Here is a 288,358-nt window from a genome sequence, read left to right on the forward strand (position 1 = left end):
AGAAAGGATAACACCAGTGTTCATTCAGCTCACTGGATTATACAGGATAGGTTTTTTCTATCTTTGAAACTTAAGATAGGACAAGCAGTCGGATATTTTTCTGTCATGACGCCCCTTGTGAGGAGTCAGATTAATGCAGAACATGTGTGAAGCATCTGATTTACTCACAGCCCTGTGTTGTGTTGCTCCTCTGCATGACACCTCCTGCAGTGTGGGCTCAGCCTCTACAAAGGTTGAAGCAGTGACACAGTTAAGAAACAACAGTGGTGTTATCCTTTCATTTTAAAGATGAGGCTCATGCTATTCTACAGTCTGTGACTCAATACTTCCGACAGGAAGGAACATGTAGAATATCGCCAGACTTATCTGAATCCACAGTGAAACTTGGCTTCAGTTGTTCAAACCTTTGTCGTCGGAGTGAAAGCCTTATTTCCTTTGTGTCAGTCTAAGCATGCTGTCCATCAATTATCAGCTGTTTGATTTCAAGGAAACTAAATAATTTCCTCGCCATACCTGTCTGCGTTAACCTCGGCATCGAATGTCTCCACTGCATAAAACAACACATGCTACTTACAGTCATCCAAACATGTACCAATCTTTGTGTTTCAATCTCGACCTTGTTTGAATCTGTCCGTCAGCATCTTAGCATCCAGTGACTGAAACAACAGAGTGGTGATGATTGTGGTCCAAGCAGCGGAAGGCGAATAACGCAATGACAACATTTTCTTTTTTTTTGTTTTCACAGTCCTTTGACGAGTAAGAGGGATATAACTTTATTTTTCAATAAACCTTTTTTCTGTGACAAAAGGCTCCGACTCTGGTTTATATTTGTGTTACATCACAGCAATACAGATTCAGTATTTACACGGGCACAGGAGAGTACAGTCGGCACGGGCTGAGGAGCAGCTCCAGCCCCACAGTGTGTGTGTATGTGTGTGTGTGTGTACAAGTCCAACAAATCAAACAATACTGAGCAGGAGTTGCATCTGAGCCTCACACACACTTCAGGCACAAATATAACTCCAGAAAATAACACTTATGTATTCAAATAAAAGTCCTCAAATATGATTAAACACAAACCGGCACAGCAGCACGTGTGTGTGCCGTATGTATTGGTCTCAGCACAGTGTGTACATTCAGTTACTGTCACTTGAGGAAAACATACCAACAGCTCAAACTCCACCTGATCATTACATTCATGTCCCACAGTCACCAACACAGCAGTAACATTAAGGCTTTGGAGTAAATACGGGCTGTTGTTAAGTTAGTCAGACGTTAGTTCATATCGATAACTGCCTCGTTCTAAACGCCTGTGAGCAGTAAACTCCTAATTTTGTGCTTTTACATCAACATCAATGTGTTTGACTGCGATCGCTCCATAAGTCAACATGCTTAGATTAACAGAGAACTACAGCGCTCCCTTTTAAATGCCAAAACAAACAGCAGCTCCAGATAAGAGCGCACGTATATTGACTCCTGACACAGTATCAAGAAGATGACTGTTGACTTGACTGTTGTCCAAAACCATCACTGCAGTGTGTGTGCGCCCGTTTCACTGATGTGGAGCCAATAACATGATCAGATAACAACCATAAGGAAAGAGAAAAACTAACATGGCTCACACAGACGTCCTATGACAGTGTAAACCTCAGAACAGTGTGGTGGATTCACGCTAACGTCTCCTTATCAATAACAAACAGAGCTGTAAGTAGTGAACTAGCAGGACAGCGGAGTCCTTCACAGTATGATATTAAAGTATTTACTAATTCACAGCTGGCGGACAGATGCACAGTGAAATGAAGACACGAATAAGAAAAACTTCCTGCACACTGTCAGTTCAGCCCAGACATGTTTCAGTCAAACAAACTGTTTCATTTACAACCACTGCACATGCACAAAATAAGGGCTGGAAATGTGCGTACGCCACTTTCTACACATAAGTCTGGACATTCTGGAGACGGTAAATGTGCGTCAGATGGTGAGGTGGTGAATTGAAGTCAGGTTTTAGAAATTAGATGTGAGAGGAATCATATCTATAATCATCTCTCACACATTTAAATTCGCCTCAGATCACGTTTCTTATAGATCTACTTCGTAAACATTCAAATGCAGCAGTGTCACCTTCAATCTCAAACCATATCCTGCTCAATATGTCATTCAGCCGGACACAGACGTCCATCAGGACATCGACTGGCCATGATCACCACTCACACGACCAGTTCTTACAATGAATCTCAAACAAACTGGCAACAAAAGCGTTGAAGCGTGTACCACAAAGCAAGTTCAACAGAGTCAGGCTTTGTTTGTGTAAGGTGGCTCGACAAAGACTAAAAACCACAGTCAGAGATAACAGGTGTCATGAGGGTGGCTATCAACTGTCTTAGTTAAAAGCAGGTTTTCTTCCTCAGGCTCTTAGAAGGCGGCATTCAACGCATCATTTGACTCAACTACCACACAAAAAAGACTGACTGTGTGTCACTGACTGCGACCTTTGAATATTAAAGCAAAAAGCAACACTGCGACCGCATGCACTCTCTTTTACGAGGATTATTTGGCCAAATCAAGGTGAGCTTTTTAGCCGAAACTCTGAACAACTGGTCTGGACAAGGTTAAGTCTGCAGCATATGTTGCCATGGTGATCTAGCCAGCTTAAAAGAGAGCCATGTAACATCAAAAACTCTGACTTTAGATTCACCATCCTTTGCTAACCCACTAATCTGGCTTCGTAGTACACCCCTCTGCGTTCAAGCATGCAAACAAAAAAGGAGGAAAAATACTTCATCTCTAAATCAAACCAGACTAAATCTCAACACGTGAGGACGAGCCCTCTTTTCTCACAAGCTGACTCACTCAACTAAAATAAACAACAGTATATGGAAATCTGCAACATCAGCGATCAAAGTAAGGTAAATAAATGTGTAACATAGGTTCTGTGGAGGCGGGTAACACTACACAAATCTTGGTTCTTTTGCCTTTCGTTATAATATAAAGTTGTTTGTTATTGTGACTCTGATGCCTGATGAAGGGCGCTGACAGTGTGCAGGAACTGATATTCATTCAAAACAAACGCTTTCTTTGACCTCATGTGTCTGTACTTAGCTGTATTAGATACACATTCACATATAGTCACATGTATAGCAGGCAGGTACCTCTTCTGGTCAGTAGATGGCGCATGGTGTCAATGTACAAATGATATTCTCAGGTTTGTCACTTGAACTTCACCACAAAAAAGCCAATGAGCTCCTTTCTGTCATTTTCCTTGTGTAACATTTCCAGTCAGGTCATGACTCTCTGTAACTGGGTGCCAGAAACACTGATTCCTATCCTGTGCTGTGAGCTGGCGCTGGCATGATGCTGCTGAAACACTGCCCACTGGAGGCTCCTGCTCCCGCCACAACGGTCTAGATAAATACTGTAAACAGCAAATCACATGGTGCTGAGCCTCTGTGCTTGTGTACCTGCTCTGTAAGCCAAATGGGCCTTGTATTGATATATCGTCTGTGGTCATAAAAAAAGTAAAACACCATAAATCCTGCGCTGCTACATCAGCTACATCAATCAGCTTCACCTGCCACTCTGCGACATTTTATAGCACAGCTGAGCAAAGGCCTCTAGGAACCATGGGAAAATAAACTGCTGTGTTTTGACAGGGCGATGAGGTGTAACCGAGGTACTGTACATCAACTGGCTGTACAAAAATCTGTTGCTTCTGAGGAGTTATAGACTCTCAAGGTCCAAGTGCCTCCTGTGCGAGCTCGTCTCTCTCTTCTACAACTGTGTCAACAACTTTTTCACCTTAGTTAAACTCCCTTTGCCTTCATAACGCTCTTGTTTGAATATGGAGGCATGAAGGAACAGGCTCTTCTAAAAGACAGATAAATATATTATATGTACACCAAACTGTAAAACATTTAAAAGGCGGCAAGAATGTCATCATCGGTCCGGATCCTCAGTTCAAATCTTTGAATGGGAGGACAGTACAGACACCACTGGCACCTCGAGGACTGAATGTGATAGTCTGTGGAGAGACTGTCCCTCTCCTGGCAGTCAGTCAGTCAGTCCCCTTCCATCCCTTCTCTGCTCCCTCTCTCTGTTCCTCTGCGGTCTGTTACTCAAAGCGCTCGTAGTTCCTGGTTTGTCGGATCCGTGGCACCATGTCGAGCAGTAGCCTGCAGCAGAGGAGGAGAAGAAGAAAAACTGAGCTGATGCAAACACTTTGATCCCCCTAATAAAACATCCCATTCCGACTTAGGGAGACGCTGCACAGACATAAGTTAATTTTAGGTTTTCGTTGTAGCTCAGGGCAGAAAATCTCACTGCATCTGCTGTAAAGAAAAATGTTCATGAGAGCGCACGTTTGAATAGTAATGTGCTTGATTTTTAGAGACATCATGGGGTGGGCCCTGTATCGAATATACTAGATTTATTTTGAGCCACCAGCATGAGATTCACTTCAGCATTTTGGTTCTCTCACTCTCACAGGATATGTCAAACAAACTCCCTTCCCGGTGATAGCGTGAGCAGACGTATTTTGCGACCATGGAGCACCAGGGCAATTTGCAAATATTATCAATATACGAATTAGAGAGCTGTTAGATATATATCATGTGTTGCGATACAGCCTAAAAATAATGCGATATTATATATGGGCCTTAACGCACAGCCCAAAATCATTAATTACAAACGAGGCTGAGCAATTGTTCTTTCTGAGTTTATAATTCAAATTCATGGACTAAAATACACAATTCTATCATCACTGTAAATATATTCACAAATACTGTTAAAAAGAAAAAAATATTTTAAGTTTATGTCCAAATACTGACACATGCAGGCTCCATATTTAATCCTCACACACCAAGTGCTACCACTAGCAAACAGTACATCACTTACTTGACTCCATAGGCAAGGATGATCAGGCCTATGAGGACGCCTATTGTCCCATCCAGGTACCACACCTGGGGCTCATGCTTGAACACTTCAGCGCTGATGAGGATGGAGAAGCCCATGATTCCCCCCACCAGTGAGTTGAATCCTGAAAAGAGAAAACAAAAAGTCTTGTTTTTGTTTTTAAAAAAGTCAGCTGATGAGGGGTTTGTAGGCTCAGTGCTGGAATTCAGCCCTTGTGTTGGGGCTTCCCTCAGACACCTGCTAAAAGTCCAGTGGACATGTGATATTGCCTGCTATGTCTCATGACATGACAGATTCTTGACATGCCTCTAATATGTGTCAGATACTCAAAGGTCATCTCGTTAAACCAAAGTGCAAATGGCTCTGTTAAGGTGCGTGACAGAGAGTATGTGTTACTCCAAAGTTTGTGTTTGTGCTCCTACCATCAGTGATGAGGGCCCGGCTTGTGAGCACTTTGCCGAGCATGAACTTGATTATGGCCAGGATGATGCACACCAAGCCGCTGATGATGGACACGCTGAACAGGAAGTCATCCTGAGAGAGACAGACAGAAGTACAGAGAGAAAGCTGGAGTCTACTTGATGATCAGGGCAGTGTGGCGGCACTTCATACTGTTGAAAATCATAAAGCTTCTTAAACAAAATCTTCACCAGTAGAAATCTGATGTGAAATCAAAGAGACACTTCCTTGTGTCCTCTCTTAAACCAAACCTACACCCCCTGTATCAGCTATCTCCCAGCTAATTAAGCTGCACTTTCATTGTGGCATATCCTGCCATCTAAAGATTCCCTATGATTGTTGACAAGACCAAAGTGACCTCTACAGACAGCTGCATCCACAGTCCAACCACAGCTCAATACCCTGAGTAACGTTGATCTATATCCATTTTTAGGGGCAAAATACAGTTATTAACTTCAGATGAAAGCTTCCACTGTGTGTTCTTTTCATATTGCATTGTGCATCGTACAGTGGATGCTCTGAACTCCTTAGATAAAGCGATGCAGTGTTAAGATGCAGCAGACGTTAGAAATAAGAACCAAAGACTTGAAACTTTACTTAGACTCTAGATCAAAAATTTAAGATTTGGACTTGCAAAATAAGACTGTCACCACTACATCTTGACTGAATCACACACCTCCCCTCTAAACCATTCAAATTACAGAATTAATTATAGAATTTCATGAACGTATTGTGAGTCTCACTGGAAAGAGCGTCAGCTGAATGTCTCGCATGTAATGCACAAAGGACGGACGGGTGGAGAAGGAGGAGGGATGGAGGCGAAGAGAAAGGGAGCTGCAGAGCACTCAGCACCTCTGCGGCAGCATTAATATTGCACTATGGCCTTGGAGCCATGAAAAGCTACTTTGGCGAGCTCGCAGACATCAAAGAGGAGATGGAGAGAAAACCTCGGCGTGCTGCATAGACCTGAGTCAGTGCTGTGACTCAGCTGTGAGAATAACATCTTAATAGCTGATTATCCTCAAAATAACAAACAGTGTCTTCAACATCAAGGACAAATTTTCAATTTCAACAAATAGACATATTTTCAAATGGGAGCTATTCACAGTTTGCCATCTCAATACTATGGAATAAGTCTTTCTCCTTTCTGCAGTTGCTTCACAGTAAAAGCCCTCGGTTTATGGGTATTAATCACTTCTGCGATTGGCTATATAAGACTTTCTATTTATATTTTTTATGCAAGGTGTACACAGAAGTAGGTCATAACGTGTCTGTACTTTCTTTCTTTAAACTATCAATATACAGGAAATGACTTAATAACGGCAACATTTCCTGTCAATTTATAATTATCTCTGATAAGTTAGCCGTACTGTATATCGTCTACTTTCTATCACACAGGGCTTCCACTGTGGGGTCTTAAACACCCTGTCGCCATTTATTTTGACAGTACCAGCTGGTGGTTGCTTTGTAAATCAGTAAAGGACATCATGTTCCATCGCATCTGACTACTACATTCATCAAAATTCAATACTCAATCTGACTGGCACACCTTTATGGGAGATCCCCCCCCCCTCATTTTGGACAATGAGAGACAGATGAGCACACGCACACGCACACGAAGGAGAAAGGAAGGTGGCGACAGCTCACGACAGAGAGACCCTGCCCAGACTGTCAACATAGTGCTTGACATTTACATCTGACTATCAGAGATCCTCGTGCAGAATATGAAGATGGTGCTAACTTTTCTGGTGAGTCAGGTAGACGTAGTGTCATTTATAGTGATGACTGGATGTAGAGGAATGGGTTTAGATTGTGTATGAATGATAATGTAAAGAAGGAAAAGTTTAATTATGGTGGTATTATCTGGTCTGACAGTTCAGCTCTGGCACAGTTCCATTAAACACGATGATGATCATGTATTTGAAGGTTTTCCAGTGACTTTTGAGTGGATCTCCTAAGCTCAGGGGTTGTGAAATTCAACTCTCTGAGGTCACTGCAGCCCTTCAAATTAATCTAACATATAAAGAAGCCCTGTTTGGTGTTAAGAGGTTTTCACAAAGCAGTGATGAATGCCTGAATGAGGCTACAACTTCGTTTTGGCTGCTAAGTGACGTTAATTGGGCTCAGAGGATGAGCAGGGCAGGAACAGTCAGGTGTCGAAAACCAAATATCCTCCTCCACATGCTTCCTCCTCCACCCCTCTCTGTCTCTACCCTCCTCTTCCTCTCTCCCTCACTACTGCATACCTAAACAGCTGCTTATTAACATTTCATAGCGAGGAGGAAGAGAGGGAGGCTGTGAAAATAAACCTTATTTCCAGCATCTGCATACTGAGGAGGTCTGTGAGGCAAACACAAGCTATATTTAACTCAAAGTGTGATGCACCAGAAACCAGTGTGGTAGAAGCCTACTGTGTGACAGAAGAGGAGCAGGTCGACTCAGAAAAACACAATCTGTCTGCCTCGCTGCTCCCACAGTCTGCCTTTGTTTATGCTTTGCTGCTCACTGTCAGTCAGGCTCGGCTCTTCCCTTCACTGCAGCCGGAGATGAAGAGATGGACAACACAGTCGGGTGATACATCAATAAAGGATTTGGAAACTAATTGAATTTTGAGCCTGTGTTAGTTGCAAAGCCTTTTGTGAAACCCTTGAAATGGGCTTTTCTTATCGTGGTTTATCTTTATCTGCTCTGCAACTGATGCAAGAATATGAAAAATATGATTTAGCTGGATTCAGCCATGTTGACCAGTGTGTTGAGAAAAAGGGCTGAATGATGTGTTTCCAATCAGTAACTGACATTCCCTGCATAGTGTACCTTAAGTCAGACAGCTTACACACCTTTGTTTTAATTGGAATGTAATCAAAAAGTATATTTTTAAACTGATGTGTGCTTGCATTAAATTCTTCTACGCTATGCAGTTCAGATATTCAGCTTTTAAGACTGTGTGTTCTGCTATTAGCTCCTCTTTGAGTCTTGACACTGACGGTAGAAATTAGATGACTTCGCACGACTTCTAAAAACAGCCCAGGAGTTGCACAGTAGATACTGCTCATTCTATAAACCATGTAATCATGCATTTGAGGCTTAAACAGACAGCAACAATAATTTTCTTATTTTCAAAACAACACCAGTGTGAATTAGATCAGGGAGCTAAAGTGGAAAGAAGCAGTGAGGGACCGGAACAACAAATATCTCTCTGCAGTAATACAGCTCACTAAAGTACAATGTTCCCATATTTACCCATCATCATAATTACATCAGATCCTCCACTGCATTTCTACGGAGATGACTTTTGCCCAGCAGTGGGGTAATAAAACTATTTAAAGAAGTGTGAAAGCTCCTGAGTCTTCACACCGGAGGTTTGTGACATTCTTCATGCAGCAGCAGCAACACTGTTACACCTCTGCCACACACACACACACACGCACGCACGCACACACAGACACACACACACAGTGTTAATGGGGAGAACACAAGCCTAATCTGATGTCGAGTCTGGAAGTCATGTTTTTGTGAAAACAAATTAAAGCTGTGGCACAATCATTTCTCTTATTTTCAGTCCAATTTGTCTTGGAGTGGAAAAATCGACCCACATTTTTTCAAGCTGGATTGTTTGCTTGGAAAATTGAAACAGCTCAAAACATATCACTATAAAAATATTTTCCTTTGTGTGATGATTAAGTAACATTTGACGTGACATGTTTATTTCTTTTATCTGTGCTCGCTAGTTTAAAGTAGCTTCAGTTACTGTAATTCAGATCTGTTTAAACCACACTCACACTGTCCTGATGAAGCAGGTAAGAGGGTTTGAGGGTTAAAAGGAGCTGCATGCCACATTCAGGGTCTGAGCTGGGATTGTCTGCACATGGCTCTCATCATGGAGGTGGCTGTGTCGGCCACTAGCAGCTAATGGTGCTAACAACGGCAACGCTGAGAGAGCTGATGGTGTTAGCCTGGAGGAACTCGACACTGGGCATTAATGAGCGATGACATGGTTCTGCCAGTGGGATACACACTAGGGATGTTCCTAGTGACTAATCTCCCCGTTGACTAAATGAAAATTTTAAGTCGACTAGTCTAAAAAAGGGAAAACACTCAGAAAGCAGTTAGAATTTAGCACAATTTATTGTTTAGTATTTGAAATACTGTCCCAAAAATATTGTGTGCATGAAGAGCCCTTTGAAGCCTTTAATCACAGTCTTCAGCAACCATGTCGGATTTTAAATGCTGCTGAAGTTCAAGACACTTTGCGCCATGTGGTATGAATGTGAACATGACGGCAACTCAGTCAAACGTTAGCCACTAAAATAATATCTACAATAAATAAATTGCCTCTGAAATGTGGGGCACATTGAACCTTGCAGATTATCCGACAGAAATTATAACAATTCACTTTAAAGTTAATAAAACAACATCTAAATTCTAATCAATTTTCACCTGAAATGAGAGGCATTTTGCTCCGTGCAGTATGAATGTAAACCTACACATTATCTGACAACAACTCACTTAAAGTTAACAAATAATATAACATCTCAGAAAAGATTAATTGCTGTTGAATTTATTTTCTAGATCAAAGTTCTGCCAAACCGCGCTGGTTTTGTGCGATGACATCTCTCCAATTTCCCACCATGCCGTTTTAAAACTCCAGTCTACTCGAGCATTACCGTGGGGAGGGGGACTGCTGTCTGACGGCTCTGTAGCACCCACTGGTAGCAGGCGGCTGCATGGCAGTTAAGCGGACTTGTACATGAATAAAACAGTAACTGGTTTAACTGACTAATAATTCTGGTGCCGACTAGCGAGGTGGCGGACGTTTAATCGTTTTTATGTCTAATCATGCGGAATTTAAAAAGTATTCATACTGGTTTATGGAAATAGTGGGTCAAAACAACGTGACACTTGTAGGAGACTGAACAAGAGCAAAAAATGCAACTTCACAATTTCTCATTTTTGTGCAAAATCTGCATGACCTCACACCATCCAAAAAATTTGAACATGAAAGACAGTCAAATATGAATAATGTAACATAACAGTTTGACAACAAGCCCTCATGCACCACTGCAGCCTCAATATATAAAATTAAATTAAAACCAAATCATCTAGATGTGATTGTAATTTCTTGTGCCTGTGAACAAAGAGCCAAAACCTTCCATCTGTTCAGTCACACTGAGCTGCTCTTCTTTACTGCTGTTGGGCCTGAACCACCAGCCCTCCAGTGACCAGCACCACGTGATGGACATCTTATCAGATGTGCTGCCAGTTCAAACAGCAAGACAGGGACAGAACCAGCCACATTACATCAGTAGCTTCATGCATGTTGTTTGCTTTGGATGCTGAGAAGTGCAGTTAGATTTTCAGAGGATATTATTAGCAACAGGCATAAAGTCAGCGGGGCTTTTTTGGATTCCGAGACAAATCCTTGTCACTGGCAGACTGGTGGTATCACAGCGGGGAGGCAAAGTCGTTTTAAAAATAGCCACAAATTCCACCAAAAATCTGATTATACACCAAACTTTTGGCTTCAATTCTGCATCATGGCTCCAGTGAGATTAACCAAATCCCTTCATGACCCTGTCTGACTCACATTGACAGTAATGCAGCTGTCATAATGTACTACAGGAAGTTAATGTGTGGGGGGTTAAATGGATAACATAATCTGTCCCATATGGTGAATGCTTTCATCCAAAGATCTCCTCCATCACCAATTTAAATCGAATTTAAACCCCTGCACCATGGTTACGACTATTTCCTTGCATACTGATATTTACTGCATGATGTCTGCTCTCCTGCTCTGTTCAAATCCAGGTTTAGTGTTAGTAGTTGATAAAGTCTTACCACTTCAGGTAGCAGCTTGGTGGCGAGGTCGTGGATGGCCTTACCCAGAATGCACAAGGAGGACAGGATGAAAATCACACCCAGGATAACACAAGCTCTGTGGAGGATAAGAGAAGTAAACTGTGGTGATGAGCACATTACTGACAACACAAACACAAATTAAAGTGCCAGCTCCAAGTTGGACTGTGTGAGCCAGTCGAAAGTGTTGACTCTCATCAGCCGAGGTGGCTGTCAATAGTTATCTATCAACGTAAATGTATTGACAGCAGTGTTGCTTAAAGCCGGCAGTAACCGCCTGGTCTGTTTAACACTGCTTAGTGTCACCAGGGACAAAGTGAGAACACTTTAAGCCTGATTTACTGTCAAGCACTGGACATTTTTTTCAGTTTCACTCTGACAGCTGTTTATTTTATATGAGTTCATTAAAGAGGAAGATATTTTCAACTTCTAAGAAGACAACAGGAGCACAAGAAGGCAGCCACAAACGCAGGACATGGATGAGGAGATGCACGTTCTGTATTTTGTGTCAACCATTTTGATTATCTAGCAAAAAAGCACCCAGTTGTTCAAAAGATTTAATCTGGATCAGAATGATGTGGATTTAGAAATCCCATGTATTTGCTGTCCAGGATCGGCTAATCCATTTTACTTATGTGTCTGCTTTTCAAAGCAACATTGAATGGGATCATTCTGATCCAGATACAAACATTTCAAGGTTACCAAATCTGGATAACCTGTGCTCTAAATGGAATTACACATCATAATGTATGCAGTCTTCCAACAAACACACTGAAATGACCACTTATCACCACAGGTGCTGACAAAGAAAACAAAACAGAGATCTTCAAGATTATAACTTAAAATAATTTTTGTTTGATTTGGACAGATATTTGGGGATTTTTTTCCTTTACTGTAATGAAAGTTTTAATGGGTAGCCTAATGCCTCCTTTATCTACTTTATCACAGTAACCGTTAAATAAATCAAGTGCAAAATATAAATAGATGTTTAATATATTATTAAGTAAATAAATCTTTATGAGTTGACCATGATTTAATCCAATTTCAGGATCGTCTTTTTCTTCTGAAGTACCCATTTTCAACATTTGATCCAATCCCATAGCCGAAATACTATCAGATAACTTTTGAACAGATGTGTCAGAAGCCGTTTCCACCAAGCACTTTCGGTATAGTACCTTTGGAACCAAATTAACCCTTCAGACATGGTACCTAGACGCTAGTGTTTCCACTGCAAACAGTGCTCTTCAAATGTGGGCGGGGTTGTTGTCACTCACTGCTCTGTCCAGCACTCACTGTATTTCCTCATTACTGGTGACACAGAAGTCTGCACCTTGTTTATCGTCCACAGAATGAGGCTGCAAACCGCCATTTTCAGAACAAAATAAAACAGGCTGCAGTGAGAGTCTCTCTCCATGGGATATTTCTCAGGCAAGCTCAGGGGTTTAGTGTTGATGCTCCACAACGCTTTTTTTTTTTTCTCCAAGTGAGGATTAGAAAATATTCTATCACATAACCCAATCGGCCCAGTGAATTAAATTATTTTTTACTCCAACTCCAGCTGCTGCAAGAGGCAGCAAAACATCCTTTCATTTCATAGTTACAGTCTACTCATAAAACTCTCCACAGTATGAACAGTGGTTACATGAGCCTCAAAACCAGCCACAACTCAGCCCTGAGCAGAGTGACCGTCCTCTACTGACCAATCAACAGACTGCAGTGTTCACAGCTCCACCTTTTAGTACCTGATCTTTGTGCTAGGTATCCCAACAGAGGGGGGACCAAAAATGGAACGATATGGAACATCCACAACTTTTTACAGTGGAAACAGAAAAAAGCGTACTGAACTGGACTGGACCGTATCGTACTGCTCAGTGGAAATGTCCTAACAAACTCCTCCAGGTCCACGACATGAAATGAAAGTGTCGAGCAACACTTTTCTGTAGAAAATACATAACTTCTACAGAGCAACACTCATCAAAAGTGTTAAGCATCCTACCATAAATCAAGCTTTAGGAAAATAGCTAAGACTACATTTAATCCTGAATGACAGTTAATTGTATTACACTTACATATGGAACGAAGATGCTCCATTAAGACTTATTTGGAAGCAGCAGATGTCCTTTAAAAACCTTTAGCCAATTAACAAAGTCTCGAGGGAGACAAAAATCAACTGGAGCATATGCCCTCGTCAGGCATGGCTACCAGTGTGTGTTCAATTCAGATGGCTGCTCTCAAGCCACACTTAGTGTACTGGGTTTTTGACCGGATGAGGTAACCAAGGCAACACCCAACATCCCTCCAGGAAGTCCACAGCAGGGCATGCACAGGCACACACACACACACACACACACACACACACACACACACACACCGTGGGAGCTCTCAATCCCGACTAACAGGCCCCCTGTGGGATGCAGTGGATGTAAAAATGACACCATGTCTCTGAGCTGCTGTTGGCTCCCTGACAAAAACAACAAAACAACAAATGACGGTTTCCAGCGAAACACAGCTTCTGTTCCAAAACATCCGTCACATCACAGGTGGATAACGTTCCTTCTTAATATCAATACAGCCTCTACAACAACAATTCATCCTCACATTTGCTGCAGTGATGCGAATTAAGGTGTTTTTGTTTCAAAAGGCTCCACGTTTCATTGGGGAACAAAACTCCCTAATTCGTCTTGTTTTGACATCTTGAGCTTGTTGTCCTGGCAACCGGTCTGTACCTGTGCATCATTATTCAGCCACATCTCCTCTATCAAAGTTAGACATAAAAAAATTAAGAATATTGATTCTCTAGATGCGCGCCAGCATTTTTTTTAACTGGCTGTCTAACAAAAAACAAAACAGCTGAAAGAAAAAAGTGTGTGTGTGTGTGTGTGTGTGTGTGTGTGTGTGTGTGTGTGTGTTAGTTCATGCATGCATTTATGTGTACATATAGTACACATATAGTATAGCAGTTGCTGGCAGGCAATTCTCACTTTCCTGTGTGATCCAGAACATTTATGCATGAATATGTCTGTGTGTGTGTGTGTGTGTGTGTGTGTGAGAGAGAGAGAGGTACAGGAGGAAGCCTGGGCTCTTGGTGAAGCCAATTACTGGCTGAGCAGCTTCCTGAACTTTATCCGAATTCTCCAATTAGCCGCTAAAATGACATAATGAAGGCTGCTGTCAAAAAATGACTTTGTGTGAAATAAAAAAAATACAGCTGATGCAGCCTTTGATTTAAGACACCTACTTTTATATATTTTAATGACATTTCTGGTTTTGGTTGTTGAATTAGGCACAATAATTTACTTTGTTTAGACCTTTTCATAACTGAAATAGCATGTTTTGTTTGGTTTACAGTGTTTTTATGCTGTAATTGGCTAACGATGAAGACTGAGATTTGATTTTCAGCAGTAATGAATTAATTAAGACTTTCAGTTAAAATAAAATAATGCTTCCTTAAGCGCTGACAGCACTAATTACTAAACAGCTTCATGTTTTAAAATAATGTTAAAGCAATACTATTTGTTTGGATGAAACAGTCTCTCTTACAAATTAAATTTGAATTCATTAACAATACACTCACTCTCAGTTCAGTGTACTTTTATGACCTGTAGCTTATGGTGGTTAACGTTAGCAACTTAGCAGCAGTTTGTGACTTGATCACCCTCCTCTTCTTGCTCTAATGTTACAAAAGCTTTATAGATTCACAATAAAAGGAACAGTTCACCATTTGGGTTACTGTTAATACAGAATTAACTATTTTGTTGCAAGTTTGATGTGAACTTCAACACCACTCTCATATCTGTCTGTGACCATTTAGCTGGTGCCAGAAGATGTTTAGCTTAGCTTGGCATTAAGAGTTGAAACGGGGACCCAGCTAGCAACAACCAACACCACCAAAACTCACTAATTATCCATCAGTCAATAATGTCAACTTATTATATTGCTTTGTGTTTTTCTACTGATGTTTCCTGTTTGCATTATCCCTCTGCTGCTGTAATGTTGCAAATTTCTCTGCTGTGGGATGAATAAAGGATGATCTTATCTTATCTTAATCGAAGGCCTATCCTGTTTGATTAATTGGTACACATACAGAAACGTAAAAGCAACTGTTTTGTTCTAATGTCCTTTGAAATGATCAAAATTACATTTGGAGATTTCTTTGCTTATCTTCAGGCTCACCACTTTATTAATACAGATACTTATCAACCTCAGGACCAATCCCAGCACTGCTACTGTGAGTGGTCAGTACTACTCAAGACTACAAATGGAAACCAGAATGCTCCAGATACTAAAATCATTACCCCAAATCAATTGGGGAATCTATTATGTACTACAGAATAAAAAGGTTTTATTTTAGATTTTAATGACAACTTCCTGAGCTATAATGAGCAACATATAAATAAAGTGGTTGACAGAAAGGATCTTCAAACTGTTCATAAAAAGGATAGCTTGGAAGAATGTCTCTGAGCCTCTCATTCCTTTTTTCTACATTTAGGGAAATGCAACATCAGACACGACACACATCACAGGACACCTTTAAACTTTAAACAAATCTGGCTCCAGCAGATCCCCTCTGTGCACGTAATGAAAAGTGTCAGCTGGAAGTTATATTTATTGGATCTTTATTGGATTTCTTCTAAAATCATTAAGTTCTGCTCATGTTGGGCAAATGAGTTAAGAACAATTCTTAAATGTAATGGGCTCTAGTTTCGCAGACTGAGCGCACCTCGGGTTGCGCTGCTCGAAACTAGCTCTGCGCGGGGTTCGCCACCCTGCGCCACCTGCGCTGCGCTGGGAAACTAGAGCCCAATATCTGTAAAGATTCTGGACAGATTTTATTGGGACTGCCATATAAAGCAGCAGTCTTAGACTCTTAAGAAAATGATAGTATTTGATTGGATCCAAGAAAACCCTCCATTAGTAGCACAATGGGATACAGAAATCTTCAGAGAACTTCCCACAGAAAGGCTCAGTGCCAAAAAAGGGAAATAAGGGCAGCTTCATAAAGGTATGGCAGCACCTGATAAGTCACCTCACGATCTAGGTAACTTAATTCAAAAAGGAAGTGGAACAATGGATGGAAAATCTCCAGAGGCCCTTCAACAATTCACTTTTGGAGTGATTTGCATGTAGACAATAGTGTGTTAGGGAACAGAGTGTATGTGTGTATAAAATCTATGATTAATGTGTGTTTATGACTTTTCCTTTCTACCTGATTTGTTTATTTTTTAATTATTACTATTTTACTAACTTACTTCAGGAATATTTATCTGTTTATAACTTTATCATGCTTATAATGTTCATTTTTAAGACAACACGCTCACAAAAAAAAACATATTTGCGGTATTTGTGTGAATATTTTTAAATTGGGAAAATTCCATTTTTTTAGTTTTAGCACGTCAGACATTGAATCAGCAGTTGAACTAATGTCTTTTTCTGTCTGTGTTACTATCTTATCTTTAGAGGACATGATCTCATCTGTCTTCTCCGCAGCAATTAGCAGTCACTCCTTTGTGTGTACTTGTGTGTGTGTTGGGCCTGACAGATTCACTGTATGAATCGACCAGATGCTCTGACAGTAAGAACAGAGATTCATTCAGTAACAGATGCTTTTGTTTTGGTTGGATATCTTGTTTTTTTAAAGATCAACTGGTTAATGCTGTCTTGGTAAATTCAGCTCATTTGCTGTGTATCTGCTCGGGTAGTGTTTAGACTCGTCTGAATAGAACAGAACACTTTTCTCTTTTCTCTCGCTTTCAGTCACCTGCTTGCTGCCAGCACCCTGACCATTCAACAGTCTCTGAAAGGCCCACCTGACCTTCTCACTCACACACACACACACACACACACACACACACACCATTCTCAGCCAGGTACAGATAAGACGTGAGACACCCGTCTGTGATCGGTCCCAGTGGGCCAAGGCTGACAGAGCTGAAGAGATCCTTTATTTGACACACTCCTCTACAGGACAAAGCAGACCACACACACACACACACACACACACACACACACACACACTCTAGACACTCTGGACACATTGAATGGATCTCATCACTTTTCTGGGTTTGTCTGGTCGTCATCGATAGAATTAAACAATCTGGGCAAGAGGAAACAAGGCTCAAACAACTACAGGGTCTCCAATTAGTCTTGTAATTTGACTTTAAGACAAAAATTAGATAAAAATATACAGAAGCAAGTTCAAGCAAGGTCAGTTTCTACAGGTGGGTAATACTCATTTTAACAATTAAACACAAATGATTTTTTCCATCTAACAATGTATGTGTTCAGAATGTTCATGCTACACTGGTGCAAGCCATCATATCATTACCTATATAGCATATAATTTCAGTGATTTTAAAGCATGAAATTTAAATAATCTAAAAAAAAATTCAGACATTTTAACTACGCGCATATACTCAAAACTTGGTCTTTATAGGTATGCTATGAAGGGTTGTCAGTTTGTTTGTAAACACACTTGCCGGTGAAAGTATTGTGGCATTTCACCTTGCTATATTTGTTGTTTCTGCGCTGTGTCTCTTGGATGCCTGCAGCTTACAGTCTGGCACTTGGTCGCCACCTTTTTATAAAGCCCTGAACTCACTTGAACGCTGAGGGGGTACATGGCCATAAATGTACCGAAAAAAGAAAATAAGAAGAATATGAGAAAATACAGGCAGAGGGCAGAGTCTCTGCAGAAAAACACACTGCCACACACTTTGAGTCATGTGTGTGTAACAAGTGATGATTGAGTGAGATTTCATCTGCATGAGCCTATACATTGCTTTTAGAGAAATTCCTCCAAGTGTATCATTAAACCAGGTCATATATGATCTGGGTAAGCAGTAACTGTACTTACATGTATTCGCGATGTGCTGAGTGGACGGCTGCAGCGTTGCTGTACCGCCAAAGTACAATAATAGAGGACAACACATCCAGCGTGGCGTCAAACTGCAGAGTGAAAGCAAAGAACATTTTACATTCTCTCCACTACAACATACAGCTTTAGCCATCATAGCTTTAGTGAAGGGAGGTTTTACGATCGACTTACAGCAAATCCAAAAGCTGAAGCACTGTGGCGCATGATGGAAACAGCTAGAAAGAAAATAGAGAGAGAGAGGGACAATGAACAACAAATAACACTAATACAATGTGCTTGTTGCATAGTTGATATTCATTCAAAACATATTCTTAGAAGAAAAAAATCATTTAATGGGGAAAATACACACATCTTCCATCCATCAATCGCCACTTCTTCCTTTACAAAGTCATTGATTATTCCACATATTGTGTTTAATAAATCTTTTGTCCAAGTTTCCTCCTGTAATGCTGCTGGCTTTACTATTGAACTCATTCTTTATCTCTTTATGTTACTGTAGCCTGCTGACAGGAGACATGTTATATCCTTACATGCATAAAAACACAAGACGAAAGTATTTTTTTGGAGCGATACTGACAGCAGAAAGCCCTTGTTCACTGCAGTTCAGGACATTATTAAACTGCAGACGGATCATTATCAAATAAGTCCAGAGGTGCATTTTTGCGAGGACTTGTGTTCCTAGTTTTTATTAATTTGTGCAGCAAACCTGCCAGACAGGCCAGATTAGATGCTTTCTGTTGGCTGAAGTGATTTAGTTATCAGCATATTACGTGCCTGTTTTGGCCCAATTATAATGAGCTGAAGCTGTGTTGAAAACAAACCCTGAGACTGAACTGCTGTGTGTGATCATCTGCACACACACACCTGCAAATGGCAGGGAAAGAGGAGAGGAGGAAGGAGAGAGAAAAGGGAGAAAGATGCGGATAGATAGAGGGGAGGAATCCTCTCCTCTCCACCCAGGTTTATTTTTAGCGACACTCACTGGGGGCCAGAAACTCGCCTCAGCGCTGCATACAGAAAGACAGCATTGTGTGGTATGTCTTTTTCTGTGCTTCTCCTTTAGCCACTCATTTTCTTTCTGCTGCAATGATAGCAAAATCATGTTTTCTTCCATCTCCTTCCCTCCTTTCCCCTTTTTCCGTCCCCCTCCAGTCACTGAAGATCCCCCTTTTTCTTCATCATCCTTCATCCTTTTCTTGTTTCATCTACATTCAATTGCTCTCTCTGGGCTGAAGGTGCAATCTTCTTCTTCCCCAGACCAAAATGAAAGCAGAAATGAATGCTGCCTTCACTTGCGTTTGCAAAAACATGAACAACCCCTGAATACAAATGAGTAGGTGGGACTTTTTATGACACCAGAGATCTGCAGAGATACAGCACGGAAGCAGTGACAAGTGATTGTTAAAAATGATCTATACGACAACTTCTGGTCCATTTAGCAAAAAGCCACATACACAGTCTGACACATACGTCACTCTAGCCTTGACACGCGAAGTAGCTCTTTGCTGTTGACTTTGAAAATGAGATAAAACCAGAATAAAACAGTTTTGTGACATAGATTATTTCTAACCAAAAGAATCAGAACACATACTATGTCATATTAATGAGGAAAAAATCTTTGAAACAGAAGTTTTAAGGGCAACAGTTGGTGCCATCTTGTAGTTGAATGCTGCACTTCCTCATCTCTCAAATTATCTAGTTCAACTTTAACTTTACTTCTAAAGGTCAGTGCACAAATTAAACACACCTTAAACTCTTCCAGGTTCCATTTAAACAAGGCTAGACTGGCGGAAACACAATGCAGCCATGCACACACAGGTACAAATGACTTTTCGATACAGTCACAAGCCACACAACACATTTTTAAATGCGTCATAAAACACAAAATAACACTTCAGGCTCTTAACATCAATACCTGCATCAGCTGTAGCCAGTAGGCCCAGTATATAACATCTACTTGCACAAGAAAACCATCACTGTCAATGGAGTGGCACCACTGACAAGAGAACACACTGTGCTGAACTCAAGACTAGGTCAAACTTCTCCAACAGTCAACATGGCACACACATCAATGATTGACACAACACACACTGTCCAAACAATACTACTCATGTCCTTAATTGACAGCTAATAGTCAGTATAACGACATGCGTACTCACCAGCCACAGAAGAACACTCATTTTTAACAGCTTAAATAGCATCTTGATATCACCTCAATGACACAAGTGCAGTTTCAAAATGGCGCCTGGCCAGGCGAAGCTCATCAACGAATATCGTCACTTACTTCATAAAGTCAGGCATTTTTGGCGTAACAGTCGACTTACACCTTCGTTAGTTTTAACGAAGCAATAACTCGGTCTGTAACATCTCACAAAGTCACCGCACAAACATAATACTATTTATTTTACTCTTGGCTAGCGCAGTTTAGCTAACTGTTAGCGAGCTCACCCAACCGTCGCCGGTGCAACCAAACTTGTCTCTCTGACGCACGCGCTCCCAGTAGCCAATCAAACGAGGAGTTCAACTGGCGGCGCTTTTGCTTTTGCACATAATTACTAAAGTTATTTATATTTAATTATAAATTCATCTTCTTGTATTCACGTTCATACAAACATTTGATTTAAAAAAATAATTCGATAAAAATAAAGGAAATGTTTAGGGGCGCTTAGCGGATGCTCAAGCCTTTTCGGGGGAGCTCGAGCGCCCCCTGCTGCTGCTTTTGTGTTATGAAAACATTTCTAAGATGATATATATATGTGTGTATACACACACACACACACACACACACACACACACACACACACATATATATATATGTATATATATATATATACATATATATATATATATATATACATATATATTGGTTAGAGAGGACTGCAAAACCTCGTGGATTCCAGATTTGAATCATCATCACATATAAATCATAGCCTACGGTGTATACTGTATGATGCATATGAAATGAAAACTTCACACGATATTCATGGCATGGTTGATCTCTTATTCAAACACCCAGGCTGGAGATATTCTCATCAAAACATGTCAAACCCTGTGTGCCTCAGCTCTCAGTACAGATGTATGATACAGCAAATAAAACCTGACAGCTGTTCAAATGAAGGTAAATAGAGAGGGAGGGACTGTGTAGACACCCAAGTGACACATATCTGCCAGAGTTGACTTAACAAGGAAAATGTAGCAGGAGCATGAGGCTGTCTTGTTTTGATTACATGTGAAGCACTTTGACACATCAGCTGAGCCTGTACTGTATGTATGAGCACAAAAACATGCAGCAGGGCTTATAAATAAAACTTCACAAAGAGCCTCAGAAAGAGAAAAGAATGAAAGGGGAGCTCACGCACATTCAGTTTGACTGAAATACAAAACCATCTACTATATCATCAAGGGGGCAGATTCGTACCCGCAGGCTAAACTTTTGCTTTCATGCAATTTTATAGAATTTTCATTTGGGATGGAAGCCCCACAGATGTGCCAGTAACATCATGAGTTGCTGGTCCAAATCCAGAAATGTATGCTCCTCCTCCCTCATGCCCTCTTTCCTTCTTTTCCTCCTCCTAGCTCCTTCATTAGGAGCAGAAAGCAGAAATTGTGTTTAAATGAATCTGCTGCGGCTCTGCAGTCGTCAAAGCTGAGCCCAGCGATGGCTAATTGGCTCCCAAGAAAGCTGGGTGGGTGTCAGCAGGGACGGTGCTCCAGCATCACATCAGGCTATCACACACACACACACACACACACACACACACACACACAGGCGCACACGCATATATGAGGTCTCTCGTCTTCCTGTCTCCCCGCTCCTCACTGCTTGTCACATCTGACAAGAGAAGCAGGAGAACAGAAGATAAAACACCATCCGAGCTCTGACGCTTTATTGGCTGTTTCTGGAGCTGCATTATGCATATCAGTGAAATGCTTTGCTGTCAAGGTTGTTTTTACAGTTGGTGGACTGATGGTGTTTGTCTCACTGTGTTGTTGTAGCACACGACTCGTTATTAAAGCAGCAGCGAGTGGCTCGATTACATTCTTGTTCCTTCATTCAGCTCAGCTCTACTCTGCTCGAGTCATTGTAGGAAGGATTGCTTGGAAGGACAACGAGCTGGAGGTGAAATTCAGGGTTGCATAAAGAAAAAACTGACAACAAATCTGCTTCAGTTTGATCCAAACAGGACAGTTCAGACTGAATCTGTCCAGTCAGTCTAAGGACAAAAATGAGACTGTGGTTACACACCTGATGATAAGAGGGTGGTATCGATCTTCTCATCTAACCCTCTGCTACAAATCAAATGAGCGTGTTTGCCAAAAGGTAAAACTTTTTCCTTAACTAAAGAGCAAGTTCAGTTGGGAGTCTCTACCAATATAAACTGCTGCTGAAAGCCAGGTATGCTGGTCCCAGTCAATTGGAGTCATGCATGTTGTTTTCCCCACTGCAATGTCTACACAATAAACCCAAAGCTGCACCTGTCTGCCCCAACTAAAATTCACACACACTTTCGGACATGTCGAAGTCTTTGCCATGTTTGAGTACTGCTAATGTTTTACAGGGTATCATTCTGTCATCGTGTAGAGCTGACAGGGAACAGCAGCAGGTGGTGGTGACTGGACCGGCTCTGCAGCAACCAAACAGTCAACTATAAGGCTCAAATCCCAATCGAGTTTTTCTTGGCTCTTTTAAAGGTTAAAAAAATCTGCTTACCAGTGCCTCTGAAGATCACTAATTAACGTCTTATTTTGTTTGATCAATCCATACAAAAAAGAAGCATTAAACGAGCTATGTGCTGTAACTGTTTCTTTGGCAAACTCATTACACCCCTGCTGGTTGCCAGGAAATAGGCAGAGCATGTAACTCCTGTAAATCATAAGTCGTTAGCTACATATTTACACTGAACAAAAATATAAATGCAACACTTTTGTTTTTGCTCCCATTTTTCATGAGCTGAACTCAAAGATCTAAAACATTTTCTATATACACAAAAGACCATTTCCCCTCAAATATTGTTCACAAATCTGTCTAAATCTGTGTTAGTGAGCACTTCTCCTTTGCCGAGATAATCCATCCCACCTCACAGGTGTGGCATATCAAGATGCTGATTAGACAGCCTGATTATTGCACAGGTGTGCCTTAGGCTGGCCACAGTAAAGGGCCACTCTGAAATGTGCAGTTTTGCTTTATTGGGGGGGGCTGGGGGGGTCAGAAAACCAGTCAGTATCTGGTGTGACCAGCATTTGCCTTACGCAGTGCAACATATCTCCTTCGCATAGAGTTCATCAGGTTGTTGATTGTGGCCTGTGGAATGTTGGTCCACTCCTCTTCAATGGCTGTGCGAAGTTGCTGGATATTGGCAGGAACTGGAACACGCTGTCGTATACGCCGATCCAGAGCATCCCAAACATGCTCAATGGGTGACATGTCCGGTGAGTATGCTGGCCATGCAAGAGCTGGGATGTTTTCAGCTTCCAGGAATTGTGTACAGATCCTTGCAGCATGGGGCCGTGCATTATCATGCTGCAACATGAGGTGATGGTCGTGGATGAATGGCACAACAATGGGCCTCAGGATCTCGTCACGGTATCTCTGTGCATTCAAAATGCCATCAATAAAATGCACCTGTGTTCGTTGTCCATAACATGCGCCTGCCCATACCATAACCCCACCCCCACCATGGGCCACTCGATCCACAAAGTTGACATCAGCAAACCGCTCGCCCACACAACGCCACACACGCTGTCTGCCATCTGCCCTGAACAGTGAAAACTGGGATTCATCCGTGAAGAGAACACCTTTCCAATGTGCCAGACGCCATCGAATGTGAGCATTTGCCCACTCAAGTCGGTTACGATGACGAACTGCAGTCAGGTTGAGACCCCGATGAGGACGACGAGCATGCAGATGAGCTTCCCTGAGACGGTTTCTGACAGTTTGTGCAGAAATTCTTTGGTTATGCAAACCGATTGATGCAGCAGCTGTCCGGGTGGCTGGTCTCAGACGATCCTGGAGGTGAACATGCTGGATGTGGAGGTCCTGGGCTGGTGTGGTTACACGTGGTCTGTGGTTGTGATGCCGGTTGGATGTACTGCCAAATTGTCTGAAACACCTTTGGAGACAGCTTATGGTAGAGAAATGAACATCTGTGCCATTGTGCTGTGTGATAAAACTGAACATTTTAGAGTGGCCTTTTATTGTAGCCAGCCTAAGGCACACCTGTGCAATAATCATGCTGTCTAATCAGCATCTTGATATGCCACACCTGTGAGGTGGGATGGATTATCTCAGCAAAGGAGAAGTGCTCACTAACACAGATTTAGACAGATTTGTGAACAATATTTGAGGGGAAATGGTCTTTTGTGTGTATAGAAAATGTTTTAGATCTTTGAGTTCAGCTCATGAAAAATGGGAGCAAAAACAAAAGTGTTGCATTTATATTTTTGTTTGTGTAGCATGAGAGTGGTATCAGTAATCTCATCTAAGCAAATGAGTGCATTTCTCAAAATGTTAAATTATTCCTTTCATAAGAAAAATGAACAGTGATAATCACAGTTTTATAAAACTTCCTGCTTTGTGGTGAAAATGTGTAATTTTCAGCTTGTTCTATCTAATATCTAAATGATGCTATAGAGGCACTAAACATGGGGCAATACTTACACTTCATATTCTCTAATTCTCAAGACCATTATCTCTTTATAATTTAGGTTATTATTGATTATTAGGTATATAGTCCATTAGTTTTAAGGGAGTTAGTTTTATCTGCATGGCTCATTTTATGATGTCACCATTATGCAGGAAGCTCCTGATAGTAACAGACATGCCAACGTGTTGTCCAAGCACAGAGCTACTTTAACAAGCATAAAGGAGGACAGAGTGTGGTGCTAACAGCTGGTTAATAACAGGACTCTTAACATACGGTCTTTGCTTATTAAAACTGTTCTTATTTACAACAGGGAGGATATGTTTTACTTTCAGTACACATTGGCTTGTTTCCAAAGAGCTAATGACAGTTAAACCTCCTGTGATCATGTAACTGGTGCACTTGTTTGCTCATAAAATTTCATTTTCACTACAGTGTCAAATAGGACGTTTGTTGCAGGTGAGACCTATTTACATATTATCCTATTCTGAAATGATATGATATGGTATGGTATTAATATATAAATCTATTATAAATCAGTAATATAATTTGCAGCTTTTCTGACACAATAAAAGCAGACTACAGGCAACATTTTTTCACCACAACACAAAGCATCTACAACTGAGCTAAGTGGGACTGGACTCTCCAGTTTGCATTGAATGGACCTCTTAGAGAGGAATGTATTTAACATATAGTATAAGTAACTTAACACACACATACACAAAAGAGAAGGAAGTTGTAAGACAGGCCTGTCCAGTCCTGCCTCTCTGCCGGTGTTTCCTTATCAGAACAGGAAGTGGGCAAAATGTTTGAAACAACACGGACTGAGCTCAGGAAGAGGCTCTGATTTTCCAAAACAAAACGTCTCCATCCTTTAACCACTTCACTCCAACAACGTGCTTGGTTGCTTCACTAATTCTGACACAAGTGGTCAACTTATGACAAAAAATCTAATTCTGACTACTAATTTTATCCTCAAACAAGAATCCAATTAACTGCTGAACCACTTTTCATCACACAGGTCTGCTTTACTCTGGAAATAACACAATTATGTCTTTGTAATGATGCTGGCTCAGCGTGACTGGAAGTCAGATCACTATTTACTGGAGTCACTGCTGTTCCATCCACCTCATTCATCTCTTCCGCTGCTCATTTCTGCAGCTCATTTGCAAGCAGTGCCATGTTTCATTTATGAGAAAGAGCGGGCATGATGTGGCATGTGAGCGGCACCACTGCACAACGGCACAGATGTGATCAAAATGCCTGATGAGGTCCAGTTTGCACATGTGGAAAGTCTTTCTCAGCAGGCTCAATGGACATTTCATCTCAAAAGCATTTGAAAACACAGTCACGGAGAAGAAGAGCAGCATGCTATCTTTCTTTAGCATTACAGGAAACCCATATCTCTGCACATCTGCAAACCAATGCTGAGGTGATTGGCTACACTGCAGCAGAGCTTGTCCTCTTTACGTATGCATCTGTCAAGCACTAATCTGCATTTACTGCAGGGAAGGAAGAAGCATCACTTGAATATAGACAAGAGTAACTGTGATATTCTGATAATCAAAAATCATCTCGAGCACCACTTGTCAGATTTTACGTCATGTTTGTAATGATGTGGGACACACATTCATCTCTAGATGTCTTCAAGTCTGTCAGATGTTTCAGGAATCTGCTGGATTCTCTAACACTGGCCTTCAAATTCAATCTAACAAATTGAAAAGCATGATGAAATATAACCTGAATTACACCTACAGAGTGAATCACTTCTATCCTAAATTAGATTCAAAGTGGGAACCTTTGACATCTGAGAGACAGTCAGAATTCTTCCCTTTCTCTTGTCAATGTCAAAACCCAGAATGATTCATCCGAACGCTTAAGACCGAGATACTCAAACTTGTTCTGCCTCCGAAAGGAATGAAACTTCAAAACAACAGCAGAAGTGAAGGTCGAGCTCACTCTTGACAGCACAAACGTTCCATGTTGCTTTCTTAACTGAGGGAAATTGTCATTTAACGTGGAAGCGGTGGGAGGCAAAAGGTTTAGGAGAGAATGAAGCAGGATCTCGGCATGACGTGTGGACCGCCAAAGCAGCGTGTTCACATCAGTTTCTTGTTCTTCATGTTGTCTTTGTTTGAAGTACTGTTGTTTAATCAGGCTGTTGGGCGTCACATTGATCAGCAGGGTGTCACAGTAATTAACAAACCCGTCGTTCAACTGAAGAACCGAACAGCAGGCATCAATATTTCTTTGTATTCTATTTGTGTCTATGATCAGAACTGTAAAAAACATCACTTCCTGTGAGCCAGAGGAGGAGTGTTACTCACTGAAAGCAGCGATGGCCAGGATGATGGTGATCGCTATGGACACCCAAGACACCCACAGAGCTTTCTTGCGGTAACTTTGTGCTTCATGAGGCTTCAGACGCATGCTGCTCTCCAGAAGGCCTGTAGACGACACACAGGGCAAAGTGACCCACAGCATCCAGACAAATATGACTCAGAAAAGGCAGGGTAGGAAAACAGAGGGGGTGGTTTAACTCAGCTTTACTGCTTTAAAGTTCAGTTTCCACATTTGGAAAATCTGCATATGTATTATTGTAACACCAAACTAACAAGCATTAAACTGACTGATAATATGCAATGTGACTTGTATATTGGACAGATTAAAATTCTATGCTACAGGAAAAGTTACGGGGTCACAAAAGTGACTGCAATTTAAATACTAAACAGAACATAAATGTCTGTACCAAATGTCATGGTAATCTGTTCAACAGCTGTCAAGGCATTTCACCGATAATCTCAAACACCATGGTGACACTGGAGGAAGTCACTGTGTAGACCATGAATGTCTACACACTTTCAGGGCAATCCATCCATATGTTGATTGGGTATATAGGTACAAAGTGGTCAACTCAAATATATGATGATGGTGCTTGTTGCTGATTCTCAATATACAACAGTAGACTGAGGAAAACTGCACAGTAACCCAAAAGTAACTGATAGTAATGGCACTGCATTACTGATTTGAATGGATCCTATTTCAGTGAACTTAATCCACAAAATGTAATGAGAAAAAATGTTTTCTGTAAAACACTTCCTGTGAGCCATAATGTAATAAATTACATTATAAGACTGTCACTGACGTGAAAACCATGTGAGAAGCTTAGGGGGCAAATGTGTCTTTTCTCTCTGAGCTGCTAAAAATAGCCAAATAGACAACTAAATGTGACCCCAACTAAACAGTCTTTTTTGTGAGTTGTCATAAGCTTAAAAGGTCCCTAGTTTGATATTTAAAGAGTAACTTCACACTAAATTCACTTTTTGAGTCTGATCCTGTTTAGTATTCTTCCAAACATTTTCCTTTACCAGGGAAACTCAAGTTTTCTATCCTCTAGACCAGTGGTTCTCAACCAGGGGTTCAGGAGCCCCCAAGGATCACTGAGGTGGTTCCAGGGGATTCCCGGAAAATGGGGAACAGTTAATTTTCACTATCTAAAGGTCTTGTATGTAAGATTTTGTGGCATCTAGCAGTGAGGTTACTGAACTAAAACTTGTCACGTGTGCTGAGTGTAATAATGCGAAAGCTCCTTTCTAGAGCCAATATTTGGTTTGTCCATTTATGGCTACTGTAGAACAATATGGCAAACTTCACGAAGGAAGACCTGCTCCGTATGTAGATGTAAACAGCTCATTCTAAGGTGACAGAAACACAATGATTCATAGTTTGAGGTAATTATAAACTAATGAAAACATAGTTATGAATATAACATACCATTTATGTCAATATGCCACTGAATCTTACACACCAGACCTTTAACTCACCAGGGAACAGAGCCCAATGTGAGTAAAAGTCATTAAGAGTGACTATTCTGATCATAGGTTTCACAACTCCCACTGTTACCTCCTCAGAACTACTGATGTTATCATAACTAACCAAAATCTTTTCAGATGGAGGTCCCTGAAGTGAAATTTTATCTAATTTAGGGTTCCTTGACACAAAAAGAGGTTGAGAACCACTGCTTAAGACTCTGAAACCATTTGTGTAAAATCTATGAAGTCCCTTTAGTTAATCTGGATCCTCCACATCTTCCAGGCAGCTATATTCTGCTTTTTTCACTTTGGTATGACAATAAACTTGCAGAGGCTTGAAATATGCCTGAGTTATCCACTCAAATTAATTGTTTGCTTTTGGGTTAGTCAGAGTTACAGGATTGTTATGTAGTAATATTGTAAGGACAGACTGTTCTGAGAAGTCTGAAACATTCCGAACCAATCTCTTCTTAGCACCCTCATAATAATCTTCTCTTTTCACCTCATCAAAACTTATCAAAGAGACCTCTATTTCAAGATATGGCCCAATACTGTGTTAATATTTAATTTCTAATTACTCAGGCTGGCGCAAAAATACAAAAACGATGTTATCTGTGGCATCTTTAAGATATGGAACACCTGCCAGTTTTTAAATGGCTGTCTGTGGGTTTCACTCTTTCCCAAAGGCAATCCATTAATTTATTCACAAAACCTGTAATCACTGCACAGTATTTAAGGTAACATATGTCCAACAGATTACTCTGTATTCAATTTCTACTCAGCTCTGTAAATAATTCATCACATTGACCATTACATTAAAGTGTCAGTCATTGGTTATAGCCTGCCATCTCTTTCCCCCAGAAATAAAGTCTCATTTGTGCGCAATTTGGAGCGTCTAGAAGCAAATTACATAAAGGAGTACAGGTGTGAGCAGATTCAAAGTGTATTACAGTGTAATATACTTTACATAGGGCAGCTCTCCATGGCATTACGCACAGTGTGCGCCCTGGCCACGGGGCACCCTGTGAATCCTAAACTTTTAACATATTTCACTTACCTCCGTCCTCTATGCTGTCTGTTATCTTCATCTCCTGATCCATCTTCAAACCTTCTCCCTGACTTTCTGTGTTGGGCTGCTGCTGCTGCTGCTGCTGCTGGGAGTCCGCCTGCTCGCACTGCCCGTTCACCACCGTGGGGTCCACTACTACAACCGGGTCCGGGACGGCGGTGGAGTCTGGCGGTGTGGGGTCCGTCATCTTCTCGGCAGGTTGCGGTTCCAGTGTTGCACTCCAAAAATGTCACACCTGGGCGAGAAGTGCAGGCGTTCAACGCTGGGAGACACCCAGAGACAGAGAGGGAGGGAGACTCCTTGCAGGGCTGCAGGTCCAGTTGCGCCAAATTGCACAGTGTGAGGTGAAACAATACCGGAAATTAGGAGGAGTGAACTTCAAAACAAACGCCTACCTGAAACAAAATAAAAAGTATTTATCATTACGATATTGTATTGATACCCAAAATACTGTAATAATTTGGGCGATTTAAATTTCAGGACTGTATATTTGGACACTTTACCTGAGAGTGCCACTTTATGCATAAACTAAACTACATTTCCAACGGATTTGGGTACTTTTTTAATCACTTAATTTATTTAATGTACACAGCTAGGCTACTAGTTACATTTTAGATTGAATTCCTCATTCAAAACACATGATAAATGACAATATCACGCATTATTGGAGATAATAATGTGGTTAAAATAGGCTCTAATGCTGTTTAGTAGCCTAAATGCCTGACTGCAGACCTTACACTTCTCGCTTAATTTTATATTGTTTTAATGGTACTTTTACTTGGTTGAGTAAAAACAGCTGAGTTCTTTATCACTAGCTTATTAAAGCTCAAAGTTGCATGTTTTCCTCCACAGAAATAGGCTGGCTATTTATTTTGAAGGCGGTAACCGGTAGTATGACCGTCTAATGACAAACCTGATGCTCCCAGTCTGGACAAGCAAAAGAAAAAATTATTCACAAGCGGCTCCAATTCGCGACGTCGTGAAATATCCGCACCTGGACTCTAATTAACAGTCCCGGTGGAGCTCACGAGACCTGCGCTCGCGCTGGAGTCGAGCAAAGCTGCTGCTGTGCCGCGCGCTCTGCGCCAAGCGCGCGAGGAAAACATCTGTCCCATGTGGATTGAGCGAGCCGGCGGACGTGCAGACAGACTGGACCCGTTGCTCGGCTGTCTCGTGCGCTGTTTGACAGATAATAATGTGGTAATAAGTTAGACGCAACGGATTGTCCTGGTGAGCGGAAAACCAGCACATGGGGGTATTTCTTACTTTACTTTTCTGTCACCACACCCTCAAATAAAGATGGTCATTTTCATAATTTTGTTCGGTGTCAGAGGGCAACTACAATCAGGTCTCATAAGTCTGAGGTGTGACGACTTTATGTTTAGGCTTTGAATAATTAGGCTATTACATTACACCGGGGGAAAGCAACGGGATTCCGGTAACGGGTTGCTAAGATACAGAGCTACTTGATAAGCAGGCAGACTTATTCTGCTTCCTCTGGGGCACGACCGTGAGCTGATGTGGGGCTTTCATGTATCAACAAATGTCGGTCCACTTTGACTATAAAAAACAATTTCCACATGTAAGGGGGGTTGATTAAAACACGAGGCCTATCACATTCAGTTTTTTGACATTTCATAAACAGACTCCACACTTGAATCAGCATTAACCAGGTTGCATGTTGTTATTCTGGAATTCATACAGCCCAGGCCACACCTAATGAGTGAACCCATGCTTCACGTGAATCTTGTTTTCTTGGACCACTTGGGCCAGAGGGAGTTTTCACTCACTGAGCCTGACTTCTGTTTTTGGTCACTGCCTCCATTTAGTGGTGAAAAGCGAGTAATGCAGGCCAGATGAAATTCTGATAACAAATATAATGAAGCCACATTTCAGTGAATATCAACCTCAGCTGTGATCTGATTCTCTTATTATATTGATCAAATATTAAAAAGGACTACACCCATTTTCAAGATTCATGTTATTCCAAAGGTCTAAGACAGTCCAAAAATATTGGTATAAACATGAACAACTCTCTCCCAAATCCAAAAACTAGAGTACTCACTGGCCACTTTATTAGGTACACCTTGCCAGTACCAGGTTGGACCCCTTTTGCCTTCAGAACTGCCTTAATTCTCGTTGTCATAGATTCAACAAAGTGCTGGAAACATTCCTCAGACATTTTGGTCCATATTGACATGATGACATCCCATAGTTGCTGCAGATTTGTCAGCCCGTACATCTATGATGAGAATCTCCCGTTCCACCACATCCCAAAGGTGCTCTATTGGACTGAGATCTGGTGACTGTGGAGGCCATTGGAGTACAGTGAACTCATTGTCATGTTCAAGATAATCTGAGCTTTGTGACATGGTGCGTTATCCTGCTGGAAGCAGCCATCAGAAGATGGGTACACTGTGGTCATAAAGGGATGGACACGCTCAGCAACAATACTCAGGTAGGCTGTGGTGTTTAAACCATGCTCAGTTGGTACTAAGGGGCCCAGAGTGGCCGATGAGTGTATGTGTCCAATTGCAGGGTGTGCCCCACCTCACGCCCAGTGTCAGCTGAGATAGGCTCCAGCCCTCCCGTGACCCCTAACAGGATAAGCAGTTACAGGATGAATGATGATGATGAGTTCTAAATTTAGGTGGTGTTCCCCTTTAATGTCTCGACAGTCTTGAGACCTTGCTCCATTATATAGACGCTTGGTGGCAAATAATAAGGAGATAATTTACAATCAGCATTCACCAGCTCTGAAAGCAATAGGGTTCGAAATTAAACTTTGATTTCTAAGCGTTATAGTAATAATAATGCAAAGTACAATTGTGACCCCTAGTGGCAGGTGGCAGAACTGGTGGCCTGGTGATGATAACCTCCCCTAAATACAGACAAGACCAAGGAGATGGTTATTGATCATAGGAGGAGGTAAGGGGAGCACATGCTATTACACATAGGTGAGACAGAGGTAGAGAGGGTGAAAACCTTTAAATTTCTCAGCACCCACATCAGCAAGGATCTCACTAGTCTAACAGCACACAACAGATCATCAAAAAATCCCAGCAGTGACTGTACTTCTTAAGAAAGCTGAGGAAATTTGGCATGCCAACCAATATCCTCAGCAACTTTTACAGATGTACAGTCGAGAGTGTCCTCACCAGCTCAACCACAGTCTGGTATGGAAACTGTACTGCTCAGGAAAGGAAGGTCCTCCAGCGTGTGATTGAAACGGCATCTCAGCAGCAGCCTTTCCTTCCATTCAGGACATTTACACCAGCAGGGTCATCAGGAGGGCCCACAACATCATAAAGGACAGTACACACCCCAACCACAGTCTTTTCACACTATGCTACAGGAGTGTGAGATCCGGGCTGACCAACAGCTTCTACCTAGCCTACAGGTCATCAGACTGTTGAATAACAGAATTACAAACAGAAGGACCCTAGTGGAACGGCGAGGTTACAGGGAGTAGAAATAAAGAAGGTGGAGGATTTTAAGCACTTAGGGTCAACAGTCCAGAGCAGCGTGGGAAAGAGGTGAAGAAACGTGTGAAGAAGAATTGTATGGTGTAAATGACAGTAAACTCCTTGAATCTTGAATATTTCGCCCCCAATTAACTAATTTTCTTTGATGAATTAAACAGGAAAGCAACAGTTAGTAGCTTCTGACTAAAGAGCTAAATACATCTACATACTACACATGAAATAAAGTATTTTTTAGCAATAATGTATGGCAACAATGAGGTCTATTTGCACCGCCGACCACTTGTGGCGCTGTTCAGAAAATAGGTTACCGGTTTCTGCCAGCTTCGGCTGCTTATTTCGTCCTTCCGGTGCCCCCGTCGCCCCACTCCCTCCCGATGCTAGCACCGTCGGGCTTGGCTGTGGGAGCGTAATGGCGGTGCACCGGGGACCCTCTACGAAATGGCTCTTCACCCGGGAGCAGCTCGAAAACACGCCGTCTCGTCGCAGCGGAATAGAGGCCGACAGGGAGCTCTCTTACCGCCAACAGGCCGCCAACTTAATCCAAGACATAGGCCAGAGACTCAACGTGTATCCTTTCTGAAACGCAAAGGCTAGCTGGCCGACAGACGGGCTAGCTTCAGTTAGCATTAGCTAACACACGGGCCGGGATGGCGAGGCTTGTCACAGCTCATATTAAAACCCTTAAAACACACCTAAAATCTTTCACTATCATACACAGAGTCCTCTCTGACAAAATGGTGTATCTAACTCTGTCTAACATGGTGTTTATGTGACTCTATCTGGGAGCGTTCAGGCCTGCTTGCTAGCTTAGCTATTGTTTGTCTCTGTAGACTGCAGACTCCATTGTTAGCTTTGTGTCTAATCATTTCAGTGACGAATGATTTCTGATACAGTTTGTACGTGTAATATAAGCTTACTTCTACGCCACAAATGGCTTATTATATCTTTAAAAGTTGACGCAAATGAATATATAAGGCGATTACTTTTTACATGCAGGGTACACGTTTTGCTAGCTGACTACTCAACGCTAGCTCGATGCTAATGGGTCAGGATTTCTACACCATGGCTGCTAGTCAATTGATTTGTCATGTATATCACACATGTATTATGCCTTAACTGTATCCCCAGATCGCAACTAATTATCAACACTGCTATAGTATATATGCACAGGTTTTATATGATTCACTCCTTCAGCAAATTCCATAGAAATGTAAGTACCACTGCAGTGCTGGCTGATACTATAATTACTGGCAGTGCCGGCTATGAAATCTGACTGAGGTTTTCTTCTCTCTAGGTCATTTCTCAGACTACGTTGTTCCTGGCAGCTAAAGTTGAGGAGCAGCCCAGAAAGCTGGAGCATGTCATTAAGATAGCCCATGCCTGCATTAACCCACAAGAGCCTGCCCTAGACACTAAAAGCAATGTAAGTACACTACAACTGAGGATTTGGTTTTCATGGAGTTTATTCAGTTGTTGGTGACTAAATAAGGAAATGTTGTGAGGCTTTGGGGAGGAAAGACTTTCTCTGCTTTTCTTTGGCTCTTATGATAGTCATTTTAAATATTATCTTTGGCTGAAGAATTTCTGATTCGTAATGGATCAGATGACTAATCGACAGCTGAAATATTGTTTGAAGTCATCTCTGCTACAATTTGAGGGATATAAAGTTTATGTGATGATGTTGCAGATAAGATTTGGATTAAAAAAGACAGTTGTCAAATGAAAGTCCACTAATACTAATGCTTTAAGTATGTGTTGTATTTACTTACATTATACGTATTGCAATCGTGCTTTGTTTGCCTTATTAACCACGTTGATTTGTAGTTGGGAGAAAGGACAAAGATAATTTGGTTATGTACATTTGAAGTGGTTTTTTGAAGCTTGCGTTTCCCCCCTCGGTGGACAGGACTGTCACACAAATCTGTATTTTCAGTAGTGCCACAAAATTTTGCACCTTAGTGACTCAGTGATTTGAATCCCAAGAGTTTCCTACAGTTAGTAGCATCTGCTTTATATGCCTGCATTGTATGAGATGTGATGTAAAGGCTGTTTCTCTCTTTATAACGTCATCACCTTAAATCAAAGTGCAGAAACAATGCGTTTAAACTCCTTTGCTTTTCAACCTGGGGTATTTCAAAGGGTGCTGTATGACACAAGATGAGCAGCACAAATTAACTCCGGTTCTTCCTGTACAAGAGTATATAGGATTTTTCAACATTTGTTTGAGGTCCTCAAATTGAAAGGCCGCACTACGCCCATACAGTTAAGCTGCTATATCAGAATGCTAAAAGGGTGCAGGAGTACCCTCTTCAAAAATCTTCTCCACCCCCCTTTACAGATTTTCCCGCTGGCAGTGCTTTTACTTTGTAGGATTGCTGATAACTACTTAAATCATCAGTATAAAGGTGTCGGGAAGCAGATTTAAAATTGTTCATTGATCTGTTTTAGGCATTCCAGCAGCAGACACAAGAGCTTGTAGCACTGGAGACGATAGTGCTGCAGACGCTGGGTGAGTGCTATTACTGCATGTACTGTATTTTCTCTTTTTGTGTTTGTGTGCTGAATTGCTTTACTGGCTTCTCCAGTCAGTCACTGTAGCAACATTATTCCCACGGAAGGAATAAGTGCAAACATTAAAATTACAAGTACCACATGGGCATGTTGACACTGGGTATGAAGTTTGCCTTTTCAAATATTTAACAAACACTTGGGGTTGTTCTTGTGGTTCCTTTTTAAAACAAATGTACACCACAGTATCACGCTAGAGCTGTAATTGTGCTGACGTTGTGCACACACCAGTGGCTGATCATCTACATTCAACATCTCTATTGCAGGTTTTGAAATAACAGTTGATCATCCACACACAGATGTTGTGAGGTGTTCCCAGCTAGTGCGAGGTATAACCTTCTTTCTCAGCTTTTGTCACATCATATTTCTTTCAAAGGACTTTTTTAAAATTGAAAATCAGTATCTCACTGTAAAGTTAAGGATTTACACTGGCAGCTTCCAAGCCTTTCATCTCTACAGCTACATGAATTGTACTGTGTAATTTGATTTACGCTGAATTTCTAAAATGAACTTTCTTCTTCTTTTACAGCAAGCAAGGATTTGGCACAGACTTCCTATTTCATGGCTACCAACAGGTTATTATCCTGTTCCCATTATTGCACTGTAATGGCACACTATAGCTTCCTGTCCTGCAGGGCCCCCCTTCCTGTGTCCAACGCCCTGTTTGCGCCTGGATCCTGGGAACCTCCAATGTGGGGAAGTACCAGCCGGGCTGCTGTGTGCGGTGTATTGTACAAGGGCTCTGTGTTGGCACATAGGGGTTGAATGCACAATGTGGAGTGTAGTGGTGCTGTTTACCTCTCAAGGTTGTTTGGTACCGAGTGCATATGTCTAAAAAAAAAAAACAAAAACGCAAGCGGTAGCCTGAATATAGATTGCCACTAAAGATTCTTAAACTTATAGAGTGCTTTGGTAAGTATAGTTTACAGTTCTTTTTTAACTTTTATTTTTTTGCACATTTTTTCACCCTAAAAGAGCTAACAATGAAACGCCAAACTGCGCTGCAAACTGAAAGCTTGTTCTGTGTGGTAATTTAGTTTCTATGACCATCTCAGTTGTGTAATGCATGAATATTGTAGGGTTATGTCTTCCTAAAGATTAGTTTTGACTTTATAAACACTTACCTGCTAATTTTGATAATATTGTGCTGCTGTTGCTTTGTTGTATTTCAGTAACTGACTTCTTAGGTGTTCATTTTACTTGTTTTACAGAGTTTGCTAGTTTGATATGCAAGTCTGAGAGATTGATGTTCCCAGCAAATGATGGTCGAAAGGATCTCTTACTTTGATTTCATACATAATGATTAAGTTCTGCATTCTATGTAACAACTTCATTGGTGATAATGACCATATAAAATAATGATAACTGGGAGAAAAGTTCAGACAAACAGACAAAACAACAGAAAAACAATCCTCACTGCTAAGAGCAAACAGTCTGTTAAAGAGTCCAGCTGGAGGAGGGGTTAGGCAGTTAGAGATAAGGCTCCTCAGGCTACAGTAAACAGTTTGAACATCAGCTCTGCGCATACGTTTGCACATTATTTAAAAGATGTAGCACTGTTACAGGTATTTTTAACATTTGGGGAAATGTAAGACAGCTGAATCAAGCTACCCACTATTTTTAATTGTATGTTCATTTAGTGTTTTTAAGTCATGCACACATTAACAGAAGCTATATCATCATTTTAGCATATTTTCTAATCCAGCTAACTACATTTACCTATACACATAAAGAAGCTTCACTGTTGTCTGCATTCAAATTACAACACTGTCGTCATGTCTGCATTGTGGCTGGGAGTGTTACAAAACAGGACCGTCCCACTGAGGGGGAGTCACTCCAGTTGCTTATATTAAGAATAGGACGCTTGTAGTTTTTCTCAGATATTAGTGTTTTTTCTACTTTAATTTTAGGGTGTGATTCTTCGGATTAAATCTGAAATGCCCAGACTGTCTTTTATCACTGTGGTGCATGTAGTCATGTTTTTGCTTCAGTACATGACAGTCGGTTTGCAGCGTAGTTTGGGATTCGGGGTGCAGAGGAAAATTAACCGTAGAAAACTTAAAGCCTAATCATTTGTCTTGGCTACTACCAACATCAGTGTTTCTCAGTCTTAAAGAGACAGTTCACCTAAAAATCAGAAACACATATTTTTTCTTTTTACCTGTAGTGCAGTTTCTCAAACAAGATTGTTTTGGTGTGAGTTGCCAAGTGTTGGCCATAGAGACGTCTGCCTTGTCTCGTATACATTGGAACAAGATGGCACTCAGCTTGTGGTGCTGAAAGCACAGAAAAAAACGTACCCGAGATAATCCACAGGCTGATATCTCCAACACTCTGCAACTCACACCAAAACAATCTAGTTGATAAGTAGCACTACAGGTAAGAGGGACAGTATGTATTTTTGATTTGGGGCTGAACTGTCCCTTCAAAGTTCTCATGATGATTCAGTGATGGCCGAGTTAAGTCGTCATTACTCATGTTACACTAATACAAGCAGTGAGTAGATTTTATTTGTTTGTACATATTAATTCCCTAAAATTATTGTTCATTAAGAGATTGAGAAACATTATTTTTAGTGTTTTGTAATTACAAAAAAACAAATCAAATGAAAGGACAATTAATAATGTGCGTCAAATACGGGTTCAGTATATTGTATGGAAGTGTTTGTATGACTCATTCATACATTTAGGAACGTAATCCTAACAGTCATAGGTTTTCTTAGCTGTTCCCGTTCTGTAAAGGTAAGGCTGTGTGTATGTGATGTGGAAATAATATTTGATTTTTATTGATTGTCCGTATCGTGTTAAGCTATTAATTTAAATGTAATGTTAATGTTGGCCTGTTAAACTTTCTAGAATGTATATTATATATGGTATGCTAGAATAAAAGGCCCCCGGCTGACGGTTGTATCTTTCTCTTGTGTTTCTTGTCTCCTCCTGCAGTTTGCACCTCACCACCTTCTGCCTGCAGTATAGGCCCACAGTCGTCGCATGTGTCTGCATCCATCTGGCCTGCAAGTGGTCCAACTGGGAGATCCCTGTGTCTACAGATAGCAAACACTGGTGGGAGTACGTGGACCGCACTGTTACGTTACAGCTGCTGGATGGTAAGAGCTTCTATTACTAGTTTATCCTGTTTTTGACTTCAGATATAATTATATTGTTTAAAATGTTTTAAGTCAAAGAGAAGACTAATGCTCTGTTAGGCAGGGGTGTTTTTAATTTTCTCACTCACTCAAGAGTTATTTTTCCCAAACCATTTCTGAACCTAAAGATATCTGCAAATTAAGTATCAGATTTTTCCCATTAGATCAGTATTAGACTACATTTGTCAGTACGTTAGTGCTCAATGTGTAGCTAAGATCAGATTTGATTGAGGGTATTTTTTTTTCAGCTGTTCACATTCATTTTTAAATATGACCTCTATGTGATTCCAGTATGAACTGGAATTTTTGTGAAGTGGAATCATACACTTTTAGTGGCAGTATATCATGAGACATATTAAAAAAACAATGCACATCATGTCAGCCTTAGAGACTTCTGCTTCAGCAGCATCATACACTGCATAGATAAGTAGTAGACTAATTGTTTGACCTTGCTCTGTGAATGATGCTGTATTCAATAAACTTAACTTACTTATTTAGTCACTAAAATGTACACACAAATGCGCGTTCCTTTTGAGGCAAACTTAAACTGCTGCATTGGTGTCCCTGTCCGTTAAGCCCGCAAGTGTTTCCCACACATTGATTTATTTGTGGTGGGCGGCACAATGTCAACATTTACTGCAACGTATGACATATTGATTGATTTTTTTTTTTTTTTTTTTTTGACTATTCAAAATGGGTAAAATCATATTCCATTCTGGAGCTGCACTCAACGCATTGATTCGTTTAGCCCCTGGCTCCACTCTCGCTTGCTCTTTTGTTTAGCACACCATATATGAGACAACAATTCGCCAGGAGGAGAGGGTGCAGAGGCTCTGGAGATGGAGACAATAGGGGCTGTAGCAACTTGAATTAAGCTGGTGCAAGCCCCAGTGCTGGGGTTCACAGCAGGCTGGATCTTTACTGTGTAACAGCAGCAACAGAAGGTTTGCTGATCTGGCAGGAAGTTTAAGCTGAGGTGTCTGAACTCTAATGACTATTTGAGCAGCTGAAGGTCTATGTCCTCAGACCATTGGCTATTTTCTGCTTTGTCGCTTTGTTTTTCTAGAAGGGAATATGACGTCAATACAGCATAGTATTGTGATATTTTTGTTTGGCAATATCGTATCGTCACACAGTGCCAATTATCTTTTTTTTTTTTTTAATTATTAATATTACATAATACGATACAGACCGACAGACGGACGAACAGACCGAAAACTTTACCATATTAGATAAAACAGATGTTGACACAGTTTTCCTTTGGGGATGTATTTTACAGTTGAAAAAAGGTAATAAATTGCAGTATATCGTAATATATTTTATAGTAGTGCTCTGCATATTGCAACATATTTAAAATCGCAGTAATATTCTAGCAAGACTTAAGTATTGTGATAATATCATATCATATCATGGATCCTCAGGTGATTCCCACCCCTAACTTAGACTACCACAATAAAAGCAGCAACTTCTGTCCACCTCAGCATTTTAGTGAAATCAATTCAGACACGGAAGTGAATCAAACTTGGAGGCTGTCCCTGGTCTCTCCTACTGACATACCGTATCATGTGGGACCAGTGAACTGCAGTCTCAGCGATGACCCTGAGCTGTCAGCAGATAGTATCAGGAAGATGTTAAACTGGGCCTACAGCATGGAGAGGTGATCACTGATGTGGTTTTCTTCACTGTTTTCAGAGCTCACACATGAGTTTCTGCAGATCCTGGAGAAGACTCCTAGCAAACTGAAAAGGATACGAAACTGGAGGGTAAGTCATAAATACTTGTCAGGCGACTTTACAAGGGCAGTACATATAGTGTGACTGGTACAGGTTGGAAATGAAGTGTATGTATCTCATGTTTAATTCTGTTTTGTAGGCTATTCAAGCAGCTAAGAAGCCAAAGACGGAGGGCCCCACAGTGGATAGTGCCTTCCAGGGGACGTCCTTAGATGGCCTTCCCGGTGTCACCAACTCCTTCTTCCCCTCCACCTCATCAGACTCTTCAGACATGCCCTCCCTTAATAACATTGCAGCCTCCTACGCCTCCTACCAGCCACTGAGCGATCAGTCAAAGAGCTGCGGCTACGACCAGTTCTCCGAGCCCCACCTTTCAGACTTCACGCTGGTGAAACACGAACACAAAGCTGCAGGTGGATCTAGCAGTAAACACCAGCAGCTCAGTACAAACGCCACCACTTTTTCACGGCCGCAGAAAGTCTTGACTCTGGAAAAGTACAGAGAGAAACATGCAGCGGAGATGGCCTTGCAGAACGGTATTAAGGATGAGCCAGGCACAGACATGTACGCACCGCCCCCGGCTCTCTCCTCACACCACCACAAGAAACGCTCTCAGCCACAGCAGGCCGGCCAGTCAGGCGACAGCAGGCGAGATAAGACCAGCTCTAAAAAGGCTCGGTTGCCTCCCTCTTTCAGTGAGAACGGCTCTGCCACAAGCGAGGAGCTCAAGATGAGAATCAAAGTTTCATCAGAGCGTCACGGAGGCTCAGAGCAGGGCGGGACTCTGCCTAGTAAAGACAAGCACAAAGAGCACAGCAGCCACCGTCACTCAAAACACGGCCACTCACACCCTTACTCCCTCAGTGGAAACAGCAGAGGGACAATAGAGAACTCTTCCTTATCTATACGAGCTTCTGACGTGGGCTCCTCCAGCTCGTCTCGTAAGAGGCCCCACTCTGACGCTGGTAACCATAACCACCACCACCACTCGTCCAAGAGCAGCAGGAGCTCCAAAGGAGGGCTCAGCTCGTCCCACTACACGTCAGACAGCGGCCAGAGGATGATGGAGCACCACGGCCACGACGGAACCAACGGCATGCTGACCTCTAACGGCCAACACACTGATTACAAAGACACTTTTGACATGCTGGACTCTTTACTAAGTGCCCAAGGAATGAACTTGTAACCCTCGGAGAGTCGGCAGTGTTGTCTAGAATAAGGTATTACCATGTTTAATAGAATTTTAAAAAAGAATTTATTTGTCTTAAGTTATCTGAATTCTGCATCGCCCTCAGTCGTGTCCACACACTGATTACTGATGATTCTCGTTAAGCTGTCAAAAATGTAAAATTATATGCATAGAGCTGTGTACTACTAGCTTGCAACAAAAAAAGAAGTTTTGAGAATGCGGCTGGAATAATGAAATTTTAAACATTCTTAACGCGAGCTGACTATGATTTTAATGTGCATGTTTTCAGTCACAAAAGGGAAGACAAAGCTAGTGTTCGCAGCCATCGTGACAGTTTACAGACAGTTTTGTTTTTAGGTTGGTTTTTTTTTGTATGTTGAGACATTTTGTTCCACTGAAAATCTCAGGTCTTGAACTTTTTTGATATAAGAACGAATCTTCCTCTGTTTGGGTTTATTACCTGTATCTGTGGAGATGTATCACTTCGTCCATTTGCTGACGACGACGGCAGAGCTTCGGTATCTGTCTTGGGAAACACGGTCTGCTTACTTTTCAAAGAGTGCATCAATAGTTCCAAAAAAAACAAAACAAATGTGAGGCAGAATTCGCTGTCTATTGGGACTTCTAAGGCCGCACCTGAACTTAATGTGCAGACTCAATATAGAGCTACAAATGAAGTTTACGTTACATCTGCTGTGAAAGTGCATTTAAGATATATCGGCTAAAATTGCAAAAAGGCCTTGTGATTGTACCTTGTCAATCGCTATACAGTATAAATGTTATTAACTATCAGAAAATACAGATCTCTAAAATAAGATTGTGTATATAGGACTGTAGTTCAGATTTCAATCTGTTGGTTTATTGCATCAGTCCAAACCTTCCTCCATTCAGTGTATCATGAGATCTAAAGCAGACTCTGTATTGATGAACATATCCTCGATTTGTGTATTGGGAGCCCAAATAAAGGTGTAAAAGTGATTTTTACACATCACAGTGATTTTCTGTTTTTAAGTGTCTGACGAGAAAGCACAAACATGGATTTAACTTTAGAGTTTTTGATCATGTTCAGTGTTGGAGGGCAAACTTTTCAGAACGTAACAAAAAAGCAAACCTTTTATGGAAGGAGTAACTCACCAAGATCGAAGAGTTTGCTCATATTTTCTTTCACTTTTGAAAAGGTGTTTTTCATCAAAGGTTTAAGAGCTGCAACAAACCACTAATTTTATCATTAAAGGATTTGCCAATTATTTCTGTCAGTTAATCGTTGAGTCTATAAAATGTTTGCAAACACCGAGAAATCACAAGATCAAAAACCCCATGGTGACATCTGTAAATGTCAGTTTACTGTCACACGAGACTGAGAAAACCGGCAAATATTTATATTTGTAAAGCTTAAAACAGTGAAAACCTTGTACATTTTTGTTTAGAAATGATTAGATATCATTTGATTAATTATTAAAACTAATTTATTGCCCATTGTCTCATCCACTGGCTCTCAAACAGTGGTATGTGTACCACTGGTGGTTAGCGAGCGCCCTCTAGTGATATGCTGAGGAATAAAAAATAAATTCAAATCTATATCATGCTGTCAAAATACTACAAAATTTCAAATAAGAATACTATGAGACCCCCATAATGCAATTTTTTTTGCACAATATCTTTATTAGGTTTTTTTTCCAAAGTAGTGCAAGACATACAAGAAAAATAAGGACAAAGGTAAAAAAAAAAAAAAAGGCAAATAGAGTGAGTATAAAACAAGAGCATCACTAGTACTCTAAGTTAAAACACATTCTCAAGGAAGAGGTGAGTGGCCTATTATAGATCTTATCAATGATCAGGGTCCCCATTAAACTTAGTAAGATGGTCTAAAAATGGCTGCCAAGTCTGTCAGCCATGTCTTGGAAACGGGTACAATTTCTGACTTCCAGTGCATCAAAATCAGTCTCTTTGCTATTATCATTCCATACATAATAGTGTTCTGGACAGGGAGGGTATGAGTCAATAAAGACAGAGAATAGCCAAACAGTGCCACCTCTGGCTCGGGCTTGAACACACAATTATATATTTCAGAAAACCATTTGAACACTTTACTCCAGAAATCATGCAACTTTGGACACGTCCAGAAAAGATGGGCTAGGGAGCCATCAGCAGACTTACAGCGATCACAGAAAGGAGAGACTGTAGGATAGATTCTATGTAACTTTTTGTAAGTTTCTGAGTAGTGAAGTCTCTGCGTGACCTTAAATTGAATTAACTGATGTCTGACATTAATTGAACAGTACTGAATCCTACTGAGGCTCTCCTCCCAAACATTATCATCAATCTGTAACCCCAACTCATCTTCCCAAGCTGTCTTTAAAGAGTGAGTGGAAAAATTCACTTTACCAGAAAATAACTCAACAAAATCAGAAATCAAATGTTTTGCATCAGGAGTTATAAAACACTATAACTGTGGCTCAAAATGGGATCTAGGGTTTGGGGGGTTAGGAAGAGAAGTGTGGATCAGGAAGAGAAAATTTTAGCAGCTCTGTTGCAGCTGAATTGGATGACAATCAACCCGAGCGCAAATGCTAGTGGCTACTGAAGCAGCGTCAGTGGCGTCTCTACAGCACCTGATGGGCGCCTGACCCTTGCGTGTTAGAGGGCTGTGGAGAGGAGTTTAAAGTGGAAGTATGACCATTTTCAAAATTCATACATGATACTTCTATGGTCTAAGACAGTCCAAAAACATCAGTAAACATGACCAAATCTGTCCAAAAACTAGAATTGCTAAAACTCAAATTTACGATGTCATAGGGTTAAAGGTCTGGAGTTGCTCCACAGACAATGAATTGGGAACGATGTTACAGATGACACTGAGAGCAGCCAGGGGAATGTTCTGAGTATATGGGTACATTTTCTGTTTCAGAACTGAGAACAGTACAACACAATAGAGCTAAAAAAAGGTAGGTAGGTAGTGTTCCTCTTAAAGTGCCAGTTCTACTGCTGGCCTGTTGCTGTCGTTGACAAGTCAACAATAAATAATCTTCTTCGGAATAAATTTGACTCCTGTGTGAACGAACAATGGTGAATGAACAAGGTAAGCGACACAACTGCATTTTAACATTGGTCATAGTGGTGAAGAGGACCACTGATGAATCTAATAGTTTCATCTCTAGAAACGTCATTGACCTAAAAGAAAAACTTGTTTTCTACTTGCTATTTTTTCTACTAGCACTTTCTGTCTTCCTCTGTTAGATTAACAATGGAGACCAGTAATAAAAAAATGAAACTGAGATGACTCAAAAACATTAAAGCAAACTCCATATGCTGAGGTAGACAATGAGTAATGGTTTGGAGCTCTGGCAAAAGCTAGTGGACCTCGAATTCAGTCTACTATTTGAAAAGTTGTGAATTTGATGATCAAGACCCGTAGAAAGAATCAAATTAGCGTAATAATTTTTATGAATTAATTGTTATTTCATTTATTTTAAAGCTTTTCAAATGTGCGTATTTTCTGTTGTTTTTTTCAGCTTTGGAACAGAAATTGAAAAGTCGTGATTCAGAGTCACTCATTGGCTCTGCCTGGAGCTTTCAACCACTTCTCATTTGCTCAGTTACTGTATCTGTTTTTCATTATAGTCTTTGTTCTCAGTTATCTCACAAAGGAAGACCTTGCGATGCAGTTGAAAGGTCTAGGGGGAAAAAAGTAGTAAGTGGTTCTTGAGTTCAGATTCTTTTTAAATTAAACTACTTTTTCAATCTTTCTCAATCATTCTTGAACGACTTGGTTGGCAGAAGAATGCAACTCTTCATCAGATTAATGAAACAGCAGCTTTTAAAGCAGTGCTTATACAATTAATCTTCCATAAACATGCCATGTATTATTGAAAAAGGTGAATTTTCATGACAAATCACAAAAAAATTGTCCACCCCTGGACAGTTTGTTGCCTCCGAGAGCATTGATTTTCTCTTTTCGGTCGGAATATGCAAGGACCTCTTCCCTGTCAAATCCGAACAGTCGACATGAAGTACTTGGGATCGCCTTGACTCAAGTTTCACTCTTTAAAAATGCAGTCCTCAGTGCAAAAAAAAATCTTAAGCCCCTAATTTTGGCCTGGAAAGCACATATAGCATGCAAAAATGAAAAGAAGTGCCAAATCATGCAGATGGTTTAATCCCAGCCTCATAACATTGGATTTATTCCCCATTGAATTTAAGCCCTCGCTGCATTCGAAGATAAAACGGTCATTTGTCAAACGCCGCCAAAGGAAATTCTCATCAAAACAGAACACACAATGGTCATTTCCTGCTGCCTTTCTGCTTACATGTAGTCGATTGATTAATTGATTATGTTACAGGCTACTTACTGAGAAATACTGATGACATTAAATGATCAGCTTTAGTAGAGGCTATGATTAAAACAGCCATATTGGAGCTCTAATAGAGTGCTGAAGTGATCAGCAGTTGGGTTGCTGTGCTACTAAATTAGTAATGTTAATGGGAGTAATGAGGCATGATTGGAAATACAAGTTGAGCTACTGCATGAGCAGCATATTTAAATTAGTTTGGGCTTTTTAAGCATGCTTTTGTGTCTTGATAATTGCAGAAACTATGTAATCTTTTTCTTTTGGTCGCTAAATTACCTTGAGGGCATTTTTTTTCTTTTGTTGTTGCCAAAGGAACAAGAAGGAGAGAGGGTTTGTCGTTGAAACCTCACATTTGGTCTCTCCAACAAACCCTCAAGGGGGTTTCAAGGTTCAGCTTTGGACTTTACACTCTCACACAATGCAGCGTTGATGGTTCATTCGTGGGTGGAACATAAATCCAGTTCCTGATAATTAACTAGCACCCTCAGAGCAGACGCAGCGTTTTCACCAAGTATTACCTTCTAATTTTAGCGTGGAAAGACAATGGGGAAATTCAGCGGGAGGACGTCAGTGAAAATTCAACCATCTGGACATTCTTGCATACTGGTGGGAGGGTGATGATTTATTTTCAGCAACCTCTCGAGCTGAATAAGAGACGCCTACTGCTTGAAAATCCGCAGAGAGGAAGAGATATGAGAGAGGCTTTTGTGAGCAACAAATCCCAGAATTAAGAGCCATCTGAAAGGAAAACACCGTCCAAGCTCTAATTACAACTCAAAAGACAGGAACATATATAGCCGTGCACATGTAAAGGTCCCAGACACAAATGCTATTACTATCATTATGACTGTTTCAGCAGCTAAGGCAGATAATTAAATGTAAATGTATGATTATGTCAGACTTTAAAAGATGATTTGAAGATGTTTTCTTATGCTCCTTTTTGATGTTATCCAGGATGCAAAAAGATGTCAAGTTTATTTTGTTTAGGACAAGAATAATAGCCATTTGTCACAGAATTGCTCAGGTTTACAGCAAAAACCTTTCTTTATATCATGAAGTGTCTCTGATCCATAGCTGCTCTACTGCCTCATGTCCACAAGATGGCAGTATTACCTTTGGCCTTTTAATACCAGCAGGGCAGATCAGCAGCAACACAAACATCCAGCATCATTTTCTCTGCTTTTAGAGGGATTTAAAAAAAAAAAAAAAAAAAAAAAAAAAAAGCAAACAAGACGCAGTGTTGAATAACCTTGAAAAAGGACGCAGCGTTTCATGCCATGAATCCAAGGTGCCTCTCAGCGCACTTTGTGATCCTCAGTCACAATCATCACACACGTGTCAGCTCGCGCCGCCACAAACTTTGGACTTGATCCATCTAATTAACAGATTCAGAAAACTGTCGGACGGCGGAGGCTCAGAGACATTCCAGGAAATGTCACGGCACTTGGTAATTTCAGCGGTGGACTTGATCAAAAGGCCTTTGCAGAGCAGCATATGGTGCACTTATACCCATATGAGTCTTAATGCAAATGATGCCCAGAAAATTGTGCAGGAAAGTGGCATAATTATAAGCCATTGAAAGTCCATTGTCATTCCTGTCTGAGAGGTCTCTCTTGAAAAATCAGGAGCTGATGGAAACCCCTCTAAGTACCTGAGATAGAGCCGGAGGGGGAAAATGACTGGGCCTGGGCTGCCATTATGCCATGGTAGCGCAATTATATCCAATGATTGGCAGCAGCATAAATTAGCCTCTGTCTTCATGGTGTGGTTTACTTTTTGTTTCCAACCACTGCTAAGGTATCCGTTTTTCACATGGTGGAGAAAAAAAAGCTGTAGCGCTCTCTTTCGCCAGCTGTTCTCAGTAAAAAACAAGACATTATTTCACAGTTTTTCTCTGTAATTATTCCCTTTACTACCCCAGTTTATTTCTCTGCCCGATGCAAATGCATCCTCTCGCGGCCTGAACACCAGAGATTCATGTTTGTGGTGGGAACCGCAGAGCACCAGCTGTCCTTTAAAAAAGAGACAGCTAAAAAAAAAACCCACACACACAGTTGATGTGAAATGTCTTCCTCCCTACTCGTCCCCAATCATCAATAATTCACCGGCTTCGACATTTGAACTAATTATGGTGCACCAATGGCCTATTTGAGCAGGGTCCTGTCAGATGAAAGCTGCTAGGTCCTTCCTGTCAGCGGTGCAGGCAGCAGAATGAAGCGACAGCAGTGGAGGCTGAAGCCATTAAAATGAATGGAAAGCACCTCTAACAATCATACACCTCTGACACACACATACACACACACTTTAAGATTGTCCTTTGCCGCCTCACACACACACTCACAGATGTACCACACTGACACACACAAATAAAGAAAAAAAAAACATGAATTGCTGCCTCACACACACCCACACTCATACAGACATGCATAAACATGATGTGCTACAGTAGCTCACACACACATAAACACACACAGTGACGTGCCCGCCACCTGTGTGGGTTGTTTGGCCTCCTCATCCAGACCTCTCTGGTTTTAATTAGCCTGCTGCTGAAGTGTTTTCCTTTTTATATTCTCTGAAGGGCGATGATAACGGCTACAGCCGAGATGGAGGCTCTCTGCTGGTTTGTTTCATTAGGGAGAGCATAATGACCCTGCAATCACAACACCAAGAAAATACCTACCCTGATAATTATTTTCCTCCTAATGCTTTATACTCTGCTATGGCTTTTGTCATCAGTGTCTCAACAACTGAAAGGATTTATAACAACAATAATGAGGAGAATCATCCTCACGTTAAAACTGAGTTTTCAATTTTGGTCGAAAATGGCCCAAATGTATCAAACTGATAAAAACGATACACAGATGGATGAATGCTAAAATGAGTTTTATCGGTAATTTATATTTATATTCCTGTCACTTAAAGGAATAGTTTGAAATAATCGAGTTAGATGGGAAGATCGATACCAATCTCATACTGTACACTTAATATGAAGCTACAGCCAAGAGATAGTTAGCTTAGCTTCGCACAAAGAGTTGGAGCAAAAAACAGCTAGCCTGGCTTTGCCCAAAGTTTAAAAAATCTGCCTACCAGCATTTCGAAAACTCATAAATTAAAATGTTGCATAGGCTACATTGACAATAAACCAATGTAAAACAAAAACTGCTCGCTGCCTCGCCCTTTTTCCAGTCTTAATGCTAAGCTAAGCTAATCGGCTGCTGGCTCTAGCTTGATAATTAGCGTATAGACACTGAAGTGACTTACAGGAAGCTGGTTTCAGCAAAAATGCTCCCATATATCCACTGTACACTACCTGCTCAGTAACAAAGGGCAGAAAAAACTAATTAGCAGTGAACTAGCTGGCTGGTAAAGAAACTGAAGCATTTAGCAGATTCAGATATTACCCTCCATAGTTCGTGGAGACCAAAACAGAGCTAGAAGTAGAGTGAATATTGGACAGTTTCGTCAGATGGCCACAAACATGACTATAAATTATGCTAATATAGCTTAAACCTGCATTCATTTGATGTTGTAATAATCGGAAAAATGAGTTCCCCTAACGCCATAACGCCAACGCCATGATATAAGCTGTGTCTCAATTCAGGGGCTGCAGCCTTTGAAGGACGCGGCCTTTGTGGTTGACGTCAGCCATGTCCTTTGAAGACCGCATCAGCCATACCGAATGGTCTCCGAAATGGGACGGTCTGGTCTGCGGAGGATTTCCTGGTTGTATCACCAGTTGTTGCACTTGAGGAAAGGAGTAAACTAATAAGTTAGTTAGCACTAAATCATGGACCCAGTGATTTTTATTATATATATATATATATGTATATTTTTTAATACTTGAGGAGATGATTCACCGCTGGAGACACCGTCGTTTGATATATTTCAGGCTGATGGACCGTTTTCAGGTAAACTTATTAAATTAAGATTGCTTAAGCTGTGTGCTTTTAGCTAACAGTAATGTTAGCACCAGTAACTGTTAGCTGGTTAACAACTGTCAGTTAACTTAACTTAATATATAATCGTCACCTGCGTGCAATGCATTTGAAGGAGCCTTTTAAATGGGACAGCCTTGGTTGCGCCAATGTGACGCAATCGGTCCTTAAATGCAGCCTTCGAAGGCTGCAGCCCCTGAATTGAGATACAGCTATTATATTACACAGGAACATGGCAGACAAGAGTAAAATGTTTGGTTAAGAAACTTCATATTAATTCACAAATTTCAAATTAATTTTTGCTGAAACAGAATTTGTAATATTGTATTAGGATGTAACCGGTAGTTTTTGTCGTAGCGTAACTCAGATTAGTTAGAAAAATTATTTACTAGCATTAACCTTGATAACAAGTCAGGTAAATCAATATTTTAATGGTTTTAGGGAATGTACTAGTGCAGCAACAAGTCTGGAATAAATTTATTTTGTATTGTAAAGCTGTAAACTGTTTCACCATACTTGGGTAGCAACATGAATCTACACTGGGATGTCTGAGCAATAAAATACAACGCAGTATTGCAGCATTGGAAAAATGACCTCCCAACTCCAGAAATGGGACCATCCAAGGAGCATATGAATGCAGCATAAGTCTAAAGAGTTCGCTTCCTCAACCCTATTAAAGAGCTGGATTTCCATAGTAACAATGACTGACAAAAAAAAAAGAGGCAAACCTGGCATCTGCTAACAAAATTATGAAGCCAGCAAAGAGACAAGAGAGGTCTTAGAGACCAAAGGGTAGTACTTTACCCAGAATACATAACAAAAAAGAAGTGGACTTTTTAAAACTAAATGAGCTTTGATGTCGATTTGAAGTCTCTTGTTGTGCAACCAGCAGCACTAAGGTCAGATATTTCAGATGATCAGTGAAATGTTGGCTTCCATGGTTCTTGTGGCGTACAAGAAGTCACAGCAGACTAAATAAATGGATGTAAAAAATGAATAAACTTCTTGACCTAATTTTCTTGACCTTGATTTGGCAAGTTTGCTTACAATTATGCTTTTATGGAGGGACTGCCAGTTAAATTAACTTGCTACAACCAAGCTGTTGGAAGCTCTAGGACGTCCTGTGCTTACACGACAGAAGCAGCTATTTGGATCATCAGGTTTCCGTGGGAGATACAGCGGGGTGTCATCGACGTAGCAGCAAAACAAAACGCTATGGATTATGCGGCAGAGTGGGAGTATGAGGAGGAGGATGAGTTGGTTATATAGAAAGCTGAATTGGAAAGGTAGGAGTCGAGGCTTTCCAAAGCTGGATTTGGGTCAACAGAGCATAGAAATCTGGTTTTCTGTGTTCGCAGTGGCAGGGTGAAGCAGTGGGGTTGCTGCCAAGGGTTTATTGATATCTTAAGGTGAAGCAGCACAGATGAAAATAGTGACTGTGGTTTCAGTTTTGAGATACGATAATGGTATCTTGCCTCTATACCTACTGCAGTTTCATGAGATATATTACACAACACTTTAATTCACTAAAAATGACATATTTTTTTAATGTGCTGTGCCAGACAAGCACAGCAGGACTGGAATGCAGTCACAATAATAAAGCGGTTTATATTTGTGTTCATATTTTACATTTTCATTGTTCACCATATGGAGCCTTAATGCGATGTCAAGCGTTACAGCCCCGGCATTGAGATAATGACGCCAGAAAAAATTGTTTTGCCGCCGAAACATCTGTAATCGGCTATCGACATGTCCTCAATAGCAGAGGTATGTGTGTGTGTGAGGCAGCAATTCATGCTTGTGTGTGTGTGCATTTGTGGGTGTAACAAAGCTAATCTCCTGTGTGTGTGAGAGAGAAACATCCCAAAGATGCACCTGCTGTGGGTAATTCCTCCAGCGTGTGTTCATGTCCTCTTATTATCTTCATTTTCTTTCTCTGAATCAGCTTCTCATTAATTTGACAAAGAATCAATCACTCATTCGAGCACAGGCTACAGCACATCTGACACTATGAATAGCTTATGACGCATATTTGCCTGCTTATACAGTACACTCATAGAAAGCCACTATAAACCTATGCTATATCTTTACTTCTCTGAATGCGCTGGACTGTTGTATTTACGGGTTGTATAATCTTCATTTCTTTATGTCTGCCTCTTTTCCTCTGTAGCTACAGCAAGCAAAGTTCCCCACAGACATAATTAAAATTTTATCTGAACTTAACTAATCTATTTAGAAGACACAACCATGTAGAGAAATGTATTATAGTCAAATATGAATGGATACACAGATCATATAATAGACTGAGTTTCTTGTGTCGACGGAGTACAATGGGCAGCTCTCATGAACAAGACTAATTAAACAAAAAAAAAAAAAGATGTGAATTAATCTCTCCAACAAAAATATACTGAAATTGACACATGCTTTAATCTTTTCATGTTTTTGAGAAAGACCAAACTAAAGAGGTCATCAAAGTGCTAATAAATTAGGCAATTCTGCATGACAACTATGGGATGGTTAAGGTGAGGCAAATATTATGGTTGCGGCTAATAAACTAAGTTTAAAGGAACAGTTCAACATTTTGAAAAGTATGCTTGTTGGCCTTTCTGATGAGAGTTAGATGAGAAGACAGAAACCACTCTCTTAGCTTAGCTTAGCTTAACATAGCATAGCATAGCATAAAGACTGGAAGCAGGGGGAAACAGCTAGCCTGCCTGCTATCCAAAGGTTAAAAAAAAAGTCTATTTGACAGCAGTTCCAGAGCTCACGAATTAACACATTATTTCCTGTTTGATTAATTTGTACAAAAGCCTAAGTATAAAAAATGCAAAACATGGATATACAGGGAGTTATGTGCCAAACTGTAGCCATTCTTGGATTGGATTTACTTCTCTAGGGGTGGTGGGATTATTTTAACACACTGGCATTGGCACTGGATGCATCAATCATGAGGTGCGACTCATTCGTCAGATGACTGAATGGATCGTAACATCCACCAGACCAGCTGGGGTTACAAATTTCTGTCCAAACCTGACCCAAGACTAGTGACCCAACGTGACCCAAACCTGCCAAGAAATCTGTCCCAAGCCCAACAGAGTTGACGTAAGCTGAAGCAGAGTTTGTGTGCTGCCTTCATGCGGTGTCACGCAAACAACAAACCAAACTGAACTCATGTCAAGTAGGCCAAACCCGATCCAAACCAGAACATTATTTGTAAATATTTGTCCGAACCTGGCCCGTCTCATCAGGTCGTGTCGGATCTTTTCAATTGCTGTCAGGCTCGAGACACTGTTTGTTATCTGTGTTCCCTGTTTCCTAATACACCTGATATGAATCTAGGACATCATGTGTTCAAAACTACCGAAAAAAAAGTTGAATTATATAAACACTGGCAAGGACTTGACTCCGTTTTTACACTCTCAGGATTAACGCTGATGCTCCTGCCGTGTGTTAAATCGTCCAAGTCGCTTCTCCAGGTGTATCTGAACACCTCGCTCCTTTCATCACGCCTGGCAAACCTGCCCGCTATCACATAATTAAATAAGATTTATATCATCACATAGAATAATTCTGTGTGGGCTGATGGTGAATGTTGCTATAGCCAACTTTCCCCCCTTTTTTGCACCAGCCCACTCGCACAGTAATTGAGATACTGGCATAACTGAATATACAAGGGAAAAAAAAAAAAAAAAAAAAAGTGGTGTGGGTGTGAAGATGTCCACGGTTGAGTGGCCAAATGCAACCCACTCAAAGAGGCAATTGTGAAAGTACTTATCAATAAATTTCAATGGGCATTTGTGACACAAGTATAATTGGCTTTGCATGTAGTCAGATTTACATATATGATGAAAGATTGATGACAGATTTCACTCGGCTACACATTTTTCATTCACTAGTATTTTTAGCACTTGTAGCAACATCTAGTGAAATCAAACTAATCTGAGGGTGGCCTTCGTAGTTTTTTGAGTATTCTTTGCCACAATACATTCATAATATCAAAAAGAAAGGCAGCATATTCTTGTGGCCCCTGTAATTACACCAACAGCTCTTCAGTGTATTAATAGGCTCGTTGCTAATGATACTGTACGAGGGAGGGGACGCCTCACAATAACTTACATCACAGCTTTGGCTGAATTGAAATGCCAACATGCAGAATGTGAATAATTGTGTTTGCTGCTAAGAAAAGGTGTCTCCTTCCTTCCTGATTTGATTGGGTTAATTTTCTAACTATAAGACACTCAGGGACCTCCGCCAACGCTGAGCAACTCTCCAAAGAAATAGCTCCTAACACTTCAGACTCAAGTTAAACTTGGCCTCTGCAAACTTATCCAAAACTTTTGGTTTCAAGTCTTTTTTTTTTGCTAGTTTTATAACAACGGCTACAAGGTGATAATCATCTAGTGGCAGAAATCCCAGATCTGGATCACCACCAAAGGCGAATCAATTGTTGCTGAGTCCAAAGCCAATCTGTCCAACAATATCCACTGAAGGACGTTCAAACGGTTTGAAACATAACCTTGAAAAGGTGGATATAAGAGCTAATGTTGCTCCAGTGAAACATCCTGCTAAAGGTGCAAACCTGTAGCTCCTTTTCAGATGCATGACGATTTGCAACATGTGCACAGGCTGTTTTTCAGCTGCAAGCGAACACGGCTGAGGTTCCCTTCTGGCATCCATAAAGCATTACACACACTTTAATGTGAAATGCAAAGAGGCCAGGAACAAAAAAGTAAGTTATCGGGAGATTTTTAGGAGTTGGACATGCCAGGAATTCACCAAATGTTTGAGTAGGAACTAAAAACAGACTGCTTTAGTAGATGTAATCCAAACATGTCTTGCCAGCTGGAAACAAGGGACCACATAGAGAACAGGCTGCAATGAAGTGCCTCGTTTTATTTCTTGCAGTCTGTCCAGAAAACACTGTCACATGATCTTATTGACTGTGTGGATAAATATGAAGTCAATCTAAAGGACGCTAGTCACAATGTTTTCAGCACTGGACCTGCGATGAGGACATTTCTGGCAGATTCCTTCGCTGACTCCGTAGCCCCTGCATTGATGTGTGACAAGATACCCGCCACTGTTCAGTCGCTCACGCCGTGTGTTCAAGGCATTATGGGATGTTGTACTGGCAGAGCAGAGGGCTGATGGAAGACAGTCGCAATCGCCCTCTTCTCATTAGACGCAGGGCTGTCTGTGCTCATTAGGCCAGCGGCAGCACAGTGGGGATCTATTCTCCTGAGGTGACCAAAGGTGCTTACACAGACCTTGTCACAAGACTGACATGACCTTTTTCTGGCTCATGCACGGCAAGAAAAGCAAAAATCCTAATTTCGCAGGATGAGGCAAGAGAAGTCCTATTTTGCCCCCCAAATCTGAAAATCTGCCCAGTTTTGCATCAGCATGCAAACTTTGTAAGCTGTTGGTTCACTTTTTACAAAAGTCAACAAAGACTTCTTCCTGTGAATTTATCAGCAATTCAAACGATTGCGATTCAGGTTTTAATCTAAGCACAAAAGCCAGACCTTGCCATTAAGACCTATGAAATAAAGGCATGCTGAGCAGCGACAGAGCGGCTGAATAGATGTCTGGAAGCAATCTATGAAAGATGGCTGATCAATGGCCGCAAAATAAAATGGGAGATGAAAAGATGTCTTTTAAGGCTCATGAAAAGGGAACTTGTTGGAGGGCGTTTTGTTCGGCTTTCCATTTTTAACCTCAATCATCTGAGCACAGCATACATGAAAGGGGAAAGCGGTAATACTATAGCCTACTGTGGCTTTCTTCCTCTGATGTAAAGTGCTGCCAAGACTTTATTGTGGCTGTATACATTTCAATGTATGAACTGTATGTTATGTTAATGCTGCATATACATTTCTGTCTCGGCTATAAGTGCTTTTATGCATTCAGAAGACTTTTTTCATTGAATACTTGACATTTTTTGCTTATACACAGATAAATATGCTGACACAGCCTGCTTGAAAGAGTAAATCTTAATGATAATAAAATGTAGACATTACATCAGTCCTCAACGGTATTAGGTGCAGATGCCCAGTGACTGATCCTCCTGTATGCAACACAGGTGCCTTACACTGTGTTCACACAGGGATAACATACCCAGCTACAATATTGCCAGCCCCATTTTAACACCACATTTCGCAGCCCTGTGTGCAACGCAATGCACAGAAAGCTAGCATAGTGCGAGCTAACTGAGCTAAATTAAACAGTATCACAGCTAGACACAAAACATATATGATTGGTTGACGCTTCACCGCCTCATTCGAGCGCTGAAAAAAGTTGAGGGCAGCTCAACTTCGACTGCACGTCACGGCTGTCCACAGCGACAGAAACGTGACAGGCGTCCATTTGTAGCTTCATGTCACCAGCCTCCATTCAAAATGACTGTTGCTGTGTCACTTGTAGTGTGAACACAGCATGAGAGTAAGACAAAATGAGGGGGCAAAAGCCCCTCGGGGTGCAGTACAAAAATAAAGAAAAAAGAGGAACACCAGATTTGTCTGTTTGTTTTTTATTACTATTGCTTGTTAGTTGTTTAATTGTGTTAATTTTCATTAGCTCTTGTTTTGAATACCTCTAGTACTACTACTACTAATAATAATTCTTTTTGTTGGGGGCAGAGGGGGCCACAGACAAAGCCTGTCCAGTGCACTGAATGAGCTACGTCCGGCCCTGCAGATAGCTTGTAAAAATGCTGTGGTCAGATTCAGTCCTCACGGGAGCCTCTCCTAACAAAGCCTGATGGTAATGGGCCACATGACGCGCCAATTTAGCCCCACACGAGCTCCGACATACAAATGAGAGCGAGCTACAGCGAAGACATACATTAATCCTAGCCAGATTGGGGACTGTATGAATTTTGCTAAGAACCTTATCTGTTATTTTCCCCTGATCTCCTGCTGGGTGAATTGATTGCGTTTTTGGTCTTAATCCGCAGCATGCCATGCATCTTGGGAGACAACCAGGGAGCCATCTTGAATAAATAGAATTTGGACTTGACAAAAGCCACCTCCAGCTGAGCAATGAGAAAGCATCCTTTCACCACTGCACATCCCCTACCACGCTGAATGACATTAGGAAATAGCCAGCCACTGTTTGCATGGAACTGTTCTATCGATTTTTCTGTTGCTCGCTCCAGCTGCAGTTTCTCTCGGAATATCATTTGCCTGTATGACACTCATCAGGATGGATAAGCCCATTTTGGAAACATCTCTGTGCAACCAGAGAGGGTGTTTTAATGAGATTAATTAGATCGCTCATGAGTGATGGTCCTCCACCAATTACCTGGGCCATAATACCGTTTTCCTCCACCCAGGGCGTCGCGCTCTGCCGAGCGGTGCCAGCTTTCTGCAAGCAGTTTCTGCAGCAGGAAATGATTAATCATCTCATCACCATCCCAAGAGATAATATGACAATAAAGACAAAAGCCTCTCATCGGCTGTGGCTGGTTAAAGCCAAGAATTGCTTCCTAAACGCCGACTCCAGAGTTCAATTAGACGATACGGGTGCAGCCTTTTAGAATACAAGCTCTCTTGATGTTGTAACACAACACCGCAGAGGTCTGACTGGAGGTCCATTCCTTTTCTATAATGAGGTTCTGCAGTTCACATTCCACCAAATGACAGAATATCAGAGGTGCTTTGGCAAGACAGAGACGCTGCAGCTCCTGTTTTTCACTCCTGAAGGAGAGCAGCGGGGTACGACCTCCCTCGTGTCTATTTCCTTTTCCTTGCTGAAGGGCAGGGAGGGTCACAGACACAGAGGGATCACAGTGGAGAATATGGCAGCCAGGAATCAAACCACAGCAGGATTCAGCCATGGATTGGAGAGCCGGCGGCTGCACGCAGAGCGCTGTGCAGGTTTTTATTGGCCCTTCTCCATCACACCTGTCACACAAGATTGGGTTTGTAGAAGCGCTTCCTTCAGCTGAAAAGGCCAAAGTAGATTATGGGGGCAGGCGAGGCTGAAATGGAATAACCAATGGAATGGCGCCAAATATAACGCCTTGCTGTCTGAATGCAAATCATGATTGAATTATGAATGATTTGTATGGTTTACTGTCAAGTTTTGCCTGGTTGGAGCAGCTTTTTAAACGTTTTCATGTCCCAGACTCCTAAAAAGACACATTTTGTCACCACATCCTGTGGGGAGGTGATAATGAAAATGAAACCTACAATTACAATAATCATTATTACACATAATGTAATGTCTGTAATTAGAGAAATTCCTTTGGAATTGAGTTACAGCGATATTAATCTATTTCTCAATTTGCTGTGGACCCCCAGGAGCCTGTGCAGGGTCCCTGGGGGTCCACTGACCTATATTGAGAAGCACTGTTGCAGCTCTGGTGTTCGCATTCATTCTAGCAGAATGTATCCCTCTGCGAATCGTCCTTTATTCTTTTTCATGTTTGTGTTAAGACCAAAACCAACAGTGATTTAGTTCAATTTATCTCTGTTCTTTCCCAAACCTATCGCAAATGTATAGTTAAACTTTCAAACAAGGTTAGATTCGTTCAGTGAATAAAAACAGCAGAGCACGGTAGTTTTTAGTTTGCATTACTCAGACAGGAGGAAATAGTGTGTTTGTGTGGGACTACTTTCAGCTGTGGATGAATAAACATTTGGTGCACTAGTGACGACTCACAGCAGCAAGGCTGTGTATGTGGGACTGCATTTTTGAGTATTTACATATAAAAATCACTCTCTTTTCTCTTTCTGGGTGTAGAAATTAATTTATCCTATCAAATGTGATTTAGGGGTGATTAGCTATCCCTACTTATTCTTTAAAATCATCTTCCTGACTATTAGCTTGTAGGTCATAGTCATGAATGTAAAAAGAGAACCGGATACAGTATTGGAGGCGGGGCCCCATTCATTCCTATGAAAGTTACTTAGTGGCACATGGAGCCAAAAAACTTAACTGTCACCTATAAAATTACCCAGTTGAGACGCATTAGAGACTTTCACTGGCCGAACCAGCCATCTAGACTCTCAAAATGTGACTGAATGTCATTTCATTGGGGGCTGTGATGCTCAAAAAAATGATCCACTGGTTTACAGACGTCTCTTTTGCTATGTATGTCTATGTGAAAAGTAATTTGGATCACACAGCATCATGTAACTGTTGTAATTTAACTGTTTGGCCACTATGAAAATTGGCTTCAATGCTTGGTGCACTTTCTGCAGGCCTGGTCGTTGTGGCTAGCAGCATGATATCATGGGTCAGAGGTTTGTTTTAGATCTCAGATGACAAAAACTGTATATTCGACAGATTTTCATTTACGGTCTAATTTAGAGGTGTTAAACAAAAGGCCCGGGGGCCAGAAGTGGCCCACCAAAGGGTCCAATCGGCCGTCTAGATGACTTTGCAAACCTAATACTGATGTACCTGTGAAGGCTAAAAGGTACCAGGGTTCAGGAGCAAGTTAAACAGTGAATAGACAGAGTTAGGGTTAGCGTTAGAATACAGTTCTCTGAAATAACAATCAATACTTATTGTGGCCAAATTTAAAGATATTGAACATTGTGCAAATGCAGCAGCTTCAGTACAAAACAATCTGTATCAGACTTCTGCCTTAATACAGTATGGGTGGAACCCTGTTGCTAACATACTGACAAAACTTCACATTGTAAATGGTTTGTAAGGCAGGGGATGACTTAACCTGCTTCATTTATAGGTTATTATGCTATATGGTTTCACTGAGATCAAACTGGAATGTATGTGGCCCATGAACTAAAATGAGTTTGACACCCCTGGTCTAATTTTTTGATTTCTCTCTCAGGTTCATATACTCTAAGAGACTCTCATGTGACAGCCAAAGGTTACCTCTACTTTTCGGTGGCTAGCTTGTCTATGTGCATTGTAGAGGGAGGTAAGCACTGAAGAACCAAGTAACACATCTGTCCCTCAAAAGTGCACAAAAATCTGTAAAGCAAAAGTAAAAATGCATCAACTTGCAACATTTTTTTAATTCTTTCACCTCTTTGTAATTTTGACAAATTGTGATTCAAACAATGAAAACATTTTCAAGAGTAAAAAGGACAATTGAGAGAAGGAAATTTTGGACTTGTACCCAGCCGACCTGCCTCCACTCTAATCTCTTGTAACAGCACATTCCCCACATATTGTCTTGCACTTGGTTACATTACGGAGACTAAAGCCCAAACTGCTTTTTTACTGCGTTTTTAATTAGTTAATTTTGGACAACAATGGAGCTCTGCAGCTCAGAGGAATAGGATATATCAGGATTTAGATACACACACAGTGCTTGTTAGCACAATTAATTCATTGTTGGTTTTGGTCTTTTCATGGGATTTATTGACAATAAGAAAAATAAAGAATATCACTGGAGTTATTCTTTAAATTACATTTCTTTTGGATCCATTTCTCATTCATTTAGATACAGCAGGTTTGCAGTGGTGTCTTCTTTAGAATTCCATTTGCTTGATGTTCTTCAGATGGCGCCATTTATCTTTTCTCTTCCTATTGTCTTTTCTTTGTCAGTACACTGTGATTTTCTAACTATATGTCATTATTTCCGCCAGATATTTGCCCAGCTAATTTTGGCCATGTGACGTTCAGAGCATGCCGTGTTGCTATGTAACCTGTTGAAACATCTCTGCGCCGAGGCAAAGGCGTTGATTGCACTTGAAGGAAAAAGTGAGTTGGGTTTTTGGTCTGATGCCAGCTTTAAAGCAAGAGGGGAAGGAGGGGGTGTGTGTCAGACAGAGAGCAAACATGCAAACCTCGCCGGCCGTCCGTCAGTGTTTGAGTCCATCTTTATTACTGTCATCACCTGCGGAGGTAATGTTTTTCCTCTGGGCTGATAGGTGGTCCAACGCAAACAGTGTCACACGGCTGCAGCGCTGCTCTTTACCGAGCAGACCCTCTGGGAAGAACATGAGACATCTTCATCTGGGCGCTGCCTCATTATGGCTCCGTCTGACAAACACACCACTTCCTCTCTCTTTCAATAAACACTTGCACATGCTGTATTTGTGTAGCACACACTCTTTATTTGTGTAACGCACAGGAAAACACTCGACTACACTTCTGCATTACTTTCCCTCCTCGCTCACTTTCTCTTTCCCGCACACACACGTGCACATGCACCTTTTGGGTGTAATAAAACAGCAGATCAGAGTCATTGGCTGCTGACAGGGACTGACACTGAAACCTGCTGTTGTTGGAAGGCTGCCTGGGAGATGTTCATTACTCACAAAGCTTGTCGGTTTGGACAGGAGAGGAACAACGGTCTTATTAAGTGGAGACCTGGAGCAGCCGTAGGGGAAATACACACACACCCACGCGCGCACCCACATGGGCTCTGAGAAAGTTCGAAGCCGAGCGCTCTGATAGGCTGAGAGAAGTTGGGGCTGCCAGAAAAATTTAAAACTTTCTCGCAACGGCGGAATTTGCTGAGTATGGAGTTTGACACGGCTGACAGACAGACAAATCGTGACATGACGACATCCGCGACGTCAACCCTTCGAGCCTCAGCACCGAGAGGGGAAGTCAAATTCTGCTGCGGAGGAATGTGACGGCCTCATTTTCACAGGAGCCTGCTGATATTGATTGGAGTTTCTGATGTCTGTCTGGCTCATTGTATAACTCTCACAAGAAGAGATTCAATATTCCCGACATTGCTGAACCTGAAGCCTTGTTTCCATAGTAACTCTGCTCTCCGTCTCTCTAAACATAGCCCTTCTGACTGACTTTAGCTCTGTTCAGATCATCAAGCACAGCTGAAGAGGAGGAAGATGCGTGGACATGGACAATAATGTTCCTGACTTGAGGCGATGAAACGATTTGCTAGCTTGTCAGAACAACCAACATCTTGGTGTATTTGCAGTTCGAACCGTGGATAAAGCAGCAGAGGAACACAAGAAGAGCAAATGAAACAAGATGGAAATAGGCTTGTATTTCACTGGTGAGCGTTCATCTATCTTCCAAAAAGCAAAATTTACAAGGCGCCACTTGTTGAGGGCTCCAATGAGGACACTTGGTTGTGTTTTCTGCTGTGAAGTTCTAATCACAAAGCCCCCAATTCATCCCTCACCTGCTACTTTTCACTAAGTTTGCAAAACCTTAAAATAGCAGCATCTCTCTCTAAACAACCTGCTCCATTTCAGCCTCGAGCAAAAGGGGGCCGTCATAAATCAAAACCACTGCACTTGTGACGGTTCGGGGACGAGAAGGGAGTTGGCTGAATTAGCATTTGATGCAGTCGTGACTGTTTTTTAGGTAAATCTCCACAGGTGCAGCAGAGTCCGACAGGACGCCGCTGATATCATTGGAAAGCGAGTGTAGGGAAAAGTAGGGATTCAAAGTTAATCAGACCTTTTATCCTAATCTGTCAGTGAACAGCATTTCTGATGCTTAAATGTGAGTGCTGTTATTGAAGAATCATGATGCATCTTCAACCATGGTGTCAACAATATGATTCGAGAAATTTAACACCTATGCTACCCTTACTAAACCTTCCGTTTCATTTCCTGACGAAGAACCTGCTGATGTCTGACGCAACCTTGGAGGCTGCAACGCTCTTCCTCATCTGGCTCCGTTCTTTGGCTTGCTGAGCCGTTCTCTGTGGAGAAAAATGGAACATGATGTAAGAGGTTAAAATCTGCAGTCGGCGCTGAGGAGAAGAGTGAGATCAATATATTGAGCATCTCTAGATTAAAGTGTCCGAGTGGTGGCATAAACAGCGAGAGGATCCCCTTATCAGAACGAGCAGCTCTCCACATCAGTTTATACACGTCAACGTATGAAGCGCTTCTTTCCAGACTGACACCCACTCTGACAAAAATGCATTCGGGCGTGAAAGTAAAGCACATTTTAAGGTACAATGGAAAGCTCTGTTTTATTTTGCTCCCAGATCTGTTCTGTTTTTCAGAAGTGGATTGTCTGTGATTATGAAATATTGACTGAAGAAGCTCAAGAAGGAAAATGTTCCCAGGGCAACAAATGCTATATATCAATATGTCACACAGGCACATCATGTGATGTTATTACAGGCAATATATAGCTGTGTGAGGGATGGTATGACTTTTGATCAATGTGTTTGACCATGTATCACATTACTGCCATCGCACATGATCCTCAACATGACTGATGAGGCTTTCTTTTTCTGTGTGGATAAAGGAGAGGTCCATCCACTGTGCACCTTAAACGTTAGACAAATTGCTTTTGCCCCTTAAGCCCTTTGGCTCTAAAAGCTGTTGCTGCGGTTGTTACGGGTGCAGTGATGCGGAGTGTGCACGTACGGCTTTGTGGCAGACGGTGCAGAGCGTCTGCAGGTTGTCCAGGGAGCACTGTCCTCCTCCGCTGTAGACCGGCCGGATGTGGTCGACCTGCCAGAAATCCCCTTCGACCGGAGCGCGGATCATCTCATTCAGCTAGAAGCACACACAGAATGAAATCGTGAGTGTCTCAGTGCACTGACTACCCTTGGATGTTTTCTCATAGTGCTCCAAATTGCCAAAAACAAGCTGTGATTGCATTGCCCTCCCAAACCATCCATCTATGCTAAAGTTCATTTTTTGAACTGATGTGATGTCTTTAGTAAAGCTCAGTCTCTCTCAGAGTGCTAAAGTGACCTAAATAGTTATTTCGCAGCACACACACTCATCCACACACAACACCATTTGTATTAAACAAATCTGCACCGCAGGGGCACTTCAGCGATGTGCTTCACAATAAAAGAAGATAAAAACAAATAAGTCTTACGGAGTAAACATGACAGCGAGGCACATAAATGGCAGAAATCTACAACAGGAAATAATGAAAGAAAAATGCAGAATAAGGCCTCTGATAAAGGTTTGAAATGTGAGGCTGAATGCACCACATCAATGACAGTGAACTTTCTATTATCCATCATCATCAGACGCCTGAGGTACAGCCACATAAACCACAAAAGTGATTTTTGTCCTACATAATGGGCGGCAGTAGTGATGTAAATTTGCCTGACAAAGAGAGAAATGAGGCTAAATAGACCAGAGGGAATAATATGTGACAGAAGGAAACATACTCCTCAATGCCATACTATTGTTTTGTCAGCTGTTAATGGCTTTGTAATGACCAGTAAAAGTTTGTGAATACTGAGAAAAGGTTAGCAGGCTCACACACTAAACTAAGATGATGAACATGGTAAGAATTTTCTGTTCAAGCAGTAACTGATATTACAAAAGAAATAAAAATACAGCCTTATGTCACCTGAACCCCAAGGCCTTACGCTCAGTACTAATCACCAAGTGTTAGCATCTTAACATGCTACATGCTAAACAAATATAGTGAACATGGTAAACATACCTGCTAATTTTTAGCACATTCATGTTTTTATTGTGAGAATTAATAGTATTATTTTCTTGTTCACTTACTTTTTTTTTGTCTGATTTCAGTGCTGTATGGTTTACATGTTCTAAATAAATAAATAAATAAATAAAATAAGAATCTGACATTACCAGTTAGTTAGAAACACCACTGCGCTTAGATTTAGCCTAAAAGAGCGGCTTGCATGGCTGTAGACTCTTAGGTTTTTTTTTTTCCGTAACCTGTTATGAGGTCAGTTAAAGGGAATCTCGGCATTTTTGAAACTGGACCAGAATTGAGAGAGGGTGCTGCAGCCGGCAAGGGCAAATAAAAATATGAAAAATAAACCCATTATTCACCTTCTTAGAAGTGAAACTGGCTCTGTAGATGGTAAAATTGCTGTTTATTTCAATGGAGTCTGGTTCTGAGGGCTGTTTCTGGTTACACAAAAAGGATCTTACTCTTTAACAGAGAGGTCTATCTCTGTGGGGATCCTTTCCATAATGTTGCCAGACACTTAATAATAATTGTGATTAATTGATTGGTCCTTTACTCTGCAAAATATATATACAATGCAAGAAAATTGTGAAAAAGTAGCCCAAAGCAACAGATACAAATTACCTAATTTGTTTAACCAGCACTAAAAAAAAACCCCAAATATATTAAATTTACAATAATATAAAGCAGAGAAAAGCAGCAGATCTTCATATTTGAGATGGTGGAACCAGAGTTTTGTTTTATATTACCTGCTAAACTACTTTCTGTTGATTGATTGTTGACCTAAAGAGAAAATTGAGGACATATGGAATCTCAATAAAGCTGTAATTTCTAATTCACTTATTAAATCTATACTAATCGTACACAGGTAGACGCAGCAGCATGTAAGGAGCTAACGAGTTACTGGCTGGAAGAACTGAATTGCATCCTTACAGGACCACAGTGCTGAACTCCAGTGTAGCAAAGAAGAAACACTGGGAACACAATTACCTGAACACTTAACCAGTGTGTTGCTTGCTGGTGTGTTTTATTTTATTATGAAAACAGAGAAAGAAAGAAAAGAATACAGAGTGAGCAAGTGGAGGAGCGAAAGATGATTGAGAGAATTAGAAGCAGAGAAAGAGAAAGGCCTGATGGGAAGAGTTCTGGGCGAAAAATCCATTTTCCTGCTTTGACTGCTACTCTGCCGACATTAAGGCAGTGAGCTGGAATTGATCCCAACAGGTTTAAAGAACAGGCCTGCTCACAGGGGCAGAGTTCACGTCTCTTACACACACACACACACACACACACACACACACACATTCACACTCTCCAGTCAATTGAACCTGCTTTTGTGCCAAAATTGTGCACCTTGCTACACCAGACCTCACTACTACATACACACACCAAAATTCTGCTCACAGGCACCTAAAGGCCATAAGAACTACAAAAAATCCACACACACAGCAAAATGCCAATACACACATGGCAGAATTCTGTTATACGCATACTCGCACACACCCAAGAGGACCCCAAGGTACACATAAAGACCCCTATACACATATACACACAAACACACCAGAACCCCCCAGTATGAACCAAAGAATGAGCCTATAATCTCGAGGCTCCTCCACCGCTGCGGCGTCTTATCATGTGGCTGAGTTTGTTTCCTCTAAAGCGCGGAGCATCGATCGCCGCTGATGCTGCTGCCGGCGGCACTTGGAAGGGGGGGAGTGTGTGTGTATAAGTGTGTGTGCGTGTTTGTGTGTGAGAGAGAGAGGGGGGGGCTTTGCAGGATAACAGCCAACCAAATCAAACAGGCTTACTGGTCGAGGCCTGGCACTGGGAAAAAAAAATCAATGGGCCCAGCAATCCATTTACTGGGAGCTGGCCCCTTGGAGTGCAGATCAACCTGTCTGTGTGTGTGTGTGTGTGTGTGTGTGTGTGTGTGTTTATGTGTGTGTATGTGTGCATGGGCGTGCACGTGTAAATGTGCGTAGGTGGGAGGGAGAGTACAGGGCGCTTTTATTTTTGCACTTACACTGACAAGAAATGGCTTTTCATGTCAGTTATGTAGCTCACATCAGGAGAGTGATGTTAAGATGATGTGTGCATTGTAGTGTCTTAATACTGTAGGTCTAATAAGGCTGTTTGCTTATACAACTGTATTTTACCTGAACCCCAAAATCCAATTCCAGCTTAATCTCTGAAGGCATTCCCATCTTTGTGTTTTGTGCTAATTATCAAATACTACTGTGCAACCCAAGCGGCAAACTCTGGGATTGAAAAATGAAGCCAATGTGCGAGTCCATAACTGCAGTTCATCGAATGGCCACTTGAGGCTGGCTCCAAAACTAGCTCATCAGCAAAAAGTAGTATTAGCATTATCACAGTTAACTATAGCACTGTGCTAACCAAGCTACCAGCTAGCATTACGGTTTTCTCCACCCTCTCGTCCAAATAAACAAAAAAAAAAAAACATTGCCAAAATGCCAAACTCAAGGCTTCAAAATGGGACTCCACAAACCAATGAGTGCCGTCACGCTGGCTGCACCCATTATTTCATACAGTCTATGATGCTAACATGCTAAATTAAGATGGTGAACATTGTCAACGTAACATCTGAAATGTTCATCCTGCCAATGGTGATGATTTTACCTCGCATTGTTTGACAGCTTATTAGCAACCACTGAACAATCTACAACCTGTAAGAAAACAATTGTTAAAACTCGGCCTTTCTGTGCTCTGGTGTCTGACCTGTTTGAGTGACAGCTGTGCCAGCCAAGTGTTCTCCAACATATCCTTGCGCTGGGAGGGCGGGGCATCACGGACCTTCAGGAACAGGTCGTGGGCATAGAGGCCGCAGTGCTGGCAGATGCCCTGCTCTGCCTCCAGCACCCGTGTGCGCATGTACGTCTGGCTGGAGCGCAACTGGAACTCCTCCTGGCACCTAAGGGTGAGGAAGCGAATAAATCTGCCTTAACATTTATGACAATAACAGCTGGAATTCTTCAATTTCATACACAGGTGAGAGTTGTTATTGTCGCTTTTCTACTGAGATTCAGCTGAAAGGCGCACAGTAGCACAGCATTGTGTTGAAGTTTGATCAAACCCAGGTACAGAGGAGAGAAGGATATCACCTTGACTTAATGACCTGAATTTGGCTCTTGAAAAGCACTTATGGAAATTACATTTCTACTTTAAATGGGAAGTGAGACTGAAGGGATGCAGAGACACTTTGTTAGAATTTAGTTGGCGGCCTTTCACAGAGTGACCATATGAATGAGCAGGAGCGGGAGCAGCATCTCGCTCAGGGACAGCAACACATTGCAGACACTCAACAAGCAGCATTTTTCCACTTTCTATTTAAGTATTATTTATATTGATGCAGTGAATTGATCATGAAAAAATGTAACAGGAAAAGGATCATTATAAACATAGGAATTGCAGTCTGCAATCTTTTTAGTCATCAGAAAGTAATTTTTCCACAAGGCAAAGCTGGCAAAGCAACAAGGTGAAGTCAACATTATAGTTTTTGAGTTTGTTCTGCACAAAAACTCTCAAAGCTCTGAGTATAATTGAATTTTTAGGTGCCAGATGGGTGGGCTTTGGCACAGAGGACAATCGGTACTGGAAAGTTTAAGCACTCACAGACACAAACTATTTGAAAGTTAATTTAATATGCTCTATCTCTGACAGACATTGTACCAAAGACGGCCTGGATTGTCCCGTTGCAGTAAGCCCCACCCATCTGGTGCTCCAAGCAGGCAATGCTCAGATTTACATGCATCTGCTATTTGAAACAAGTCCTTGGAAGTTTTTGTGCAATTCTTTACAAAGACCTGGAAATGTCCAATTTATCCCTTTGATTTTCCCCATTGCATGAGGGCTGTAGCCATGTGTGTATTCAGTGTCACTATACTTGTGGCTGCAGAATCGAGTGTCCCAGGCCCCACCGGAGGTAGAGCAGGCCTGCTGGCAGGACAGACACAGAGGGACACCCTCACTGTCCACTGCCTGTAGGTAGCCAGACTCTGATGATGGCTTCTCCTCCACTGTCTTACAGGACTCCTTGCCTGTGCTGGAGACACAGATTCAGAAAGAAATCTATTACATTTACTCAGGAGTAAAGACTTAATTCATTGGCTGCTTTAAAAAGAACTCAGAGCAGAGTGGTGAATGCGGCATGATTGTTGTAGTACAGAGAGAATTAGTGGCGTGGAAATCAAATTAACATGGAGGAAGAGTTGTGTTTGCACTGACAGCACATAAAATCTCCCCAAAAATTCCCGAGCAGTATAATAAGTTATTAAAATAAGTTCCTTTGTACTTCAAGTTCAGTTTGATGCTATTACTTTGATACTGTTACTTCAGTAAGATTTTGAATGCAGGACTTTTAGTTGAGTATTTCGACACCTTTATATTACTACTTTCACTTAAAGGGACAGTGTATAAGATTTAGGTGGACTTAGTGGCATCTAGTGGTGAGGACTACCATTGCAATCAGCTGAAACTTCTACCAGTCAGAATTCCCTCAGTGTTTATTGTTCAGGAGGTTTTTACCAGGAGCTGTATAATCCACAGAGGTCTCCTCCTTTTCAAAACACAGGGATCCGGTGATTAAAATTGGTAAAAGGCACAGAATAAAGCAGTTTCACATCAACAAATTAGTGTTCTCCAATTGCAGTTTGGCATGTCGGAGATGGGCTGTTAGCCAGGACAAGCTAATGTGTGCTCACCTTTTTTCTGTGATAACAAGACATTCAGGAGGTTTTTAATGGGAACTAATTCCCTACAGAGGTCTCTTTCTCTCCAAAACAGACAGACCTGGTGATTTAAATCGGTAAAAACACTTAATAAAGCAGTTGCACATTTAAAAAAAAAAAAAAGAAAAGAAAACAATTGTTCTTTTCAGGTTATTATACACTTAAGAAAACATACTTATTATATTACATTTCTCATCCCCATACATCCTACATACTGGACCTTTAAGTTAAATATCTGTGCACTTCTTTAATCATTATAAGGATTGCAATGCTTAGATAACCGACATAACTGATTATGATGGAATGTGATCTTAGCAGACCTAAAGCTGCAATTATACTTTAAAGTATTGACAAGAAATGATAAATTGCAGTATTCAGAACAGTTTTCAATGTCAGAACATAGGGCACCTCAAATGTCTCTAAGTAAATGGATTCCATCTATTTACGCAATCTATTCTTTATATGTTTTTGATTCAGGCAGCATGGCTGCTGCAGATTTTTAGCCCTTTGTGCACCAAACATCAAAGAGGAGTTACCTTGACCCATGAGATCGACATCAGTCTGTAAGCCAACAGCCAGATTCAATGTAGAGAACAGCAAACAATCCGATATCTCTTCATCCAATTTAAAAAATGTCTGCTTGCTTTGTGTGCTGCAGATGCAGAGTTGATGGACATATAGTGTGTGTTTCTGTGTGTGTGGGAAATGTTTACATACCGTGTGTATATACTGTACATGATGGTGATGCATCTGCAGAACATTTCAAGTATGTGTGTGTGTGTATGCCTGTCCTTTTGGCAGAGGACAGTGAGTTTGGGCATTTGCCATGTTGTCCCAGCAGGGTGCTAGAGCCACGTTGGAGGGGACAGATGGACTAAATTCTCTTTCCCCATGGTTTACAATTCAGACAGACAGAGAGAGGAACAAAGAGCCAGAGAGACACAGCACTACAGAGTGAGATTTAATCATTGAAATGGAGAAGAAAAAACCCTCTAAAAAAGGAACCTTGCTGCTTCAAAGTTGAGAAGATACCAAAAATTGGAAGTACCATGAGACAAATGCTGTGCCAGCAACATCTTGTGGATAAAAGAGAGACAGAAATAGACTTTTTACTGGTGTGCCCAAACTGAGAATGGTAAAACATTGTACTTTGGGAAAAAAAAATGTAACCCAGAAATACACAGTTTGCTGCTAACTGTAAATGTTGAATGAAAAACATGTTAAAGAATGTATTTTCGTAGCAAAAATGTTATTAAAATCAATTACATGCACTTTACATCTAGCATAAAAGTAATTTAAATTCATATATGCACAAAGCAAGTGGGCATGTTGGCAGCTCTACATCGCAGCATGAGGTAACTCGTGCTTCAAACCCCAGAAATCACGCAACATGCCTTCAGCAAACGGCACACAGCCTGCTAATGTTTACCACCGAGCTGATCTCTGATGCTTTATACCAAAGGAAACCAAAGGCACGAGAGACAAACGACATCTGACGCTGGTGAGTCCAGCTGTCAATCAGTGGAGTGCTTGCTCACTGTTGAACAGGAGGACAATTCTGTTTTATATATTTAAATTGTCTCTTCCTGTGGACAGCAAGGCGACCGCACCAGATAGTTTCATTTGAGAAAATTTGGAAAATCCAGTGCATCTCAGTTTTAAACGATCATAACATGAAAGCCAACACTTGCCACTCATGCCACATTAGGTTGACGTGATATAGCTGACATTTAACACCTCAGTAACACCACCACTAACGCTTCAGATGACACACATTTGTTCTGGACGAGACGAAATGAAATTGCAGAAACAGATTAGCATAAAAGCTACTTCAGCATTAATTATGTAGAAACCTGATGTAACACTGAACTAGAAAAACTGAACAAAGAAATACAATTTTGGATAAAAATCAAGTGTGGTTTATGAAATACAAAATGCTTAAACAGTTTATCAGTGATAAGGAGAGAGATAGAATCTTACTACATTATCAAATTACAGATGTAGACGTAGACGCGGACACTTATAGTCTCCTCCCTGTCAGCTCTGCTAAATGTACGCTAAATTGAGGCTCTTATGTCTATTTTGCAAGTCTTGGTGGTGCTTTTTGTGGTTGGCGTTGGAAGGTGGTGGCATGTGGATGTGAGTCACTCATCGAAATGAGGAAATCATCTCACCAGTCTGTAAACTCTCCTCTTGCCAACTCCTAGCTAGCTAGATGCTAGCTAGTCAGGTCAAGGTTTTCAAATGCCAACGTCAAGTAAAGATGGAGAGGAAATGGGCACCAGCTGTGCTAGCATCCTGCTAGCCAAAGTACAGACGTTGAAAAATACAAGGAGGCATGCGCTTTACAATGAATAAGGACTGGTGTGTCGGTGGGAGTGTGAGGTGCTGTCCTGTTCCTGCTGTGGATCACTGCTCTGATGTTCAGAGCTGGCTGCTGCCTGTGTTTGGGAGAAGCGACCATACAGCCATCTTGTTGGGGATGGGATGTGTGGACAGTTACATCATTCCTCAACCAGAAACCATGGATTACCAGAATTATCCGGAAACATGGACAATTTTTAAGCAGCAGCCAATGATGTAAAGAGGTGCAAAAAGGACTAAATTACAGTGCACAAGTTAAAGGAGCTTTTCTCCTGACTATATCAGCTATTAGCATGTCAGCTAGACAGCAATGTTAGCTTTTGCTAAACATTTTTTAGAAAAAAAATAGCCCTTTAGTCTGGCCTAAATAACTGGCCAGTGCAGGTGTATAGCCACAGTCTACATCCAGTGAGTCAGACTAGGTGTACACAAATACAAACCTCAGATGACACCCTTTAAGACACTTCATGTTATATCACACACATTTTCTATATAACACCAGTTGCTGTCTATATGTGAGAAAGAGTGTGTGTTCGCTACAAGTTTCCATAGTGATTTTCCCTCCTTGGGTGTGCTGGTTGCATCTCACCCAGTAGATTGTATTTTGGTCTATATTTACTGTACTAACATGCTCAGCAGGCCTTTGTGCCTCTCCCACAAGACACACACAGATCTCCATGGAGACAGCTGGGGGAAGGAAAATGAAAATACACCAAATCCCAAAGACGAAGCCACGTGACGACACAAACCACCTTCATGTACCAATCATGAAACTTCGTCTTTTAAAACCGCAAACAAGACCGCACATGATCGGTTACACCTAAATACTGTTAGGGGTGATCTGGCTATTGTAATAAACCAGACAAATAAAGAAATCTAAGATTGCAGGCTGTAAAAATTAAAGCTTTGAAGATGTAATTTTAAGACTTTTGAAGACCTGAGGACAGCTTGACCTCTCCTGCCGTGAACATCCACCCACACATCTGCCCCTTTGACCTACCTCTCTGAAGCAAGTGGCGTTAGTGAAGCGGCAGACCTTCTCTTTGTGAAGAAGTTTTCCTTGGTGACCAGTCGGACGCTGCCTCCCTCCTGCTGGGCCTTGCTCAGGGAGGCCTGGGCCACCTCGTCTTTGCTGAGGTACCTGTGAAAATGGGATAAACGGGGCTGTGAAGGGACGGAGGATTTGCAGACGTTATATAACCAAAGAGCTTGAAGAGGGCTGATTCACATGTAGAGCATGGGGGAGTAAGTGCAAGAAGCTTCACAAGCTCTCTCTGGACAGCATTAGTACCAGGTAAAATAGGAGCTTGATGTTGCTCAAGCATTTCTGTAATCTTAGTCATCTAGTTGGGACTGCGGTAATCCTAGGACTCGCCCACGTAAATGTAACACACACCAACACCCACACAACTGGCAAAACTCCACCAACAGCCTCAGTGCAATGCCAGATGCGCGTTTATATTTTTCTTGGCACCAAACTGTTCTTGAGCGCGCAAATTCTTAATTTCATTGCTTTTTTTTCCAATTCTATTTGTGTGCTTATATTCTGTTTGTCCTCTTCCCCTGCTGAATCCTATCACTATTGCAGCTGCAGCAATTTAATTTCCCCACAGGGACCGTCAATCATCTAATCTAATCCATCTACCTCGCCATCGGTTTTTATGGCCCTTGTAATACAGATGCTAGGTGTGCAAGTCGAAAATTGCATGAAACACTAGATGTCAATCCAGACAGGATTAAAATGACCCCGGGATGTCAGAGTTGACACAAAATACAGGAGAGGAGGAGCCGGGAGAGAAAGAAATCTCTGACTTGTTTGTTCTCAGCAGAAGAAAATTGCTGTGATCTTGAGGGAAAAGTGACCAATCACCAAACGTCGTCAGGTAACATTAAGGCTTTCTACAGAGGGATGGTACGACACTCTAATGGTTGCCATAGAGCAATTATCCCTCTCTCTCCTCCTCTACAGGGAGGTCAGAGATCACACTTAGCTACTAAACGCCAGACCTGGAGCTGGTGGAGACTCTGTTTTACTCAAAGACACTTTGGCAGAGTGGATGTTTGCTGACTTTGGCAAGTTAACCAGCCACTATTCTAACCATTCTATCATACGGTTTATGACAGCATTTTGTGGCTATGTGATGAATTGTGCTGGTGGCCTGACATTTTGTCAAGTACTTTCTGTTTTAGAGGTGCAACACGTGTCTTGTTGTCATTGGATAACAAAGATTCAGCCTTCTTGTAGGGTATGTAGAGTCTGTGTTTTTACCCATCGGGCCTTTTGACAATATGTATTGCTTAAATAAAGAAGTCAGCCAGTGTTTCCAAGTTGTTATTTTCACATTAAGTCAAGGTTGTATCCTCACAAAAGAGGTTTCTGTTGTTTCGACTATAAAGAAATGGATTACGCTCAGTGATGCAAACCAACAATCTGCTTCTTGGACGAAGAGCCGTGCATGTAGGTACAAGAGCAGAAAAGGAGCAGTGAGAGGTTTTAAGTAAGTGAAAAGAAAAATGTTCGACACTCTGCGTGTGGTGCTCAAAGCACCAAAAATACCTTTGGAAAAACTCAACAGCAATGTCTCTTTCCAGAGATCATGACCCACATAATCAACATAATGCACAGACCTTGTTGTGAGCAGTTTCATGTAGGAACTAGTTTTTTTCTACTGAACTACAGCTGCCAACCAAATCACTGCATAGAAGGAAGAGTGCATCTACTCATGGACTTGTGACAGTGTTGGTTGAGCTGTAATCTTGCTCACTGGTGCTAGGTGAGCTAACATTAGGTGCACGCTTCTGTCTGAGCAGTGATCTGTGGATTATCTTGCGTAATCAGGTTATGATTTCTGCAAAGAGACATTGCTGTTGAGTTTTTTAAATGTATTTTTTTTAGCGCTTTGAGCACCACACACCGAGTGCCATCTAGTTCCATTATATTGGAGAGAAGGAGGACATCTCTAAGGCTGATATTTCCAACACTCAGCAACTCACACCAAAACAATCTAGTCTGATAAGAGCACTACAGGCAAGAAGAAAAAACAAGGGTGAGGTAGGTAGAGACGGATGGAGAGGCAGGAGGCAGCCGTTGAGTGGTATGGCTGTTTAACAGTCAATAAACTCAGGCTATGAAGCCGTTCACTAATTGTTATGTAGGTCGATAACTAATGCTGTATTTTACAAACATTTGTTTTGACAGCTTTGTCAATTCATGAACTTGGTTTGATTAAACTTTATTGCTTGCAGAGAATCAGCAGCACTGCCACCTTTGAAATAATATCAATAATTGGACAGCTATAGACCTATAAGACATGTAGAAAAAATACATTTAGCACTTTTTAAAGGAAAGTGAAAGCTGCCGTCTTCAATGTTAAAACCATTTGACATTCTGAAAGGTTGTTGATGCCACTTGTATCAAAATGCAGAAACAAAATTAGATGTTTCTGCCCCTAAAAAACATATAGTTGCTCACAGGGGCATTCACCACCATCAAAAGCGTATTATTTCCATATAAAAAGAAATTTAAATATGAATGGATTATTTAATTCTACCTGAATGGTTACGTGATGTGTTTCTATCCTGACTGCAGTGTTCCCCTGATTACTAATGAAATACAAGCCTCCATGAAACACCCTGCTATTTAAACAGGAAGGTGTTGCCACTGTTAAACTATGCTTTTAGTATTTCTACTCAGCCCTGCAGGCTATGCAGTGACATTTTTATGCATTTCCACCACCTCCATCTGGACAGAATACTTTCTTCGGGAGGAAGATGGAAAGAAGGTAGGAAAAGGGGGGAAAAAAAATAAAGAAAAGATGGATGACAGGAGGCAGAAAGTGGAGGAGGGAGACACATCAAAGAGGAGAAGTTTCTCTGGAAGCTGAGGGGAGATGAGGAAGAAGGTAAGTCTCCATCAAACACATGAGCTTCCTTTGCTTCAAACAGTCCCTGCACAGAGGCTGGATGAAACGAGATACCTTACACTAAACTGGAGTCCAACTGCGCTTCTGGGAGAGTGTGGATGTGTGTGTGTGTGTTTGCATGTTTTTATGCAGCTAGGTGCCTGGACAGTAATTCTACACTAAAGATGACTGGTGCTCCTTTCTTGTTCTTTTTATTTTTTTGCATTACAAATGTTTGACCACTAGCAGCGCTATGGAGCAATGTTTGCACAATACAAATAGAAATACACATTCCTTCAGGTTTCACGCTGTTTCACTCAGTCGACAATTGGTGGAATTGAGATATTTTCAAAAATCTGCATTGCAAATATGTTATTGATGCATTTTTTTAGAACACAATGCATTTTGGTGTGAAACACTGAGTGTAGATTATTCCACGGAGCACCTTGAACAGAAAAGTCTGACACTCTGGGAAATACACTTATTCTTTTTTTTTGGCCAGAGTTAGACGTGAAGATTGATACCAATTCCATGTCTGTATGCTAATTTGTGGCTTTACAGGGGGTCATATGCTCTATGACTATTTCTTGGCTGGGAGCAGTAACTTCCTAAAGTCTCCTCTGGTTGCTTGGTAACTGGTTGGCTGCTGGTGGTAACTTCATATTTACTGTATACACATGGCAGTGGTGTCAATTTTCTCTATCTAGCTCTCAGCAAGAAAGCAACTAAGTACATTTCCAAAAATGTCAAACGATGCCTTCAAGATAACTTTGCAACAGCTACAGTGGATTACCTGGACATGGTTTTCTGCTGGTAGTCATTTGATGCACAGCTGCAGGAGTGCTGCCGCAGGCCTGTGGTGGCAGACGGTTGCTGACAGCGTACCTGCAGACCCGCAGAGCGGCAGACAGCAGCCCCGGCTCCTCCCAGGCCGGCCTGCGGTTCAGCACCGGGGCCAGACCCTGCTCAGCTGTGTGAAATCAAACTAACGAGCTAATGCTATAGTCCGGCCCAGCTGAAGCTGCTTTGATTGATGGCTGCTCTCCTCCACTGGCCTCGGAGAGACATACAGCTTAACAGTCAATCCAATTACATACACTGCAATGGTACACCTCAGAAGGAACAGAGAAATACGAAGTTTAATTTAGATGTTTAACCATAACCTGAGAGATGCTTTGGCAACTTTTGGGATGATATAATTTTGTATTATGTGGAAACACACTGTATTTAAAGCTATAATACTTAAATACTTATGACAGTTTGAGCTTAGAGGTAGAAGATGGCGTTATTTTGTTATTATTAAACCTTTATTTAACCAACTGAAGACACACTGAGATTCAATATAATATTATACTGCATTTAGCAAATATCTGTTCATACTATTCTTGTATTTTTACACATTTACAGATTCATAGTCAGTGTATTACCTATGGTAGATGTTGGTCAGCATGCTCCCAGTTTGGAAAGACAGACAGGAGTACAGGGAAGAGAAGCTAATCAATCTGAGGCTGTGGGAGGTCAGCACCTCCTCCTGTTCTAAGATTATTGTTTCTAACAACCTGATTTCAGTTAAAGCATACACTATATTTGGATTATTTTACTGCTTTACCTTGCCGTCCCACAGCCTTTTTTGGTGGGGAACTGAAGCAGTTAGATCGCCCTGTTTAGACACAGTCATTTACCTGACAGCACATAGAAGTTGCTGGTCTACTGTCAACTCGATCATTTAGGTAGCCTGTGATACTGTGTGACCTTTAGAACTGAACTAACATAGTGTCCACAGTAGTGTTTTGCTTAGCTTCTGTGCTGGTACTCTGCCTCTCCAAACTCAATGTCATAGTGCAAGAAGGGTTATCAGGTCATGTGAAAAAGCTGACGAGTCCTCAAACACCCCCAAACAAAACAACTACTTTAAGATTTTAGCCCGAGTTGATTAGGAGACACCTGTGGCCACTTGAATCCTGTACAATGAAGGCAGAGTCCCTCAGTGACAAATAACCTACTATATAGAGGGGCAATTACAAAATGCACATAAAACACTGGTGTCAGAAACGGGCTCTGATATTATGAATACTTCAAGGATCATCATTTTAAAGTAGTGATTTTACACATGAAGTTCAGAGCACTAGTTCAACCTCTGAAAAAAGTTGTATAATTATTCCGTGGCTCTGTGGGAGCTTTGTCAAGTCTGAGAAAATAACCCTGTCTTTTCTCAGTTTCGGCTTGAGACTTCAAATTTATAGCACAGAGCCTGTGTTACAAACCGGAGGTGTGGAGTTTGAAAGATGTGGGTGTTTATCAGACAGGGAGTGTCTAATGAAAGACACTATAAAGTTGCATAATGTGAAGAGCAGGATCTAGTGGGGGGGGGGTTTTGCAGTGTGACTTATTCCGGAGGCTAAAAGTCAGGTAATCACGGCCTCTGCTAAATCTGTTTCTCACAAGTCCCCAAACTTTATGAAAGTGCAATACTGAATCACTGAAGTAAGCTTTAATATATGTTGCCATAGTGACGTGATGTCGTATTCTCAGCCAAATGTTCCAGTTACTTATCCATTTTCTATCTTTATAGATGCTGTACTTTATATATGATTTCTGATTTAATTTTATTATACGGATGTTTGGAATGTAATTTAATCCACACATTATAATGTAGAGTTGTACATTTCAATGTGATTGCTTTCCTCCATGCAGTCTGGGAAGATAATATAGTCCAATGATTGTGTATATGCTTACCGTCTAGGTAAAGTATCTTACATTAAACCTGAACATTTTCATTTTAACAGTCTTATTTCTAAATTTTGAATACTGTAGTGTTCAGGTGGTTTAGGAATGGCTGGGTTTTAGCCTGCGCAATGGTTCATAAAAACATGAAATCATTAACTGAATCTTACTAACCAGTGCTATTTATGTGTGTTGCATAGCAACCAAACTGATTAGCTACCATTATGAAGAAAATTGGTATACATCTATATACGAAAGAAAATTCTTGTGCATTCTTATTCTATTATAATGGCATATAATAAACTGTCTATAGCCAATGATTGCGATAATCTTAGCAATAAAGCGTACTTAGGCAGGATGCAACCCGATTAAAATCCTCTCAACGCTTCTGAAATCACTGTAAATCACCATGAGTGGCTTATGACGAAAACATCCACGGCATTGAAAACCCAGGCAAAGTGCATTAAGTTTGAAGTAGTTGAAAACTGAGCGTCTCAGTGCTGGGAAGGTGAGCCGTGATCGCCCCGCTGAGCCGAAGCTGGAGCTTGATTGGTTCTGATTAGTGAATAAATCAAACAGGTATCAAATCAAGCCGGGCCAATTGCCTCCTACTCACACCTTGATTAGGTTCGTGCACCCAAACACGTTCCCCGGTTGAGAAACACTCTCTCGGTTACACATACACACACATACACGAGTCTACCCTGTAATTGGCAAACTCTCCCTGCCTCTATCCACGCCAGCTGTAATTAGTGTGCCAGCAACAATGCTTGTTTGTCAAAAAACACACATGTACACATACACAACATTCATCCTATCTTCTCTTATGCCTCAGCTGACACTCTTTGATACACCCACACACACATGCAAGTACGCACAAATACTATTCAGCGTTCCATGACGCCTGGGGCAGTTGGTATTTACAAATCTGCCTGTTTCTTGGTGGAATCTCACACGTTGCTTTCCGGTTTCTGACATAATGGTGGGAATTAATTCATCTTAGTGTTTCCACCATTTTGAAATTTACACTAACTGGCATGACGGGGTGCCAGGTCAAATTAGGTTTTACTGATCAGCTCAGAGGGGAAGACATATTTGTTCTCTTGTTACGGATCTATTTATGGCAATAATAGGGGGAGATTTACTCCTTAATTTTTTCAGGATTTAAAAATGGGTCCCTGATTTCAGACAGTGGCAGACAAAAGCATTCCTGCTGGCAACCATCAATTGTCGTCTCAATTGACAACTGTTGCTAGGCGATTTTATAAGTTGCATCCTCATCAGTTGGCCAATTACCTCCAGAATGTTTACTCGCAGCAAAGTATTTGAAAGTCAAAGTAGCACATTTCCTTCAAGAACATATTTCCAGCTAGAATCTGACCTCTTTGTGCTGGAGTGAGGGCGCTGGGTGGCGGCCAGCTGCTGCAGGCCTAAAGTGGGGCTGTGGAAGAGGAGGCCGCTGCGTCGGAGCAGTTTCTGCTTCATGGCTGCCAGGCTGCTCCATTCCTGAACGAACCTCAGTACCTGCGGGGGGGGAGGACATGACACCTCACTTCATATTCAATTTCAAGCTGAAACTGAAACTGCTGGAGCCTTCATCTTCAGCACAAATTGATAGTTTGGATATTGGACCCTCTTTAAGAGCAAAACTTTTTTTTTTTCTCTTTCAGTTTTTCAATTTTGAAAATACACTTAAGGTGAAAACAAACAATCCAAACTTGCAGAGCACACATGCACACTGACACACACAAGCAAACAGTTTTCCAGATAGCTGAATAAAACCCATCAAACCAAGAGAGAGCTGTATATGCTTTCAGCCAAGTCAAGGATTCAAAGAAAATCCACTGGCAAAATAACAAATAGCTCACCAAGCACCAAGGCCTAATGGCCAATTTACCTACATATATTACACTGGAGGAGTGTGGTGCTTTTTTCATGGATGATACCTACTCTCACAAAAAGATTATTTGTGTTTAGATAAAACTCAGTGTGCATTATAAGGACAATTTCTCAAACCCAGGCTTGCTTTGTTGATATTTTTGCAGTTGAATTGTGCAGATTTTGATAGAAATATTAAGAACTACACATTAAAAGCAAAAGTTAAATGGCAGCAGATCAAAATCAGGTAAAACAGGAAAGAAAAAGAAAAACAGAACAACAGGAAATAAATGAATTGAAGTATTTTCTCATATCAGTAAATGACACAGCACTGGAGACTGAGCTGAGGTTTTTTGCATAGGAGGAGATCAGGGGTCAAAGTACTGCGGTCAGGATGGACGTAATGAACTGAATGATCAAGAAAACCCTACTCTGCATAGACTGGATTGTCTGGTACAAGACTCCGGATAAGATTAAGAAATATCCTAACATTGTAACTCTTCTGTGAGGTCATCGAAGGTGAGCCGAAAGTCAAGTGGAGTCGAATCAGATGTCAGAAGTCGTGACTGAGGAGGAGAGTGGGATGGTGTTTCCAGCTTCCAGCTTCTCCAAAGGTCGGATGGGTTAATAGGTGAGTATCAGACAGTGTGTGGGTGGGAACTGGGAGGGCTTTGATTTATCACTGTGAAGCTGGACAGAGCTGGATGTTAATCATGCTTTTATGTCTTAAAGGATAAGGCTGGTGATGTTCTGTATTAGTCTTACTGCCAAATAAATAAATAAACCCAATAAAAATGCATTCTACTAATAAGTACTATGTGTGTATCCTAGCCTTATACATGGGGCTGGTCTTAGACTTTTGGGGGACCTAAGCAGGATTTGGTATTGGATGCCCCCCCGTGAACTGCAGCCCTCCAGTTCCCAACCGGAGGGTCACGGTTCAAGTCCCTATAGACTGAGCTAGTGCTGCCCCCAAAACTATTTGCATGAGCTGCACCTCACGCAGACGTGAGAAGCCAGCCGTGCAGTGATGGTATAGAGTTCAGAGCAGGAGTAGACTATCTGTCAACTGTAACTCTAACTCATGTGACATCAGCTAGAGAGCTTTTCGAAATTCCCAAACCACCCAGAGGGGTTACATCTGAATAAATTCCTCTCAGCAGAAAGTTTATCTGTAGAATATAACATGCATTTTTTTGCCATGCAGGGATGCCCTCTTTTGGCATATTTCCAGACAACAGCGGTCAGAAAAGCTGTTGTGGCATGGTGGATAGAGCAGGCGCTCCATGTAGGCTGTTGCTGCAGTGGCCCGGGTTCAACAACACTGTATTTGTCTGTTGCACCCTAACCCCATGCACGACCCTTTTCAGGGCCATTTGCTTGATCGGTTTAACATTTGATGTTTTAGTGATATGTTTAATTGGAAAGGGCTGAATTTCAGCTGTCTTCATGTGTAAGATGTCCAAATATAGAAAGGATATGACACGACTAAACAGACAAGATGCGAAATGGGACCTTATGAAAACAGTAAAGAATATTACCAAAATCTAATAATATTGTGCAATGTCTAGTATATTAATCAAATAATTTGAAAAAGGCAAAAGGACAACTGTTAAGATTTACTCAAGAAAAGGGCTAAATTTAGTCGGTAAAATGCAAAAATTTTAATAGGAACCAATGCAGCTAATCAGCAGTTAGATCGGAGCACTAGTTTGGAAAACTATGGGCAAGTAGTTGAGTGTTATTTTAGTCAATGTATTTTTTTCTTTAAGGTATTACTATCACCGTGAACTTTCATATACTCAGGGTTTACAGTACATTTGTGTTCCTTATGGTTTCTTTTAAGGAACTTCTAAATATAATCATTTGAAGTGACAGAGTAAATTCCACACTGATTGAAGGATCCACCATGCAGACACACTTTAAGGACATAACATATGGTCGTTGCAATATGAAAAGGATTATATCACTTCTTTAAACCGACCTCCAAATGAAATGTATTCACTTGAATCATAAGCTGCAGTGCTGTCAAACTGTTGAAGACTTGCTTGTGAAGATACTTATCCCAGTTTGTGTTGACTTTTGTTTGTCTTGTTCATTAAATTTGTTTAACTTATCATATTTAATACAATCGCAAAACTTGGAAAATCATTACTTAGCCGACCTAAATCATCTATTTAGCTATCACTGAGCTTCTTGTTTTGTCACTATGTTTGGCAAAAATGGAACAAAATGTCAGTATTTGTTTTGGAAGTTATAAGAAGTTCAATTTTAATTTTGTTATTTTCTCATGTTCATTTAAAAAAAACCCTTTTCTAGGGGCCCCAGAGACCAGGGGGCAATAATCATTGCTCACATCACTTAGTGGGAAAGGCTCTGCTGATATATCTTATTACTCTGCACCATAGAGCTCCAGTGTTGTCCAAAAATTATTACAACACATGATCATGAACAACACACTGTAGTTTATTTTGACTCAATTCCACATGCATCGTCTTATTGCTGTAAATACTCACTACAGCACCAAATGGGTATTAATCCGCTGCTGAAAATCAACCCCGACAAATGCAATTTACTCCTCTTTGAATGACGTTTGCTAAAAAGTGTACGTCCCACCTGAAACTGTCTGAGTGCCACATTCCCTTATAAGGTTCAATTTTCATGAAATACAGATTATTCCGATATAATTCATGATAGTTTCCCATCATTCTTTTACAAAACGTTTGCCTGGGCAGCCTCTCTTTGGCTGTGTAGGTGAGTTTACACACCACTGCCTCCCTTTCCAAGCCGTGTTGCAGCCCACATTAAACCGCTTGCTTACTATTGATTTTGATGGACAATTGGAGAGTAACAGGGCGTAAATGATGGGTCAGAGGATGGATGCAACTCACGCCTTCGTTTTACAAACCAACATAAACAACGTGACAGGTGGGGTGTCTGTCAGCAGCTCTGTTACTGCCACGGCAGATTGCAGGATTTAATATTAGCTGGTTGGCGTGCGGGGTCGTTTGAGGCGATGATCCGTCTCCTTTAACGACTGTCATAAAACGGCACTTTCTCTTTTGCCGGGCTCCTCAGTCGCCCAATCCCCCACACTGCCCCCTCTCTTTTCTCCTCTCTCCATCATCCCCCCCAGCCCCTCCTCCGTCTCTCCCTTCAGGGCCTGCAGTGGTGGAAGTGAGCGTCCACACTCCACCTATCTGTCGGGCTCCCAATGCTGCTGCTCTTACTTCTCATCATCAGTGGTGTCACCTTTTTTTTCTTATTTAAAATGTATTTAATCAGGAAGAGCTTCATTGAGAGGCTGTAACACACACACATATCTGATATCCGTTTAATAACCCCGTACAGCCTCGTCTTTACTGGGTCAGTGGAATCGGGGAGATAGCCCGTCTGACTGTGGTATCAAACTGAATTATCTTAGTCTAAAAATAAGGTCATCTTTAAAGCAGCCTGTGGGCTTACTCGCTGAAAAACTTTCAACTGCACTCGAGAATTTTCTGTCATCTTGGAAATTATGCAAAGTCATGTGGTTGATATCTTTCTAATCAATCAAAAGAAGGAAATATTGGCACATTTTAAAACCTAAAAGTCAACTGCGGCAGATTCCCCCTTTAAGGCGTTTTTACAGTAATGACACATTAAGTAGCTACATGGCCCTTGTGTAAACATTCTAATTCTCTTACACACACACACACACACACACACACACACACACACGTTCACAAATATCAAAGCACATGTGGAAGACACACACACACAGCCTGGCGGGAAGGGCAGACCTGCATTCGATTTTCCCGGCGCCGGCTGAAGGCCTCAGGCAGGTCGTCCCAGTTGGTTAGTTTGATGTCCAGAGGGACGAAGCTCAAGTTCAACGGAGTCCCGTCCTAACACACGAGGAGACAGAGAGGAAGAAGACAGCCTTAAGCGAGGAGATTTGTTACTAGGGTTACTAATACTGCTGCTACCAATACCACCATCACTCTTACTAGAGCCACTTGATGGTTAGATACCTAAATGGCTGAAGTGAACCTTTAAAACTGGAAACACATTTCGTTCTTAAGACTCATTTGACTAAAAGATGCTTCACATATAATTTATTTTATTACCCAATCACTCAACAAAAATAAAAAGTATTTGTTTCTGCACACATAACTTCACCATATCAACAACAACAATCATTTTATAATTTGTGCTGGGGGTTTACATGAATAACAGCTCATCACATTGGGACTATAAACGCCACAAAGTAATGAAAGTATTTAAACTTAGTAGAGCTCAAACGATGAGTTTTTGATTAATTGTTGTTGTTTTTTTAAGCGTAAATGCCAAAAAAACAGACAATGCTTCTGGCTGAAATCCCCACACTCTCGCTCATGAGGCAGAGAGAGATCTATAAAACACACTCAGTGGTTCTTTGAAGCAGTAAACGCTCCACAGTGGCACCACTACACTACACACGGTCCCTTCATGGTTCTTTCGAGCTTCCTGACTGGCTCCTCGTGTTTTCCTGCCCAAACAGTTGGTCAGAAGTGGGATTTGCTGCTGAGTCACTGGTGTAACCAAAGCAAACAAATACAACCACGCACGTTCACTTGCTCGGTATAGCTCTGAGTGAATGACGATGCAGCAGAGTTATTGTTTCAGTTGCCTGACAAGAATAAATGTCAGGGTAATATTGTCATTATATAACTTATGGAGGGATAGATTGCAAACAAACCTCTCTGATGCTGTCAAATGAATGTTTCATGTGTCAGAGAAGGTGGGTGTCTTTGTTTTCTCATGAAATACAACAGAGGAATTTCTTTCTCTGCGAACATCGCTGTCTCAGATAGCAGAAGTTAATCTAAGTTACTGTGAACTAGCGGGGTAAAGTCAATGTTTGACTTTGCTACTGGATAACTGCATCGCCATTAGAAAAAACATAGTGTACTTTGTTTGGAATGTAACATTCTTTTACACTTTTATTCTTTTGAAGATCCAGTTTGTAGGATTTAGTGGCATCTAGTGGCCAGGTTGCAGATTGCAAACAACTGAAACTTCTCTCGTGTGCCAAGCATGGAGGAGAACTACGGAGGCAGACGCAAAAACCCGAATTGCCCTGTCCAGAGTCAGTGTTTGATTTATCTGTTCTGGGCTACTGTAGAAACAACAGCGAAGGCTTTGGACACCAGGGAAGAGGATCCGTTCCCTATGTAGATATAGACGGCTCATTCTAGGGTAATAAAAACACTATTCTTAGGCCCTGTCTAAAAATATAGAGATACTTTTCCTCTTGTGCTACAAAATATCTCCATCCACACTAGAACACATAAACAGCTCCAACTGCTTGCTGGTGCTAGCTGTCTTCAGTACCCTCCTCTCGTCAACAAAGGTAGTTAAGTGTACAGGCTTTTAAAACAGATAACAGGGTTCGCATTACGGTTGATTCATCTTTGATATCATGAAGGAGTTCAATCAAAGACAAAAGTGATGCCCTTGACATACTTAAGTTTTCCTTTCACCGCTTACCAACAACAATCCCACACTGGAAATGTTCCTGCCACCTGCTGATTTGACAAGCCCTGATTCAAAAACACTGTTTCTGGTAGAGTTTTGAAAAATCTGCACTTTGGAAGGCTTTTTTTATAATTTTTAATTTCTGTTGTAGTGACCTTAAACTTTGTTTGCACGTGGACGAGAGCCCAAAATGTAGAAATATCTGCTTAAAAAAAATATCTGTATACTTCTAGATAGAGCATTTGTTTCAGGTGATTTTACACTCATGAAAACATAGTTATAAGTATTCGATTGCACTTCTGCCAGTTAATCCCCTTAAATCCTGGACCTTTAAGAGTTTACTCACATATTAGCATTAGCATAGCTTTTAATGGTTGTTTCGTAACCTGGCTGAAATATTCTGAATTCTGATATTAAGAAATGTCTCACAAACTATTGGTTGGCATGCATTGTGCTTCCTGTGATGCTATTATGAGGTTGATATTTGTGTGAAAATGAAATATGTCTTGATTACTGCGAATAGTTTGCCATGGAATTTGGTGAAAACATACATGTCATGTACCCATCATATTAAACTCAAATGATCCAGTCACTTGTCACCCAATGTCGTCAACAGCATGCATATGAGCATACATGCATATGAGAATGGTGTAAAATGGTGGCACATAATAACAAACTGTCACTATTTCTATATGTGAAATGGGAACCTTGATTGTTACAGACAACTGAGAACATAAAGAAAATACTGTTAAGGGTTAACAGTTAATAGATCAGTTTGAACATGAGGGCTGAACCTATAGTAAGCCATTTAGTTCAATATGGAACATGTATGGCACCTGCAGCACCACGACTGTCACCCTATAATATATAACGTTCATATGCAGTTAGTTTCATTGTGTTCTGCAGCTCAATTAATATTAAACTACAGGTATTTTCAGCCAAGCAATCATATTTTTAATGACTAACCTGCACAACTTGAATCCAATTACATCCAAGTTCTGTAATATGGCCACACTTTATTCTTTATTGGTTGCCATGGTAATTCTTGTGGTAACCAAGGAGCTCGTTAGTGATCTCTCTTGTTTTTATTCTAATATATGTACACGTACTTTGAACATAATGCTTCTCTGGTGACAGTGCACATGCATTAGTAACAAAAATAATGAGGACTGTAAAGAGTATAAGAAAAAAACCTGCATATACCCACAAGAATGTACCTTGCTGTGATTATGGGTAATCATACTGCCGCAGCTTGGAGGTATCTGCATAATCGTTGTGAAAAAATAACCACAATAAAGAACATTTTCCTGGTTATTACTGCTTCATTAGCACTAACTACTGCCAATTTGAAGCCTGGGAAGCCACTTACACTCAGAGTTAACTTCACTCAGATGACAGTGATTGTGCCAAACATCAGGGGGACATTTACCGGAAAGAAGGTGACCAGTGAATTTAAGTAAAAGCTATAATCTGGATTTCAGTTTTCAGAGACAGTTGGACATTGGGGACATAGAGGACAGGCAGGAGATAGGAGAAAGATAAAGTTTAAAGGTTAATACCTGCCAGCAGCTGACACAGGAATTCAGAGATACAAATCAACATTAGGAAGTTCCTGTGCTGCATCCTCAGTGCACAGAGGCCCGTGTGTTTATTTGGATTATGGCAAAATAAATATCATGGAGAGTCGGGGGAGCAGTGGAGCAGGTTGTGCTGTTAGAACATGGAACAGGAATAGAGCCTTGCTACTGTATATTTGATTGAAAAGAGGTGTACTATCCTCGCCAAGGACAAGCTCATGAGTAACAAATACATACAGCCACAATGTGTTCACTCCAAAATCAGATGACAATCATTTAAAAATGATACACATTTGAATTCTTAAAAAGGGAGGTTAATTTCTGCATTCCCATTTTTGTTTTCTACTGCACGCCCCACATTTATGAACACCTGCAAGCACATCAAGCTAGCTAATATAATTAATGGAATTCAAGGGAGAAATGGCAGCTATGCTAGCCTAAATATGCTAACAAGGCTCACAAAGTTAGCTTTAGCAAGTAGTGAGAAATGACCAGTGAATTTGTCACACACCATCAACAAGCAGCGCAGGTTAAAAGTGCAAAAGCCCCCTTTACACGAGTACCATTAGCATTTAAAAAGCAATGATAGCATGTATGAACCTCCTGCTCTCTGCTCTCCACGTTAAGAGCACAGAGCCCCTTTATTCTGGATATATGAACCTTAACATGAACTTCCTGTGGTTTACCAAGGAAAACACGAAAGAGGGAACGGACATGATATCAGTGACAGCACTTGAATTTTGCATTGGAGCCAGAGTTTGTATTTGATCATCAAATACTGACTAACCTTCAAATGGTTAATGATATTATATAATATTTGGGAGGGCTAACGTAAGCCAGCTCTATAATGTTTCCTAATATAATCAGGAGGTGGTGCTAATCGCCAAGTTATTATAAATCTGGACTTTCATCCCTTACTGGTACTTGTTACTTTATTCATCAGTGAACTAAGTTAGCATTTACACTTTATTTAGCTAACGTTAGTGAGCTGACGACGTACATTAATTTGGAGATAACGCTGTAAATGTGTAAAAGAAACAGAGAGCTGCGATGTCGGAGAGTGATTACAAATATGACAGCCTCTCTAGCATTATCATTATTATGACTTGTGTGTGTGTTAGCTAATTGTATATGCTAACATTAGATGACTAACGTTGGTATGAATGTAAATCACTGAGGCAAACTGCGAGGCATTATAGCCTGTGGTCATGTCCTAGTTTGGTGGCTATTTACGTAAATCTTGAGTAGTCTGGTCAACCGTAACAAGCTGGACCTGCCCCATGTGGCCATGTATCATAATGAAGCTTGGAGCAAACACGGGCTTATATGCAGCTGCTGGACAGAGGCATGTGCACATTGAGATAAAAACAACAGCAAGCATCACATAATGTGTGTATTTTAATTTGGTGGGAGGATTTTCCAGTAAAAGATAGAATAACAAGGATATGATGGGTTATAGTGTGATTTGCCCTGCCGCCCCATTCACTCCAATAGAACTGACACCAAAGTCTGGCTCCAGTACAAAATTCAAACGCTATCACTGACATCATGACCTTTCCTTTTTTTAAAGTTTGCTGGATGCTAGTAGCTAAATATTCACTCTGAGTTTCCCTTTGGGATATTTAACATTTTCAATGCATTACTTTTGCAGTTCATTCAGTTTAAAGCACATAAACAACCCCTTATCTACAGATACAATGTAAATATTGTAAATCATTTATGGATATGGACCCAGGGGTTTGTCACAGATGACAACATAATGGATACTCCAAAATATGGGGAGTCACAGCAAAGGATTTTAAGTTTAGCACAACATAATGTCTGCCTGAATCATCCTGACGAAGTAAACCCCACCCATCTGCTACTCCTGGTGTTGACATGAAAAACCACCAACCCACCCGAGAGCAGGAACACTGAATCCTTGAATAAAACAACTGTTTGGTGTTTTGAAAATGGACATAAAATTCCTAATACTCTCAATATTTCTTATTCAAACCCTGGTGACAAATCTTGCCCTGATTGTGCATTGAGCGGCCCCCTGTGTGAATTCTACGCCTGGTCCAGGATTATCCCGATGTGACAGCTTTCCAGACAGAATTCCTACAGTTTATTATTTAAACGACAGCGGGGGACATTTATCTCCGTGGCTTATCGTCTCAGCCACACGTACGTGACACTTGTCTATTGCCGTCAGGGTAATATTCCATTGGTGATTCAGTTCAGCGCTTTGGTCTTCTCTATGTAAAACCCTCTTGTCTCTTATCTACGTTAGTGGGGAAGGAATCTGATCCCTCATGAATGAAACAAAAGGGCGTTAAGTATCACAATCCGATCAATACAGAGGTCTGTTGGCAAGTGGCACTCAAGACGAGTGCCAAGAATGCACCAGAGTGTAATCAGAGTCAGACTGGGGTTAAACTATAGTTTATCTTAGTCTGCTCGGGTGCAGGAAGCACCACAAAGTTCAATGAGACATGCAGTTCAAACAACATTGTACTTTACTGTCTGAATGAAATACCTGAAGTCTTCACACTACGAGACACTGTTGTTTATCATATAACAGATGCTGTAGGTAAACTGTGTTTACTTTTTCTCTGCCTCAGTGCCTTTGTTGCTATCTCTTGGTCAGCTTTTTCAAAATGAACCGACTGGAGCTTGTTAGGGGATATTTACAAATTTATGACTGATCTTACACTTCTTCCCTCAACGGTCCACAGCGCTCTGTCACTGCTGCCATTGTTGTTGTTCATTACTACTTGAACAGAGCAGCAAGGTGTTTAGTTGTTTTATATTCTGAGCAATGTTAGCATCCATTTATTTTACAGTTAGACAAAGGTAGGTCAAGAACATAGAAAACATTAATATTAAAGTGGCTCTCCAGTGATTTAGTACTGCGTGACTGACAGATAGAAAAGACAGATACATTTTTTTAGAGATTTACGATTGACCTTAGGCAGCCAGCATTTTATTTCAGTTTGTTCCATCTCAGCTGTTTAAACTTATGCTCACTGTCACTGACGATATTAAAACCATTCAAAGTCTTGATCCTAACCTGGTATCACCCCAAACCAAGACCAAAGTTACCTACAGTGTTCTTCAGGTAGCTTACTTTGTGTTTGATGTTTCTGTCATAAATAAATGCAAGTGCAATGATGCTTGTTTTATGCGGGTGATAATGAACGCTATTAAGTTATTAACGTTGTTTGCATCCTCAGTAGTGCCACTGGAAATCATGTGTTAAATATGTGACACTTTTTTGTCAACGGAGCACTTCAGTCAGGGACAAGCTCCAAAAAATACTTGATCCTACATTTCCCATAATGCAACAAGATTATTTTGAGGTTTCAAGATTGGTTTGACGTTTCCAGCTGCCGCTCTGTCTGCTCTGCTAAATTTATGCTCGTGTGTATTTTGCAAGCCTTGGTGGTGCTTTTTGTGGTTGGCTTTGAACAATGGTGGTGTGCGGCTAGCTGCTAGCCAGCGGGAGGTTCTCAAATGTAAACATCAGTAAATAGGGAACAGGAAAAGACAGAGAGGATGGGGACCAGCTGAACCAACATCCTGCGAGCCATTGTACAGATGTTGGAAAATGAACTGGATGACTTCCATGCGGCATTGGTTTCCAACAGGATATCAGGAAGTGTGATTCACCAAAACTTGGTTAAGTCCTGAATGGCGCCGAAAAAGGACTGGTGCACTGCTATATGCTGTTAAAAGGTGGCTGCGAGGCAGCTGCAAAACAGCACTGCCCATGTTCAATATAGGTATCGAGGTCGGGATGTGTGGACAGTTAAAACATTCCACTACCAGAAACCACAGATTACCAGGACCATCCGGAAAACTGCACTACACCTTGTATGATTCCACGTGACCAAAAAAAAAACAAAAAAAAACTGATTGATAAATTGAATGATTGATTGACTGAATATTTGAACCTCTCTACCTGGTAAACGCCCATATCTGTCATCCCTAAATTTGTGTACTACCTCTTTAAATTTGTATACATAAAAGCCACACATACGTGCATAAATAAAATGTTAAGACACCCTGAGTGGTGGTTTACACAGGCAAACTGTAGCTGAGAGAAGAAACTTTCGACAGAGGTTTAAAGATGGGCGGATCCTTGCTAAATCCTATTGGTTATCCTTTGGTAATTCCTAAACCTTTCATTTGTGTTAAACTAAAGTATATGAATAGAGCTGAGGAGCTTCTCTGTCCTCTTTCACCACACGGGTTCGATCAGTCTCACAGAAAGGAAGGGGGAAAACAGGCTCTTGTTCCTTTGGTAATAGACAAGAGGCAATCTGAGTTAAAACCAGGCACCAAGGTTATTCAGTTATATGACATTTTCATAAACTATAATAAAACAATACGGCTTGTTTTTAAGTCTAAGTGCAGCTTTTAACTGTAATAATGTGAGCTCTTTCAATCAGCATCAGTTTCCTTTTTAAACTCTGACTTTCTTAATGTTGCATGTAACTATTTTCTCACATCTGTCCTGTTTGCTAATTAGCAACTTGCGATAGAACCGCACGTCTCCTATTTTCATAACTGCTGTTTGCAGCTCTATCTTGATAAAGACATCTTGATCTCAATGAGACTTCCAGCTAAAAAAAAAGGGGGAATTAATTATGTTTTGTTCGCTGTTCGTTTGAATATGACAGGAACACGCTGGTGAGGAACAAAACATCAAGTGGGTATCACAACTCAACATGCCCTTTCAGTTTTACTTATTCTTACCGCCTGGAGACCTGAAATTAAAAAACTATTACATCAGACACTTCTGACTTTCTGCTAGAAGGTAAAAAAAGAGCTCATTTTCTGACAGTTAAAGCTGCACTGGAAATGGTGCAAGAATACCGGTTTGAAATGTAAAACGCAGTACACAAACTTGACATGGTATCAGACACTGTATTAAATATGACAGGCTAGCTTTCTCTGAATGGAAGAATTAAATGCAGTTGCTTGGGGAGATTCCAGCTTTGAATTCATCACTTTCTGTGAGCACATAGTGTTCAAAGCCAGCAGCAAATTGAATCTGGTGACACATTAGGTGAGTGTGACCACATCTGACCTGAGAGACGGATGTATTTTTACATATAATATCACATAGTGCAGCTTTAAAGATTAAAAATGATGCGTACATTTTTAGTTTTGCAAGTGAAAGCAACAAGTGACATCGACAGTTTTCACAGTGTAGACATTAAAGCACCTACAGTGCAGAGCTTTGACTTGCAAATTTCAGGCGTTGTATGGCAGCTGAGGACGACTAAAAACAACTACAAGTGATTAACGAAGTGAGACTTGATTAAAGTGAATCAGAGAGAGGCTGTTTGAGGTGAAAGCATTGCACAACACTCCCAGTTACTGCACCATCTATTCACAACCTTGAGATAAAAAAGAGAAGCCAGGAAAAATCATTAGTAAAACATCTCTGGTCCCATTATGAGCTGAGCCTAACCATTATCCAATATGCACAATCAAACGCTCACACAGGCCAGTACCTTGGAGTAAAGATATATTCGGTCTGTGTACTGGCTGGCGCAGAACTGCAGGCCCGGGTAGACGGGATGGGTGGCGCTGGCGTCATCTCCATCATTGCCCTCATCATCGTCATTAGCATCGGAAGAGAGACACGCCGCGGATCGCCGGTCTGCAGGGAGAGAGGAAGATGCTGGCTAATATCTCACTAAGTATATATTATTGGCTCATTATTGGCTTTCGCTGCTTTATTGGTGCCTCTGTTTGCTCCTCTGGTGATGCAATGACTAGCAGAGACATTAAACTCCAGCAGCTCTTCAGATTTATTACACGCCGCACAATATTGAGATGATATGACATTTGTAGCAGATCATTAAAATGTGTATGCATGTGTGAAACCACCTAATATTTATTGCTTTTGCAAACACTTGATTATAGAATCTGAAATGAAAACGTTTGGGTAATTATCTTTGACATTTTCGTAAATTTTCATGAGAAGGAATTAAAGCTGATTTTACATTTTGCTAGGTCTGAACACTTGTGTCCACTTTAATATTTCTAAGTGCAGCACCAAAATGTTCATCTCTGCAATCATTTTGAATGCACCACATTGTCAATGGTGGACAGACATGAGCATGAAATAAAGACCTGATTGGACACTCACAAGCTATGCTGGTTTCTGAACAAATATTAGGTGGTAAAAATGCATCTGCAGAATCATGCTTGATTTGGGATCTGCAACACTGAGAGCCAGAGGCAGTCAGTCATGTTGTAATCAAACACCGCCCTCTAGTTTGATGATTGACAATTTTTCAGACTTGACTCAAATAAGGATATTGCCTGGAATGCTGAACTATTCCTTTCATGTTTTGTCATACATTGCAGCTTCACAGAGAGCCCGCATCTTTGACAGAAACCTCCCAAATTATTTTTCACATGTTCGCTCAAGAATTTGCCGAACGACAGGATAGAAACGTGGCGAGAGAGGGAAAGAGAGATAAAATGACAGTCACAGATGGAGGGAAACGGAGGAGGAGAAGAGAGGGAGCGGGTCATTAATGTCAGCCATGTAGCTCGCTCATCCTGCCAGCATCTAGCAAGAAAAGGTCAGGCGGTGGAAATGAGACCGCCGCTGCTCGACCACGCTTCATTTAGACAATGACCTATAACACTCTGATAATACTTGCCTTAAATCACTTCGCGTGGCCAGTTGTCTGCCTTGTCTGTGTGTGTGTGTTCGTGAGAATGTGTGTCCATTTGGGTTGCTAATGGGGGAAAATACTGACACAGGTTGATGTCCGTGACATGAGTGTGTCTAGTGAACAGGTGCTGCCATGTACCTGCACCGAGTTTCTGGTTGTTATGGGGCAGAATAAGCTTTGTAGCGGAAACACTGCAAGGATTAAGAGACAGAGGAACACACTGGAACAAAGACATCGCTCTCATCATGCCCTCTGATATCACGCTATTAAAGCCTGCAAAAACTTTTTCTGTATCATTTTCTTATCATGAGTAATAGGGTCCTACACAGTTTGGCTTATTGTAAATAAGAGGTTTCTGTATTTTGTGTTTTTCCCTGTGCTGTTCTGACTGGTTTGTGGGTGGGGCTCAGCTGGAAATGATGATATCATGTACTTCCATGCACCAATCAGGATTTAGCAATGTTTAAAACAAAACGTGATGACAGTTGTGGGTTGTTTGAGTGTGTAAGTCCTAATAAATAATACTTAAAAATGGTTCTTCTGAGCTTTGATTTAGTCATGCATATTTAATGTTACAGACAAATACTGCAGATTGAAAACTTATCAGGGGCTTTAATGTATCAGAAAATACTGTTAAGGCAAGAGTTGATATCCGTTTTTCCTGTGAACTGCATGGATTAAGATAGGAAAATGTTTTTTTTACCTTTATTTTCACGTTAATTATCATTTTTTTCATTATCTCATCGACTTTCTGTGGTGGAAAACGCTCAGATTTTTAACTTAAAGAGGACCTTAGAGAGGTAATTTTCAGGTTCTACTTGTGTTTAAGGTTTCTAGTAGAGTATACTTAGATGCTTTAATGTACAAAAATACTGTCAGTGCTGGAATGCCTGTATTCACCCTCTGTCTGAGACTCTCAGTTTTAACGCCTGTCTCTTCAAGCCCCCCCAGAAAATGGCTGGTCAGCTCTGATTGGTCTCTGTGCCATCATTGTGGTTGGGCGAATGACTGTAACAGAGTACAGGAGCACTTTCTGCCAGGAAAAATCACCAATAAAAGCCTCTAAACCGAAATTTTTTACAACCAGACTGTAAACGGTTGCAGTAGTGCGCCTGGAGCAGATGATCATGTAAAGAAATCCTTCACAGGCTGACATCAGGTTGTCTCAAAAGAGCTGAAAACAGAGTGTGGAGAACATTTTGAAGCCTAAGGTTTTTGCGAACAGGGTTTACTTTTACATATGTTTACCTCATTATTTGAAACTTTTGCAGTGTTTAATTTGAACATACGACATTGTAACATTATATATATGATGGAAAATAAGGAGGAGCATAATAGGACCTCATTAAAAGATACTACAGTACTAGCGAAATTATATAAATAACAAAAGTACAAGTACACCGTTAGACACAAAATGGCAGTGTTGTTTAACGTAGCCCAAAATGGGAAAACTCTAGTACAGTAAAAGTACATCAAAATTGTGCTAAAGACTCATGCCTTTGGTTTAATGTCTTATTAAAGGCAGGCCCTTCTATTTTACCTGCTGTCTTGATAAATTCAGTGTCAACTATATTTCGGCTTTAGAACAACAGATACTGCTGCTCCTAGTTTGTCATTTTAACACAAATACTGCTGTCATCCACTAATTCATTTCAATTACTTCTACTTTGCCATTTTTATGATCATTACTAAGCTACCGTCTCAGCAGTGCCTGCACAGATGGCTGCGACGTCTGCTTTAATTTGAGAATTTACAGTAGTTACAGTCCACCACTAATCTTGTGTAAAAATTTTAGTGCAATTTGATGCTGAAACTTTTTTTGTTTAAAGGTGAGATCATCCCGTTAAGTCATTCCCTCTCCTTGACCTATCCTGTACAATGTCCATATCTTTCATTTTTATGGTTGCCGCCCTCATAGGTGCAATTTCCTAGGGTCTGGTACACGCTGTTCTGATCTCACCCCGGCTTCAGCTGGAATGGGCCACTTTGTGTCTGAAAATATCGAGACGACCAGGCAAAAGCATTGTGCAGCGCCACAAACCTAGAGCCAAAACATCTTTAGGACACTAGCGTTTCGCAAAATCCCATCTATCTATCCCTCTACATCTGTAATGAAACCTAGCAGCTCTGCAATGTGCACCCTATATTTGTTGTAAGCAGTTTTTTTCCCCCCCTTCCCGTGTTTGCAGTGGCGGAACGCGCCAGCTGCATTAAGTGGGCCATTTATACGATGGGGGCAATTCATCTTACAAAGCCGTCTTATTAGACTGTCACTTACACAGTATGAACAGTGCCTTCAAAACACCCCAAGGGATTTATCTGTTATTTTACTGCGAGAGAAAGAAAACAACGCCTAATTGGACTGAGTCATCTCATCTTCTGCAGGATCGAAACAAAAGATATAGATATATATATATATATAAAAAAAAATTCCAAATGCACATTTTAAGTATGAAGAGGTTTGATGCAGCTCATGCTGCTGCTGCAACGTTTGAACTAACATCCAAACAAACGTGTATACATGTTGAAATGTTTGGGTCATGCAGATAGATGAGGCGACAGACAGTAAGGAGAGAGAGAGAGAGAGAGAGAGAGAGAGGTGGAAGAGGAGTGATTGCCTGTCTGTGCTGTGAGGAAAGTAATCTCAGAGCAATCAAGAGGTGGGGGCGGCCGACAGCTCTGCGGTTTGCCTTCTAAAACCACAGGCAGGTAGAGGAAAATCATTAGGCACTGCTCCTGACCCCATAGGTCACTTTTATTGGACAACCGCTGTGTTTCATACTAAACCCACGCTGCCAGAGACAGACTGGCAACGGCATGTAACTAGCAAACAGTCTCACCACCAATGAGATGGATGTGCATACAGACAGATAGACACATAGACAGATAGATCGATCGATAGAATTAAAGTTTGTGCGTTTCTGTTTTTTTTTTTAAATGATAAAAGCCAGCTAAAAATAAGCGAGAGAGTCCTTTTCCATTGGCATAAGTCTAGAGCAGTGTACATGGCTCTGCAGCAGACGAGCATGCCTTTCTTTCTTTTCTTTTTTACTGTTGTGTCCCATTCTGTGTCATAGACCAGCTGGAAAACAGGTTGGTAAACAGTAAAAAACAGTAGTGGTTACTTCTTTTATCATATCTCTTACTCTTTCAAACTCAGTGCAGACTAATTTGGATCGATTTTCGACTGCTGCTTGGACGGGGATGAACGGTATTTTGTGGGGGTGAGCCGGTAAGTACCTGTGATTTCTGCAGAGTCACTTGACCTAGATGGGACTGCTGGTAACATTTCCCATTACATATTAAAGCCAGATGTTTGCAGGTGTTAACATATAGCTTGCTGGCTATTAGACAGAAAAATAGATAAACAGACTTACGATCTAGTTAGGTAGCTGGATAGCCAGACAAATATAGACAGATAAACAGACGACAGAAGGCCAGTTAGCTAGCTAGCTACGGAGACAGTCAAACAGACAACAGAAAGACAGACAATTAGCTAGCTGGCTATATGGAGAGAAAAATAAATGACAGAAAAGTAGACTGATGGGGGAGCCTATCGCACTGGGTAGAGCATGTGCCATCTGTACCACCTTACGCAGCGGCCCGGGGCCTTTGCAACATGTCATCCCCTCTGTCTTTCCTGTCTACCTCTCACTGTTAAAATATTATCTTAAAATAAAAAGATAGCTAGACTGATAAACATATAGACTCTCAGATAGATAAATAGACAACAGGAAGACCAATAGATATTAGTTGTCTCCAGGGAAAAGCACATGTCCACAGAGGAGGTGGGGGGCCAAGTTGGCATCCAGCAGTGTCTCTTTAGTGCTGCCATTTCTGATCGACAGTGAGGCTTTTATCTCTCCCCAAGAGTCGGTCTAAATAGAGGTGTTTTTTCAAAAAGGAAAGCGGGCCTTTCGCTCACCTTTAGTATTTCTTCGCCTGAGAGTAGAGGGGGGGACACAGAGTGCAGAAGGCACTGCGGGGGAAGCTGCGGTGGGATTCAATCCGAGACCGTTGGGGGGCACAGGTAGCTACAGAGACGGGAAATTAACCACTCGACAATCTCTGGCCACTAATAGATGTCTGTGTGTGTGTGTGTGTGTGTGTGTGTGTGTGTGGCTTGGAAAGGAAAGGAATCTGCCAAGTTGTTGCACACTGATCTTAAGATGTGAAAGGGTAAGAGGGGTTGATGGCTTGCCTGTTAAAACCTAAATGGCTCGTGCAATATTCCTTCCTATGCTAAGTATTTCACAAAGAAGCTTTAAAAACAGCCCTGAACTGCCATCAGCTCGGTTTCATCCCTCAATAACTCTGACCCAAAATGTCTGCGTGCTTTCAGAGGCAACACCCAGGTCACCGGCTTTTCTTAGACTCTGCTAGTCTGGCAATTTTTTTAGAGCACTTCATATTGCACACGGTGTAATTAGTTCTTTGTAATTAGCGCAATTTATTGCATTGCGTATCCCTTTGAGACACAAGTACTTGAACACAGAGGTCTTAATTTGCAATATTACACACTGTGTAATTGGGAATTTGTTTCCTCACATCCCTCAGAGACTTGCAGACATGTGCACATATAACCAGAGTGGACGGGGAAAGCAGGTTGTGTTTCAAGGGTAAGTTGGTGTTGGGAGTGAACTTGTCCCTTTTATGTAATTAGACCTCAGTCCACTTTATTAAAAAACAGCCAATCAGAGGCTCATCAGTTGCCTACTGGACAGTGACTGAACCCCAAACCTTGTGTGTATTTTGGTGCTCTTGTTTCAACAAGCTGCACTCTAAAGATAAGTTTTACTCAATATCTCCTGTAGCTTACTGAGTGCAGAAATAGGCAATATCTCCAACTGGATACTAATAATAGTAAGAATAATAATGCCCAGCCCCATATGGAATGAGATATAGTCCCTTATTGGTTTGAAGTGATAATATTAAGCAGCATTATATGGGCAGGTGACAATGCGGCACCAGCCAATTTCCCTAGATATGAAAAGGAGAAGATTGCAGGTGGGATTACCCTGTGTGTGGTCGGGGGGGAGGCAGCCGCCACCGCCAGCGACGTTGTCGCCTCGCTCTCCCGCTGATTGTTTGCCTTTGAGCTGCCGCTTGTCCTCCTCCTCTGCTTCTCCTAGTTTCTGTTTGTCTTTCGGAGGCTCATCCTCCTCCTTGCTCTGTTTGTCTTTGCGTGATTTTGGAGTCTGGTCTTTTCCCCGGCTGAGCTCCGGCTCGCTGTCGGAGCTGGAGAGGACGACGCATGCCTGGTCCCACTCAGTCGAGGGGGGTTGCTGAGGCCTGGGTGGCTCTGAGCCAGCAGAGAAAGAGGGTGGGAGAGAGAGATGAAGATTACTTTATTGGCCGAGTTGCACAGTGTAATCAGACTTTGAAGAGTTTCATTCCCTGGCGAGATATCCATCAACTGAAGAGTGTGACAAAATGACTGCTGACATGAAAGTAAAACTCAATATGGCTCATTAGTGGTGTTATTAGCTATCATAAGTCCTTTACTGACAATTTCAGAAGATGTGATTGTGTAATATAGATTGACATAAGCAGGGATGTAGTGGAATATATAAACACACCCAAATTGTTTAAGAGGATGTACATTTTTACATGTATTAACAGTGCAAATATAATAATATAATGTGTGTTTTTTAAAACCATCATCTATTCTATGTTGCTGGCTTATTACTCAAACTGATCACTGACTGAAGGTCTGCACAGCTGAGGACATTTTAGTCTTGCTCAGCAGCACATCAGCAGTGGAGCAGAGAACACCTGCCACCCCCCCTTCCACCAGCTCCCGGATCAAACAGTCAATATAATTTGCAGGGAGAATGAATTATGTTCATGTCACATTGTTTTGTTAATTGCCCGCCTGCATCATGTGCAATTAAACCTAAACAAAATAATTGTCAGCGATTGCTGCATCTGTGTGCCGCACCAGCCGGGCGCTGTGAGCGGTATTCAAACAGCTGATAATGGCGGCATGCCAATCGCAGATCTCGCTTACAGCTCCTTGTAGATTCGCTACCAAGCTTGTTCTGCTCTTAAACCATTCATGTGAGTTTCATTCATACTGAATGCAGTAATTCTGTGAAGGTCAAGCAGAAATCTAAGCCACAACAATGTTAATGAATGCAAGGATTATGCCATTGCCATTCATACTCCACATTATTTAAAATTTTACTTTTAAGTTATGTTCTGAGGCACAGCTGAGGCTTTGGTGGTACTGATGTTTGTTATCAAGGTAAAACTAACAGACAGAGTCGCTGCTAAAGGCAAGAAAACAATTATTTATAACCACATGTAAATGTCACTTTCAGTCTGAACAGAACTTCTTTCAGGGAAGTGCTGTACAATTTTCTCTCCCTACTTTCCTAGTTAAATTTAAATCATATCCTTTCACATTATTTGTTGAACTTGAGGTGTGAAATCTAACAAGACAGTAAGTTGTGAGACTCAGGGACGCAGAGGGCTAATTAGTGATCCTGCCTCTCTGTGGCTTGTTTCTTCAAAAGGCCAGCCTCTAGTCGGCTCCCTCAAATGTCATCTGAGTCTCCGGGCTCCTGGCCCCACCGCTGCCCCCCTTCGCTAACAAGCCGAGCGAGACCGCACAGAGACGGCTCAATTTGTGTTAAGCTGTCCCCACCGAGGAAGATGTTAACGGGGAAATCCTACAGGGCCGTGCCTTGACTTTACCAGTCAACCCACTTGTTTTCCCCCCAATCAGGGCCCCATTATGTCTGTAGTGGCTTGATAAGGCTCCAAAATTGAGTCTCGAATCCAGGCACACAAACATACTACTACACACAAACACATTTGAAAAGCATGTGATCCTACACGTGAGCCAACGGCATGAGCTTATGAAAAATAACACACTCCAGTAGTTGAATAAAGCAGGAAAAGCTTTTATTGCAGTCTGCAGGGAGTGACACAGCTGCAGCCTGTGGCAAAAAAGTATCAAAGAAAAGTACTTGGTTTTCAAATGCTGGGTAATATCAAACAGTTAAAGATTAGACTGGATTTTTTTTTTTAAAGGGTGGGTCCATTATTTGTTTTCCATTTTATTTTTTTGGTTCAAAGTACATAAGTTTAAGTGTCAAAATGCTTATCTCCTGAGCCCCCCTGATCTGCTGCATATAAACCCCATAACCCGACCAGTGTGCCTCTGTGCCTGGGCCTTCTTTGAGATTTGTGTCCAAATTATCTATATTCCTCAAACCCCCAAACTGGCACAGAAGCTAGGCAACGTACTGCTGTGGACGCCATGTTAGTTTGGCTCTGAAAGTCACAAAATAAGACTAATAAACCAACCGATCGAGGCAACAATAGCTCTGCTTGTGTACAAGTCTCTCCACGGCCTAACACCAAAGTACATCTCTGACATGTTAGTACCATATGAACCATCTCGGACTCTGAGGACCTCAGGGACCGGCCTCCTGCTGGTGCCCAGAGTCAGGACTAAACATGGGGAGTCAGGATTCCAGTTTTATGCAGCTAAAATCTGGAACAGTCTTTCTGAAGATGTGAGACAGGCCTCTACTGTGACAATGTTCAAATCTAGGCTCAAAACAGCTCTATTTCACTGTGCATATGACTGAAAAGATCTTATCTGCACTCTTCTCTTTTAAGGTTCATTTTATAATGATTATTTATGTTTTTATTTTGTATTGTGATTTTAATGCATTTTCTTGTTCTGTAAAGCACTCTGAATTACTTTGTGTACGAATTGTGCTCTACAAATAAACTTGCCTTGCCTTGCCCTTTTCAGTTATTATTATTATTATAATTATCAGTTCTACGTCACTGCTTTTTGCTTACAGCTGAGTGGGCGTTTTCATTTGAAAAACCCGGAAAAACCCCCAGATGGAGTCGACCTTTAAATGCTAAAAATCAGTCCCAAAAACATCAGGACAAGGATAGAGTGCTAGCTGAGAGGTGTAGAGAGCCAGGAGATAACCAAATTGCCCTCTTCCTGTATACTCTCTCACAGCGGGTGCTGAGAGACAAATTGTTGGTCTACCGGTGAAAGAGCTGAAGGACTGAACCATGCCCACGCTCTCGGCCTCAAAAAGCTGCAAACGCAGGAACTCAACAGCCCTGATTCAACCTCAAAATGGTTGAAGAGAAGCTGACTTGTTTACTGGTGCTAAATGAACTTCAGGAAACTGTTCAGACTAGCCCACCTGAGATGTCAAACCCTGTCACATAACAGAGGTTATAATGCATGACAGTTTGATTAAAAACAGCTCTTGATTACTGGCGATATAGCACAACAGTGATTCAATTTGTGTCCAATTAATGAAAGCTTTTGTAATTTGGGAAGTTCCCCTCCCTGCTGCACAGGAAATAATTTCCTGTGGTAAAAATGAGAAGTGATAGCCACCAAGGTTGAACGGATAAAGCAAAGAGTGCCAGAAACTTCAATATAAAACTTACCATTCGCTAAACCCCTTGACCAAACACCAATCATTTAATTACAGCTACACAACCACTTTGTCTCATCATGACTAAGGGGTGTCCATGGGACTAGTTGGAGCAATACTCTATGTACAATATAAAAAATCTGGGGAACATTTTTTATGTAGCATTTCAAAAGGCAAAACACAAGCACAGAAGTGTTAGGAAATGATTAAACAGTGTGTTTATCTGCTATAACGTCAGCTTTATTAGACGTCAGCATGCCTGGCTAAGTAGCTACTTACAGTAGCAACCTAGCATTGCTTTCAAGGCTAAGACACAATAATTGGCTGACTACAGTAGAAAAAGTTTGGGCTAACGTTAGCGTCTCCATCCTGCTCTTTTTCTGGTATGGTAAAGATAAAGCATCAACTACAGCATGTTTAATCAACTTGTGCAAATGGTAACTTTCACCTGGGCCTAAAAGTTTTTTATGCTTCTGCGTACACTCAACGCAACGTGCACGTAGTTGATCCGCAGTTGCTGTGTGCCTATAGTTCTGTGTCTTGTTGGTCTATGTCGCTATGCACTTCCCCGCCAAAGTGCTTGGAGGCGCGGTGTTCTTTTATATACCTATCTAGACTCTGTGACGTCTATGGTCGTTGCTTGTTCATCGTTTGTTTATCTTCTGGCTTTGCTCTAGTCACAGTGAAGATGGCGACCAAGAGAGAAAGACTGCTGCTGGAGCTCAAAATGATCATTGAACAACAAATGCTCTTATTACAAATGTTACCACCACGACGAAGAGAGAGAGGCGACTGCACTGATGGTGTGTTCGCTCGTTGAATGACTTGAGGTGGTGTTGTGGTACTGCAGCAGGAAGTGAAACCTAACGAAATGCCGGAAATTATGTAGTTTGAAGGACCAATCATAGCTCTTGCGGTCTGCGTTGGGTATGCGTTGCCTCGACTCATGGTTACAACTTTCTGGAGGTGCACGTCGCGTCTCTGCGTCGGTTGCAGAGGGATGCAATGCCTCCGCAAAGCCCTCTGCGTTGTAGGTGCACAGAAGTATAAACCTTGCGTAAGTCTTTTAGCATTCAGTCAGGTGCATACTTAGGACCCTTTCACAGGTTTCTCATTTTAAAAAAGATAGATAGACAGACAGATAGAAACTGTAAAAAGACGGCCGGAGAAGGCGTTTTCAAAAAACTTACAGACTTAGTGTTAATCAGTTATGGTCAGTTAGCTACACTTGATAAAATCTAAAGGCAACCATTTTAAATTCAACCAATAAAATCCACAGTTGATGGGTGGAAATGAGATGCTGTTCATTTTACGTTTGTGTGAAATTGAAAGACACATTTTCACAAAAAAAAACCCAAAACTTTTTATCGATTTTGAGTCGTAAATTTACAAATCTCATCACTGCAAAATGTGTGTGCATTTATATCAAGCTTCAATGCTTCCTATTAAGTAATAAAATTCTTTATGTCATGTACCTCGTTCTGTAACATTCTGGTACATTTCATTCTGGTACAAACACCTCATGGTACAACAGACCAATATCCTTCTGTGTGCTGACTATTCTTCCTCTACAGCTGCTGTCTTGCTGTATTTTTGCCACGCTGCTTAAATCCACGGACAGTGAAAGCCAAATGATGCTTCTTCTGTTCCTTTACTTTGAATATGAAGCCCTGATGTCGTTGCATCATGTGTCAGTATTCTGTGATTCTCTGCAACATGTCTTAATACCACTGACACAACTTGTGAGACAGTGTCACAACTTTCTTTTTTGTCATTGTGAGAAATTGTTGCTCTTGAAGGGATACCATCTCTCATGTCATACCATAGGCTCTGACCTGATTATTTTCTTACATTTCCACGAGCTGAGGATTGCAGTGCCAAGTTGAGAGATATCTCCATAAATACAGTTGTTATTTCTCAGCAGAGTCTGTCATTTACAAATTTAGCAGGTTGTTAAATTCTCCGTCTAGCGAGCTGACACAGCCTGCTGCTGTGAATGCAGAGTGGCGCTTGTGACAAAGAAGAGAGTGTGATTGCTGAATAGTTATCAAGCATCTGCTGCAGCTGAGAATGAAATGGGGGGTGAATTCTGTTAAAAGATATGTGTGTGTGTGTGGGTGAGTGTGTGGGTGTGTGTTTTCACTGATGCTCAAAGGCTGAGGTACAGCTTGTTTGAACTGTGTGTGTTTTAAGTGCACCGTCCTCACTTCCAATGGACTGAGCTGCAAACAAACCTCCGGCATGGCCAATATTTACTCTATACTTACACTAAATATAGATCCTATATTAGCATATTGAGGCTAGAGCATCATTAATGCAGATATGTGAAGAACTAAATGTAATACTGGATAATGCATATGTACTGTGTATGTGTTTACAGCAAAAATAATCATCTTGATTGAGAGATTCATGCACATCTGCCTATCTGTCTGTCTTTCTCCATAGTTAGGGACAATTATTTTTATGTAAAATATATCATTCTTATGCAATGTAGATCTTCATTTGGGATGTGTCGCTCACGTTAGGGCCCTTATTAAATCAACATTTCCAACAATGTCCTGTCATGACTTTGTTTAAATCATTCTTATGGCTTATTTCTTTGCTCTGACAACATCTCCCCATTCACACATAAGTCTGATGTTGTTAAGAAATATAAAAGCCAGCAATTGGTCAGACAGCAGAAGAAAAGGATCTGTTCACAGTGTTTCCCTAAGGCTCAAACTGAGGTCATTTACTCATGAGTCTTCTGAGTATCTTTGCATTCTGATAGCTTGAATCCACTTCAAGTACAGCTGTTAATTGCTGAGTGTTTTCCTTCCGGTCTTCAACTATTAGGACTAGTTGTGGTGATAAGTCGTTATAAAACATGATGTTTTTAAAGGAGCAATTCAACATTTTGGGACATACACTTATAGATACTGTGGGTATTTATGGGAACACCACAAAACAGGGGAAAACAAAGCGTTTGGCACATGCTGAGGAGTTACTGTGTGGCTTTCTGTACATTAAAAAAACATGATTTTTTCAACCCAGAACCTCAGGGTTCAGTTGGCGCTGTCGATTTACGTCAACTTTAAGTGCTTGTGTTTGCCACTGACAGGCTCAGATTGTTTTTTTTGGTTATTGTTGTTTTAAGATATGTGATTTTTTTGGAGCATTTTGCCTTGAATGGACAGGACAGTCAAGTGTGAAAGGGGGAGAGAGAGAGAGGGGATGACATGCAGCAAAGGGCCACAGGCTGGACTTGAACCTGGGCTGCTGCGGCAACAGCCTTGTACATGGGGTGCCTGCTCTATCCACTAGCATACGGGCTGGAAACAGTGGTGGACAGATAGCCTTGCAGAAACCACGCCTACCTGCACGAAACATTTTAAAGGCAAGTAAATGAAACTTGGTGAATAAATCAATCCTCCCACAGGTATTTTGATTTCAGAATTACACATGAAAGTGTATGTACACCATGTGAACAGGCTGTGTATTTATGAAGTGAACAAAGCACTTATTTCATCTCTTAACCTGCCATGGCTTTTTGTTTAATGAAGCATCTTTGCCACCTGTTGGTGGAGTATTTTTCTCAGCTGATTTTCAGTAGGAGGCTGAGTCAGAGTGGATAAGAAGCAACAACACAAAGTTTGATCAGTGTGTAGATATATAGGTTTGTCTGACTTTAAATCACCAGCGCTCTAACATCAATACAACCATAAAATTCATCTGAATATCCTGCATTAAAAGAAGCACTAAAACTAATGCTGCTTAAATATCACTGCTGCTGAAACTGCGTCAAATTTAAGGATATTTTTTTCCCTGTGAGCCCGATGTGATGCATCTCAGACATTTAAAGAGCATGGACCTGCAGCCTGCCAGGTCATAATGACTTCCCTCCCCTCTCTTTTGCAAGATACAATCATAGGCTGTCAGAGATATCAGCTAGAGCCAGCTCAACTTTTCCCAACTTTGTGCGAGACGTTTGCAGCAATAGTAGGCGCCTGTTCACTCTCTCTCTCTCAGCTTGACAGGTGAGAATTATACTGTGTCCTTGTCATCTGCAGAGAGAGAGAGAGAGAGAGAGAGAGAGAGAGAGAGAGAGAGAGACAATATTCTCCGAGCAGAGCTATTTCAGACTCTGGCAAGCCTGCCTCCATCTTTCGCTATCACGCATCTCCATCTGGTGAAATCTGTAATGCTGTTCAAAAGTATTATGTCAACAGACTGCTACGATTGATATTGACAGGAAGGAAAATAAAGAAATGAATGGATTCAGCTTCAGGTGCTTCATTTCAAGCGAGACATGATGGTGTTATTGTCTTTTTCTTACTGGAATCCAGTTTGCAATCAGTGAAATGACGTTTGTGTATTTATAAAAGAACAAACAGTTGAACATAAAACAGACATACACACAGTAGGGATGGACAGATCAGACTATTTGTCATGACTGGTTTGTTAATCCTACCTGACTGGACACTAGAAGAAGAGCGTGGGAACTCGCACATCTCACAGTAAGGCAACAGGCTGCTGTTGGAGTAGGTGCAGGCCCCACAGCTCCACTTTTCATTGGGAGGGTCGGGCTCTGATAGCTTCCGCGGGGCCATGAAGGAGACCAGGGCGCCAGGGCTGCCGGAGCCCACTCCCCCCGCCATCGACCTCCGCTTCCCATCATGCCTGGACCTTGGGCTCGGGCTGGGCTGTGGCGTCCGGAGCCTCTTCAGCTGAGGGGAGAAGTCCTGGTTGTGTGCAACGGCGGTTTGGGAGCGGCACTTCTCTTTCTTCTCCTCTCCTTTCTCAGAGCTTGCTCCACTGCCAGATGGTGCCGCAGCCGTCTCTGAGGACATGGAGGGAGATGTTTCTTCATCCTCTGTTCTCTTCCTCTTCTTCTCCTTGCTGGCGCTCGGGGAGAAGAAGGAACGGATGTCGTGCTGCTTATCTTTCTCAAACTAAGAAAAAAAGATGCAAGCTCAAGTTAGTTTTTGGCAATGCGGCATAAAGTTTGTTACATAAACGACAGATTTCAGTCCACCTGTACAATAACAGCGCATCCATGACATAAATCTTGCTTTTATTACAAGGCAATCATTTTACCCTTTGATAAAAATACAAAGCAACATTATTTGATGTCAAGGTCTTTTCTGCTAACACAGAAAATAAAGATGAAAAGTACCTGAGGACAAAAATAAATCGCCACAGAAAGTCTGCAGACTCACTACAGACACAACTGAACTACACTTAGCATTCTGATACATATGCTAGTTGCCAATTTGTCAATGTTGCAAAGTAACTCCTCATCTGATTCTGGGTCTAACTGAGGCTCAGATATGTTTGGCTGAATCTCTTTCACGTTTTCTCCAATGCTAACACTAGCCCTGTTGATGCACACCGCTCTCTCTGGTCAACCTAGCACAGGCAGTACTGGAGACATTAGAGAGCGAAACCTTGTGCAAGCAGTGGTGGTGCATGGGGCAGAGGCCAGATCCACCTCATTTCCCATTTTCAGAGTTTTTTAAGACCATTATGTGGGGAAACCATGTAATATCAGTATTAGGAAGTGTGCTTGAGCATTAGAGAAGACTAAAAACTGACAAACTCTTAAACTAAAACATATTTAATCCCACAAACCTCTGACGTATTCATGATTATTTAAATACAGATGAGCTCTTATGTTCTGTCTTGATTACTGCATTCAACTCTGTCTATTAAAAAAAGCCTTGAAACACTAGGACAGCAAATCTCAACACAGCCATGATTACTCCACTCCAAATGTCATTTTAGTTTTAAAAACTGTAATATTTCTAAGTACTTTTGGTCTATACAATTATTCACAATGTGGCTTCTTCCCCTTTGAAGTACTTTATTAAGCTCCACTCAGGCAACATCGCTAGAGCCACGAGAACGCTTGATATGAGTGACAAGGTTCTTTTCCCAAGGTCTCTTTACAGTACGCAGCTTTCTCTATAACGGCAACCAAAATATTATAATTTCTGTTATAACATTCTATATCATGGGTCTAAGTCAGATGTGGAGCTGTCTGTGTTTATGTGTTGAAAAAAATATACAAATATTAGAAAGAAAACAGTCAAATTATAAATCTCTTCCTTTTCTAATTATCTCAGAACTGATCTGAACAAAAGGCAAAAAAACCAAAACAAAACCAATCCTTTCCTACTGATGTCTCTGACGAACTCACATGTGAGAAGAACATGTCATCTTTCACGTTCTCTGTGTTTCCCTCTAGTGGCAGCACCATCTCGCTCGGCATCCAGGCGTCGGCAAAACTGAGGAACTCCCACTTGTCCTTGTCGCCCTCGTCGGCCTTCAGATATTCCTTCCTGCCATTCAGCGTGCTGCCGGTTACCGTTTCCTGGAGGACATGATGGACGCTCAGTGCTCTTTTCTTTGTGTTTCTCTTTGGTTCAAATCATTTCTTTCACACATCACATGCTCCGTAATGAGCGGTGCCACAGACAAAAATATTGTTGGAATAATTCACCTTTAATTACAAATCTTGACATCTGTGGTTATTAATGCAAATCCCCATAGCCTGTCCTCACATGCAAATTAATTTCACACATTTGTTCACGACTGCATTCAGTACATACAGCTCCGTTTTTTAGTAGAGAGACACATCCTGCAACACTGATAATAAGGTATTTGCTGTGTATATGTTTGATGTTACTTAATTCTCCATGGATCAGCTGATAAATACAAGAAGTATTTATAAGTGAGATCACATTCAATAGTAATTAGGTACGTCTTGTCATAAATGTTTGACGAGACTGGACAGTTTCTAGTGATTTATCATTTACATAAAATATGTGTGGTGATGAATTAAAGGCTTAGCACAAATCTTTCCCCGTGTGCAGCCATCACGTCACCCACAGTACCTTCCTGTTGAGCATGGACCACAGGACGGTGTCAAAGGTGCCCTTGGCGATCAGGTAGTGCACGTTGACCGAGGACGTCTGCCCGATGCGGTGGGCTCGATCTTCTGCCTGCTTGATCTGGCCGGGGTTCCAGTAGAGCTCGGCAAACACCACGTGGCTGGCAGCCGTGAAGGTCAAACCCTGGAGAGGACACACACACAGAAACACACATACACTAATAATATCCCAATTAGAACAAAATACCTCATTCAGCCACCTCAAATGGAACACTCCAGCCCACATCCTATGAAATGTAATGTGGCGAAATCCTTTTTAATAACAGAATATAAGCAGCTAATTGCCATATAAGAGCTTTGAGCACCTACTTCCTTTGATTGGAATGCGTAACATTTGTGCACACATTCGATCACCCTGAGTAATTGATGTCAATGAGTTTATTAAGTTTGTTATTAAGAGTGAAACACATTTTCAGCATTGATTTCCACTTGCACAAACCTTGATTATGATTCACCACAACCAGCAGCAGTCATCATTATTACTAATATGCACCAAATGACTCTATTTAGCCTGTTGCAGTATAAAAGTACAGTGCTGGTTCATGTCAGCCAAGAGAAGTGCCAGACAGCAGCACCAAAAAAAAAGTGTTTGTAGGTTTCATTCAATTAAAAAGTATTTTGCACCAATTCTCTTTAGACATTTCTGCTAATGAAATCTGAAATCCCAGAGCACGGTGGGAATTGGAACAACTTGAAAAGCAGATTTCTGTTTTCTGTTTTCACTCTATCTCAACTGAAATACAAAATGATGTCATATGATGTTTGAGTATGTGAGTACCTGACCGGCTGCCTGGATGCTAAGGATGGCCACCCGTGTATCTGGGTCACTCTGGAACTTGTGGACAAGCTGGATTCGCTCTGAGGACGGGACGCTGCCGTCAATACGGATGTAACCAGCCTGGGACAAGAGAGGCAAGACAAAAGAGTATTTACTGTTTGGAGGAAAATTCAGCTCACAATGGAAGAGGGAAACGCTTAAAAGATACACTGATATGCATTTTTTCATTTGTAATAGGAAGAATGTTATATCTCATTTCAAAATTTATATAGTCTCACTTTAAATTTCTACATAATTCCAAGTTTAAGGCCACTCTAACCAAGTCTTGCATGTTACACATTCAGGTGTAGTTGCCTAGATTTAGGGCAACAACACAGACAGCCTTGAAAGCATAGTTCATGTACCTGCGCATAACTGGAGGAGATAATGTAAGTGTGGTTGTTTGCACATTCCATAGAATTAACTACAGGTTCACACAGTTTGAGAGGAACAGCATTGTCCGCCTCTGAAAAGCCGGTGCAGGTTGTGCCGGAACATTAAAGGCAGGGAGCATTTTATTAACCTCTGTACCGGAGATACTTCAATGACAGATGTGTGAATGAACACCTCTTAAGAGCTGCAATGAACTAGATACAGCAGGTAAAATAGCTTCTTTGAGAGAAAATGAGAGCAATAGTATTAACAGGATATTTTGTAACATTTTATAACGCCAAACAAAGAGAGCGGCGGCTGCATGTTCATTAAACCTGAACTTGACATTCACTGAGCTGCAAATGCACTGTGGCCACTGCACTCTTTTGATTCGGGTCCATCGGCCCTGCAGAGCTGCTCAGTGGCCGACAGTAGGAGAGTGTTTTCGTACTGTGCAGCTCCCACATGTGAATGTAACTGTAACTGCATGAATATAAAGCAGAACCTCGCTGAGAAAGAACACAGAGGTCTGTTTGACTTTTCACAGAAAAATAAAGGTCAAAGAAATGTGTTCACAAAAACGAAGCATCCATCAAGTCTGAACATCTCAAGGCCAAAAAACATTCTAACATCAACCCGCTGCTTCATCAGAGTTATACTATATTTACTAGTTTAAAGCAACTTTATTAAACAAACCCTCCAACCAGTTTGACGGCAGGTGAGAAATGGGAAAGTGTGGAGCATAAAAGCGGCAATAACGTCATGTGAGTTGTCTCTGCCGAGCCTCTCGTTGCAGTGTGTTGCCTGTCGTTCCTTTTTTTAGCCCATCTCTGTTAATTGGTGAGTGCGAACGCACCAGAGAGTGAGCGTCTTGCGGAGGAATGTGCTATCACACGTCGTGCCGCTGCATTACATTCGACGACACCTCCTCGACCCCTGCGTCACACACAAACACGCACACACACACGCAGCCACACACTTGAACTCTTTCACAGGTTGCCGCGCTGAACTAAGAGACATCGTTTGCTTGTGATGACTTGTGAAATATGCCTTGGGAGATTAGTTGTGGAAGTAAAGTTTACTTTCTGAGAGAGGAAAAAAAAAGACTTTTCTTCATGAGATATGAGATATGAGATATATATAAGATATAGATGCTTCATTATAAACTTATTTGAGTGTGTTTCAAAACACAATTAGCTTATTATCTAAACAGTGTACCTGCATTTCACTGCTCACCTGAACTGAGCACAGAAGTTGAAGACACAAATAATACAAGACTGCTAACATCTGTGTTTGTGAGCTTAGTGCTCAGTACTCTGTCTAAATTAATCACAGATATAGCAGGGATTTGACTTATAAACACAGCGGGAGTGAAGATGAAAGAATAAAACTTATGTATGGGGCCAATTACCTCTGGTTAGCCAGGAAGGGAGAGTAAAATATGAATACATTCTGCACATTTACTGCTTCCATGTTACTGCTAATGGGCAATTCAGGTCTATGCAGCTGCGAAAAACTTAAAAATCGTGAATGGAAATGACAGAAATGAACATTTGTGCCAAAATGAAATACAAACCATGGAGAAACACTACTCCCTCTTGTTTCAAAGTGATTGATAACACAAATTCCAGCACTTTTTAAACCATCTCTTTGAGGTTCTGGGAAAACCAGATTGAAGCTTTTTTTTCAAGAGCAGTGTGTTATAAGAGCTAAGTGCACAGGAAGCTGGTTTTCTGACTGATCATAGCTGACAAAAGCTCTGAAATTATGGACGAAATAAGAAAGAACATTAATGGTTAGGTGACATGATGTTAAGCTGACAGCTGCATGGTGTTCACTCACCTTTTCTTGCACATAAAACACAAAGAAATATGCTTTATTTATTAAATACCAAGACCTTTACGCCATTGTGCTGACACATAAAAAAACGACAATTAAATACTTTAAATGCTGATAGGCAGAGACATGTAAATTGATGTTGGCTCGACAGCTTGTTAGTGAACTAGCTCCAGCGTAGCTTTTTTAACTCATTAGTTAGAGAAGTAGATAGTCTCATGTGTCTGATTACTTTGCCCTTTTTTTTTTTTTAGTTTGCTGCACTACGCTTATTATGATCCATTCTTTTTCTATATCTTCTTCTATCACGTCTTTCATCAGCGGATATATGGTGGAAAAGGTCCATTGTGTGCATCGCCTATGCCTCAAGAGCATTGATACATCCATATGGTACATACTACAGTAAATAATACAGTATAATACAGTACAACCACAAACCACCTGTTTGAAGTTCGAGGAAACCAGATTAAAGCTTTCTGTTGCAACAACTAAGTGCACAGGAAGCTGGTTTTCTGACTGATAATAACTGAAAAAGCTTTGAAATTATGGATAAAATAAGAAAGAAAATTAATGGTTACATGACATGATATTAAAGTGACAGCTGCATGGTGTTCACTCAGCATCAATGTACCATGCGTATCTATACCTGTACACATATCCATAAATAGATAAGCATGTCCCTGTAATTAGCAGGGATTGTGATCAGAGCTGCTATGGAACAGGGTGACTTATAAAGACCTGAATGAGAATGGGAGTTCAAACACAGGCCATGTGTCATGGTAAGTGTCATGTGTGTGATGGCTCTTACTGAGATCTGAAAGGTTGGGGGTAGGGAGGCCAATCATTTTCATGGTAGTGCGCTTTTGTTGGGAAATATGGTGTAAAACAGGGAGAACAGTGTAGGTCAACCTTGCTTTTATAAACTGGAGCTATAAAAACTTCATTTTGAACCAGCAGTCTGTTTTGAATCCCTTTAACGCGTTTTAGAAGATCCAGTTGTTTGCAGAGCGCCCGAGGTTACCTTGGCCTCGATGGCAGCCTCGGTGCAGGCCTGCAGCATGGTGAGGTGGTGGGCGAACACCAGGAACTTCAGCTGCTCTGCCTCCAGCATCATCTTAATGTAGTCCTTCACAGCTCCCGCCTGGCCACACACACATACAGAAATAGACACAGATGAAAGAGAGCTACTGAATCTATCACTTCACTGGTGGACCACACACAGAGGAATCGGCTAGATCAGTGAAGAAGTCAATTAATCACCGCAGCATCCTTTCTGTGTGATCGATTCTCTATTGAATGCCAGGGATCCAGACTTTAAAAGGAGAGAGCACACAGAGCGACTGGGGCGCATTTGTCAGCTCGCAGATAGTGAGAGCAAATCAATAACTCACAACTTGGAGATATGATTGATGTGTGCTCTTTATTTTCAGATTTTGGATACACCAGATATTTCTCAGCATTTACCAACAACTTATTAAAGACGTTGGGCTTTTTTTAAAATGTCATCACAGTAGATGTATTATGATTAGGGGTCTGTTTAACTGGATGTTCAAAGCTTCATTCATAACATTTCAGATATTGACAGGACTTGCACATGGCCTTAAAAAATATATATTTGGCTGGTTGTGTATCAAAGTGGCAGCTGCAGTAAGTAAAAAATTCAATCCTCAACTATTTTATTCTGATTTGTTTGGTTTATTCTCATAACTGTTTTATACATGCCTTTTTTTCCTCCACCTGTTAGTCTTGTTTTATTTATGAAGTCAAATGGTAACAATGCTGCAAAAACATCACAGTCCAAATTTATCAGGATCTCGCTTGTTTCTGCTGAAGTCCCTGACCCTGATTGACAGTGTGAAGCTAACGATCTTAAAAAGAAAGCAGCAGAAGTGCGAGTGAGTTAACTGTACCCTGCAGGTATCCGTATCTATCATTTCACTGTGCGCTGCTGCCCAGCGATCACACTGTGATGGCTGTGGCCATTCCCGCTACCTTTTGCAAAGCTGTAGTGGATGTGCTGTATGAGCGTGTCATTGAGCATCCGGGCTCGGCTCATTTCAGAGCCCCAGGCCAAAAAGCAGCCAAGAATAGCACCAACTAGTGAGAAATACTGAGTTTTGATTTGAGTCAAACAGAGCCCTTACTAGACGGTTTTGGAGACAGGCCTTTCTCCATGGTGTGAATCCCACCCCTATAATCTCCACACCTCCTGCAACCTGACAACCTCTGCCGCCATCACACCTGCTCTGGTGGGAGAACCTCTGTTTTGCCTTGCTGATAATTAGCCGATGCGCCTGATAATGAATCTCTCCGCCAGGCCTGCCGACCCTGTTCTGATCTGGGGGGTCCTCATTACTGACGGCTTGGCTTCGCCGGCTTCCTTCCGCTGAGTTTAATTAGTGCACAAACTTCTCGGCTGTCTGAAGCGGCCCGTTAGCTCGCTTTAAAGTCCAGCATCAGAGCTGTCCTCTCTGGGTAATTGGGAGCAGATGCTTGGCGAGTAAAGCAATAAAAATACCCCAAAGGCGTTTGGCAGCTCCGTCGCCAGGCGGACTGGCAGTCAGGCAGGGGCCATGATGCTCGTCAGAGTGACATAGATGTGTGAATCTATCACACCATTCCACCCCTCCTGATGATCCAAAAAAAGAAGAAAGAACGCGATTTTTTTTTTTCTGAAGTAGAAAGTGTGTCTGGCTCTAAAAACCAATAGGAGAGGAAATGAGACTGGGCCGGCAGTATCGGCTTTGAGGTGGGTGAGTGGGCGGGGGGGCTTTGTAATGAAAGGAGGTCCAGTGTTAGGCTAAACTGAGCAGAAATCCAATCAGCAAACAACGCCAAGCGCAGAAAAGATCCAAGCTCACAGGCAGGCTGAGCGAGTAGCGTGTCGATGATTGCATTCGGTGGTTATCTCCGGTCTTCGTTAACCTCCGGGCTGCGCTCCTCATGGCTGAGGGCGTCGGGCTAATTGAGAGAAATGCCAGCTCTTGAACATGGCAGATGATTGGAAAGGGATACTATATTTATTGGAAATGTTTACTCAACTACAAATTTCAGACACTAAGGAAGTGCCAATATTCACAGCATTAAGATTGATGAGGAACTGATCAGCGGTTGCAAACTATAATACTGTCTTACAAATGTTTCCACTGAGGAGGAGGAAATGTAAATGCTTGTTAGATTCTCGACACTGGTTGCTCTGACCCCAACCTTCCTCATTCTGTGAGCATAAAGCCACCTTCCCACATTGCTTATTTCTCTCTCATTAAAAAAAATGTCACTTCAAACTGAGAGCCGACGGAGTTTCCATAGCAACAACATCACAGAGATGCTATTTTAGTGCGGTGTGTAACTTTGAGATAAGGTGTAATCATGCCAGGCTGGACGCAACTAAATAATACCTCAGTTATAACTCCCTACTTTGTCTAAGTGCTTTCACTGGCGACCATTAGGCTCTGTTACCATGGCAATGCTTCCCCATGAGATCCCACTGAGTGGTCGGCTAAGCACTCTGAACATGATGCTGTACCATCAATTCACCATTTCCTGAAACATGAAAATGAATAAAAAATTGCATTATTTCGCCAATTTTTAAGCTATTTAAACAGTTCTGGGTAGTTTGATGATTTAACTGTTGGCTATCAGAGGAGTCAAAGAGGTTAAACTGTGTCCTGTGGAAGCTCAACCGCAGGGCACAGTTTCATCCATCTAGAAAAGTATGGCAATATGGCGCTAATGATGTGATGGTGTCTGTTTTCTCACAGTTTGTGTGGTTATGTAGAGCTGGGGGAAGCTTTGCTTTTAACTCAAAAATAAATACTGAGGGAGCTTTTTTGGCTCCATTTGTTGTCTGGCGTTAGATGTTCTTATTCCAGTAGTTAATGTCCAGATGCAGTTCACCCTGTGTGACATCACAGTGAGATATTCTCAGGACAGCTTTAACAAAAAAGAAAGCAGAGGAAAAATCTAGTTCCTAAGTGATGATATCATTATTTCTTTAACGTATTAATAACTAATAAAATCAGGGAAAATCGTAACAAATTGAGCCAAGTTTAATAATATTTTTTTTTAAAATAATATCAATAAAAACATGATGTGCATGTATGCATTGAAGAGGCAGTTCACCCCAAAATCAAAAATGCATATTTTTCTTTTTACCTGTAGTGCTATTTCTCAATCTAGATTATTTTGATGTGAGTTGCTGTGTGTTGGAGATATCTGCAAAGTTGATACCTGGCTAGCTAGTTTGGCTCTCTGGGCAGAAGCAGGCTTATCGTTCCTCTATTTCCAGTCTTTATGCTAAGCTAAGCTAACCAGCTGCTGGTTCTAGCTTCATATTCAGCATACAGACATGAAAGTGGCATTGATCTTCTCATCAAACTGTCTGCAAGAAAGCAAATAATAAGCTATTTCCCAGAACGTTACATTATATATTTATAAAATCACGTTTTAAAAGCAGAGCTACAAAATGAAGACCTTTTTTTAATCGGTTTTCAGGCACATTAGACACAAGGCTTTTGCGGGCTCTCAAGTCCTGCCTTAAATAAATGTAAAATGCATAGTGGTCAGACGAAAACCAAGGCTGCTTTCTGAGCTGTTGCAAAGTTAACATTTTCTCTTCTTGTCTGAGTTGATAAAAGACAGAGCAGGGCCAGCGGTGAAAGCAGCTCCTGTTGGATGTCGACTGCAGCTCACCGGCAATAGAGGTTTGAGTGCATTAAGTACAAATGCTCTAAAATGAAATATCGCTCTCAGCATCCAGGTATTAAAGTACTATGATGTTTGAAGGATAAGGCTGGTGTCCCTGAAAGTCCATGAAAAGATCAAAACCAACAGTGTGTTCGTCCACCTTTTAATACTTTCTGATTTCCCTGCCCTGTTTATAACACTCAGCTCTGAGCTTCCAATTGAAGATCTTTAAAAATATATAGCTTTACTTTAATTTTCACATAATTTGCTAAATTAAATGGGAGCTGAGTGGAGCTACATGAACAGGAGCAAACTGTGCATTTGTCGGGGACTATTTTCAGCTGCGGATTGATACACATTTGGTGTTCTAGTCAGTATTTACAGCAGCAGGATGGTGTTTGTGTGATTGAGTCAAAGCAAACTACAGTGTGTGTTCATGCTAATGAAGGAACATGTCACCCAGTGCAGCAGTGTGGCTCATTGATGCATTTTTGGACAACAATGGAGCTCCATGGCACAGAGGAATAAGGTATCAGGCTTTGTACACACTCACAATACTTGTTAGTAGGATTCAGAGGAATATAAAATATCACCAGCCTTACTCATTGAAGATATACGGTATTATGACACAGGCTGGGTTAAAAAAGATGTAGTGTGGTCTTTTATTACCTTGGCAATGGCTGTTTGCTTGTACATCTGTGTGACCAGGCTCATGACTTGAGTGAAGGGGTTGTCCATGGCAGCAACCCCCGACCCCAGTCCCTTCATCAGTCTCTCCCACTCTGCGAAGCTGGCCGAGGCCTCCTGCGAGCAAGGAGAGCGCAAAGACAGTGAGGCTGCGTCCTTTATTTCTTCATCCACCCTTCTCTCTCTCTACTGTTTTTGAGATATAAAGGGCAAAACAATTAATGGTGCTGCTGGGTGTCCTACTTTCCCTGGAAGAGAAAGAAAGAAAGAGGGAGGAAAGCGAAAGAGAGAGAGATGGAGAATTCCCAAGGATGCCACCCCCTCCGACTGGGCTGCTGTGTTAGGTGGGTCATGTGCATCTCCCAATTATAGCCGCCTTGTGACAAGCTGGGGTCGAAGATGGAGAAGCAGCCGGGCCGGTACAATAAATCAAAGACGCCTCGTGTGCTCTCAAGGTGATTGGCGAGGAGTATTTAAGGCAAGAGAGGAAAGCGAAGAGGAGCGCAGTGGGAGAGGCTGCCGGTGAGGAGCAGCATATGCTACCTCCTGCTCATAGACAAGACGTTTGTTGTTGGCATGTAGGTTAGCCCTGTTTGTCATAAAAACACATAGTGTATTAACAGCAAGCTTGAATATTTTGTACAATGCAGCATATTGTGCAGAAATGTGAACAGTGTGCTGTACGGAATAATTGCAAAGCTTGGGTTTGATTCAATTTCCATGCAATAACTCCAGTGTGTCTATAATCTCAAGCGCTCCCGAAGAACCCCCTTGACTTTTTCTAAATTGTCTAACTTCAGAGCGCTTTGTCATTAGAGGTTATTTTGTGCCTTTTGTTCACAACTCCAAATTTCAGCTGTCTGGATTCAGGCAGCAACACCATAAAATGTGTAAAAATTCCACAGGAATGAACACTTTCTTTAAGCGCTGCATATCAAACGATGCAAAACTGTGAACCATATGGCAAGCTGAAAGAAGAGGTGGTCCGCGCGTGATTAAGCACATACATACACACAATGATGAGTGAGCGTGGGGAGGCGGGGGGGGGGGGGGGGGGGGGGTCACAGAGAAAGGGAAAGACAGGGTGAGAAAAGGAGAGACGTCTTATTAATGCAAGCACACGCACATATAATAGAAGCAAGTTTCATGACTGCATTTTTGCACTTGCACATTCTGGACTGCTACAATGAAAAGCGTCTGGTGAAACATGAAAGCTTTACACTATTTAGTGAAATAATTAGCATTTCAGTGGATTCAAACCTCGTCAAAGTCAAGGACAGCTGAATGAATAAATAGTATCATATTGCAGGAGCACAAAGCTGCGTTTCCTTTATGTTTCCTCTCAGATGTTTCACTCAGTAGCAGCTGCATAAACACAGTTTGGACTGTCACTCAATGTTTATTTCTAATTAAAAATTTCATATTCCGGCATTGCTTTATAATCTGCTGGGGAGGGAGAAAACCTGAGTGGCTAAACACTCCACCCTTGATGATATTCACTAGACTAACACTGACAAAAGGCCAGGGCTGAAAACGTAAAGGGCAGGAGGGGCATAAAAAGTGTCTGCTGCTGAAGATAAAAGCCATCATTAGGGAGTAAAATGAGACAGGAGGAACAAGGCTGAACTGGTGAGTGGTCCTGGTGTACAGTGTGTATCGTCACTTTGCAAAACCATGCTTTAAAAGGCAGTTTGTTTAGACGAAAATAATGTCCACCCAGGCTTTTATGCTTTATATTGTTCATGATTTCATGCTTGTGGGAAGCACAATGGCCATCGCTTTGGGTGACCGGCCACTTCACATCTCCCTTTCTCATCTCCTAAAACCAGTCCATTTAGCTGGGAGCATAAAACGCCTGTCTATTATTCTCAGTGGACAAATACCTTTAAAAAAAAAACCCACTCATATATTCATCTCATGAACAAAACAAAAAAACAAAACTGCAAAAACCAGCCACAGCCAGTTGTGCTTTTTGTTTTCACCAAAGACAAATGATCTCAGGGCTCATTTCTCTGAGGATACTCCAGCTGCTGTTTCAGCCAACTTGAGATAACAGAGAAACACGAGAACAACTACAAGACATGACATGAACTTTTCCAACTGTTCTACACGTACGTTCTGTGGCCTAATTGGCATTGCTATGTAGAAACACTGACCATATTTAGCCCCCAATTAAAACGTCCCTTAACATTTAAGGAGATTGGGGTAAAAATCCTGCATCATCACTTTTTTGAGTAAGTTCCTCATTGTTGTGTCATTCCTGGGATGGTGGCTTGGTGCGTAATTAGCGCTGAAAGAGCTCCTCCAGTGTTATTTTTTTTTCACACTCCTGCTGATATGATGCAAAATATAACAAAGTGGATGCTTCTAAATGTGTATTGTTCTTAGTGCCGGTTGCTCCCAGTGGGAAACTAAAACCCCTCGTAGCATTGACACCAGCGAACCAATGCAGTGAGTGGAGGATGGGCGCACAGGCCAGGTCCAAGCCACATTCACGTGCACACATGCATCTAGTGTGGCGTGGGAGGCAGAAACCGCAAACCAGAACTTTAGGGAGGCTAAAAGAGATGCAAACACCTACACACGAAACATGACATTTACTCTACGAATACCCTAGTATCCTCTTTACCGTGGTGGAGAGGGAACACACACACACACACACACACACACACACACACACACACACATACGCAGGCCTCAGTGTATCTCTGCATCAGCTGAAGGGCAGTTATTTAATCTTAAATCAGCAATAGGCAGTTTTCATACTTTTAGTGCCGAAGAGAAGTAATATCCATCATGTATGAATGGATGAGTGAACTGCAAACATCACACTCAGTTGCAGATTTTACTTGGCATCATACACCAGTCATGCTGCTGCACATATGGATTATTTTCCAAGGCGTCTACAGGTATCAGACATTTAAATTTAAGCGTTTTAAAACCTTTTCAAGATATTTTTAAACTACATTTAAGACAAATTTTATTCAAGTATTGCAGGTAAGTGTAAAAGTTAGTATACATGTGGTCCCATGCAGAGGTAGGCTTCATGTGGGTATATGGTTGTGAGAGTGAGTTAGTTTTATCAACCTGTTATCTACTTTACCTGCTTTCCAACAGCTAATTACAAGTATACAGTAAAAAGACAGTCTTAGGTTTAAAGATCTGTAACATCAGAAATGTGGACTTTCCTGCAGGAGAGCTTACATAAAATGTTTGGAGCAATTAGGCCTCACAAACTCACATTTAAGACTATTTAATGACTAGTGAGGCAAAATTGTTCGAAATTGAATTTAAGATGTTATAAGCCTTTTTAAGGATCTCCAAGTAAACCTGTTTTCATCTACATGTATGGTTGTGCCGAGAATGATCAGCAATGTCTTTGCCATTGTCAAGACAATATTTGGCTTATTTTCCCATTAATGTATTAAATTATTATCATTATTAATAGTAGTAGTAGTAATTGTAAATCAATATTAAATCTAATTTGCCCTGTCATAGTTTCACATCTGCATCCCCTGCATAAAATTGACATTTGCAGCACCTACCCATGCACGTGCACACAGGCACACTCTGACCAGCTAAGCAAAGACCTGTGCTTATTAACAGGTTTGTGCCAAACAATGTAAGGAAATATAGACCTAATGTAACAGACAATGAAAATAAATGCCTGTCTTCAGTGGAATGTGCAGCATGAAAGACTGCAGTTTGACCAAAGGCAAAAACAGCACAGTCAACATTTTGTTTTCTTTTCGTTTCATGCCCCGTTTTAGCACTCATCTCCGAGGGACTGAAATCGTTCATAGATTCTATTATTTTGCGTTTTGTAGACCGACGTTCCAAGTGCTCTGCTTCCCTAAATTGTGCGGGGACACTCGGGTTTAATATTGACTTCACCACTACTGTGAAATAAATGTATTACTGGATTCTGAGACAGTAGTCTTGGGCTGCTATTTAGCTTTTATTTAGTCAAATAATAATCATAATAACAATAATAATAACATGATTGACTGTATTTGTTATGAAGATCACCAGATACTATTTTCACCACCGGTTTATCTGTTGAATGTCTCATCTCTAAAATGTCCAAAAGTAGTAAAAATGGGCATCATCATTTCCAACAGCCAAGGGTGGTGTTTTCAAATTGCTGATCTTTGTCCAACCAATAATCAAAAATCAAAACATATCTAATTTACTATGATATATAAACTGAGAACATAAGCAAATCTTCACATTTGAGAAACTGCTTGTACAAGTTCTCCAAGTCAGATTCCCTAAACCCTCTTAACTGCACAAACTTGTCTACATGAGACGATCTGTTAATGTTACCCGAGAGTAAAAAGAAGAATTTGACATGGCGGAGCTTCAGAAGCCAGTGGACGAAAACAGAACTAATTAGCGGTGTCAGTAGTGGAAACAATTAGAAAATATTAATGCAGCTGCCAGCGACGTGTCATCAGAGCAGCACCACACCGTAACAGAAATAAAGACAGAATGCTCTGACGTGAAGCTAGATGCTGAAACACATCTCTCAAAAGCAAAGCGGTCCATGGCTTGGATGGAAGACAGGCAAGGGGAGGTGACAGTCATGGAAATGGACCAGAGAATATTATTCAGTTATGTTACACCGTCAGCTGTTATAACGGATCAGTTATGTTTCCCCTGACAGAGATTTGCATCAAGTCCCTGAGGCCTGAAGCTGCTGGACTGAGAGCAGAAGTGTAGCAGTTGCCAGGCTGTATACTGCAGCACATTTACTAACTACTCAGTATTTGTCATTTTTGCCTGATAAATGACTTAAAACATTACACTGATTATCAAAATGAGACAAGGAGAAAGTTAAAGCAAAACATCAAAAAGTGATGAGCATGAGACAGTCCATATTTCAAAGAATCGCTCCCTGTGCGGTGAAAAATATACAAACCTGGAGATAACAGAATTTAATTTTACTTAACAGCGTGAATCTGTGGCATCTCCATTAATCCAGATGTGACACTGGAGCAGTTTGTGACACTTTGTGCTGGCGCATGTGTGAAAATGTTGAAGCTAAAGCGATTAATTATTTAGTCAATCAACAGAAAATTATGTGGAAACATTTTTATAGTTAATTAATTGTTAGAGTCATTATTTCAAGCTAGACATTTGATAATGTCACCTTGGGCTCTGGGAAATTATGATGGGCATCTTATTATTGTCTGACATTCCACAAACAGCATTATTTATCAATTAATAATTAGTTTATAATGAAAACAATAGTTGCAGCTGTAGAAAATGTGGAAACATACATCACTTGTGTATAACAAGCAAATAATAAGTGCAATGTCTGACGAACATGTACCTTTGCGGCCTCCTTTGGTAGGTCGAAGGGGATACGCTGACGGATTTTGGGGGGCAGCTGACTGAGCACTTCAGCCTTGAGACGGCGGATCATGATCTCACTCAGCCGCTGGTGTAGCTCCTCCAAGTTGGACGCCCCCCGACAGTCCCACTGCCTGTGAGCCCCAAAGTACCTGCGAGAGAATGAATGAGAGGCGAAGCTGTGGCTGCTGATGCCTTTTTTTATACACTATTTTATCCGGGAGAAAGTTCCTAAGAAAACATACTTATTTACGGCAATGCCCTGAAGGAATAGTTAAACACATTTAAACATTCCCACCTGGGAGCTGCCCGGCACTACAACAACCTTCCATCGTTTACTGCTGAGCAGCTCTGCTGGAGCAGTCGGGGGATCAGTTTTTTGCTTAAGGGCACTTTGCAGAGCAGGAAACTATTTTGTCTAATGGCCACAGCAGCAGGTTTATCCCAAAACTCGACAGCAACTTTCACAATTTATCTGCCAAATGGATTTTTAGAATAGAACTGGCCCTCCACACAAAGGCTGGTTATCTGCCATATTGGCCGCAAGTATGGGCAAACTTAACAAGGCACTGCCAAAATGTGCTGTTTCACACTTGAGTGTTTAAACTTGTAGTTGCTGAGGGAAGGCAATGTGATTCATTCCTTCTAAAATAATGTTCCTGCCTGGTGTTGGGATTTGAACCAGCAGCTTTCCGGCTGTGATGCTGCTTCTCTGTCTCCTGAGCTGCTGCCATTTCCCACAATAACTTCACTTATATGAAGGGAATAGGAAGATTCGTTCACATGATACTGCCTCGTGTCCTTCTGTGTGTATGATCTTTTGTGTGAATGTGTTTATGTGGCTCAGAATGGCATTCCCCAGCCACACTAAGTGCTATTATATACAAAGTGTTATCATTAATGGCAGCGAGCCCATCCCCAGCCGAGCTGCTGACTTTGATGGACATCCAAAACAATGCATTTGATGTGTTTGTTCACACATGTAACTGATCGTCACTGGCTACTGGCAGCCAGTTGGCATTTAACGCTTGGCTTCGGTTGTGGTCTGGCTCTGACAACAAACCCTCAACTCAGCAGCACCGCCACTCCAGACTCAGGTACAGCCTACCTTATCCCAGCAGACACTTGAAAAGAGTGAGAATTTAATGGTAGATGACATCTATTTAAAACTCTACTAATTCCACTAAGCTAAGAACTAAGAGTTTATAAATAAGTACAGACCAAAATGAGGTATTACACTTAAAAGGATGATTCAACGTTTCAGGAAAAAAGCTTATTCACCTCCTTAGTGAGAGTTACATAAAAAATATTGATAGCACTCTGATGTCTCTCCATTAAATATAAAGTTAGAGCCAAGAGAGGGTTAGCTTAGCTTAGCATAAAAACCTGTAGCAGGAGGAAACAGATAACATGCCCCTGTAATACCACAACTTGTCATTTTCAACTTAGGGTTTTCTACTTAGGGTTGCATAGGTCTCTTCCTCTTCAAAACAGACCAGGTGATCAAAACCAGTAAAAACACTGAATAAAGCAGTTACATGTTACTAATTAGTGTTTCTCCGATGCGGTTTCGCATGTCAGAGACGGGCGGCTTGCCCACCACATGATCTCACCCTTTTTCTCTGATAACTTAATGTGTGCTCGCCTTTTTTCTGATCCAGGAATTCAGAAGGTATTTACCGGGAGTCAAATTATATACAGAGGTCTCCCCTTCTAAGAAACAAAGACACGCTGTGATTTAAACCAGTAAAAGCACAGAAAAATGCAGTTTAACGTGACAAAATCAGTGTTTTTCCAATCCTGCTTGTCACAGTGGAGTCAGAGTTTTGTTTGTCAGTTCCTGGCTACTGTAGAAACATGGTGGTGAATATGGTAATCTCCATAAACAAGGACCCGCTCCTTATGTAGATATACACAGTCATTCAAAAGTTATGAAAACAAAATGAGATTTATTTTCATATGATTAAATAAAGAAAATGTACTTATTAAAATTAATTCCATTTCTGCCAATATACCTCCCTAGATCCTACACACTGGACCTTTGAGATGCCCTACATATAAAGTGGAAAATTTTGTACGAGGTGCGTGTCAGCTTGTGTGTGTGTGTGTGCATGTTGAAGACTCACCTGTAATGGGCATTGCAGTATTTCTTGGCATAGTCACTCCAGGTTCCAAACCTCTTGGGGTAGAGAGCATCAATCTGCATGAAAAGCTGTGTAATACAGAGACAGGAAAAGAACCTTAATGCAAAACCACATATTACATGGTGAGTATGTGTGAGTGTGTGTCTGTAAGGGAAGGCAAGACAGGGACTTGGGACTGTCATTTCTAAATTACCTTTTAACTGTAATATCCTTCTTCATATATATATTTCATATATTTTCCTCCCAATAATATTTACCTCCTTGTAATTATTTGTCTTATTTGTACCCATTGAAAAAAGACAGCATACATACATTAAACTGACTTTATCACTGCTCCCTACTTGGGCTAATGTCACACTATTGTTTTAGCATTCACTAGCGCTGTCATTAGGATCTGATAATCTGTCATTTTGTTCATACTTGTACTTGAATAAATGCACTTAATTACATTCAACCACTGTTTACATAAATAGAAAGGTTTTTTTCCATTTTTTCCAACTGTGGTCAATACATTCTTAATGATAGCAGTTGTAAAGTATTCTGTTTCTAGCCTTAAGAGTATAAAAGAAAAGTTACCGGCATTCACCATATCCCGCAACTGTCTCATATCTTGTGGTAGCTTATGTTAGCAAACTTAAGCTAAATATTGCTATGTAACCTAAATAACTGTCTCTATCACTGCGGTATACATGAGCTAATGCAACGAAACATTTTAGGATTTACCATTAACCAAAATCAGTCCCTTAGCTTGTGATGGCTAATATTACCTACATTTAGTCAAATATTTCTATGTATGGCTGCTCTTTACTTAAGCTAACGCTATGCTAAATTTTAGCATTTACCATTGTTCCCTACATGCCCCTTTGCTTATGATGGCTAATGTTAGCTAACTTAAGCTAAATATTTCTATGTAACTGATATTACTTATGTGACTCTATCAATGCTCTGTACTTGAGCTAATGCTATTAGCATTTACCATTATTCCCCAACTGTCCCTTAGTTTGCGATAGCTAATGTTAACTAACTAAATATTTCTATGTTAAGTGACAATAATTATATGACTCTATCATTGCTCTCTACTTGGGCTAATACTATGCAAACTTTTAGCATTTACCATTATAACATTGCGTGCGGCAGCTAATGTTAGCAAACTTAGGCCGCATATTGCTGTGTAATCTGACATTAGCTAGCTGACTCTATCACTGCGCTCTACTTGAGCTAATGCTATGCAAAAATTTTTTGCATTTACCATTATTCCCAAACTGTCCCCTTAGCTTATGATAGCTAATGTTAGCTAAATTAAGCTAAATATTCCTATGTAACTGGTAGTTGTATGACTATCACTGCGCTCTACTTGAGCTAATGCTATGCTAAATTTTAGCATGTACCATTATTCTAACGTTTGCTATTTCTATATTAACTGACATTAGTTATATCACTCTATCACTGCTCTCTACTTGGGTTAATACTGTAAAAAAAAAAATAGCATAACGACTATAACATTGCTTGCGGCAGCAAATTTTAGCAAATTTAGGCCACATAATCCTATGTAATCTAACTGACATTAGCTAGCTAACTCTATCACTGCACTCCACTTGAGCTAATGCTATGTTAAATTTTAGCATACCATTATTCCCTAACTGTCCCTTAGCATGCCACAGCTAATGTTAGCTAACTTTAGCTAAATATTTCCATGTAACTGACATTAGCTAGCTGACTCTGTCACTGCTCTGTACTTGGGCTAATGTGATGCTAAGTTTTAGCATTCACCATTATCCCGTAACTGTCGGGTAGCTTGTGTTAGCTAATGTTAGCAAACGTTAGCTAAATACTGCTGTGTAATGTCAGCTAACTTGACATGACAGTCATGAATTTAGCAAAGTCAGTTTGTGACACTTATCTGCTTGTGCTACTGCCACACTATATTTCATGTCCCTCAGTAATTTTACCACAGAAGTTAAACACACCATACCTCACCTGGAGACGTCTTAAACTGTATTAGTGTTAGCCAATATTTAGCACAAGCCAAAGTCTTGCTTTAACACTTAAGACCCTTTGGAAAAATTAAAATACCAACTACTCATGGAACTGGATCATTAACAGTAAATAATTTTTTTCTTAATCTTCGTGCCAAAAAAGCTAAGCTAAGTTGACCAGCTGCTGGCAGAAGCTTATATTTAGTGCACAGCTATGGAGAGCTGTATTAAACATCACATCTTGGCAAGAAAGAGAATATGCATACTGTCTTTCCCCAGATACTGACCTATTATTTTAAGTTAAAGTTATTTTAGTATCCTATCTTGGTACACTTCACCGATCTCCATCCTACACCAAACTGACAAATTCAGCAGCACGTTATAAAGATTGCATAGCTGCCACAGCTTCTCACCTTTTAGTTTCTGAAAGCTGCACGCAATAACTCAAAAGTAGCAAGAGCTTTTTTTGGCTTTAAACACAGACCTTAACTGTGCTCACGATTAGTCTACTGTCATGAAGTGCATCTTGTGTGCAATTTATTCAAGGTCCCACTGTCCTTCGCCTAGTTTACCAGTCCTGTGTTGTGCAATTAACCAGGTCAAGCCGCCATGTATTCAGACTGAGCACAGAAAATGACACTGATTTGAAAATTAAATTAAAATATGGACAAAGAATATTGACCTACTGCTGCTGAATAAGTGCTGACATGAAAATTGAGTCATCAAAAGGTCTTTGCATCATAAAAATTACAAGCTGTTCTGTCTTCAGTGGACGTATGGCATTTTGAAAAGAGCCTTTTCATACAGTAAGTAGGTAAAGAGTGTGTATGCATCACAGGTTGCAACAAAGCTCAAAGAATGTGTGTGTGCAAACGTCAACATGTCTGTGCATACACACCACATCCCTGTCAATTTTCAGAATTTGCAGCAATTTCTGAAGTAATGACAGGTAATCATCAGCAAGGCGATCTGAATAAGCAGCCACAGTGAGAGCGCTACTCTAAATTCAGCGCTTGTTCAACAGGAACTTTGCATTTTCCCCCCTCACACTGTTGATATAATAGGTGGGTGGAATGAGGGCACATCATGAACGGTGCAGCATGCCCTGAGCTGTGTGCTAACTCGATGTCAGAGCCCACAGTGAGTAATGATGGCAGTGAGGAGACTGGCACAGAGGCAGGGACAGGGCTTATCAGGTTTATGCTGTGGATGATAAAATGTTATATTCAGTTTCAGATTCTAGTGGCAGAGAGAGGGAGAGAGATGATATCTAAAAAACTAACCTCAACACTGCAGGCAGGCAGTGGCAAAGACAGGATGGCATGTATCACACATGCGCGCAGTATATAACACGCACACACACACCGTCTCCATGACACATCTTCTCGAGATTTCTTACAAGTACTAAGCCTTATTTTGGAATTAATTAGCTGCCTGAATCTCATCAGTTAATTATCATGATCGAGTCGAGGCAATAATTAAGTTTTCCTCACAGCAGTGTGGCAGTTCGATGACAGTGGGGTCTGTCTCGCCTACATACTTTAACATAGTCAACACGCAAACCTATGATGTCATGGCTAGATTAGTTGTTAACCAACATGTTTTTCAAGCTGCTTTACGCAAAAGGGACAGAATTTGTAACATATGTGACCAAATCATGCTGGATTGAGCTTTACGTTGGTTCCCAGACTGTTTTAAAATTGATTTTAATATTTATTAATAACTTCTAAGGCTAATGAAGGTCTTGCACCAGACTATACTGCTATGATTCTAACCCCACATGTACAAGAGTGTGATCTTAGATTAAATAATTTTAGAAAACACCAGTAGTTTCCAATATATGTTTCCTTTTGTCTGAGTTTCCAATAATTTTTGTCAAAGTTAAAGCAGTTTCTGTCTGTGCTGCTTTTTTGTGTGGCATGGTGGCTCAGTTGGAAAAAGGTGATGTCACCTACTTCTGCGTACCAGTCAGAGTTACACACCTTTTGCGACATCCAAACAGTCCCGATTGACATTTTTGAATGTTAACTCCTAATAAATAACACGTATGGATGTCCCCCTGCCCCCCCCCAAAAAAACATTGATATGTATTCTACATATCAATGTGAACATTTCATTTGTAGACAAATACATGAGATTTAAGTTTATGATATTTGGGGGTTTTAACTAGTATTGCCTTTTTGCCTCTTGAATATAATGTGAATTATTCTCCAAATCAACTGTATAACTTGTAAATACAGTAAATAAATGGACTACTAACACCTTATTATTAACTTTGCCATAATAATGGAACTGTAGAGGATGACTGGAGGGAAAGTGGAGACTGTAAACGCCTAAGCACAAAGCTGTTACAGTGCCCTATCATTAGGGCACAGTGGACATACAGTACGTCTTATTGATACTGTATTGTCTCCTCACTGTGAAAAGATTTTCTATTCACAAAGTCCACTTCATCTTCCGCGGCTGCTGTGATGGAATATGGCTGCAATCTACTGCTTCGATGTATCATATATAAACATGATATAATAAATCATTATGGAGAGGGGAACGGCTCTGCCGCTCTCCAAACACTGCTGTCCTGTGAACAGCCCTTCTTATTGTCTCTAAACTCAATAGTTTCCCCCCCTGTGCGCTTCTTTTTATTACTTGTCTCATTTATTGCGGTGCAGTGTCTGTTCATATCGGCCTTTGTAAATGAAGTTTTTGCAACAAAGGTTATTGAAATAAGTCCACAGGATCCTCGAGGATAAGTGATGCCGGGGAGAGTTAATTGGCTTTTTGAATGTTGGATCGCAGTATAACCTGCTCTGGAGCAAGTTACCATGGCGATCCACCTGTGCTGAATTGTGAAATACTTGTGTGAGAAGCCAGAGCTGAGCCCTGAGTTAGCTTTGTGCCCTATTAATATGTCTTCATGAGTGTGGGCTTAGAATCCCTTTTGAAGCACATATATGTGTTTTAATAATCTGCTGAGTGGAGTTTCTTATATTTGTCCACACTGTTTCTTCCTCTCCAGCCCACTGTTTAGATTTCATTAATTTATTAAGGAGTTCTGAATCCGCCAGTTTCATGTCATCTGGGAAATAAACAAAACACTTACATGCACCAGTCAATTTTCATTCAATCAGACTGTATTACCTCTTCAGGCCGACCAAGAGCTGGGGTACCAGTGAGCAGGATGGCCCGCTTAGCGCTCTGAATGAAGGGCACCAGAATCTTAGTCCGTGCTGCGTTTCTGGATTTGAGGTAATGTGACTCATCCACTACCACCACTGCGAACCGCTGCCTGCTCAGGGTCTCCACCAGGAGGCGTGCATCTGTGGTGAGCAGGCCATAACCCAGCACTGTCACCTTACTGGTGCTGATGCCCCTGGAGGAACAAGGACACACACCGACACATGAAGGAACCACAGTATGCAGATCAAGCATGTGATATATGTCTCAAAAGATGTATCATATTTCTTCATTTAGAATAAAATAATACACCCAGCGTAAACCAAAACCGGGGCTGCAACTTGTGATTATTTCAATTGTCTGCGGATCATTTTCCTAAATAACCAATAGTCAAAAACCCAAAACATTCAGTTCAATGACATGGGGACCATTTTTTTGCTTCAGGTTAATAGGGTTTTGTTGAAAGAGCATTTATTTTCTCAATTAATCAAATTAATCTGGCCATTAAAAGTCCAGAACCCAAAATATATGCAGTTCACTATCATCGAAGACTAAAAATAACAGCAAATTTTTCCATGTTAGAGACTTGAACCATGATTTTTTTCCCCTTATTTTTGCTTTAACCGGTAACGAAAATGTAAAATGTGTTATCTTTATTGCAGGTATCAAATTTTTACAAAATTTTGAGTTGTGATTATCTACAAAATGGTATGGCACAAAATTGTTTACAGTCCACTGGTTCCTACTGAAGATGTAAATCTTTAAAAATCAAACAAGAGGAAACAGCACATTTATTGGGGACTATTTTCAGCTGCTGATTAATATACATTTGGTTGAAAAAACATTTATGGCAGGATGCTGTATTTAGGATAGAGTAAAAAAAAATAAAAACTACAGCGCCCACGTTTATTACAATAAATCAACATGTCAGCAAGTGCAACAGAGTGGCTCGTTGATGTGTTTTTAATAGTTGTGTGGACAACAATGGGGCTCTGTGGCACAAAGGAATAAGATATATAGCACTGTGGCTAAACACACAATACTTTTTTATAGAAAATCTCCAGCGTAACCCTTTAAAATGCAACCGTAGTTCATACAGTAGTCACCTTTAACATTGAAATGTGTGTTGACAGCAGGAACTAAATACAAACTCAACATCTGTTCAATTGTTCTGCTGTTTATTGACTTGGCAACTGAGCCCTCAAGGTAAAGTAAGGCAGACTATTTAAAATGGAGTGTGAACTTGATAAATGTTAAGGCACACAAAGGAAGACACACACACGGACACTGCCAGGCACAAACTACGGCTGCAGTATTTTTTTTCATACATCTCCTCTTCTCTAGCGCTTAAGAAATCCATTCCTGGGCTGTATTGCAATTTCTATATTTTCCAGTTTATGCACAGCCCCCTAACACAAACACACAGATACACAGTCACAGATAAACAAACAAACACAGCGGCGGCATTCAGCGGCATGAAACTCAATAAGAATCTCTGAGAAATCAAAAACCTTTCCAGCATCTGTCAGCGTCTAATTCTTTGCCCTCGCCACACACACACACGCTGAAATAAACCTAAGGTGCCATTCATGTTCTATAAAACAACAATTGAGTCAAAATACTCAGAGGAGGCACTGCATAATTTTTTTTCTTGCCTCCCCGTTCAGTCATTAACACATCCGAGTTCAAGGACACGTTTTCCCCAGAAGGCTTTCACAACCTCTTTGCGCCTCATCTGTGATGTGAGGTGGAGTTTTTTTTCCCTCCAAGTCACAGACACAAAGTTTGTTTCATTCAAAAATAAAAACTAAGAGAACTAGGGGAAAGTTGAGGTGATAATAAAAGTATTTTACACGTGACATTAGTCGACTGTATAGAGAGAGAGCATACCGCAAACCGGAATCAATATAAACAGCTGTGGAAATGAGACACATTTCTCCACGACAGCATTTTTCCACTTCCTGCATTGAAAAATTTTCAGCTCTTGTTCAATATTGCAGACGTTGCGTTGACATGATTTGTCTGTCAGTGCTGTCAAACATTGGCTCCGGCTGGCTCCTGACACTGAGGAACACTTTGAGATTAAATTGTCAACTTCTCTGTCTTTCACACCGCTGCACCTTCGCACTATGTGACCAAGTGTGCTTATATATTTAATTCATCTCTTTAGGTAAATTATTATCGCTTGCATGGAGCAGGAGGACACCACCACAGCTTCCCTTTTAGCTCACATAATAGCTGCAACCTTTCATGTACATAATCTTGTGTATTATGTACTTTGTTTAGCTATCGTGAGCACATAAGAGATGAAGACTGTGGGTCTAAAGGTGCGAAATGTGCCTCTATCTGTTCTATAACATAGATAATTTTGTCTTGATTAAATAATTCATGATTATTAGCAGTGTATTATTGATTTAATGTCCCATTCTAAGCAAAAAGATGCCAGGAATTCACCAGTTCTAGCTCCTCAAATGTGAATATTTGCTGGTTTTCTTAGTCATGTTTGATGGTTAATTGTATATCTATTAGTTTTATATTATTCAAAAACATCCTGTTGGGCTCTTGGAACATTTGGTGGGAATTTTCCATTTTATTGACCAAATAATTAATCAACTAATCAGGAAAATAATCAAGAGTGATCCATGAAATCGAGCTCTGTACCATGTTTAGTATAATAATATAACAGTATAAACAGTATATAATACAGCAGCACACCACTACTTGCTTGGTAGAATAATGGCGTCCTGAACAAAGCATTAAATCATGCTTCCTCAGTCCGGCCATGTGTGCATCTTAATGCAGGTGAGTCCCTGTGTTTGTATCCCACTGACTAGTTAATTGCTGCTGCTCTGCACTGCATTCATACGGCAGTTGGCGCTGAGAACACCGTCCCAACCCATGGCATCGCTGTGGTAACGCCTACCCTTTGGTTTACCCCCCCCCCCCCCCCCCCGATCAACTCTGCTAGCTCTGGTCAGTTTTGCCATGGTCAGTGTGGTTTGCACTGTTAGCACTGTTAGCTGCTAGAGCAAATCCACAACCTGAGTCATACTCACAGATATGCTCTGAAAGTTGTATACCGTTCCCTTTACACAAAAGTAGTCATAAATGCAGCTAATTTTTTTTTTTTTTTTAACCACAGTCGGTTGTACTCAAAAGTCTAAAATTCATCATATTTCCCTCAAGGTTTGAGTTTTCGTCTCTCAAACTGCAGCTTTAATAAACAGTTTGACAGTGCTGGGGCTTTATCCGTTTTTTAATACTAGCCTTTCATTAAAAAACACATATTGGCCAGTCAGTGTCACCCACAACTGATGAATGAAGTTTGCTGATTACATATTCATCGTCTATTTGAAGCCCGTAATCTAAATATATTCCAATGAGACACCCAGACACACATTTCACTCTAAAGTCTTCAGTACAAAGCGTTGGAGACTAAATCAGAGCTAAAAGGAGATTCAGTATTTGACTTCATTCACCAATTCATTAGGGGGTCCAGTAGCACGACTCCAAAAGAATGCTAATGTTGCCTCATGTCTGCTGAAATGTGTCAGCAAGCCACTACAAAGGTAATATGTCAATATGTGTTTACAGCTTGTGTCCGCTGCCCCCAAGTGGCCAAAAAATAAATTAATACAGCTTTAAGAAGGCCAGAAAACCTAGGTATATTTGCAAAAAATAAGAAACTAAGAGGCTGATGACAACCATACAGCATTACATGTTTGTGTCAGGGTTTTTGTTATCCGGTAACTGCTGGTTTTTGATGTGGAAAATCTGTTAATTTACTTATCAATTTTTTAAAATAAGGTTATTATGCACGTGCGTCAATTGATGGACTTACTTTATTTGGACAGTTGAAATATATGCAAAAGAAGCTTGGTTTCCAATAAATATTATAAATCTATATGCCTTGATGTCATTTTTAAATAGCCTCTCTATCAACTGTCTTTAAGCTCATGAACATGTATAATATTTTACTGGAATTTCTCTATTTGTCTGCGACACTGAAATCTTTAGAACATGTGGACAATATGTGTATGTGTGACCTGGGTGAGGTTGTTTGGAGGCATGAAGGTGGGCGACCTACATGGTGTGACTCTTGTTCTCCACCAGGTTGATGTCTCCAGGCTGCAGCTCAGGGATCCACCTCTCCAGCTCCTCGATCCAGGGATACTTCAGCGACGAGGGCACCACCACCAGAAGGGGCCACTCCTGCCTGAAGGCGTACGCCACCGCGATGGCCTGCACCGTCTTCCCAAGACCCATCTGGACGGACGAAATCAACACCCGGCGAAGGGGGAGAAAAACAAGTCAATTGCACACAGACTCTGCGGTAAATTGCATATGACGGCCGCGCTGATGTGAGGCCCAAGAGTAATAAGGTCTCAGAATGATTCTCGTGTCAAACCCGATTAGGCACGTGGGAGTGCTGCACAGTGCTGACAAATTAATTTGGAAAGCATGCAGCGAAAGTCCCAGGTTCATTTTTTTGGGAAAATAGATTTCCTGAGCCAGCGTTGTGTGTGCTTACCTCATCGGCGATCATACATCTGTAAAACAAACAGAGAAAACTTTATCAGACCTGACCTGGTTGTGACAATAAGACAAAGTTTATGGCTTACATAGAAAAACAGCCCGTTCAGAATGATGGCTTTGCTCAAGGGCACCACAGCATCATTCATTAGAGAGGAAGTTATTGTTTCTCTTGTCCAGACATTCCTGGCTTGTCCACACCAGAAAGCTTCCTGTCACAACCCGACTTCTCAAACCTCTCTGGCCATAGAAAACACACACAGTCACCTCACACACAGCTGCTCTTGGACATATTACAAATCTGTCACTTGTAATTTAGCTCTGCACTGGTGCTTTGTTTCAGTTTGCTGTTGTTGCTATTCAATATTTATGTTGTTGTTGTTCCTATTGAAAACTTCTGTGTCTTCGGAGAGACTTTGGGGAGTGCTCACAGCGTCTGGGTTCATCCAATTCCCAACGATGGAGAAAAAAAACTAAAGTTAAATTCCTCAAGTAAAATAACAATATTTTTGGAGGAAACTGTCAATTTAGGAAAGACATCAAATCTTACACTATGTCCTTTAGTTGCTATCATGTTTGTTTATGTAACTCAAAAAGTTGTTGCACAAAAATCTAGCTTATCCTTGAGAATTGCTGAAATTCAAAGCTCAGCTGAAGAGTGGAGCATCTTATCTTGCACTGACTGAACTTAAAATGGAAACAGATGACTTTTCAACCATTTCCGCTCTGGCGTTTCCAAATTGTATAATCGTTGATGCCACTGTCGGAAAGACAATGGAATTGCTTTCCATTTTCCTTAAAGCCTATAGCAATTACCACCTGGGTATAGAGTATCCATGGTAACTTCAGTTGTACCACTGTCTGCCATTTCAACCCCTGGGAACAATAACTGCAAAGAACTTACAGTAATACTCTTTGGTAACTGGGGATACCTGCCGATAGCTACCAGGGAAAACTAAAGCACTATCCTCTTCCTGTTTTGGTTGCACAATGTTGACACACTTCCTTTGTGCCATAAATAGAGCCTTTATTCTCATTAACAGAACTGTATTTGGGTGAGTGGATGACTTCATCACCATTTTTGGTAATAATTTAATGTTCTGCCTCCAAAGAACTAATGAGAGCCACTGCTTTGGGGGCATTTTGACCAAACAAAACCAAAGTTAATTGGAAAAGTGGAAAGACTTGTTTCTGTCAGGTTTGAACGAAGTGTGTTTTACGCTGAGTTAATATGGCAATCAAGCTGGTCTTGCCCTTCATTCATGTGGTGTCAGAATAATCAGGAAAATTAGTTACCCACTGGGAAATTTCATGTGATCATCCCCTCAAGTTGGAGCTCGGAAGGTCAGTGGAAATTTTGGTGTACAAGTTGCTGAGTCGAGGTCATATATGCAGACTGGCAGACATTAGTAAATGTTTGATTGATGACAATAAACTATTTATTTTTACAATAGGATTATTATTATGCATCAATATACTGAATCACATATCGGCAATCGCTGGTTGTTGGGCCGATATTGGCTGGTTGGAAAAATTATCTTAACATATAGCCCAACCCTGAATTCCTGGGTGAAAGCGAGGTATATAGGGAACCAGTCTCAACGCTGATGGTGTCATTATTCTCAGCCATCCCATTGTGCAATCAACATTTACTTGACAAAAATAAGTTAAAGCAAAAAACCTGTCTACTTCTACTTTCCAAGTAAATAATTAAGCCTGATTTTTTTGTATTTAAGTGTTGATTCATAAGTAAAATAAATTAAGTAAAAAAAAATTCAGAAGCGGATCTTGGGCACAGATGTGAACTCATTTAACGCCAGGAACACACTGTACGGATTCAGCCCCCCGACTAATTTTAGAATCGATCACAGTGTGGCTGTCTGACAATCTGCGCGTCAGACATTCTGGTCGTTTTGGGAGATTCTGTCTTGCAGTGTGAGCAGTTTCGCAGTCCAATTTCCCAAACTGCTGCTGTCATAAGGTCTGTTATAAAACGCAGCGCGCTTGTTTTAATATTATAGGAGTAATATTTTACATGGTGTGGTTGCTGTTAGTCTTGATGGCATCTTCCAGCCATCTGCAGCTCCAGATTTTTGTTTCCCTCCTTGTGTTCTGCTCACAGTGGAAGTACACAAAGTAACGCTGCCTTTCAGTTGGTCTATGTTGTGTTGATGATTCATTAGAGAGTAAGAATAGACTGGAAATCAGTGCTTTGCTTTTTTCTGACATGTTAAAAGTGATTTTAAAATCTAAATGTATCTTTGTTAATCCTGATTCTCCTTTTCAATCCACATTTTAGGGGCGTATGATGAGCCTGCAATGGAGCCTAAAATGAGGATGGAAGTAGCAGCTCAGCTGTCTGGCTGTCTCTGATATGGTATGTTTTCGCAACCATGTAACAACCCCTTTACACTGTGCATGATAAAGGAACAATGAACGCGCGACACATTCCTTAGCTGAAGTTGTCCCAGAGGAAAAAGTACAGATAGATCAACCTCTGCTTCTCTCTGCCCGGTGGACTCGGGCCTATTGTCATGACCTTGCTTATTCATAAATGCTTCCAACACCATGTCAGAGCAAACAGTGCAGCGGAGCAGTTCTGAATACCTCAGACACAGTCTCTCATTATTCTTTCTCCTCCTCCACCTCCTCCTCCTCCCCCCATCTCCGCCCCATTTCTCTCTTTCAGCTGAGGAACATGATTAATGTGCACCTTGCCACTGGTGGTTTTTCTAATTGCCAGCACACCGGCCCAGTCAGCGCAATGCGCACACACACACACACACACACACACACACACACACACACACGCCAGTATGTGTGTGAAAAATGCACACAAAAGAAAAGAGAAAAAAATGCACGATACATACAAAGTGCACACACACATGTACATGCACACACACACATATATGTGCTTGCGCATACCACCACCCACACACACACACACACACACACACACACACCCACACTCACAAACTGGGGGAGGAAGTGCGGCTGGGGCAGGTGCTTGCCATTTCCCAACACATTAATCATCCTCCTTTAAATAACCTGAGTGTCGTCTTGACGGTTTGAGACTGCGAGGATGCTGCAGCGCTGTTGCCTGACGACGGCACGGTCCCCGCCGCCCCATCTTTCTAATGTTATCTCCGAAACCCACAAGCCCCAAAGTGTCAGGAAATGGGCTCCCCTACCTCCCAGGCTGGCTACGATGATTTGATGGGTTTGACCTCTGCGTGGTGATGTGTTGCGCGGCACGGTGTCTAACCCCAATCTTCCAGCCCTGTTAAGGTTCTCCTCTGAGGAATGAACCTGTAGTGTGCTGTGGTCAGAGGGAAAGCGGCTCAGAGGTTGGATGCTACACAAAAGGCTGATCAAAGGGTGCTACAGCGTGCCATGCTCGCACACAGCTATGAGTTCAGAGTGCAGTTTAGCTGTATATTGCACTGAACTTAAAGTCAAAACAAAGTAGTCTTCAGCGGAAAAGGTTTGGGCCTTTTTCTACCTGTGGGAGATGGAGGATGTTTCAATAGTGTGTGTGATTTTTACAGGAGAAGTTTAAATCTGAGCTATATGGGGCGATCCACTAGTGTTTTGCTTACACATCCTTTATTTTCCTAACTTAAGCATACCCTTCTGCACACCCAAATCTATCAGAGAGCTCTTTTAATTTTTTCAGTGGTGCTTAAAATAGAAAAAACTTCTTGTACTTGCTGGACTCTGTCTTTTGTTGAGTGGATTTTTTTCCAAATCCCTTACTTTATTACAGTGTTTCCCAACATACATGCGTACAAGAAAGGACAACAGTGCTTCTGGCATGTGATTTTGCAGGTGGAGAGCAGTAAGACTTACTATTTAAACAATCTATAGCACATGGTCAAATTGTATTTAGGATGTAACTAAGTCCACTTTTGCTAATTAAGCATAGGCACAAAGTAAGGTACAAGGGGCAAAGAGGGTGTACTTAGTCCCTTAAGTAATCATAGGTGTGTTTTGGGCATTACATGAATTAACCAGTCAGAGTGTCGTCTCCTATTTCCTTTAAAAGCCAGGTGCACCCGCAGCTGGCACACTGCTATTTGCATGGAAGATTCTGCAAATTGGAGAAGCGAGCGGTTTTCTGCTGAGAGTAATGCAGTGAGAGCAGTGATGTCACTGCAGCAAATGTCGTGGGACATGTAGGCATCAAAACTAAAAGAAAACAAAACTGAATTTTTAGCTTCTGACATAATGACGTTACGCTGCTTGTCGTGCATAAATGGGAACGGCGTCTCTTTTAATGGGGACTCAGACAGCAGCTCTGCTCCTTCTATGTTCAAATTTTATACAATGTATGAGGTATTATTTCACCCACCCACAACCGTTCACATGTCCCTGTGTGTGTGACATGCATGTGTACACGTGCTGTAAACCCACCTGTGTAGACACATCCTAGTATCTGTACCATGCACCCTTTAAGTAGCAGGAAAATACTGCACAACTCTGACTTCAGACCAGACTTTGTTGGTCAATGATGCAATTGTTTTTGGCTGCCTCAAAATAGCAATATAATGACCTTCAGTTTAAGACCTGCACACCCATGGGTGCAAAGATGGGCACAAGTACATTCTACTTACGTTACATGGGCGCTGGCCGGCTACATTCCTTTTAATCTGGGTTTACCTGTAGCTTACTGCAGCTAATGTCCGCAAGGAAAGCTGAAAGGTTTAATCAGGGAACCCCTAAAGGTCAGTCTCTTACTCCACAGTAAATATAATATGAATATGTTGTGGTACATAGGTGTGACTGCTCTTTTACATAATCCTTTTTCCGTGCGCTGTTTAATCATAATCCACACCCTCCTGTATTCATTACAGCAGGACGTACATAAAGATGTATGAATGTTTGGCTCTAATGATGCATTTACTCTGAAGATTTCAGTTTCTTGAAATGATAAACAAAGCCTACACAATTTTTATGTTACAATACTCGTTAAAAATGTTTCCCACCAGCCTAATTCTTCTCTCTCTAACACACAAACTGACCGAGCAGGCTGCAAAGTTTATTTATCATGCATAGCCTCTATACTTTGTTTCTATAAAAACCTCCAATACTATCCAAATAATGGAAAGTTGGCCATTAAGGCTACGGGTTACTGATGGTGGGTAAAATTACATTTCTCATGCTGTATAATAGAAAGCATCTCCTGCCGTCTTCATAACGAAAACTTACATTAAAACTTATGGCAAATTTCACGCTTAATTAGGAGGAAATGGAATATAGAGCACCTGGGAAAGTAAATACTGTAACTGAAGCACTTTGAGGATGGAGGAGGGACATTATCTGATTTTTGAGATGCTACTGGACCCAGTGTCCCTCCTCAGATTACTGGTCAGGTGCATGTGATTTGTGACCATTCCTTTTTTAAATATGTCTCTAACAAGCCCCCCAACTTTATGGAAGTGACACAGTAAAAATGTAGTGGAAAAGTTGTCTGTTTCCACTTGAAATAGAAATCTAAAAGATGATTACTTTAAACAGGGACTTTGTAAATGCGCTGATTTGCTCCCCCTGCACTGTAACTCCCAGCGTACTGCTGAACAGCCCAAATGATTTTATGGAACCACTCTGTGTAAAGTGAACAATACTTAATGGGCGTAAATAAATCAACTTGTATGTGTACAGAGAACAAACTCCATCTCTGGAAAGGACTTCTCTCAGTAATTTGACCATCGCGAGGAGAGACGACACAGTCTGCTTATTGATCTCCTCTCACATCAGCCGAGCAGGCCTTATTCAATAAAAGCACAGCCAGTCACTTACAATCATATTTTGGACAAATCAGAACAGAGCGGACATACAGTGCATCACATGGCTGGCTTTGAGCTGCAGTCAACACCTTAATGGAAGTGACCAAGAGCTCTTAATGGATATACTTTTACTCCAAATTGATGTTTTTTTTAAATAATAGAGAACTGTGTTTTACAGTTGTACCATGGCTAAATGTATGTTTTAAAATGCCTGAATATATATACAGATGTCAGCACTCAAATGGCACATTTCTGCCCAACTTTCCACACAATACAATCAACCACATCTCGAGGGTTTTTATTGTCGCACTGTGCCACAACTTTCCAACATTATCCCTATCTAACTCCATAAAATTCACTCACCCTCCTACACAGACCGATACAGCGGCCTCCATAAGTATTTGAATTGCAACAACATTTGATGTTTTGGTTCGGTGCTCTTGATGCTCTGGATGTGAAAAGACACAACGACTATGAGATTTAAAGGAAAAATCCGCCCCCGGATCCTCCCACGCTGTTAGATATCCGTCATCAATCTGTGATGTTCGGTGCATTTCAGGAGTTATTTTATAATGAAGGGCTGCCATTTATTTTTTGTCTGTCAGCCTGCCTCATCTAGTTCCACTTCAGGTAGTGTTATCCTACATTTCCCAGAATTGTTACACTCCTTCCTAAAAATCCAACAAGTCTGCAGCCACATGGTGTTCTGGTCTCTGTTGAGCATCAGTGGAGAAAGACACTGCTGCTTTAATTCTCAAGGATATTGAGTGAACAAATAAAGAACAGCGGGGTGCCTCAAATACACAGACACATCGAGACTACTGTCAATAAAATCACCATTTTTAGCTTGTAATCATCTTTACCTTCTGTCTGTGTGTGAGTGTGGTACTGTGGGCTAAAAATGCTGCATTTTCTGTCACTATATCCCACAGTACTTCCTGCATTCCTAAAATGGCTGCATGTTTTAATGCTAACAGATGACACTACCGTTGTGTCAACATGAAAAGGAAATATAAAGAAAAACCTGAATCATAGAAATCGAATGAGAGTACAATGGACATTACTTTTTAAATCACCATGGTCAAAGTAGCGGCCATTTTTATGTGTGTCATGCTACTGCAATTGTTGTAGCCAGGCCTCTGCAACCTCTGGAAAAATGAAGCCAACATGGAAGTGCAGTTCCAAAAACTGCAGTTCCTCTAATGGCCACTTGAGGCTGGCTCCAAGAGCGAGTTAATCCCCATGGACCTCCATGTTAAAATGTCCAACTTTACCGCTGAAATAAACATGTTTACAGGCTAGTACAAAAATAGTTTTGGTCTCTATAGCTGATTTCAACATTCATGACGACTTAATGGGGGGTGAATTTCTATATAACTCATCCATTTAAATTTCATTAGGGCTTAAAGTTACACATATCTAAAGGGAAGGGTCGAAGGCTGTCTGCGAGGCGTCGCTGCAGTTTATGAGTCAGATCCACCCCTTGCTCAACCACAGCTCCATCCTCTTGTCCAAATCACTTTTGGCTCCAAAAAACCAAGATGGCTTCAGTCCACAAACCAATGGGTGACGTCCCAGTGGTTACATCTATTGTTTTCTATAAGTCCCTTTTACACTGCCAAATTTTCCGCAAATGTTAGGCCGTTTTGCTGGCAAGCTGCGAGCATTTAGACACACAGAGCCGGATTGGCGAGTTGATCCAAGGTGCCCAATTTTCTGCCACGTAGGGTAGTCATATTGGCGGAACCCTTTTAGTTTAAAAAGACCGAGGCGGCCTTCTGCCACGGGAGGGGCTGTTGATGACTTGTGAGAGGAGCTGTTGATGACTCCGCACGTGCAACCCAGGTTTCACCCGGGATAAACAGGAAACAGCTGATAGCAGGAATTAGCGAGCATCTAGTAGCAAGAGGGAAACGCAAACCTGACAGACACTGTAAAGATGAGCAACTGGGGAGACAAGGAATTGCACGCCCTCCTTGTCCTTGCAAACGAAGAGGCCATTAACTGTCAGATGATGGGAACGGTGAAGAACAAGCCAAATTACGAGAGAATTGCCGAAAGACAGCCAGCCGCGGCTTCCCTCCCAGGTCACTGGTTACGTCACATGCTGAGCTACACGTTTTGTTACTTGCTGACGCCCTCCATTGCCCCAAAAAGGCACATTCTGTATAAACAAAAGTAGGTAGGCGGCATTTTGCTGCACTCCCCGATTTTGTTTTTATACTGCCAATGCTGAAAAAAAGACTGATTGGGCTTTCCTACAAATTTGCACAATTCCAATCTAAAAAGGGCTATAGTCTATATATGAAGACAATTTTTGGGTTTGTCACATGATGTCACTGAGCACAAAGAGACTTTTTCCCATCGACTTAAATTGCGAAAGAGAAACCTGTAAATCAGTGGATGCATTTTTTTGAGTGTCACAGCCCCGGCAAAATTACTAATTTCACTGTCAGGATTTGATTTATTCAGTTGGTTAACATTCAAAAGTCTAGAAGAGCCGCACAATTAAATAATTTAATCCCATTTTAAGTTAGCAGACAGCTAAAGTGGAAGCTGCTTAGCTCGCAAAAGTCTGTGGTGTGACTGCTGTATGAACCCAATGATGTGAAAGATCCATGTAATTAAGGGTTATTTTATACCAGAGTTGGTGATTGTAACCACAATGGTTTTGGTGAGTTTTATATTGTTTCTGTCGAGTTTAAATGAAGCGAGTTTTATGATGAGTTAACAAGGCAATTAAGCTAAAGTTAGTTTCAGTATGGTGAAAGAGAGAAACTTGGATTGGTGTACAGTTGTATTTTTCTGTTTAATAAGGAAAACAGGTGTGGGATAGGCCAAAATGGAGATCTCAAACTTGTGAGTGTGACTCACTTCATGGACCCACGGATGTGTGGTCAAATGACCAAAGCAAACAGTTCAATGTTTTTTCTATCCATTCTATTTCTATGACTTGAACAACGTGAAACCTACTGTAGCAGATATGGCAGGGTTGTAAATGACAGCAAAAGTTCATGGTCATTATGGGCTGTCGACAAAAGCCCTCCCCCAAACAGTGATCGTCCAATCATGCTTTGTAACCGTAGCAAGGCAGAATATAGGTATTATATATATGTGTTGTGATATGTAGGTGAAGAAATAAACCAGCATCATGTGCTCTCTCTGCTTCCAGGCTTCCTCCACCCATAACGTCTTGTGCTACTGTCACTTCTGCTCGTCTCCAGAGAGCAGCACTGCCCGCGCTGCTCTCCCTGTCACATTGATGCCAATTGACTGAGGTAGCTGTCCACACAGTGCAGCAAGAGCCAATTGACTTCTGACCCACCCGTGTAACAAAGCAGTGCCTCCCAGTGTTCCTGAATCAATATGGCCGCTCCGCATCACAGCAGCGGCGCTCAGATTGGCTCCCCCTGTGCTGACCTTCCCGAGAACCCGAGCGTACTTCGACTGGTCGGGGAGGAGGAAGTGCTGGTCCGTTCCTGCAGCTAATGCTCAACACAGCCAAACACTTACAGACTTAAGGGCAACAGCGAAACTTCGCATGGCCTGCTAATTGTTTTCAAAGGATACAACCTGGACTCTATCTGACCTTTTGATTTTGAATAAATTCACATACATTCTTAACTTTTTACTTGCTTCCTGAGACATCATAATGTAATGTAGCAGTGCTGGAAATCAGAGGTGGAGTCAGACTGCCTATTTTAAAACATGCCGTCTTATTAAGTATCACACTGATGCAGCATTAGAGACAAAATTTATTTAAAAGTTTTGCTGTGAACGATGGACGTAAGCTGAACATCTTTATCAGTAAGAAGTGAAAAATCGAAACACATCAGTGACCGACTTTTTTGAAACGCCTTGCTTTGCCCTGTAATTGGTGGTGACCAATGTATAAAGCTGCTGAGTGAAGATATAAGAATCTACTTGTATTCTTCTATGAAATGCTCAGACAAAAGATCCGAGCTGAAAGCATCTTCATAGCAATAAATCAATATTTACACACTGCAGAAGTGGAGTGGAGGGTAGGGCTGCAAACACTGGATGGCATAAACCCAGAGGGGGGACTCAGATATCTGTTGTTCAAAAAATGAACAAATCTACTTATCGTAGGGGGACATTTAGCTGACAAATCAATGTTTCTCCTTGTCATGTTATTACTGACATGCAAGATGCAAGCTTACCTTTAGTATTCATGAGCATTGCTCCAATATCAAAGATGTTTCTTAACATAAAAGTTAACATAAAAAACTTTTAAAAATGAAAAACTACACTCAGTGATTTACAAACGATAAAGCTGTGACGTTGCCGACTGCTTACCGTCCATTCTTGGATAGAGCAAACTCCACTCCCTCCCTTTGGAAAGGCATCAGGCGCTGCAGGAGCTTGTGAGGAAGGCCTGACAGTTGCTGTGACCATCTTGTATCACAGCAAGAGGTCTGTAGGCCATTATCATCCATTTCCATTCGTAAGTCCTCATCAGTTTCTCGGCCCTTGCTCAGTCAGCCGGCTCTGATTTTAGGCTGGAAAGACGAAACACTGGTAAACCGTGTTGTATATCTGATGCAGATTAAGACATTATTATTCTATTAGATATTAAAGAGCACATTTAATTCCCATGTTGTTTGCTAATATAAACATGTTTTATAACAATGGTAAGAAGCTTTTCTCTGCTGCCTCCTAGCACTGACAGGAGTGCCATTATTAGAAGCTGGATGACGCAGTACAGTGGACAAAGACAGCCTGCATTTTAGATGAGAAGGTATAAGTTGCCTGTCTCAGCTGCTGACAGTTGCAGCAGCATCTGTTCTGTGTTGCCTCACCTGCTGCTGTCCTGGTCAATCCAGGCAGACGCCTCTGCCTCCACATGTAATTACAGTGGGGAAGTGTACACCAACAACCCTACAAAATCACTGTGTCTAAAACAGTAACAGTTTCCTGTAAGGGCAGTGTTGTCCAGACAGAAGTCAGAGAGCAGGCTGTGTTTGTGGTGGATGGCAAACATCACGTTTTTTTTATGTGTGTGTTTAATATGATGTACTTATTACATGAAAATTATTATCTTGGATGTCAATTGTGATGATAATAATAATAATAATAATAATACTCTGAAAGAACAACAAGCACAAATTAAATTTGATAATTGAATGATTAATTTCCCACCAGACCCACAGAAATACGGATATCCTCCCTGTATTTCTGTGGTGTTGGAATAATCAGAAAAATTAGTTCCCGATTACAAGGATTCACGTGACACCTCCTAAGGTGGAACGACATCTGTTAAGTCTGCCAAAATGTTGAGATGATGTCATATATGTCGAAACATGGAGCATGGAAGTAAATGTTCGATTTATGGCATAGACTGTAAAAAAAGATGGATGACATGACCGCTCCCCAAAAGTGAAGCCAAAACATCTCAATCGACTCCCCATGGCTGGCAGCAGTATTGGTCATAACCCTGCACCCTCTATGTTAGTGGATGGGACATGTTTGTACCATTAAGGGTTTCTGCCAATTGGTGTGCTTGCGATTAATGGCTCTGCTCGTGATTGGGTCAGATGCATGATTGGGTGGGAACTTGCTACTGCTGAGAGTGACTCTGGCTCCAAATGACTTCACCAGCGCAAGATGGCAGCAGCCGTATTTAAGATATTTTGGCTTCATTTCTGTACACTGGAGACGTGTTGTCCATCTTTATAAACAGTCTAGGGTTTATGGTAATAAACTTTTCATCAATTCACCTACTGTGTGTCAATTTTTTGCTAGCATGTGATTTATAATAAGGTATTAGATTGTAACCATGAGTTGCTGTCCACCTAGAGTGACCTATATTTGTGAGAAAAGTCATTTAGTAGCGTTAACTCTGATAACAAGTCGGTTATTACAATAATTTACCAGTTTTGGGGAAGGTGCTGGTGCAGCAATAAATCTGGGATAAAATCACTTTGTAACTGTATCACCATGTTGTTTAAATGCTCTGATGAATAAAATGAACACATCTGATTTGCCCAGGATGTTTCCTAGTTATTTCTCAAAGCTCATGACACTCCAAAGCCGGATGAACGACGTCCCAACACGGGAAAGGAGACCATCCGACAAGCACCTGAACGCATCATCTGATCTGGAGGCTAGTATCTTGCAGTATGCTAGCTAAAGTTATGTATCGAGTTAAAACTTAACTTTATCAGTGATGTATTAGAGGACTTAAAGTAAAACTTGCCAGGTAAGGTGCCGACAACAATTCCCTACACAATTAAGAATGCAAACATAAAAGTTGGAGTGACTTATACCACCTGAAGAAGTCAGGATCCAGGACGTAGCGCGGCTAAGCTAAAGCTAGCAACAGCAACCGGAAGTAAACAGACTTGCCTAAAAAATAAAAGCACCGCTCGTGCTTAAAGGCTTAAACCCATATATTTATGTTCGCACATGATGCATTTGGCTCTAGTAACCAGCTAACGTAAATGCTCTATTTTTACGTTATGTGTGTTTACATTTTTCGTAATAGTGTGCTTCTCTGCCACATGCAGCGTTGCCATGACATCGTGACTCAGGAGCAGGACTCAGTCCCATAACATACATGCAAAAGTGTTGTGTTAGTGGAGCTAAATAAGAATAAACCCAGTGTATACGTGGCTTGCCTACCCTGTGAGACGGTGGGATGAAGCACAGCAGTCAAATGGTTCATGAAACAGCAGACTGAACTGAAACACTGAAAAGTTTCGCGGCAAATTCAGGGTTCACTCGGTTTATATCACCAGGCATCCGCAGCACGCAGTTGTCACTGCAACTTCCTGGCACTCTCGTGAAACAGTGTTATCACACTTCACTTTAAAGACTTGACATAATTGTTAAAGGATAAGCGAGACAAATGACGAAACTGTCGCACAAACTGCTTGCGTGCGTATCGCTATAACGCAAATCCAGCAACGACAAGACGTGACATATTTCCAACACCCTACGTGTGTGTGTCTAACGTGAGGAGCTGACGCACTCTCCCAGCCTGCTGGACTCCACCGCCTCTCCTTCACTCCGCCACAAACACTATTAGCTACTTCACCCTGGGTAGAGACCACGGCTGTGCACCGATTGTAAACCAAAGCGGTAAGGCAACATCAGATATCTGCAGTATCTTGTCCAACGGGTACCGGTGTGCGGTAAAAACGTCAACCGGGCGATTGTAATCATGTAACACGAGATAGTTAGCCGTAAACATCTCTCGTGCTAGTGCGTGACAGCACAGGGCGCCCGGTGTTTGGCCGTTTTCAGCCGTTAGCTAGCCACAGCGCCAGGTAATAATCGTTAGCTTAGCCGCGACACGACCCAACGCCAACTGTGGTTCGTAATGTTGCCTAGCTTTTCGGCTAAAACACCTCGCATGCTAACGTCGCCTCCAGTTTGTGAGCGGCTATACTTAAATTCGGCGTTCGTCCGAAAAAGCAAACAGCAGTTATTTAATAATACAGTATAATTCAATAACTTTACGGCCTGGTTCGGCTGTTTCTCTCCCGGTAATATGCGGCAACGGACAGTGTGTACTCGGGTTAACGGTTAGCTTTATCAATAAACTGAGCTGTAATTAAGCTGTTGGGTTGTTAACGTTAATGTTTTATAAGCCGCATTTTAGCTACATATATGAATAATCAGATTTCAACGTCACGTGTTGTCCAGTCTTTGCTGTTTTTCCCCGAAACATAAAAATGACCAAATTTGCAATGGAGTCTGGTGCTGCGAGCTCGCTGTGGAATAGCGAGGAAAATAGCAGTAAAGTTACATTGCCCCAAGTGATTAATGAAATCAAATGCATTTCCTGTCGACTGATTCTCCACACCATCCTCTGTATTCTCATTTGAATTATAATCTCTTATCAATGTGGTATGCATGTTTGTCAATGAGATATTTTCTTGGTTAATTGAAGCACAGAAAAAGTAGTCCCAGGCTAATTAATCAAGCCAACATATCAATAAATGGCATATAACGTCCTCTGAGGCTTGTCTTACAACTGAATTGCAGTGTAGTTTTGCAGGTTATCAACCAGAAGCGTTCTCAGAAAAAAAAAGCCATTTATATAGCAATATAGTTCCTCACATTGACATATAGGCTACTGTTGTTTAGCAAACCTCAATTACTGTAGTCAGAGAGTACAAAGGTGGACAGCGAAGCTGATTTGAATTAGATCTTACACCTAATGACTCATTTTGGTGCTCATGTAATACAAAAAGGGTACCCACTATAATTGCAATGCACAATGATCACCTCACAGACTTGATAGAGATGGCACTGAAAGCTTACAAGTTGCCATCACTGAGGCTGAGCATCATGATACTATCATTTTCATGAAGGTACCAGCGGAGCCTGGTGGGTGGAGAGTGGATGCTGGCTCAGTCCCTCCGGCTGCTGTTTCAGTGAGTGGAGGAAAATGATGTGTTAATCTTTGCAGGGGATGGCAACTGTGCTGTCCAGTGATATATTGTGTGTTGCGTGTAATCTGTCATTGCTTATTTAGAAGTTCTCAATCATGTTACGTCTATGCTAGAGTGATTTTTAGATAAATATCAAAATCTTTCTTCACCTGCTGGGAGAAAAAAAGTGGATTAGGTAATAAATCACAGCTCAAATGCTCTCTTGTGATTGTCTACACTGTGGTTCACCCCTCCAGTGCTAAAAATAAATGCTAATAATTGCTTGCCATAACTGTTTCACCTGCCGCAGCTCAGGCCGCGCTGCAGCCGCCACTCTGTTGACCATTCATTACGCAGGTTAGGGCATATTTGGAGCTGATGACATTATCAGATATTGAGGTTGAGGATGCTGTGTAATAGCTTTCTCCAAAGATGTGTCCCAGTGACTAAATAATTCATCGCCTTCCAGGGGGGGAAATCTCTCTTTCCTATAATATTTGGTCTGGGCCATTAAATAATTCATCCGCCCATCCATAAATAGTTTGTTCAATTGGTGACCTTTTCGTGGGATTAAGGAAGCACAATAATAAATTCTTCAGAGACCTGGCATAACGAATGGTACAATTATGAGGCAGGATTGGATCGGATCGGTTGTCGCAGCCTGGTGTTGGTTGCTAAGTGACAGCAGGAACTTTTCCGCCCACTGTGTTTGCTGTTAAAGTCTGAGTGACTGAAAGGACAAAAACAATCACATTATGGCAGTCTAGACTTCGGCTGCGCACAGGACCTGTTTGTGACTTGCCGTGTTTTTGACAGCTTGTCATTCACTTAGTGATGAAAGTGCTTCATGAAGTCGATTATTTCCAGAGCTCAATTATCACTCCTTTCCTTGCTATCTTCATCGTGTGTGCAGAGGAGACAGAATACTTGATGTTTAATGAAATAAACAAGCCAAGTGAATTCTGGCGGAGGCTGTGATCCCTTATTGTTATTCCTATTAAATCCTCTTAAGTCACAAAAGGCAGATTGAAATGAAATAGAGGAGGTTAGGGGTGCGGTTTGATCATGCACAAGCTCTTCCTCCTTAGTCAGTGTATTGTTTTCCAGCTGATCCACCAATAAGCTTATCTGAGATTTGCCTGAAGCTGAATGTTTTATTGCAGTGTTTTACTCTTCCTTTTCAGTAATGGGTGGTATTTCAGGTGGTGGCGGTCTCTGAGTCTGTGGGATTAGCCGTAGCCTTGTCTTCTTGTGTGAAAAGCAGGGTGCCAGCTTTAATGGGAAGATAGCCCAGTGAACAGCTCGGCCTCTCAGCGGCCAGCGCCTCCCCATCGACTCTCCACCTGGTCTTTGAGCACCTAGCTGGCCGCAGACATGTCGATCCTGTCCCCATCCTCTCCTCTCCTTCTCCTGCGCTTTCTTTTCGCCTCCTCTGTGCTCCTTTCTTCGCCTTTTCTTTCTTACGGCTCTACCACCCGCCCTCCCATTCTCTCATCATCCTCTCAGTCTCCTTCCATCTATCCCATGTCCCTGGCTGCCCTTTCCTCCTCCTCCTCCTCCTCCTCCTCCTCCTCCTCCTCCTCCTCCTCCTCCTCTCACCCCCGCCTCCATCCTAAAGCAGAGTAGCTAATGAAGAGCCCCATTTAGCCAGTGACTTTGGTTCAGTCGGCGTTCCGTAGCGCCGGCTTGCCTCGGCTGCCGTGACTGGCTGTTGAGGCTCTGACATCACACAGGGGCCAGCTGTTGATTTGGCGCTGTCTCCAAGGCTGGCTGGCTTGATGGGTTGTGGCAGGTAGACTTGTGCTCGCACAGCACTCTCCCTCCCTCCCTCCCTCCCTCCCTCTCTCTCCCTCTCTCTCTTTTTGTGACACCCACTCACCCTCTCCCTTTACACTCCCCTCTCCCCATCTTACACTCTCACTCAGTCGAGCGAGCGAACAGGAGGCAGCAGGCTGCCGAGGAGCGAGCTGGGAGGTGACTCCAGCCTCCTCTCCAGCAAATTGTGCCTCCTGTACAATGGAAACTAAACGGTTGAGTAGCAGAAGGGATGGAGGGCAGAGCTGCCGGGCAGGTAGGTCCTGCAGCTTCGAGCCATCTCACACGCTTTTCTGATTTCCTAATTTCTTGTTTGTTATTTTGTTGCTGCTTTTTCAACATTTGATTTCCGCCTAATGTGACCGCCTCTTCTATTTAATGCTGCTTTAAAAAAAAAACATGTTAATCCACGAGAAAATCTCTTCCGCACCAGCTTTTCTGTGTCTTTTATCATAGCATGGCAGCAAGTCAGCAAGCAAGTGTGCATTCTTTCTCTTTGGCTTGTTAAACTCGGCGCAACACGAGATTCGGTGTGCTGTCAGTGCTGTGTTACTCAGTGAGCTGAGCCAGAGCTTTCCAAATCTCCTCGCCAGTTTGCCAATGCTGCTTCTGCTTTTCATTACGAGGATAATTAACCAAGATCAGCCAATAAGAGGCTTCGCTCTGCATTGTTCTCCAGCCAAGCTCATCCCCTCTCTCCCCTGTTTGTTCTGCAGGTGTTGTCTGCAAATGGACTTTTAATGAGTCTGGCGGACTTTTTGAGTTATTCTCCTCTCATAAGGCTCCATAGATTAAAACTGCTAGACTTGCATGTTAGTTTTCTGTGTTTATTGTTTCTCCTCTAATTGCCTAGATTGATATTCCCTGGAAGCTCTCCTGTGGGATAGGTAATGGATTACCTACATGCTCTGCTGTGGATTTAATTTATTAATGCTGGCTGACTGCGCCTCTGCTCCGCCGCACCGCGCTCTCACCGCCTTATGCGACCTGGAGGCAGAGCGAGAAGCGCAATTAGAGGCTCATTTGTGCCTGTTTATGTTTTTTCAGTTAATTCAGTCTGAGCTATTACAGGCAGTTCCTTAAACTGACACTGCCTCAGACGCCCCAGAAATTGAGGCAAGCAGTGTATGAAAGTGCTATAATTTCATAAGCTTTACACTAATCGTTTTCTGGTCCAATTATATAGCTCCCCTGTCAGTGCTTTCCTTGCTTTGCAATTAGCAGAAATGGCTAGAAAATGGGAGATTAGTTACTCAGTTTAGCAAAACGCTGAAATCAATTTTATTGCAGCGCCATGAGTGTGAACCAGCATTAGTAACCTAATTAACTGTTTATTTGATGTCTGATTTTATCAGCCAGGGTGCATGTCCTGCCCTCTGCCGAAGCCGATTTATTCTAAATCCATCTTTTTGTTATTGTGTTTGGAAGTCGGCAATTAACTGCAAAGCTTTAAAATGTGTGGCTGCACTTGCTTTGATTCCTGTGGTTGAAATGTACAATTTTAGAAACCAGCCATGCACGAGTAGTAATTCTTACTCGGATATGGCGAGCAGGTGACACAAAGCCCTCAGACATGGCATCACCTTTGTATCTGAGCCTCTGCTTTTGTTTCACCATGCTCCACTGAATAGAGCTCTGTTTAGTATTCTACATCTCTGCAGACAATATCCCAGCTGTTTGGCAGCGCTCCTACCGTTGTCCTTTTTATGTGACACTTGCAAAAGCTCATCAGCGGCAATAAACCGTGAATTATTTTTCAGCTCGTAATCTGCAGCCGCACGCAGCTCAGACGCTTAGAAGTCATCGGTGGATTTTCTTTCGCGGTCACACAGAAGAAGCCTGCGAAGGTGATGGCTTGTTCTTTTCCGCCCCGCTGTTTGACTCATCTCCTCGTTCTCTGCCGAGAATAGAGCCAGGGATGGAGTAGCAGATAGAGGGAGGGATTGAGGGTCCTTCACCTCCAGTTGAGCTGGTTTTAGCCCAGACAAGAGCCCTGATCCACGCAGAGCCGGGCAGAACAGAGCAGAGCGGAGGTGTGGGAGTGAAAGGTCAGCCTTTGCAAGAGCGAGGCAGGTGTGTGTTTGTGCTTGTGTGAAGGGGAAGGAAAATAAGTATACTGGAGTGTGCTTGCTTGCCTGTTCCTGTGTGCGCGTGCCACCACCAGTCGGCTCTTGTGCGCTTCACAGTGATTGAAAAATTTCTCATTAGCTTGCCATCGAACGTAATTGTCCGTGAGAGTATTCTGTTAAGAGCCTGGTGTATGATTAACTCAGCTCAGTGAACAGCCACCCTCATGACCCCACTGTGGGTTTTTTAAGTATTAATTTCCATCAAGAATATATGTGCAGGAGAGAATGTGTGTTTGCATATGTGGCTACACCATTCCAGCTGTTATCGTCTGATTAAATCATTGTTTTTATTGTCATCCTTGATTTGTATGACAATTATTTCTGTTTCCTGCATTGTAATTGAGCACGTCTGCATTTTAATACGTCGATGCATGTGATTGAGTGCAGATGGGCAGGTTTGATGCATTGGTGTGAGTGTGAGTTTGGCTGATATGCCGTGGGGCATGGCGATAAAGGTGGTGTGAAGGGGCGGTGTGACACTGAACGATGCCTGAGGGAGCCTCTTTAAGGTTGCTGCGCTCTGCGGCGACTGTAATACCAATGAACCACTCCCTGTCAGCTCCGGCGCAATACTGGAGGACGCACAGACAGCAGGCGGAGTGTCTCTACAAGTTCACTGCTGCGTGTGTGTGGGAGTGTGTGTGCATGCATTTTGCGGAGCTAAGGTGTGTTAGAATTTGCTGAGCACCAATCGAGCGCTGATGCTTCCCTGTGCCTGTCAAAACGTTTTTTTATTTTTTTTTTTATTTTTGGGGTGTGTGCGTTGTTTGCGCCATTAACATTCATGAGACCGTCTCCACCACACTGCACACACACACACACACACACACACACACACACACACAGGCTCAGTGTGAAGTCCCGAAGCCCGCTCAGCAGCTCTGGTCATAAAACCTGGAGCGCCTATGGCCAGACTCAGCCGCACCGCTGTCAGAGCAACTTTTACACTCTGCGTGTGTGCATGTGTGATAGCTGCAGGACCAGCACTGAATTACAGAGCAGGGCTCCACATTCTTCCATTTCGGGCATTTAACTGGCGCTTCCTTTCGCAGCAGCTTGAATTGGCACTTCTTTTGCGAGCGAGAAGGGCAAAATCTTGAGCCACAGCACCAGAATGATACAGGCCAGAATAAGCACAGAAGGGGTGCTGGGTGCATTCAGGAAGAGATAAGAGGCACAAGGTTAGAGATAAGAGTATCTCGGAACAAGGGGAAAAAGACATTTGGAGATGACCAAGAGACTTATAGATTACAGGCTACAAACTGCGTATAGTGGGTTGTGTTCTCTCCAGATGTAAGTAATTATTTAAAGGACATCAACATTGATAAATGGATACTGCCTCGGGCCTCACACTCGTCCGTCTGCCAATGCCAGGGAGAAACGCTACGGGCTGAATGGGCGAAAATGTCACTTAGAAAAGCTAATATTCAGATTTCCCTCACTCGCATCATATCACTGTGTATGAGATCACATTTCTACCAAATATAACGACAATCATGGAGTCTTCTCACAGTTCAGGTCACTCTTTATAACACTCACAGTATTCGTGGTTTGGCTATTCGAACAAAAGCAATGCACCAAATGGCGACTCCTCCCACCCATCATCATCTCAGTCTGCCGCTCGGGCTGCAGGCTGAGGTGTCACAAGAAGGAAGATTATAAAGTGAGCAGGGATTCTACTTGACCTTTTTGGCCGGCACGGGGGGGTCTCACCACCAAGACCATGTTGGGAGCAGCCGCCAGACCTTGGCACCGCTGGGTGCCAGAGTCAATGTGGCACCTCGCCCGCTCACTGAGACGGAGATTAGGGAGAGGAGGGAGAGGCCGAGAGGAACGCAGGGTGGCATTGAGAAGCAGGAGCAAGGAGCAGCTCTATGTATTGTTGTGTAGAGCTGAAACATAACTGATTGATGGGTTAGTCATTGGACAGAAAATGAATTGGCATCCATTTTGATAACTTATGAATTGTGTATTTTGGTTCCATTGTAAACTGGTTTGGGTTTTGGACTGCTGGTCACCTTGGGCATTAGGATATTATGATGTGTACTAGTCAATATTTTGTGGCACTCTATAGACCACATAAATAATGGGTTAAAGGACTAAACAATCAGCATATCAATCAATGGATGGAAACAATAGTTCGTTGCACCCCCAGTCTGATGTTTATCATCCTAATCTGGCAACTGCGACCAACTGCAACCAATAAAGTTGAGCAATAATGTCACATTTTCACAATGTAGAGGAGGAATATGGCTAATTAAGGCAGCAATTCAGCAGACCAGTGAAGGGAAGCACGCTGTAAAATACTGATTTAGTACAAAAGCAGGAAATCACAAAAGACTCTTTCTGCAATATTATGTCAATATTTTTCAGCGCTGTTGTTGTTGCCGTTTTCAGATGTCTGCCCTGCCCCACCAGTGTCACCCTGTAGTTCAGCAAGAAAGGAATTTGCTGGAAAATAGAGATTGTACGCTAGACGATTTGAAATTTATGTGCCACCAAATGGCAGAGGATTTTCAGCTGAGAAATGCTATCTTCCCCCCGCTGCTCTCTGAATTCCTAATGCTTGGTTTTTACGAGGTTGGCAGGGGTGCCTTCTCCTGTTGCCTCCGCCGCACTCCCATCTCGGTGCTCATCAATTATTTATGGCGCATCGGCACGCACAGGCCCAGAAATACACACTCAAACCACACTTTTACTTTTTGCTCCGACACACAAATATTTCAGTTTGCTGACGTCCTGGCTGCTGTCAGTCCGTGCGACCTCGGTGTCAACGCTGCTCCCAACCCCTGACCTCCATCACCTCTAACGCCACAGCGCTAACCCTGTGCCTCTCTTGGTTGCAGGTCAGCAGGGGTCATGAGGGTGTCAGAGGCCCCAGTTGCTGTTCAGAGCAGCTGAAGCAGACATGGGCAAAGAAGTCTCGAATGGCATCGGTAGGCTCAGCCTCATCGACTTCACCAGCCACATCCTCCTTCGCCACAACCACCTCTGGCTACGCAACAAGTACGTCTCCTTTTCATTTCTGTTTGACTAGAATAGTCAGTTGGGATGGGATACATGTTCTGGGGATCTTAATGCTATAAAAGTCAGGTTCCAGAAAATCTGCTACTGTTCTGTGAGTCTTAGAGGAGGGTTCATCACGTTAAACAATTGGTGGCGCTAAATCTCCAGTTGGGTGCCATTAACCACTGCAGAAGAAGATGGTGCAACAAGATGATGTAATGAGCAGAGTCAGTCAAACTATTTGTATGTCATATGTCAAATATGTTTGTGTTAACAGTCTTTAGCCAACATTCATTTCTTTTTTACCTACACAATAAAACACATTTATTCACATATAGTGTACTGTAGTCCTAAAACCTAGAAATGAGTTAGCATTTTTGCATTTCAGGTTCCTTTTCCTCAGTGTCAAGAGGTTTAGATGCATGAAATAAGATCTGTGGTCAACACAAGCTTAAGAGATTATTTCTGTTTTGTTCTACGACACAGTATATGTCAGTTAATACCCAAATTATACATGTTTTTTTTACAAGTGGTTAAATAAGACTACATTATGGCATCATCCCAAACACAACTCACAGTTTTACAGTTCCTTTAGCCTAACGCCTAGCATTTTACGTCCGGTGATTGCTTATGTCCAGAGCTTATTTTCTGTAATAATCCAAAATCCAATAGAAGAATCCCATTGGGTTTTTGTCAAGGGAACCATGGCGATGCTAACATCAGGTCGGCCTACAATAAAGCGTCATCCCTGCAGCCCTCTATTGACTCACCAGTCATCATTTCCGTTGAAACATGAAGAAGAAATATTATGCAATTTCCTGTTATTCTGACATAATACTCTTGTTATGCCCTAATCTTATTCCCCAACGGAACTGCTTACTATAAATGGATTAACCATATCTATAAGCAATGTCACATAATTGGTTGAGTTGTTGTAGTGCATACATTGTCCCAAATGCTTCCAACAAAGCTCAAACCCAGAGAAATCTGGTATTTTGATTAAGGACACTGTCTGTGTCATTTGGTCGGCATCATTTGTCAGTTGTGTCATATCCCCTTTGCGCATGCGTCATCTGTCATTAATTAACTTTTTATCCAGTTTAAAGCATTTAACAGTAAAGTTTTTGAGCCTTGGTCGTTTCTGACTATTTATTTTAAACGAATGAAGGATTTTAGTCATCAGATGTCTGGATCTTAAATTATCAAAGCAACAAGCTGAGCAAATGCCAGCAGCAGCTCTGCTCCAGCCCCTGCTGTGCCAAACTGTGTCAGAGGAACACTGATTTGTATGTCAAACTGCTTTTTTCAGTTTTTAAATCACCGGGTCCACTTATTATGGAGAGGAGGAGACCTCTGCGGATCATTCGGCTCCCAGTAAAAACCTCCTGAGCGTCTGGATCTTAAGTTATCAGAGAAAAAAGTTTAGCACACATTAGCAGGAGCTGGGCTAGCGGCACCTTGTGTGATGAGCAGAATAACATCAGAGAAACACTGACTGTTAACATGAAACTGCTTTATTTAGTGTTTTTCTGGTTATAATTACCTGGTCCGTGGAGAGGAAGTGACCTCTGCAGATAATTCAACCTCCTGAGCGATGAATTCTGAATGAATCCTAACCAGGATTCGATTAAGAGACCCCTAGCGGCAGAAAAGTACCTATTGTACATTTAATCTCAGGCAGCCAAGCTTTAAATTTTAAACTCAACAAACTACAGTCAAACATTTGTTAATCTCAGACCTAATGGGATGCTTTGGTGCAGTGTTAAAAAATATTTTTAAAGTACTGACGTGATACATGATTGGTTGTGGCTAACTCCTGCTCCACTGTTACAGCATGAAAGCAAGTGGCTGCCATTACACTGACCAAATAATCCAGTATGACATTACAATATTAAGGGAGCCTTAAATATACAGAGAAGAAGAATATGGTGATGTCTGTTTTCAGTCTCGCTCATAAGAGACTAATTTGCTACTCCTTAAATTCCCAGACGTTTCCTTAATATAACACTAAGGATCAAATGATGATCTATATTACTTATGCAGTCAAAACATCAGGGATTCTAAACAGTCTCACAGTGCAATTACCTCAGCCGTGAGAGACGAGACGGCAAAATTCCAATGCATCAAAGTCTGAAGCCAAATTTAGTCCAACACTCCAGTCCCATGATAAAATGTGTTTGGAAGAATGAATGAATCGGTGAGGGACAAAATAGCTATCCATCACAAGCCTGGCTCTTGAAAATATCTGTCCAATATTGCAAATCTTCAACAGAGCGACTCAAGAGACTTCACTCATCAAAATGTCAGCAACAGACACTAAATATTCAAAGGCGTGCACGGCACTCTGGAGTATTAAGCTGTTTTCCTTCAGAATGTAAAAATAATGTAAAGCAGCAGCCGGCATTGCTTTTGTCAAACCTCTGACAGGTCATTGAAATTCAACATCCGACTCTCCAGTGCCCGGCTACATTTTAGCTAACCTCCTAGCCCCGCTCAGCATCGGGTTAGCGGTCCATTTGCCTGGCAGAAGAGCTCAGGAGAGTAGCGGACCTCACTAGAAGTCAATTACTCTGACATAGAGGAATTGGATGCCGCCTTTTAAAAGAGAGCAGTTCCCGCTCGCTGTCTCAGCTCTTTTGGGACGGAGATAAACAATCAAGTCTCAGCCAGCCGCTTTGCTGCTCAGCGATCAGATAGGAAAATGGCTCTGATCACTGCCGGGCAAATAGGTTGATGCCCCCACTGATTGGTGAAGGCTGGAACACACACGCAGCCAGTCACGTACACACTCAAGCACAGAGTAGGTGCTGTCATGTGTGGATCCAGTTTTGATGTGCAAAGTGAATTTGATGAGCCCGTTTCTAATTAACCTATTAATAATAGCTCTCATGTACCAGATGTCTGCCCTCCCTTCTTGTGCCGATGCGTGTGTCTGTGTGTGCGTGTTTCACTGCATGGGGCCTAGCTGCATAATTAGGGCATACCAGCAGGATGAACTCGCACCATGACTTCAACATAGGGAGGTCATGGCATTACACAGTTGTATCATGCAAAGGACTATAGGTGCAGAAGCAGCTGAGGTTCCAAGATCGGCAATAATGTACTTGTTTTATTTTATTTTTTAATTCTGACGTCAACCCAAAAAGTCTCCATGTTTTATGCACAATGTTCAAACTAGAGTCATTAAATTAACCAAAATCTGGAGCATGATTTGCATGCTCGAGCTGTTCCCGAACAATATACACACTCAGGGCTAGCTGGTTTTCAGGGCTAGAATCGGGATATGGACATTTCACCTTCATGGCTTCCTGTTTTTTTGGTTGACTACACACAAAAATATAATTAGAGACTTTGCCTTTGGGACATTAATCAAATAAAAACACAATTAGTAATGTACCTTCAATTTTGTTGAAATTTTTTTTGCTGAGAATCCATTTTTAATATCATGTATACCTGTTTAATAGCACATTATGTTTGATTCAGCATAATTATGTCATTGACTTATCGCACAATGTCTTGACATGACCTTGATAATTCTTTAACCTCGATACTGCCCTTTGTGTTAACGTTAACGTTTGCTTACAAAAGAAAGCAGCAGGGTTTTCCTGAACATTACAAGACTGGAGTGCAGCGAGTCTCCAATTTTTTTCCTATTTGCCCGAGTCCAAAGAAACACAAAACAAAAACTTTAGAGATGGCACAGTGTAGCTTAGCGGTAGCCTGCAGCTACACAATTGGAGTGGAAGACTCACAGTCCTTGTAGACCTAAGCTTGCTAACCCCTGGCAGTGAGCCAAAAAGTTTGTTGTTTGTAGTTTTATTCTCCAACAATTTCATCTTCTACTCCGAAATCCACCAGCAAACTGTCTGGCTTCTCGACCGTCCATCCCCAGGAGCCGACTGTAACTAGGTGCAAGAGGCATCACTTGGTTTTGTATATGTTAGCCTCAAACTGAGTGATTTTGGGCTACTCTTTTGAAGGGTAAACTTTGTTGTAATTATTTCTGAGACAATATATTGTCCAATAATAGCAGTTATGCAACACACTCCTCACTTAGTCAATGTTCAGCAGCTTTCAAACTTAGTCTTTGCAATTGGTGGTGCTCCAAAAAAAGGTTGGGTGTGTCTCATGCAGTAAAAACTCGACCCTCTGCGCCTCCTTCAAACACTTTCAAACATCGATGTCAAAGGTTTATTATTTTTGTGGGCCCAAGTGGGGACAGACGCTGTAATCTGAAGCTGTCGGATCTCACAGGAGCAAACAGTCCTCCTGCTGTGTCTTGTCCAATCACGTCCATTGTCTGAAGCTGAACAGCTGCGGAGCTGTGAGACAGCACAGACAGACAGTAAGGAGTGACTGATGACCACAGACTGTGCTGATGACACAAACCGCCTCCTTCCCCCTCCTCCTGCCTGCTCCTTCCCAGACCCTTCTCACAGCGCACATTGAGTTTGAGTTGTCAAACACAGATGTAACTAATAACATTAATAATGGCTGAATCCCATTTAGATACGGAGCCATCAGTAATGTTATTAGTTACACCTGTGTTGCTGCTGCTGCTGCTGCTGCTGCTGCTGCAGCTCTAAATGTCTGCCATGAAAACATTTGTTAGGCTGCTGTGTGGGAAATTAGCATCTTTACAATCACTGTTATTACTGCGGCAGTGTTGTAGCTTCCTCTTTCAAAATAAAACCCGCAAGAAAACCTGAGACAAAGCACACAATCACTTAACAACAACACGGAGGAAGAGCAGGTGCTTTGCTGCGGGCCTGATTTAACGATGCAGTGTGAACAAGTAAGTTTTATTTACGATTTTTACTTCTAATCTGCCTCATATATACATTGTATATTATAATTTGGTGGGGGGTTTTTGGTGTGCATTATTCACACATAGTTTAAAATGGGTTTTGTATCAATAACATAATGATGATAAACTGTTTCTCTTACACAGCATAGAGGAGAAGGATGAGGACAATGACCAGAGGCCTCCACAGCTGTTGGACACACTCCATATTCTCTGTCTTTTTTTTTTTTTTTTTTTCTGAAATAATGTATCTGCTCCAACTAGTGAAACTTTATTATTATGTTGGTGTACATGTACAGTTACTTTGGTTTATGCTTTTTTAAAAATGTGAGGAGCACGTATGAAACTGCTGCTAATATGAGAATATTTCAGTTGCAAATTTGTTACAGGATTACAGGATTTTTAAAGCTGACTACTTAGATTGTCTCCAAATAATGCGATCATAGAAACAATTTAATGCAGCTTGATGCATAAAAATCCAAAGAAAGTAAATATCCAAAATTAAATAAAAAAATATATTTTCTTCCATTACTTTTTATTAAGACATTAGGAGTAAGTTAGAACATGCATATGATGCACAGGTTTAAGTCTGTTACGCTTCATCATCCAATTGGGTCAGCCCAGAATTCTGTTTAGGGTCATGTACCTGAGGGAAGAGGATTTGTGGCTGGTATTTTGTGTTCATTGTATTTCTGCGTTTGGTTCTGGTGGGAAAAGAAAACTTGCAGGTCTGATCCTGGGTGTTTGATGATAAATACATTAACATGAAATAAGAGTAATTTAATTTAATTGAATCATTTGAAGAGCGCATGGTTATCCTAGGATTTGCGCTTTGGCTCAAGCCGTCGAACTTGTGTTGGGGTGATCAGGTCATGGAATTTATTGGTCATATGTGCGGGTGGTGGGGTGGGTGCGCTACTACACATTGCAGTTCTAGTTCAGGAGTAGGTTTTGAAAATTACACCATGCCAGACGATGGTTTAGCCAGAACGAACGTACAGCCTGGTCTAAGAATATTTTTACAGTTGATTATAATGTCGAGAATGAGGTTATACATTTCTGATTATTGACTTTTGTGCATTAAGACATAATCTTTCAAAGAGGAATCACAGTGTATCCAAGTATCGTCCCTATGATGTACATCCCTGGAATAAAAACATTTAGAGCACATTTTATTTGTGCATCCTATTATTAAATGCTCTGAAACTGAAATAAAAGCCTGTGCAGCCTCTCATTCCAACATGTAACCAACATGAACTTTTATAACTATAATTTTTGGTTATTTTTTTAATTCTCATTGACGGATATGTCTCTTTCAGGTTCTCTGTATTTGCCAGCATCTCCCAGTAAGACTTTGCAATGAGAATGTCCGATACAGTCGACACTGAAACGATGAAGGTTTCCGAGGCCGCCGACATGTCGCCATCTCCAAAAGACAACGCCACCAAGTCTGAGGTCACTGACCAGAGCCAGAGCAGCAGAGACGAACACAGCAGCAACAATAAGAGGGACGCACAGGTAAAGAACTGAATGACCCTAAAAATACTCCAGTGACACCTATTGCCTATGAACCTCCAACTGGTATTGTATAAACTGAATGATTGAAACTGACTTTTTGCCGCAAAGTGCACAGACAGTCCTTTTTTTTTTTTTTTTTTAAACATTCACTCAACCCGTCACATAGTCGTCTAATCATGGAGGTTAGAGGTGTCAGCAGCCTGACCGGACCCAGAGTGATTCTCACTTTTCTTCCACACTCATCTCCATGAAAATTCAGTAACAGTCAACGTCAAACACCAACTGCCCTGGGGATCTCCTGTCACCTGCGGCATTCGAGATGACTTACCCTCCTGCTTCAGCAGGAAAAATTATTCCTGAAAAGCATCATCTGCACAGACTGAAAAAAATAATGTGGGACTTGACTCTGCCATGGCTGGTCAGAGTGAGACTCTTCACCTCTCGAAATTTCCGAGTATGGAAAAGATCATTTGGTTGTGGAAACTCGTGAGTCTCATGTATCCTCCATGGAGACATTAAAGCAATGGATCTACTGGGGATTCAGGGCAACTGAGATCACTCTCAAATAAACTGCTAATTAATTAGGTCTCTATGCCATTGCAACAAATGTGCTTTGGGACTTTGCAGAAAATTTGCACTTGTTAATTTGGCTTTAAAGTGAGAATGGTGCGGACTGGTTTGTGCTCACAAATGGCAAAAAATGATGCGAGATCTCTTCGAGTGTGGTCAAGGAAACAAAATCCAGGAAAGGAGAAGGATTGACTCTTTGGCTGCAGCCTAAAAATAGGATTCAGGCCAATCTGGCCTTGTGGTTGGAGGCAGGCAGAGCGAGGGAGTCAGGCAGGCAGATAATCTGGAGCTCAAATCCTGGCTTATCTACCAACTTCCTGTGTCTATGTTACCCCGAGGAACAGAATGACACCAGCATGGGGGAGCTGCAGGGGTGAGAGGAGGGGACGCAGGAGGGAGAGGGAGGGAGAGATGGGCTGAGAGGTTGTAGGAACGAGGGATCAAGGAGAGGAGGAAGGTGAAAAAGCACAAGAGAGACAGTGTTGAGAAGTGAAGGGCAGGAAAATAGAAATGAAGCATGAAGATGGAAGTCGCAGTAATATAAAGTTAAAGCTGTTTGGAACAGGCAGAGACAAAAATATCACAATCTTCCACTTGGAAATATAAAGTTGACTTCTTTAGCAATAAAACGCACCATTGCTCAATTCAGTACACTCAGGGGTTTTGTTGCTACAGCTTTACTTGCTCTGCTATGACCAGTAGATTATGGCGGCTGATGTCAGCTACGTTTTGAAAGATATTGCTGTGTAACTGACTGTATAAATCAGTTTGTTGACTTTATGACACTTCCCCTCTTGTCCTAATGATGACGTCCGGTGTTTCCCCCAAGGTTGACTGCATAGGCCGCCACACCAAAGTCCCTTCTGAAATTAAACACTTTGAAGTTTCTTTATTTAACAGTAAGCCTACTTTCCAAAGTCCAGATACTCTTCCAGATGTTACTCCTCTTATTTCCATCTTCCAAAACATTGTTGAAGAAGACCAGAAACAATTACAGGGAGCTGACTGAATGAAAAGTAAAAGTAACAGTTAGTCCCTGATGGTGTAACACTGACAGGATAGTGGCATCTGTCAGGGACAGAGAGCCAAAGTCCATCTTATGCTTCATGTAATGTTGTAATGCTGTGTGCCTGAATGCTGCAGATCGATTGATGGATGGATGTCATGATATTGTTGCTTGAAATTTGTTGGTACTTACTGATGAAAGCAGACATTTTTTTCTTTTACAGGAGGAGAACATGATTTGATTTTGATAAAAGAATAGTTCAGTGACAAGAGAGATACCATTCCCATGTCCGTATGCTAAATCTAAAGCTACCGCCACCTGCTGATTAACTTATCTTAGCATAAAGACTGGAAGACAAGAGATTGGTGTCAATCTTCTCATCAAGTGTATCTCTCAAAATGTCGAATTATTCCTTTAAGCAACTCGCTCAAGAGAGTCTTGTGAAATGAAGGGAAAATCACTGTGTCGTTGTCCTGTAGTTGCCACTTGTGACCACAGTGGCCGCTGTTTTCCTAAAATATAGTAGCATTCTCCCCATTTTATAATGAGACATAAATTCCTTGGTGTTGTATGAAGTCACCACATTTCTACATTTAAAACAAGTTTTTTATAACACTGATTTGAAACTTGTGGTTGAAAGGAGTGTTTTTGGTGAGAAATCTTGTACTCAGTTTGAACCACCTAAAGCTAAACTCTGTCCCTCTCCCTCCACATCTCACTTTAAATTGACTTTGAATGTATCCCTGCCACCTCTGATGTATTTTTTTTTCATGACCTCTCCAAATGTAGAATGCAAAGTATCCAGCTTCTTACTTCTCCCTCTACCCCTTTTCCTAAAACTCACCCTGGCATAATTATTCTGTGGTCACAGGATATGCCAAGATATGCTGACGGCACTGAAGCCCCTGACCTTTCTGCTCGTAATTTCCAGCAGCAGAGGAGGTGAAGCTAATTCTGTCGTTCTTTGTCAGGGCGCCGGTTAAATGCCTGAAATGTTCATTGTGGGAGAAATAGATGAGGTAGGGAACTGGGGTATGAAATGGGGGAGGGGGCGGGAGGTAGGTGTAACATGGAAAAGCATTCCGACAGAGGAAAAGCAAGGGGCGGGGGGTGAGAGACTGGGTGACTTTGCCACCATCTGCCTCCAGCTCTCCGGCTCTGTCCTCTGCGGCAGGACAGGTGGCTGGTGGCCGCCCTACTTCTGCTGACTTCAGCCCTTTCCCTCTCCCCCTTTCCCATTCCTTTATCTCCTGCCGGCATTGTTCATTCCCCACCGGCCCCACGCCGCTCAATTAGCTGGTGTAGCGGTGCGCTCACAGTCCCAGCCCTCTCCTCCCCCCTCCCCACTCCTCCTCTCCTCCATCCACATCCATATTACCTGATATAGAAAGGGGTGCGGCAGGTCACAGGCATCGGAGATGGGTGAACAGCGGCCCATTTCAATTTTTTATAGGTGTTATTTGGCCCTCAAGCTCAATGGGGGGGGGTTGTCCTTTTGATTTCAAAGGACAGGTGGGAAGGACAGAGCGGCGTGTGTGCACATGTGTGTGTGGACGCATGTTGGGATTAGGAAGCAGAGGACTGGGCTCTGTTACAATTTTGCCTGAAATGGCTCCTGCCAGGTCTCACCCCCCTTCTCCGCTCCTCTATGCGTGCTACTGAGAGACCTTCTGTTTGTACGTACACACACACACAGCCACCAGTGCGTGAAGCGCAGAGGCACCGAGCTGTCTCACACACTGTTGGGCGGCCAGTCTCTCTCTGCTCTCTGCGCCTCACCTCTCGCGCCTGGGTCTGATTCACATGACAGCTAAATGGAGCTGGGAGCGGCACATATAATACTGACCCGAATTGCTCGCAGCCACACGTCTGGCTTTTGTTTTCTGCAGTGTGTGTGTGTGTGTGTGTGAGAGAGTGAGAAGAAGGGACTCTACAGTGCAGCCGCTTTGGTAGCATATATGCTCTGCAAAATTAATTCATGCTCTCAGGAAATGGTGAACTTGAGATTTCATGCTGCGCGGGGAATTTTCAATTTCTGTTTTCGCAGATCAATGCTGCTAAATTTTGTTCTGTGCTCTTAAATTTTTCAGTTTAGGAACAGATGTAAAAACGCTGGCATTACAGGAGGTTATTTGTCGTTTTTTGCTGTCTTGGTATGAATTGTTTTTTTGCTCTTTTGCAGAGCAAGTAGCGCAAGCATGGCAAAATGTAGGCCAGTCATATTTAATTCAAACTTCTTCACTTTTCTTAAAGTAACAATCCTCTTCCCCTCCCCAACCAAACTTCTGTGGTTTGTTTGATTTTTCTTCCTGTGCACTTTTTCCCCTGCACCCCTCCCCTACCTATGGACAGCCTGTGAAGTACTCTAAGGTACGGTACGCTCGACATGCATGTTGTGCAAGGATGCTCCAACCTGTGTAATGTGCACTTGGATTGCGTTGTTTGCTTGGATTCAGCTGGAAGTTGTACCTGTGTTTCCTGTCAAGCGAGTTGTCATTGTACACATTGCTCCAGACATTTAAAATGAGTTCAGTGCAATATGTTGAGATGCCATTACATGAATGATAGTGGAGGCGATGGTGTGAATATGCCTGAGTTTGAAATGGACATTTCCTGTGTGCTTGCTGCATTGCTGTTGATGCTCCCTCTGGAAAAACACGAGAAGGCTTGGGTTTATGTGAGAATGCTTACTCCATTTTTTATTTAAGATTGTTCTGATCAAGTTATCTGAGAAGATCTGCAGCCACTGATCTACAATCATCTTAGCAGTGAAAAAAGCTCAGTCACTCAGGGAACGATTTGTCAGCTAAAATGTGAAATATTGAAACAGTATGATTTGCTTGCAAGAATCGATTGTGCTCGCTGGCTGTTTCTGTTTTTCTTTGGCTTGTCACTGTGATGATATTGATGCAGTTGTGTGTGTGCATGGTTTTAACTGTGCCCACCTACCTGCACCCCCCTTAGTCCAACACCAGGCTAAAGCTCGTGCGGAGCCTGGCAGTGTGTGAAGAGTCCTTTCCTTGCCCTATTCCTGAGCCTTCAGCAGCACCTCAGGTAACAGTCTCTGAATTACCAGAGTGTATTCACATTAGGGATGTCCTGGTAAAGCAGTTTGACGTTTTCATTCATTCATTCATTCATCTTCTAACCGCTTCATCCTCTTGAGGGTCGCGGGGGGGCTGGAGCCTATCCCAGCTGACATCAGGCGAGAGGCAGGGTACACCCTGGACAGGTCGCCAGACTATCGCAGGGCTGACACATAGAGACAGACAACCATTCACGCTCACATTCACACCGATGGATTTTGGACCAATTAACCTGCATGTCTTTGGACTGTGGGAGGAAGCTGACACGCTACGCTGACACGGGGAGAACATGCACAGAAGGACTCCCATGCCCGGAATCGAACCTGCAACCCTCTTGCTGTGAGGCGAGAGTGCTAACCACCACACCAACGTGCCGCCCAGTTACCCGACAACTGTTTTTATTACTGTTAATGCCAAAACTATCACTGCTGAACGGAGGCAGAGTAGCCACAGCAGGAGCAGCAAGTCTTGCTACTCTGGCGATGACACTCTACACTAACGTTAGCTAGTAAGGAAGTGCGGCTAGTTTGTGGGTGCAAAGTAAGAGAGAGCATTCATTTAATGTGACTGACAAATAGAAAACTCCTTGCATCAAGAACACAAGCATTACATTCTCCTCCACCAGTGTGCTAATGGGGGGTGGTGCAAGTCGCTTACAAGATCCCAGTATAACAGTATAACTATACGTTATGTTCTCACATTCTGCCTTTTAACTATTAACACCCAGCACGAAAATTATACTTGCTGAAAGACCCCTTCCACACATGTTTGGCAAGGTTAGGTTTGAAGTAATTTAGGGCTTGATGTGGAGAAAAGCGACAAATTTTTGAACAGATTCCTCTATCAATATTGATTCATAAAGTGTCAATGCTGAGAAAGCAATTTTTTTTAAACTGGCAGGACTAACATTACTCAGCATCATTAGCCTATGTTTTGATGATGTGCCATAATGTTATCATGCAGGGATTTGAAACCTCAAGAACTACAAGTTGCTGGAAGCTTACAGCTGTTTTACTGGTGGTTTAACACTGTTTGGATAAAGTGTTAGATCCATTTTGCAGCCCTGAAATCACTATCGCCAAACCCACCAGACTCCATTTAAAAAAACAGTAATTTAAGCGTGTGTAAAGGCAGGCATACCCTGTAACACAGTCTGGTAAGTTCAGAAAATTACACTTTACTGCAATGCAGCCTTTAAAATCAGGAAAAGACGACACTTTATGATATCCAAAATCTGAGACGATATCTAGTCTCATATCATATTGATGTAATATAGATATATTGCTCAGTCTTAAAGTAATTCTACTATACTTTTACTATATTTCAGCTCTACTAGCATTTCTTGAATATTTGATTGTGATAATACAGTGAATCATTTCGCCGCAGTGATTGGAGCATGAAAATGTGATACCAGCACATCCCTAATTCCCATGCAACCACACTCTGCTCATATGGAGCAGAGTTCATCCCAGTCATCTCATCAAGCCCAGTGTGACAAAGGTGGTTCTCTGACACCTCAGCCCAATTTGTTAAGCCACACGCCCACATGCATCACACTGAAGTGCTGACCAGGGATCAGTTCTTCATTTCAGCTCATTACAATTGAGCAGGTAGACCTCTGATGCTTGATTAGCGGCCCTTCGCGTGACAGCTATGATTAAATACCTGCCCGTGGCCGCTTGATGAAAACATCACATCATCAAAACAGAGCGCGCAGAGCTCCAGCAGCGAGCCGGCCGTTAGTTTGCTAAATCAACTCTTCTTTCGCGGCGTATCTCTGGGCAAAGCCCCGCTCTGATCGAACTTTCCCCATTACATGCCACTCTGCACAGCCCCTGGCACGCTTTCACACACACATATACACACAGGTGTGTTTGTTGCAGGGCGTTTCAGCCAGTCAGCAGCGAGCTCGGTAACCAGAGGGCGGTGTTATTCCCACAACAGTCTCGCATCGTCTGCACTCACACGACGTCCTGTATTACTGCCATCAATCATGTCGGGGAAATTACAATTTCCACACGTCAGCTACAGAGAGCTGTGGAGCGCTCTAATTGAATACTCCTGATATTTCCCCCGCTACTGTTATTGGGCCCGGAGTCGAGACTCCTTCTGCGGCAAACTAACCTAGAGGGGCGAGGTAAAGCAATAAAGAAAGGGGAGAAAAAACACAAGTGGAGTACACATACGATCTCTGTTCCCATTCAAACCTCTTGATTATCAGCCTAAACATTTCCCATTGTTCCCCGTTTTACGTTATTGTCAGATTGTAAGCTCTAACAAAGGGCCGTATGGATCTGTAGGCTGCCCAAGCTATCTCTGCGTCCTGAAAAACTACATCTGTCCCCACACTGTACGCCTGGCTGTCAATTCCAATCAATGGCCGATAGTCAAGGGCCTCTGAATACGTGCCGCACTTTTTGTTTTAGACTGACAGCACGTTCATTACATATTCAGAGGACCGTCATTTTCACGCTGGTTTTTCCTTTATCTCGAGGTAAATGGATGTCAGGAAACAAACGAGGCAGCTCGCAACAGCTGCACATCAACCAGGCGGCTTCAATGTGATGCCGAGGGTGGCATTAAGTAGCAAACATCACCGCTTCGTGCCAGGGAGGGGGAAAAAAAATCCTTTTGCTTTGACGAACACACACACACACACACACACACACACACACACATGCATGCATGAACTCGCTGTCACTTACACAACACACAATCCTAGACTCATTTTCGCTTTCTCCCAGTCTCGCTCAGGCAATTAGTCAGTCACGTTTCCCATTAGCATATTACATTTTCACATATATTCAGAGCGTCTTGAAATGAAGAACATAGCGTCTCATTATCTGGCTCCGCAGCTGTTACAGGGATCAAACTCGTGACCTTTTTTGGTTATGAGCTGCTCTCCCGCCACTAGGTCACCCTGTCTCTCACTCCTTCATTCATTCTTTTCTTTCTCACACACACACACACCCACTCACAGACTCACAGACTCTCTGATGTTAGCTTCCCAGAGTTGTGTTTAATCCACTTACGGTGCACTGGCAACCCCTCTCCTCTTTTTTTCTGCGTTCCTTTCAGCCTTTTGTAGAATTGCCTGAAAAGCAAATCAGATACTGCTCTGAGTGTGTGTGTGTGTGTGTGTGTGTGTGTGTGTGTGTGTGTGTGTGTGTGTGGAGGAAGAGTACGACTGGGGTAAATCAAGGCCATTTTTAATAGATCTCGCAAAAACATCCACATCTTCCATTCAGATTGCAGCACGGTCGATTTTCGGAATTCTTTACAGTTGGAAGGGGGATTACAGCTATCTCCTCATTCTGTTGAATTTTAAGGAATGAAATGTGCTGCGTTGTTTAATTCTGGGCTCAAATTCATGTTTTATTCAGACGGTTTAATAAAAACAAGCTTATCTGGCAGATTAATTGCCATTGTGATTTGGAATTCATGGACGCAGGCGCATTATTACCAGCAAGGAAACAAGTTTGGATGATAAACCAGGAGAGTTTATTAAGTGTCTTACAGTGACCTCTTTTACCCATGTTATTCTCTAATTAACCCACAACCTCAGGCAAGATCATAGGGAATTAAACGCCTCATATTTAACGCCTCATTTCTAAATGGACGTCTCATGTCTGTTCCTCGATCAGATCAGACTTAGGTCACTGTTAGTGTTTGAAGCTCTTGTAAAATGCTGACATTATCGCACTGGTGTGTAGCCGCCCAAACACACACATAATCCAGCATTTCATAAAGATATCAGCAAGTTGTGTTTCACAAATCTGAATCAATCAGGTTTTTTTTTTTTGAATCTCTGTTTTCTCCTCCCTGAACAGGATGGATTCCTTCTCCAGCCCTTTGAAAAGGAAGAGCGAGCCACACAGGACCAAGCGGAGAAAGAGGAGAGCTGCGATAAGGTGGACAAACCTGAGAAAACACCCAAAAAAATGCTGTCGAGAGGTAAGAAATTAAATTAAACCAACAGTGACAGGCTCGTTTAACAAAGTCTATATACATATTTTTGTATGTTTCCACTTTGTCTTCTTATTTGTACACTTTGTGTCCTTCACATTTTTCAATTTTTACAACATAATCATAAAACACAATCATAGACAATGGGATGTTTTCATTTGAGATAAATTTAAAAAATAATAAAGAGTTGAACAAACTAATTTAAACAAAAGATGGACGTTTTGGGCAAATGTACATTTTCCACTTCATCCAAACTTCCTCAGATTTCATGACCTGAAGCCTCATTGAGAAGGTAATTCTTTCCATGACACAGATTTTAATAAATGATATCATTGCAGTTCTCTATAAATGGGGTGTCTGGTTTAAGCCATTTCCTTTGTAATTGCTTTTGTAGCAGCTGCACTCAGTCTTTCAAAGAAGTATTCGGTTTTAATATTTGTAGATGTCAAAAGTTCATCCCTTTTAACCACACCAAAAAGCATTTACTTTTGGACAGGCCCAAAAAAAGTGGTAGTAGCTGTCTTCCTGTACGCCACAGGAAGAGCCTGAGGGATGAGACCTCTGAGCAGGTGTAATTAAATATCTCCCAAGTCTCTTTCTGGCAAACACTCTATACAGTTTAGCTTGAAATCTTCCATTGAAGTCCCCTATGTAGTCTTGATATTACTAAAAGCCTTGACTCTGTCCTATAAATGCCTTTTGCCTCTCCAACACAGAACTGTTCATATGATGACAATCCTGGAAAAAAATCCTCTAAAGTCACTGTAATTTAACCCATGCAGCTTTTTCAATGTCTGAATCATACACTGTCTTGCTGACTAGAAAGGGTGCACCCTGAGGAAAGGCTCTGATTAGCCCGTCCCTTATAGCTCGCATCCAGTCAAGGTCATGGCAGCACCATCTCAGAATCTTTACCTCGTCTTATTGATGATATTCAACCATGTTTTTTGAGTTAACTTGATCCATTCATTCATTTCTATAGATGTCTTTTATACCCTTCCACATACAGTTGAACACATTTATGTCCTTGGTTGGATTGAAGGGTGAGAAAGAAGAGCAATGTCAGTGAAACAGATTTGCCATCGCCGTCACAGGAGCTGAAATCTTTCCATTAACACCTCAGCTTTCTTTACATCATGAACACCTGGGGCCTCATTTATAAACATTGCTTACTCCCAAAAAAGGAGCCTGAAAGATGCATGTGCTTTTCCCCATCCAAAAAATGGAATCTGTTGATAGAAAACTTGGCAGGGGAATATGTGCACATCTGAAAATCAATTACACAATAGATTAGGGCTGGGTGACACGGCCTGTAAATAATATCGCAGATTCACTATATATATCTTGTTATTTGGAAATCTCCTCCTAACTACCTAACTAAAATACTAAACTACTAAATAAACTACAGCAACAATAAAGTTAAATAAAGCACTGTTATGCTCGTGCTTTTGTTCTGAACATCGGCTTGTCTCTCTATTCACCGTGAGCTCTCCAGTTCATATATTTATAATATTCACAAGGCACTCTGGTTCTGTAGTCGTCGTCTGGAGCCCTGCAGTCACAAACCTCACAGTATAGTCTCTTTATACATCCTCCGTGGAACGAGCTGCAATACATGGAGTACAATCAATACAACGCCCACTCCTACGATAGATTATATATGTTTATAATGTCATTTTGTGGCAGCGTGTCACGGACAAAGTATTGAAATGAAGCCAAATGCTTTAATGATACTTATCACACAATCCATGTCACTCAGCCAAATTACAGCCTTCTAATAATTATATCCTTTACCGTGTCACGAGGAACAGCCAACCCTAAACATTTTTTTTTCCCCGGCACAGTGCCCTCCAGTTTGTCCAAAAGCACTTCTCCGTTTTATATGATATCTCATTATGGGCCGATAATTGGCGTGATTCAGTTAATTGCGACAAGCTCAAGGTGTTAAGCAATTATATGGATTCCCACAGGCATCTAAAGGTGTCTGCTTCCCTCTGTGGAGCAACACCACTGATGAGGCAGCCTCCAATTATAGAAACCAGACACCCACCGAGGGGAACGAGCCGCGTTGTCCCCTGGCTCCCACTGATGGGTCCCATTGTTTTGTTGGTGCGCGGGAACATGTTTTTCGGTGTCGACTTCGTTATCCGACCACTTCCTCATTTCTTAAATGGTTCAGCTGGCAGTGCTTGCTGCTGCTGACACAGGCTGCCAGATTTTTTTTTCCCCATTATTGGTCACACCAATAACAACCAACAAATGGCTTGGTCCCTAGCAAAGTCACCCTCAGTGAAGTTTCTTTTTTCAACATGTGCAGTCTGACTTCTCCATCTTTTTCTTTGCAAATAGTTGAATGACAGGCTGATTAATTTGCATATCAATATTCACAACGGGCGTTGCATTAGCTGTTTATCATTAATTTGGGGAGTTAACAGGGCGAAACATTTCAAGTCCCCTATTATTCATATTAATACAATTATATTCAGAAAATGACATGCGTCTAATGGCGGGGAGTGTTGTATATGGTGGATTGTGAGGAGTGTGCACAGGTCACATTTAGGGTGGAATCTCTGCTTTATAAATGAGATCTGTAATTCATTGCCTTCATTTGTCTCTTGGTTAGATTCCAGTCAAGACTACACCGATTCAACTGGCATAGATCTCCATGAGTTCCTGGTCAACACGTTGAAAGGCAACCCCAGGTACGCTCAACAGATACCCCCGAATCTGACTGCTGCGGTGAAACGTTGACCCTCAGGAGTTCATCTTTTGAGCCTAAAGGCCTGCTCACACCATTTCAGTAGAGTTGCTCATGGAAAAATGTCCTGACTTTGTTGAACTTGACACAGATAAGATAAGATAACGAGAGAATAGCGAGCCAGGATGTCCAAAATTGAGGAAGCTGTCACAGCTGATAAGCTTTGTTTCTCATGTTATTTCTGTCTTCCTGGATAGATAATTGCTAGTTCCCTGCTGGCTAGCTTGTTAGCATTTAGCTTGCTAACTACAGTATTTGCCAACTAGCCCTACATCACCAAGAGTGACCAGGCCTTTAGAGCTTTTTTATTATCACTGTCTGAACATTGATGATGTTTCTCATGACCTGAGAACTAGAAAGATCAACATGTCATTTATTTAGGGATCGAATCATGCTGCTGAAGTTGGAGCAGGACATCTTGGACTTCATCAGCAATAATGAGTAAGAAATATTCATTTCTGATTTTATTAAGAAGGTTTTTACTCAGATTTGATCCAAACACCATAGCTCAACCAGAGGAGGAGAACTTAATTAGTGCGCCCAGCTGCAGTAGTTTTAGAAAAAGAAAAAAGAAGGAAAACCAACAAACTTCTCCATCGAGTTAAAATATTCCAACAGAAGGATGTTTACACTTTCAGATGGGCTGTGCTTGATGTCATACAATTAAGACGAGCAGCTGTTCAGCGTCTCAGCTGTTACATTTGTGACTGCTCTGTGGAGCATAGGAAGCATCAGATCATTTTTAAAAGGAGTCTGTAACCTTACTATTGGTTCAGGTCATCTTATTCTCCTTTTAGTGTCTTTAGTGGAGTCACGAGGGCTTTAGGTTCTCCTCCAGCGACCTCAGAAGTGCTTTGAAACATTTTCAAAACAGACCCACGAGCAGATTTATCCTTACAAGGTAAAACAACAACAGACTTCTAGCAGACGAAACAGGCATAGCTTCGCTTGCCTAACTCCTCGTTTCAAACTGACTGATGTTACTTTTTTCCGCAGTGTATCATTTAACCACATTTGTGTCTCCCTCTAGAAGCCAAAAAAGAAAGTTCCCACCCATGACGTCCTACCACAGGATGCTGCTACATCGAGTGGCGGCCTACTTTGGCATGGACCACAATGTGGACCCCAGTGGAAAGTCAGTGGTGATCAACAAAACTACCAACACAAGAATGTGAGCCTCTGTTTTGCCTCTTGATGACCTCATTTGAGTAAAATCAGTGATTCTTTGCAAATCGATGGACAGATAAGTTAGATTCCTGCCCTGCTTGTTGGTTAACATATGTCGCTGTCAGCATCTGCCTGAAATTAAGCTGCCGCTAAAACTCCTGTGAATTCCCCCCACCAACAGACCCGATCAGAAATTCTCAGAGCACATCAAGGATGACAGGGCGGACGATTTTCAGAAACGCTACATTCTCAAACGAGACAACTCCAGCTTTGATCGCGAAGACAGCACGGTAGGTGTTTTTTCTTTTTTTCTTTTTTTTTCCCACCAAGCTGTCACTTTCATTTCTGACATGTTGGTAAGAGTGGGACAATCTGGCGTCCCTGACATAGCTGCTAAAGAAGCGCGCGTGTCTGTATGCATGTGTGTGTATGTGTGCGTGTGTGTGTGTGTGCGTGCGTGGTGTGTCCTTGCCAGATTCGAATGCGTTTGAAAGCTGACAAGAGGAGCAAATCGATGGAAGAGAGGGAGGAGGAGTACCAGCGAGCCAGAGAAAGGATATTTGCACATGATGTGAGAGCTGTTTGTGTAGGCGGAGTTGGGGGTGGTGGTGGTGGGGGGTTCGGTGGAGGGGGGTGCCATGTTGCACAAATCTTTGTGTCGATTCTATTCATGTGCAAATTCTGTAGATTTCTTGCTACCAATTACCACTGCTGGATTTATGAATTTTTAGACAGGGTCCCTCTGATGTGACGCCAAATCTATAGAGTCAGATGTATAAGTAGACCTGCAGCAGGTATACCAAGCAGCTGTCAGTGCAGTGATATTTATTGATGAAGTGATTGAACCTGTCGTCAAATTCATAGAGACACTAAGAGGATTTTTAGCGCACAGAGCCAGAAACGTAGCTTCCAAGATAACAATAAGAACAAACTGTGCTGTGAATTATCTGCACCCCTGTAATTGACTGTAATTTTTATTCCCACCCACAGGGAGATCACTTCATACTAGATAGAGGGTGAGTAGTAAATTCACATTAATCACACGACCACTGACTTTGCTGCACCTCTCATTGAGTAATAATTTTGTTCCAAAAAGCTCTCTCTAATATGGAAGATGAATTGTCAGTTAATTGGCCGAAGTATAACGGGTTTGATCCCTTTAAAGTGTAACTAAAGCTCTTCAGATAGCTTCTACTTTAATTCACTTTTATAGTTTACCTGTCAGAGCAGCAATTAGAGTCAGCTCTGTCATGTTTTAAAATGGTGGATATCTCATTTTGTCAGCGCCTGTTTCTGTAATACCTCTCTCCTTACCCCCCCCCCAGCGCTCAGGATGAAGGCGCATGCATGAGCACCCAACAGAGGCGGCAAATGTTCAGGTAGGTCTGCCGCCGTCACACATCATTCAGCTCTTTCAGAGGCCGAACCGCCGGCAGAGAAAAACCCCTTTGAATCGCCGTCCGCCTTAATCGGCTCGCTCAGGAGCAGGAGTGCTGATCTGAGGATTTGTTTTTGCTGCTCAGGAAAGCTGCTGTTAAATAGGATTTTCTGCCCGGGCGTCCTCATGTGGGACGGCCTATTTCAACCAGAGCTTGCCAATTTCACCATGAGACAGTTGTGTTTTTGTTTTTTAAATGTCATCTTGTTTTGATCAGGCATTGCGGAACACATGAACATTATGTTAACGATGCAGTCTTGTTATAGTTGAATCGACACTGCTGAACACGGTGTAACAGGATGAGCACAGGCTGTGTTTCACATGTCATTAATGGAGGCAAAAGATTGGAAACTTTTAAATGAGTTAAGTTACTGCAAAATTTAAGATTAAGTAAATTTGACCGCGTCTTCTTTAGCAATTTTTAATGGATGTTTTTACTTTTTTTTTTGGCAACTTATGGACCAAATGATTGATCATGATGTACGTGCAGATACTGTAATATGTACAACATGTTGCAGATGTCAAGTCTACATTATTTAGCACTTCTAAACATTTTTACTTAATAGATGCAAACAAAAAAATAAGTTAGGATTAAAACGTTTTTCAAAACAAATACTTTCTTCCCATCCAGGTTACGGGCAGGCCGGTCAGGCGCCAGCCGGCAGAGCAGCTCCGAGACGGAAACGCTGCCGCGGCACGGCGAGCCCCGGCCTTGGAGCAGCACCGACAGCTCGGACAGCTCCAACCGGCTCGCCCCGCGGCCTGCCATCACCAAGGCCAGCAGCTTCAGCGGCATCTCCCCCGGCCTCGTCCGAGGGGACAGCACAGCCAGCAGCAAGAGCACCGGGAGGCTGTCCAAAACAGGCAAGAGAGACGGCAGGGGCGGAGGGACACTAGGGCTGTAAAACACAGCTGTGCTACTAAGTTTAGATGCTCATTTACCTCAGAATGAAATGACAGTGAAAAAATACCACAGTGAGGCAGCCTAAAATACAAAAAACGGCATCTACTTGCACTGAAAAAGTGTAGCTGTCAATATTCTGCCATCTACAATTTTTTAATGAATTGGTATTCTGAGGAGAAACCAAGTCATGTTTTAACAGGTTCAGCTGTGTCTGTGCTTGCTGGCTCTTCTTCTTAAAGGAGGCTGGTTACATGAGGAGAAAAGAATCTCTAGAATCTCAGTTTTTTTCTTAAAAATGACTCAAACCAGTTAGTCAATTATCAAATTAGTTGGTGACTAATTTAATAGTAGACAGCTAATTGATTAAACATTGCAGCTCTACTGTATTCATTTGTTCCGTCACTCAGAGAAAGAAGGGAAACTCTCTGTCACAGCATGAAGGTGAAACATTTCCTAATTAGATGCTACTATGGGTACGTCGGGAACAGAAATAGCCATTTTGCATATTGAGCTTCAAGCATACTCCTCAGGCATTCGGTGCAGCTTAGGTCTCATCAGAACAAATGTTTGTTGTCCTGCCGTGGTCAATAAAGTCCGCAGGCCGCCCTGTAGCCGGACAGCTGTCAAAACTAATGACCGCACAGCAGCACTGTGATGGAAGAAGCTCTTAAAAAGTGTTGTAGCAGCAGTAGTGTAAAACCAAGCAGTGAGGAGTTACTGCATAATGTATAAGTCTAAGCGCCGGGAAGTGGCACGCACGCCGCTGAGATGAAGTTAGGGCTGCTCCACAACTGCAGGTGCTTACTCCACAATATGATCCATTTGTAACTAGATTGGCTGAGATTAGATGAAATGTGTTCGTCACAGCAGGTTTGTCTCCTTTATCTCTGCGAATGCAGGGGAGAAGTCCTTGGTTGGCCTCTGCTCCCCATTTTGTTCCCTGCCACTGTTTCCGTCTGGCGTTTTTCTATTTTTGCCAATCCTTAGTTTTTTTTCTTCTTTTTTATCTCACAGAGAGGTGTAGCAGCAGCAGCAGCAGGCTTCTTGCCTGAGCAGTTTTTTAAGTTGTTTACGAGGCGGATGGCTGCCCTCACTTTGTGTTTGGGGAGTATAAGTCGAGGAGACATCTTGCCTGCGCTGCCGTGTTCTGCTGCATTTGCCCTTCGCCTAAGCCCTCAAATAACCTCCCCTCGCAACAGGCTGCACGCCACTTTTACCTGAAAATAGGAGCTTATTTATGATAAAGGGAAAATTACTGAAAGGAAAAGTTTATTATTTCTGTCTTTTTAATTCCATTTTGACATATTCTTTCCAGTTTTTTGTGGAAGTCACAAACCTCACCTGTCATTCCTTTTGCTTTGATTCTAAATCAAATAGTAGTGACTATGTACATTTACAATTTAATTTCCCCTGGAGATCATCATCTAATTATTATTTGTGTATTTATTACATCAACATAAAGAAATGAAATTGAGAGCATCAATTTTTACTGAATTTTATTGACTGTTTCAAAATACAGCACAGCTGTTTCATTACAGGGCATTCTGGGTCAGAGGGTGCCTTCAACTGGAGGTGTAGACACAAACCACATGACTTTGACTTGAGTCAGACCTGAGTCACAAATTCGATGACTTCAGACTCGACAACTCACCCTGGACTTGAACACCAGTGACTCAGGACTTCACTTGGACTTGAGCCTTTTGACTTTAAAAAGTGTGCCACAAATCAATCCATCCCACTTTACCTCCTGAATTAACAAAGTCAACATTAATCTCTTCATTTTGTGTAGACATACAATACAAACATGCAACAACAGGCACAAAGTGTTAGGGGCTTCACCTGGCCTTGACCTGAAAAATGTCACCTAACAAATACATGACCAGGAAGAGACTTAAAAAGACGACAAAGAGATGCAAAGGAATGACACAAAAACACAAAATGACTGCACAGTGAGATAAAACATCCAAAATAGACATAAATTTACCTCAGAGACACAAAAGGACCTTAAAGATCCATGACAGAGAGATGGAAAAGAACTACAAAGAGACAAAAATAATCACGAGGCTTTACCTTAGTTTAAAAATGTTTGCATGTTTTCTTATGTATGAACAGACCCAAATTCACACTGTAAGTAGACTATTTAATTACAGTAAACAAATTATTTCAATAGCATTTGTATAGAAATAATTCTGTTCCCAGCTTTTTGATCCATATCAGCGTTTTCTACTGTATTTCCAGTGCAGCTGTATTGTGATCTGATTGCAGTAACATTATTAAACTCTAAACACCAGATTGCTCTGTCCAAAAACTTCTTTGTCCAGTCACCATTTTGCACACCATTCGGTAATTATACAGGGAGAAATCCATCACAGACGGTGCACAGATACCAGTTTCTCAACAGTTGCTTCAAGAGACCAGAATGCAATTCAGCCACAGGAGAGGCTGCGTCATTAGCAAGAGGCATGACTCCTTTGTCACCACCATCAACTGTTCTCGCCCGTGTGAATATCTAACAAGTTAATGCGCCTCCTCTCAGAGGCGGCCTCGAAGTCATATTGGGAAATGCAGTTTTTTGTTTATCTTTTTGCTCTGCTTCTCCTCAGGTTCAGAATCATGCAGCAGTGTCGGCTCCTCGTCCAGCTCTCTTTCCCGTCCCCAGCTGCCTCTCCCAGTTTCAGCCTCATCCTGGTCCAGCATCCCCAGCGCACCTTCAATCCACCCGGCTGCTGACACTAGAGGCTCTGGACACCCTGAGATGATCAAGAGCGTCGCCTCACAGCCGCCATCAGCTACAGATGCAACAAACTATTATGTGTTGCCGCTGGAAGCCTCAGGGATACCGCCCGGCAGCGTCCTGGTCAACCCACACACAGGTGGGTGACACCATGTGAAGATGAAAAGAGTTTCTATTTAAAAACTCCATTTCACTGAATCAAAAATGACACGAAAGCACAGGATTTTCTTTTTTGATGGTGGTGACCCAATCTCGGTCTGCTGCATTAAATCAAAGTCATGTTCATGTCTTGTAATTTTCTGGTTTACTAATGAATTATTCATGACTTGGGGACAGAATTACAGGTTGGCATGGGGCTGCACTCGGTTTGTCTGTCAAATTAGAAGTCAGACCAAAAGCGTGCTGATCAAAATGCACTGAACAGATGGGAGAAATCTGTAAATATTCATCACAGACCAGTTGTACACTTTTGAGCTGCAAACTGAACTTCAAATGCTGCCAGGGTTGTTAATTCCCGTCACCTCTCCTCTCATGAACCATGTTTGGGTGTGTCCTCGCTGTCACGAGGAGCAGAATTTAAGTGTTTCCTTTTGTATGATGCTGCATTATGAGTGCGTGTACAGCTCGCATCACTGTGGGTTTTTTGTCTCTTCTGAATTAAATTTGACAGGCAAGCCTTTCATCCACCCCGACGGCAGCGCCGTAGTTTATAACCCGGCCTCTGTCGCCCCCGCTGCTGGCAGGAACACACAGCAGGGGAAAACCCCACAGCAACAGATCCCTGCACCAACACAGCAACAGCCAACCAATCACCTCCACTCCCAGGTCAGTGGGCGGGGCTACGTTTCTCACTCTTTTTCTCTTTCAAATTAAATTCATGTAGTAACAACACTGTTTTTCTAACTTTCTCAAACCTCACTAACCTAGAGTGTTGAAATGGGAGCTGATAGTATGATGGTAGGAGCTTCACTCAAGTCATTTAATTGACCGTTGGATAAACCCCCCAACGAACAACATTCATCGCTTAGCAACAGTGACTAAGCACAGCTGGCCTGTAAAGCCTGTGATGTCCTCACATCTTTAAAGCAACTACAAGGAATTTCATGTTGTGTTTGTTTTAGCAGCCCCTGTGGCCAAGAGCGGGGACTTCCCCCTGTTAGAGGACTGCATTTCCCATGAGCCCTATCACCTGGTGTTGTTAAGATCATGATCTGGCTAGCACATGCTTTTGTTTTAGAAGCAAGTGAAAGAAAGACACAACTTATTTTAAAAAACGTTTTCTCCTTTCAGCAACTGTTTTGCAGTGCTGGCTTTCCTTGACAGGTTCAGCTTACGTTAGCTACATTCAGCTAACAACAAATTTAAACAAACTTTTGTGAGCTGAAAACACGTTGAAATAACGACAGCTACGACTACGCCTATACTCTGTGAATCTGGGGTTAGGCTATGGTTAATTTACCTCACCAGAGTTGTCACAGAGGAAGTGACTGGAAGGCGGCATCCACCTGTCACTCAAAGCAGTCACATCCTTAATTATGCATAAGTTTAAGCCTTAATAAAATTAAGCATATATAACCTAAAGTTGTCATGAACGGGGAAATTAGCCCTAGAGATCAAAACTGTTTCTTGTATCATGCTATTAACATGTTTATTTCTGCTGCAAATTGGGCATTTTAACATGGGGGTCACTTCTGGAGCCAGCCTCAAGTGGCCATTAGAGGAACTGCAGTTTTTGTCATGCCATGTTGACTTCATTTTTCAGCCCCAGAGGTTGTGACTTGATCGTGCTGCAGTATCAGCAATAACCACAAAATACGTCAAAAATATAATTCTCTGAATTCTCCTACTTCCTTTTAACTGGTAATATATTACTCACTTCCAAACTTTGCAAGGAAAATTATTTAAACAGAGGCTCTTTCGGTCTGTGTGCTATAAATCTGATTTTACATGGAGTCAGACAGGCATTAAGAAAACCTGTATTGAAATAGCAAATCTTCTTGCTGGTGGTCTCGTTTGCTTTTGTAGGTCATATAGAGACATCAGCATTAAAATGAGATGGTTTCATACCCAGTTAAACACTCCTTGTAGTTGCTTTAAGTGGGAATTTAGTGTGAGCATGTAAAGACTTTCAGTAAGTTTTACCAAAGGAATACTGTGTCGTATCTCCCCACTGTGTGGAAGCTGCTCCTAAATGTCACTTTGTGCGGGTAACATTAACATTAGCTGTCGTGCTCTCTATTGGATGTGGGGAAGTTTACTCTCCAGAAACCACAGCCAACGTTAGCTGAGATAGTGTTACTGAATCCATCAGTCCGTCCTCATCCTAAAAGTCTGTTCTTGTGTAACATTTAAATTGAAAACATAAACGGGGTTTAGCAAATGGTCAATTGAGGCTCCCACCATTTTACTAGCATCCTTCCTCCAGTCTCATCTCCTGTCCCTCTGTCCATCTCTTCTTCCCTTCCCTCCTCAGCCGATCTGTCCTCCTCTCCAGCTGTCCTCTGAGCCTGTTCACAACCCAACGGTCTCGTATCCTCTTCCTCCTCTTCCTCCTTCTCAGTTCCTGCCCGTCTGTCCTAACCAACAGTACACTGTGGTACAGAACGCCTTCTTTCTTCCATTTTATTATTCCTCCCCTCCCCGCTCCATCTCCTGTCAGACCTGGCTCATTAACAGCTTATTTATAGACTTTTCTCAGAGCAGTTAAATTGGTAAATTAAAATGTGACACAGATGTCCAGAAAACTCAGATCTTCAGACTGTATGCATGTGCTTTTTGATGAGCTCCTTCATTAGATATCTTCTGTGATTTATTTAAACTGTAGCTGCATTATTTGCCACATATATTATATTATTTACACCTAGAAAAAGTTCTCTTAAATTGTGAATTTAACAAACAAGAGTTTAGTGTCCACATGCAGAATAGTTCATAGTTCATGGCTCAACAAAATTCTTACTATCTCAAATCAAGTACAGCATTGTTTCACCTTTTCAACTTCAAACATCTTATTATTCTCCCACCTCTGTATTGAGTTCATTTTTTCATCTTGTGGAAAGGTGTATCTAAATCCAGCAGGAGCCAGTTCCCACATATATAGATCATGCATTCACTTAACCTCATTTCTGACCTGGTTTTAGTGAAAGACATGCCTCTGTGACTAATTATGCCTGTGGAAAGTTCCATTAATATTTAATTCATCAGCAGATGTTAGCACTGAATAATCCATGACTAAAAACACTACTTTTCCAACAACATGTCAGAAATGACCCGAACTGGCGTGCAGCGGTGATGCAGATAAATAGTTCACTTTAGACTCCACTGGTCTCCGCAGACGTGGGTCACATTTAGACTAAACCATCAAGTGTATGTCAGTTTAGTCAGTGTCTTTAGCATGTAGCTTAGAAATCAGCTGACTGTAGTTGAACTGTATTATTCTGAATAGATTAAAACATTTAACACTAAATTCTCCCCGCAGCCTGATTCCCTCAACGCCCAGTTCAGTCACATGACTCTGGCGCAGCAGCCACCTGGCGACAGCGGGGCTTCAGCTCCTGACACCCGCCACTATCCGACCGTATTCCACCACCACCCCTCCCCTGTGGTGCTGCAGGGAGCTCCGCAGCAGCAGCAGGTTGCTAGCTACATGGTGGCAGGGCCATCGGGAGGACACCCAGGGGTGCTGCAGGGTCAGCCCGTCCCACTCCCGACCCCGGGCCCCAACCACACATATCCCAGCTCCACCCCGGGCCCCGCTGCTTTCCCCGGGTCCTCGCTGAACCAGCAGCTACTCCAGCAACACACCTACATCCAACAGCCTGTCCAGCAGGTAGGGACATTTAGTCGTGCGTCAGAATGTGCTCATTCATCTGCTGTGAGTCACTCCACAGTGGAAACCAGCGTCATGACTAATCCTTTCTCCTCTTGCTGGGAAGTGGATTCAAATGGGACTGCGGATGGTGTCACACAGTCCTTGAATTCGTGTTGTGTGTCTTTTCCAGATGTCGGCGTGTTACTGCTCGTCAGCCCACCACCCCCACTGCTCCAGCCAGCAGCAGCACTACCGGCCCCCCATCAACCTGCCCTATAACTGCCCTCAGAGCCAAAACCTGCCCCAGCAACAAGGTACGAACACGGTCATTTTAAATGTTAAATACAGCGTTTTTAGGTGTTTTTTCCCCCAGCTATTTTTGCTTTTGGCACATGGATCATTTGAGTCCTGCTGGCTTTCTCAACAGTTGAAACAGGTGTGTATAAAATGTTAAAAATCTGGGAAAGATTAGAGGAAATGAGACTAAATGACCCACTGAGATGGAGTGGTTTTCACAAAACACACCAAGTTACACTCAGCCACACAAGCTAGCAAGCCAGGTAACTTAGCTATGTTCCGCACACTACCTGATGTGTTTGATCAAGCAAGACCTGTTGCTTGTAAAAGTGTATCCTTGTATGAAGCACACAGGCGCTAGAAGCTATGACATCACCTACGCAACCTTGTATAGTCTTTCTAATTGTGTATTTTTAGAGGCTAATACCGCAACAGTTTTACAATTAACTGCAACCCTCTTAAAACGTGCAAAATGATCTTTTAAATTGACTAAGTGACACAATTCAAACTGGATCAGGAAATATTTATCTCTCTCCTCTAACTACCATACATATTTATAAAAAACTGTAGGTGACTCTTCACGTCTCCACAATAATAAACCAAAGCTGCAACTTATTCAAACATGCCTTTGAAACAGTTCCACTGTAGATCGAAAAACAAATCAAAGGATGTTTTAATGAACGAGGTCTGAAGTCTCTGATGTGCAGCAACTGATTTTTCCTTGAATTTTCAGACTTCACGTTGTCAAGAGCAAAGCCCAGTGTTGCTGCTTTATCAATAGACTTTAACTTCTCACTTTCAGCTCTTAGATCGTATTTATTTGTTGTTGCTCCTGTGTGTTTCTTCACAAGGGAGCTGTGCCAGCCAGCCACGGTTCGACGGCTCTACTGAAGGACAAATATTTCTCCCTTTCCTTTCCTCCCTGCTTGTTTGTTTTTTTACGAGTTCAGATGTCTCCCCGGGAGTCATCCACTTGATTATTCTGAGTTTTTTCTTTCACCGCAGGAGTTGAGATTGTTAGCTCCTGCTCGGTCTTTCTCCCACACACACACACACACTTGCTTAACTGGATGTAATGTTGCAACAATTGTGACTTGTACGGTCGCACACACACACACACACACACACTGGTACACACTGGTCTCTGTAAGTGGCTGCGGCACTATTCTGTCATCTGTAGGCTGCAAATGCAGCTTCCCTGCTGGGGACCCGGGGAATAGACAGCGGACAAATGAAGCTGACCTACAAAGGCAAAGGACAGCAATTATTTCTCAGGGAAAGAGGGAAAAAAATGACTTCAGTGGCTCGTTTCCCTTCTGTTTTTGCATTAATTAAAAAAAAAGATATATAAGACCAGCTAAAGGTGAAGATAATGTAGCACGGGGTGCACACATAATAAATAGGTAATCAGTGGGAATTCTCTGATGGCACAGTCAGAGGTCCACAGAGGAACCTGTGCATGTTTCCACTCACTTGCATCAGACAGTCACCACCACCACAGGGCTTCGGCTTCAGTCATGGCCATTCTGGGAAAGCAGCTTGTATTGTATGTGAAAGGATCGAAGGATTTGTCTTCCTTCCTCTTTACTGTTTGTGACGCTACAGTTTATTAGTCATTGCCGGAGAGAAAATGTGACAAACCTCACTTCTAAGGGAAGTTACATGAGAGAAAAGCACCTTTTCTTTTAAGGAGTGATGAAAACCTTAACAAGATTTAAATGGTATATGGAGCTGGGATGAGAAGTCTGTTAATCGATTAGTCTAGTTGATTTATCATTTCAAGCAAAAACACCGAACGTTCTCTAATTTCAGTTTCTCCAATGTACGGATTAGCTGCCTTTCTTTGTCATATATGATAATGCACTAAATGTCTGTGGGCTGGGTTCTGAGGAATATGAATTAGGGTAGCCGTAGATCCTTAAAAAGTCTTAACAGGCAATAAAGTCATTAATTGATAAGGCCTAAATTGGTGTTTAAAGGTCTGAAATCAATCTTTCAAAAGTCCTACAAATGCCACGACATGGAAAGAAGGATTTTATAAATGTTTTCTCAAAATAATTAATAACATCTATTCATAATAACATCACACAGCTCGGGATAGCGGATCCAACTACACTCATATCCCCTCTCCTGAAAATGCCAGGAGTTTTATTTTTGCCCCATGACCTGAGAAATTTATTGATCTAAATTAGGAAAGAGAGAGAGAGAGAGAGAGAGAGAGCAGGTTCATGCATTGATATAAGTAAAGGCAATATGGAGGAGGCCTATTCACTGGACTTTTTTAGGGGCCCAGCCATTTCTGTGGGCAGTCCTCTGTGTATTTTATGCAGAAGGCTTCCCGCATGCAGAATGAGAAACACAAGGTCGTCATCAAACGCCAGATATTTCCCAGGTCTGTTTTTTTAAGTGATCATCTAACTGTTTTCTTGGACCCAAATCGTAATTTTTTATGTTACAGATTTGGGCAAAAGTGTCTCCAACTTTTTTTTTTTTTTTTTATTGATAGTAAATTTATTTTACAGTGGTATTAAAAATTGTTATTTTTGATTTTTTATGATTTCTATTTTTGTATAATGTCTAAAAAAATTTGACAGATACATACAAACAGTGTAAACTACAGAGCTGTAATTATTTCGTTTAATATGCAGCTAACAGAATGCCACTTTTTAAAGCCCCTGGAGGGTTTTTAGGCAATTCCTCTTCACATTTTTTAGCAATTTATGGATTGAATCTGTTTTTTAAAAGCAGAGAAACAAAAAATGTCCCGAAAATTCTTAATTCTAGCGGTCTTAAGCTGTAGGAGCCCTGATGAAAATGCCACCCTGTGCTCTGGGAAATTATATTTTCTGACATTTATGGGCAAAATGATTAAACGGGAAATTAATCGGCACATTAGTCAATTAATTAAAATCATTAATTGCAGCCCTAATCATAGCGTGAACCAAACATCTTTGCTAGAAAGAAAATATGGCAAAGTGTGCTTTCAATCAAAGGGGCATTTTAAGAGATGACTATAAGAAATGATGAGAAAATCCTGAGATGCCACAACAAATTTAAAATTGCACTTATAAAAAGTACATGTAAAAAATTCACTCGATATAAACCCTGCAGTGTCTGTTATGGCTCTAATGAGGCAGTCAGTGTCTGTTGAATTTTTTAGTTTGGGACTTTAAAGACGGGGTCCTTGTTGATCTTAATGGTTTTCAGAGTTTTTTTAGAAGTATGATTCAATAGCAAGGAGGAAGCACGCCAAGCCTGAGAGGCGGGATACGGGGCCGGGACGCTGTCTGAGAGGCCTCTATGAATCTCACAGTGAACCGGTCTCTTTTTCAGCCCCTCACTCCTCACCTGCAGGACATACAGTAACCTCGCCATGGCTACTAAGTCAGCAAAGGAAATGGACGCAAGCCAAAAACTTCCCCTATAATTGGTCTCGGTCTCGTCACTGGACGGCTCTAATCCCTAAACTGTCATCCTCCGAAAACTGTAGGGTCAACGACCATGGTCCCTCATCTGCTGCCTGCTGGATTGGAATAAAATGGGGTGTGTTTGATATTACGGTCATTTCATGCTTGGTTTGTAAGTGAAGGTGGGAGACGAGGGTGGATAAAAATAGTCCTCCCCCCTCTCTGTTCCTCACCAAGCACTCTCATTGTCTAGTTGTACTTTTCTCCCAGGGCGGCAGACTGTAAAGACACCTTCACAAAAGGACGTCCTCTCCTTTGTCCCTTGGATTACCGTGTGTGTGTGTCACGAGGGACAGTATTTTCAAATGTCTCTTTTTGTCACCTTGACATTTAAGTGTCTGATTCTTCCCTTCCCCTCCGGCTAGGAGCGAGCGCCGCCATTTTAGGCCGTTCGGAAAATGGACGGATCCGTGTGACTTTGTCATTTTCTTCGGGGCACTCTAAATGGGTTTTTAAGTGGTGCTAAAGAAATGTGTTCCCATTCTCTGTTTACCCCTGAACTTAATCACTCGTTGAAGTGGACGTTTATTTTTTTGTTCGTGACCAGGCCACTCAGGTTGCAGGTTCAAGCCACCAAAGGCTAAATCAAATATATTGACTTTTCATTTATTCCAAGTGCCTCAAACCTGCTTAGCTGCAACAGTTCAACTCCCTGAGCCGAGCCCCGACTCCCACAATCTTTCAATCTGCTGCTTCTTCTTTTGTTCTCCTCCTGGTGATGAGCACATTTCCCTATAAAATCAATCAAATCTCCAACTATTTCCTCGTAAAATCTTGATAAGCAAGCTTTCATTAGCGCCGTCTTTGCCTGTGCTGCCGAGGAATCATGAATATTAATTGTTTTATTATTCTCACAGTGTTTCCTATCAGGAGCCTTCTTTCATTCGGTCACAGCATTGTGCCTCTTTCTCATTTCGCCTCAGTGCACCAAGCCATGATGCCAAACCCAGCGTCCAGCTACCAGACCATAGTGGGCGTGCAGCCAACATCCAACCTCGCTCTCACTGGCAACCAGCAAAGCAATATGGGCAACCAGATGCAAGGCATGATGGTCCAGTACCCTCCAATGCAGTCTTATCAGGTATTGTGATGAGTGTCAGATTAATACGACCAGCGTAAAGATGAAAAAGAGCGTTCAGTTCATTTTGTTATGAATGGAATTTGCTGTTCTCAACCGAGGCTGCTGGTTGCTCTTTATTCTTGTCGAGGCACAGGAAGAGAAGAGAGTCTGCACTTTATTAATGGAGAATACCTGTGTTGATGTTTTGAGATATTTGTCCTTAAGATGAGGGAGAAAACAAACTGTGACAGTGGATTTTAAAGTGTCTAATAGAGGAATGTAAAACTGAAGTGTCAAAGATAAAGGACTCTCCATGATGCTTTTATACTGCTATTTATTGCAAGTAAAAATCTCCAGCTAAGAGAATTAATGTCTATTGTACATTTAACTGACAGACCTTTGACAGTGATGGAGCAGTCATGTGCTGGAATTAGCCAGTAAAGCCGGTTTTCTGTATTTTGTCGCTTGATTTGCATGTTTACCTGCTGTTCTTCCAATCTTTCCCCTGCAGCAGGTTTCTGTGCCACAGCAGACGTACCAGCAGCCAGTGTTTGTGTCCTGTCAGCCAGGACAGGGGGCAGTGGCTGTCGCTGGCATGCAGCCCTGTTACAGCCTGCTCCCTCCCAACCAGCACACCACCATGAGGTACCATCCACACGGACACGACACACGTTATGATGAAGCATGGCAATTGGATATATTAGGTTGTTGTTCTCAAGTGTGAACAGAAAAATATATACTGTACCAGCATCAAATGCAACAGAAAAAGAGAACAAGAACACGTGACTCACTAAAGATAAAATACTTTTCACAATGACACTTTCTACCAGCTGAAGTTGCTTGAATCAGGTTTCGATGATATTATTGGCTCGGCTGTAGATGTTCTTTGTCCCAGAAACCGATTTTCAGGTGCTCGATGCTGTTTTTCACTCCTGAAGGTGCCTCTTATTTATAGACCGAACAGGCCTGATGAGTGAATCCACAAAGCACCTCGGAGCCAAGGTTATCTTTGTTCACTGTGGGGGGAAAAATGACGTTATTACCGCGATCCTTTTGGTGAACCACCGTGTACGGGTTGCAGCTGATAAATGTCAACTCTATGCCCTCTCAAACAGCTTCACTCGTTTTCCTCCATTACTCTGCTGGTGTGGAGTAGTGTGAGCGGCGTGCTCTCTCTCATTATAAGCTGATTGATAGAACTAGTTCACAGAAAGCAAAACATGTAATTAGTTTCTACCTCCATGGACCCAATCAATCTGGATCCTGGTGAGTGGAGCACTACTGGGACCGTTGTGCACGCTCGTATACATAACAAACAGCAGACATGAAACAGCCATGTTCGCAGTCATCACCTGCAGAAGAACAATGCACACACACACACACACACACACACACACACACAAGAGAAGAGGTCACTCTCTCATTGTCCCAGCTGTAAAATGAGGCTGCTTTAGTAGGGCAGTCAGTGTGGAAATGATTTATGCGGCAGCATTGGAGAGGCTCAGTGTTCTCCCACGAGGCCTGACTGTCCACCTGCAGCCTGCTTTTTCACCAGCTGTACACGAGTCCCTGCAGGCAGGTTGCTTACAGAGCAGAGCGCCTGCTTTGCAGATGGACTTAGAGTTAAATTTCAAATTTAACACCCCAGCTGAAGCGTTAAGATCTCCGAGCTCCTGGAGATTTACGTCGGTGCAGGTTTAGAAGTGATTTTCTAAACACTTTTAAGGCCAACTAAGGTGTGAGCATCATATCTTTTTCTTCAGGTGCTCGGGCTCCGCGGTGCCAGAAACACTTCTGCTGACAAATTTGGCAACATTTAAACCTCAAACAGGGAATCTGCGGATCCTGAAAAGTTTTTAATTTAATCGTTTTTGTCTAAACAACATCCGTAAAACGTAAAAACTGCCCATTGCAGTTTTCTAGAGCAGAGGCAGATGTCATTAAATGTCTTGTTTTGTTCGAGCAACAGTGCAATACTCAAATATATTTGATTTAATACACTGTGAGACAACAACAAGCAACAAATTCTCACATTTCAGAAGCTGGAACCATCAAGTGTTTAGCAACTTTGCTTGAAGCTGACTTTAAAAAGATGAATCTGTTGTCAAAATAGTTGCTGACTAATTTTCTGTTGATGGACACATCATCCATTCTCCTCTACTGCAGGAAACTACTGAGACAAAAATGTGATATTAAAGTCAATAAATTCATTCAAAGCCTCCTCATCCAGACTTGATCATCTTTGATACTTGCTGCTGCTATGACCAGGAAACAAGTATTAAATTGTATTTTATGTGCTATCAAAGACTTAATTTCACTTGAACCCTGCAGAAGCGCTGTTTTAAAACACTTGATTTCCTCTGTGTTCATTCACAGTTCCACAGTGAGTTTCCTGCCCGCCCAGATGATGGAGCAGCTCCAGTTTCCTCAGACCTCATCCCCCTGCGTCTCCCAGCAGCACCCAGGCCAGCAGTATGCAGGTACACTCCCCTCTGAAGCCCGGCCACAGCCGAGCCTAGCTCCAAACACATAGTGATGTGCAGCAGGATCACACAGCTCAGTGAGAATATTCAGTCACTGACATTAGCCGCCCAGGAGATTCCCCATCACTGCCAGTGCTCCGACAGTCTTTATTTTTCCCCATCTCTCAGTGTCAATAATCGCAGAATGCATCCCTCCATAGCTACGACCCAGCCTTCATAATGAAATAATCTTCCCCGGGTTTACTTTGCCACTGTGTGCGTGTCAGAAGCGTGATTAGATTTACACTCCGGATTTTCAAAATGAGAAAGAGTGAGGCGTGGTGATGACGGCTCCCTGGGGTGTGGATAAGTGAAAGTGATTTGCACATCCTCCTCTTCCTCCGGAGCCGCACGGAGATTAAACAGCCAGTAGGTCGACCGCTGCAAATGTTATGCTGACAACAGCTTAGTCAAAATGTTGTTTAGTACAGTGAGAAACTATTGAAATGAGAAATCACTGATGTCATCGTGACTCCTCGGATGAAGCTGTTGGCAGCTCCAGTGTGAGTTATGCTAGAAGTCATGTTTTCTGGAACAGACTCATGCTTTGATTGAGGTGAAGGCAGAAAATGTTGATATATGAATGATGTTATATCAACAGACGTATCGGCATTGGTGATATATTGGTCTATTTCTAAGATTCATTGGTAAATTGGGAGATGAAATGATATAGAAATGGAATAAAAAATTACGAAACCGTTCAAAAGAATGAAACCCGACCATAATAACCCATCTTTTCATGTATTGGCCTTTCGAGGACTCACAGAATCACCGTCCAGAGGCCCAGGTGGGGCAGTCTCCTTACTAATGACCTTTATTATTCATGCCTGATTATTATGGGCGAGCAATGGAGGGAGCCATCATTTCCAGCCCGTCAGTAATGAGGTCAGATGAAGGTCTCGCGACGGCCTCACCTACAGCGTCACCAGTAAACATTTTTAATTGGCTAGGCTGGGGCCAGAAATAATCTGCAGATTAAGTCCAAATATCCATTGTCCTTGCTACTGTTGTGAGGTAATAATTCATAAATCAACAGTGGCGTCGGCTGTGCAAAGCTTATATTATGATTTTCACCTAATGTGAGCTTTATGTAAACAGAAATTAATTAGATGGAAACTTCTTTTTTTTTTTTTTTTTAATGAGTTCATGGAGCAGAAGGTTGCACCTCAACCTCTGATTGTTTGGTGTTTTTTTTTTTTTTAAAGTCACGTTCATGCGTCACAAACTAATAAGATAATTGGATCTCCCGGATCATTGCAGAGGATTTAGCAGGAAAAGGGAACGGACTGTTATTGCCACTATGGATGTGCCCTTATAATCGAGGCACTTAGATTGTAATTGTTCAGCGGCTAACGGTGTGAAAGCGACAATTCCACTGATGAGGTGTGTAGACGAACAAAAGTGCTGAAAAAGAGCTTTTGAGCAAAAAGACATTTAGAGTTTGGTGCATAAATGATGAGTTTATGTGATGAATTAAATAATAAATAAGCAGTATTAAGTGTCTTGCCTGGCCTGATGTGCCTCTTATCAACACTGTATTCCAATTATAGCTTGTGTTTTTCTTTTTTTTTTTGTGTGTGTGTGTGTGTGTGTGTGTGTGTGTGTGTGTTTGTGCAGGGTTGTTACCCCCGGCCCCCGGCAGCGGCATGGTGATGCTGCAAATGACAGCGCCCTCCTGCCAGCAGCCCCGGGCCCCCTCCCCCTGCCAGCGGAAACAGCCCAGCCACAAACACCCGGGCTCTGAGCACCAGCGCAGCCGCAGGCCTGCTGAGCTCCCCCCACCTCCAGACAACACCCAGGTACAAACGCTGCCCATGTGCATCGATTCAGCACAGTCGTTCAAAACAACACCACTTTTCAGACAATGGTTAAAATAAAGAGTTTTATACCATATTATGTATAACCTTTTAATAACCTTATTGAGGTTGTCTTATGGTTTTGAGAAGATTTAATTAGTTCAGAGGCCCGCAGGACTTCTGACTTGACAACAACAATTTCCAAATAGTGTTAAATTATAAATTTGCTCAGGTAATGTTTGCCACATAGGACAATACAGTATGTGTCAGAAAGTTAAGGCAGTCACAAGAAAGCAATTTGAAAGGCAATTTAGTTTGGTCGTCTGAGTTTGCAGTGACGTGAGAATTGGGCCTCCCCGGCGCTCCAGGCAGGTTAAATGTCGAAGTAAATAGGCTCTGCAAATGAAGTCAGCGCTGGCGTAACCTGAAAATGAGGAGAAAATAGTCCTTAGCATTAGGGGGTAATGGTACATTAGGGGGACTAATGTGGATGGAACGGTACATTAAAGCAACAACTTGAACAACAGAATGACTTTGCGAAAGAGAGAAATAGCAATGGTTGCCTTTTTTTGAATGAAAGTGTTTTGTGTTCTTCCCCATCTATCCTCTCGCCGCATTGCCGGTGTGTTGTGTGTAGAGCAGCCTGCCCTTGTCTCCAGCACTCACTCCCTCGCCAGGCCAGCCGCCCAGCGTCAAGGGCCTCCCATCAGGCATCTCGTCCATCCCTGTCATGGCCCACCACCCGCCGCTCCCTACAGCGTTCTGCCACAGTGGACAAGGTCAGAGACACATCCACAACCGGGGTGTTTACTCACTCACAGGCCAGTATTAAAAGACGTCCTCACCAACATAGCACGCTAATCAACACTTAAGGAGTTGTATTTCTGCTTCAGTCCTGAGTGTGCAAAGATTTTTTACAAACATGCAAATTGTATTTTGTAGAATAGGCATCATGCAAAGAATGATTTTATTTGAGCAACCAAAAATCTAGAGATATTTCATTTTTCTTACTTTTCTTACTAATTAGTAGTTTTGGTTACGTGAACCTTCATAAAATCAGATTTATAAGATGGTCTGTATTTGTATTAGCCAGCTAACTTATGCCAGACAAGCAGCAGCTAGCTCAGCTTGGCTAACTTACCTGGCTAACTTGATAATTGTGATGTTAGTTCCTTTAAAGAAAATGAACTTAAACTGTGTCCCTATATTTATTATTAAGTACTACAGTGACCATGAAAAAATGTAAGTGAAAGTTTAATGTAGTTATATCACTGGCTGACTCACTAATTCCTAATAACCACCTTGTAGCATGCTTTGAAACTGACATTTAGCTCACTTTGGCTAACAAATGTCACACCTTGTATTTAAAGACACAGTCAACAGTAATGTTTCTTTAAAGGAACTACATTAATGTTTGCAATGCCTTGGCTGTGTAGCTGCAATCATTAAATTAACCAGCTAGCTTAGGTAGCTATTGCTATCTGGCAGCTAGGTTACAAGCTAATAAACTAAAGGTTATTTTACAAATTAAACTTCATGAAGGTTCAGAAATTGTCAACTATTTAGCACCAAAACTATTTTTGTTTACTTCAATAAATGTTTTTTTTAATGCCTTGACTGTATAGCTGCAATTACTAAATTAGCCACCTAGCTTAGTTAGCTACTGCAGCGCTGGCAGAAGTTAGCAAGCTACCTAAAAAGAGGGATAGCTTGGAGGTTGCAAGCTAATAAACTAAAGGTTATTACACAAATTAAACTTAAAGGTTCAGAAATTGTCAACTATTTAGCACTGAAATGATTTTTGTTAAATTAAATAAATGTTTTTTAATGCCTTGGCTGTGTAGCTGGAATCACTAAATTAGCCAGCTAGCTTAGTTAGCTACAGCAAAGCTGGTAGAAGTCAGCAAGCTACCAAAAAAAGAGGGCTAGGTTGTGGGCTGATACAGGCTAATTAAAATAATAATAATAATAATAATAATAATAATAAAGGTTCAGAAATGACCTACACTGAAGAACAGAATAGATTTTTATTTGCTCTCTTTTTTTTGTGTGTGTGTGTGTGTTTCATAATTGCTATACAAAATCTAATTCTCTAAAGGTCCATTGTTTGCTCAGGATTGAAGCACAAATATAACCGCAGATAAACTCACACAGTTTTTAGTTTGTGCTAAAGCCACAGTCTTTGGTAACTGTCTGTGTATTTCCTGTAACGTGTAGGTGAAGCACACTATTCTCTACTGGGCCAACCTCTGCAGTACAAACCCTCCATCAGACCTCCGCTGATCCACACTGCCCACATGGTGGCCAAACACCAGGTGGGACACAAACACACACACCTTGTTACACTTGACATGAAATAATGTTTTTTAGGTCTTCTGTCTGTAATAAAAGTTATTCCTTGCTGTGAAGTTGTTCATCTTTAGCAAAAGAAAGATATTATATTGGGTCAGCAAACCGCCACCACCACCCCACCACCCCTCCCAATAACCTAACTATTGTCCTTTGTCTCCTCAGGGTCCACTGGGGGTTTGGCGTAGCGGTCATGGGAGGAAGGCCAGCAGAAAATCTCTGTCTTCAGATCTCAGTGTAGGTGAAGCAGGTAATAGGAAGTCCAGAGGGAGGCTTGAGTTTAGTGAACCCCAAGTTAACAGCGCTCATTTTTAGTTTATCAGCGATTCTGACCGAAATTTGACCTTCCCTCTACAGAGAGAAGCGCCAAATATAAATCTGGTGTATAATTCAGACAAGCAGTTTATCAGAGCGTGCAGTCCAGAGTGGAACATCAGGTTTTAGATGTCAATCAGAAAAGGAGAGTCGTGTTCAGATTCATCACGTGTGATCAACTCAGCTGCTGTGTAGCCTATTTAGCAGATTAACTGAAATAACATCAGGTTTTTGTTGTGTCAAAATATGCTTGCTGCGCTCCGCAGCTGTTGAGAAAAGCGTCTGTTTGTGAATGTAAGCAGAATAAATTACAGACAGGGCAGAATTCACACCTGGCTGTGGAACCTGCAGCCCTGGCGGTATTGTGCCGAGAGAAATGTGCTGATTATTTCAAATATAGCATCAGATTTTTGCACTCGCCTGGGTATTTTTTTTGCATTATTCAGGTGCTATTGTCAACAATCGCACTGGTACAATCAACAAGGAGGGGGCTCGTACGCAGCCCACTGTGTTGTGCAGTAAGTGCTGGTGGAAAGTTCAACATTACATCACTGCCTCTAAAATGTCACGCTTTTTAGACCCTTTTTTTTGGGTGATATTTTTGATAAGATTGCATTAGCACTCTGCGACAGGTTTGACCGACCTTCCTCCTAAAGCTTTAAAGCTGACAGCAGCACTTTATTGAAGCCTCCCGATGGTGCAGGTCTGAATTTTCTCTTCACCCATGACAGTTGTTTTATTTACTGGCTCTGCTGCTCATAGTGCTGTCTGTCTCTGTCTGCAGTGAGCAGTCAGATACTGGAAGTGACAGATCCTCCAGAGGGGATCAGCTGTACAGACTCCCACCACCTCCTGGCAGAGCTCTGCAGAGGGGGCGAATTGATCCAGCGGCTGTCGGACCATCAGCCCCGGCTGTGCAACACGATCAGAGACGCTCCCAGCGGACACCTGGCCTCATCATACTCCATCTTTGCCATGCTACCCTCCAGATACGCTGCCCCGAGCGCCGCGCTCCACCACAGCGGCCCCCAGGCCACCTTTAAACTCAGAACTAGTACCAGACACAAAGGGGAGCCGTGTGACTCGGACAAGGCCGGCTCATAGCTGCTAAGATCTCGGCGCATCTAAGGAGCGCCACACGAACGCACATCCAACCACCTGCCTCTGCTGCCTCAGTCTGGACTGTTTCAGTTCAAGTCCTAGACTCTGTCCAAATCAAAAACCGTATCAAATGTTTGAAGAATGAATGTTCACTTTTATTTTGTTTTAGTTCATTTTATCTTTATCTTTTTTTTTTTTTTTTTTTTTTTTCTGGCCGACAGGTCTGAGTTTGGTTTTGTTTGTGAAATGCGTCCGTGGCCGCTGAGCTGGCCCTTCTCTATTCTAAAGATCTAGTTTGCTGTTTAAAAGTGTAAGTGTTTGGAGAGTTTTGGGATTCATTTGCCAGCTGTTAATGACTCCACTGTGGCTCCTATAATAGCAGGTGTATGAGTGTGACGCCACCATATTGAACTAAACGTACACATTATCAACTTGTTCCTGGTTCAAGAATGTTTTTGTGCCCACTTTAAAGATTAGACGTTAAATCGGGGCTCTGTACCATGTTATTGCATATAAACTGAGCATTCATATCAAAGCTGTTTTATTTAACATCCATCAATAATTCCATCACGTGTCCACGCCACTGACTCATGGAGCAGAGCTGAATTTATCTCCCGTTAGGTACACAGGACTGTGTTTCTTCTCTCTTTAACATGCTCCCAACAATAACACGCAGCAACACTTGTACCATGTGAGCCCATACAATAATAAACACTGAATAATAGATATACTACCTGAATTATTTAAAGTCACTTTTATACACAGTGAATGTTGGATTTGCACTGAAGTGATAAACGAGATGGAGATTTGATTGGAGTCAGACAGGGCCTGGATTTTCTTTTATTGACCCCCCTCGTACCTGTTTGTTGCACTCGGCCAGGCCACTTTCTTTTATATTTAATTAAAATGTTTATATGCACACAAAAAATGCAATCGAGTTTGTCACTCTACTTTGCTTCTTTTTGGGGGGGATTTTGTTTGTGTGAATCATGAGAGGTGTTATGTGTCTGGTGTGGCTTTTTCTTTCTTATTTTTTTTTTTCTTTTGGTTTGACTCTAATAAATGTTTGCACCACACGTGTTGACATAACTTTTTCCCCCAATGCCAAAAGGCGAGCAATAATCTAGAAGTGAGGATGTATTAAAATGTTTCCTTGGAGCAAGATGTGTGTGTGTGTATGCATGCGGGGGGGAGCAACATGATGAGGCAACTCTGTGGAAAATGTTGCCTTAGGTTTGAATCTCTGCCTCTGGGGCATTGCAGAGATATTTGCTCTGCTTAGCAGCCTAATTTCCAGCTGCATAAATTAGCCATTTTGAATAAGTCTTCTTCACAGGAAGTGGAATGTAGAGAAACAGAGACACCTAGTGGACAGATGCTGCTACTACAGCATGCAACACAGCCCCAAGCAGAGTGAAAGTGAAACTAAACATACCTCTTCTCTGAAAACTGTGTTTATAGCAACGAGCTGTAGCCAGAGATGAAGCGTCTCATGTTCGGTGTGGTTGAAAAAGGCGCGTTAGCAGTTAGCTGTGATGTTTGCTAAGCTACATGTCTGCAGCCGAGATGGAGACCGACTCCCTGGACATGAGCAGGACTGTGGTTGTGTCCGGTGTCCCCGGTGTGTTACCCGTCAGCAGGATGATTGACAAGCTAACAATTCACTTCCAGAGTTACAGGAGGAGTCATGGAGGAGACGTCGAGGTGGTGAAGTATCCCACCAACATGGCCGGTGTCGCCTTTGTCACTTTTGACCAAGCTAAAGGTAAGTAAACAGGTTGTAGCTAAACACAGGCTACAAGCTAATCATAGTGGAGTGTGTAAGTGTGTGTCCACTTAGAGGAGCACAAGCTAAAGTAAATAAGATAATAGTGAACAAGTAAACAGCTATTACTTGTCAACACGCCAAACTCCATTTTAAAAATGACAGTTTGTAAATTGACTCACTCATTCAGGAGCCCTGCTTTGTGCTTCTTATGTTTTCACTTAATCATTGCATTTAAGTCACAGAGCTAGGCATAAATTAATACCAGTACATCTGTGAAACCCAAAGAAGGTAAATTTACAACACTTGCTGCCCCCTTTAACCCGAAAACCGAAACACTAACAAGTCACAAAAATCGACGATTTCTTAAGGGAGTCTGGTACTAGGTTACAGAATCTGAAGGGTTACACCTGAAACTGTACAGACTCTTCTAACCATCTGCATCATTACATTTTATACATGATTACATAATTATTGCTCAATTTGTACAATGTGAACTAAAACAAAAAGTCATACCTCAGAGTTATATTGGTATACGCCCATCAGCCAAGACATTAAAACCACAGACAGGTGAAGTGAGTAACATTGATGGTATTGTTACAATGCAATGTTCTGTTGGGAAACCTTTGATCCTGGCATTCATGTGGATGCTACTAGACATGCTCCACCCACCCAAACACAGTTGCAGACCAAGTAAACCCCCTCATGGCAACGGCAATTATCGATGGCAGGACAATGCACCATGCCACACCGCAAAAACTGCTCAGGAATGACCCGAGGAACAGGACAAAGAGCTCAAGGTGTTGACCTGACCTTCAAATACCCCAGATCCCAATCTGATCCAACATTTGAGGGACGTGCAGGTGCCCCAGAGGTTCCCCCCAGATCCATAGTGGGGCCTCCTTGGACCGGACTTGGCTCTGATCTGTCGAGGCATGGACACAGGACCTCTTGGGCGTGTCCTATGGTGTTTGGCACCAGGGCGTTGGGAGTCCTGTAGGTTATGAGGTGGGGTACCATCGCGTCCCATAGATGTTTGATCAGATTGGGATTTGGGCAATTTGGAGGCCAGGTCGACACCTTGAACTCTTTGTCACATTCCTGGGCAGTTTTTGTGGTATCATTGTCCTACCGGGGAGTGCTGCTGCCATAATGGGGGGTACCTGGGCTGCACTGGTGTTAAGGTGGGTGGAGCGTGTCAGGTGGCATCCATGTGAATCTCAGAACCCAAGATTTCCCAACAGAACATTGCACTATAACAAGATGATCAGTGTTGTTCACCTCACCTGTCAGTGGTTTTAATGTTTTGGTGTATATAGATGTTTGTTACGCTTAAGTAGTGCTGACTATTTTTGCTCGTGTTCCAAAATAATAAGAGTGTAGGGACAGTCTTTTCGTGCTAACTGGGTTGGGAAGTATGGAAGCAAATAGTTTTATCTCGCACAACAGTCTGAATATTTTTCCATCCATGTGATCAGAGGAGTTTTTTGGATATGCACAAGGAAACTGTAAAAGAGTTTACTTCATCCTCTGATAAGATAGATAGATAGCTGCTTATTTCTTTTTCTTTTTTTTCCATTATGCTCATTAGCTGTGACTCTAATATAATGGCAGTACATGAGAGGCACAACCTAAATGGAAATTTAAATACATAAATGCCTTAAACCAACTTCAGTGATTGTTCAATGTATCTCCTGTTTTATGCTCTAATTGGCTCCCATAGGACCCACGATTCAATCCCATGGGAACCAATTATACAGTACAAAAACAGTATTTACTAATTTATTTAAACATTTATTTACATGATGTGCTGCTTGGATGTATGCCTAGCTGATGAATGTTTTATTTCTACACATTATAGTCAAACACTGTCACCATCAAGCTACAGTAGCATCAGACTGGTAGATAAAAGTTAGGCTGTGTACATCTTCAATGACACGAAATGAATGCGTGGCTTTATGAAGCATCATTGTAATGTTAATATGGGTGGAGACCACAGCAGAACAGTGCAGTCCTTTTGGCAGATGCAGCGAGGGTGGTGCAAAAGGAGCAACACATCATGAAGGACAACGAGTTTCCGGACGACTACCTTCTCACTGTGTTCCCCTTCACGAGAGATGTAAGTGTCACTTTGGTTTATAGTTTGGCTCATCTGTAACTTGCGTGAGTAACAATAACTTTTTCCTTGTAGAATATAAGATGGTGATTCGAATGTGCTCTTGTGCTGCAGGTGTTTTTATACGTCCCCAGTGCTTCCGTCAATCTGTCTGTATTTGGCAGAGATCAAGCAACGCTGATTCAGAGTCTGCAGTCAGCTCACAGGTCACTACGTTTCCAGCCTTTCCCTCAGCAGATGAAAGCCACCATTGAAGGGCCTTTTACTGCCGTTCAGGCCCTGAGAGAGGACCTCATCCGCAGGGCCAGTCGACTTAAATCCGAAGTCTCAGCCCAAACAGCTGCCGTCAAACTAAGAGAAACTCCTCTTAATCCGAGGGTAATATCTCATCACGGGTCTGTCGGCTCTGTAAGCCGCAGCGGTTCTAAAGCTAAGCTGGGACCAGCGAGCTCAGACTGCTTATCAACGGCGCTGCAGACCACAGGTGAGGCAACTGAAGTCCAAAGCCGGTTCTCAAATGCAAAAACTGAAAATGCCTCCTCAAGGCAAAAAGTTTCCAATGAGAGTGTGGCTGCAGGGAACCTCTGTGACACAAACAGTGATGAGGAGGAGGAGCCAAGAGATATGCCCAGGCTTGACATATCCACAGAATATAGGACAGAGCAAGCAAAGGCCAGCTCCAGACAAGTGCTCAATGCAGGGGTTAGATCTTCCTTATCAGGCCGGGACCTGCTCCTACCACAGGAAATATCAGCAAAACAGCTAGGACTGGACGACATTTCAGAAAAACACAGCAGACCAGACAGGATTTCAGCAACCAAAATCAGACAAGAGAATCATATGGGCTCCAGCTACAACAGTACTGACTATCTGAAGGAATTAGATCAGAGCAGCTCAGCCGTCACTGCTAAAATCCACCAGACCAGACATAAAGATGTCTCAACGTCCTCCAAGAACAATACTGAGGACACAGAGGAGCTGTCTGCAATCTGTCCGGAGGATCAGGAGGAGACGTGCGTCTGGGTCGACTCGTACATATTCAGATACATTAAAAAATATGACAAGAAGGAGTTTGACAGATGCTTGAGAGGTCTCGATGCATCTGTTAAGTGTGAAGGTACTGACCTTACACGGATTGTGTTGAGTGAGAGGCATACCTCCATGACAGCCTCACAGATCCAGCAGGCATTGCAAGACCTAAAAGCTCTGGTGAGGTCTTGGCAATTGATGTTAAGAGTTCATCAGATTGACTGTGATGAGGAAGAGATGAAAAAGAAACTGATTCAGATCTGCGATGATTTAAGTTTCCTGTACAGTGACATTTTATACTTGTTGGAGGATTCATGCATAAAATTCATTGGCCCCTCAATGTATAGTTACCTGTTCTGTAAGAGCGTGGAGCATAAATTTGCTAAACTCAAAGACACTAAAAGAATGTAACAGATGAACCAACACATGAAGGTAAGACATAAATGAATGTAGTTTTGTCAGTGACCACAGGGTGGCGCAGCTGTGCTGCATGTTGCCTTCAACGTCTACCTGAAGTTTAGGTCCATTTTAATGAAGGTTTTGATTTCTGTGTTACTCTCAAATAGTTATTTTTCATTTTCCAGGTTAATTATTAGAACTACAGAGAGCAATAAAACTGCATCTGTTACATATTTGCCTCCATGACTCCATGAATACAGTGCTACTGCTCCTCCTTGTTTCTGTGGTGAAGCTTCCCTTCTGTTTATGTGTGGATTAATAAACAAACAGCAACAACAGGTTTTAATTGAAACGATGTTCTCACAGCAGTAGGGATAAGTCTTCATTAACCTCCACAAGTCTTAATAATAAAAGACAGGCTTCTGATTAAAAACAAAAATGACAGATGACAACCTGTCTCACAAATTCATATCTTCCTATTCTCTTTTTGTCCCCAATCATCTTATTATTAATTAATTATTGGAAACATTTTCTGTGAGGCGTTTTGAGTGTTGTGTTTTGTTTTGTTTTGTTTTGTTTTAAACCTGGTAAACTGAAGTCTTGTGTGTTTGATGGCAGACAGAGAACATTTCTGCCTTTGAAGCCTTATAAATCCTGCTGTAGTTTTGATCAGTCATGGACTAACATTGGACAGTAGGGGGCGGTATGACACTTTCTCTCATGTGAAGAACTGTTTAAAAATAGAGACACTGAAGCTGCCATAGTCCTGCTCAGTGAAGCTATTATGGAGGCTGGGTTTGGCGAGCAGGGTGCAGATTGGCAGGCAAATGATGTCAGTTGGACGTCCCATTATACCCCCTTCCCCTCCCGACACACACGCACACAGTGTTACACCTTCTCTGAGGGAAATACTGATCTGTACATGTGATGTGTGAAGATGCTCAGTAAAATCATTTTGTGTGTGGAGTGTTTTTTCTGTCTGCGATTATTCAAATGAGCTCGCTCCGCAGCCTCGATAATTGATTCATTATGTAAAAATGAGCCACACCACCATAATGAACACACACAAACATAGACAATCACTCATCTCCCAGACACACACTCTCTGGGTTGTTACCATAGGAACATAGTGGGAGAGGTTGCCGAGCTGCAGCACTGGGCGTCGTTAGGGGAAGCTCTCGAATACAATGAAAACATCCAGGAGGATGGAGGAATTACATTACAGGAGAGGAGCACTTCATCAAAGACGAGCAGAGGAAGGAGCACTGCCTCTTAACACCCAGACCTCTCTGCTGCCCCTTTGATAACACGTCTTGAACAATTACCCATTATCTGGGGGGGCTGGAGTTATTGTGGTAAAATGGTAAGGAGGGTCAACAAGCAAAGAGCATGGATTTGTTTTCCTGAGATGGTCCTGACACTGGTCCTCAATTACATCTCTTTTCATCCTTTCTCCTCATTATGCATAAAGTATAATTAGGTAGTCACATTTCTGAATAAATTAAACATGTATGACTTTCATGGTGGAGGTCAAAATCAGCAGCAGGCCAGGAAAGGAAGCCTTTCTCAAGGATGTTTCCTGGGGACGGGGTCTGCTGTGGATCAAAGCTGTCATTGGACCATGGATGGATTAATGAACAGGCCTATCGGGCGGGCTCAAGCCGGTAGTGACTTTGACTGTTGACATTTCGTATTGGAAAGTCAAACAACCAAAAAGAGTCGCAAGACAACTACATAGAGATGCACAATGATTATAAAGGGAGGCAAAATGACCACAAAGGGACTCAAACCAATCAACACACAAAGCCTACGGAGATGCAAACAATCTGAAAGACACACAAAGTGATTCAAAACAATCGACCACAGATGCAAAATGACCACAAAATAAGCAAAATGTTCAGAAAGAGACTCAAAACAACCACAGACACATAAAATGACCAAAAAGAGATGCAACACAACTAGAAGGAGGTGCAAAATGACCACAAAGAGACTCAAAACAATCACAGAGGCACAAAAGGAACACAAAGATGCAAGACAAACACAAAGAGACTCAAAACAACCACAAAGAGATGCAAGACAGCCACAGAGATGGAAAAAAACACACACAAAGACACTCAAAATGATCAGAGAGACACAAAATGCAAGACAACCACAAGGATCCACAAAATGCATACAAAGAGACACAGAACAACCACAGCAACTTGGAGGTCGGAGGTCATGCAGACAAGCAGCAGGCCTCTGCGTCATATTTTTCCACCGTGAAGAATGGGGCTGCTGGTGATGGATCGTCCTCTCCAGGCAACGTGTGGGCGCACGTTGCAGTCACAAATTGCGTCTTAATGATTCTGTTTACAGATCATCACCCTGCCTGGGAGGAGGAAGGTGGGGAGGGGTATGAGCTGTACCCCCCCTGCTGCTCCACCCAAATGTTGTATGGGTGTTAGGAGTTGTGATGGAGGAGCCTTGTTGGAGAAATCGGGGGCAACGACCAAGGAAACAGTTTATGTGTTCGGAAAAGGGATGAATGGTGTTTAATTGGACTCAAAACATGTGACCCACAATGTACACAGACCGAATCCCCCTGATTTTACAAACGTGACCCATGTGTGACAAATGATTAATGTGTAAATTACGTGTCCTCACATTGGTGTCACCCCAGTGATCCCATTTATTTTGGTGCTCCTTAAGCTTTTTACTTCCTCCCTGTTGTTCCTCTGTTGTGTGTGGACGCTGTCATTCCCCATCTCTCCACTAGTTGCCCCTGCACACCTGCCCCTCATTCCTGTCTCCACAACTGCCTCTCATTATCCTATTATCCCCACAGCACATATATATACCTGCCACAGCAAGAGGATGCCATATAAGATCTGTTGTGGGGGCGAGAGCGATCATTTCAGGGTGCAGTTCATGATTTTGCTCCAATTGTGATTATATGACTTTTGCAGAGGACCCAGCTTTCACATTCACGCACAGAAACAAGACCCAAGTTGCAATAAATTATCCTTTAAGCTCCCGACCTGCTGCACTGCACATCATCTGCTCCGTCCTCCTCCTTTCTCACATTACAGTGCCCCATGTGTACGACCTCACTTACAAGCCCATCCAGGAAGTGTCGGTACAATTATCAGCCTCTCCTCTGACCATTTCAAAAAGCTCACAGTTAGCGGGGTGTGAAGGAGAAACGTGGTTGCCTGTTAAACCTCGACACCGCAGGCCGCAGTGCTCAGCACACGGGCGCCACATGTGGGCCCCCCTGAATTTAGGACTGTTGCTCTGCACTCGGTCGAGGCTGAAGTCGGCTGTGTGCAGTCTCCAGCAGGTTAGCAGTCGGTGTGGGAACAATGATTTCCTATGGATGCAAACAAGGGCCTCTGTGACTGAGTCTGTTTCTTAATCGACACACACCTGACTCTGATCTCTCTCTGCAAGAGTCAATCTGTGCTTGAGATGTTGTTGCCAATGTGGTGAGGAAAGAGAAGTGTTGGAAGGTGTTTGGGATTTAGAAATCATAGCACGAAGAAAACGTTTTTGGAGAAGCGATGCACTGGTAGGTTTGGTCTCAGACACAGGCTTCAAGGAGCTGTGTGTAAGATTTAGGAGGATTTAGTGGCATCTAGGAGTGAGGATTGCAGATTCCAACCTGCTGAAACTTCTCCTGGTTAAAATTCCTTCAGTGTTCATTGTTCAGGAGGTTTTTACCGGGGGCACAATTATCCACAGAGATCTCTTGGTGATTTAAACGCTTGCAAAACACTGAATAAAGCAGTTTCACGTTTAAAAAATAGTATTTTTCCGACACTCTGATTTCTCTGTGCAAAAGCCAATCTGGGCAAGAAATGTTGTTCCTAATGTAATGAAGACGGAGAATTGTTGCAGGGCATTAGGGAGATATAAATCATAGTATGAGGAAAACAAAACGTTATGGGAGAAAGAGATGCACTGATAGATGTGGTCTCAGTCACAGGCTTAATGGCCGAACTGGTTCATTGTCTGCAGCAGGTCCAAAATATCATATGATTGGTTATGCTGTCCTGTGGGACAGCGTCTCAATTTCAGCCCTCATCTCTCAGCTCCATTAACTGACAAAAGATACCAGCAGCCTGAGAGAGGCATATTTCTCAGGTGGCACCACATGGCATCAGATGATTTGTGTGTCTCCAGATTATTTGAGGCACTCTGTCTTATTTTGAACTGTCTCTGGACGTGCCCAGGAGGTGAGAACTCTCCAGAAATAGGGCTAATAATTGAGATTTGTGTGAAAGCACCTGTATGATTTAATGGCCCTGGACATTTTCAAAATTGAGGCCAACCACAGAAATGGCATCGGTGGCACCATCTCGTAGTCTGTCTGCAATTTCACATGCTGCACTGACCATGATAGGACCCTGATAATAAAATCTGCGACACCGTGAAAGTTCAGATGTAATTGGTGTGGTGAGTTCACTAACCCTGTGCAACAAACTGCAATGAGCTGGACCCCCCCCCCCTCCCCAAAAAAGGAGAACTTTCCCTGTGACAGCCAAATGGAGAAATCCAGGAAACCCAGTGCAGCTCAACAATGGAGAGATTTACATAATTATACTGGGAACAGATTACATAAAAAGAATCCCTGTATAATTCATAACCCGGGCTTGCTCTATCCACACCGGTGTTATCTGGTTTGTCTGGACTAAATGGTGAAACGAGGAGGGACAGATGGAGAGGAGCGAGGCGACGGCGTGTAAGAAAAGGTTGTGAATACATCAGCGGCCCACTGAGCCAACAGGATGTGCCAGCATGGGTGTGTTTGCACATGCAGGTGTGTGTGATGAGCACATTTGTATGCTGTCGGCAGCTGAAATCAGTCGCGTGGTGAAGATGAATGGTTCTGGCTATAAGTGAAATGTTAATGCTTAGACAAAGGACGGAGATATATCCAAAGGAGGAGGACATTTACACAGATTGTGTTTGCTAATGTGCTGGTTAGTTTAGACCCAGGCAGTAATTATTATATATATTAGGTCACACACAAACTCACCCCCCTAAACATACTGATATGAAAAATTGCTTTTTGCTGATCATTAGTAAATATAAACAGAATCACAAATAAACTTAAAGGTCCAGTTGTAAGAATTATCCGCAGAGGTCTCCCTCTCTCCAAAACAAGTGGACCCAGTTGTGTAAACTGTGTAAAAACACTGAATGAAGCAGTTTGATGATACAAATCTGACTTTATTTAGCATATCAGAGACAGGCCGCTAGCCTAGCACTTGCTAATCTGTGCTTATCTTTTTTTTCTCTGATAACTCCAGACAGATCCAGACGTTCAGGAGGTTTTTACCAGGAGCCAAATTATCCGTAAAAGTCTCTTCTTTATCTTAAAGGGGCTTCTAATTAAGATGGCCACAGTGAAAACCTGAAAATGCAAAAATGCAAATGGCTGTATCTGGAGCCAGTGCTTGGTTTGTCCGTTCTGGGCTACTGGCGTAACATGGCGGTGCAACATGGTGATCTCTGTAAACGAGGACCCGCTCCCTATGTAGATATAAGCGGCTCATGCTAAGGTAACAAAAGCATAACTATTCTCATTTCCAGGTGATTATACACAAGAAAAAATACTTATATATCACATTATATTCAATTTCTGCACATATATCCCCTTAAATCCTACACAGTGGAACTTAAACTGTACAAATTGCCATTATAATTACTACTTCTTCTATGTGGTTTGTCCAAGTGGTGTTGCCGTATCTCAACAGAAGCCATTGCTCAACTGCTGTGTGTAAGTACAATCAATGTCAAACACTACTTTGTCTCCATTTCATGACTTTCAGATGGATCGCACGATGGAAAACTAGAATGTATTTCGGCTATATCACTGTAGATGATTAAACTTTTTGTAAAGTGTTAGCTTGTCATAAAAATGTCATAAAAAGCCATAAAAATGTCACAAAAAAGTCACTGTATAGTATCTGGTGAAAAAAAGTCATCAGAGATGTCACGGTATAATATATGTCATTACAAAGTCACACTTTGTCTGGCCCTCAATCATGTGTTGGCTCTCAACTTTGAGAACCCCTGATCTAAGAGTTTCCTCCAAGATCCCCCTCAAGGGTTGATCACAGCCCTGGCTGAGACAGTCCAAGTCAGTAGGTCAGAGCTAAATATACCAGAACATGCAGTGCATCCTGTATATATGACTATCGTAAGAAGTCTGCAGAAGGTCTTGTGTCTGTGCAGAAAGTGCAAAAGTCTTTTCAGTCATTCAAAAAGCACTTAGACACAACGTCTCCTCATCTCCAAACCATAAAAAAACAAACTCCTAAAAGGCTACCCGCATACATGCTACCTAACCTCGGCGACGGAGAATGCACACTGATTTGATTAGCCCAACTCTGGTTTTTAAAGTCTCCTGGAAATGTCAGCAAAATCATCAAAGCGTCCGTCTCCTCCATAAAGCCTTGATCAAAGGCATTCTCAACATACTGCGCCCTCTATATTGTTAGCTCACGGGTAAAACGTCTACATCTGCACAACATTATTGGTTTTATGAGAGTTTTATAAGTGGAGACAGACCGAAATCGGGGAGAGACAAGTGACATTTCCCCCTCTTGGCTGCACCCTCGGCCCACCAGCTCTTTGCTGCATTTGCAAATGTGTCACATGCACTTACGTACTTGTTTTACAAGGAATTCCTCTATGTTTGCTCGGGTGCCTCCCCCATATATTACATTTATGCACTTTCTTTGTGCATTACCACCTCTGCAAGAGAAGGTGCATCTCTACCATGCTCAAACAGAGCTGCTGCTTTACATGTTTGCTCTCATCCACCTGAGGGACAAATGGTGGGTTTTGCCACCTAGACAGCCAAAATGTTTAGTCAACATGTAGGTGCAGTTATTCTGTGAGAGGCAAACAAATAACACTGAGTCATAATCTCACACCACTATACTCTCCCACACAAACCCTATCTCTCTCTCTCTATATATATAAACCTGAAGAAATGGATGATACGAACTCAAAGCCCCCCTTTGATTTCTTTTTGTAAGCAAACCCACCTGTGTTTATGTGATTCTCACCAAAATGTATTGTGTGTGTGTCCTTGACGTATAACAAATGTGATTTCCCTCCTCACACTAGTCATAAAGCCGTCAACATGGGGGTCTATGAGGACTGACTCACTTTTGGAGCCAGCCCCAAGTGGCCATTAGAGGAACTGCAGTTTTTGGCACTTCCACGTTGGTTTTATTTTTCAGCCCCAGAGGTTGCCACTTGGGTGCGGTGTTCGGCAACTTGGCAACTTCCTCATTAGATTTAGCAACTTGTCAGACTCTCTTGGTGACTTGATTTCTAAAAGCAACTCTTAACAACGTAATCTGACCATCTGGGAAAAAGGGAGAAATATTTTGTAATTCATTCTCATGCGAACTGCTCAGAGTAATCACAGTCCAAGGATCCTCCGCCATTAATCTGCCCTCAATCTCCCACCCCATGATCATGAATAGGATAACTGGTTACAGATAATGGATGAATTCACTTTATATCATGCATTATAGACATCATTTGCAGTTTTCTCCACTGCTGTTGCAGGCACATTGCCATTTTATTTGCATGTCACCAGCGCCAACTGTCGATCAGCAGAGGAGTGTGAAATCAGCGTCACCTGCGTACTTGCTCGAGTGTGTCATTTTGCACGTGCACAATAAAAAACAAAACAAGGTTTGTCTCACACACATGCAGTCCATTATTCTGTTTCATACACACTGTTATTCTCTCAGACATATTCCTAATCTCACCCACACCATCATTTTTTCTTCAAAACAATGTAATTGTGTCTCACACCCCTGTTGTGTCTCATATGAGTGTGTATGTGTGTGTCTCAGGATGATTTATGAGCTAAACAGCCTCTTATATTAATCTCACCCGACGCATAATCTCATTAAAACAATTACCTTTTTTAATGAAAGGCTATGCACCGCAGTGTTTTCATGTGTAACCTTGGTTTTTATGTGTTGAATTACACGCACACACACACACACACACACACCCCTCCGCTCCACCTACTTACCCTCCACCCACCCGTCCCACTCACAGCAGGCAGCTCAGACCTCAGGCCACTTCAGTAGATCAAAGAAATGTTGGTATGAAACCCCCGCCTCCTGAAAACCTCTAAATCCCAGCACCACAGTGGCTTAAAGTAACCCCACCACACATCACCTCTTTCCCTTTCAGGAAGCCCTAACAGAAGCCCTGAAAGCATGCCTCCTTTTGATTTCCATCCTTGTCTGGGACATCCCAACCGTTTTGAATCATGTTAGATATTTTTGTTGGCTGTTCTGTGCACGTACAGGCATTAAATTTTCATATCTGTGTGCAGGATTCCCATATCCCTGCACATAAATGCGCATTCACAGATGCTGACACAATCACACCTCCTGCTTCTACACCCATCCCCCTCCCAAGCTCCCTCCATCAGTTTGGACAGCGTTACAGTTTGGCGGCGTCCTCGCCACGTCTGGTGCTGATTTCCAGGCCACAGTGCCGAGGCTTGCCAGTAGGTGGGGGGTTGCAGGATGAGCTGTGGAGGAGCTCCAAAGATCGCACGAACATCACCACAGTGCTGACAAAGAGAAGGGGACTCGGAGCCGTTGGGAGGCTCTGTGATGCTCTCATCTGACTGTGTGGCACGCCGCAGTGAGGAACACAGATGACAGTGATGCACTGGTTTCTGCTTCCTCACGTGCTCACGTTAAACCGTTTATTTCAACACAACATGCATTTGAATTAGAAGGTGTGACTGATCTGACTGTAACACTACTAGAAATGTAATTAAATGTTATTCATTGGCCAACAATTTTGATAAATGATTAATTATTTAGGTTATTTATTAAGTAAAACTGTCAAATATTTGCTGATTATAGCTTCTTTAATGTGAAGATTTGCTGCTTTTCTCTGTTCAGTATCATTGTAAATTAGAAAATGTATTTCTGGCTGTTGGTTTCATGGTTGAACAAATTGTCAATCAAATTCATTTTACATAAATTAACATAAACATTCACAATGGCCGTGTTTTATTAAAGCATGCCTGCGAGCAATGACAGTGTGCAGGACCTCTCTATTGTGACATATAAAAATGTCTGCTGTGAAAAATGGCTCTTCATATTTACGGGGCAACAAAATCAGACAAACATTGTCAGAAATGTAAAATTAAACATTGACACATTCTGTCTGCAGAAGTGGCTTGTCAGGCATTTAACAAGGTACAGTGTACTTCAGCTCATCATTGCTCTGTAGAGGCTCTCAAATCTCCCAGCAGCTACGTCTGTCACTTTCATATAGGTCTGGTGGAGAGTAGTTAACACATACAGTATATGGGCCAGAGAGCTGGCCTGGTTGTTAGCTATATTTAGCCAGAAAATGAAATATCTGAGGTTATTTTAGCGTGGATGTCCTTATTTAGAGATTCAGATGGGTTATATTCTATGTATTGTTTTTCTAAATGTCACACCACTATTAACATCTTGAATCGAAGGTGTCGAAAACGAGGTCAAGTAAATGTTACAGCTGAAAGATAGCATCAGAAATGTCCACGTCTTTTACAATTTTTGAGTTTTAATGGCTTTTGGATATCAGTACGTTTTATTTTTGCATTGTGTTTCATAGTGTTACTGCACCCTACATATAAACGGGGGCGGTTAGTTTAGCTTAGCATGAACACTGGTGGCACTCTGACCAAGAAATAGTCCAGGCTAGCCATTTACAACTGCCTCTGCTAAGGTAACCAGGCCCCCAGGAAGTGCGCCAGGCTTCAAGCCAATTTCCTTAGTGGCCAAACAGTGAAATTACACATGTCGGGTTCGCCACATGATTCCATTGGCGCCAAAATACTTTTCCCATAGACGTAAATTGTGAAAGAAATGTCTGTACATCAGTGGATAAACGTGTCAAAAGTCTGGATCAGCTGCACGATGAAATCCTTTTATCCCCATCCAAGTTAGAGGGTTACTAAACCAGAAGTTAGCTGCTAGGCTCGAAAAAATCTGGGTACTTGAACACTCGGAAAGTTTAACTATTTTGGCTTCATGCTCCACTGAGCAACTTTCATAGGAATGACCAGGGCCCTGCCTCCGATGTTGTGTCTAGTTATACGTCCATGAAAGTAACAGGCACGGACTGGCCATCCAGATATTTGGGTATGTCCAGGGTGGGCTGGTCTTGAGAGGGCCGATGTTTCAGTCATTGGCTCCTCGACACAAACCGACCCCTGCATTTGATAGCCATACTGTTTTAAGTGAAATAGCTGAGTGTGCAAAGTAGTCAGAGACACATGGTTGATGTTTTATTTTAGTTTCAGAATCCAGGTACCAGCAGCAGAGACAGTAAGAGATGCAGATGGAGCCACAAATGCTCAGATTAATATTCAGTGTTTCATCTGGTATAATAAAGTAATTGACTGTCCCCATGATGAGGTAAACTGTTCATGTTGGGTTTGGAAACTGTGCCGCCTCAAAAAATTGGATGCATGATACCCCTGGTCATATTCATTTGGAAATATAATCAGCCTGTCATTAACAGCTGAGGACCTCCACTATAGCAGCCAGAGGGCAGATTATGACACCTGAAAGCCATGTAAGAACCCATCCAGACCCTGCTATCATGTCAACATTAGCATCAGTCAATGAAAATTAATTTTTCATAGCTTTTTATCAGACCGACATCGGCGACAGCAGTGGTCACATTATCTTCCCTGCGTATTTGAGATGTGAGGGCAAATTCCAGCCCTGACATTAACATCATCCCAACACATATGGAGCTTCTCATTCATCATTACTGTGATAAAGAGCGAGATGACACCGGGGGCCGTTTCCTGACTGTCACCCTCATCTCCACCTCACACATCACACACGCAAACACACACACCGCTTCAGATCTAAATTGCCCTGTGATGTGATTTGACTCATCGGGGTGACTGTGGTGGGTCTGCGCGCGGTTGTTAAAGAAAACCACATCCTCGCACAGCAGCCACACATTTCCGAGGATCATGAGGAATTACAGCAGGCGTTGGTTTGGATCACAGACTGCACGACTGCAAGATACAACCAGATCTAGGCAGTGTTTAGAAAATATTCTTTGGTAACCTGTTTTCAACAAAAAAACAAAACTAAAGCAAAATTGATTAATAAACAACCTAAAATTGCAAATTAAATTCTTTTATCCTCATTGAGGTTAGTGGAGGGCTAAACTTGAAATAGCCGGCTCGGCCAGCAGAAGGTAGCTGCTCCATCGGCCAAATCTCTTGAGGTACTGCCCATTGTTCTGCCAGCCCCAAATTCTGAAGTCCCGTTTGTCTGAGGATGTCCCACTGGACCAAAAGCCCACTTCTCTGACAGCCTGTCATCCCAAAAACAAAATGCCCATTGCTCCAAAGTCTTGTTTCTAAGAAGGTACACACCTCCTGCAGTTAGACAACCTAACCTCCAGGAGTGTTTGCACTGTATGTTTCTGTAAACCATTCATACGTATGTTACATTACTCATCAAGGCTGTCGTCAGCGTGTGGTTTGGTTTAAGCACAAAAGAACACTTGGATATGAGTAGGACAAGATCATGTTTTGACGCACCCACGTTTGGAGCCACAAAAATCGCTGGAAAAGCACAAATGGGTTGGTAAAAACACCCTGGTTCAGTGGCTCAAATGCTGCAAGGAAACTAGCGTATCAGAGTCCTACACCGTATTGGGTACCCAGCAGGTAACCCAGAAAAAGCTGTGTCACTGTCACAAATATGTATATATATAGAAACAACACGCGGGTTGGCAGCGGGTGAGAACAAAAACATCCTTTTTATTTTTCAGAATAAGACAAATGAAAAAGATGTGCAGTGTATGTGTAATATTTTGACAACTTAATCACTATTATCAAGCCATAATATATTTTATTTTGAAAGCCAATGACACAATTTGAACCTTTGACCTTGTCGTCACGTTCCTCACCAAGGTGGAGGACTTACTCCAGCCATGAAACTTAGCAGCCCAAGGATAATATGAGAGCCTACATTGAGGTGAAAGAGATGTGTACTTCACTGGATTTGAAATTCAAGAACAGAGAACCCAGCTTAATGTGAGTGATTGTAGTATGTGTGTGTTTAATCATGGGTGCAGGTGGGGTCCTGGGTGGGTGATTTAGACACAATGACAGGTGATGGATCAGATATGGTACTGAGTTTTACAGGTATGGGCAGGATTGGGTTTTCAGAAATGGACCCATGCAGAACACCTTTGTATTTTCGAAGAAACTGGACTTCAGAGTAATGGTCATTTGTTTTCAGGCTAACAGGCTGTCTGAGAAATGGACTCTGAAAAGCGGGACTTTTCTTGGACTAATGGGGCATTGGAATTTAGCATTTGGTCTGTGGGTTCCACGATGCAGACAATGCGGGTAATTTTATACCCAGGAAGTTGAACTTCTTTGGCTTCATGCTTCACTGAGCAACTTTCATCAGAATGAACAGGGCCTTGCCTCCAGTGTTGTATCCAGTTCTCTATAAACATCCATGTTATAAAGCCACACAGCAGGTGGGTAAAATAAGTGTACTTTCAGTTTTTTTTTTTTTGTCTCATACAGGTATCTAAAAAAAGATACAAAAAGTTTAATGATTTTTTAAAAATGATTTTACAATTAGGCTCACAGTATCCTTTGTTCCTGTCATGTAACTGACAGATATGATTATTGTCCCATCATGTGGTTTATCTTGAGGAGATGCAAATGAAGACATCATTTCATGCGCCATTAACCCCCAAACACGCGCACACACACAAACCCAAACTTCCCTAAAGAATCAGGTCATCCCTGGAATGATTCATCCTTCAATCTATTAAACACACACACACACACTGTGCCTCATTACATCAGTGTGTATCCATGCCTGAACAGACCTAATGACTGACGGGAGACACTCCGCAGACTTACTGTACTCTTGTCTATCGCGCCATTGCCTCTCTCCTCTGTCTGTGTACGTCTGTGTGTGTTCCCGTCACAGTGTGTGTGCCGCGCCCTTGCTGCCCTACAGTACATTCAGCGGAGGATATTAAGCTAATGGTTTATTAAAACAAAATGTCATGTGTTAGTAAGCCAAGGGGGGAGGAAAGGAGCTGAAGCTTATTAGGATTCATTAGGGGGTTCCAGTCAGTTACCATTGTTTCATGCACTAGAAAACCCAGAATGTCATTATGTCGACTTTTACCTGTTAAATAATGAGACTTTTTGGCTCTGGTGCTCCATGCTGAGGTTTTATCTGATGTAATGCTGACTGATGCAGGAGACTCATACAGTATTTGGTAAAACTGTGCTCTCCACGTGAGAGGTTTCAACAGACTGACCTTGGATAACCAGCCACAACAGAGTTTACACTGGAAAATTAACAAATCATCGATATGTAAAACCAGGGTTTGATGTTAATTTCACCTCTGAAAGAAAAGCTTGAGCCAAAAATGACAGAACAGAATGAACTGAGAGGGTTTCTGGAAACAGGAAGAGATATTTCTCAAGACATCTCTAATGCTAAAAGGAATTTTGGAAATATTCCCAGTAGTGTTCAGTGATGTTCACAGTGTTCCAATCCACATTCAGTTTATATTATATCTGATCAAAATAAACTAAAGCTGTCACAATGGACGAAATCACATGCAGTCCAGTGATGTCACTGCAGTGATTTCAGCAATGAGGTATTTTGAGCAACTTCACAAACAGTGACGTCGGCTCTAAATATAGCTATTTCTCCACTGTGATTTCTCAGAAACAACAGTGAGGTCACAACAACAGTGTAGCGACAACACTCACGGAAAGTTTACTGATGTGATGAAAAGAATCATTTAATAGAAGTTACAGTAGGATCGTACTCGGCACAGCAGGCCTGTCAAGCTTTGGGTTTCTTCAGATGTTAAAGTGTGTACTCGTATATAAATAGTTTAGACTTTTCTTTCCTTTTTTTGCCTCTCCAAAAACAAAACACAAGGGCAAAAGTACAAGGAATTAATTAGCTCTCATACTTTAAGGCTTTTCTCTTGTTAATGTCAAAAACTGAAACATCCCTGTTGTAATTCATAACACATTTCTGGAACCATGATTTAAAGCTATCAGTTTAAGATGGAGAGACTGATGGAATTCAGTGTGAGATATAAAATGAATCTAAGAGATAAAGTTGATAAATGTGACATAAATATATTGAGGAGCTGTTTTTAATGTGGAGTCATGGGAGTTTTTTGGGATTGTAGACGAGTTGAGGAGATTTGTATGTTTCAAGATTTATGACAGGATACAGAGAGGTATCCAGGGAGTTGGATTCTTTTTTTATCATTTGTGTTTAAGACACTTACTGGAAACCCACACACACTCCTACGCTTGTACGCTGGAAAAAAGAAATGTATTACAATTATTTGAGCAAGGAACAGATAATGGTTTTAAGAAGATAAATCAATTCAACTTGAAAAATATTACAAGCACTGAGTGTATTGTGTTTTCTGATATGTATTTTCCTTGTGGTTTGGTATTATTATTATCACAGGACATGATAATTAATTGATCAATAGGCCCTGACTGTATTGCTAAAGCTTCATCTAAATAAGAACAATAAATGCTCATTAAGATTAGCAGTATTCACAGAGTTATATATGATGCATGTGTGTGCTTATATTTAAAAAGGTTTCATTTAAGTTGATCAGATGTGAAGATACTGTGGTTTGTTTGTTGTGTTATCTTCCTGTCTTGTTTTGTTTTGTTGTTAAAGTTGTGTCTTATTGATGTGGGGGATAAAGGCGTATTCTATATATATATTGAGAAATCTGAATAAAGTCTTATTTAAAAAAAATTATAATAAAAACTAGAAATACAATCAATTACTAATTTAACCTCTGTCTTGCTCAAGTATGTTAGCTAACAGGGTTATGTTAGATAGATTTTTCTTCAGGATACCTTTAATACCAGGTCAAACTAGTTCAACACTGTAACACAAGGACAATGTTTCTTTACATTTCTTCTGTGGATCATCAGTGGGTGACTGTGCTGACATTTTCTCTGGAACATGGAGCTTTGTTCGGGCCCAAAATAATCAAGCCTGACTCTAGCCGAACCAATATAATTTCTGTCCAACTCTGTTTTGGGCCTTACTGTTCGTTAATTCATATACAAATTGGGAAATTAGTACAAACCTGACATGATTCAAGTCTGGGGAAATGTTGAGAAATTACAGCCTGGCCTGGCCCAAACCCAGAAAGTCGGGTCGGGTCCGATCAGGTACAAGCAGAGAATCAAAGCTCTACGTAAGCCTAATCATTTTATAAGTAAGTAGCCATAAAGTGCATATTAAATATCCTTTTTTATAGTCAGCTGGAGACAGCAGTAGAATGAGTAACAGAGCTAACGTTAACTTGATTAGCTAGCTAAAGCAAATAAAATCAGTATATTCAGCCAGCAAAATTGTCGGCCATCAGCTAGACACGAGATGAAATGTCTTAAATCAGGGACCTGTTATTGAGTAGAAATTTCAAGTGGTTAATCTGCCTCCTTTATCGTTGTAAGGTGCATATGTGCTGTGCTAGAAGAGAAAGTTTGATGGGCATAGCAACAACTTCTGTATGGGGGATGGGATTTAGCAAAGAGTCACCTGACACAGATTTGTTATTACATATTTCAGATGTCACCATCCTGTTTTTACCGTTATGTTTCTTCAGTGATGTCACCATGGTGGAGTTGCAGTAACTCCAGTGATGTCACTGCTTTGAGCATTCATCCTCCATGCAAATTAGGAAAATGACTTTGTGTGTGAACACAAACAGGCAACATACACGCACTCACACATGTCATTAAGGGTCACTCACTAGCTCAGCTGGTGTGAAATAACATCCCTCCTTGTTCTGAAACAGGAGCACTTTCAGACTGCAGCCCCCTGCTGCTGTCGGCCAGAGATCAAGGCTGAGAGCTGAGGGCAGAGGCAGTTAGCCAGAATACTAGGAGAGGTCAAACAACTCTCTGACATCTTGTGTTTAACAGAACATATTTTATCTAACAGAGGCACTTTGAGGAATTTATTCTGGTCTTTAACACAAAGCAGTGGACGGTGCAGTTAAAGGATGATTTAAAGATAATGTCAATGTAATGTCGTCTGAAAGTGATCTGAAGTTAATCATTTATATATTTAAACAGACAACGATTCTCCCATATGGTGTGTGCACTTGTTTGTCAAGGCTGAACAAAAGAAACGTCCATTGCTATTTCTCCCTGAACTGCTTTGAATGTGTCCTTAATTTCCCAGTCACAGTGACTAACCGTCGAGGAAATCCCTCTCAAACGGAAAACGAGTGAATGTGTGCTGTGTTTGCCCCAGCAGTAAATGTCAGTGCTCCGCTGATTGAATGCACGTCGACAGAGATAACTGTGGGGCAGCCTGCTGTCAGGGCAGAGGGAGCGCGGCCCAGTGACCTAGACTCCTCGCACACCTCCAGCACTGCTGGCCCACTGGCTAAAACCAAACCACAACAGATTCCCTTCAAATGGTATCATTTGTTACTCATTCTTTATCATCCTGTGACCAGTCTGGAGAAACTGATTTTTTTAATTGTCATTTTCAAATGGTTACTGTACCTGTGATTGCCTAACATTTTGGGAAATCATAGCAACAACATGACAAATCCCTTTCAAATTGGTTCTCCAGGAAGCGCTCGCACACAGGAAGAATTATGTGCACTGGTGCGTGACCCAGACCTCAACTGAGCTGGATATCACAGAAAGCAATGGGTGCTTGCCATACAAAACACACACAGATGTGAGTGTATCATCGGAAAGTACAATATTGCAGCTATGAGGTACTTTCAGTATGAATAATTCAAATGATTTAGGGCTTTAAAAATATCTGCAGCTGATCTGATGTCATGTTTCCAACATTTACCTTGCCAACATGTTGAACTGCTTAAAATACTGCAAGGTAGACGTGTGCTGACCCAGTTGTGTAATAAAGCATTACAGGAATACAGACCAAGGTCATCCAGTATTCGTCTCGCTCAGTGTGTACGCCCTTAAATCTAATTAACTACAGTGTATTAATTAAAATGTACATCATTCAGCCAAGGACTCAATTTTTATTTGCCTTCATCTGCTTGCATCATATATACAGTTGTACATGCATTTACAGAGCAAAATATGTCCAAGGGCATCTCTGCATTATTCTATTGTGTGTGACAGGCATCGGGGATGGCAGGTATACGTGGTGAAAGGGTTCCCAAAGGATAGCTGCAGTATTTGAGCTTATTGACGTTTCTGTCAAGGATCCCTAAAGACCGTCTCTGTAACCCAGCTGATGCTGAGCTACATGTCCTGTTAACCCACATTATTCCCAAAATAAGACTCTTGCAGACAAAACATGAGTCTGCTTCGATTTCCTCTATTAAAAGCCACTAAAGATATAAAAAATTATGTGTATAAATATGTACAGATTGTGGGGAAATGTACTGTGATTATGAGTTGTTGTTTGCATGCTGTCATGGAAATTTACAAGACGTACAGGATGTTGACAGCGCCATGTGACTCGAAACAGGTGGTACCCTCATTTCTATTCTGGGAACCATGTACAGTATTTGGGAGACAGCACTTGTCTGTCAGTTCCATTAACACAAAGATCCACTTCAGTGTCAACCACACCGTATGTTCATCTGGGTCCATCTGAAACATCAATCATGCTGTAGATGTAGGGGGCCGGGAACCTGTTTCTATATTGACATAAGGTTCAATAGACCAGAATGCATTGCATGGCATGTCGAGTTTAGAGTTTTCTTTACTAGAATGAGTCTTTCCTCAGATCTAAAATGCTCAGGCAACTGCATACCCTGTGTTTGTTTGCTGCAAGGCATTTAGAGAAATGTAGGACGTAACAGAAGAGATGAAGACTAAAGGCTGATTTATAAACATTTATATTTGTGCAGTGGTGTGTCTGTGTTTCTCTGCTACACTTCAAACTACACCTTTGAAACACTCGTTGGTGGTGAGATTTCTATGCCCCTGTGTTGAGCTCTTGCTATAAACTTTGATTGATTCAACTAAAAGGCCTGAAACACACACAAAACATGGCTTAAGAGCGACAAAATTAAACAAAAGTACAAAATTCATCTTCATTATAATTCACAACGTTCACAAATGAAACACTTGTCTTTTGCTAGACACGTTTTCAAAACAAATACAACATGCTAATATTATTAGCATGAGTCTATAGCATTTTACATTGCATAAGTTAGCACAGTGGCTAGCACACTTTTCCTCTACTCATATGAAGCTGGAAACAACAGCAACATTTAAGAAAGGTAACGTTACAAAAGTCAGTTCCATTATGACTCATAAGCTTCATAGAGAAAAACATTTGTCTTTTGCTGGACACATTTTCCCTACAAATACAACATGCTAACATTATTAGCACAAGCCTATGACATTTTACATTACATAAATTATCATTGTGGCTAGCAGGCTTTCCTTCTACTCATATGAAGCCAGGAACAAAAGCAACATTTAACAAAGGTAATGTAAGGAAATTCGGCTCCATTGTTACTCACAAGGTTCACGGATAAAACAATTGTCTTATATTAGACACATTTTCCTCACAAATACAACATTATATAGCATAAATATTACCACAAGCCTATGACATTTCAGTTGCATAAATTAGCCTAGCAGCTAGCAAACTTTTCCTGTACACATATGAAGCCGATTCCTGGAGGCTCTATTGTCTTCACAATTTATTGTTCCTTATCTGTGAAATTAAATAAAAGTTAATAAAAGCTTTGTTTCCGCTGAGGGAAATGGTTTTCAGTTACAGAAATGAATAGAAGGTCTGCATTGCTGCAAAATGTAGTAACATTTCTGGGAGGTACATGTCAGGCTACTACGCAGAATCTACGCCATAGGTACAGTGTCGATACAACACAGAAGTATAAACTCAGCTTTAGACATGGTGGGTTTAAGAAACAAAAAATATTAAACACATAAAATAACTAACTGCATTACAGACTGATGATATCTCAAATATAAACTGGTGACTTTTTCCTTTAAGATGTTTCTGCGCACTCTCACTTTGGCCTAAATGTGTGGCTGCACCCAAGTGAGACTGGCAACGCTGCAGGCTATAGCAGAATGCAGCACACACTCACACACACACACAAAGGCAGTCAGCCTGGAAAAAAAAGGAGAGAAGGGCACAGGGGCAGAGTGTGTAAACACCTCAGATAATGTGGTTTTGCTCACTGTCTCCTCTGCACTGGCCCTTTTGGTCTCAGCAGACTGCATTTATTTGGACATAAAGAAATGACAAAGATCACAGGAAGGATTACGGATTAGCTAGGGAGCATATGTTTTTAAAAATTGAAAGAATACACAAAGAAAAAAATCACAAAGTGACTGCTTTGCAGCCCATGCAGGTAAAATCTCCATAATCACCGATTCAGCCAGAATTTGAATGAGGTCAAATGTGTATGGTACAGACATGGCAGCCAAATAGCAGAGCTATAGTGTGTAAAATCCCCCCGTCCCTTTTCTCCTGGCAGTATTGTGTCCTGGAGGCAGAGCTCCCACACAACAGACGGGACTCCCACCACACAGCCTGCAGGGTGGAGCTGTCTCACCGTAGAGAAAAAAAAAAACGCTGCCAGCAACACAGAGAGTCCAATCACTCCATCACAGAGGGGAGAGCTGATGCAGAACGCTGCTGTTTTTCCATTTTTGTAAAATTAGCGGTGATGCCGTGTTGGGAGAGTAGCCTGAAGGCTGAGAGACGAGGCCTTGAGACCAGAAGGGTGTCTGTTCACACTCTGAAAAAGACAGAAATATGTGAATGTGGTACATTATGGAGCCCATGGGGAAATCTAGTTTTCGTTTTACCCATTTCTCTGTGTCTCCTCGTAAGGATGTGCATGAAAACTAATGTGTCTCTCTGGCTGCGTATGTCACAATAAGTATGTGTATTATTCACTGATAATGAGGAGAAACTACCAAAGCTGCTCACTGGAATTAAGCAGTGCTTGGGCCTGGGTTCACTGGGTTCACTGGGTTTATTGTTTTTTTCCAAATTAGATTACTCCTCAAGAAAAACCTGACTCAGTCAATACCTGCTCACAGTGCAGCCCGAGGGCTCATTCTCTGTAAGGATTGAGTGAGATGTGTATAAAACATAAAGAATGATGATAACAAGGTATGTTGCTGCGTCACCTTGGGATTAAATTGCACTCTCTGTGAGTAACAGGAGCCTCGATGGGCCCTTTATTGAGCTACGGCCCAGCAGAAACATTTTTATAGCAAAATCTTCATTTAAACTGCCGCAATCACTGTATTGTTTCAAGTGTAGATGAGCAATGTAGGGAATATATTCATGAGTAAATTATTCTTCCCGACGGGGCTTAAATGCTTTAAATTCATTTAAAGTTAAGACTTTTGTAATCAGCAATCCTCAATAAACAAGCTTTACATCAGTAATTAAAAACCATATTCCAACTCCGTTCTTTGAGTTTTATTTTATTATTTCATCATCGTTGTTTAGTGTTAGTCTAATTTTGTACAATATATCTATGTAAGACGGGGAAAGATGGCTCAATTAAAAAACATTATGCATTTACTGGAAAAACACAAAGTATTTGAATGTGATGCACAAATTTGTGATTAGTTTGTGATGGACAAACTAATCACGATCAACAACATAAGTCCATATGACTAGGCAGCCCCCACACTATCTTGTTTCTGGACTGACTTTGGTGATAGAGATAACAGTGCGTACCTCAAATATGGTGCCCCAATCCCACCCAGCGTGACATACCTTCACAATCTCTACACAGTACATATGCTTTATCTCAATGCCCCAGGTGGAGATTCATTTGGAGTTTAGGTATCACCACAAGAGAACTATCCTACCTATCCTATCTTATCATGAATATTTGTTTTTAGTTATTTTGAAGGTCCAGTATGTAGGATATAGGGGCATCTATTGACAGAAATGTTATATAATATTCATCATTATGATTTCATTAGTTTATAATCACCTGAAAACTGAAGTCATTGTGTTTTTGTTAGCTTAGAATGAGACGTTTATATCTACATATGGAATCATGGAGTCCACTATGTTGTTTCTACAGTAGCCAAGAACCATAAAGAGAACTGGATATAGCCATGTTTATTTCTATTAAAGTGTGTCACGGTGTGAAATGACCTTGATCCTCTGCATTGTGGGGCCCACAGAGCATGCACACTAGAAACTTACAGCGACAGAGCGGCTAACTTCCGCCAGCCAAATGGCCTCCAGTTTAGCCCTCTACTAACTTGACTCGGGATAAAATGTGTTATTCTTGCAGCTCTTTTAGACTTTTGAAATGTTATCGCAGTGAATGCTTTTAAACCCAATGGGAAAAACTCTTTTTAGGCCCTACGACATTACGTGATGTATCGGACATCACTAACCCGCACAATGTAGTTCCACTTTTGGCCACTATGTAAAATTGGCTTCTTAGCCTGGTACTGCTATTGTGGGCTTGCTCAGATCAATAAAAAACAACAACAAAACACTGACTCTAGATCAGGCCATTGGCTTTTTTGCATTGCAGTTCTGCTGCCTCACCTCTAGATGTCATTAAATCCTACACACCGGACCTTTAAATGAGTAAAATAATGTATTTTTTACAGGCCAAGTTTATTTTGAATATCATGCTACTTTAGCTCAGCTTCAGGCCTTAAACTAAATATTACAAACAGAATTTAAATTCTTTCATTATTTCTATCTTTTGATTTGTAAGCAGGTGTATAACTAAATTAAGATTTATTCATTTTTTGACGTCCTGTCCTTTTCTAAAAACAAGATATGGATTTTTCCAAAATTGAAGCAATTGTACCTTTAATTCATTTTTTTCCACATCAACCTAAAAAGCTGAAGTAAGAATATACTCTTGTCTGCATATTATAATGTTAATTGTTTCTCACATATTTAATCTATAAATTGTGGTCGGAGTGTGGTCCATAGGGGGCGCCATGATGGAGCACAGGCCCAGCAGCAGGCTGCTGTGTGGAGGCTCGCGGGAGGGACGTGCCTCATCCCGACAGGAGGAGAGCTGCTGCCATTGGCTCCTGCCACGTTATAAATACAGGCAAATGGCATTTACCGGCTCAAAGCAGGCGGAGACACCGGAGGAGGCAGGCAAGCAAGCTGGGAGACGCTTCTGTCGCTTTTACATCTCGACGACTCACACACACATAGACACACACACACACACACGCACAGGACTGGACTTTTACATTTAATATTCCGGCTGAAATCAATGAAGGAGAGACGCTCGTGTCAGAAACTATCTCTGAAATCCGGCATGGATCCCAGTCAGAGTGTGAAGTGTAAGATAGTGGTGGTGGGAGACAGCCAGTGCGGGAAGACTGCCCTGCTTCACGTGTTCGCCAAGGACTGTTTCCCTGAGGTGAGACCCTGCAAACCCTGCAGACTGATGAGCATGATGCTAATTAACCTGGATTTATTAATACTCAGTGATATGATGGGCAAACACCTCGTGCATGTGTGGAGGTGGATGTGTCAGATGGGTTGATGCTCCAATAATAATGAAGGACATGTATGATGCATGTATGTCTTGTAGCTGAAATGTACTGCTGCAGTATTATAATACCAGTTGAATGGTGTTGTAATGGTAATAATGTAGTATTATTTATCTCATTTTGTCCATTTTAATCAAGGTTTAAGATACTAACTCTTATTTTATCCATGTGTCCTGCAGAGCTACGTCCCCACAGTGTTTGAAAACTACACAGCCAGTTTTGAAATCGACACACAGAGGATTGAGCTCAGCTTGTGGGACACCTCAGGTAATTATGCCCTCCATCATCTTATCTTGGCAGCCTCATGTTGGCTGTCTTTGTCAGTTGTGGTGAAATGTCCGGACATGTCCATGCATACAGGTCACACTCAAACCCTCTGTGACCCCTGTGGACATGCTCCCTCGCTGGTCAGGGGTGATGAAATTGAGCCATATCTATCGTTAATCAGTGCTGATGCTGAGGAAATTCCCTAAAAATGTCCAAATCACGTGATACAAAGAGGCCCAGGCTTGCATTTTTGAATAATGAAATTAATCTGTGACCCATTTTAATCAATAAAGCTGGGTTAATCCTTTCTCATAGTCTGGAGTTGCTGCTCCTACAAGCCAGACATGTTTCCCCTCAGATTAGGAAACGGCTCACCTTTTACCTACATAAAAATGTTAAGTGTAATAGTTCAGGGTGAACACAAAAATGCATCCAAGTGCTGGATTTGATTTATGAATCCTCCCCAGCGGAGGAAAGTAAAAGCAGAAACAGGAAAGGAAAGATAATGATAGGCTGAATAGAGCGTGTATTCATACATCTGGAGAACACACTTTGAAATTCTTCCCACTGTGGGTTTTTCGGGAAAGTTTTGTTGTGCAACACGTTTACTGGCTCCCCAGCTTTTATCGCTCTTTGGTTGGACTTGGTGTTCAGGGTCCAAGCCAGCTGCTGCGTCCCCTGAGTGTGTGCTTAAATGTGTGTGTGTGTGTGTAAACAAACCCACTTTCCCATCCATCAATGCCCAAGCAGTGAATAGCACAGCAGTCAGGCGTGAGTGAGGCGTATGTTGCGTGTGTGTGAGCATGTGGTGTGTGTGTGGGTGATGGGCGGGGACAAGCAGACAGCCAGCTGTTGCGGGTCTCTGGCCTGGAATTCCTGAGCGATGTTTAAGTAACTTTGTCAAACTTTAAATCAAAGATTGGCGTGAAATGAAGTAAAACTACAGAGTCAATTTACAGATTTGGATTTCACACAGTTTTGAGAACAACTGGACCTCCTTTGAGCAGCATGAAGTTAGTTTTTCGCTATGTTTTATACTTGAGAGTTAATAACCCTCATCTCCAGGCGCAGTAATGCTACAAGCAAGACAAGCAAGGAGGTCAAATTTCAAATTCTTTCACCCCCACAGTATGTGTGTACTGTGGAAGTGGAAAGGCGAAGAAATGAAAGTCGGCCAGAGTGAGAATTTTGTTTTATTGCGCTGTGTTGGCCGGCCGCCTGGAGCCATTTTTCTTCTTCTCTCTGCTTCATAAAACAGCAAGGGGGGGGACGCCGTTCCTATTAGATCAGTGGGTCTGAGATGGAGCCAGACCCCCACCCCCTTCAATCCTCACCCCCACCCAGCATGCACCAACACCCAGTGACTGATTGATACAGCCTTCGGCTTGGCTGGTCCCTTTGTAGAGACACCCATCGGCCATGGCCAATCCAATCGATCCCTTATCTCCTGAGGTGTGCTCGGGAGGGCTGTGTGTGTGTGTGTGTGTGTGTGTGTGTGTGTGTGTGTGTGTGTGTGTGTGTGTGTGTGTGACCCCAGCATGCACTAGGACAAAGACCAGGACGCAGAGACAAACACTTCAACCCCCCTCCCTCAGAACACCTACACACACACACACACTGTGGTGGTCTTTGTTCTGCAGTGATGAGTGGTCTAATGAGATGGTTGGTGTGTATGTGTGTTTAAAAGGGAGGGTGATAGGAGTAATCCAGGTCATTAAGGTAAATGCTTGCCAGTTGTATTGCCTCCCATTTGTCCGCCACCCTGCTTGTTGGTGCTAGCTTCGCTTCCCCGGCCTCAGGGTGGGGCCCGATGGGGCCTTTGATGCTTCGCACGTCTTTCAGCGGTAGAGGAAGCGGTTTATGCTGTCTGCCTGCATGTCTAAATGAGCTGCAAAAGGTGTTTGTGTGAGAGTCAAACAGGAGGATAGGAAGACAGGGAAGGTAAACAGAACAACCCCTGTGGCTCAGTGTGCCTCAGGCCTCTCCTCATTTTCCTCAGTTGACAAGAGCAAAAATCCATCTGAAAACCTATAAGCAGGTAATCTCAGGCAGGGCTGCGGCTAACGACTTCTGTCAGTATTAACATGTCAGGAAAAAAAGTTTATCGCATTTTCCCAGAGCCCAAGGTGATATCTTATAATTGCTTGCCTAACCCAAAAAATAGAGTTGGGGGATAAGGAGAAAATCAAACATCACAATATTTATGACCAAATAACCTCTATAAATTCTGCGACAATACTATAGGGCTGACTATTGGTGCTTCCACAAAATACTTACACAGTGAGATTTGTTATAATCATGAATAATGTGTATGTAATGACTAAAGGCAAGTAAAAGAAGAGCTAAAACAGTCTGATAAGTTCAGAAAATTACATCACTTTACTGTAATGCAGCCTTTAAAACCAAGGAAGGACAACACTTAATATGATATCTTTGATTTGCTTATCCAACCCAAAGATATTTAAATATCTTACATTGTAAAAAGTCAGGTTTCCTTGTCTTTTTTATTATAAAGAAGGTGCAAGTGCAATATGAGTAATGTGAAAGTATCATAACGCTAAATCAACAAAGAAATGCACAGCACAGTTAATATTCAGAAACAGTGCCTTTAAACAAGCCATCAGGACTTCTGTGAAGTTGTGATGTCACAACTATATCATATAGACTGGATGGGGCTTAAAGAGACAGGCGCTTTAATGGAGCGTTCCAGACAGACAGTGAAAACAGATATATTTGGGCAGACAGTATAGGAAAAACTACTGTTAAACATTAAAGAACAAAATAATGCCCCATTAGAAACCCAAAATATGAGCCTGAAAATGAGCATAATATGGGACCTTTTAATTTACAGTCAAATACGATTTTCCCATGTTTTGAGAAGCTGGAACCAACAAATGTTTGTTGTTTTTTTCACAAGTAGTGATTCTGAAACCTGCATAAATGTATGATTTAGCAACATGTGAACAGTACAGCAAGCTGTGAACACAACACTGACATAGTTGTGGCTAAAGTGTTAGCAACAGTTGCTTGTTTACACATCCAGCGGATATGGCGCTAGCATTAACGTAGGGTCATGTTTCTGGCCACATTGATAAATGAAAGTCCAGTAGATACTCTGGTTTGTTGTTCACTAACTCCTGAGAAATGTAGCTGGCTCTTAAGCTGTTCCGCTTTGTTCTCAAGCTAGTCTCTGGAAATGACACTTTGAGTGAGGTGACGGTGAATAAAAAACAGCAAACAGCGTTTTAATTTGAAACTAAAACTGCTGTTCTTAAATTTTCTGTCAATCAACTTATCGTTTCAGCGCTAATCCCAGGCTCATGGAAGATTGGTTCAATCAGATTTGTCACCTTTGCTCTGGTTAAATATTCATAATGTACTTACGTTGGAGTGGACTGCACGAAACAGCTTAGCACGAGGTGTTTGTTCCAACTTTTTTAGGCAATTTCACAAAGCTAGGACAAATAAAAGCTTCAATATAATCTTATCAGGAAAAACACAGGAAGTCTCAGGCATTTTTACATCAAGGACTCCCAGAGAAACCCATGTGTGAGACCCCATGGATCTCATTTGATAATATTTATCCCGCGGAACCTTCAGGGAAAGTTGTTTTTTGTTTAGTGCAGATTTGAACAGCTGCCGACTCGGCACATTAAAAGATGACCCACTTTGAAAACAGGAAGAAAGTCAGATAAAGTTCTTAAAGGAAGATGCATAATGATAGTGCATAGAGCCGCCCAGATTATCATTTCCTTCTGTGGCTTCTAGAGCATGCTGCATGTTCCCCTGTAATACTGGACAGCTGAACTATGGGACTTTTTCATGCACTCAGTAAGCTCCTCTGCCCCTCACACACACTGTGCCCCCTCCATTCTTGTGTCGGCAGCCATTGTTGCTTGGGATCACATTTCTAGGCTCAGCGAATTGGAGCCGCATGTCTGGCATTCCTCAGACTAAAGGTTTCTACTTCCTCCTCTACAAAGACCCCTATTGTACCAGCAGGCCCAGATCCTTAGCGGAGTGAAAGAGAAGTGGCGTGGCTCTCTAAAGCCCTACCTCGTTTCCAAGGGGAAATTGAATCACACTGGAATTTGCCGACTGGCGAGAGAGCCTCGGTGGTGATACAGTGCATGAACTGAAGGACAGTGGAATCCTGGGAGAGATTAATGGACTTCCTGTCTGCCAATGTCGGAAGGACCTGACACCTGACATTAAAATCTGTGTCCCGTCTTGACACTGAACACCTTGCACTCTTGGCTCACTGTACCCCGCCGTTCCTGTTTGAATGGAGTCGTACTTGAGTATCACCTTGTTGTGAATGTGGCCTCAAGTGTCACTAACAACACCTCCTTTACAGTGTTTAAGGTGCATTCACATCTGGATGTCAGGGCTTTTTCATTTAGTTGGATCACATGAGGTGAGATCTGAGAAATGAATGTTTGTCTCGAAGTTCCGGATCATAACTGAGGACAAAACAAATGTATACACTAGGCTGTGGTATTTCTTTTTATATATACTTTGACAAGATATGGAACATATGACAGCATTGTATTGTTTTTAAAACATTGCATCATGACACATATCAAAAAATATTGTGGTTAAACATCATACGACATTGTAATATATTGTATTGTAACATACCACATCACATCATTGTGTCATGTACTGTATTCAAGCCATAGTAGCACAATACCTTTTCAAACTTTACATTGCAGGATGGCAGTGTTTGCAGCAGCAGATACCTTGGTAACCACAGCAACTACAGCCGATACTGATTCAGGTTACTGCAGTTTAAATTGCTCTTTGCCTTCTTCACTGTTTGTGTTAAATGTGTCTGGCTGGTATTTAAGCTCTATGGAGTGGGATGGCTGGACGTGCCCGTCGTTGTTTGTTGTTTCCACAGGTGTCCCTGAAGGCTCAACGCCTCTCCACACACACACACACACACACACACACACACACACACACATGCTCTCACCGCCCCTCAGCTCGGTTCTGCTCAGCTATGTTAGCTATGCAGTAAATCAGCAGGCCTGCAGACCTGTTGCCATACCTCCAGACTGTCAGCTGCAGCTGGCTTACCTCAGGACTCTCTGCGTTTGGTGTGCGATAAAATACATTACCATATCTGTAAGCCATTTGTGTGAAGGCCTTCTACAGTAAGTAGGATGTCTTGAACATTATGGCTATTTTAGAACTGTAGCCCAGACAGGCAACATCAGGAAATATCAGATTCTTTCTCCTTTTCGGTGGAAGTCAGAGAACATCTGGGAATTTGTATATTGAGTCACGTTACATGAATAGAGCAGAATGTATTTTCCAACTCTTTCATGTGTATTTACTGCATTAAGTGGTGCTTTTCATCCCAGCTGTTGTGGAAACCAGCCTGAAAAAGCACATTAACAAACCAGTGAAGAAGAATATTTTTACATTTGGGAAGAGTTTTCTGTGCAGTCATGGAAACTCATTTTGGTTTTTCATCAGAGCCACAGTGGGGGTTTGGTATTGTCTCGCAGTTTACTGTATCCTCATGTCTCCATGCATTTGTTTGCTGTGAGAAAGACGCAAGGGAGAATATATTGAAGAGAAGGCGAGGGGGCTGGAGAGTGTTTGTCAGTGTGTGTTTAAAGGACGGACAGGGGAGGACAGGGTGTGTGTCTTCCTTCCAGATTTAGAGATCCTGTGGGAGAACAATGACAGGAGCTAATTAGATGACAGTCACCAGGTCTTGTGTGTGTGTTTGTGTGTGTGCGTATATATGTATATGTGTGTGCTAGCTGTGGGATTTCCTCTTATCTTTCCGGTTAGCAGGAAGATGACCGCAGAGCAGAGTACAGTCGCACACGCAGGCCTAATGCAGTTACGGCTCTGCTATAAACAGCAGACAAGAAAGAAAACGTCTCCTATTAAAAGTCTCCTGAAAGCCATTAACAGGCCCACGCACACACATCAGCACACCAAATGCAAATTTTGATCCTCTGTAAAAGTTTCCTGTTGGTGTTGTGCAGCTTGAAATGCTTTGCAAAGATGCACTTGGAGGATTTGCAGCTATAAATACTTTAATCTCCAGGTAAATTCACAGGAATATGTGAAAACAAGACCACACACACTGCACCCAGCAACTCAGATATGTGTGTTTCTCCTCACTGGGTTGGTCAAAACAATCAATTCATTGTAAAATGTCAACCGACTCTACAGCTTACCCTTTCAGTCGCAGGGTCTTATTTTTCCAGTGATTGGTTCCAGGCAGCGAGGGCTGAAAAAAAGGAAAAAACCTTCCAACAATGCAATGCGGTCGTGATTGATTTTGAGACAGCCGTGAAAAATGGGGAATAAATTCTTGCGGGGGATCCCACATTCCTCCTTCGCCTTGTACTTCCTGTGCTGTGCCGACGACAGGAGCTGAGAGTCAGGCCTTTTTATTTAGGTGGTGTCACCTATCAGACGGCTTTCCAAAAGATCCTCAGGGAGCGAGTGGGAAAGCAGAGAGTCGTTGGGAAACAAAAAGCCTGTCCCCATATGAAACACATTATGTTCAGATTAAGACATCACAATAATTTATTCTGTGTACTTCCTGGCATCCATACCTCACTGACTTTCCGTTTTTTGAAACAGCAAAAGGCATAAAGACGCAGAAATGTGCTGCATCCTGGTTGGCCTGTGTGAATCAACATTCGGGAAAATGATACTGTGGAATTTAGGGGTGGAGCCAGAGCATGCTATTGCGACAATGACCCGTCACCACAATCTCCCTGCGCTCAAAACTCCCCTATAAAATTAAGGGTAGGATCAATGCTGCTAGTAGGCTTCTCCTAATTGCATTTTACAAGCTGTTAGTGAGTCGGCCAAACTACAAAATTAAACCATTGCCTGTTAGCTTGTAAACACACCTTGCAAATCAGTGTCTTAGCCAAATATGGTTTGTTAGAAAGGAACACTACCCTGTGCTGTTTTTGATGTTTGAATGTTTCGAAGGAGTGTATCTTTTTGCTGTCCAAAAGAGTGATTGGTCTGAACATCATTTTCCAGCTTCATGCCATGGATGTATAAAGAGACCTGGATACTGCTTTGAAGGCGAGACCTTGTTCATTCCTATGGGAGTTGCTCAGTGGTGCATTAAGCCAAAATGGTTGTATTACTATGTAAAAATTACTCCAGGGATTATTGGCACTACTGTCACACCCATAGGGCAAACACACGAGAGACTTTTGGTGGCAGAGCTCTACCAAGTAACTTCTAACTTCTGCTAACTTCCTGTTTAGCACTCTGCTAACTTGAATGGATAAAATTATTTAATATTATGGCTCTTCTAGACTTTGCAAATGTTATCGGACCGCATGAATCAAATCCTGATAGTGAAACAAGCCATTTTGTTTGGTCACTACAAAAATTGGCCTCAAAGCCTGGTGCACATCCTGGAGTCCTGGTTGTAAGTAGGTAGCAGCCAAGTAATGGCTGACAACTAATGCTAACAGATAGTAAATATTAGTTAGAGTACCTTGTATACTTTTAAGTGCATCACAACACTTTTTATTCACCTAAACTGAGAGCTGAGCAACAGCAAGTCCTGCCAGTCTATGAGTCTATGACATGTAACATTAGCTAGCATTAGCCAGTGTTAGCTAACTGAAGCTAACGTAGCTGCTTGCTCAGCAGCGAAAGGAGACAGGTAGCTGCTCGACAGGATCACTTATGCTGTGTTCACACTAAGGGTGACACAGCAACAAGTTACAGTTCATTTTCAATGGAAGCTGGTGACGTGAAGCTACAAACTGACGCCTGACACTGTGGTACTGTTAATTAGCTTAGCTAGCTGACAGTATGCTAGCATTCTGTGCATTGTGGTGCACATGGAAATGCAATAGGGTGGTGAAATGTGATGTTAAAGTGGGGCTCATTTATTTGTTGACCAAATACAAACTTAAGATGACGTTCAGTTGAGGTGCCTTGTGGCAAGCAGTTGACACACAAGCCCATCACGAAGCAACCAGGTTAATACGTGAGCAACACTTCAACAGTATGACTTACCAGCAGTCATCACTAAATATAATCCCACTTTTAATGTAATAATTGGAGTAATGAAAGTATAATTTTAGCACAGTTATTTAGCTGTTATGACTAGAGATGAGCTCAGTTAAGTGGTTTGGTTTCTACCTCCAGATGAATTGCTGACCTTAGGCACAATATTGATTAAAATATTTGCCAGAGGCACAGCTCTGGTTTAGCAAAGAGGTTATGTCTAATATCAATTCTTATGTTATGAATATTACTGTGTTGCACTCAGAGGATGTACAGTTTTTACAGTACTGTTTATTTTCCCCATTGGATGGAGCAGTGATCTCATCGGCCCATTCGACCTCCTCCCAGACGACCCTGGCTCAAACACTGGGAATGTATGATTGTGGACATAGATATGGTTCAGATTTCTGTATGCAGCGGCGGTACATTTATTGTGCACACATCAGCTAGTGTCATGCTTTGTTGTGTGAGGCCCAGGCCTGGAAGGAAGGACGGATTGTATAAACGGTGTCGTCTCCCATCCAGACTGTTTAGATTAGGAACACTAGATCCCCGACTTTGTGTTTGGTGTGTGTGTGTGTGCATTCCTGGCTTTGCTCCATAGCAGTGTTTAGAAAGGACCTCCCAAGGGAACCTTCAGTTACCAAAAACAAAATTCTCCACATTCTTGGCAGCCTGTTGTGTGTGGTCAGCGCTCTCTCGTCATGTGATCTTGACTCACCTTGACATGACGCCACCCTCCCCTCCCCTCCCTTCCTCTCCGGAGATGTTTCAGTCTGCCGGAGAGATGGGCGTCGCCCTCACACATGGTTTTAATTTGGAGTATTCCTCGCTCTGAAGTTCTCCGTTTCTCCGGGGGAGAATTTCTTCAACAAGTGATCTTGTCGTAGTCAGCACATTTTTTTTACTGATTCTGCATTATTTGTTTTTCTCGCTTGGTTGCTATGGATTATGGCAGTGCTGCAATCATGTCATATGAGAATAACTGTCAGAAATGCTTTAGAGTTAAAGCAATGATTTGGCCGTGTTCATGCATAGTAGAGAATGTGTTTGTGGTTTTCTGTAGATTTTAGTAGCTGCCCCTCACTTCACTGCAGGTATTTCCTTCAGTAAAAAGCTGAAGGCCTCCCAGGAAAAATGTTCTTTCTACCAACAGAGATTTGAAGTCTTATTCAGCATTGTGAGTTGTCCAGTTTTCTGGTGTAGGACTATGTACCAGGGTAAAGCTTAGTGTATGTACATTTATGTGTCCATGTCCTTGCCCAACAGCTTCAAAGACAAATTTGATCTGATATATGTGTGAACACTGTTACAGTCTCTTGCTTTCCTCTGTTTCAGGATCTCCATACTACGACAACGTGCGGCCTCTCTCCTACCCAGACTCTGACGCTGTCCTCATCTGTTTCGACATCAGCCGCCCTGAAACACTCGACAGCGTGCTTAAAAAGGTTTGTTGCTCTTTACTCCAGCGTTCATTCAGGAAGCGATCATCAAGCCTTTGATAAGCTTAGCGGAAGTCTTTCAGCCTCTTAACTCTAAAACATTCCTCCACTGTAAAGTCTTTGATTTCGTTTGATCCGCTGACAAAAGCCGTGTCTGCAGTCAAGAGACTCTTCTGTAGATTCAGTCACGTCAGATCTTGTGATGTGAGGATGTAAAGTTGTACTGTGACTGGAGGGTCGCTGGGTTAAATCCCCGGAGCAGCTGGAAGAAGGAAGTAAAGCTCTCCTCTGACTGAATTTTCAACTGAGATGTAGCCACCGGTTACTCACATGGAGCTGCTGCTGGTTAACGTATGACTGTGGTCGCACTGGCTGACTCCCACATGTGTGTACTCAACATAAAGGGTCATCTGACTGGTGGAAGGCTTTGATGTTACTCAGAAAAAGGTTGCAAAAATGTATTGTTTGTTGACAGTAAAATGAACCTGTCATGTGCTCTTCTTGTGTAAGGAACTTCCTGTTTCCATGGTGTTTTTTAGCTGTCCATAAAATTTACTACATGAACTAGTTTTCTGTGTGTCCTTACTGTTACGTCAGTCATGTTGTTTCACACAGTGAGCGTCTCGATTAAGATTAGCATTGGTCTCATTGGCTCTTAGTCCAGTGCTGTTTGTGCAGACAGAAAGTGACAGACACATTGTACAAAACAACTTCCTCTTTGGATGTCGATGAACTTGATCCCCTGGCCAGCCAGCCAGCCAGCCAGCCAGCCCTGAGGCACATGAGCCCCAGATTAAAGTCCCTGGAGAAATACCATCGATCACAGAGCATTTATTGTTGTCAGGGAGGAAACATGGGGATTATTTGTAGTTCCTTTCCAGGGTTGAAAGCATGAGGGGCTGCAGGAAGTGGCAGCTTTAACCTTTGGACTTAAAAGGATGGGTGACGGGGGGGTGGAACTCTTGGGATGTTGTGTCAGGTTATTCTCCCCAGCATGCATATTTTAACACGTATTTGAACACTTTCCTTGCAGTTAAATACTCATTTTAAACATTAGGCTTTGCTTGGTTTATATTCATATGTGGTCTGTTGGGAAAATGGAGCTAAATATTGATCTTCTGCTCGAGCAGCGGTGGTAGATAATTTCCAATTTTTTTCCACTGCTGTTGAATGAATTAAGAGGAAAACACTGTTTTCTCTCTGAATATTTCACGATGCAAGCTTTTGCCTTCTTTTTTCACAGTGGAAAGGAGAGATCCAGGAGTTTTGTCCCAATACTAAGATGCTGCTGGTTGGATGTAAGTCAGACCTCCGCACCGACCTGAGCACGTTGGTGGAGCTTTCCAACCACCGACAGACACCAGTCTCTTATGACCAGGTATGCACTGTCAACTTTAAACAGCACATATTTAAAAGAAACTTCATTCATGAATAATTGCTCACTGTACTCTACTTAAAGCCTCAGCTGATCCCTAAGAGAGAAAATCCTGTCGTCGTTGTTGACGCGAGTACTTAAAAATATGTTAACCTGACCTGCAAGCTTTAACTTCCGGTGGTAACCATATTTGACCTCTTCCTCCTCAGGGTTCCAGCATGGCCAAGCAGATCTCGGCGCCCTACATCGAGTGCTCGGCTCAGCAGTCGGAGAACAGCGTCAGAGACATTTTCCACGTGGCTACGCTGGCTTGCATCAACAAGAACAACAAAAACGTTAAGCGCAGTAAGGCCACTCGCGGGAACAAGAGGATTTCACACATGCCTGGTAGGCCTGACCTGGCGGCCGTAGCCTCGGACCTCCGGAAGGACAAAGCCAAAAGTTGCTCGGTCATGTGACTGATCAAACTGAGGGGGATTAGGCTGAGACTGAGGACAGAGCGCAGTGCAAGCAGGAAGCTATGGGGCAATGCTCTTTCCTGCATGCTAAAGACCCCTTATGTGTCTGGAAAGGGGTTTTATAAGCTTCAATTCATGTACATGTTACTGGAATACTCTGCACCAGTGAAAACTCAATGCGTAGTAGCGTCCCAATCCATGTGGCCCCCCGCCCCACCAGACGAGGAAGCTATCTGTCAGTGAGCTACCTGCTCGGGGAAGTGACCTGCTTCCTTTGGGAGGATGGAGCGGATGTGGTCGAGGCTTTCCACACCAACAGGAAATAAGCAGGAGGAGTGATGTCATTAGGAGATGCTCATTTGTAACGGAAATGTTTAAAAACATGTGATCTTTTGAATGAGAGCCAAAGCCGGCAAATGGAGTCTTGCTGCCTGGGAAAAAAAAGAGGAGCTGCTGTTGTTTGTGCTGGATCAAAGACTTGTTGCTCGGAGGGCTTATACAACTCGTCACTGTAGTTTGGAACTGATTCACTCTCACTCCTGCTCGTGTAACTGTTAGTCTGTGTGCAGAGGACATTAGAAGAGGAATTTCTCAGTCCTGCACAAAAAAAACCTGACGCTGTTTGTCCCCTGTCTCTGATATGTTGTCAGTATAATGTGAAGTCATTGGTGTGCAACTGCATCATTGTTTTATTTTAGCTTCATCTTGATCAGTCTCAACCACAAACAGCTTGAAGCAGTCAGCCAGTCTGTGCCCGTTTATTTCATGTCAACAGCTGTAGGTACATAAAGTCTCTCAAAAGACAGATTATCCAAACTGTTCTCCACACTGACATGTTTATGGACCCCTCTGTATTATACTGGGGAGCCATAAGCGAAATAGCTCAAAGATGTACCCGTCACAATTTGACAAACAATTCCTCAAGTCCATGTGATAAACAAATGCAAGTCGGCCCTTCAATTAGTGACACTTTTAAAACGAGAAAACACAAATAACTTGCATAACACATTTTAAAACACATAATGGACCCTTAATGGACTGAGGAGCTTAAGTTGACCAACACATATAAAGTGAAAATATGACTAATTATGTAAAATGAGAAGGTCTTAGCAGGCAGACAGCCAGTTAGAGCTATGAGTCATTTTCCCACTGCACTTTAGGGAGGGAGTGGAAATGTAAGCAACAATTAAAGCTTGTTTATTAGGCTCTGAAAAACATCGGCACTCTGCTTTGCATTTCCCTGAAGTGTTCAGACTCTGCTGTTGGGTAAAACTCTGATAAAGGCCCGGTCACGACAACAACTATTTGGATAATGAATTCATTGTTTCAGCCATTTCTCAATGCGTTTTAACATTTTACAGACTATGTGACCAACTGAGAAAACAATCAGCAGATTAATTGCTAATGAAAGTAATTATCAGCACTACTTGGCAGGGAGGGGAGTAAACAGAATGTCCTACTAGCATTAGCTGATGGGCGTACTCATGCACTGTTTGTATGTATACCTATGAAAAGTAATGCACCGAATTTTGTATAAAACCATGAACCAGTAACTCATATATAACCCAAATAATCAGAAAGGCTGCGATCATGTGACCAATGAACTGATGAGAGTGAAGAAGGAAGTAGTATAAAGAGACAAGGTACGTGTAGATGGAAGGTCGGGGTGATGAACTGGTCAAACAACACAGGGCTTTACCCCAGGAGACTGGTATTTGTGTCCCGTGTGAGACCAACTGAACTTTGAATTATTTGAAGGTGTATCGTCAACCATGTTTCTTTTCCGAAACCCGAGTTACGTGACTTAACTTTCCTAAACCTAAACTGCACAACTTTAAGTTAAGTACATATATTTACATTAAATACGTAATGTGACGATGACTACACCATTCCAGGGGTGATAATTTGTTGAATATTGAATGAATCATGAACAGTTGCATGAGGATACGTTAACCTAGCAGAAGTAACTTTCACTTTCTGGTGTGACCGGGCCTTTACTTAAACTGTATGATTTTATTTTTCCCACATGGTTTGACATGTTATTCAGTGTTTGGGTTTCACAGCCCTTCATTTGAGATATGTCATAATGTAAACAACAAATGGGCGTTAATTTGAAAATTAGACTTTTCTGAAGTCTTGAGAAACAGTGTTGTTTACAGTGTAAAATTGTGTTTTCCCTCTGACAGTGCAATTAAGGAGCTGTTTAAATATCAAAGGTATTGATGCACTTTTAAACTAACTTCCCAATTAGTTTGTTCAAATGCCAGTGCTGTCACATTTGGCAGCTCAGTGGCCCAACTCATTTCTTGATTTTCTAATCTGTTGTCTCTTCCCCGTGTACATTTATCATGTTTTCTTGAATGTTGATGTCACCTTCAAATGTCTTTGCCAATGTTGTTGCCGCAATATTTATTGAATTATATATTTTCCCTTTAGAATAAATGCAAATGGAATTGAAGAAGTGCGTTTTCTGTTCATTGAGAGGAAACATGATGTGAAACTGTAAACCATAGTGCTGCCATCGCTTTACGAGAGCTCCCACTCATTGGAAACAAGCCTGTCTTCCATTTGAAGCAAATCGATTGTGTTGATGTTGGCAACAATTGTATTTTCCGTCTATTGCGTCATCGGGTTTTCACCAGATTTCACACTTTCCCCTGAGCTGAGGTAACGGCAGTAATTTCTGCTCAAGGTCAGGCTGCTTTCAAGGATGTTCTCTTTCTTTTACATCTATAAGTTGAATTCATATGGAAAGCAACAGCTTGAATTGATATTTCTTCCACACACTCTTTACATCAACTGGTGTGTGCATACAGATTGTATTAAATGTAAACCAAAGAGATCTTGTGTAAACACAGGCAGGTAAAAAACAGCTCAAGGATAATCAAAAACCAAAACCAAAGATGTGTACTTGAGCACCTGTGGTGCAAACAACTTAATTCCAGCCACATCTGTGTGTTAATACAAAGAGCTTTTCAATCATAGCAATATTACACAGGTGTCTGCTTTCTGAGACCAGGGCTGTGTTCACAATTGCATACTAATGAACTTCCTACTACGTCTTTCTGTACTGCATACTGCATACTAAATGAACAATTAAGTTTGCCATTGCCAACAGACTGTTCACTGAAGTATACTCAAAATCTCAAAGGCCGTGCACTCTAAAGGGAGGCACAGCATTGTGGGGCAGGTTGGTATGTCCAGTAAGCTTATGTCTCAGATGCAGAAGTCTATATTCGGACATTCCTCATGTACGCAAAGTCCACATACTATGCAGTGGGGTTGCACTATAACTCAATTTTGTGTCATACCTAGCATGAATAGTATGTTAGTATGTGATCTTGAGCACTGCCTAAAATTGGGCATAAAATGTACTATGAAGCCCGTGGACTGTTTCAGGGTATATTTTTTCGATTCAGCCGTTGAAAAGACAAAAAAGTAAAAGTTAAAAGAAGTTTCTCATTTAAAAATACTGAAACAAAAATAGTCTGAATATAATACATAGATATTTTATCATCAGTTGACAACTTCACATTAAATGCACAAAAGGGTATTAAATCTATATTCACTCTGAATTAAGTTGGTAAAGGTGATATGTGCTGAAGGCTGAGTAATATTTTTTTTTCCTTCATCCTTCAATGTGACTCATTAGGACAAAGGACACACCTGTGATGTGTTGGCATTACTGCACAGGTGCAGTCTATTTCAAGGCCTGATGGCTTCCTGATCTGTAACACTCCGACAAAGACATGCAGCTGAAATATGATGGTGGCTTTAGCCTTTGTTTGCTCACTCTAACAAAAGCTTTTTGCATGTGCAGTTCTCAAACATGCCCGGGGTCAAATCTCTTAGAAACCATAAATATAGTCAGTTGTTCCAAGTTTACATTTGCCCTCATCAAGACTGTTTGGGGTGGTTTATTGGTTAAATACAGATGAAGTGAGTTTGTGACAGGAGGGTGTATTGATGAGCTGGTGGGAAAATTGGGGAATTAGGGAATGAGCACTAGTGATGTCAGCCATAATCTAATTCCTCTGTTGAGCCCTGTTTGAATTAGCTTTATTTCATTCTTTATGATTTAACACAAGCCTGTTTTTTTCAGTTCTTCAAGGCTAACTTAAGGTTTATATGGAGGCATTGTCATAGCAACAAGTGCCTCAGCCCAAACTTTTAATAGTGCAGTTTATTTACAGTTAGCTGGACTCGGAGCTTTTTTTCTCCATTTAATATCAGTAAAACATGCTTAACAGTAGTACACTTTAACTACAAAAGTTTAATCAGCTTTATTAGAGATTTTGAGTTTCATTTAATAGTGAAAACAAGTTTAAAGTTCCTCATCTTAAAACAAAAAACATATGAGTGCTGATTATGGTCTCCACTTGTGTTGCCTTTATTTCAAAAAAGAGTGTGCTGATATTCCAAGATTATCAAACTAAATACCCGCATTTAAAGAACGTAATTAACTGGATGAGATGACCGAGATCATTTTAGTTTGCTAACATAACATTAGCACTAAGAACAGGGCTCCTCTTCCAAAAGAAGTTTATTCAAGTATACTTTGAGTATACTTCTTTTAAATTAAAAAATAAGAGAGTATGCTTTCAGTTTACCTTTTATGTACTTATCATAGATATACTTACCATGAGTGTACTTATGAATATTTGACGTATACTGTCCAACTATACAAAAAAGTCTATTTGGCTTATACTTGTACTTAAACTTTTTAGACATATTTAAGCGAGGTATATTTAAGTATTCAGGCCTTATACAGAAAGATCCCAGATAGCAAGGTGACTCATCAATGTTAAGATATCCCATGTTAAATGTTATTGAATCAATGCTAATATTCTTTGCTTTTGCAATGTTGAAATGACAGTATTGAATTAACATTGATTTTTGGTCAGCTGCATTGCCGCTGGTCCAGGCTAATTCTGTGACTTCATGACCCTTCGCTTTAGCACCACCAACAAACACATATTTGACTTATATCTATCTATCCCTGTATATCCATAGGACACTTTAATTTGCCCCTAAGTATATTTATATCAAGTTATTTTGTAGATCATTAATTGCATATTTTTCCTGGACACAATAAATGTGTTATTTGTGGTTGGTTGGCTCAGTTCAACATATAAACATATTCTGCAGCTTTAAAAAGTGTGGTTGGTGAGAATGCTGAGTAATCAGAGTGCAACCTAAACTTATATTATTTAATTGTATGTAATTGGTTGTTTAAGAGTCGTTCCGTTTTTCCTGTAATGTGATTGGTTGGTGGGAACTTGACCGAAGCGCGCGCAGATAAGCGAAGGAACAATCAAACGGTAGCGGCATTAAGCGCAGGAAAAAAAAACAGTCAGAAAAGACTGAGAATTTGGTGTAAACTGTATTTTCAACGTGTAACACTATAGCAGCTAGAGTGTATCAAGACTGCAGACCAGTAAAGAACCAGAACTGTGTGCTGTGAGTCGCTCAGTAACCAGCAACGCAGTAGCATATATTGTGTTTAGCCTGTCGAGCTAACTAACATAGCCGCCCACACTGGACCTTCTGAACTGCACAAATAGCGTTTCAGGTAACCAGATTGAAGCCTGGTAGCTCCTCTGGCAATAAGGGACACACTCAGCAAACCAGATAGCACTCCAGGTAACCAGGATGAAGCCTGGTAGCTCCTCTGGCAACAAGGGACACGCTATCTAGCTTCAGGTGACCAGGATAAAGCCTGGTAGCCCTTCCAGTGGCCACGGTCAGTCATCAGTCTGGAGGTGGACACAAAGGACTCGAACACTTCTATTGTAAGTACTCAACATCATTTGTTTTTGCTTGGTTAAAGCGACGTGGCACCGTTTTTGGCCAGGCCTGCAGTGGGGGTTCATTTTTCAAATCAAACTTTATTTGTATAGCACTTTTCATAAATTAAAGATGCAGCACAAAATGCTTCACAGAACAAAAACATACAAGAAAAATACTAAATACATTTTGAAAACCCGCTCCTCCCACCCCCACATATAAACACACACACACACACACACACACACACACACACACACACACAGTCAATATAGTAACATGGCTGGGCACTGAGGAACCAGGTGAGGAAAGAACCACCTATGGGGAGCTCATCCATACTGAGAGGTGTCACAGCCTACGGCCACAGGGAGCGCCGCCACGGAGACCACTCTGACCCAGCCAGACCGAGGTAGACTCCACACATGGTGCAGAGCCCCCCAGTCCTCCATACCTGAGGGATCTCCAGGACGACGTCCCCGCGGGCAGACCGGACACACCTCTCAGTGTGGAGGCCCCCCATGAGAAAAATTTAAGCATTTAGAAAAAATTAAAGATTTAAAGATTAAAAATAATAATAAATAAATGAAGATTTAGAAATATAATATTAATAAAATGCATAAAGATTTTAAAATAAATAATTTAAAAGCATTAGCTTATTCTCTTTCTGGTTGCTGGTGTGTGTGAGTGTGTCTAAGCCCACAAGGTCATTACGTGTTTGGCACAGTTTTCAGAGTTAAACAAAAAGTTTTGAGGTTTATTCAGTAAAACCACAAAAGTAGAAGGTTTCATGAAATTAGCTACCTATTGAAAAATGTCATATATCAAATATCATGTGTTGATGATAAATTATATTTTAGATGTTTGTTTGAGGGCAATGTTAACCATAAAGCTTAGAGGGGGTGCAGAAACGGTTGATAGGACTTCTTTGTTATTTAAGGTGGTAATTTAATGCACATTTTGCATAGTGAGAGTACCGTGCTAGCTTCATCCAAGCTAGGAGTAGGGTACTTATATTTTTTCAAGCAAGAAAATGGCTAACGTGGTGGTTTTATTTCAAGAACTTCTCTAAAGTTGGTCCCTGGCAGCCCACAAACTTTTTGTGGCTCAGGAGGTAAAGCAGGTCATCAGTCCATGGTTCCCCCTGTCCACATATCAAAGTGTCCGTGAGCAAGATACTGAACCCCAAATTGTGTGTGAATGTTCAAACTGAGTTGCAGGTGGCACCTTGTATGGTAACCTTGGCCACCAGTGAATGAATGTGATGTGTCGTGTAAAGCACTTTGTGAGTGGTCAGAAGACAATAAAGGCGCTGTGCAAGTCCATTTAAAATTTCTACCCTGTTAAATGGCTATCCTGAGGCAGAGGAGCCACACACCCAACCAAGAAATGTTGTTTTCAACTAAATGGGGAAAATGTTCTTTTCATATGGTTGTCTTGCTGTGGCTTGGTGGAGTTTTTCTTGTTGCATTCTTGTCTTATGATGCATCTCACATTGTGCATGCTGCTGTCAGAATTTCAATGGATGCAACAGTCACCTGCAATAAAATGAAGTGCTAAGTTAGTGAGCAATTGAGCCAATTTAGTCTCATGTATTGGAGTAGTACACTTACAAACCATTAGTACATTGATATTAGTATACTTAGTATATAGAATATATTATAGAAATAAAGTTGAACTTTACCATCTATTTTGCAAGCTTACTAAATATATTATACAAACCAGTGATTGCTGCAGATGCCATTCTAAATGGGTTAAAATAGTTTAGTATTTACACAGCAGTTACCATTCACATCAGCTCTAAAATATGACAACAATCTTTCCTTTCAGAAAAACAAGTTGGACTTGAGTCCTTGACTGTCTTGACATCTCAGTGAAAAGCAGGTTTTGTAGCAGCTGAATGGAACAAAAAGCTCTCTGTGAGTCAGACTACATCGTCTCGTCTACTTGAAAAGCTACAGTATCGCTGGAAGCAGACAATGTCGTACTGCCCGTGGTAAATTCCCCGGAGCTGCCGAGCATGCAGACTGCTTTTCCTCACACAGCAAGCCTATATATCACACAATGACTTCATCACATAGTGTATATAAGGTCTGAGATGTATTAGGTTGTCAGGGGCAGGAAAACAGGGCTGTCAGGTGAAAAATAAATGTCAGAGATGAAAGATGCACAACTGTGCTCCTTACGGCTGCATGGAGGGAAGGACTTTCGTCAAGTAACATGCATTTATATTTGATTAAAGTCCCATTTGTAAAGTCTTGAGACTCATTTCTTGTATTTCTGCTGACATACTGCAGCTATTATATGTGTAGAGTAGAGTAACAGCCCCAATAAATATCTGTTGTAGATTTGACCTCAAGCCTATAGCATGTTGGTATTGTATGTTTCTGCAAACCACAGATGTGTTACATTTACATGTTGCTTTGTAGCAGACATGTTAAAATGTGACACTTTAACACGCTGTGGTTAATGGTTAGGTTTAGGCACAAAACGGCTTGATTCTGGGTTAGGATAAGATCATGTTTTAGCTTAAATACCCAGTTTTGGGGGCACGATCCCCACTGGAAAAATAGTGACAGGTCGCAACAGAACACTCACCTTGGGTGCCTTAAATGCTGCTGGAAAAATAGCAATGACTTGCTAAATCACATGTGGTTTTGTTGTGTGTTGGTCTCGAACAGTGGTCTGCAGCTTGGCGGGCATCTCGCCTAGCTGACACACCATCTCCTCCACCTCCCAATGACAACGTCAGCTCATATGTTACGTTATTGTTGATATAATAGCCTATATATGAAATGTGTAAATGTAACATACATTGAGTAGTGGTAGCTGACGAGGTGGGTGTACTACTACATGTAGATAGATGGGTAGATTACCAAGAAGGAGGCAGGTATCCTCTACTAGATATTCCAATGGCTTTTTGACTGATAGATGGGTATACTGTAAATGGCCAAAAAAGAGATAGGTATTCCCTGTTAACCTGCGTATACTCTCCACTACACCACTGGTAATGTACTTGTGGTTTGCAGAGACATACAACGCCAACATTTTCTTCTGGCGACCTTCTGGTGCTTACCACCACTTCCAAAACTCACAAAAACACCTCTTAATGCTAAGCTAAGCTAACTGTAGCTTTATATTTAGTGTACAGACATGAGAACAATATCCATCCTCTCATGTAACTCTCACTTGGAAAACAAAAACCATATTTCCAAAAAATGTTGACATTCCCTAGTGCTGTCTGGTGTTGTTCCGGCATTCATTAGGATAACAGTGACATCACGATATTTCCTGCAAAATGGAGTTAGGAGAGCAATTTTCAGCAAAACAACAGCTGTTTTCGAGTTTCGGGATCAGTCCTTTACTGTATTACACAGCGAGGGCTTCTTTCTAGAGTTGGCTTTGCTTCTATTTTCACCAGACACTCAAGGGAGTAGTCTGCTGTGCAAGATGTAGATCAAATAGCACTTTCTCCACCCAGAGTAAAGCCTCATAAATCAGAACATAGTATGTCTGACATGTTGAGCATTTGAGTGAGGGACACAACTTGCTTTATTCTCCAATGGAAAAAAAACACCGCCTTACATTATTGCCTCCATTGCTGTTCTTTTCTATACACTCTCTCGTACATGCACACATATTTGAGTGGTGATGTCCAAGCAGGTTCTCTGAGGCTTGTTGAAATGCATTTGGGAAATGTAGGACATAACTCAGCAAGGTAGAATGAGGCAGGGTGGACAGGAGGGAAACCACACAAACTGAATTACAGCACTTTTATCACCAAGCAACTTCTACAACACTGGAAGTTGTTTATCGCCGACTCACTGTGATTGCAGACTGACACTGACCCTCACAAAAAACACAACATCTCTGTGGCAATTTAACCTTAATTCTGCAGCCGGGTCCAGACTGTAATGGTATTTAGCCTGACCCAGATACTGTAATAAGTAAGGAATCCCACTAAAGCAGAGCGCCTGAGCACAGCTCTGGTCTTAAACACTCCCTGTTGGTGGGCTGAGCTGGCAGAAAGTCAGTCTTCAGCAATTCTGCAGTCCACCCTGTCATGTACTGTATGTGTCCCACAACGCCTCATTTTACCCAGCCATTGTGTATAAGTAGGGAGGTGAAGTGAGCTAATCCATTGATTGCAGATGTGCTGTGAGTGATTTCCGCTGTTTCCCCTGAGGTAGTGTTCTTATGGTTTGCAGCTGTTCGGATACACTGAGTATATTTTTGAGCCATGCTAGCGTGTGGCTCTAGGTACGCCAATGTTGGTTGGTGTAGCATGTCCACACCGAAATATCTCAACAACTATTGTATGGATTGGCATGGAATTTGGTACGAACATTCATGGTCTCAAGAGGATGAATCCTACTGATATTTTGACTTTTCCTTCCACCACCATAAGGTTGACATATAGAAACTGGTGAGTGGACTCCCAGTTTTAAGTCTTGAGTTTGGCATCTTGGTTTTTTTGGGGCCAGAGTTGGACATATTTGGGCGGGAGCGTGAAACTGTGAAGCAGTGATGGGTGAGGGGTGATCTGATGCATAGCAAGGTGATGCCTTGCTGGCAGCCTGTCACTGAAGGCGGCCACTACCTCAATTATGCTTAATTTTAACCCTTTATGACCTACCATAGAACAAGTCCACCAGAGCAAATCTTTACATTTTTACATGCTGTTGTGCCATTTTTGGAGTAGTTTAATGTGATATACATCAATACAACCCTTATATCCCAAATTTTAACAGTATGTATGGGCTTATGCCCAAACTAATGAAATAAATTGCTAAAAAAAAAATGAAAAGCTCTTTTTTTTTAAACACATATTTTTCTAAATACACGCAAGAAAGTCAGTTCATGCTCACAACGTGATGATGCATATTCTAACGTAGGAAGTGCTATACCTGTGGCGGGGATTATAATGATTTTGTTGTGTGCGCTTTTTACTGGATTTCTACGAACCCATTAGTGCAAGGAAACAGTGCTCTGGGACATGATGAATAAATGATATGTTAGTGTAACTCCTCCGGTTTTATATGCAATAAGGTTTATTGCTCTTGATTGATTATTGATCTTATTTGGTTGCAATTCTACCGGCATGTAAAAAGAGATAAGCAAATGGGATTGCGGGCGCACCCGTAGGTGTTAAAGAGCTACGCCTTTAAACAGGTGTTAAAAAAAATTCACACCGTACCACTGTCAGAAATGGGTAAATTAGCTGTAGAGACCAGGCTGTAATCATGTTTATGTCTGCTGTAAAGTTGGGCATTTTAACATGAGTGTCAGTGGGGACTGACTTGCTTTTGGAGGCAGTCTGAAGTTGCCATTAGAGGTTCTGCTGTTTTTGGCACTTAGTTGTTGGCTTCATTTTTCAGCCCTGGAGGCTGCTCTGTGGTTGACATATTTGTTTTTTAGTTAAATGTCTCAACAAGTATTTGATGGATTGCCATGAAGTTTGGTACAGGAATTAATGGTGCCCAGAGGATGAATCCTCATGATTTGGTAATCCACTGGTTTTTCTTTTAGCGCTACCAGTTTTCATGATATTCGTGGTTCCCAAATGATGAATCACTGACTTTGGTGATCCTCTAACACCACCTCCAGCATCACCATAAGGTTGGTATTTTTGGATTTAAGTGAAACATGTTGACAGCTATTGGATAGATTGCACATTTGTGTTCCTCACAGGCTGAATTTAGAGATTCCTTAATTTTCGATCTAGTGCCATCATCAGGCTTACTGTCATGCTGACCATGACATTACCACCCCTCTCAGCTATCTCAGATGTTAGCATGCTAACACGCTAAATTAAGGTGGTGAACAAATACCTGCTAAACATCGGCATGTTACCGTTGTCACTGTGAGCATGCCAATATTAACATTAAACTCAAAGCACCACTCCTCCTCAGTACCATCTCACAGGGCTGCTGGCAAGGCTGAAAACTCTGAGCGTTGTTTAAAACTCTCTGACAAATAGACTGACACAGACGTGACTCACACACTCATACAGTGGTGGCATTTATGTGAGAGAAATGTGACAAGAAGCCACTCCTATCTGGCACATGAAAAGGTTGAGCTCCATTGTAGCCTTTGGCAGCTCAGTCCCAAAAGACAAAAATTGTTTGAAGAAAAGAGAATTAGAGCGTCTCGTCATCATATTCTTTTGTTTACACCTGCCTTCCAGTCCATTTATCTGACAGGTGACAAACTGTGTGCTTTGAAATGGAGCTGGGAGGTGTCAGAGTTTTCACAAGATGCCATTCCTCATTGGACATTTTTCTTAATTTCGCACAAATAAGCGGATCACACTGTGGAAAAAAGAGCTTTTGATTGCCTATTTGACTTAGATTCATGAAGGACAAACTATCCAAGGACCATTTTATGCTATCACTCAGGATTTCCCGCATGTACAGTTTTGATAAATAGTTTTAATATTAAGCCAAATATCACTTCCCCTCTCTCTAGTGCAAAACAGAATAAATTACTTAATCTGTCTGCAGTAACAGGCTTAGAGGGAGATACACACTATTCTTTACCATTTTTGTTGCAGCGAAGAAGCTCTTTTTTTTTTATCTTGATGAAGAAATAAAATTGCTTGGATGAACTGTTATGGCAAAAGCAACAACTCGATTGAGGGGACTGATCATCTATCACAAACATATTGCTTTTCATGTGCAATCGACTGCCTGCATAGAATCGAGTGAAGTCAAGGCTGAGGTGGAAGTGAGCTGTTATGTTTCACGCAACAGCTCAATAAAGCAGGCGTCATCGCTGCTCGCCCACAGAATATCCTCACACGCTCTTTAAGTTCTCTGAATGTAAATGCAGGCTTCCCAAAGTTGTTGGTGTGTGTATGTGTGAGAGCAGCCGCTATCCTCAACCCCCCCACAGTTTCCCATTTTCCTGCAGGACCAGCTGGGACGGACACAGACTGGGAGCGTGTAGATCAATAGGTCTAAACTGGTGGTGCATTGTTTCCCCCCCGATCCTCCTGCCTCAGACAATCAGTCATGCACAGCTGTAAAATAGAGACAGGCTGAAAGCGAAACAATGGGCGTTTTTTTTTTTTACAGAATAAGCTTGTGTTGGAGTTGGGACTCGGGCTGAAGGTCTTGAGAAAAGAGGATGAAGAGAAGAACGTGTTCCCTTTGGCTCTGAGGCGTGCAGACGGCTTGAGCTTAATGACAAGCCTTTAGTTCATTATGAATGAACTGGCGCAACATGGGAAACGTGGCTTAATCTAAAATGCTGACACAGCTAGGCAAAGTAACAGTGTGGAGCCTTTGTATGAGTGAGTGGCTTTCAGATAACGCTTCACCTTTAGTTTATGAAGCAAAAATAAGAAAATTTTTCTTTGGGAATTGACTAAAAATTATATTGTTTTTAAAAATGTGCCTAATTTGCTCACAGTGTGGGTTTGCTTGGCTATAGATGCATGCATTGTCAACATTTTGGCAAATTTAATTCATATATGTATGTATATACATGTATAAATGTGTCAAGGTATCCCGGTTTCCTATAGACACTCTCAACACATCCTTATTTATTATTTAAGACTTTAAAGAGAGTGTATATAACTTTTGTAACATTAGTCACCATAAGCCACTGGTCACACCAGGCCAAAACAGACAGTAGCAGCAAAACCCCTGAGTTCAGCATACTGAAATGAGCAAAGGTGAGATTTATTATTTAACACTTAAAATCAGACACAATGAAAATCTCTATCAGCCAAGAGCATTACCGGATAGTGTGTCATTTTTGTTAATTAGTAAAGACTTTTTCTTAATAAGTGCCACTTTTCACTTCAGCATTCAAGCAATCCACTAATCATTTTGTATTTTAATGATACTTTCACACTGCCCTCCATCAGGGGTTGTGTTCGGAGAGGACTGTGGGAACAATCTTTTCATGCTTCTTTCTGAAATATTTCTGTGGTGAGCTGCAGAGAGGCTTCCAAATCACCACAAAAATTCCTGACTCATGTTTTATTGGTCTCAGTTTGCTCGTGAGCTAACTAGTGCCTTGTGGATTTTCTCTAGAATTTAGCTTTGACTAAAAAGCTCAAACATAATTTGACATTTAAACTTAACTTCCTGTACAATAGATTTGTGTATTCTGGAGAACTGGATTCCCTCATCATTTCCCAACATCCTCTCCTCTCCAGTCTGGTTTGCCATATGTCTGATCCTCAGTGTGGGCTACATCCAGACCACTGACCTCCTGCATCTCTCCTCTCTTTGCCATCTGCTCCCCGGCTTGGCCTTTTTGGTCAGGGGCCAAACTCAACACATGTCTGAGCATGTTGTCAGGAGAGAGTCCCTATTCCCTATTGCCTGCCTAAACTCTAAATTTATCATCATTACAGTAATAATATCAGTCAGCATCATGTATAGTACTGTGGGCTGGAGCTAATGATCCACTGGGGACACATAAATATTTGTTTTTGTGTTCTTCTGCCATAACATGCAAAATAACCAAGAAGACTACATCCTATTTTACCACAGGAGTCCTGTATCTTCATCTTACTTCAACTTGGCCTCTAACAGGAACTGTAATTGGTTAGTCTGAGATGCTTGCATTCCCTCTGATACATTTCTGATGTTGGTTTAAGGTTTTGATAATGAAGGAAACATTTTATCTTATCAAGGTAATCTTACAAAACCACTGACAGTGCAAACATTTTGCCGCATAAAATCAAAAATTAAGGCTTCTAAACACAAGTGGACGTGTTCCAGCAGGCATATTGTTCAAAACCAGGGAGGAATTTGAAACAGCGGCAACCAAGATCACGTTTCCCTGATATTAGCATGTAGCTACATGTATGTTAGCAGGACACTTGCAGCCAGGGAATGACTAATTAAGAGTAATGGCACTTTTTACCATGAAAAATCACCAATAAAAGCTTCTGAAGTAGGCTGTTCTCATGCACTGTTTATACATTTTCCTACAAAAAGTAATGCCCCAAAATTTATTTATATCCCACGTAAAAAAGAGCCAGTCTTTCAAACATAACCAACGTATTTTGGATGGCTGCTATCCCATCTCCAATACGCTGACAGGAGTGAAAAAGGAAGTGCTCCTGAGCGAAAGGAGGCAGGTTTGGGTGGTGGATGGATCACAAAGCACAGGACTTTCCCCAGGAGACTGGTATTTGGATCCGTGTGAACTTTGAGTCATTTGAGGGTATGCCTCACCATGTTTCTTTTCCTAAACCTGACCACAGTAACTTTATCTTGATTATGTAACTTTACATTAAGGACGTAACGTCGTTCATGGGGCACAAATTTGTAGGAACCGTTGTATGATTGTGACACAGCTGGACATGTCCCAGCAGGAACATGATCCAAAATTGGGGAGAAATTTACATATGCAACAATGTTTGCGTGTTTCCATGTTGAGGTTAGCATATAGCTTAATTTAGATGCATAGACTACGTGATGTAAACACTTGCAGTGGTGTGCCTGTAGCAGATTACTATGTAAAGAAATCCAGAACACTATGACATTGTCCACTAGCTGGAGTGGAAAAAGTTAAAAACGCAGTGTTCAGAATGGTAGAAAATATGATTTTCTTAGCACAGGGATTTATTCTTCATACATTTACCTCATTATGGGAAACTTTTGCCACGTTTGATATAAACCTCCTTCATTCTAACACCATATATGAGACACGGATATGGAAAAGCATCAAGGCTTCACTTTGAAATCATTGCTGCTTTTAATTGGAATGAAAGAATGTAAACAGGATTCACTCAGGTATATAATTGCACAGCAGTTTTTTCCTTTTCATTTGCTAGACAAATATGTGTTTTATGATTCAGCCAGAAAAGCCATTTACACTGTCTCTTCTCTCTATCTTTTCAAGAAGCCCCTCCTCTGGGCTTTAACCTCGTTAACCTCAGCCATCACCACTTCCTGTCTAGCAGCCCCAGACGTGGCTTTGGCCCACACACACTTGGGTCACAAGTAATCCAAATTCCAGCCGTTCTCAGTGAAGCATTAAGGCCTTTGAGTGTGTGTTTGTTTATTTATTAGTTAATTTACAGTATCTCCATGAGCTGAGGACCCCCTATAGATTAGAGAAACTGGATCATCACAAAATCACTTTGTGTGCGTTTGTGTGTGTGGTGTGAGAGAGACAGAGAGAGTGACACCCCCCTCCTGCTGAGTGTGTTTACTTCACCGCTAACAAAAAAGCACCCAGGACTCCCACCTGCCCCGATTAGCATGAATCAGCTCCGGATGGGTCCCTGGCATGCCCACCACCCATCAACACCCCCCACCCAAACCCCCTACTGCGCCACTGATGCTACATGGAGCCAAAGACGCTTATCAGTTGTCAGCCACTCGTGGTGCGCTGCTGAAACCCCGCTGTGTGTTTGTTTTGCTGAACTGTAACTCAATTTGCTTCTAAATCTTATTTTCACTCCTGGACATTGTTTTGTTCTGATGAGCTGTGAATGTCTTAAGATCTCGTTTTGTCAGTATGAATTGAAGCGATGACGAGTTTTTCTTGTGGCAGAATGAAAATGTCGCCTCAATTCCCATGCAAACAGGCTCATTGTCAGCTCAAGTGTGAGCTGTGTTCAGAAATAAATTAGGAAATCATGCTTTTATGAGATTAGAGAAACATCTGAGTTAGAAAATTTGTTGTGATGTATAAATAAGACAGAAAAAGCTTGAGCCAAAGACAAATATCTTCTTAACTTAGTATCTATGCACATTTCAAAGATGATTCACACTTAATGATCATCTTTTTAATCAAACTTGTCTTACCCAGTTGGTACCTCTCCTGTCTCAGGCTATTAAATCACAATTACATCCCTGCAGCGGCTGTTTGTTAATGGACTGTAATGTATTCAGATGCATTAGCTCAGCAGAGAGTCTCTCAAATTGTTTTTGTATGAGGGAGGGGGGGATATTGCAGTCCAAGTCCCACACATGTCTGGCTTTAAAAGTACACACACAAATACTCTGATAGTTGATTACAGATAAAAATGCAAATGGAAGGTAGAAGCATCCCCACACGTCTATAAACTGTGGGTGACTGGTGTCTCAGTGGGGAGGAAGAGGGGAGGAGAACTCCTCTGGGATTCCTCATGTGCTGATGGAGCAGCGGTTGGAGATGCAGCATCATTAGCATACTGTTTACTAAGCCGATCAACCTCCTGCCAAGGTCAGATATGGACCAATCAAGTGTCAGTCTTTAAATGATTTTATTTCCATGGTAACACTTTTTTGTGCATCATACATGACAAGCAAGTGGTAATTGTCAGCTTTTTTAAGTACTTTGGTACAGTGTCCGGCAACAGAACAGAAACAGCATCAGCAGTATTACTAAGATCAGAGGGATGTGAGTTTTTCTTTTTGTGACAAATCATGTGGAAATCAATAAGTATATTAAAGCTACTTGAGCACATCTTTGGTGCTGAATTCTCATTGCTGCCTTCAGGACTTTGCTACGCTCTACCAGCCCGTAAAACTAATCTTAAGTCCTTTATCCCCTCTCTGTCCGCCTTTTTCAATGTACCCTTATACTATGGTTCATATGATATTCTACAGAAATGCAGTACATTCATTTATTTTCCATAACTGCTTGTTAGGGGTCACAGGTGAGGGGGGTGGTACCTATCCTAGCTAGAGGTGGGGTAGAACCTGGATAGGTCTAGACTATCACAGGGCTGACACATAGAGGCGGACAACCATTCACACTCACAGTTACACCTACAGCCAATTTAGACCCCAGTTTAGACAGTTCTGAACACCCCAACCTGTCTCCTAACTGGACCGCTCGGGACCACTTCCTTCCTTCCTTGATCCTGTCAGTGCATTAGTCATATCATCACAGCCTCCCATAATACATAGGTAATGCACAAATTACTGGCTCATTATTACTTGGGATATGAACAAATTTTAGTGCATTACATTTTATGGGGAAACATACAAATAGTATGAGAACAGCCTTTTATTCATATTCATACTTTATTCATACTTATGTTTTTTAATTGCCTCTGGTATCCTTTTCAGATTGTTTGTTGTATTTGTTATATATTAATGTCTATTTTCCAACTCAGTTTTGAAGGTCACAGCCTTGGATGTTTTTAGTTTTATGATCAACAGTGTTTTTCCCCTTTACTGTGTATGTATCTGAGCTGGTGCAGATGATTGCCTTTACAGTAGTAAATAGAATTGATCATTGCAAACATTATACCTACCAGTGTAATGGAGGGTATACACAGGTCTACAGGGTATACCCACCACTTTTTCAAGTGTGTTGTAGTCAAGACCACCTAAGTTGAGACCAAGTTATGACAGGAGTGTATTGAGATCGAGACAGACCTAGACTCTGAGGGGTTAAGACCAAGTCAAGACCAAGCCCAGACCAGTGCGACTCCCACAATGCATGACACAATTACGATAAAATGTAGAACATGGAAGAAAAAGATCCACATTCCCATAAAACCACCAGACGGAAAACAAGTGAATTAGTTCAGCACCTCTTTTATTACCATGTAAAGAGAAATGTCTTGATAAAATTATCAAAAGGCATTACAGAGGTAACTTTTATGTGTGGGAAGTTTTCTTTTTTCCTATGACCAAACAAATACCAACTAACACTAAGACGCTGAAATCATTGTAACCATCTTTAGTCAGCACTCGCATAGGAAATTTAGTAATCTCCCTGGAATTGTGGTCTTGACTGGTTCTGAAATAAAATCCTGAGTCCTCTTTGTCTGAGACAAGACTGACTAAATATGCAGTTGAGTCTGAGATGAGACCAAGACCCTCAAAAAGTGGTCGAGACCAAGACCAATCTCATGTACTACAACAGTAGTTTGAGATAAACTGCTTACAATAAATGCATTCAACTGTTCCACCAATAGTGGCAAAGCAAATGCTACTAATCACTTGCACTAAGGATTCTACCTGAAGTCTTTGCAGTAAAAACATAACAGTTTGAACGGTCCAAGTATACACCCAGTAGCCCTGTCTATACTCTTCCACTTTAAGCTAGCGAGATAACATCTCTTTAGCCTTTCAAAATGAAACAGCCAAGGTTAGGTGGTCCAGGAAACACACACATACACACACATACACACAGCTTGCACACAGAAACCTCTGGAATCAAACTGTGTGGAGATTAGAGGCTAGTCCATAGGGTTGTGCAGACTTGGCTTATCAGCTGTGTGCAGCCTACTGACTCTTCACATATCAGTCATCTGTGAGCAAAGCCAAAGATTGAGGATGGATCACAGATGGAAGAAGCCACAGCAACACTATTATTAGAAACCTTATTAGAAACATTCACATGTATGCTACCAGAGAGCAGCCTGCAGCTTGCTGAGCTGAGAGGAAACCAGAGTGCACCTTTGCTTTTTGCAAAGTTTTTAATGACTGTGCTCACTCAAATCAAGGTGAAATAAGAAAACTGCCCTTTGTGTATTTGAGGAGATACCTCTGTTGACGCCATCGTACAGAAAAGAGTAGACTAGCCTTTGAAAAAGTAATTCAAGGCTGTTCTTTAAACATTGGCACACAAAGGAGTGCAGCAGCTTCTTTTTTTCAAGCAGCATTCATCGGAGAAGAAAGTGAATTTGTGAGTAAGATGACATTTGCTCAGACTTTGTAAGCCAACATAAGGCACGTAGCTTTTCTATGTAATCATGACGGATTATGTGGGCTGCGAATGTAATATAATTGTCTTGTTAATTTCTCGTTGCAAACAGTAGAGAACAGATGGAGAGGCAGGGTTTGACAGCACTCTTTAATTGGAAGAAATTAACACATTTGACACTGTTACATGAATAACGAGTTACTAGTGGTGTATCTATGGTGCACTTTATTTTGAAAATCTACTTATTCTCTGCATGAGGAGTGTAATAAAGCCTTTTAGTTCAGTGGAAGTGTGGCTGAGTACCTCCTAACGCAGGAATCCTGCACAGCTGCTGCTTCTCTCCCCGAGGTGCTCGACAGCCAAAAGCAATTAAACCTCCGCGAGGTTATGGATGACTCAAAGTCCCTGTGAGGTGGGGGCCCAAAAACTGAAACTCAATTAAACAAGGGGAATACTGTACCTCTGCTGTCATTCTGCATATTTCAAGGCAAACTCTAGGGATTTCCCCGCCATCTGGAAAATTAAGAAATAACCCAACAAAAAATCCCGAAGGCGTTTTAGAACATCCTGCATCATCTAATCAGGTATCTTAAAAACACCTGAAAGATCATGCACAGGTCATCTTTTTAAAAAGATATGGGATATGGACAATGGTGGGACTCCACCCAGCAGAAGCAACAAAGGAACCCTTAAAAATGAAATACTGTAAAACATTCCCTCCATCCAAAAAATCATCCAACAAAGGCCGATCCACATGCAGTCTTCACTCCCCCAGGCCACAGTGGAGAAATTTGGGTGTCTCATATAAGATTGCTGACTTAATGTTACATAATTTCTTGGTGATGAAACTCCAGACATTCAAAGGGGTTCTTATGGCTGCCACTGGGGTCCACAGAAGTGCAAAATTGTCTTGAACATCATCAGGAATCTAAACAAGGTTGTTTGGTGAAAGTTGAATGAAGCCTACGGGAAGTAAAGTCTCTTCACGCTGAGAAAGCCAGACCAACATTGGACCTCAATTGTCCTTGAGTGTGATCTGGTACTGTATTGGTTAATATGAGCGCACCAATTGCAGTTTACTGAAGTCACATTGTTGGATTTCTGGCTTCTAAACTCATTACATTTCAAGCACTTATCTCTTGCTTCCATTTGCAGCTGCCAGTATGTGAAATTGCCTTGCACTGCTTTAATGTCAGGCGTTCAAAGAGGTCCCTTAAGAGATCCCTTAATAGTCCTATTAAATGAAAAATGCCTTTTTGTGTTGTTACCTTGTGTTCCAGGGTGAATGGTGTCATTTACTGAACCTAGTGTGAGGAAAAAAAGCATTTTTTTGTGTTTTACATCTAAATTCCCCCTTTTCCGTTCAAGTATCACAGATTTTCTAAGCTAATAAGCACAGGCAGTACTTATTTCTAAATTCAATACTTTGGAGTGTGGTTTTGTTTTTCAGTGACAAAAAAACCCCTCAAAAGCAAAAGTGTATGAAACTGTTGGTTTGCAAATTTTAGCATGTCCAGCTAACCAGCTTACTACCTACAGTAACCTAATGTAGCTTCCAAAGCCAAGCAGCATATCATGAGTTAACTACTTATTGTACATTAATTGGTGAAGGTAGGCTATTTGAGAAAGCCCTGCTCAGGACTCTCAGATCGACTGCATAGTAGTCCCTATAGATTTATAATAATAATAATACAGTATGCTAAGATGGCGCCTATTCATTCAAATGGAGTTGCCCATCTCGTGCACATGCCAACAAAAAGTTTCTAGCTTTCAGGTTTACATTTGCGGTTTGCAGCTTAGTGAAAATTTTATAAATATTAAACCTCCATGGCTCAAAAATACATACTAGAAATTGACTTTGCTTGCAGTTCGAGGTGTCCTATCAACAGTTTTACCGATGTCTGGGAAAATTCTTTTTGGGAGGAGATTTTTTCGCTGCAAAGCCGCAAATAGCCGCTGAGCAGTTTTCCTGGGAGCCTGGTATTCCGCAGCTAGGTGACATACGCATGCTATTATTATAGTTCAAGCTAACATTAGCCCTATGTCTTGCTCGTCAGACTATTTGGTTTAGGGCCACTCCAGCAAAAGCCAAATTCGATACTGGACATAGCCTCTGACGTTCACAAAATTCAGCAGGTACAGTTATTTTTTTAATCATAATACTGCACTACATTAGGGCTGACTAACTAACTTGTTTTCAGACGAGTTAGCTCACTGGAAACATGAATTAAATTGCAGTGTAGACAGAGTTTTTAGCCAACTCTGGGAGTTAGCGCTAATTAGCCAGATAGCTAGATGCAGCTGATAATATCTGCCAGTGATAGTTGTCATTTCAGACAGCCAAGTGAAGGTCATGGGCTAAAAATGAGAAACTGCTTTTGTCCAGCTCCCATTAGAAATTAAAGACCCATTGTGTCAAATATTCCAACGAATTTCAATGGTTAATCTTCCACTGTTAGTATCCAGAACTGTGCACAGCCCCAGGATGGAAAGCTTTGATTTCACCATGTTTGAATTATTTTTCTGTACTAGTCTACCAAAGCATAACAAGAGTCATGAGTCAGGCATCTGCAGGCACGGAGCTAATCCTTGGCTATTGTTTACCCAGTAAATTGATTCACCTTCTTTAAACACAAGCATACAAGCACTGGTCAAGGTTTCTTTTTAATGTCACTGACTTCTTACATCTATGTAAAAGACTTGAAACATTTTTGATCTGGGAGTCACACTTGTGTCACAGACCTATTTTAACAGCAATTTGTTTTTTTTTGTGTGAGTGAGCATAAAAGGAGTTTTTATTTGACTCAATGTGGATGCCAAGGCTTGTATTTTAAAGAGAGAGTTGGCAGATAATGTGCTCTGCGCAATACAATTTAGACTGATTCTGAAGAGGGGAGCTGGACCAAAAGCTTAAGTGTAATAGCAGTAAACTCAAATTGACTCACTTAATATGAGTTCTTAAAATATGATTTTTTTTCTTAGATATTTCTTTAACTGTGTGAGCTTGATCATGATGACACAAAAGGACAGAGTTTTCCTCCTGGTCTGAGATGAGGAGAATGATGGCAACAGTGATATTGATGATGACTTTAACAGCAGCAACATTAATCAACAACTACATTAATAACAAGCCAAAATGATGACACTAAAAACTTTTTCCAGGAAATTTGCCAAGGACAATTTTTCTCGTAGCTACTGCCAGTAATATATGCTGTGTGCACATAATATTCCTCTGAGGAATCTCTCTCTCTCTCTCACTCAAAACACACCAAAAAGCAGTACCTCAGCATTATTAATAATGGATCAAAGGAGACCATGTAACCCCGGCAGTCATCCATGTTGGCTTTGCATTGATCCATGTAAAGCATTTGGTACATGGGGAGCACTGATACGTGACCTTGTGGATTGGATTAAAAAAAAAAAAAATCATCTCACATTCATCATTGATCCGTGAGTCCACTCTGAAAACAGTGACGTGTGTGACATATTCTCTAATGCATCAAATCAAACAGATAAATCACAAAAGCTGCAGGACTGGTTTTGATTCTTGGATTCTATTTAATACTGAATTAAAAAAATAAACACACTGCCTGTTACACCACCATGGCAGGTGCCTCTGTACGTCGGTATCTGACACTGAAATCACTGACAAAGCAGCGGTATTTGACAAGTTGGGAGTGAGAACGGGCTGGTATGTTGGGTAAACCTTTTAAACTTACTTAAATTCTCCCGAACTGAAATGTGCGAACAGCAAACTTAATATTTACATTATTATATTTATATGTATTAAGCAGCAGCACAGGGCTGGGGGGAAAAGAGGTTTGTGTACACAGGATCCTCATGTGAATGAATAGCTGAGTTTTGTGTTACGCCCTCGGTGTTCAGACCGTTCCTTCCCAAGCAAAGCTGAGATGTTATCTAAATGGATATTAGAATTATCTGAAGTATTGTATTCAGTCCCACTCACAGTATGAACACACATGCCCACACACACACACACACACACACACACACACACACACACACACAGATCAATAGAGCTACTTCCTCCAACATCTCCTATCTCAGATGACTGCAGTTTGACCACATCCTGCCAAGACTCTAGACTTTATCTTTTGCTACAGCATATGATCAATATTTGCTATCTAGAAAAAAAATATCTAATGAAAAGAATAATTTCTTCATCATATTATAATCCAAAAAGCATTTACTGTTATAGATAAGTGTTAATAACATTAACAATTCATTGTACAGCAGTGATGTAAGATGAATTAAAAAGTAGCTAAAACTTTGAGTGGATAAGCCAAGTAATGTCAAAAAATCTCCCCAAAATACTGATTTATTCTTTTTACTTGTCTTGTAATGTGGCTGACATTATATATTTTTTAAAAATGTCCCTTTAACTTGGTAGAAGACGCACATAAAAGGTTATGAAAGGAAATCACATGCAAAGACAACAGTCTACAGGTGCGCTAAGTTATATATAAGCTAATTTATATGTAAATCAATCTTAATATTGTTATTCCTCTAAAGTGATAGGAAGAGTGGTATTCCTAATGATACATGTACTGTTGAATACAGTTGAAATGGACCATTAAACTCACAATTTTACTCGGAACAAAAATGCCACATTACCAGACCCTGACGTCTGAACCGTCCGCCCTACTACTCTCAGGTTTTCACTGTTGTGAACAGAGAAGCAAAGGAGCATCAGTGTTTGCTCGGAGCAGAAGATGCGTGCTTTAAGTGTTTTTATGTCTTTGGCATAAAATACCCCAAGCAATGTTATTCAGTCTGGGAATTCTTGCAGATGGTGGTCTGTCAGATGCCTGGCACAGAGTATCCTGCCATTATTTCCGAACATCCCCTAATGGTAGAGTAAAGCAGACCAAGTTTAAAGATTCTTTTTGTGACAGGTGAGATGTCCTCCTTGTTTTGGAAATATTCCAAATAATAAATTGTTGAGAGAGAAGAGCAGTGCATGGTTTATGTATTTGGCATTAGGGCTGATACAAGTGTGGATATATGAATAAAACAACATTTACTCATACAATGTTTTGTATGAAATTTTACAAACTGCACATTCAACTCTATATGATATGTAATGAAATAGTGCCCCATAAATGCTGTTGTTAGGCTACATACATAAGGTAAAGTTACCTGGGTTAGGTTTAGGCAAGTAAAATTGCATAGTTACATAGGTCTGGTCTAGGTGAGTAAAGTTTCATAGATTAGGTTTAGGAAAAGATACATGGTAATGACATACTCGAAAATAACCTCCCTCCTTAAGCTGACTTTTGGTCTTAATACTACTTCCTTACTCCCAGCAGTGCGATTGATTATGTGGGTTTTACACAAATTACTATCTCATAATTACGTGGGTTATATATGAATTGTGGTGCATTACTTTCCGTAGGTTAAGGTACAAACACTGCAAGAGAACAGCCTGAAAAGAACTGGATACAGTGTTTGAGGTGGGGCCTCATTTATGCCTATGAAAGTTGCTCAGTGGTGCATGAAGCCAGAAAGTTTGGCTTCTAGGGTATTTAATTACCTAAATCTTGTGTATCATGGGGCCCATAGAGCAAGCGCATCAGAGACTTATCTTGGCTGAGATGGCTAACTTTCGGGATTAGCCCTCTGCTAACTTGAAAGTGAATAAAATGATTGAATCATAAAATTCTTATTGTAAAACAAGATATTTCGCAGAGGTTGTGATGCTCAAAAACATGTATCCACTAATTTACAGCTGTCTCTTTCGCAATGTAAGCCCATGGGAAAATGTCTATTTGGGCCCCATGGCATCATGTGACGAACCAGGAAGTTGTAATTCCACAGTTTAGCCACTGTGTCAAAGTTCAGCGCTGTTCCTGGGGGCTTGACTACAATTGAAAACATTTTCGGTTTCATCCTGCTTGTTGTGTATAAATGTTGTCACGGAGTACATGACCTTGAACACATGGATGATTTTAATGCCCATCCTTTTTCACATTACTTACCAGTCCAACCTTCTCCAAACTGGATGTATAACAGACCCCCTGTTGCAGTCGGATGATGCGTTCTTTTACACTTTGACCTTCTGTGTAATGGGACTTTGCATCAGTGTGTGTCTGCTGGATGAAGGAGCTCACTCTGAAAACTGAGCTCATCTCCTCTCAGATCCTTAACTGCTGGAGGTTTCACAGGAAGTGTCCCCCCACCCTCCGTCCCTCCATCCTCCTCCGCTCTCCTCTTTCCTCTTCTCTCCTTTCGTCTTTCCTTCCTCTCAGCTGGGACTAAAACTGGCTGAGTTCAAAGGGGAAACAGAGACAGAGAGGAGAGGGCTGGTCTCTCTAAACATCCTGGAAACTGACATCCCTTTAACATACATTTGATCCCTGATACAAATACTCCCAAACAAATTAAATACTTTTTGATTTGCTGAAACAATTACTCCTCTTCGCGTCACTACCGGGGCTTTACTTTGGCATTGATAAAATATTTTCTCTCTTAAGCATTTTCCATTACCTTAGCCTCAGTCAATGATGGTACATACCTGCCAAATTGCACACGATTTCTTTTTTACATACCTCAGAATGTTTGACCTTCATTTCAGCCTCCTGTGAATACCAGATATTGTAAATGTACTTTTTTATATTGTACTTATTTTTTACATATTGAATTTTGAAATTGTATGTTTAGATATAGATTTGTGTTTCATGGATGCATTGCACTAAAGTGTTTAATTTCACGTTGAGTCTCAGATACAGTATGTTGATGTTTTTGTGCAGATCTTTTATGAATGGCCTCTCTAGGGCCTCTGCTTCCCTCTAGTCTATTACCCTGAGAGCGCTCATTCTTTTTTGCACTGCACACAACATTAAGGCTTGTCATAGAGATGCTGCAATAGGCTCAATTTTCAAAGTAGGTCAAGGTAGATAGATTAAAAAACAGTATAATCTAATTCCAAGATACCTATTTACAGTAGCTAGGTTGTGTTGTGCCAAACTATTTGTTGTATTGAACTGTCACAAACTTGTGGTTTTTGTACCTTAACCTAAGCACATGTTAACTACAGCCTTGTTGAAATGTAAAGTTTCAGTGCGATTTCAACATATGCACTACATGATAATGCGCAAGTGCAACATACCTGTGGTTTGCAGAAACGTATAATGCCAACATTTTTTTCTGGCGACTGAGTTGGTTTGTGATTAAAGCTCAGAGATCTCTTCAGGCAACTTTGCTTATTTGTGAAGTAAAGAGACTCATTGATTCCTTAATGTTGATCTTATACAATAAAAAATTACAATTAGTGTCCTGTGAGAAACAACAAAATGAAAGTGTGCTGGTACAAACTCAGTATTAGTTGAGAATATAGTTAGTGTATGATTGATGGCAGTTTGTTCATGCAGATATTGCACGTGGGTTTTAAATTGTTGGTCACATTTTACATAAAGAATAGATCAAACTGTACGAAAATAACTCACAAAGAAATGTACCAATATTCTGTTTTGGAGCTGACTGCACTAACAGAATGACGAGTGAAAGGTTATACATAAATGTAAACATACAGATCAAAGAATATTGATTATGAACGCCCAAAGATAAAAAGCTCCATGTGTGAACGCCCAGGGTGTACATTTTCATTTCATCTGATTAACACCCACTGTCTTTTCTGTGATCTTTAAAAAAACAGTATGCCTGCTATTTTCTATTTCACAATAAGTAAACCTTTCATTACTTGTTCTGTTGCTTTTTTATGTTGACCTTTTAAACACATGTCATGTGAAAGCATTACAAAATTTGATTGGATTGGATATTGATTGCATGCAATGACCAGTGTCAGGCAGGTCACTTGAAAAAAATGTATTCAGTTATTATCTATAGATAAAGTAATTAATTTACTAACTACTCAACTGCAAAAATGATTAGCTAGTATGTTAGCCTTACCTAGAGTCAGGGGGTGTTACGTTTAGGGTTGGGTACTAAAACCCAGGCAGCCGTTCCTATGCATCTGGTACCTACTGTACCAAGTCACAACATAAATTACGGTGCCTGCTTTCGGTGAAAAAACACGACTCTAGTTCAGGCTGTTTGTCAGTAAATAAAAGCTACATCGCCTCAAAACTTAAGCCAAGTTAATGTCTCTTGCTTTCAACCTTATTTATTACAATTATTAATGTTAGATTATTGTTTTTGGGTCAGCTTTTTTATTTTTGATATAGTTTATGTATACTTTAAACTGTTAAGAGCTAATATATATTCAAATTACATGTTCAAATTTGCCTTTGCAACAAAAAAAGCTTTTTCTGTGATGTCGTTGACCATCATTTCCTTTAAATTTTTATTTATTAAGTATCGATTCAGGCACCAATTAGGCACCAGTGCAGTTTTTAAAGTATTGCCTTTGCACGAGTACCCAAAAACCCCCCCAAATGATATTCAACTCTAGATAGGTTAGCATAGGCTACAGTTAGGAGGCATTATGCTAGCTTTGCCCTTGTGATTGCAGAGCAAACATAGCACTAAGAAAATTTCCGTCTGCCACTAAAAATTTACCAACTGTGACCAAAAGCAAAAAGTTGACCCCAAAACTGTTGGAATAAATTAGGTGTAACTGAGATTAGTTTCTGTGATTTAATTAGTTCTTAAAACATTATTGTAATGCATTACAAAGCCATTTCATCACTGGTTACAACATACATTAGTAACACAAACATCTGCTACTAAAATAAAGATAACTGTCACTACGCTGTCAGGAATTCATGACAGAATAGTACCAAGAATAAATAATAAATTATAGAAGTTTAGGAAAACATTGTTGTCTGTGCATTTGAAATAGGAAAAAAGGAAGGTTGTGAGACTTTATGAAAAAAGCTGGAAGTTGCTAAGGCACATGAGATACTCAACTTTGCTTTAGTTTTCAAGGGTGTGCTTGAAACTGTCACACAAAAACTTTCCTGTGATGTAGTGGGACCGATGTGATGTGTGCCAAAGTAAAGAAAAAAAGAACTGGCACGCTGTCAGTCCTCCATCCCTCTATCTTCACACTTTATTGTCCCCATATTTTCTATATAAACCCATGTGGGAGAGAGGAGGTAAACATCAAGAGACTCACGCGTCTCTCCATAGATTAGTCTCTTGAATAGTGCCTCAGAAAAATGACTAATTAAAAAACGCTGCAGGTGCGTTCCTGCTCTTCCCTCGCCTCTGATGAAAACACAATTAGTCTTAAGTTGCAGAGAACAAACTGAAAAGCATTAAATTGCTTTTAGGGATCCTTCTGTACAACACAGACGGTCAGTTAACGCCAAACTCCCGCACTGCTGCAAGTGGCATGTGGAAATATATCCCATAGTATTGTTGCAGACAGATTCAGTCTTTGTTTCTCTACAGTGCAGAATGACTGCTGTGAAAGGATTTTAAGGTTGTCGGGTTCAATGTGAGGTGAAAGGGAACGTTTCATTGAGAACTTCAGGGGATGTTTTTACAGTGTTAATACGACAGCCACTTTGCTTTGCATCGCATTGCATAACATGTAAATTCTCCCCCCTACGTACTGCTGCTGTGTTGGTAAGATGTTTTTTTTGTCAGCTGGGCTGCTTTGATCTCGCTCCAGGTTTGACACATTAGTTATTATCTCCTGTGTGTTCTTCCTACACACTGTTAAGGCGAGGGGGGAGAAGAAGCTCTCCCTCTTTCTGTGTGGATGTGAAAGCCAGAGGATGGCAGTGGGAGTCTATCCAGAGGCTTAGCGAGCAAAGTCGCAGTCAGTCACTCCTTTCAAGTTACTCTCGATAGAGTGACGACAAGCAAACTTGCTGACATGTTGGAAAAGTGCGCATATCAGAGTTGAATAAGCAAAAGGACAGGAGGGAATACAGTTTGAGGGTGTTTAAAATCAGTTTGATGGTGGGTTTAAAAATAGAGCAGGCCTGAGTTTGTCTCACATTTGAGGGTAACTTTGGTATTTTTCAACCTGGGCCCTTTTTTTACTACATTTTTGTGTAGAAGTAACTAATGTAGATTACTGTTCTTGCAACTGGCCCTGTATTGAGTGAGAGGGCAAAAAGGCCGCAATGCAACTTCTCAGAACATTATTGCACTGTCAGTATACGTCAACTGAAAGTGTTTGTTTTGCCACTGACAGGATCAAATTATTATTCTACGGATCTGAGAACATTATAGAAAAATTCAGAAATTGTTGTTCCTATCGGCCACTTAGACACGAAAATATGGGAAAATAGGGTCCAGGTTGAAAAACATCGAAGTCACAATTAAACTATGTTGTGACGGAATTAGGGATGCACCGAATATTCGGTAACCGAATATATTTGGCCGAATATTGCAAAAAAACACACATTCGGTATTCGGTGGAATAAATGAAAAGCAAGGCTGAATAATAGTGGCGTGTTTTGATAACGCAATCAAACAGCGTGCGGTGACGGACGGATTAAAATGTCGGCAGTGTGGCGATATTTTAGTCTGTCAACGCACTTGCATTTGCGACTAAAAATAGTTTTGTGCGGGCAAAATAAATCATTCAGCACGCTGTGTGAGTATAGATTTCAACCATCAGCAGAAACAAAACGGCGAATCCTGCTGGTTGTGGGTTGAACGGGTGTCATGGACACGGACTTTTGGTACTGTGACAACACTAATCTGGACGGGGTTCATCTGCAAAAACTAATGAAAAACTAAAAAACGGCATTCAGTACTCGGTATTCGGCCAACCGTTTAATATTATTCGGCTTCGGCTTCGGCCGCAAATTTTCATTTCAGTGCATCCCTAGACGGAATTTATTTGTTTATTATAAAACAAATATATATATATGTTCTCATGAAAGATAAAAACTCACGTCCATATGAATTCTGGACTTCGCAGTTTAACCTTTGCCTTTTTAATGACCACAACCATTGTTTTCCCCAGCCTTAATTGTCGCAGTTGCCCAAACCATACCTTAACTATAGTTTATTTGCCATCACCACCATACCGTATAACATGCACAGATATTGTTCAAAGTGAGAATTAAATTTTTTTTTTTTTGAATAAGAGGTTAAAAAAAACATCACTGAACATCATCCCATTTTTGTAGAATGGTCCAGTTTTGGCATGCTTCTCTCATGATAGGGTTGTGCTCTTTCTGCAGTACTAAGTGCCAAGCCCATTGGTTCCTACTGAAGATGTAAGTCTTTAAAAACAGGTCACACACATTTTACAAAAGGCTAAGTCATTTACTAAAACAGCTGGGACCTGTAGTTTTACAGCAAACTTGTTTGGGACTACTTTCAGCAGTGGATTAATACACATTTGGCCTTCTATTCAGTATTTAGCAGCAAGAAAGGTGTGAGCGGAAACAAGTCAAAATAAAGTATGCAGTGTAAATATTGAGTTTGGTCATGGTAATCACTGATATGTTTTCAGGCAACAATGGAGCTCTGTGGCATAAAATAAAAACAGATGATTAAGATATATCAGGCTTTAGATAATGTTTTAATTCAGGCCAATGAATAAATAAAAATCCTCATGGTCTTTCTTTGAAAGACCATGAGTAAAAATCGAGGGAAAAAAAAAGTACACCTAAAACATCCGAACAAAAAAACATAAATAATTGCAGAAATGTTTGATGCTGTGTCTTATTTTTCTGGGGGAAAGGGGACTCATGACCTTTATTTCTAAAATCCTGGCAATATCCTAATTTCTATCCTGCTCTTACTGATTTAAATTCAAAACATCCTGGTTTATAGGTATACAGGCATGTTGTTTAGATTTCCCTCATTAGCCAGATTATGTTTATGTTTGCTGAGATTTTTATTTTTTCCTTGTATGTGATGTTTAATCAGGTGGTAAGAGATCTAAATCCTTGATTATTATGCATTCATGATAACATGACTGACCTGCTCTGTTTTTCTCTTATTGTCCAAGGACTTAAAATCAGTCGCCAGAATAAAAACAGGGTTAAAAATGGCCTTTGGATCATAGATTGGATCTGAGCTTCAACTCTAAACCCAAATCCAGACCCCAAATAACCCAAATATGCCATCACTTTCATGTTCATCTTTCCTTGTGAGGACATTTGCTCCACATTGTGCAGGATCCTGTAACAACGCGTGTGTTCTTTACAGCACTGCGCAGAGCACAGATCTGGCTTTTTGCATTTTTGAAGTTGGGGAGGTTGTAAATGTAAACATTTCTAAAAATGCTAAAATAAAAAAAAGTTTTTAAACTGGATACAAAGCAGTGTGCTGTATGCTCTGCATCATAACCGCGTATGTCTAGAAATAGCCATAATGTGTATTTGTGAATTCATCTGACGCAGCAGGAGCAGCTTGACTAATTTAAACCTGAAATCCTGAACACAACTGACTCACTGACGGCGGCACGGAGCAGAAATATGACAGCGAGTTGTTGTGACTTCAGTTGTGTGAGTCTGAGACAATTTTTCCATGCTGGTGGGGACCCAGATATGTCATATCTGTGATGTGTTTTATAGAAGACTTATCTTTTCAAATTCTGAAGCTGCAGACTTTTACTCCAGTGGCTGAGCATTTTTCCTCCGCCATAGATTTGCTTGTCAGATTGTGTAAACATGACGTCCTCTTCTCCTCGCACGAGGACACACAGTTACACACACACACTTTGCCCTTTGGTTATTGTAGACAATGTCACTGGAAGGACCTGAAATGTCACTGTTTGCGAGTATGTGTGTTTGTGTGTGTGTTTATGTGAGACAGTGAACTGTTTTTCTTCATGTGAGGACAGATGACTCTTGTGAAGCTTTTACACAAATAACCAGTTTACAACGTCACCTCCACTCTAGTACATACTACACATATTCCTGTGTCTAAGTGGACGTTTTTCTCGAATTTTTTGTACCATAAGATAGGCCGCCTAAAATCAGCATGCTTGCCCTGAGAAGGAAGTGTGTATAATCAACTCACCCTTAACGCCCTCATTTTATTCTTTCTTTGACCTCAGTCGTGATCAGTGGTGGCCCCCGGAAAATTTTCATAGGGGTGGCACCAAAAGCAAAAGTCATAACTGAATTTCAGGAATTTGATTATGCTGTTGAAAACATATAGGCAAGTTTAAAACTTAATCAATATTGGGAGTTAACTCAAGGCAATTGAATCGAACGCAACTGGACTTGGTTTTGTCTTAGAAGACAAAACCAAGTTGATTCAATTGCGTTTGATTCAATTGCCTTGAGATAACTATGACCTGGATGAATGAGAATATCCACAGGCTATTGGGAGTTAAGGAATCACATTTTATAGTTAATATTACTAATTAACTGATGTAAGCAGTACACCTACATTTAACATTTTGAGTTCCACAACAATCCTGTTTTGATGTGTTAGTTATACATGTTAGGACATAAAGTCTTCCCAAGTTCAGGAGAGACTTGTGGGTATGAGTTGAGTCTCTTAGTGGGGGAGCCAGCAATCATTCAGATATCTTGAGGTGAGAGGTCAAGGGACAAATTTGAAAATGGCCATGCTCGTTGTTCCCTCATAAGTTTTGCCTAAATTTGGAGCAGTATTCAGCCCCCTTCCTGACAAGCTATGCTGACATGGTTGGTACCAATTGATGCTTAAGATACTACTACCACACTCTCTTGAAGACAGTAATATTGGCCTCCAACACCAAGAGGGGCCAGTGGGTGACCAGCAAATGCCCCCTGATACATGGGCCCTGGGGGTGCCACTGGGCACACATTGGGGTGCCTTATATTTTTGCAATATTTGATCATAATCAATTAACTCTTTACTAATATATATACATATATATTCTATTGCAGAGTTTAAACCACATGCAAACATTAATAAGTACAATATAATAAAATTCTTCTCAGTTGTGAGCTTGGAGTCCTGCCATCTGTCTATGCATCTGTCAAATACACGATAGCCTACCCATCAATGTCTAACATCTCCTGAAGCATACAGGGATTTATTTATTTATTTTTTGTTGGTTTCTGTTGTATTTTATTATGAATTAATTCTGTTGTCTTTGCTTGAATATTTTGAACAGTATATTCATTGTCTATCACATGCTGGTGTTGGCCTTTTTGTAGGATTTAATATATGTAGGATATTACAAGCTTTATCATCTCTGTGTTATGTCTACAAAGAGATGTGTCTCTTCATCTCCAGCATGAACAAAATACTCAAGTTCAGGAGGTGATATTCCCCAGCAGCAGAACTTTAGTGTGATGATTAACTTGCAAAATACCTTAGGAAAAGGCCAATGACTGAGAGTGATACATGGGTCTGTGCCCAGGGAGCCATCGTCTCATAATCCATCCATTAGCACCAGATGGAGCATTTACAGTGATGTGATATTTTGTTATTGATGTACTCGGCCAGTGAGGAGGGTTTGCTAAATCTTATCTTCTGGTCTCTCCAAGGAGCTTTTGTTCTGTGATGATGCAATGTAATATGTTTTTGGAATTGATTTTTATCTAATTATTTCAAGGCGTGCAGACAAAAACCATGATGGCATGTCCCATTAAAGTACCCATTCCTTTTGTAAATAATAAGGAGAAAATGGTATGGCCTGCAGCCATGACACACATATTTTGGTACTTACTCATAAGTGTAAAAAACCTTTTTATTCCCTTGTAGTTTCAGAGCATGTGAAAGTTGAAAGTTGAACAAAAGTCCAATGCCGACATCAATGGAAAAGTGAAGCAGAATTGATGGGATTATTTTGCTCACATGGTGGCAGAGACTGGCAGTGAAAAGAGGGACAGGCAAACACACAAAAAAAACTTTAACTAAATGTGACCAAGGGACAAAATTAAGAAGTTAGTTACTCTTTGTCAGTGTTGTTTTCCATAATAAGTAAATGTGCTACTTCTTCTGTTTCTGCAATCAGTACAAATCCAGCAGCAGCTTTTCATGATAAAAGCAAACACACTGAAGCTGCAGGCTTTTCGCGCTTTTCTTTTGTTTTGTTTTTAGTTTCGAGCAGTAAAATAGCAAGTTTTTCTGCTCCAGGCAGAGGATTAACCAAAGCAAGCCGCATATCTCTCAAGAGTCGTCAGTAAGGCTTGTCTTCTGCAAGACAAACCAATCACATTAAGTCAGAGAGAGGGTTTGCCTTGGTCTGTGTGTTGAACATGTGTGCGTGCATCAGGCATACCTTTGTGACTCCTCGGAGACACACATGAAGATGTTACTGAGCCAGCAGATTGGCTGAGTCACAGAAAGAACAGGTGCTGTGTGGGAGTAAAGCATCTTACAGATTTACATGTTTTGGTGCTTTTCACCTCTAGTGTTTTGGCATCTGGACTTCTTCATGATTATATATATGTAGGATAGAATTCAAAATAAATGCAAAAGGAAAAGCATACAGAAATGTACCCATCAGCTGGCACCTAATCATACAAGACCTTTAAACAGCTTTCTCCTAAAACGTTATGACATTTTAGCTTTGTCAAACAAACTCACTGAGATTATTTTCTGCTGCTGCTTGCGCTCGTTCTCCTGCAGCTCTGCAGAGGCAGCAGGCTGCTGTCTCCAGGCTTGTGAATGTCCTGCTGAGCAGCTTTTTTGCACATAAAAAAGCGCCCAGGCTTTTAATATCAAACTCATTATTGGCTCGGCGGGTCCTAAAGGAAATAGGAGCCACAGACAAACAGGAGAGTAGATCCACACAGAAAAGACAAAGTATGGTGTTACAAGGCTGCTCTCAGGGAGGTGGCTGAAGGTCAGTGTGATCTGCAGATGTCTAGACAACAGAAAAACAACCAGATGCTGCTTGTTAACCAGAAGCAACAGGAAAGCAACTGAACATTGGAGGCTACACACTCTATACACTGTTCTTGGCTTCACCTCGTGACAGTATGTGTAAAGTTGAACTAATATTTGAATTATCCCACATGTTTTTAAAAGGCAAAGTACTGTACTATTGTGCATATTTTTCCAGTTTTTAAAAGAGACTAAAATTGTTTTTGGACATGAGTGGGACCAGTGTCTAAGCCTCAAGCCTATGAGTCAGCATTTCCAATGACTTTGGTGATTAACAGACAAGCATGACGCTTCTCCCCTTAAACACTGGGAAGACCTAACATGTTGCTAAGTTTGTATTATTCTTGGAAAGTGAAAGCAATAAAGTGGAACTAGCTTTACATTTTTGGGCAAAGAAGCTAAGTAGTATTTAGCTTAGTTTGCTAACGTTTTTCTGTTCGTGTTACCTCAACACCTGCAAAGTGTATGGCAGCAAATAAGAGACATAAGTAATTAAATTTAACAGCTACTGAATACTTAAAATTTAAACAGTGCTGAATTCATACCATTGATTTTTATTTTACTTTGAAAAAACTTTGTATCTGAATTTATTTGTTCTGCTTATTAAAATATCAAATTTTTGAAAGCTGAATTTGAGAATATTGTTTTTCCATGTAAGATATTTAGTCTGATTTTTATTGGATCTGAATTTGACCAATCAAATTTAAGCAACCTGAATCTATTTTTTCAAAGTTCTGAAACTTGAATTTTTGGCTTTAAATTTCAGAACATTGAAAAAAATATATCAAAATTCAGCTTTTGAAACTGCAAACCAGGAAATTCAATTTGTAGTATTCAGTGGTTGTTAATTGATGGATTGATTGATTTTTATTTATTTATGTGTCATGCCACAAGTGGCCCATCCCACATGGGATTACATGACACTAATGAAACCTATGAATATAAGATTGCTCAAAACCTGTCTTCTGAAATAATGTGTGCATATGTTTAGCCCAAGGTCCACCCATCTGCATGTCCCACAATAACATTTTCTTACAAAGTCTACTGTCACTCATTCCGAGAAATCTATTCCATAATCTACACATACACACCACCCATCGAACTTCGCAAGGTTCCCAACCCATATTTCCAGTGATTGCTAGAATAGGTGCATACTTATTAACTCCTAAAAAATACCTAATAGCTCTTTGATGGACTTGCTCACATCTCTTCTGTTCTTTATAGCCCCATACCCCAGCAACATAATCCAACACAGGACAGACACAGGCATGATAAAGTTTACTATAGGAAAATTAAAAAAATAAAAAAAACCTTTGTCTCCAGTTAGCTTTCACACAGAGCCGTTGCCAAGCTACTGCACACTCATTCCTGTGTTCTTACCGCATTACACAGGTCTCGATACCGTTAGCTGTGTTTCGCATGTCCGGTTGCCAAGTCCAGAAACCTCAGCACTTTGTACGTTCATGACTCAGAATAATGTACGGAGTCGAGGGGTAGTAACAACATTGGTCCTTAGCCAGTTAACTGTGCCTGTGTGGCCGCTGGAAGTGAAGTAATATTTAGGCTGTTTCTATAACTACTCCCTCGATCAGTCATGCAGTGCTCCCTATATAACAGACAATCAGAAGTTTACTCTGCAGTGAGCACCAAACTCAGAATTGTCACATTCAAATAAAATGGCGGACAGTAACTATGGTGAATTATAGCAAACAGGAAACAATTTTGGGCACCACTTAAGAAAAATTTTAGTGGCCAGGAGTCAGCAGATGTACTGCAACAATCAAATACAAGTTCTGACATGTTCAGCTGGAACTAAAAATGTTCGCCCCTTGGAGCACTAATAAAGTGGGAAGCAATCCTGAATTAATCTTAATTTCTTCTTCTTGGTACTAAAAAAATCAGCCAAATAATTGCAGAAGTCAAAAATACAGAGGAAAATGAGTGGTTTCTTGGCAAAAGGGAATTTTAATTATACTTCAACTTTAAAATGAGTTGTGAAGTGTTTTTGGCAATTTAACTTTACGAAAGCATTCTAGCTTTAAAAGTAATTTACTGCTGTGCAACTTGAAGAGGAAATTTAATCTCCTGGTACTTTATTGCTGCACATGTGGTTTGGCTCCATTTCATCTGTTCTCATCACTGGGCAGTTGAGCATTATAAAAGCAAATTAGATTTGGAAATGAGATTTTCATGAATTTCTTTCTCAGGCGAGTAACAAGTGAAACTGCAGAATCTGAATTGTGGAATTCCCAGTCGCTCACTTTCCTGTCGTCATGATATTAACTGAGGGAGAAACCAGAAGCTGAAGTGGTTTGAAGGTTGACGAACAAATAAAGTACATTAATTAAAGTGTGCCTTTGACGAGAGCTGTGCGACCACTGCCTTCTGCCATCAACACAACAATGAAACGTAGCTCTGAAATATGGAATATGTTTTTTATTTGGCGCGTGTAACCATAGACTTTTCCTTGTTTCTGTCTTTTTTACCTGCCTGTAAAGCTCTTACTCTGTGTTTACACTCACATCTGCAAATGGAAAAGTTTAAATCAGATTTACGCTGGCAGTGTTTGCCTGAGAGTTTTATGATTCTGAGACATCTGTATATTGTTTCTTGCCTTTATTCTACATTACCATCCTTGATTTCCAAATAATGTTACAAAAGCAATGAAAAAGTCTTCATAGTTTGGATATTATTAGAGCTTAGATTTGTCTTCTGACATTTTACAGCCGACTGCAAACTGCTGATTTAACAGTGGAGTCTGATTTTGTAACTTTGTTCGTAAGCACAAAACTTCTGAAACATTTAGAGTGATGAGTGTGTCGGTCCAAGTCCTAGTTCCAGCAACAAAAGTGTGCTCCAAAAAAACATAATCTCCTCTGTGTACATATGAATACTGAAACGCCCCCTCTGAACATTGGCAGCATTTTATTTTCGTTAATAACTTATAGTATCTAGATATAGTTTCTACTCAGTGTTGAATTAAATTCAGGGCACACTACTGAACAGTTAGTTTATCTGATGCTTTAATTCCCAAGTGATAGACAAAACTGCAATTAAAAAGAAACCATGTAATGCCATTACTGCACAATGTCTGGCTAAAAATAATTACAGAGCTTCAGACAAAATTCTGTTTCAGGGTATCCAAGTTGACAGCTGTGGATGTACATATGCACACACGTTTGTTCTTTGTTCTGTTCTGTAATTGTTTAAATATTAAACTTAAAAGATTTTAACAGTTGCTGCAGATACAATCTGACCTGATAGATTCACTCTCAATATGTCACAGTTTATTACAAAGTAAATCAGTTCATTTTACGCCTTTTATCTCCCAGCGTCTGATTCTCTGTGTGTGTCTGACAACACAGCAAACTGATATCTCTGCAGCTAGATCAGTTCACATTTAAATTTATTTAATCTTCTGATAAATATGGACCCTGACTGTGATGATGAAAAAGATAAGTGCTGTAATTTAATCACCATCAGACACTGTAGTCCTCACACGTAAACAAGAGGCTTATCAGCCAACAAAGAGTCGAAAAGTTTCATGGCAAGACAACAGGAACACCATAATGCAGTACATAACCTTACATCTCTTCCTGACTGGACGCGATGTAAATGAGGGTGAATGAGGGAACGAGTGAGTGAGCGACCATCAGATTGTTCAAGTCCTAACTTGCTCCATGCATCAGCAAACAGACTAAGCAACATGTTGCTAGTTTGGAAAACTGCTTGCCCCGGATCTATTTTGGTGAAGCCTCATGCACCTCCAACCTATTTTCAGAGCAACAGCAAGCCGTTGCTTATTTCCATATGTTACTTTCGCTAGTAGTTTATCCGGACACTTTTTCGCACTCCCACTGCCAAATTTCACTGGCTCGTTGTATGTTAGGAAGAGGTGTTAGCTGCGACATTGACATATAATCATTTTACAAAGTTGATTTGGCAAACTTTTAGCAAACAGTTGCCTTTTAACACATTCAGCAGACATGGAGCAATATTAGCATTCATTTGGGGTTGTGTCTCTGGCCAACACAATCTCCCTCCTGTTGTCGTTGTAAACGTACTACATTGGGACAACCCAAGCACATGGTTAGGTTTAGAAAAAATATAACCGGGTTTGGTTTTACATTCAAACGTGAAGCAACTACTGGCCTCCTGTCCTGCGTCAAAGTCAGTGGTTGTTGGACCCATCCACCACCCTACTCAGACTTCTCACTCCCTTAACCTACGTTGCTGTCCGGACACGTTCCCCTGATGCTGTTTGGAGCCGTTACACACTGACACTGCCAGGTTGTGTGTCATGCCGCAGTGAAAAGATGGCTTTTTCGTTGGTGTCTGACGCAGAAGTCACTGCCCAAGCACTGGTTTTCAGCAGTTTTGAAATGAAACCACAACTTTTTACATTTCAGTTTTTATATGGAGATATAACATGTAAACTAGGAAGCTTCAGAGGCTTGCTGTTTCCCCCTGCTTCCAGTCTTTATGCTAAACTAAGCTAATCTTGTCCTAACTCTGGCTTCATATTTAGCTTATAAACATGGGAGTGGCATCGATCTTCACATGTAACTTTTGTCAAGGGTTTTATAGCTACAAAAAAGTGACACTTTTTTTCAAGGAGAGCATCTTTACTGTGTAATATTCCCTTGCTACGGTCATTCAAAACATTTCCTAATTGCAACTGCACATGCAGCATTACTAGAACAAACCCCTGCTCCACCTCAGCAGCCTGCCAGCATTTTGTACCCGGCCATCACAAAAATGACCAGCCATCATCTCGTGACCCATAAAAACAGTGACTGTGTGGCTGCGGAGGCGTCAGATGTGGGCAGGTGTTGCCATAGCTGCTTTATTTCCCCCCTGAGCAGGTGGTTAAAGGCAGTATAGTGACATGCTGCTGTGAGGAACAATGCTGTTGATGCGAGTGGACAGAGTGTCACTGCAGAGCACAGTGGTCTCTACAGCCTGCTGTCACATCCTGTGACAGTCAGTGGACGCTGCAAAGCAGATATGTCTTTGAAATATTAGGAATGCTATATATGCTATACATACGTTTGATTTTTTTCAACTTGAATTCTTAGACCTGAATTTGAGCAATCTGAATCTATTTTTTTCAATTATGAAACCTGAATTCTTTTTCAAATTTAGCCTCTGAAATTGCACATAAAGAAATTTCATATTTAATTTCAAAGAGGTATCTTCAGATACATGGGTTTTAGAGTAAAATATTGCAACGCTATGAATCCAGTGATGTATAAATTTCAATATTAAGTATTCAGTAGCTGTTTGAAATGAAATATTGATGTCTCTTATTTGCAAAAACAGCAGAACAGGTTCTTTTCTTCTTATTATGTTATACTGAAGCTCCCTCTTTGCCACCTTTTGGAGAATCTCTTATGTCTCATTATCTTCTAATTCTGTCAAGTTCCAGTTGAAAAAATATAGATTATGGTGCTTAGAAGAACAGCCTCTTTACACTGATGTGGCTTTTAATCAATAACACAGTGTGTTTACACATTTTAAATGTAGAGAGATTGATAATGACACAATATTGATGCAAGTGCACTTTTACATGCATGTATGGGTTCACATACATGTACAGGCTACAGCAACTGTCACTCAAACAGAATTCATCTGACACTTTCAAATTACAAGATCCCTATCCCTCAATTTCTGAGTCAGTGAATAGGAAAATGGCGAAGTCGTGTTCTGCATTGATTGCTTTCTGGTTTCCTACTGATTTAATGAAACACGAGTTGTGTTTTCCTTTCTCTCGGCTTCCTTTGTTTTCTGCCTCTTTGAGGGAAGTGTTGCAGGGAGCCACAGATTAAATGAACGGTGGCATATTCCCCCAGGAAGCTGAAAATGATATCTCACTGAGCCAATGTTCTGCAGACTCTGTAAAATGTTGATAAGGCCGCTCATTGCTTTTAAATGAATTTGTTTCATCAGTTCAGAGGGAAATTGTTGCATGCTCTGCTTTATTGCACCACAAGAATACAATATAATCTTTTTTATGCCACATGTGAATTGACATTGGTTAAATTATTCCAACTTCCATCTGCATTTTTAAGATTTTAAACGTTAGTTTAATGTAAAATCCTTTTTGACCAGTGATGTCATACAAGAAATAGCTGCCACTGTATGAATGACTTCATCGTCTTGTACAGGACGAGTGACACAGAGGCCTCAGGGTGTCAGTGCAGCACTGCTGAACAGCTACTGTATCAAGGCTCCGTACTCACAGTCACAGCAGTTTAGCCCTAGACTGACACACAAGCTGCTGACATATTAAATATGGATAGTTCATTATGACTGTCACTACTCTTCAACCGTTAGGTGTGTGTGTGTCGTGTGTGTATTTTAATCAGATGCCGCACTGAGATCACTGTCACCACTCATCAAGGCGTTATGGCTTAATGTTGGTGCAGCTTGAAGCTAGTTGGTGTGCAATAATGTGAGGAGGGCGATGCAGTAATGAAGTGAATCCAGCAGCATTAATGTGCTCTGACTGAGAGAACTCATTTAGTGAGTTAGTGTTGCTTTAAACAAAGCTGTGATCTAAATCTGAGTTTTCTGAAAACAATAAAACACATGCCACGGATATGATTGATTTGCCACTTTAAATGCTGGTGTGACACACAAAGATATGAGACTGTAGTAACTCTATCGTCATGTCACATAAAGTAGGTTTCCTTACAAATGAAGGGCAAATTTCAGCAGAATTTTTAGAAATCAACAAAAGAAAATGTTAATTTATGTGCTCACCAGCCAATTCTGTTGTGCAAATTTTTGGAGTTGGTTTATGCCTGGTTCACACTACACGATATCAGCCCGCTTCTAGCCCAATGCAGTGACTTAAGGTGCTGGCATGGATCGTGAACGACAGTGAGTGTTGTACGTGATAATCCATCGTTTCATCTTGTGTAGTGTGTCATAGTAGACGACATCCGAAGCCACATCTGGGACGCCTCACGACATTCCAGCAGAAAGTCTAGCATGTTTGATTTGCTTTTTATCGTTCACGACTTCTCCTGTCACAGCTGTCACTTTGACCAATAGGAACACAGAGCGATCTGCTGCTATAGACCACTGTACGGCAACAACACCCTTTTTGATATTTCCTCCCGGGATGTTACCACACAGTAGCCTGGAAATCCAGACCCAAATCTAGAAAGATTTAGGACCTGGCTATGAGTAATGAAAATGGCCGAACTCAAGGGGGGCACCAAGCATGCATTTGAAAATATCACTGCATACAATGGATAACGCTACGACCAATCAGAACAATACACAGGGTGACGTATCGTCCTTCTTGCAAAGGAAAGATTTGAGCGCTGTCTTCTGTTCCTCTTTTAGAGAAAAAGCCAAGTCTAACTCGTTCATTGTAGCGGCCAAAGCTGTTTCAAACAACTGGTGTTCATCGGTAGCCATCTTGCAGTGTTTACTCACTGATTCTGGACTTCGTCGTCGCAGTGCTGTCATCATCTGTTTAGCTCACCTCTGGCCCGCCTATATCAGATACACTGATGTGATTGATGCAGCTCGGCTCCAACAGCATGGGTAATGAGCATCATTACTGATTGCCAGAGTGACTCGCTGAGCAAATTCAAATTGTGCTCTCGCAAGAACTCTGGATTTCCAGGGTAACCACACAGAGTAAAAAGGGAAGAATGATGGGGTTAAACAGCAGAGGCACTTTATCAACCCGCTGAGTACTGCCATTAGCATCAAGCTAGCAGACAATGTTATTTCTTCATAATGGAGACGGACATAAAGTAAGAAAATAAAAAAATAGTGGCTTTTACTCACCACAACTGCAGAGGCTACCAGCTTCATTTTAAACAGACTACATTATAAATGAGCCGTTATTTATTAACCCCTCTGTATTTTTATATTTGCATGTTTTATCCACTCCTCTTTGCCTTGATAAAGTTAATGCAGCGCGTTCAAAACTTCCTGAACTTGTTTCAAATGAAAAGCCCTTTATAACTTTGATCGAGAGAATCCCTCCATTTTCTAAATAGGCTTTTATTGTGAAACATTTGCAGGAACTTCTTGTGGAGGATTCAGTGACTTCAAATGTAGCTCCTGCCATCTGGTGGCACTTTCTGCATTACTACAATAACATTTCAGCTGGCACATGAACAGACACAGTGACTGAAATAACAGTAAAAGTAATAAAAAAATAGGACAAGAATAACCCGATGACATCACACACGTCATGAAAGACGACCGTGGATGATTGGTGTGGACCATTGTGTAGTCTGTCATGTCTGTGGACCAAGTCACGGCACGATTTTATGACTCCACAATCACCTAATCTGACATAGTGACGGTCCAAAGTCCAAACGGACAGATATGTCATGTAGTGTGAACCAGGCATCATAGAGATAAACAGTAGGTAGCACTAAAAAGCCCATCGGGCTACTGTAGAAGAAGAGGACGCAACAAGATGACGTAATGAAATGAGATCCAGTCGCACCTCAAACAAAGGAAAACATTGCATGTTTAATAAGTGAGAGCCATTTGACAATGGAAATAGAGAGTTTTGAACAACTAATATTACAGATATGTGCTCTCGAAGGAGTTCTAGTCAGAACCCTGGGTGCATACTTGAGTGTTAACAACCATCCAGAGATAACAGAGAGAGCTTACAGTGGCCTATGCAGTGATGGTATGTCATGAGTGTGTGTCATCATTTATTTGCTGAATCTGTTACTATTGCACTTTGTTGCAGTTACCTTTAATCGATACAACAACTTGTCCACCTCCCCTGAGCATAAAACCTTTCTTCGAATTTTTGCTGTTCTTGCTCATGTTTTTTAATGCACAAATGTAAGAGCTGCATTGAAAGAGGTGGATGGAAATGCACCTAATGTTATCTCTGCTAAAGAAGTACTGTTTGTGGTTTGGTGTCTTTGTTTGTCTGTGTCTGTGGCTCGCTTTTCATTTAACGTGGTGGAAGGGTGTAACATGGGTCAAGGAAGAACCCATTACATTTTGCAGCAGGTTTGAATAACCTGAATAATTTTTCGCTTTTCTAAACTCTGCAAGATGTGGCATTTGTCCTTGGTGGTCTGCACTCTTTGACCGCCTTCTAGTTTTCTAAAAATTTCTGAGAAATTAAATGAGATGTGACTGCAAATTCTTTGGAAGGTTTCTGAAGAGAACTTTATAATTTGGTACCAATTAAAGGGAAAATAGAGACAGTGCCCAACTGATACACTTTCAGTTAATTAATTCAAATTAATTGCTGGCATAACCTAGATAGTCCTTCGTCAGTGCACTGCATACAAAAATGTGATATTTGTCTACAGGTTCTTTCCATCTCAAAGAAATGAATGTGTGCTTTCTAAAATGTTTTAGAACATTATCTCTGTTTTTGATTAGTAACTAATTATGTAATTATATCCAGATGACTTCTTGGGAAATTAATGACCTCTTGAATGAAGTGTTAAGGAGCCTTTCATTACATAATTAGATGAATAATGGCCTATTTTACGAGATAGAGGATATTGTTTGTGTGCATACATAGTACAGTTGTGAGGACATGGTGCAAACAAATAAAATGTTCAATATAATGATTTCCTCTCAATAAAACTCCTGCAGTCTGTATCCAGCTGAGGCACAATGACCTCAGAATGAAGCAGGTGCTGGTGTCAGGATAAAACCATATGTGCCCCAAATGACTTTGGGTGCGTGAATGTTTTTTGTCCAACGTTCACCTTCATTAATTAATGTGATTCTATTTTAAGGCTCTCATGGTGGAGCATGACACCACAACTGTCCACACTGTAAAGGAAACAGTGAGGTGCTTCAGATACTGCAGAAGCAAAACAGTCTTTGTGCCTGGCGCTGGGACCAGAAGTATCAGTGGATTCTCTGCAGTTATATAAACAACTTCATAATGTCAGCACTGCATAATGTTTCTTTGAGGAGAAAAATCAGTAGCTGTGTTGCAGCTTCTGCTGACTTCAAACCAGATCAAAGATTGTTTGACCTCCATCGTTCACATGCATCATCTCCTCTGAATGGTTCTCCCTCCTCCGACAGCAGAAATAAGAGAGCCTTTGGTATGATCACAGACATGGCCAAAGGTCAAGTCCTTTTTCTTTAGGTATAATCCACAAAGTCAGCTGTTTAAAGTCAAAGTTTTCTTCTGTTAAGTAGGACAGTGTTTCGTCTTGGAGCTATAGCAGATTGTTATAATGAGGAGACGATGGAAGATGCGAATTGCGATTTATTCTGCGTGTTAGCTAATCTTATTATAGGTGCTTGGCATGCCACGTGTGACTTAATTTCTAAGAAATATTTAGTCAGTGTTTTGCAAGTAAAACTGCCTTACAATGATGATGCAAACTCAGTATATGCAGTATGTTGTGATCATACATAATGCATGCATGGCACTAATATGAGGTTCTGTTCACTTTATACCATTAGCTTCAGTTAAACTGAAATAAGATGAAGTGCAGTTTCTCAAACGATTTAGCATGTTTAAATGATCCTGTGTGTTGTTGTATAATCCATGGTTATTGCTCTTAGCGTTTATTTGACAGAGCAAACAATGTTTGAGCAAAGCAGTCTGCATGTCATCTTTTGTCAGGAAGTGTCTTAGCTGCTTCTTATGTTTCTGATTATCCAACCGGAGGGGTTTTTAGATTCAGGGGGAGCAAATGTGTGGTTTGGTTAATGCTCAACAGGAAGAATCTCATTGCGTTGTATTGATTCAAGATGTGAAAAACCTTCAAAATAAAATTAAAAAGTTGAAATATCTTTCCGTTACAAAACTAATTGCCCTACATCAGATGTTGAAATACAGATGTGATTTGCCAGCATCCTTGTATAACATGAAGTCATGCACCTAAGGCATCAATCAGCTCGTGCTGTGATGGAGGACTTGCCGTCCCCTGGAAAAAAAAAAAGGAGAGAAAAAATAAAAAGAAGAGCTCAGCAGGATGGCGAGGTCATTACTATCTTGTGCAAGGTCACAAAAATGCCACTGGGTAATTGAGTGAAGCTTGGCTGGTAGCTGCAAATCGAAAATGGCGCTTCACCTCCAGCTGTCGGGGGAAAATGAATCAGAGCTATTTCATATCAAGGCTGGTTGTGTGTTGGGGAACAGAAGCAGCCTGAAATTACAGGGTTTTTTTTTTAAAACCCATTTTGGATGCTCAGCAAAAACATGCAGCGGCTGTAAGGAAGACAAAGATGGAAGTTTATCTGCTGGAAGGGATGGTGCGACCAGATGCTGCTGCCTCTCCCATCGACCCTTGTTGCTTTGCAAGGCGACAAAGGAAAGCACTCTCACAGGAACCAAAGTGCAATACTGTTGCAGTGAGTGCATCAGCAAGGAAGTGTATTCATGTTATTTGCCCATTACCTGAAGGCACAGAACTGCTGATGGCAGGGCTTTCTATATTGTAGGAGCCTCTCTATCCCATCAGTGCCTTGTCACAACCAATCCAGCTGCTACTTCTGATAGCTTTCTTTCATTTACCGCTCTCTCTCTCCCTCTGCATCCCAGCCTCTATGTTTGTTTTGGAGGGGCCATCAGCTTTCAACAATGTCTCTCTGAGGTCCCACCTGTCCTTGACCCTCATCTTCTGCTGCCGGTGTGTGTGTTTGCTTGTCTCTGTGTGTCTATGAATAAGCAATGGAGGGTGACATTGTATGTGCAGAGGTAAAGGGTGGACTTTTTTAACCTGTGCAGAGCAGAGTGAATGAAAAAAAAGCAGCTGAATCCTGGTTGGTTCATAGAGAATAGAAGATGGAGGAGCGGTGCATCACAGCATTTGCACCGACAATCATTCAAGGTTGTTCAGAGCAGAAAATATTTACACATGCCTGCACATCCCTCACTGGCAAGGAGGTGAAAATATATGTATTTATATCTCGAGCCTTAGAGAATAAAATGGACTATATTGTCTATATATTTAAGTAATACTTCAACCCCAAAGGTTTTTCCCACATTCATCCACGGTGAATAAAGAACTTAAAAACACAGATAATTCTGAATTGAATTGAAGTAATCAAAAGTGCAAAAGTTTATCAAAACATCTGGCAACTTGTGCAGAATAATGTGAATCTCATTTATCCATGTGAATGCTGAGTACCTCCCAGACATGCGTTTTTGCGAAGACCTTCCTATTTAAAACGCCTCCAAACAAACAAGTGAGGATTCAAGTCAAGACCTCTGTCACCAAGGCTAACAATACATTCAAGTGCCCCTTGAATAGTCATTCTATCCACTTCAGTGCGTTCATGAGCTTTAAGTTGTAATGTGGAAACAACAGGGATGCTACAAAGAACTTTTACCAGATTTTATTGCTATTAAAGCCCAAATAACACCGGCATATCCCACATGTCTGAATCGGACAATGCTACATTCTGAAAAAGGCCTAATTTGCGACCATATTTTGCAGAAAGTCATAAATTCAAAAGGTTTCATGCATTAACCAACGCACCAACTCCAAGGAACCAATACTGTGAAAAGAATCGGCCTGCCCATCACTACATAATATACGCAGTATTTTTAAATAAATGGCTCCATGTTCAAAACCCCCATCTCCTACTGAAGTGTTGCTAGCTTGGCAACATGCTGCACCTGTTCCTGCTTTCACTCATTGTATCTGGATTATAGAGCGACCCTGAATATAAATGTGTTTATCTGTCTGTTATGTGTGTGTTGTGTGTCCTTCACCATCCTTTAAAACACACGATGCTGCCGCCCAGCCCAGCCGAGAGGCTTTGTAATGTGCTGTCAAAACCTATTTACCTCCTTCATCTGGCTCCGCTGCCTCACCATGAGTGCTCGATGGGGGTGGTGGGCTTGGTGCTATCTGTCGCTGCCTCTTACTGTGTTGTAATCCACAAGATCGTCCTTTCTGTGTGTTTTCTTTACACCGTTTTTTGCTAGAAAAGTGGTTACTGCTGAGGTGTTTTTACTTCCCAGAGATCACTTATCAAATCAGTTTGATTTAGTTTGAGTTTGGGGCTGGTTCTGGTTGTCATTCCTAATGCTGCCATGTTCCTCTCCTATTTATTCCACACAGAACACATCACTTCCACACATACAACTAAAAATGCATCCGGTTCTTCCATTTGTCCCGACAGGCAGCAAAACAAGCCTCATTAAAGCTGCTCTAATCAATATGTTTATATTAACAATGGATCAATTGACTAATGAATGAATGAAAGTAGTCAGGTGTAGTAATGAACAGAGAACAATCACCAACTTTGCAGCTCTTCTCAGCTCTATACAGGATTTTTTTTAGCATCTATAGCTTGTTTTATAGCCCACAGTTTTTGGATTAACTCTCATTATTGTCCTCCCTGTGGACTCCAGCAGCAAAAGGCCAACGTGTTCCCATCCCAACTCCACAAATATCGGCGCTTTGTCAGGGGCCTTTCACATCGAAATATGACATGCTAAGTAACCTCCTGCGTCTGTTGCTGATGTTCAGGACTGTATGTCAATTTATGGTTGTTACATGCATTGTGTCTTTTCAAAATCCACCTGCAACGTTAATAAAACACCTTGTTTTTACAAATATTTCCTTGTGCAACAAAAGCAAGTGGTTAGGTTTAGAAAAAAACATCATGGTGTGGCCCAACATTCATACAGGAACACACAGTGGGCTTCTGGGTGAAAGTCCTGGGTTTGTTAGATCCATCTGCCTCGCCTCCCACCTGCGGCCTGGCAGCATCAGTGTCTGACGCCAAAATCACTGACTAAGCACCGGTATTTGGCGGGTCTGGAATGAGAACGGGCTGCAGTCATTTCTAGCTAAAAAAAATTATAAAAGAAACAAACAAAAAACACTGTACACTACTTGCCAGCACCAAACATCAGGCAGAAAAAGTTAGCAACTCGCTATTGAAAATTAAGCATTTAGTGTCCAAATACTGACATTTCCCCCTAGGAGACCAAAAACAGAACTAAAAGCGAGTGAATATTTTTAGGTGGTCAGAAACAAAACCCCAATTAAAAGCTAATGTTGCTTTGTATCTGTTAGATGTGTCAACAGCCATATTATGCCTGTGTTACTGATAGCTTTTTACGCAGCCCCGAGTGGCCAAAGAAATAGCTAATGGATGTTTAACTCTTACACTGTTAGCCACTAAAGGTTTGGTAACTTGCATAAGCACCTCATCAATACTAATGCAAGTGGAAGCTTTCTTTCCTCATACTGTCAAGGGATTTGGGAAGTAGGCTACCTTGAGGTAACTGCTGCTCAGTAGCCTGGTTATTGTCTTTATGACTTAGTGCTCTCTTAGTCCAGTCATCATTATAGACTTTGAGACAATAAGGGGTTCTTCTAGAGTTCAAGTATTTTGTGACATCTCAAAATAAGATAGTTGAATCAGCTGCTATAGAGGAATCTGTTCATCATCAGACTCCTCTGAAATAAGAATAGTCACAATTGGATGTCTCTACAGTCTGTTTACCCCATAACGTCCACAACAGCGATGTGATTATGATTTTCTTGCTAGAAGAGACTCAACAATCACCATCGCCTGAATCCATCAGGGCTTCTCTCTCTCAAAGTATTGATTTTTAACGTCTTCCTGAGGAGATCCTGACCAATCTAGGCTTCGTTATGAGTTTTTGCTGCTGGTGAGGATGCAGTGCCATATCGCGGAAAGATGCTGGGTTACACGTTGAGAGGGAGCTGTGGAAAGATTAAAGCAGGTAGACCTATTGATTGGCTGATAGACGGTGGTGAGGTGGCCATCGATTGGGCAAACAGCCAATTCTTGACCTCGAAGTGCACTGGGTGAATCAATGGCCTTAATCCAGTGGGGGAAGTAGAGAAGACTGCTCCAAAAATATTCTCTAGTTTAGTGTTATATGACAGTCTCTTCATCCTTTTTAATAGGAAATATGTAATTAATAAAGTATTCGGTTTAATGGTAAATTAATCTATTCTGTTGCTGTTGTTATTGAATATTTAATGAATAACTTAGGCATGGTCTTGTCTGGGTATTTGCAACATGCCAAAATAATTAGATTCATGTCCTCTCTGTCTGTCTGTTACACAAATTATGCATACATTTGTCTGTTTAGTAAAATTCATTCAGTGTAGTCCTGGACCAGATGGATTATTTTAACCTTTTACAATGACTGGTCAATCAATACCACAAGAGATATAGTTCATCACCTTTCATATTCATGAGGGGCCCAGGGAGTCGAGGAACAGTCCCTGCATAATATTACTATACATTAGCTCAAGAGATAGAGCAGGTCATCTACTAATCGGAACATTGGCAGTTCAATCCCCGGCTCCTCCTGTCTGCATTACCATCTTGCAAGATACTGAACCCCAAATTGTGTGTGAATGTTTAACTAAATTGCAGGTGGCATCTTGTATGGTAGCCTTAGCCATAGCCACATGGCATGTAGTGTAAAAGTGTTTTTAATTGGTCTTACGACTAGAAAGGCATTATATAAATGCAAGTCCATGTGCCATAAATATAGTCTTACCATTGTGTAACAATTAATGCACATGATAAGAAAGAGATTTCATCTAAAGTCTAAAATGTGCTTTTTTTGTGTTGCATGTCAGTTATGTCAAAGTTACTACATATTCCCTCAGAACTAAAAGAATTATACGAAAATACCACATCTAATAGTACATACCTTTATTGATTAGTCATCATGTAAAAAAGGTTTTAAAAAAAAGACTGATGGTGTCATTTAGAAAAGTACTCAGTTTTTACATCTTTAGGTTTAAAGTTAGGGTTAACTGCTTTGTCAGTGTTAAAAGATTACTCCAGTGAGTTGTGCACAAGCGGCAGCTTCCAGGGCTGGAAAATAAAGCCAACATCGAAGCACCTTAAACTGCAGTTCTTTGAATGACCACTTGAGGCTGGCTCTAGAAGCAACTCAATCCCCAGAGACTCCCGTGTTAAAATGCCCAGCTTCACAGCAGAAATAAAGATGTTTACAGCTTGGTACAAAGAATGGTTCTGGTCTCTAGCTAATAGCTAAACTTGTGTTTTTTGTTGAATACCACGACCATTCGCTTGCGACTCGTGGCGTCTCTTCTATTTTTGAGCTTGCTCGCGAAAGCAGTGTGACCCGAGCAGCACGTAGAACAGATGCGGTGTGAATGCTCTAACCTGTTAACATGCTCGCCGGAATGAAAACTGGAGTAAACAATAACAGCTGGGGAGCGCTACACGAACGCATCACTTGCAGTGTAAATGAGGCATAACCCCCTACACACACAATTCCTACTACCTGACTTTTCAACAAGCCGATGTGTTGTGGCTCCAGCAGCACTTAATAAAAGCCATTGTTTCTAGGAAAGATGTTGGAGAACAGGCGTTCTTCTTTGGTGCTCGTCCTCGGCACCGACTGACGCGTATATACTGCCCCCGTCAGTTCCAACAGTAATCGACACGGCCCGCTGAGGGCAAAAACAGGTACCAATGTATTTTTTGCATGTTTGCATCGATTTGGTACCGAAGTATCGGTTCTCATGACAACCCTACTAGCTGAATTTTTATTTAATACACCTGTTTACATTTTACAAAGGGATAAAGTTAAGCATAATTTGACAGGGAAACAGACTCTGACACAACACTGGCATGGCGAGCGCACTTGGTAATAAAGACGACACACCAGCTGAAGCCAGTTGAGTTCATATGAGTATTTGAAAGAGTTTTATGAACAGATCAGTACAGATTTCAAAAAGATTATCTCACATTTTAATGCAAATTGTGTCTGTTGGGTCTGAAAAAAGAAACCCAAATGTTAGCTATGTCGACAACCAATTTGAAACGACACATGGAAACGAAACAAATACAAACTTGTTCCTTTTTTGGGACTGTGATGTGTGTTTGTTTTGACCTGACAATAAAAATACATTATAGAAAAGCTACAAAACGGACCTGGATCACCTAACACACCATCCCAATTTCCGTCCACCTGTCACGACTAACAGCTGCAGGGAATTTAAACGGTGTGCAGGTTTCTGAAGGTAATATGAGCGCATCAGAGATACACCCCACCAAATTAGGTCAGTGCTTGTCGGATCATTGCCCCTGTCTGACTGAGAGAGGTCAGTGCTCTCACCTTGTCTGGCATGCCACACACATGCACATTCCTGCACTGTACGCAGGCACAAAGCCAGGAGACATAGTCAGCTACAGTGGAGCAGTATGGTCACGCTTCAGCGCTCACCACTGTAACCCTGCCTGCAGAATGGAAAACACAAAACCCAGTGAAGTGTGGTGGCGTTCTGGTTTATAGAGTGTGAGTCATTAAAAGAGGAAAGGACATGTGCACACTTTGATAT

General features: G+C 41.5%; 6 protein-coding genes across 24 annotated transcripts; 4 read left to right on the top strand and 2 right to left on the bottom strand.

Moving 5' to 3' along the window:
* Nucleotides 1–608: 608 nt before the first annotated feature.
* Nucleotides 609–29,935, bottom strand: LOC125884676 (transmembrane protein 163-like). The gene is made up of 8 exons (XM_049569765.1): nt 29,605–29,935; nt 27,063–27,182; nt 18,266–18,309; nt 18,074–18,165; nt 11,203–11,299; nt 5,331–5,442; nt 4,891–5,032; nt 609–4,169 (listed from the first exon to the last, which is right to left on the bottom strand). Exons 1-8 carry the CDS (start codon nt 29,801–29,803, stop codon nt 4,109–4,111), a joined length of 867 nt encoding a protein of 288 aa, XP_049425722.1. The 5' UTR covers nt 29,804–29,935; the 3' UTR covers nt 609–4,108.
* Nucleotides 29,936–33,449: 3,514 nt separating this feature from the next.
* LOC125885124 (cyclin-T2-like) lies at nt 33,450–42,714 on the top strand. 2 transcript variants are annotated; one of them, XM_049570583.1, is made up of 9 exons: nt 33,450–33,668; nt 34,230–34,311; nt 34,396–34,524; nt 35,550–35,610; nt 35,936–35,998; nt 36,199–36,244; nt 38,612–38,775; nt 40,507–40,577; nt 40,687–42,714. In XM_049570583.1, the coding sequence occupies exons 1-9, from the start codon at nt 33,511–33,513 to the stop codon at nt 41,731–41,733; spliced, it is 1,821 nt and encodes a 606-aa protein (XP_049426540.1). In that variant the 5' UTR covers nt 33,450–33,510; the 3' UTR covers nt 41,734–42,714. The 2 variants fall into 2 exon arrangements, with proteins under 2 accessions (XP_049426540.1, XP_049426541.1); XM_049570584.1 differs by lacking the exons at nt 38,612–38,775; nt 40,507–40,577; nt 40,687–42,714 and having other exon boundaries at nt 36,199–36,520.
* Nucleotides 42,715–58,422: 15,708 nt separating this feature from the next.
* zranb3 (zinc finger, RAN-binding domain containing 3) lies at nt 58,423–147,214 on the bottom strand. 6 transcript variants are annotated; one of them, XM_049570596.1, is made up of 22 exons: nt 147,089–147,214; nt 144,764–144,966; nt 134,659–134,677; nt 134,215–134,393; nt 130,092–130,323; nt 124,960–125,045; nt 122,814–122,985; nt 117,461–117,595; nt 113,127–113,246; nt 109,859–109,978; nt 109,025–109,204; nt 108,328–108,501; nt 106,600–107,080; nt 98,741–99,025; nt 92,545–92,693; nt 83,747–83,851; nt 79,468–79,610; nt 72,461–72,601; nt 68,253–68,411; nt 67,088–67,280; nt 63,307–63,438; nt 58,425–62,627 (listed from the first exon to the last, which is right to left on the bottom strand). In XM_049570596.1, exons 2-22 carry the CDS (start codon nt 144,907–144,909, stop codon nt 62,529–62,531), a joined length of 3,450 nt encoding a protein of 1,149 aa, XP_049426553.1. In that variant the 5' UTR covers nt 144,910–144,966; nt 147,089–147,214; the 3' UTR covers nt 58,425–62,528. The 6 variants fall into 6 exon arrangements, with proteins under 6 accessions (XP_049426556.1, XP_049426553.1, XP_049426554.1 ...); XM_049570597.1 differs by lacking the exon at nt 147,089–147,214 and adding an exon at nt 146,737–146,785; XM_049570598.1 differs by lacking the exon at nt 147,089–147,214 and adding an exon at nt 145,267–145,285.
* Nucleotides 146,560–197,389, top strand: LOC125885125 (R3H domain-containing protein 1). 12 transcript variants are annotated; one of them, XM_049570587.1, is made up of 27 exons: nt 146,560–146,666; nt 155,636–155,795; nt 161,919–162,117; nt 166,046–166,063; nt 166,658–166,747; nt 170,610–170,733; nt 173,369–173,447; nt 173,885–173,944; nt 174,534–174,674; nt 174,852–174,960; nt 175,146–175,241; nt 175,661–175,686; nt 175,996–176,049; nt 176,740–176,972; nt 179,616–179,885; nt 180,417–180,571; nt 182,220–182,342; nt 183,222–183,572; nt 183,745–183,868; nt 188,242–188,399; nt 188,890–189,023; nt 190,755–190,858; nt 192,518–192,699; nt 193,334–193,517; nt 194,914–195,011; nt 195,211–195,295; nt 196,145–197,389. In XM_049570587.1, the coding sequence occupies exons 3-27, from the start codon at nt 161,959–161,961 to the stop codon at nt 196,462–196,464; spliced, it is 3,477 nt and encodes a 1,158-aa protein (XP_049426544.1). In that variant the 5' UTR covers nt 146,560–146,666; nt 155,636–155,795; nt 161,919–161,958; the 3' UTR covers nt 196,465–197,389. The 12 variants fall into 12 exon arrangements, 10 of the variants coding, with proteins under 10 accessions (XP_049426544.1, XP_049426542.1, XP_049426546.1 ...); XM_049570585.1 differs by lacking the exon at nt 146,560–146,666 and adding an exon at nt 147,416–147,547; XM_049570589.1 differs by lacking the exon at nt 146,560–146,666 and adding an exon at nt 147,416–147,547 and having other exon boundaries at nt 193,334–193,475.
* A 487-nt stretch (nt 197,390–197,876) lies between these two features.
* On the top strand, nt 197,877–202,684 carry LOC125885165 (uncharacterized). 2 transcript variants are annotated; one of them, XM_049570665.1, is made up of 3 exons: nt 197,877–198,226; nt 200,219–200,345; nt 200,457–202,684. In XM_049570665.1, the coding sequence occupies exons 2-3, from the start codon at nt 200,286–200,288 to the stop codon at nt 201,780–201,782; spliced, it is 1,386 nt and encodes a 461-aa protein (XP_049426622.1). In that variant the 5' UTR covers nt 197,877–198,226; nt 200,219–200,285; the 3' UTR covers nt 201,783–202,684. The 2 variants fall into 2 exon arrangements, with proteins under 2 accessions (XP_049426622.1, XP_049426620.1); XM_049570663.1 differs by having other exon boundaries at nt 200,251–200,345.
* Nucleotides 202,685–223,916: 21,232 nt separating this feature from the next.
* rnd3a (Rho family GTPase 3a) lies at nt 223,917–238,383 on the top strand. Its single transcript, XM_049569959.1, has 5 exons — nt 223,917–224,228; nt 224,541–224,628; nt 233,986–234,095; nt 235,333–235,467; nt 235,674–238,383. Exons 1-5 carry the CDS (start codon nt 224,079–224,081, stop codon nt 235,920–235,922), a joined length of 732 nt encoding a protein of 243 aa, XP_049425916.1. The 5' UTR covers nt 223,917–224,078; the 3' UTR covers nt 235,923–238,383.
* Nucleotides 238,384–288,358: the final 49,975 nt, after the last annotated feature.

The sequence above is a fragment of the Epinephelus fuscoguttatus genome, linkage group LG24 (assembly GCF_011397635.1).
Source record: "Epinephelus fuscoguttatus linkage group LG24, E.fuscoguttatus.final_Chr_v1".
In the NCBI taxonomy this organism is placed as follows: Eukaryota; Metazoa; Chordata; class Actinopteri; order Perciformes; family Serranidae; genus Epinephelus; species Epinephelus fuscoguttatus.

Coding starts and splice junctions, on each gene's coding strand:
- LOC125885165 (XM_049570663.1), top strand. CDS start 198,013: ATGTCTGCAGCCGAGATGGAGACCGACTCCCTGGACATGAGCAGGACT. Junction 198,227..200,250: donor CACTTTTGACCAAGCTAAAG/GTAAGTAAACAG, acceptor TCCTTTTGGCAG/ATGCAGCGAGGGTGGTGCAA. Junction 200,346..200,456: donor TGTTCCCCTTCACGAGAGAT/GTAAGTGTCACT, acceptor CTTGTGCTGCAG/GTGTTTTTATACGTCCCCAG.
- zranb3 (XM_049570596.1), bottom strand. CDS start 144,909: ATGGAAATGGATGATAATGGCCTACAGACCTCTTGCTGTGATACAAGA. Junction 113,247..117,460: donor AGCAAACAGCCATTGCCAAG/GTAATAAAAGAC, acceptor GTGTGTGGCCAG/GCGGGAGCTGTGAAGGACTA. Junction 108,502..109,024: donor GGTCCATGCTCAACAGGAAG/GTACTGTGGGTG, acceptor CATGTCCTCCAG/GAAACGGTAACCGGCAGCAC.
- LOC125885125 (XM_049570587.1), top strand. CDS start 161,959: ATGAGAATGTCCGATACAGTCGACACTGAAACGATGAAGGTTTCCGAG. Junction 176,050..176,739: donor CAGAGGCGGCAAATGTTCAG/GTAGGTCTGCCG, acceptor CTTCCCATCCAG/GTTACGGGCAGGCCGGTCAG. Junction 183,573..183,744: donor TCCAACAGCCTGTCCAGCAG/GTAGGGACATTT, acceptor TGTCTTTTCCAG/ATGTCGGCGTGTTACTGCTC.
- LOC125885124 (XM_049570583.1), top strand. CDS start 33,511: ATGGCGGTGCACCGGGGACCCTCTACGAAATGGCTCTTCACCCGGGAG. Junction 33,669..34,229: donor ATAGGCCAGAGACTCAACGT/GTATCCTTTCTG, acceptor CTGTATCCCCAG/ATCGCAACTAATTATCAACA. Junction 40,578..40,686: donor AAAGGATACGAAACTGGAGG/GTAAGTCATAAA, acceptor TCTGTTTTGTAG/GCTATTCAAGCAGCTAAGAA.
- LOC125884676 (XM_049569765.1), bottom strand. CDS start 29,803: ATGACGGACCCCACACCGCCAGACTCCACCGCCGTCCCGGACCCGGTT. Junction 11,300..18,073: donor TCAGCACATCGCGAATACAT/GTAAGTACAGTT, acceptor TATCCTCCACAG/AGCTTGTGTTATCCTGGGTG. Junction 5,443..11,202: donor CCAAGCTGCTACCTGAAGTG/GTAAGACTTTAT, acceptor TGTCTCTCTCAG/GATGACTTCCTGTTCAGCGT.
- rnd3a (XM_049569959.1), top strand. CDS start 224,079: ATGAAGGAGAGACGCTCGTGTCAGAAACTATCTCTGAAATCCGGCATG. Junction 224,229..224,540: donor CCAAGGACTGTTTCCCTGAG/GTGAGACCCTGC, acceptor TGTGTCCTGCAG/AGCTACGTCCCCACAGTGTT. Junction 224,629..233,985: donor CAGCTTGTGGGACACCTCAG/GTAATTATGCCC, acceptor CCTCTGTTTCAG/GATCTCCATACTACGACAAC.